The sequence below is a fragment of the Drosophila nasuta genome, chromosome 3, assembly GCF_023558535.2.
Source record: "Drosophila nasuta strain 15112-1781.00 chromosome 3, ASM2355853v1, whole genome shotgun sequence".
NCBI lineage: Eukaryota > Metazoa > Arthropoda > Insecta > Diptera > Drosophilidae > Drosophila > Drosophila nasuta.
Window position 1 is genome coordinate 42,526,890 of NC_083457.1, and position 245,079 is coordinate 42,771,968.

The window sequence follows — 245,079 nt, forward strand, 5'->3', positions numbered from 1 at the left end:
ATTTTCACGCCGCCTGGCGCCAAAAACTCATTCGAAATTCGAACCCTCTTTGGGAATGGGTTACGCTTTGTTTATGGCCCTATCCTAGGAGTGTGTGGTCTCTCTCTGAGTGTGTGTGTGTGTGTGAAAACTCGAATGTGGGTGTTAATTTGATTATGTTTTTCACTTTGATTGTTTTTTCACAGCAGCAGCAGCGAACACAGGCGCTCATAAACAACTATTTGCTGGCATATTAATGCCTTTCGTTCTCGCATTTTTTTACTTTAAATTTACTCCGAGACACTTTCCGTTATGCTAGCAATGCGATACTTGCTGTGTTTTACAACTGCAGTTTGAGCTTTGAATACTGCAAATTTCTTGGGCATCGCTGCAGCAAAAGTCGAGTTATGAACAGGTTAATGTAGTAATTCAGGAAGTCAGGTAGTTTGGTCGAGTCGAGTATTACTTAATTTTCAAAATGTTTCTTAAATTACGAAAATAAAAAGGAAAATACCAAAATTTATTTCGTTAAAAGTATGAGAAAAGACGATCTTAACATTTTTCTTTACCATAAAAGCAGACATTTACTTTTTCTGTCTGTGGACTTGCTTTAAATTACAATTACTAAAGAAGGTTGATTTCTTCATAAATTTATATACATAAATGCATCTTAACTTTAAAAAGATTTTGCTCCACTGAAAAATTCCCCAAGAACATATTCTAGTAACTTAAATTTGGAAAATGTTGTGAAAAACAAATTATCCCAAAATTTTACTGTTCTCTTCTAGAAATAATACAAGGATACTTAATGAAGATAGATTTTGCTTAGAATAATATATATAACATTCATACAATGTTAACTCCACTGTTTGTAGTGCTAAAATTGGTCAAATTTATCAAAATCGAACAAATTTTTATTAGACTAAATTTTGTTTTTAGTAATTTAACATTTTTTATTTTAATCGTAGTTTTCAGTAGTACTAAAGTGCTTAAATGTTTTAATACCATAAATAACTCTATAATAAAATATCGTTATTTTTTCATCTTCTTCTTATATATTGTGATCTTTTCAGTATTATCAAAATACTGAAATTTATCTACAAATATCAAATATAACATGTAATGATAGAAGAAATTCAGTACTGCTCGAATACTAAAACTTATACACATCCAAAATAACTCTACCATATAACAATAGAATAATTTTTTTATTAATTCTTAATACATTCTTCATATAATCCACACTTTTCAGTAGCGCTAAAATGTTAAAACTTATCTTTATCAACGATAACTACAAAAAACTAAAATTCTTTCTATAATTATATTACATTCTGCTCCCACTTTTCCGTACTTTTAATGGGTTAAAACTTATCTATATCAAAGATTACTTTATTAACTATAAGTTCTACAAATTTTATACCGATCTCTTTCATTAAACTTTAGTTATGATTAGCAACTTATCTATATCGAAGAATACTTCATAACCAATAAGTTCTACAAATTTCATAGTGATCTCTTTCATAAAACTGCAGTTAAGATTAGAAAGGTAGGTTTCTATCATTATTATTCTATTATATCAAATATTCCATAATTAACTAGAAGTTCTGCAAATTTCATTGCAATCTCTTTTATTAAACTTCAGTTACGATTAGGAACATATTTATATCAAAGTTTACTCCATTAACAAAAAGTTCTACGAATTTCATAGCGATCACACTCATAAAACTTCAGTTAGTATTAAGTTTGTAAAAAGTCAACTACACTCAACACTCTGTGAATGAACTGTGACCCCGTCAACTGTGTTGAAAGAATGATCTTCCGCATAGAGAGGAATGCAAAGGAATGCGTTGGCCCCTAAGGCTGAAATGAATATTCAGGGGCCGCGCTGATAACTGATCATTAAACAAAATGAACATTTTGTCGCTTTCACTGGCCAAATTGTAAAACTGGCAATCATAATTAACAAACGTTTTAACGTTTATTTTTTTGTGAGTTTGCCTTGGGATTACTTTGCTCATTTGTAGAGACTAAAGAGTGGAGAGTGGAGACTGGAGTGTGTAGACTGGAGTGTGGAGAGTGGAGACCACGCCAGGGTTGAGCTATAGTTTTTTTCCTGCGCTCTGGGCTCTTTATTAATGGGCTAACTTAGTGACAACTAAATGAGTGTTGCTTCAATTTAGTCATAAAAATCGAATGCGAATACAAATACGAATACTAAAATATATTCGTAACCGGTTAGCATGAAACAGAGAGAGAGAGAGAGAGAGAGAGGTGAGGGGAAGCCCCGAGGCGGCCAATTAAACGGAACAGGTGAACAAAGTGATCAGCGATATATGCGAGAGATGAGATCTCTATAGACCAGAGAGAGAGAGAGAGAAGAAGGTGTTACGGATGTCTAAAACAAACCCAAAACGCTGTTCAAATATGCGACGTTCATTTATCAACTTTGAAATTCGCGCTAATGATTCGGAGAATGCGTGAGCCAAAAAGTCTTCGATTTTTGAGAAATTGTTGTTTTATGCTAAGCAACGATTACAACAACAACAACAACAACAATCATAACAATATTATTTTTGTTTTCGGGGTCCCCAAACAAGTGGCTCGAAGAAGAAGTCTCTTGACTTTGGTTTCGCCCGATTTTTATGCAAATCTCAAAAGCGAGTCGTATTTATTTTTATTTGTATTTCTATTAAATTTTCAGCTTTTGGCCCAGGCGACATTGTGTCTCGTCTTGTTGCCCATTAAAAATGCTAATTTCCAAAATATTTTGTGCCAAACCACCAACAACAACAAAAACTACAACTTTTTTTTTTTTTTTGTTTGCTCATTAACAAATGAATTAGCCAAAAAATGCTAACAGCAAAAATCGATAAACAACAACAAAATAAAGTCAACCAAAAATAAAATATATTTTTTTTACTACATTTATTGAGAAAACTCGAACTTAAAAATTAGTGAGAAACCAAATAAAATAAAATCAAAAACCCATAAAAAACAAACGAAATAAATAAATTTCAACTAAATTTAAATAAAGTTGCAAATTGATTTGATTGTTTCGAACCATAAAATTTAGGCATCAATTTTGCCGCAAATTTTTCTTTGTAGTTTTTATTCGGTTCTATAACAATTGAAAGTTGTCGAAAATACAACACCTCATCGTTTGTCATTTGAAATACCCACAACAATTGCTATAAAACGGTATCAAGATAGTATGAACAAAATAGACTATTCATAACTCGACTTCCTCACACGAAAATGCTATCAAATTTTTGGCAAATAAAGCTGACTGCAGTATCTTTTCTATAACACTGCATTGGTCTATCTAGAAATTGAGATATGACGCAAAACTCAACATAAACTAAACTATTTATAAGTCAAGTTCTTGATAAGGAACTTTTACCAAAAGAAAAAGATGAGAACATTTCATTGGACTATCTAAAAGTTTTGATATGAAGTAAAATCCCGATATAGACTATTTATAACTCCAGTTTCTGACTTCAGATTTTAATCAAATTTTAATCAAACTCTTTTTAATGCAATATCTCTTTTTTAGCATTGCATTGGTCTATCTAAAAATTGAGATATGACGCAAAACTAAACTATTTTTAAGTCAAGTTCCTGATAAAGAAACTTTTACTCATAGAAGAAAGGTTAAACATTTCATTGGACTAAAAGTTTTGATAGGAATTAAAGACACGACTTCACATTTTAATCAAACTCTGTTCAATGCAATATCTTTTCTTTAGTGTTACATTGGTCGAGATATGACGCAAAACTCAACATAAACTAAACTATTTATAAGTCAAGAAAACCAAAAGAAAAAGATGAGAACATTTTATTGGACTATCTAAAAGTTTTAATATGAATTAAAAACCCGATATAGACTATTTATAACTAGAGTTTCTGACTTCACATTTTAATCAAACTCTTTTTAATGCAATATCTCTTTTTTAGCATTGCATTGGTCTATCTAAAAATTGAGATAAGACGCAAAACTAAACTATTTATAAGTCAAGTTTTTGATGAGGAAACTTTTACTCATAGAAGAAAGGTTAAACATTTCATTGGACTATCTATAAGTCTTGATAACTATTTATAACTCGAGTTTCTGACTCCAGATTCCAATCAAATTTTAATCAAATGTTGTTCAATGCAATATATTTTCTTTAGCATTGCATTGGTCTAAACTAAACTATTTATAAGTCAAGTTTTTGATAAGGAAACTTTAACCAAAAAAAGAAAGGTTGAACAGATCTTGATAACTATTTATAACTCGAGTTTGTGACTTCAGATTCCAATCAAATTTTAATCAAATGTTGCTGACTTCAGTCGTACCTTAAAAACATAACATTAGACACTTTACCCCCAATGAGTATCGTACCAATTTATTTATAGAACAACTCAAAGATAAAGTTACTGGAAGTTGATCGTAAATCAAGAAGCTCTGCGCTCATCACATGACAAATTTCCGGCCAAAAATAGTCGAAGTAGATAGAACAACACCACAGATAGTCTATTATTATATGGCTATATATTTAGATCAATTAAAAGTGTCGAGAATTTATCGCGTCGTCATAACTCTTCATGTTTTTCGTATAATTGTTTCATTATGGCAAGAAATATGTCGCGACAATCGCTATAACTCATTCATAACTCACAACTTCGAATCGAGTGACTATATAGCATATATTGTCACCTCATCAGTCATAATCTGAATAATCGAAAAATCAAATCGGGCCAACTCGGACTACATGCTATTTTTAGTAGCACTCACTACTGATGAAATTCTTCTTTCAATTTTTTGTGTTTAGACTTTATCTTATCATCGCATATTTAAGACCAGATTATCGGGTTTTTGTGTGCATGAGTGCGACGCTTTCAGATGCGTGATTGCTACAACAACAATAGCAACAACAACAGCAACAAAATATATCAACAAAAAATGCTGCCAGAAATTTGCATTCAAATTATGCGCCGCATAACTCGTAGTTGCAACAACAACAGAGAGTAGAGAACAACAAAAGTGGCAGAAAATGCTGTTGTGACGAAACAACTGCGACGTCAACGCCGACGTCGACTGCGCGCGCTCTGCCGCCGCCAACTGCAGTGCGCCGTGCCTTGTCTGGCCCTCAAACGTTGTTTCCCCTTAAATTTAATGTTTTGTTTTCGCTGCGTCTCGCTCGCACGCATACGCTCGCGTGCCCTCTCGCTCGACAGCATGTTCGACTTCCGTTCGTTTTGTAGTAAAAACGTAAACGAGAGCAGCAGATAGACAAGTGAATTTTCACACACACACACACACACACACGCAGACGGCACAGACATGAACGAAAAATGCGCGCGCTTTGTGCAGACCTTTGTGAAATGGAAACCAACAACAGGGAACGCAATGGCAAACGAAACAGCATAGCACAGTGTAAGAGAGTGTGTCGCGGAGGCGCGAGCGCTCGCAATGAACTGTGGAGCGTGTGTGGAACGTGTGTATCATGTGGAACAAATGCAAAGAGTGGAATGCTCGCTCGCGATTGCTTTGTGTGTGTGTGGATCACAACGCAACTTCGATCGCAGCGCGAATAGTTTAAATTCCACTATGGTATTTAATTGGGGGGAAACACACACGCACACACACACACAGCCATGGGCACGCACTGCATAAATGAACAAAATCCAAATATGCGCTACAGACAATCGAAAGCTCGAGAGGCAAATCTTCTGAGTCACAGTTTCTTTTTTCCCTTATTTCTGCTGACGAATTTGTTTACAAAATGCAAAAAAATCTCCGCAGATCACAAATAGCAAAAACCAAAAAAAAAACACAATTCAAGATAAAAATGCAGAAAAACAAGTGCGTCATCTGTCCATAAATAATGCAATTTCACAATGGTAATTTCAAAATAAAAATACAATTCTAAGAACTTTCACGAAAGAAAGAATTGAATAAATTTGTTTGAATACATTTTTAAGTAAATTAAATATTCCCTAAGCAAAAATGGTACTTTTATGAAAATTAAATATTAAATAATATATAAATATTGTTTCCATAATTTTGTATTTATTTACAATACGAATTTAAATCAGTATTTAAGCTAAATTAAATACATGAGAAGACTGTTTCATGCCAAGAGCTGTTGCCTGCTGCTCTGTAGCTTCTTGCAGTCTCGTGCTGCAAGCGAGAATGGCCCACAGTCCACACAGTTTGCCATTGGTTCACATGGAAACGGAACACACACAGTGCAATTGCTGCGTTGGTCGGTTCGGTCGGTCGCTTGCCGCTCTGCTTGGCGCGTTCCATTGCCCAGCGTTTCAGTTGGTGTTCGTTGTTGGTTTACTTAGGCTAGCCTCTTGATCCAGCTCAGTTAGTTCAATTTGAAACTCTGTAGCGTTTGGTTGGAAGCGCGCATCGCGAACAAAACACAAAAGAAAAACTCACAAACTAAACTGACGGCCGCCCTTCTATACAACAATTTTTCGCCTGGTCGTTCGTTTGTTTCTGTTTTTTTTTCCTCGTTTTATTTTGGAAATTCGCGCGCGCCAAACTCTAAAAAGGAAGCCACAAGAGCAACAAAAAAATAAAGAAAAGAAAAGAACATCAAGAAGAAAACATTTTTCGTCGTGTGTTTACGTCTAGTGTTTTTATGTGTGTAAAACCTGTATAAAGAAATGGCAAAACTAATAATAATAACAAAAACTGTAAATGCCTAAAAATTCAAAACAAAGTTAAAAACTGAGCAAAAATCAAGTGACTAAACGGTGTTTATAAAACCAATTAATAATATTCATTTCGCTGAAAACTTCTTCAGTTTTTGTGTTGTGTGTTTTGTGTGTGTGTCTGTGTTTTGGGATCTTGGAGGAGTTCCTACACACCACCTGCCACACCCCCAAACGGCCTACTCATGAAATGCAAAAGTTGGTGCAACAAATTCAACAAAATTGTTGGGCGAAAATTCAAGTACATAAAGGTAAATATTAAAAATATTTGCAAAATTTACAAGTCATAATTATGAGCAGAAATTTAATTTTTGCAATATAAAAACTTTATTGTGAAATTCTTCTTGAGATACAATAATCAAATTTTAATACCGAATTTTCATAAAAAAAAAAATGTTCCAAAACACATTGCATTTCAAAAATTTTTTTGAAAATTTTAGAAAATTAATTTATTATTTTTATTTCACTTTTAAATATTTTTTTTTTACAAATAAATAACATTTTTATTGTTATTCTTCACTTTACTGATACATTTCAAATAATTTTTAATGCCATTCTTAAATTAACTTGAACATTTTAAATATTTTTTGAAACAAAAATAAAAACTTTTTCAAAAACATTTTAAATTGGTTTCAAACAAATGACAAAATAAATTTTTGACACTCAGACAGCACTTAAAATAAAAAAAAAAACAGTTCAAAGTCGCATTAAAAATGCGACGTAAATAAATTTAAAATAAAAAATTAACTTTAGACACAACATAAAAAAACATTGCAATTAAATAGTCAGTTTTTTTTGCGTGTTTGTAAATTCTTAAAATAATCTCTTCTAAATGAAATTTGAACAAAAATGGGAGGGAAAAAACAATTAAAAATTTTGTTGGTAAACAAAGTAACAACAATAATAAATTTGAAATGAAATTGTGTTCGTTGAGAGCAGCTGTTTTTTATATTTATTTATTTTTTGTTATTTCATTTTTTATTGACAATTAAAATAAGCAATAAGGCAACAAGATGCAATAACAACTAAATAATAAATCAATTTATTTATTTATTTCATTTTCACTGTAATCAGCCGACGCTTGTTGTTCCCCAACATCCTCCTCTCTCCTCCCCTCATGCTGTTTCTCCAGCTTCTCAGCGTCCCTCGTCTCGCGTGTCCCACTCCCACTTTGTTTCCTTTTTTTCGCCTTTCACTTGTGCATGTCTCTGTTGCTCACACACACACACACACACAGCTGCATATTTTATAATATTTATTTACATTGACGTTGGCGTCGCAGTTGCCGTCGTCGTCGTCGTCTGCGTCTACGTCGCAGCCGCGCCCCGCCATTTGTTTTGTTTACTACGGGCATTTTCTCTGTTGCTGTTGCTGCTGTTATTATTGTCTCTTGTTTGTGTCTTGTCTTTTGCCTTCGTTTTCGTATCATACACACACACACACACTCGCATTTTGTTTTGTTCGCCACTTCCTTGTCCTTGTGTGTGTGTGTGTGTCTGTGTTCGTGTTTTTCCACCCGATTTTTGTTGTTTATTTTTACATCTTTTACGCGCTCTCTTGTGGGCTACAAATTCTTGAAATTCTTTTCCTTTTTGTTGTTTCTTTCGAACTTTTCCAGCGGGAAAAACGAGTTTTTCCAGACGGCGGTAGAGCATGCATTGCTTCTTCTTGCTTGTTTACAGTTAGGAATGCGGCTGCCTCTTGAAATCGAAATACGAAAAAAACCAAACACACAAAAGAGCAACGACAACAATATGCGCGCACTCTCTCGCTTGCTCGCTCTTTCTCTCTGTCATCTGCTGTCCATCTCTTTGTGGATTCATTTTGTGGATGTCATTGTGGACTTTGTGTATTTCTTTGGAAAAACTACTAGACAATAAACACACACACACACAAACACACATGTGTAGTACGACGACTACAATTATAAAGCATTAAATGTACAACAATTACGCAGCTCCTCGCGCTCTTTCTCTCTGTCCCAAGCTGGTATAATCTGATCTCTCTCGCTCTCTCATTCGTTCGCTTGCTCACGACCTGGCGCACAACTTGTTCGCCTTGTAAAAAATTGAAGGCGCCATCCACACAACAACAACAACAACGACGACAACGACAGCAAATCTCATTGAGCGGCGGCTGCGCTGCTTTGGCCCCATTACGAACCACAACAGCGACGTCGTCGTAGTCGTCGGGCTTCGGCTCTTATGCTGCTTCGTTTGTTGTTGGTATTGCTGTTGCCCTCTCGCGCATTCGCTCTCTCTCTGCTCTGGTGCTGCTGCTGTTGCTCTCTCTCGGCTGCTTTGTGGTAGCCTCAGTTGGAGGCTCACATCATTTTATGTTTTTCACTTCTGATTAGTTTTTGTGGCGCTTTGAAACCGGACGTTTCGTTTCGATTGTGCACGCTTTTCGCTCGCACACACACACACACACAGAAACACAAATATATATACACACATAGAGAGTAGCATGTGTGTGTGTCTGCTCTCCTGCTCTCAGTGCGATTAAATAATACTCCACAAAAGGCCAAACAAATTACATAAAATACAAAATACAAGCAACAGCAAAGTTCTCAAGTTCTCGTTGCATAAATTGTTGTGTTTTCGTTTTCGTGTGTGTTCCGTTAGTTCAAAATTCAAAAACAAAAACCAAAAAAAAAGAAGTTCCTAAATACACACAAACAACAACCATAATAAAAACAACAAAAGTCGTCATCGTCGTGTTTTTTGTTGTTGTTCGTTCGTTCGTTCGTTGGTCGTGTTCCTGTTCCGTTCGTTATTTGTCGTGGAAAATTTTGCAAAAAAGCAAACACAAAAAAAAATTATATTATATAGAAATGAAACGTGCGTTGTCTTTATTATAAGTACATATAGAAAAATCTATTATCAATTTATTGAAAATATCAAGTACAAGCAAAAAGAAAAAAAATCAAAAACAAAATCCAAGTGCGACAAATAAATAAATTAAAATTCAATACATAGAGAAATACGCGCGCGCATCTTCTTCTTCCACTGCCCTATACATATACATACATACATATATGTATACGTTTGTATGTATGCGTGGTGCGTAGCCAGCCAGCCCATTGGAATTTGTATCGTGAAACGCAATTACAGCATAAAATACACAAACAGAGCGAACGAGTGAGCGAGCAAGCGAACGCATGCTGCGCTCCCCCAACATCAGCGACGTAAGTGTGAGCGGGAGAGTAGAGATTGCTTGGCTGAAGTTATTTGGGAGAGCGGCGTGTGTTGTTCCAATTGGAATTTGCAGTTATGCATTTTGCATGTGTTGCTGTTGTTGTTGAGTGTTTGTGTTTGCTTGCGTTTCTTTCTGTCTGTGTTTTTCATTCATAAGCGCAGTTTCAACTGCTGCTGTTGCTGTTGTAGTAGGCTTTGTTTTTGCTGTCCCCGGAGTATTTCATTGTTTTTGTTGGCAAAACACAAAATTTCACGTAATAAAGTCATTATTATTATTCTTATACGATTTGTGCGTTATCTCGATAGAGTTCTTTGATTACCAATTGAATTGTTTGGGGGCAATTTCGAATTCCCAATGCAGCAGGTATCGTAACGTAGAATCGTAAATGTCTAGAAACTTGATCGGGTTTTACCCCAACAACAACACGCACACACGCACCTGGCAACCGTCGATCTTTATCTATAGAGAAACCTACCCCACTTGATCTCTAAAAGAAACAAAAATTATGCAAAACATGTCGCAAAGCGCCCAAAAAAACAACAGAAAAAAAGATACTCGTATTATTATTGCCAGCTCGAATCGCCTACAGCAGCAACAATAACATTGGCAGTACTTTTTTAATATTAAATAGACAGGCTATAAATAGCCGAAGCAGCCAACAACTACAACAACAACACCAAAAATCCAAATAATCAAAAAAGAGAAGAAAAAAAAAAACGCTTAGCAAAATTTCCGCGAATTTTTCGCTGCTGGCTGTTTATATATTTTCTTGCCTCGTTTTTTTTCATGCTTGCCATTTTTTTTTCGGTTGTATTTAATTTCCACGCCCACAACAAAGCAATCGAAATGATGGTTTCAATGCAAAAAAAAGAAGAACGAAGAAAAAAATTAACAATCTAAACGAACTGTTACAAACATTAAACATTTTTTCGCAGCATTTCACAATAACAATGATTGTGTTATAAATTTAGCTTTTCAATTATTCGCAATTTATATTTAACACTGAAATAGCATAGTTTATTATTATACACTTTAAGCTATGCTGCAGTTCAAGTTTCATATTACTGTTTAGACTTCAAAAGTTCCTCATACTATACTAATACAACGATAATATACTAAAAATTTTAGTATATTTTCTTGAATTCTTTTTTCCGTCGAGTCTTGTAAGCTGTTTTTTCGATACTTCTCTTTAACTTTAGCAAATACTTTGACTTTTAAAGTATACTAATACTTCGATAATATACTATAATTTTAGTATATTCTCTTCAATTTTTTTTCTGTCGAGTTTAAAACTTTAGCAGTTATACCACAACTCGTAAAATATTAAAAATTGTAGTATGTAGTAATAATAGTAGTAGTAAAATATACCAATACTTTTCAAATATACTAAAATTTTAGTAATTTCTCTTGAATTCTTTTTTCCGTCGAGTCTTCAACTTTTTATCAGCTTCCTCAATACTTCTCTTCTACCTCAGCAAATACTACATCTATAATATACTAATAGATCTAAAATATATTAAGATTTTAATATATCCTCTTCAATTCTTTTGTCCGCCAAGTCATAAACTTTTTAGTAACTCTTTTGAGACTTCTCTTCTACTTCAACAATTCTTTTACTTTTAAAATATACCAATACTTTTCAAATATACGAAAATTTTAGTATATTATCTTGAATTTTTCTTTTTTTCGGGAAGTCTTTAACTTATCCCTAATAAATTTCAACTTTATGAACTTTCTTCTACTTGTTCTTCAAATCTCAACTGCTTAGCCATATTTTCAATTAATATTTTTTTTGGTTGGCTTACGTGCCCAGCGCCACGTTCCACGACGCTAAATGCAACATAAAAATCAAATATCGAAAATATTTTTGTTTAATTTTTGTTTTCTTTTTGGGTGTGTTGTATTATTTTTTATTGCTGTTATTTAATGTTGCTTCATGTTTATGTTTAAATAAACAGCATTTGTTTATATATATTTAGCGCATTTCTTTCTCGACTCTCGACTGATGTGTGTGTGTGTGTGGGGCACCACTTTCTCCTCCTCCCCCATTCTCTATTGCAGCATCCTCTGATGATAAATATAGTATATATATCTGTCTATCTATATAATTTCGACTGCTTGCAGTTTGCACCTTCTTCTTCGCTTTCAATTGGTTGCAATTCGCGCGCTAGACGAAAAATTTTTATTTATAAAACTAAATTGATGACTAGCCAACAAGAGAGAGAGAGAGAGAGAGGTGTGGAGTAGGTAGAGGGGGGAAAGGAGGAGGGAGTGTGAGTGAAATGGCGACGAAGCGACAATAAAATAGATTCATTTAAATGTCATTTTTGTCTAGACGCCACAGACGGCGTCGCCGACAATGGATCAGATCGCCTTTGAATAGATATAGAAGTATATAGATATCTAGTATTTATAGTATATATAGATATTTGTATCTGAAGCATACAACGCCCACTCTTAACGATTGGGGGCGCGTTCCAGTTTTTTGTTTGAAATTTTTCCACAATTTTAATTTTATTTCTTCTGTCTGGGAGTAAATTGTAATAAATATATATTATACATACCATTATAAGATATCGATACATATAGCTTTATTGGCTGACTGTGTTTGTAGAGCTCGTTTCGCTGACATTTCCTGTTACTCTTTGTTGTTGCCCCGTTACCAAGTTTATTATTATTTATCTTTTATGGCTTTTTTGACCAGTTTCTTTTTTTTTGTTTTTTTGTTTTGTTTTTGCGCCGGGATCCCAAATATCGTTCGATCTGTGACGCAGATCGGACGCTCTCTTATGGCTAATTAGCAAAAAAAAAAAGAAAAAAAAAAAACAAACGTAAAAAAATCAATTTATGAAATAAAACAAAAGTAGGTTGTTGGCGGCACAGTTCAAAAATAATAAATAAATACTAAAGCAAAATAAATAAAATTCGAAAAAAAAACTTTGACTATTTACTTAAGCGTAGGCGTTAGAATGAGACAGCAACACGTCATGACGTCATTAAAAACTTTAGACAACAGAAAAAATCAAAAGAGGCGAGAAAGCCAAAAAAAAATTAGTTTTTTGTGAGTTGAAAAACTAAACCAACAACATTCCAATGTGTGACGCACTAACAAAAAAAAAACTATCGCAACACAACAAAATTTTCATTGACAAACCCAACAAAAAAAATGTTGAGAAAAATAAGAGAGAGGAAGAAAGAAAAAAAAACACCTGCATTGTTGAAATATTTTTGAGTTTTTTTCCAAAATAAAATAAATGGAAAACTATTAGAAATCGACTCACAATTTGTTGCGACAAGAATTCGAAACTTTTAACTAATAAATCGCATTTATCAACAAAAATTCATCAACTTTTGTAGAGTATAAAATTTGCTTTTGAGCCTGGTTTCATTTTTTGGGTGACTTAAATTAGCTGCTGTTATTTTTTTTTTTTAGACTTTCATTGACGCATTTGCTCACCTTGTTTTTATTTAAATTTTTTGCTCTTTGTTGGCATTTTTTTCGAATGCGTTTTGCATAATTTGATAATTTTTCGTATTTTGTGTATTTTACGAGGCGTCGTCGCGCGATATGAAGAAAAACCCGTCACAGACAACGCGTCTGGGCTGAAATCACATCTAGAGATGGCACAAGCGATAGTTATCGATAGTATCAGGTCGATAACTTTTTAAAACGTACTTTAATAACAACGCCAAAACAAAATAGTAAATTTAGAAATGATCGATAAATCGCTTGTCATTGTCGGCCCCCCTTCCCCTCCGCCCACTAGCTTAATGATCACGCCATATTACGATCAATTCGTAAGCAACCGAAAAAATAAAGACGCGGCGCAATAATAACAACAAAATAGTTTCCAAAATTCTCTCATAGTTAATAGAAATGTTAACAGGTGGCAATGAACTTTATTATATTTTTATGCTTCCAAGTCCTTGAACCCGGAATAAAAACACACAACACAACAACTAACAAGAACAACACACACGAACGCAGAAGAAGAGAAGAGGAAGCAGCGAGAACAGCATAGCGCAGGTAGTGAGAGTGAGACAGCAAGTGCGTGAACTTGACGTCAATGGCGCATAAGAAGAAGTACAGCACATAAAGCATAGGCCTAAAAAGCTACCTCTCTCGCTCTGTCTGCAGTTGTTGTTGTTGCTGTTGTTGTGCCTTTTGTGGACCTGTTCTGCTTTGCAAGTTCCGCTTTGTCTGTGTGTGGTGTGTGTGTGTGTGTGTGTTTGAGCTTTGCGTGCCTTTATCATTGTTGTGACTTTGTTTTTATTTTCAGCTTTTGCTTTTGCTGGTCGCGACTGCGCGTTGTTTTAATTTATTGCGTTTTCATTTTTACGCGCATTGATTGATTATTTTTACGCTCTCTCGCAGCACTAATTGTTTATCTCTATTTTCGATGTTTTTTTGCAGATTAATACACAACAAGTTGCAACGCCAAGCAGCGGAGCTAGCATCGCAGCCGCCGCCGCCGTCGTTGTCGTCTCTGCCTCGAGCAGCAGCAGCGTCAATAACACTGAGCAGCAGCAGCAACAGCAACAACAACAGTTGAATACAACAGCAGCAACAGCAACAACAACAACGACGGCAACAATGCCGGCAATGCCAAAAGAAAAAGCAGCAACTGCAGTGTCCTTAAGCGAATCGCTGAAACTGAAAGACTTTTCTCCTATCTTCTCTGCAATGGCAACATCGGCAACGCGACTGCAGCAACAACAACAGCAGCAACACAACACATGCGGCTGCGGCGCAGCATCAGCAGCAACAACAGCGACAGCAGCAGCAACAGCAACAAACACTGAGAACAACAATAATAACAATAACAACAGCAGCAGCAGCAACAATCGCTATAGCAGCGGTCGCAGCATGTTTATAGGCGGTAAGCTCAGCTCTTGTCAACATTGTTGCTAAGCACACGCATCTAATTCACGCTCTCTCTTTCGCTCTCTTTCCTACGCAGGCTACACATCGCCGTTGGCAGCAGCGGTGGCCAGCAACAGTCCGTCAGTGACGTTGACGCCGCAGCGCGTCAGAATGTACAGCGACAACAACACAGCGTCAACGTATCAGCGTCGACTGCAACAGCATCAACAGCAACAACAACAGCAGCAGCAACAAGAACAACAACAACAGCAGCAACAACAACAGCAGCAGCAACAACTACAGCAACAACAACAGCAAGCGTCGACGTCGCCGCCAGCAGCGACGCAACAGACAACGCCGCCGCCACGAAGGTCGCCCACAGACTTTATCTTTGGCAAATACATTGGCGAGGGCAGCTTCAGCATTGTCTACCTCGCTGTCGACATTCACTCGCGTCGCGAGTATGCAAGTAAGTCTAACGGCATACATTCCAATTCCAATTCCATGCCATCTCCTCCCCCTCCCACTGCAAGCACTCTCTCTATCATTCTCTGGCTGGCGCCAGACGAAACGCCAACGCATCGCTGTCACCTGCTGTTGTCGTTGTCGTTGTCGCCTGCCAACAAATCAGACTGAAAACGAAACCAGCTGTTTCTAGTTTAGCGCTCTGCGCCAGGCGACAAAGTTGTCAGAGCAGAGATGCTGCAGCTATTACTATCTTGCATTGGTCACTCGCCAATCACGTGATGACGGTGACAACTGATTAAGTAGCTTTCAAATACACATATGCATACATGTATATGTATGTATGTATGTGTGTGTGTGTGTGTGTTGTATGTATTGGAAACCTTTACTAATGGCATTTTTATCTCGCAACTAAATGAATACAAAGGGTGCTTGAGGGAGAAAGAGAGAGCGAGAGGGGAATACACACACACATTGTGTGCGCTGCTTTTGACGTCTTTTGCTAATCAACACACATCAACAGCAGCACACCAGCAGCTGTCGACGTCGCAGCCAGCGTCGCTGCTGCTGCGCTGTGATAAGGCAACGCACGCAATTGACGACAGTTATATTTTACTATTGTATTGGTGTGTGTGAGTGTTGTTTATTTGTTTATCGATTGAAACAAAAAGACCGCAAATGCTTTTTGACGTCTCGCTTCAAGATCAGCTGCTGCTTCTGCTGCTGCTGAGCAGTCGCGATAAGCGCGTCATAGGCATATTCTAGTGAACGCCTACTTCTCGACTACTTCCACGTTCCACGCTCCACATTGCCAACAACATCCACATCCACACACACATGGCAAATAGTAAGTGGAACAATTGTTGTGTTGTTTATTTGCGCTAAGTCAATTTGCTTGAAGATTTTGTCGTTTCCAACTGTAAATCAATAAAACTTGCAGCGCAAAAACAAAAGCAAGACTTTGGCACGTGTCGCTCGCTAGCAAAATTTATAAAGTGCATACGACGACAAAAGCAACAGAGAAATGGCAAAAATGGCGCGTGTCTGCAGTGTAAGCGTTGACTTGACTTTGCTTCTGCTGATAAAGCGTAAAAGCAAAAGCAAAAACAGAAAACGCAGAACTCTTTAACAGCAAATTACAATAACAGCAACTACATTAACAGCAGCAACAACATTAACAGCAACAGCAGCATCAGGTGCATGTAAACACAAACAACAGAGGCCGCCATTAACAGCGAGCTTACGCACACACACACACACATGCACACGCATTGCTGTTGTTGTTGTTTATTCACACTTGCAGTCTTGCAAGTAGCTTTCCGTGTGTTGCCCTCTCAGTCTCGCCGTTATGAAATTAACATTTCATTACACAGTCTCGCACGTCAAACAAAATAAGTTTGCACTTTTGACTTTGCATTTTGTTATTGTTATACACACACTCTCACACACACACCTAGACTTGTGCGTAGACGCGTATGTGTTTATTGAAGTCTGATTTGAAGGTCAACATATGTTTTGTAAGCAGCCACGTAACAACAACAGCAGCAGCAACAACAACTCACACCACCCACCGCCCCCACCCCCCATTTGGGCTTTGCCCACAATAACGATTTGATTGTTATGTATTGTGTTTTATTGGCACACATTTTCTTTCCAATGTGTTGTGTTGTGTTGTGGCCCACAACAGTTGCTATTTTAAAACACAGCCGACAGCAAAAAGAAGAAAAATAGAAACAGAAACGATAAACGAGCGCAAACCGAATTTCACTCGTATTTTTGTTTTTATTTTTGTTGTTGCTCTTAATTTGCTTATAAACAAAACACACACACAGAGGCGGCAACATTTTTATGGACTCGTCTGGCAACATGTTGCCAACATGTTCCGCCCACTCTGGCTCGTTCTTGCTCTCTTGCGCGGTCTTCCTCCCTCCCACAACAACTCATGATGAACGCAGCAAAAAAAAAAAATAAATACAAAATTTCGTTTTCATTTCGTTTGTCACATGCATGAGGTGTGAGCAGTCGAGAGTGAGAGAGGGGCGCGTCTCTCTCGCGTTCGCTACATAATGCGTATGTGTAATTTGCGTGTGTATGTGTATGTTGTGCTTACGCACTGTAGTTGTTGCTGGTTGGCGTCTGTTTGACGCGCTACGCAAATTCTTGTTACGCATTTTCACATTGTCTGCTTTTGGCTATTTCATCATTTTCGACGCAAATTGCCTTAGCAGCTGTTTCACAATAATTTTCCTCGCTACAATTGTTGCTACCTGAATACAACAAAACGCACACACACAACACACGTGCTCTCAGCTAATCCTGGAGCAGCAGCTGCCTGCAGCTCATTTCCTGAAATTTCACACGCAGCGTGAAGAGTGGAGAGTGTGAAATGTGCTCTCAATGTGTTGGAATTTTATGCACTTCCCACGCGCGATCTCAGACTTTAGACTTTGAACTGCAACTTGTTGCCTTGGAACGCATTGGCATTGGCACACACAAACACACACACACGAATGGACAAACTGCAGATCGGCCGTTGAACTGTTTCAAATTCCACTTTGTTGCTTTATTGTTTCCCAGACTGGCAATTTTTTTTTTTTGGGCGCTGAACTCTCGAACTCGTTAAGTTTTAGTAGACAGTCTCCCCTCTTGCTCGCACGCTTGTCTTCTCTACCTGCGTGTGTATTTAAGTGTGTGTGTATGTTTCTTGCTCCTTTTTCTTTTGTGCTTTGTATTCCTATGTTATTTTTAATTACAAGCAGCAGCAGCTGCGCCGTCGCAGCTGGCAGAGAAGAAGAGGGTATTTAACCTTTTGCGCTCTTGCTCTCTTTCTTTGCTTCTCTCTCTCGGTCGCCTTGACGTTTACTTGTAACATAATATTGATGAATTTGGGTCATTCAACTTAAGAGCGGATCCTTTATTTAGCTGCTGCTTCTTCTTCCATTTGCACCTGCGTGCAGAACTTTGTTGACTTTTTTATGTTTGCTGCAGCTGCTGTCGTTTGTTTATTTGTGGTGGGTGGAACGAGTGGAGTGGGGGGCATGTTGCTGTGGCACGTGGCAAGGCCAGTTAGTAACTCTCCTCCTTCCCCTCTTACTGCTTGGCTTTTATGAGCAAATTAAGTCGCGCCAGGAAGTCGCGAAAGACTTTTGCTCGTGCTTCCTCTTTTTTTTATTATGCCAAACACATACTGTGTGTGAGCGAGGGAGGGAGATAGTGGCATAGCGGGGCTTGTCTTTTGCTCACTTGTTGTCGTTTGTTTAACAACCAAATTCCACAAAAAAAAAAAACAGCAGAAAAATCCTTTGCGTGCCGTCAACATGTCCATGCACGTCTCGCCCGCCCCCCTCGATGATCTCCCTAAAGGGCAATAAACTTTTTCTCTAACCAAACGGCAGCAGGCAGCAACAATAACAATAAAAAAGGAGGCGCACTCAAAATTGTTATGACTCAGAAGAAGAAGAAGAAGCAGAGCGCACGCCTTGCTCTTTAACCATTCAGTCCACTTTTCCCCATTCCAATTCTCCTTCCACGCAAAAAAAGCTCCTTCTGTTTTACCTGCTGCTGCTGCTTCTTATTATTGTTGTTGTTGCCTGTCATAATCTGTTTGGTTTTGTGGGACATATTTAAATGAGTTTCAAGCGAAACGTTACGTCATGATGAGAAGAGAGCGGCACATGACGAGGAGCATGGGAGAGAGAGCGTGGCAAAGGCAAAGGGGGTAGAGGGGGGAAGACACTACAGACGCCGCCAATGTTCTTTGCCAATTTTGGGCGGCAGTCGCTAATTAATGAAATTGAAATGCTGTGCGGAACAATGCGAAATGACACATTCACATATGTATGTACATGTATTTGTATGTATGTATGTGTGTACTTTGCAATCGACTTTTATCACAATTTTTTGTCAGTTTTATGTCAATTTGCTGTCGCTGCCAAAAAGTTCGCCGTGACAATAAATTAAGCGAGAACACAGCATTAAAAAGTCGCGTGGGTCGCTTTGGAGTCTCGCCTCTCTTTCGTTCTTTGCTTTTTATCGGACGTTGGCAATCAGTTTTATTGCAGCCAAGCGCCCAAAAAAAAACCAAAAACATACTAAGGCGGCCCACGCGACGCTGAAATTTTCCATTGCATTTTACACTTTTGTCAATTGTTATGTGGGAAATCTCCTTAAGTAGTTGAGATCGCTCTCTAGTGTGCGCTCTCACTTTGTGTTCTCTCTCTCGTGCGGTTCAAACACCTTTTGCTTGCACTAACTTCCTGTTTGCAGTGTGTTCCAATTCCACCACATACCCCAAACGGCCTTGCGCCCAATTAACTAACTATGACTTTTTGGCTGCTCGCTCTCTTCCAATTGGAATGCAATCGAGCAGCATTCGGATGCTGCGTACAGTTGTTTTTGGTTTTTTCTATTTTGTTGCTGTACCCAACAATGAAGTCGGACTCAGTTGCGTCTTCAGTCTTATTTGTAGAATCGGTTTGACTCAGTTGTCTCTTTTGCTTTGCTAGCAGCAACAGCCACAACGACTGGTTACAATTGCAATTTATGTCGCACACTATTCCTCTCCCTCTCTCGCTCTGTCAAACTCGTTGTACTGCATTCCATTCGACACACAACAAGTTGCAATGGTTCGCTCTCTCAATGCGCTGCACATTTTTGGAATTGTCGCGCTCTCTCTCTCTCTGTCTTCCTCTCTTGCTGATCAGTGGGGCAAACACACTGGAAACTCACATTGGGCAAATATTTATGCTCATGTCTTGCTTTGTTGTTTTGTTTTTATTTTTAAGTGTTTTTTTTTTTGTCGTTTTTGGGTGCTGCTCTTGCCCAGCTGCTCAACTTTGTTATTCTTGTTGCTATTTACTTATGTGAGTTTTTTTATTGTGGCTGTGTTTTTTTTTTATATAGTACTGTGTGCATGCGCCACTGCCGCCAAGTTCAAGGCTGCGCTTTCGTTGGCTTATCAACGTCGCCGCTTCGGGCGTTAAACCCAAAAAACACAGTTTTTTTTTAACCGCAGCTCAACCAAAAAAAAAATTAAAATAAATAATGCGACGACAACATTTTCAATTAAAATCAACAAGAAAAAAAAATAGAGAAAGAATCGGCTTGGCGAGGGGGAAATACGCGCACGCCATATTCGAATACCTTTTTAATCAATGCCAATAAAACAAAATGAAAAACCAACAAAAAACTATTGCAAAAAAAAAAGAGTAACGAAATCAAATCAAATAAAATAGCAACAATTTCAAGGTCAATTTTATTTTTACGCACTTTTTTGTTGAGCTCTCTTCTCTGTATCGCCGTCTATTTTGGCATGGGAAATTTAAAACGCATAAAAAAAGCGCTCATCGTCGTACGTTGTCGTTATTTTATTTTTTTTATTTGTGTGTTAATCTTTTAATTGCTGTTGTTTTGTTTTTCCTCTTTATACTCCAAGTGTGTGTTAGTGTGTGTTTATTTAGCTGCCACTCGACAACTTATCGCCCCTGATTTGTTTTCTAGACAAAAAAAAAAAGTTTCAGTTGTTGCGATCTTGATAAAAGGCGAAAAAAATGGCATAATACAAAAGGAAAGCAAAAACAAATTCATATTTGTTTTTTTCTATTGCCTATACATATTCGCACTCAACAATATTTCGCAGATATAGCCGAGAGTGTAATTTATTATATTCAACTTTGTTTATTCACTTTTTTCGCAAATCAACAAATTTGCGTTTTAAGTTATTTTTTCTCCGCTGTTTTTTGTTTGTTATCATTTCTCGCATTTCGTCTCACTGTTCGGTCGGTCGATCTTCTTGCCAAAAGTCCAACACACAAAACAAAAAAGAATTGTTTCCCACGTTCCAGCTTTTGATTTTTCTAATTTGCGAATTTTAAACTGGGTTGGCAACGCGAAACTATAAACATGAAGGGAAGGAAAGAAACTGCTGATAAGCGGTCATAATTCATACTGCTGGAAAGAAACCGTTAACCTCTACCCCTTTTTTTGGCTGCCATTTGCCTGTGTTTTTGGCGTGGGCCAAAGCTCAAAAGCGTTTCACATCTTTCACAATAAATGTTTCAATGCCAACAGTTTCATGTAGTGTGTGACTAGAGTGTGTGTATGTGTGTGTGTGTGTGCAGTTCAACAACCAGTTTAGAATTTCTTAGGGAGCAGCAAAGAAGCGAAGCTGCGAAAAAATAAAGCGCTTGTTTAGCGCCCGGGGTTGTTGGGGACGCGGGGAAACAAGTTGGCAAAGCGCGCTCGCTTTCGTTGGCTCTGTCTCTGCCTTCTCTGTGTCTCTTCGTCGCCTGTTAATTTAGCAATTTGAGCAAAATTCCTTTTTCTGCTTTTTTTTTTTGTCGTTCGTTCGTTCCCATTCCCATTGTTCGCTTGCCATCTCGCTTGCGCTCGCATTCATTTCAATAAATCACACAAGGAATATTGTATGTGTGGCCGCAAGTAAAGCTTTCAATGTGTGTGTGCTTGAGTGTGCGATTGACCCACGAAAGTGTCGCTGGCAAGTTGTGCGCCTGAGTGCAGCACTTGGCCATTGACAACTTTGTCGCCTGCGCATTTAAGCATCGCATATTTCGAATGCATATTTTTGGTTGTTATTTTAGCTTAGTAGAATTTATGTTAATGCGTTTAATTGTTAATTACTATTGTAGGGAATTTTGTATATCATTTGGCAAATTGCGTTTATTTTAAACTTCATATTAGATATTTGTTTTTTCTTCTTTCTTTTGTCTTTAATTGATCTTAAATTAGAATTTAGTTAAATGAATGAATTGATTTATTTGCAGTTTAAACATTAGAATAAAAAGCGTGCAGCTTTGCAGCTTAGCATGACAGCAAAAGAAATTAATGAATATACAAATTCTTATAAGGAATATAAAAAATTAATATATATTTTGCGACGTTTCTTAATTGTAAACAAAGCATACAAAGGCAGTTGAGTTTGTGTTTTTATAACAGAACATAAAAATGTTAGTCATCGATGAGATTGAGAAAGCTGAATTTCAATGCACGATAACCGACAAACACTCCACTATATGTTAGTGTAGTGTTAGAGATTATAAAGATTAGAATTCCAATAAAAATACTAGTTATTTTTAACGAAATTAAAAGTAATTTGAAAACATGCTAATTTAAAATTGGAAATATTAGGATTGGTATAATAAAGAATTTATCAATTAAAATATTTAAAGAAAAACTATACCAAACCCACCCCCATACATACTGAAACTTTTAACTAACTGTTTGTCCCTTTCTCTCTACTTGCAGTCAAAGTGTGCGAGAAGCGTCTGATACTGCGAGAGCACAAGCAGGAGTACATCAAGCGAGAGCGAGAGGTGATGCACATGATGACCAACGTGGAAGGCTTTGTGAATCTGTCGTGCACGTTCCAGGATCCACGCTCCCTCTACTTTGTGATGACGCATGCCCGCAACGGCGATCTCCTGCCCTACATCAACCGCGTCGGCAGCTTCGATGTCGCCTGCACCCGCCACTATGCCGCCGAACTTTTGCTCGCCTGCGAGCACATGCATCGTCGCAACGTTGTGCATCGCGATCTGAAGCCCGAGAATATTCTCTTGGATGAGGATATGCACACACTCATTGCGGACTTTGGCTCTGCCAAGGTGATGACACCCCGAGAGCGAACTTTGGCCGCGGCTCAGCTGGCGAGCACCGGAAACAATGAGGCGAACAATGGACAGCGACGTCGTCGCTCGGCGAGGAGCTCGGATGATGATGACGAGGACAGCGAAGAGTTGTACGATGACATCGATGATGAGGATCAGGAGCAGGATGAACGCAACATCTACTACGGCGTCGAGGAGAACGATGATGATGACGACAATGACGATGATGCCGCTGATGCGGATCCAGGGCGTTCACCACGCAATCGTCGCTTCCAGCGGCGTGCGCGACGTGGCAGCTTTGTGGGAACCGCTCAGTACGTCTCCCCCGAGGTGTTGCAGAATGGTCCTATCACCCCAGCGGCGGATCTTTGGGCCTTTGGCTGCATCATCTACCAGATGATCTCGGGTCTGCCGCCATTCCGTGGCAGCAACGATTATGTCATCTTCAAGGAGATTCTCGGTTGTGCCGTTGACTTCCCCCAGGGCTTTGATCAGGATGCCGAGGATCTGGTGCGTCGTCTACTCAAAATCGATCCCCGTGAGCGTCTGGGAGCTCAGGATGAATTCGGCTACTACGAGAGCATTCGTGCGCATCCCTTCTTCGCCGGCATCGATTGGCAAACGTTGCGCCAACAGACACCACCTCCCATCTATCCCTATCTGCCCGGTGTTAGCCAGGACGAGGAGTTGCGCAGCGGACATGGCAACAACTATAGTCTGCCCATCAGCGGAGATCTGGAACCCGGACTCGATGAGCGTCAGATCACACGGCTGCTCAGCGCCGAACTTGGAGTTGGCAGCAGCGTGGCGGCGCCTGCCCAGAAGCCCTCAACAGCAAAGAGTAAGTCCCGAAAATGACTTCCTATTGTGACAGCTTTTTAACCTTCCTTCGCTTTGTAGATTCCTTCGACTTGAGCGATGCACAGAAGCTGCAGCGTTTGGAGGCACAAAAGACTGACAAATGGCATGTGTTTGCCGATGGCGAGGTGATCCTCAAGATGGGTTTGGTCAACAAGCGCAAGGGTTTGTTTGCCCGCAAGCGCATGTTGTTGCTGACCACCGGACCCCGTCTCATCTACATCGATCCCGTGCAAATGATCAAGAAGGGCGAGATCCCATGGAGTCCCGAGTTGCGTGCCGAGATCAAGAACTTTAAGATCTTCTTTGTGCATACGGTAAGTCAAATGAATTGCTCAAGGATTAGGCAAAAGTTTGATTTGTTGTTGCCGGAAAACGAAAACAGTTGCAACAGTTTGTTGAACTGCTGCGGAAACAAACGCGTGAGTGTGTCTCGAGATGACGTCAGCGGCCGTTAAAAAGCCGCACACACAACACGAACACACACAACAATTATTCATTTGGGTCCAGTTTATAGCGACGGCACGTGTTTACGACCAGCAGCAGCAACCACAAAAGCAACAACAGAAAGCACACTCCTCAATTAAGTGCGGCATTGAAAACTGCACACGCAACGCAGATAAAAACAGAACAGCAACAACAACAAGCACAGCACAGCGCAACAAACATTTTTAATACCCTTGCATCGCAGGCATTTAAATTTGTCGTCTGTCTGTCTGTCTGTCTGTCCGCCTACTTATGCGCTAACTACTTCGCCACTTTGGCAGCTAGCTCAATGAAACTTGCTACACTTGTGTGTTGTTGCTATAGCTGGCATATAGTTTCAGTTCCGGCAGATCAGACTGCTAGTTAAAAAGTTATCATGAGAAATGTTTATTTGAAAAATCAACTTAGGTTGTGTCTAAACTTTTTTTTTTGTTGCAACAATTTTAGATAACAAGCTAGTAAAAATATTGTACTGAAATAGTTTTACTGCACAACATTTTAAATATAGTTTTTAAAAACTTGAACATAATTAGAAAACTATGAAAGATAATTAACTTTACAATTAAGAAGAAACTAGTAAATATTACTACAACTTAACTGTTTTTTACAATATAGTTTTAGTAAAGAACTTTGTTAGCGTATTTCACATTCGTTGCGGATGAAAGTAGTTTTCATGCTTCTTAGTTTTAATGGCTTTTCAACACATTTGTCAATTCTCGTTTGTTGTTTTCTTCTCGAATTCAATTTAGTTTTGTGCTAATTTTCTTCTCTCTATTTCTCTCTCTTGTTTACAGCCGAATCGCACCTATTATCTGGACGATCCCGATGGCTTTGCCATACAGTGGGCCGAGGCCATTGAGAATATGTCGAAATTATGCTACGGCGATGCAGCAGCGTCAGCAACAACAACAGGTGGTGCCAGCATCTCATCCTTCTCCTGCTCAACCGGCGGCAGCAGCAATAGTTTGGCTGTCTACAGCAGTCCAGCGAATGCTGGCAACTACTCCATTTCGCCTGCCTCCAACAGCAGTTCGCCGACAGCGCGGCGAAGTTCACCCTCTCTCAAACAACAGCAACAACAACAAAGCGAAGCGAGAACATCGCCGACAACGACGCGAGGCAAAAAGACAGCGTCGAAATGAACAGCGTTGTCAACAGGTGGCGCCAGCATCTCATCCATCTCCTGTGCAAATGGCGGCAGAAGTCCAGCGAATGGCGGTAATTACTGCAATTCGCCTGCCGCCAACAGCAGTTCACAGACACCGCGGCGAAGTTCGCAACAACAACAGCAACAGCAGTGAGAAGAACATTGCAGCTAAAGGAGCAAAGGGAAAATAACGGCGTCAACAACAACAGGTGGCGCCAGTTTGAATGTGTAGAGTATTGAAGCGAATGCTATCAACTACTGCAATTCGCCTGCTTCCAGCGCGGCGAAGTTCGCCCTCGCTAAAGCAACAACAACAACAACAGCAGCAGAAATAAAGTGAGGCGAACAGCTGAACACGTGTCACAGTGTCTCGCTTAGATTTAAATGCAAATTAAATTCTAATTTAGCTGAAATTTAGTGCAAAGCAAAACACACATTGAAGGTGCGAGCGAGAAGAAACGAGCACAGAACAGTTGTCGAAAGGGAATTGTAAAAGTTATAGCAAAATGCAAAGAGTTTAGTGCTAATTAATTAACAACATAAACTAATTAATTCGTTTGTCTATTCGTTTTTCTTCGATTCGATTCGTTTCTGTTGTCTGTGTGTTTGTTTCTTGTCGCGTCGCTGTAAAAAAAACATATAAAACATAAATAAGCATAACATACAACACATACACACACACACATATATAAATATAAATCTAAATTTAAACTAAATTAAATTAATTAAATTATTACAACAACACACACATATATACATATATATTTATGATGACCCCGTTTGCAAGGCGTTCTAGTATAAAATAGTTTATCTAATTTTTTTTAGCGCGTAGTTAGTCACAATTTAAATGAATTACAAAACATACATATATACATCTATAGAGAAGAAGATGCTAATGCTGTGGCGCCATCTGGCGGCCAGCTTGCGCCATTTTGCATAACAAACGGGGCTAGACTTAAGTTACAACAAAAACAAAACAAAAAATAAACTAAACTAAAACTAAATTCAATTGTATTCAAAGCAGAGCGTAACTAGCAAATGATGTATGTAAAACTGTAAAATAGCTATACATATATAATATATATAGATCTAATACATATATATAGAAATACATATATATTCTATATAATGGGAGTGTGTTTGTCATGTCACCTAATTGTAAATTGTGTAACTATGTAAATCGATTACATCTATATTCTATATACAACATATATATATTGTACATTAGCTCTATGCGCACGTCTAAAATGCCTAAAACAAAACTAAAATGAAATCTACAGATAAATGAAACACAGAGTTTAGCGTAGTTTAGCAGAAGAATGTAGCCGAAAAGTGTGGAGAGCTAAAATTAATCGATAAATTATCGATTGATTGAAGCTTTTCCGCGTAGCTCGCTCAACTTTCTAGTAAGAATTTTTGTATGCTAATTTTTTGATTTTTACAATTAATTTATAATGCTTTTTTGCCCTATAAAGAAACGTATAAGACTTTGAGAAACTATTTAAAACAAGATGAAAACATAAAACAAAACGAAAAAAAAAACATGAAGCAAAAAAAGAAACAGAAACAGAAATTTAAATCTATATATAATATATTATATACAACAAACCGAAGAAGCAAAGTAAAAATTAATACAAATTGCATATACAACAAACCAACAAATTAAAAAAAAATTAAATGAGCTGGAAAAGTGAAGAAATTTAGTTGAAATTACATTTGGCTTTGATTGTTTTTTGTGCTCGAAAAAGAAGAAAAAAAAAAACACATTGCAAACGATGATGAATTTGTATTTGTAATTGTAAACGTATTTGTTGTAATATTATTATTATAATAATTTTTGGTTTTTGTTAACTTTTTTGTTGCATTTCGCATAAGGAAGATGAGATGAGGAGGAGAGGTTAGCTTAAAAAGTTATATGCAAAACAGGTATAAAATTGAATTTTAACTAAATTAAAAACACAGCAAAGAGAAACCTAATTACGATAACGATAAACGATTACGATAACTATGTTTGGCATTTCGGTTCGTTAATCTTAAAATTAAAATGGAAAACAAGTTTCTAAAACTCGCGCGTATTAGTTCAATTGTAAATCCTAAGTTACGCCTAGACCACGCCCCTATCACACACACATACACACACACACTCACCCTATTTAGTGTTAAGATTAAGATGGAAGTGAGCGAAGAGCTGTCGTAGTTGTAGATGAAAGAAAGAAAGCAAAAAATACATTTGTACATACATATCGCGTCCCGCATTCGGTGGGCGTGGCCGTAGCAGCAATTTAAACTATATAGATTAACGCAAAAACCAAAAAAGGAAAAACATAAAAAAAAAAAAAAAAAACAAACACGTTACGCAAGTATACAATTAATTCAATTAAATTAAATTAATCTAAATTAAATTTAAACATAACTAAATTAAATTGTATAATTTATTGAAAAACAAAAACATTAAACAAATGCAAAGAGAGATATGTAAGAAGCAGCAACTAAATAGTGAGAGCAAACTGTAAATTATTATTATTATTAAATCTATATATACATACTATATATATACAAAAAAAAACATACATATATATATATATACCTAAAGTAAATTGGTCAAAACAAAACATAAAAAAAAATAAGAACGTATCATTAAAAATTAAAAAGGAAAAAACATTTTCAAAACAACAAACAAAAAAATTTACAACAAATTTGTTTTTATTTCCAACGAATTGGCAACACAATTTATTTTCTTTCGGATATTGGTCAAGTTCCCCTCGACTCCTCCCCCTCCTCCCTTCATCGGAATAATACAAAGAAGAAGAAAAGAAAAACGCATTAGAGAACTAACCGAACTTACAAATAGGTTTCGACAACAACAAGTAGAGCAACAACAACAACAACAACAACACTGTAAAAACAAAACAACACAAAAAAGAAGAGAAAATACAACAGATCTTTGATTTCGACCTTATATGTGCTGCAGTACCTTACAAAAGTCCTTACACAGGACACTTGAGAAGACGACGAAAGAAAAATCCCAAAACAAAAAAAACTATCAACAAACTATTATATATTCCTTTTCTTCTGGCCATCTCCCCCCTCTCAAAAAAAAAGTTTGTAGCTTTCTTCAGTTTATCGGATAGAGAATAAATCGAAAATCGGAAGTATAGATGAAAGTGCCTAGTGAACCAGTTTCCAGTAATATCGCAACAAATTTATTTTCTCTCTCGCCTGGGCAACAAAAACAATGTGTGTATACGAAAATGTTTCCGTTTTTTTAAGATTAAGATTATTCAAAAGTCTGGCCTAAAACAAAAAAAAATAATGAATCCATGACACCAAGGAATTTGTTTCGTGTTCAATTTTTTAAGTGTAAATTTTCTTAGTTATTGCAAATTTTTAGTGCAAACATTAGCCGTTAAAAAAAAAACGAAAAAGTATATACCAAACATAAAATATATATACAGATATATATATATATATTATATATAGCCAATATTATACGAGTTTATACATACACATACCTTATACATATACATAATATATATCTATATATAGAGCGTATATATTGTATTTGTATTTGCAGATTCCAATTGTACATTGATAAATTCGAGAGCGAATCGAAAGATCGCTCGTTTTATCCAAGTTCAATCTCTAGGGGTGCTAGACTGAGTTATATAAGCCTAAACGTAAAACACACACACACATACTTGATACGTTAACGTTAATGGAATGACGTAACGTAATGGTAAACGCAACGTAACGTAAACGTAATTCAATTACTACCTTGCAAAGTATAAAATACATCAACTAACTTGCAACCTATGTACATACATACATATTTGTATACATCTAAAACAGACAGATCTATATATATATACATTATATATACATTACATATACATACTTAGGTAATCCCCATCTCCCCTCCCAATCCACTTTCCATTCACACACACACTCGCATATGCGACTATATATTTACATATATAGATTTTATGCAGAAATCCCATAAATTATTAAAACATATTAAGTACACACACAAACACACACACACACATGTAAAATTGAGGAATGAAGTTGATGGAAATAGGGAAGGAAATTGTTTAATTTCGATGCGCAACGTTGTATTTTTCAGCACGTAAAAACAACAACAAACTAAACTAAGAATACAAAATACAAGCAAAATACAAAAATACAAAACATTAACATAAAGTTCGTTACATTCAGGACGCATTCGCGCTGTTTGAAAATAAAAATCCCTCAAAACATAAAAACCAAAAGAAAAAAAACAAAATAAAAATTCACAACTATGAAATATCCCAAAAAAAATACGGCACAGTTTGTTAAATGAAACTTAAGGTTTTGACATTTGTAAAAGAATGAAAAAGTTGAGAACCCGCAAAAAGTTCGAGTGTAAGTTGGTTTGATTCAATAAAACTAAAAACGTGAAGCAAAAGAGAAGCAAAGAAAGAGAAAACAAAAACTATGTGTTTGATTTTTTAACGGCCATTTTGCTTAAGTAATATAGCAGTCAGCTTTATGTGTAGCACATTGGAAACAAGCATGGCTGCCAATCAGACGCTGCGCGCTGCCTGCACTTGGTGCGAGCGAGACAAATATAGTATTCAAGCAAGGCAAGCAGTGCAATGCTTAGCAAGCAGTGCTGCTCTTATTTGAATATTGAAAAGTAACTGACAATAAGTTCAGGGCAATTTAATTGTCATTGCTTTACACTATGTATTTTTCACATAACAATATGTCGACATTTGCTTGGCCACTTAAATTGATGATACCTTTGAGTGTAGCGGGTTATTTGACGAGCATAAGCCTGATACTGCTTTGTTATGATTGGCAACCCGTGGAAAAGTTGAAGGAACTCAGTCAGAATTGGTTGTTAATGGCGTGCTTGGGAATTGTGTGTATAATGCTGATCTATAGTCGACCCATGCGGTGAGCTGGTACTAAAATTAGATTTATTTTTGTATTAATGTTTAATTACTTCAGTTGCATCTTTGTGCTCGCTTTGCCTTCGTTGAGCAGCTCTCGAGGACGCGCTTTGCTCATCACTTTGGCCTTCTTTGTGGCTGCTTTGGGTCCCTCGGCCAATATTATGGCCAATCTGCGCATAATGCTGCAAAGTCTGGACTGTGGTCAGCAACTGTTGCGTCAGGCAATTGGTCAGTTGTTGGATGTGCTGCTCGAACCCATTAAAACGGTTCAATCAGCTGTTGGACTAATGTTGGACGAAGTGCGTCGCGTGCTGCGTCAGGTGATGGATCTCTTGCTGAGCATCCAAAGATACTTGGTGTTCTTTAGTGAGTCGACAATTTTAAACGGTCTATTGATTCCAAATTTGTTAATTTTCCCTCTTTTTAGTTGATACTTTCAAGAGTTGTTCTTCCTGGTTGAAGTCTGTGGCGGAACTTTGTAATTCCCAGCGAGGATCACCCGGCACTCGCTGTCAGCGCGCTGCTGAGCGAGTTGTGATCAAGTGTCGCGAGAATTTCGTTTATGTCAGATCACTTTGCTATGCCACCAGACTTTATATGGCCGTCTGCTTGCCTGTGATGTTGTTCGATGTGTTTTGCGTTGACTTCTGGAGCAGAAGTTGGAATTTTATGGATTCTATAATGGAACGTAAGTTTAGCTTAGATATTGATGGGTTAGAATATTAGATCAGGGAAAGAATTAAAATGATTATCCATTTGTAGAAATATTTAGATCCTTTGACTATGAGAATCAGGATTCTGAAATTTTCAGAATATCATTTTGAAAATAACCAATATCGTCGGTTTAAAATTTAAGCGAATTTGTTGATCTTTTGCGGAGTTATTTTACAAACTAAATCTTAATTTGAATTTATTAATTTGATCTATAATACGTATTTATAGCTAAAGTTTTAAATTTAAGCTTTTTAAACGATCCCTTAATTCATATAAAAACGACAATGATAAAATCCAAAATTCCTAAAATACATGCTGAACATTACGAGTATTCTATATTTAATTTTTGTCGAGCGCCGAAAAACTAAAAAAGATTTTATTTTTTATACTTCTATTTTTTATTACTTTATAGGCTATTATGAATTTGTAGCACAGCTGGAGCAAATGTTTGATGCTAGCATCAGTTTTAAGCACAATTTTAACTTTCACACAAATGCCTCGAAGAATCTTTCCGATGTCAGCGAGCAGATCCTGCAGGATATCACACAGAGTCTGCGTCCTTTTCGAGTTTTGCAAAGCTGTCTGGATTTACTTTGCTGGCTGCTGCTGTTGCTGGTGTTTGTCAAGTGGGCGAGACAAATTAAATATAGTTTATCTTAATACTTTACAATTCTTTCTAGCGCCGCCTTCTTCTATCTGCAGTATATGCAGAGTCGCAGTTATCAGAATGTTTATTTGACTAGCGACTTTTATGCGATTGAACAACAATTCAGGCTACAAGGAAGAAGACGAGTGTTGCCGTTAAAGTGTCTAGAGCGTGGCAAGTACTTGAAGGTACATTTATGGTATATTTTGAGTGTATAGTTTATTGATATACCAAATATTGCTTTTGGTATATTGCAGTACAGTACAGTATTCTATGCATAGGGTAAAATGTAAAACCTTGTACCAATAGCGAATGTTTTTTTTTTTTGGTATATTTTGTTGCAGTAGATTATTGATATACCAAATATTGCTTTTTTGTATATTTGAGTATATTCAATCAACACTAGGGAAGTGTACAACTTTTTGCCAATAGAAGATGTCTCTAATTTATTGGTAATTTCTATGGTATTTTTTTGTGTAGTAGATTATTGATATACCAAAAATAGCTTTTGGTATGTTTCAGTATATTCAATCAAGAGTATAGAAGTGTACAAAGGAGATATTTCTAATTTGTTGGTAATTTCTATGGTATATTTTGTGCTTTATGGTATATTTTGAATGTAATGCAGCGTATTTCTCAAGATATTAAATATAGCTTTTGGTATATTGCATCCATTGGGTAAAATTGTATTGAAATTTTGTGTCAATAGGAATTGAATCCATTTTTTTTTTTTGGTATATTAGATATACCAAATATAACTTGTGGTATATTTTTTTTTTTACTTTTTAGTTATATTAATTTGATATATTTTAGCAATATTTCCGTATAGTGGATATCACTCGATTGTAACTTTCTTACTTGTTTTCTAGTTACTTAACAATTTTCCTCCTTAATTCTTCAGCTTAGCAGTCTGCATCTCACAAGTTGCGAGTGTCTATTGCTGGCTGAGCATGCGTTCTTGCTGCTCATCAGCTGCGTTCAGCTCTTTGCAATTTGTCTGGTGGATTACAGTCTCTTCTGGCTGCTGGCCAGCATCTCCTTCTATGGCCATCAGCAGGCGGAACTCGAGTTGCCCGCTTACATTGAACTGGAGATCAAACAAGGAGGTTTCATGGGCGACATCATGCGTGGCATTGCGAATGCTTTTCGTCCTTTAACACAACAAAGATCGCTGGATACGCAAGCTTGTCTGCCGTTACCTTTGAGGCCCAACTTTCGCAAGTACTTGGAGATATTTCAGTTGTGTCTGCTCGCCTGGCTTATACTGTTAACGGAGCCCTTTGTGCTGCGTTTGAGGCACGTGATCATGCAACATTTTAATCCAGAACGTGCGAAAGAAAGAGCGATTTATTTGCATCAGAAGATAATCAAGGAGAGAGGTGAGTGCATAAGATAAGTATTATTTATTTTACTATATATAGTATATTGTGTTGTCTTTGGTATATTTTGGGTAGACCAGTATATCGATAAATTTGTTAAATTTGAGTGTCGATTATTAAATAGTTTTGTATAATAAAACACGTTCAAATTTGGTTAAAAATCTGGTATACTTTGTACTCTTTAGTATATTTTGAATATGCATCAATAATTAGGTATATCAATAAATGCTGAATATATATTCGGTATATTTTCAGAATAATACCGCACTGCTTAGCTTTTTATTGAAAATGGGTAGCGCGTATCTTACAGTCGAGCACACACGTCTTTAGCTTCCTTGCTTAAATTTGCAACTCCTCGAATACTTTTTAAATCAATTAAACTAACAAATTGCAGATTTTAATTTTTAAGCTGCGCAGAATAATTTAAATAGATAACATAGTAAATACATTCTACGTGATTCCTGAAAATTTCATTACAATCGGTTGATAATATTAAAAGGATATTAAAGATCAAATTTATTTTGCTTACTGATTCTATCTCTCTTTTCTCTCATATAGCTAACTTCTTTAAGATGCCACGTCGCCAGGCACGAGCTACATTTCTTTACCCTGCCACAAGTCATAGAAGCAGCTGCTTGAAATGGCTGCACTCCAAGCTATGCTGGTCAGAACAACTGCTGTGCAACTCCAAAATATATCACTAACTCTGTTTCTTCTGTAGTTGCTGCCACTTTCTCTGGCCTCGCTGTGATGTGTGCGTCCTTTGTGGCAAGCTGCTTAGCTCGTTAGTCTGGTAACTCGCAACCAAAAATATATTTCATCTCAGGATCGCTCTTACAGCTCAACCCGCATCAATTGTGATTCACCTGGTTGCCAAGGCATCTTTTGCCAGCTTTGCTTTAGCTCATCGAATAATAAATGCAATCTTTGCCAACGATCTTTGGATTGTGACGATTGCAGCGTTATCTCGGAGGTTCAGTAAGCAACTTGAATTTGGCAAATCTATCTATTGAGTATACTTATAAGTCTTTATTCCAGGGACTCCTCGGATGATCCCGATGCGGTTTCCTATGGACAGCAGCAGGCAAAACTTTATTCCGGTAAATAACAGACCCATTTTGAAAATTTTATACAAAAAAATTGAATTGTTAATAGCTAATTTTATATATAATATAATAATATAATATAATATAATAATAATTAATTAATTAATTATAATAATTATATATAATTTATTAAAATACAAAAACTTTTTGGATAAATCACACGACTTCGTTATTTAATTGCATCCTAAACACCTCAGTTCCTTTGACTTTGCGTATTATATTCTTAAACTTAATTCTAATCAATAAATATTGACAAATAAATAAGCTAATTAATTGGCTTTTTCAATTTTTCGACAAGTTTATTCAAAGTTCTTTTATACAGTATATTCAGTTGAATGCATTTAGCGTCTGGTTATATTTCAGTATTTTTTGGTATATTAATTTGGTATATTTTTTTAGAATAGTCCGCTTTGTTTTGGTTTTATTCGAAATGGATAGGGGACAATTTGGCCTTCGGTATATTTTAGTATTTTTTCTGGTATATTAATTTGGTATATATAAGAATAGTATCGCAGTTTCTTGCTTTTAGTCAAAATGGATGCGAAATGGGGAAATATAGTCTTCGGTATATTTTTGTAATTTTCGCTATATGTATTTGGTATATTTTAAGAATTCAAAATGGAGAGCTTGTATCTGACTTCCCTACTTAATGTTCAACTTTTCTTTTATAGTTGTACATGCCTTTTTAAATCAAGATTTTACTTGATGAGTCATCTCTCATGAATAGAGTCACAAATTCATAGGATTTCTAGTCGAAAGTCTTATAGTAAAATAAGTAAAATTTTCATGAAAAATGCCGAGATATAGCAAAATCAGGTCTCGAACTTCATCTTCCTCTAGTGAAGACACATGCTGGGAGAGGAAACGAGAACCGAAACCGGAGTGGGAATGGGATCGTCAAAGTGCTGGCGACGATGGCGATGAACAGCAGACTCCATCCGACTCGGAGAATAAAACCAAGAAATCACATCATGTCTGGCCTCCACATTGGCACAAGGAGGCCAACGTATATTACGGCATAAAAGGAAAAAAGTTGCGGTACTCCAGCGAGGCAAGATCGGATTACGATATATTGAATAGGCAAAAATCAGCGGGAAAAGACGAAGCGGGAAAAGACGAGCCACCCGTCTATCCCCAAGAGAAACCACAGAAACCAGCCAAGGATCCGCAGCCACCAGCTAAAGAGGATGTAGTTACAACTCTTCCGTTTGAGCACATGCTCATGTATGTCATTGGGGGCTACATCTCGGGTATTTTTTTGGTGCTCTTCTGGTACATGTTCGACAAGAAGGCGGATCGAGATCTCAATATGATGTGGCTGCTCATCGTGCTCCTAGTGCTGCTCATTTTAGTACTTTGCTGTAGTCACACGACGAGGTGAGTAAGAAGTTCTTGATGGGGTTTGAGTAAACCTTGAACATCGATTTCAGTTGAAGTGTATAAGAAACTAGAGAGTTGATAGAACTGTTCATCTACATTTGAATCTCAGGATCTTAGAACTTAAAAAAGGAAGAATCCTCAATTTGAAATAGTTTCAACATTACACAATGTCTTCTTCTAATTCATGAGTCAAGTTAACCTATAGCCATGAAGTTTAGTCAAATATATGTATGAAGTTGATTCACTGAGTAAACCAGTCAACAGACTGTTCAACTGGTAAGAGCCAGGAGGCTGAAACACGTACAAAAAGTAGTTCTTTAAAAAATATCTGAATTAAGTGCTGGGAGGTTGCTATCACAACACAGAATACTTAAATAAAATATCAGTGGTAAGAGCTAGGAGGCTGAAATGCCTACACAACATAGCTTGCCAAAAACTTCAGTGGTAAGAGCTGGAAGATTATACGTAATGAAGTTTACCAAAAATTTTGGATTTTCGCTTCACCCTTGGCTAGTTGAATCCCTGAACTAATCAGTCAGTGAGCGAATGAAATAGTCTATAATATTAATGGAACTCTTTCTTCTCCTTTCCTCATTTTCAGATGCATTGGCGCTCTGTTTTTTCCGATACTCGGTGGCTATAGAGGACGCCTGTTGCTCATGACCTGGGCCTTTTACTTGGCTTTGACTGGACCCGTGATGAATATCATTCGCAATATAGACATCATGATACGAAGTGTGGCCTGTGATCAGGGTCTGGTGCACAGTGCTTTGACTCCGCTGCATCAGATCATGGGTGAACCCATTTATGTCGTGGAGCAGTCCATCTACAATTGCTTGAAGCAAGTAAGGTCTCTAATGGTGCGATTAGATGATGTGTTGCAGCGTTTAGAGAAGCCCATTGTGGGATTGTGTGAGTGGCAAAGGAATCTCCCTAAAACTGAGACTTAAGAGTAACTTTCTTTATTTTAGATACCAGCTATAGCAGCTGCGGTGAATGGTTGAGACATCAGCAGAATTTCTTTGACAACCAAATGGGCGCACCCTATGATCGTTGTTTGGGCGCCGGGAATATTAGCGTGCAGGAATGTTTGGCCAAGTTTCCCGGTGAGAAGTCAGTTTGCCATATGGAAGAGCGTTTCGCTTGGTTCTGCTCGAATCTCAAGGATTTGGCCAGCTTCTTTGATCCCTACATGCAACAGCATCAGGAGCTGGGCGAACAAATGTTTACCAGTAAATCGAAAGAGTATTTGGAGGTCGTTCTATATATACTACTTGTACACTCCTTGCAGGACCCTTGGAAAGCTTTGACAACATACGATCGATTTTTGCGGTGAGCATCACTTTTGATCACGGACAACAATCGCCAGAAGATGCTGTTCCATCGAGCACTGATGTTGAACTGGAACTGGGCAACGAGTTTGATGCAGAGATGAAATCATTTAAATACATCTTCTTATGGCTTGATTTGATCATCATTGCGTTGATCATTTCTGTTTTGTTGGCTGCCATCTATTTTCGCGCCAACTTTTTGGGGCACGAAAATTTTCTGAATGTGTATTTGACAACGCAGTTCTTTGCCCACAATGAAGAGCAGAACAGAACTTTGGGTTACAGTGCAATGCCTTTGAGAGCACAAGAGAAGAACAAGTATGTGAAGGTAATTCCTGATATCTGTCTGTCTGCGTGTTTAGGATGCTATATCTTAGAGACTAGCAGAGTTGGAGAAATTAAATTTTATTATTGTACGCTCTTGGTTGTAAAGTTTTTAAATCATTCTTTTTAGCTTTCCGCCTTGCGACATCTGGATTTTGAGTTGGAAATCACTTATGACTCTTGGATGTTTATGATTATCACAAGCTTGCAGCTATTCATCATCTGCTTTGTGGATGTCAGTCTTTTCTGGATGTTGGCTATAATGTCGTATCATTCACATCAAACGGCAGATTTGCAACGTAAGTAACATAAAAACCTTAATTTCCAATCATTTCTTATGTATACTTTTTAAATAGCTCCTGAATATACCAAAATTTTGGTGGAAGGCGGCGGAATGATTGGTTTTATTATACGTAGCTTGGTGCAATCCTTTGAGCCACTGGCCAAGAGTTTATTTGTGGATGTTCAGCATTGTTTGCCGTTGCCAGGACCTCCGAAATATATGCGCTATTGGGAGATTATGATGCTGTGCTTATTGACCTGGCTGTTGTTAATCTTCGATGGATATTCGCTGCGCACACGTCATCTGATCATGGCCAGCTTCTATCCACAGAATAGCAATAAAAGAGCGCAGTATTTGCTGCAGCGTTTGATGCGTGAGAGAGGTTAGTTCATCGATTATAGATCATATATAGTATATACAATATATTTATTATCTTTATAGATGTCTTTGTGTTGACCTCAAGACGCACAGCTCGTGCCATAAATGCCTACATCGAAGGAGATTGCCAGTTGCAAGGCACAAACTTGTTTCATGTTGCACTTTATAGGTACATTTCAAAGTATCTCAAAACTCTACTTTAATTTGAATTTAATTTTCAGACTTTCCTGCGGTCGTTTTGGCGGCTACAAGAAGCAAAAATGCATCATTTGCCATGCCAAACTAACCAAGTAAGAATATAATTTCCTCCTTCAAAATATAGCTTAAATTTTTAACTACTTCCAGAACTGATACTGTGAAATGCGATACACCCAAGTGCAGAGGCATTTATTGTCAAACATGTTTCATTGAGTCCAATTGTCATTGCATCATCTGCAATCCTCCAACTGTCTATGGCGATTACACTCAGTACTCGGAAGTGGAGTAAGCTTAGCTCTTTTAAGATTATAATGTTAATTTATTTAAAGTTATGTCTGTATTTTTTAGGGATTCTTCTGATGATCCTGATAATGAACCTTATCGACCACAAAACATTTACTGTGGCCAAACTTTTTCGGAGCGGCACAAGAGTGCTTAAACTTAACGTAATGAGATCTATGAATTGTTAAATACATCAAAATACATACATACATATGTATACACAAACAAAACAACTTGCTAAAATAAATATACACACGACACAATGATTTGCGACATCTTTACTTACTGAGCTAACGGCATAAACACCAGTAATTAGGTTCTCATTTTAAAGGAAGAGGATTCCAACATTTTAAGAAACAAGAACCAAATTCTTTTTTTTAAGATCGAAAAGTTCTTAGATCAAGATTTTCTAGCTTTTTTTCAATATAGAATAAAACAATTTGGAAGCTTTTAATCCTAAAATAGATTTTTTTAAATCTTAAAATGCAAATAGCATAAAAAGCTTGTTTAAGATTGCTTCTACCTAAAAATATTATTTTTATTTTATTTATTTTTAATATTGAAAAATGCTTAAATCAAATTTTTATTCAATCTAAATTTTGTTCTCTGTGTAGGATAAAATTGTATTCAAATTTTCGTCAATTGGCTACTTGATAGATATTAATTAATAAATTACAAACATATGACGCTTTAAGATACTATGTTTTTGTTTAATTAATCTATCGATTTATTATTTTGTAGAATTTTTCTTAAGTAAACATAAGATTTATATTATAAATAAAATCATTTTTGATCAAAAATATTGACCAACAACTTTTCAGATGTTAATAATTTTAAATGATTTGAAAAAAAAAAACAAACACAAATTTCGAGAAAGTATATTTTTATTTGAATTGAAATTGGGATTGTATTAAATTTGAATTGGAAAAAAAAAACTTTAATTCATATGTCAATATGTCAATTATTTTTTAGTAAAGTGGCCTCGTCTCATTAAATAAAATTTTCTTTTAATAATTTTCAAATAAACAAATAATTTCGAAAAAGGTGCATTAAAATTTAAGCATTCATTATTCTGCAGCTTCTTAATTTACAATTCCTTCAATTAACCGATAGATGATTTAAGTTGAGACTTTTTTGATGATAGGTAATAGAATTTGTGTGGCATGGACATCAAAGTCATTTACATGCATGGCATAATTATTATAAACAAATATTCCCAACAATAATTTAAGTTAGTTAATAATTTATTATTATAATATTATAACTATGTCACAGAAAATTGAGGCAACGATGGGTTAAGCCAACTTGCAACTAATAATTGCATGTTGTGGCAAACAGATGAATTGTGCGCTTTATGAGCTCCATTTCTTTTAGCATCTCGTCATCTAGTCATCAGCACCTTTCTCCCGAGCAGAGTTGAGCTGAGACCTGTTTACCAGCCAGCGACTTTTTAAGCTGCTCCCGCTATACGAGGGAGAGAGAGAGAGAGCAAATAACTCCGCTATGGGAATCCAAGAAATTCTGATGAATCGCAGCTTTTATTGGCAAAATGGCAAAATGGCATTGCGTATCGCGTTTGCCTCGTCATCTCGTGTTCTGGTTGACACTGTCATGGCCATATCAGCTACTGCAGCAGCTACTGTAAGCTCGTTTGTCTCCTTGTCAGCTCTGGCGATAATGTGGATGTTGATGCTGATGATGATGATGACAACGATAATGAAGAGCGTCTTTGCGTTGGGCAATAACACTTTGTTTTCAATTTGTGCCTGCGGTCGGCTCCTCGACTCTCATTGTGGACATTGTTTGGCGCACATGTGGGCTGCAATTAAATGTTCATTAAATGCGACAACCACGACAAGCCTGAGATTGTTTCTCAACAATTAATGCAGCTGAGATGGAGACGAAGACGTTGCCTCAGGCTGAGCCTGAATCAGCACAAGGATTGTGGGCTTTGATGATGACATTCAGCGGCGTTTGTTTTTGGTCTCTTTTCTCTTTTTTTGTTTTTTTTTGTTGTCTGCCTTCGGCTTCGGAATGTGCTGTGTAATTTACAGCCATCTTATATGATGGTGGTCTCAATGCTCCCCCTCCTTTCAACTCTCTTTTTATTTATGAGCCACAAATTTTGACATTTATTTCTATTTCTTAAGTTGTCGCTGCCTTTGGTCAAAAAGAACAACTGTAACCGTAGTTTGATCAGGGTTCTATTCTACATTTTTATGGATGTTTAATAAATTCCTCTTTCATCTTGTATGCTAATGTGTACACAAGTGTTTATTTGATATTTAACACCCGCTGCTCCACAGGTTTTGAACCCTCTACTGACCACCAAATGCGACATTTAAACCACACACACACAGATCAGAGCACAAAAAGATCGAAGAACCGAGAACGGAGAACGGAGGAGAGAACACACTCAAAGTAAGGGTCATTTTCATATTTGCCGAATCGCTTATTTGATTTCGTTTCGTTTTCGTTTCTGTTCGTCATCGTCTTGTGTTACCTGTTTGCATTCCGTAATTCGAGCTGTCGCCGTGCAACCGACTGATCCAATTCCCATTCCGTTATAAGCCCTTGTTTATCGGCGTAAATAAGTAGCTGCAAATTGAAGAAGCTTTTCTTTTCTGAATGCGCACTGAGTCATTGAACCTTTGCCAGAGCTGAGGGGACAATTCCTTAGCTTCAAGTTCAGTGTGAAGGAAGTTGTCTTCCTTGAAGTTGAGTGGATTCGTTACCTGTTGAGCTTGGCACGCATTTTAGGGGTTGATCTGATCTTGATCCTTTCTTTGCACTCTGATCTCTCCTTTTATTAACAACCGATATGTACACAAAGGAAGGACAAGCAAGAAATTTGTGTACATATTTGAGTTTTACTCACAGATCAAATATGATAAAATAAAACATTTCTGAAAGATTTTTTGAACATCAGATTTGATTAGATTAAAAAATGCCACATATATAGGTTACAAAGGCTTATAATTTTTGCTATATTTAATTTAATAAGACCTATCGTTGATAATTCGGTATATTTTTGACTCTATGGTATATACTAAATGTAGTAGTTTATCGATATATCAAATATAGGTTAACTTCAGTATTTTAATTTGGTGTAATTGGCTAATAGATTCTTTCTTGTTATATCGATTATTGTGAATCTTAACTTTTTATGAAAAATATTACATTCTTTTATGATACCCTCCAATTTTAGAGCGCTTTATTATTTGCAATATTGAAACCCAAAAACCAATTACATTTTAATTGCCTAATCCTATACAGTTTTCTACGGTTTATGGTTCTTCTTGCCGGGATAGCCAAAGAAACCGATGCTCTTTAGCTCAATGAAGAGATCCTGATCATTGCCAATGGCTTTGTAGATGGCCTTTTCCAGCTCATCGTACTGAAAATGCGGTGGAAATGGCATATCATTTAGGCCCTGGAACAAGGCATTGCCACGCTCATTGCCCACAACCAAAGTTGTGCCGCTATTCGAGAATCTATAAAAAGATTAAAATGGGCTAAAGAAAAGGTAAAGATAACAAGGCTTTACTCACTGTCCAATAGTGTTATAGGAGGAATCCATTTCGTGCTTTCCCATGGGCTTGAGTATGTTGCGACGAATGTCCCAAACGCTGACCGTATCGCGGTTCATAGAGACTAGAACAGTGGAGTGAGTGGGACTCCAGTTGGCCCAGTGTACGGGCTGAAAGTCATCGAGCAGTTCAATCAAAGGACGCGTCATGCCATCAATCCAAATGCGCACGTACCTAAGTATGGAAAATGGAATGAGAAAGAAAAAGGGAAAGCAATTTCCCCCTACCAATCGTTGCCACAGGTGAGAAAAAGCTTGGGTGACCAGGGTGAAAACTCCATGACATTGACTCCGCCATCGTGACACTTGAGCACCTCCAGATATTGATGCTGATAGTTGATGGAGCACTTGTGAATGCAGCCCTCATCGGTGAGTATGTAATAGATGTCCTTGTGCACCGGATGTGTGGTAATATAAAGTCCCCTGCGGATGCCGGTTGGACTCCACAATCGTGGTGGGCATCAGCGGCACACGAATACCCTCGGGATGTCCCTCGATGCGTTCGAGAGTCATCTGAGTGAAGCCCAGCAAATAAGGCGACTTGATGATGGAGAAGCGAGTGACGGAACCATCTTGGGACAGGCTCAGGAACGGATCAATCTCGTTGGCATCGTCGTCGGTGGTCTGCTTGAGCCAACGTATGGCCACCACGGGCGAGCAACCAGGTGAAGTGCTGCGCTGAGACACCGCAATGGGAACGTTGCCGAGATCGGCGACGTTGCGCACTTCAACGCTGCCATCGTACATGCCAATGGCAATCAACGATGGCAGATAAGGGGAGAAACAAAGCGCAGTCACGGGTATTTTATAGTAGTAAGCACGCTCCGGTTCACCGGGATTCTTAATGCTCCAGATGTAGACATCCCCCCGAGTTGGGCACTTGCTGCGAGGAGAACGAGAACAGACCGTAGGAAATGGCCAAAATGTCGCTGTTGGTGGTGCAGAAACTCATGTCGCTAACCGCTTTGCGCTCATCGTAGCTGGGCACGGGTATCAAGCGAAAGAGCAGCTTCAACGAGTACTTGTACTCCACATCCGGGGCACAGCGATCCACCTGCTGAAAGTTGCGGAAACGTTGCATTCCCGCCTTGTACAGATTGCTCGAGAGTGTGCGTCCAATGTACTGCAGAGATGTCTTGAACTCAGGACGTTGATACAACTCCGTTGCTTGATTCTTGGCACGTTCCTTGGCTTTAGCTTCCTCTTCCTCATGGTATGCAGCGGCTGCTGCATCCATCACTTGAGTGCCCACACTTTCACCCGGCTTGGCCAGACTCTGCATGGTGGTATGCGCATCTTTCTTGGGATTGACGCCCTCCAGTGTGTCGTACATCTCAAAGTTGGATACATAAGAACCCACAGTTGCGAAGTCCACATAAATGGTGTTCACTGCCCGTGAGTTGGTCAACACCAGCGTTGTCTGTGCATCGTTGTCGGAGCGACGTCGCACCTTGCCTTTGCCCATGGTCAGATACTCGTAGTGACGATTGTCGGCCTCCACCTGCTCGCCTTGGGGTGTGCCCTTGGCCACCGTTGTGCTGGGCTGATTGAAGAGCACAAAGAAATCGGACTTGCGTAGCGTCACCTTAACAAAGGACTTCTTGAAGGGCACGGGAACGTGACCCTGTTTGATTTCCTCAACCTTGCTAGCACTAAACACAATATTCTCAAAGATGATCTAGGAAAAACAATGGCATTACATCTACGAATTAGAATGGTTAACTCCCTCAGCTGCTTACGCCATTGATCAACTCGTCCATGGATTGCTTGTTGCCACCGACACCTCCGCGCATGCTTTGACGTGTGCGGGAGCGGGAAGAGCGAGAGTGCAGCAGCTGCATGGTATTGACCTCATGCTTCAAATGCACATTGAATGTGAGAAACTGATCGGCGTAGGGCTGATCGGATATATAGTTGGGCGTCATGTCCACCTCCTCCCCATCAACCACTTCGGTCACCTAACAGCAGCTGTAAATTAGTTAGGGAATGAAAGTGTTATATAGTTTAGTCTACCTTAAACTGCTGACGATACTCCAGATCAGCCATTATCTCATGTGCATACGAGTGCTCTGCGGGTTTCTTCTCTTTGGGTTTCTTCTCTTTCTCTGTCTCCCCTTCTAGCTCGACACTAGTGACATTTACTGACTTTTTTCCGCTCTTGGGGAGTTCGAACTCCTCTTTCTTGATGAAAGATTGCTGATCCATATTGTTGCTAATGCTAATTATGCTAGGAAAGTCTTTTGAATTGCTGCCTACAATAAGAAATATTGTGAAAATGATTTTACATATGAAAGTTGTTGCTGTTGTAGCTATTCAGCTCGAAAACTCAATCTTACATTGATTCCCATTCTACTATTTAATTGTTAACTTAACCACATAGATTCGAAAAGGTTTAACACATTTTTCGTGTAACATCGGGAGGCTGCAGCAGAAATGGTTCAAAAAATGTCTCAGATTGAATTCTACTGACTCTATAATTAATTCGACGTTCTCACTGATTCAAGTAGTGTTAGTATGTGAAGATGTAAGGTACTGAACCGGTTCAAAAAGTGGTTTAGCTTGGTGTAGATATATTTCCATATATATGACGTCTTAACCATCTTAACCGATCTAAAATGTGATTTTATTGAAAACCACACTCTCTGAGCCGGCTTAATAAGTGGTTAAATTTGGTGGAAAGTGATTTGGTATTAAAGTCATCAAGTCTGCAATTACTAAGTTAATTTAGTAAGTAGTTCACATGGTAAATAATAATTTCCAAGTTAAAATTTTAAGTCTAAATTCTCTGAACTTATTCATTAATTCCCTTAGATTGGTGTAAGTTATTTTCACTCCATTTTTAGAAACTTATATAATATTTACATTCAATTCTAATTAAAAATTTAAATGTAACACTTAAAGTAAACACCTTCGCTTTTTAATTAACAACTTTCATTCTCAAATTCTCTAAACTCTATCATTTGGAATCCTAAAAATGAATGTGTTTATATGCACGATAGAACAAAAATAATGTAGTAGTTAATGTGTACCTTTGATACAAATCTTCATAGCAGTATACAACAGATTTTTGAATTTGTTTTGAATGTGTTTTGGGAAATACGTGCCCCGTTTTAAGAGGCGTCACTCTTGAATCGTTTTTGTTAATTAGCCATCTGAACACTTGTAATTTTTAATTAAATCTCATGGTGATACTGGCTCCCAGCTCCCCATTCCATCTCGTTAGTTGCGTTTGTTTTGGGCTGCTTATCGGCAAGAAGCTCACGTGCCGGTTTCGGTCTCGGTCTCGGTCCCGGTCCCTTTTGGGCTCAACGTCGTCGAGTCCTTGCGAATTTCCCCTGCAGATAAAATACAGATAAAGCTAACAACACTTTTGCCGGGGCAGCTAACAACCACCACCGAAGGGCGCTCTAACTTCAGCTCCAGCTCCAGCTCTAGCTTCGTGAGTGCGTTTCAGTAACAGTTGAACTCGCGTACGGTGCAAAACGAAGACCCGGAATCATCCGGTGTAAATTTTCCGACATTCGACATTCGGCATTCGGTTGAATTCGCATTTTTTGTCGGGACGAAAGTGAATTTTGCATGCGTGTATCTTTGAGATACAAGTGTGCGCTATCTCGTATGTAAAAAGTGAGGTGGTCTAATTGATTTGGTGTTAGACATCAGATATATGTACACGGACTCTATATCTGTTTTATACTAGTTATCGCAGTCACACAGTGTCTAAATTGCCAAAAGCTAATTACGAGCATGTCCGTTGCACAACAACACGAAACGCGATTGCCATCAATGGACTGCCAAAGTGAAAATCGAGTACCAGAAAACTCAATTAGGCATGTTGCAAAAACACAGACATTGGCAGCGGCATCAGTAACCAAACCGCAGCTAACACCGGCTGGAGCTGGAGTTGGAGCTGGGGCAGCTGCAGCAACATCGCCGGCAACAACAACTGTGGCCAAACAGCAGCAGTCGCAGCAGCAGCCGCAGACGCAGTACGTCATAAATTCAGCGCCAATGCACGCCAAGGCGACCACCGCGGGGGTCATCACTGGCGGCACGCTACATCTGCATCGAGTGAAAAGTGCGCAGGTACGTGAAATGTGACGTTAATTGAAAGTTAACCAGAGCTCAGCTCAGCTCAGCTTAGAGGAGGGGAGACGTGCAACTTTAGATACAGCTACAACTTCAGCTACGGACAGCGCCTTTTGATTCAGCTATTCATATGGAAATTTACTTAAATGAAACTGCCGTAGTGCGAGGTGTGATCCAGCAGAGAGTTGGACACAGGTTGGCAATAAAACAGGAAATGGTTTAATAGGAGGCGGAAATTAAATGGGAATAGGTGTGGGACCATTCCTATAATAGAGTGGGTTGGGGAATATACCTATGAAAAGGATGTGCTGTAATGGCAAATTGTACATACTATAGATAGAGAGAGGGACATACTATATGGTACATATTACGGATTTTTTATATACAGTGGCAAGCACATGTGGATAGATGTTTGTCACTTTTGATTTCAAGATGATGTAAAATTCGTAAAAAAATGTTAATCACCCTAATTATATTATATACTATACATATTATGGGATATTACAGCGACTTTTCTAGCTTGATATGAAACTAGCAAATTTGTGTCCCCTCAATAGAGATATCCCTCTATTATATTATGTTACAACTTTCGAAACTTTCGATACAAACATTTAACAGATGTTAGCAATAGGTATACAAAGAATTTTGGGAAACTTCCTCCGGACAGAATCATTTTAAATGTTATGATATTAGATTGCTATATTTTTGAACTACTTTCAATAAATTTGAATTGCTAATCAATCTGCTAAACACATTTTAATAATTATTATCAATATCGTAATACTTTTCAATCTAGAAAACAATATTTTTTTTGAATCAAGATTTTAATCTTAACTTAGTATAATAAAATAAATTCAAGATTCTGTCGTTATAAAAATTATATTTCAAAATTTTTTCAATACAAGAAACATATTTCAAAATGTTTTTTTTAATTTAAAAAATCTTAAATCAAGATTTTTCTATCTATATTTTCTCTATGTGCACATAATATTGAAAAATTGAATACACATATTTATTTTGTGGGAAATCAAACATATTTAAATGTTTATATATTATTAGATTGTTCTTTATTTCAATTATTTCAAATTAAACTTAAGTGCTGAATTTTGTTATAACACTCATTTAAATGAGGTATTCATGTTTGCTGAATTTTGTTGATAATGACAACTTCATATTATCGCTATTTTCAAAACTTTTATAAAAAGTATTCTTCAGAGCAATAATCAGTTTTTCAAATTCATAAATTTATGCTTAGCTCAAATCAGCTGGCAAAGTTTGCAAACAGACCTCGCATTAATTTGCAGTCCAAAGCATCGAGGACAATGTCAGAGCGAATACAAAAGCAAAAGCCAAGCGCACACACAATGCCTTCAGATACTACTATATACAGATATATACGCATATACACTCTCCAATACTCTCCAACTCATAGTTATATCGAGGAGGAGCAGTCGTGTTTTGTGTGTGTGTGGATGCGATAGCTACTCGTAGCTAACCACATTGTCAGGGTGCGTAGCGTAAATGTTGTGAATGCTTTTTCCTTTAATACTTTTTTGTGCGTCGTTTTGCCGGCAAAAACGAGCAGCGCCGGCTGCGGTTTTCAGTGTGTGTGTGTGTATTACACCCTCCTCCTCCTTCCTGGTCGACCTGGCCAGACTAGAGCTCAATGGAGCTAGCCGCATGCGTGTTGAGCGCTCGATGCTGGGCTGCTGGATACAGCGCGTCATTGCCATGTTATGTAAACACGGCAGCAAACCGTGGAGCAGATGAAGGTTGTGGAAGGGGAAAGTAGGGGGGCGGATGATGACGAAAGCAAAAGCCGAGGCGAGGCAACAACGACGCCGTCACATTTGCTGACTGCCTGATGCCTGATGCAGGAGTCGCGGTTGTGTGATGACCATGGCTTCGCTTTTGTGTGTGTGTGACTTCGCTGTCAAAGTCACGTCATACATCAGATGCGCTGCGATGCGAAATAAATTTGTTGACGCCATTCAAAGCGGGCATCTATTGCGAGGGAAGACAGCACAATTTATGGTTACTGCTGGGTGGTCCACATAACATACAGTAGCTACATTAGCATTTTTCCTTCGTTCGTGACGCACTTGAGTGTTGTGCATAATTTACATACACACACATGCGTCTATTGGCCACTTGGACTCTTGGACTTTAAGTTATGCTAAAATGTCCTGACTTTGCTGCCCCCCACTTTGCAAGCCAAGTTGTTCAGAGTTTTTCTTTTGCTTCAACTTTATGCCTACCACATTTGTTTCAGGTTCCTGTACTTCCCAAGTTTTCCTGAGTTCATTTCACGTTCCTTCACTTGCGGAGTTTTCTTCCATCTTCGGACTTTTACCTACCACATTGCCTTCCGGTTTCTTTACCTCCCAAGTTTTCCTAAGTCTTCCTACCACATTGCTTTAAGTTTCCTTAACTTGCGGAGTTGTCCTGAGTATTCCTAACTCATTGTTTTCAGGTTCCTTTACTTCCCAAGTTGTCCTAACTCTCCCTATCACATAGCTTTCAGGTTCCTTTACTTCCCAGGTTGTCTAGAGTTTGTCTTCCATCTTCGAATTTTTACCTACCACATTGCTTTAAGTTTCCTTTACTTCCCAAGTTATCCTCAGTCTTCATACCACATTGTTTTCAGGTTCCTTTACTTCCCAAGTTGTCCTAACTCTCCCTATCACATAGCTTTCAGGTTCCTTTACTTCCCAGGTTGTCCTGAGTTTTTCTTCCAAGTTCGGCTTTTTACCTACCAAATTGCTTTAAGTTTCCTTTACTTCCCGAGTTGTCCTCAGTCTTCCTACCACATTGCTTTAACTTTTCCTCCCAAGCTATGCTCACTTTTGCCTCTGCTGACTTAGCTTCCTTAAGACATAACAAATAACGCTCTTTTTTATGCTTTGAAGTTTTTGGTTTTCCTGGCCGCCCTCGACAGCATCCCGAGAGCGCAGCTGGTGGTGGGTTTTATTTTATTTTTTAATTTTTTTGGGTAGCTTCTTGTTTATGTTTGCTTTCAATTTTATCCCTGACATCGTTTGCATCCTTTTGTTTGGGCGGCTTTCGATCACGACATTTATTTTTTTGCGTTGCCTTCGCTGTCGTCGTCGTCCTTGCACTTGCCCGCAATTGAACCTCAGTTGGGGTTGTTTACCCTCCACCCCCAACCACCCACCTCAGGCTGCTGCCTGTTTGCTCCCATTCAGCGCTTTTTGGCATCCCTTGCTGAATTTATCTGAGAGCGCATTTACATTCTCTCTTTCTCTCTTTTTTTTTCGCTCTCTTGGCTGGAGTTTGTTATCCTTGGTTTTGGCTTTCATCTCTGCACACTCGACGGCTGTTTGTTTTGCTCCGTCGCCATCTCGTGGGGTTAATCAACCTGCGTCCTGCAGACTGCAACAAGGCAATTGAATTTATGTGCTGAACTTTGTCTGCGAAGAAGCCTTAAAGTTAGTTGCTGGCAACTGAAATTTATGGCCAAGAGATGACTTCTTACACAGCACGTGACCGCTGGCGTTGACAGCGTGTGCTTATCCTCAGACTTGAGTCCTTTGTCAATGGGCATTGCTTTGAGGGTTCACAAAAATAATGCAAAATAAGTCATATATGGTAATTAATCAATTTTCTACACAGAAATTATCTGTTGTAATCATCAAGTTGCTCATAAATTATAAATCTCATATCTACCTTGAGCTCAGAGACGCAGTTGGGATACTTTTTGATGTATGCATCTGGTTTGCCAATGCCAAAAATTGCCAACGTCAATTTATGGGATGGTCATTGAGCTTCAAGTTGAAATCCATTCATTGCAAATTTATATTCGAAAAAAAAAAAATCCACTTCAAACATTTCGGGGTCGTAAATTGAAATGTATGTAGCAGATTTTTGCAGTGCGGCTGCTATATCCAGTGGCCAGCAGACACGCCCCTTTTTAGTTGCCCCGCCCCTGTCCCCTGCTCGACAAGAGGCGCTAATGGAAGCCAGCGACGCTCTCAGCTGCCTGGCGCCAACATATTTTGCTGTCGCATTGAAATTATGAGCGCTGGCTGCGAAAATTTGCATTAAAATGAAAAAGAAAAGAAGAAATGGGGGGGGAAACAACAACATAACTCACAGAATGCAATGAAGAAAGAAAGAAAGTGGAAAGCGTAGAGTGAAGAATTAATGTGTACTCTTCGTGTACGTGTTTTGAAATTCCTTAATTTATAGACAGACTGAAGATGTTTGTTACCTGGCGGCTTTTCCTGACGACAATTTTCCTCACGTCATGTGAAACTTCGATTCAAACAAAACGAAAAAATGTATCTGCAAATGTTGATTACGTGTGACACATACAAGAATTTTCAACGACAGCATTTGATTACATAATTTCGGGTCGTTCTGCTTTTTTAATAAGCAATTCAAAATTGAGCATGAAAATGGAGAAAAATTGTTATTTTTCCCACTGGAGGAAAGGAGCACAGCGACAGCTGCCATAAATATTGGGAATGCGCTAATCAGCGCTGTCAAGCGACACACAAACAACTGCAGCGATGCACATCCAAAGAAGAGATACAAAAGCGCAGATACAGATACTTTTTTTCGGGCGCCTTGGCAAATTGTTGCTCGACACACAGACACAAAAATATCTCACGCATTCTTTCGGCGGCAGTTTTTTAATTAATTTATGCAGTTGCCTCAAAGATTTTCCAGTGCAGATTAAGCTCCGGCGATGGGGGCATTTAATAAATTGCTCTTAAATTAAAGAAAACGCGACAAAAACGGCGACATGCAAGATTTATGAGAGAGATTCCAATGCAACAGCAGCAGCGACAGATTGTTGCAGAGTTGCCACCTCAATGCGTAGTTTAATGCATGATTATTATGCCAAAGTTGCCGCCAAAAATATTCTATCAGACTGACCCATTAATCTGTGAAAATGTCACATTTGGGTTGCCTTAATGATCTCAACGCGTAGTCCAAAGAGGGGCGCCCACGTTTTGGCCCCGGGCCCGCTTTTTTTTTTTTTTTTTTTCTGTGTCTCTTCAAATTTGTATTTTGGTGTTTCGCTCGATGACCTTATAAATCAGACAGTGAAAAGCTGGTCGCTGGAAAAACGAGCGTCCAAATTTGTTCACAATCAAAAGATTTGTATGCGCTGAAAACAGAAAAATTCATAAAATCAAGAAATCAAGAAATCTAAAACATAAATTTTTGATTTACGCAATGGACGCGGGCGGGCGCCGAATTTTTTTGTGATTTATCTCAATCATTTCGACAGCCATCAAGTAATTTGGTTTTCTTTTCTTTTTTTCGACAAATTGGTAAAGGCAACTTTGGTCTTTTTGGCCCCCGAGGAGGAGGAAGATGCCATCGATAATCGTGTGAAGTGCATTAAAGTATTTTATTGACCAATTATCTGGCTTTACTGCAAACGGTTTATTGTACAAATTTGTGAATGCATTGCCTCATAATTCAGTTTTCGTTTGATCAAAACGTTTGTGTGTTCGTTCCCCTTACATCAACTTTTACATGCGATCATCCGGATAATCCTATATTTATGATCTATATGTAAATTTGTAAATTGGAACGCATATTTTAAGATTACAACTTTGAGATGACATCTTAACTTTTGTACAAAAAAACAAATGAGATCATAAATGTGATATCTTTTTCTACTTCTCTGTAAAGTTTACAATTCCTGACTCGACTAAATATTTGCCTGTTTATCTCAAAGCGAATTCCAGAGAAATCTTTTTGCACACGTATTTTAGCTCAAGTCATAAACTCTTTAACTTTCAGATCTTGATATTTGCTCAACATTTCAAGTACTAAGCAAACTTGACAGTTTTTTTTTTGCTTTATGGATTTATATGGAAGGAAAGTTATTCGGAATTTTATTTATGAGCTCCTCAGTGAGTGCCCCATATTATTATTATTATATTGGTTGCTGCGTTTTAATCTAATGTTTGGGTATCTAATCTTATCGTTGTCGTTTGTGTTGTCGCTTTTGCATTAACATTTCTGTTTATTTCGCATTCGCAGTTCGTAGTCATATATGTTAGTTATAGAGTCGGGTATTTGCAGTGAGCGTCAGTCGCTGCCCACGTGATAAGATATGCAGCGTGATTATTCACCTCGACTCCGATAACCCCAAAATGGCAAATGGCTAAAACGAAAAAGGTTTCATGGAATTTCGTTTGTGCAATTGGTAAAAATAGCCCATTCGAGTGATATAAATAAAGTTTTGTGTTTATCACATTTGACCCGATGTTGTTTACGCGTCTCGTGCTATAAATAATACTATATGCAAAACAAATCCATCATATCTCTAGCATATGACGTGTGAGGAAAGAAAGAAATTCCAACTAGATTCTGTTGATTGATTTATTTACTTCAGCGTTGATGTTGATGTTGAATGTTGCTGCAATCGTTTGTTGACGTCTCGTCCATCGGCAACCTTGAGTTCAATTCCCAGTTTTTTTCGGCACCAATGTGTCTGTGTAATAAAAGATATTAACACGATGACTACTCGAATGATGGCTGTTGATAAGAGATAGAGAGAGAGAGCCATGAAATCATTACCTTAGTCACTTTGCTATCGTCACTAGAATTTCCGCTTGACGTCAATGCAAATGTTACGTGTATTGTATTGTAATCTGCAATTTCGGAATTCGACTTTTTGGGCTACTCGAAATTACCAATGTAAAAACCATAGCCATAGGTCAATGTGCGAAAAAGTACAAAGTACAGTACTGAATTCTTTCAACTGACTCAGCAGCTTCTTCTTCTTCTGTCCGTTATAATGAGTTTGATGATTGAATTCCAACAATGACACGAACGTTTCTTGACTTCCATTGTTTTACGAGGTGCAATCAACACCTCAGAAACTCATCTCATTTTAAATGGAGTTTGGATGCTGGCCAAGTTATGTTTTCGTTGGCAAACAGGCAGAAAGCAGAAAGCCGAAAGAAACGCATTCTGAGAAACACTCGAGTCGCAACGAATCGAGTAAATGACTGCGGGGAATGCGCCGTAAACACTCGAAGTATAATCATAAAATTCTGGTTGTTGTTTGTTTTGCGAGCTGTTAGAAGAAGCAGAGGAATTGGGTTAAGAACTGAAAATGTAAATGCAGTACTTGCAACTTCAGCGGAAAGTACAAAGCAGTCCAGAAAGATCAGAAATCAGCATACGCTTGCAATGTGTTCCGAAATGGACATTCATTCACTTACTCGCACTTCATTCATTCTTATTCATCCATTCATGGCCTGATTGCTGGTCAGTCTGCTGTCTGTCGATCTGTCACACTGTCGCTGTTCCATCAATGGAAGTTTATGACTAACCACACGCTGCCATGTGGCGGGTTGTTGTTGTTTGCCAGAATCAAGTCCAGACAAAAGATTCGGTTACAAAACGGCGACTCAGTTTTGTTTCGATGGTAATTGAAGGGAACCTTGAAGAGCAAGAAGTGTAATGCGAAGTGAGGCTGAGACGCAAACGCTGCAGGAGACCGCTGTGGATACTTGGTTGGCATGAATAAACATTCTTGAGCTACTGTTACGCGACAAGCGACAACTTCATTTGCTCTGAGTACTGAGTGCAACTTTGAGTATCGAATGTCGTGTGGCCCAAAAAAACCAAAAGAGAGAGATAGAGTGAAGGCAGCGCTGCTATCGAAAGTTGTTTTTCGTGTCTCCCTGGGCTGCATCTTCGCACAAGATACAAGATACAAATGTAGCTACAAGTTGTGGCTCGCTTGCGTCACCCACAAAAGGCAATCGGAATTCTTGGGAAAGTGTTGCAACTGTGTTGGCAACAACCTCAAGCACTTCAAGTGACAACCACAAAACAATGCAGCAGATATCCAGCAGATACAGCTACAGATCGAGATATAGATACATCGCCCACTGACAACAGCAACAACAACAACAACTCACTTCCCTTTTTTCTGCCGTTTTCTTTTATTTTATTTAATTGAATTTATTTCTTCTCCTCGTTGCTTTTATTTTTATCAATTGTGTGCGTTGCCGACACTTTTGGCCCGTAATTGCAATCACCGCACATTGCACGCGAATGTGTATCTCATGGATACAAGTTCGCCTGTCACACAAACTGCAAACTGCAAACTGCGTTGCAATTACTGCAGACTCGTATGCAAAAGTTGAATGGGCAGCTGTTTGCCTTGCACTTGAAGCTAGCTGCGCATGATTCAAACTCAAACTCAAACTTCAACTTCAACTGCATCCCCAACTCCTTCTCCTTCTCCAATTCCATGTCGATGTTCGATTCGATCCCCAGCATACAGGATGTTCTAAATGCCTGGGAACAAAGCAAATTGAATACGAGCATGTTGTTAACACAGCCAAGCAACAACTCTGCACTAAAGTTTGTTTTTTATTCTGTCTCTGGTCACAGATGCTGCGATGCTGATAAATGACACTGCACTGCACTCTGCACAACTGATTTAAGCACTGTAATCTGTGTGGATGATTGATGGCTTCAAAATATTATAATTCAAGTGTGAACAGTTTGCAAGATAGTTTCACTTGGACGATCTGCTAATTATAGTACTTGATTTTGTGGCCCGCGAGCAGCATTCGCAATTTTGTTAACTAGTTTAGTGAGTGAGCGAAGATTACTCGTAAATGAAATGATATTCAGGCAGCACAGGTTTCATACAAATATTTCTTAATTTATTCATTATGCTGCCTGAAATTTGTCAGCTAAAGTCCGAGTGTAATAAACATTAATATGAAGCGGCATTTTATGCTGATTTAACTGATTCTGTGAATTGGGGAGAAGTGGAAAAAATTTATAATTATTATAAACGATTTTTATTTATTTACCGAAACGTAACCATTAATTTAATATTTGCATTGCCATTGTCAGTAATTTATTTAGTATTCTTTCTGAATTTAGTTAGGTACAGTTTAGATATGATAAACATTAATGTAAAGTTGTCTCTTATGTTGAATTAACTGATTTTGTAAAGGAGGAAGATGAAAAAAAAAAATGAATTAGGAAGGACTATAAAAAGTTTAAAGTTTTAAGTTTTATTATTTATGATTTCCATCTTCTAACTCAAAAATGTTTATTACTGGAATATATAAAATTACTTCAAATAAATATTAAGTTATTATAAAAATGATCAAAACCCGAAATGAAACAAGTAAGAAAGTTACAGTCGAGTGTGCTCGAATGTGAGATACCCGCTACCCACTTTTAATAAAGGCAAAATATTGCGGTATCATTTTCAAAATATACCGAAAATACTAAAAAAATACTAAAAATATACCAAATGGTATGCTTGGTATATCGATATAGTAACCAAATGCTGTCGAAAACTATAGCTCTATCTCTTATAGTCTCTGAGATCCAGTGTTTCATACGGACGGACGGACAGACGGACAGACACACAGACGGACAGACGGACATAGCTAGATCGTCTCGGCTGTTGACGCTGATCAAGAATATATATACTTTATAGGGTCGGAGATGCCTCCTTCTACCTGTTACATACATTTCCCGCCGGCACAAAGTTATAATACCCTTATACCGGGTATAAAAATTATGACGTATTAAAAGATCGTTAAAAAAATACCGATGGTATTATTGTTTTTTTCTTTGTTTGTCGATCATAAGTGATTGAAATATTATTGTAAAAATTATATGAATATTCTAAGATTTATAGTATGAATAACGTTTGGCTTAAGTAAAGTATGTATAGTTTATTTTTTATTCATTTATTTATTTATTTGCTAGTACTATAAGCTAAAGCTTTTATTTGTTATTATTTTTAATATGCTTTCTTGATTTTTATGTACAACTTTGTATAACAAATTAATTTCGATGTTAAAGTTTTACCTTCAATTCAAGTGAATAATTAACAATTATAATTTTACGTTAAGTATTGAATTGTGTTTTTATTAACTTGTGAGGAAACTATTTTTTATGTTTTAAGCCGGTTTAAACTTTATGTTTATAATAATAATAATTAGCGAATATTTTACTAGGCCTTCGATTGCATAAAGTTTTGATAATTAGTGTTGAACATAATGTTCAACTAATAGCGTTATGATGGTCATTGGCTTTGCAATTTGTTATATAATTTTAAAGAACTCCCATCTTGTTAGCTAGTGTAGAGAATCGCTCACAGAACAGCTGAAATTGTCCATGAAATTTGACAGTAGGACAACAAATGGTTGTATCACAAATTGCAGATCTCTGCAGATTCTCTAAACAAAAAAAAAAGTATCTAAACTGTGGCGAGGAAGTGAATGAAACACTCACAATAAACAACGCAGCGTCATTGAAATGGAGTCGTGCTTCCTCACACTCACAGAGTCAACTCAAATGTGAATATGAATGCGAATATGAATATTGAATATGAAACTACCCTTTCGGTAGACATCTTTAAGCACTTGAAGCGAGAAGAAGCGAGAAGAAGTCTTTGCTGCAAACATGGAAAATGGCAAGTCAGCAAATTGAAATTCAATTCTTTGGCATCGCATCGCATAGAATGGGATGCGATCCAAATGGGATGGTTTGGAAGAGGAACACCCCCGCAGCGAGTATTCGGAATCGTAAATTATGCTGGCCGTATCGATATAGTCTGCCATATGAATCCAGCATTGTTTTGCCTTTTTGTTTTAAAGTCTGTTGTTGTTCTTTTGGTTGTCGTTGTCGTTGTTGTGGGCTGGCAGTTTTGTATCTCAATTTGCAATGTGCTTGTAATGAATGGTTGTGCCATGCGATCTTGTACTATTGAGCAACCGGAGAAGGAGATTGCCAACCCAACCAGACAGCCATGTGGGTGCAACTGCAACTGCAACTGCAAATGTGGAGTCGGCAAAGTCATGAATTATGCAAACACTGGCAAAAAGAGGCAGAAAGGCAGCCGTACCCAGATTGTTGTTTTTGTTCCTCTCTCTCTCTCTCTCTCTCTTCATCGTGTCTGACAGTTTTCCAACAGTTTTCTGGCTGTGTGGACAAACAAACAAATTGTTTGTTATTATCGCTGGGTGGCTTTGGCTTCGCCTTTGGCTATTGCTATGGCTTTGGCCACCAGATCGCGTCAAGAATATCTCTCTCTCCGGATTAGGAGTGAAGTCGCAGTCAAGATTAGAGCGCGAGGCGGCAAATTGTCAAAGAAGCCGCAGCTGCCAACAATTTGCTTAGGTCCATAATATTTACACAACGATCTCTATATCCCCATATGCATTCGACTTCTTCCGACTGCTGCTGCCTTATTTTTACATATTGCCACAGTGTGTGTGTGTGTGTGTGTGTGTGAGTGTGTGTGAAATTTGCCGACAGAGACAACATCCAGGCAAATCACAAAACTCCCACGTCTTCAGCAATTTGTGAAAAATGGAACGCACAACTTTTTCTGCTTTTTCTGTTTTTTTGAAGTTGCTAAGTTGTTCGTTCTGCTTTGCTGAGACTTTTGTGCTGATGAAGTCGTTCACTCTTTGACGTTTCATTTGGAGCAGGCAAACATTAATAATACCTCCAAATTGCCGGGGCTGGGCAATTAACCCATTGAGATTTCAGCCCTAAAGCAGCAACGAGTGAGCGAGAGCTGAAGGAAGAGAATAGAAAGAGAGAGAGATAGCTGTTAAGCAGACATTTACAGATGGAAGATGTGATAGCACTTAAATCTGGGGATATGTACTCGTAAGATGAAGATGCGATAAAGACAAAGACGGCATTCAGGATAATTCCCAAAAGTATATGAAAAGACACAACCACGCCTTTATTAAAGTAAATGAATATTAACCTTTTTCTACTAAAATATTCCTAAGAAATTATGTTTAAAGAAGCAAAAACATTTTTAGGGATAAAATTGAAATATTTCTTTTAGGAAAATAGCAGAGAGAAAACTTGAATATTTTAAAAAGAAAAATCAAAATCTTGAGTTTGAATTTCAGAACTTTTCGATTTTAGAATTCATGAATCAAGAATTACATATTGGAGCTTTTTGAAATAAGAGTTCAAAATTTAAACATCATTTCGAAATTTCTTTCCTCGAAAATTATAACCAAAAGTTTGGTGTTGGCCATTTTAAAGCTTCTTAAAACTGATATAATATTATTTTATAAATTTAATTTTAAGATTATTTTTACTCAAGATGTCTTAGCACTTTTGTCTGAACTAATTTGTTTTGCTTATAGTCTAATCTTTTGGTCTTTATGCACACTGAGAGAAGAAAATGTAGATTGAAAAAATCTTGGTTTAAGATTTTTCCTTCTTAATTTAATATTAAGATGTTTTCATTCTTAAAACAAGAATATAAACTTAAATTAAGATTGTTTTATCTTCCCATTTCAATCATAATCAAATTTATATCAAGTATATCCAATAGAATTAATCTAAAACGTTTGTTTTTTGCAAACTTGATTCAATTTTAAGATTTTTTCGTTCTTGAAACAAGATGATAAGATTGAAATTCTATTTCAAGATTGAACAATCTAGATGTTTTATCTTGATTTAAGAATAAACCTTCTTGGTTCAATTTTGACACACAAACAGTCTTGATTCAAGATTTTGTTCCTGATTTTAGCACGTTTTTCTATCTATGCACAATTTATTGAAGTTGAATATATTCAATACTTTTGAAACAACTCTCTGTAATTATCTTCAACTGTTCTATTAATTTTCTATCACATACTTCACAACCTGCCTTATTTTCACTTTGTTCTGCAGTCAAAACTTTACCTACATTGAAACGACCTCGCACTTTAATGTTGTCCATGTGTCGATTTATCAAAGTGAATGCTATGCCTTGTGAATGAGCAATTGCCATATCTCCAGACATCTGGTCAGAGCTCTTTTGGGGTTTTGTGGATGACCAGACTCCGCTTCTGTTTGCTGTTTGCTGTTTGTTGATTGCCACTGTTTCTCGGTTTCTGTGGTTGGCAATGCGTGCGCCATAAATGGTCAGAACGTGCCACTTTCGAAAACAATGCAAAATCAACGAAAAGGCAGGCTGAACAACACAAACAACAACAACAAATGTTCAATACTCCTCATCAGAGACGTAAAATCGAAATGGCATTTCATGCGCTGGCCAGAAGTGGAGCTAAAATTGAAAAAACGAGCCAATCTCAGCGCCGAGTGTCGAATGTCGGCGCAATAAGCACAGATTGGAAATGAAGCGAGTAGCCCAAAAAAAAAACAAGAAACAAGAAAGAAGAAATGCATTCAAAGAATCTATTAACCCCAAAGCAGAAAAGGGAGTTCAATTAGAGACCGACTGGCTGCACTTCATCAGCTTGGCGCGTGATAAGCTGCAACGCAATCAGTAAAAGTGATGTGTAGTAGTATTAGTACTTCATGTTGTGCCATAAATTCATCAATTATGTTCCGAAAGATACGTTGTAAAACAATAGACGTGCGACGTGCCCAATTTAGTTGGAAAGTTGAAAAGGATCGTCTCTTCGACAGCTGTGGGCGCAATTAAGATGTGCATCTTAATGAAAGCCAACTTCCACTTCAACTTCGACTCCAACTTCGACTTCAAACTGCAGACAAGCCTTGGATGTGGTCAGGTCAATACTGAATATACTGATAAGTCTGGGCACTCCTTAGGTACAGTGAACACTCGATTACAGTCGACAGCTGACACAATTATCGACTGACATTGGAATCGATAATTAAGTTACAACTGAATAGAGACATCGTTAGCAGCAACAACCCCAAGGGAGGTTGACGAAGCTGACACCAATGTGCAATAAAATCAACAGGTGCCACAATTCTGTGCAACGCCCACAAAATTGTTGGAGGCGCAACCACAAAAGGTGGCGCGATGTTTTCACATATTTATAACATATACTATATACATAGAAATATATGTATCACCTAGAGAGTAAGTCACGCATGTATTTATAATGCGTGGTCGCAATTTACATATTACACAAAATTATGTATTCAGCTTCCAAATTGCAAACAACAACAACAACATTGTTGAGAGCAATTTGCATATCTGCTATGCCCGAAAGTGTGGCAAAAACATAAAGACATCTATCTGCATAGTAAGGTGGGAGATACCATAAAATAAATACAGCTTTAACTTGTTAGCGAGGCAGTTTTTACTAGAGTAGGCAATTAGAGGTTGAGTTTGGGTTTTCAGCAAAGTTTTGTGGTCAGCTTCCTCCAACCCTGTGGTATCTATGACTGACCCTTCTGGTTTTATATTTTCTACATAATTCTATGGAATGCGGGCGTTTAATTGTTAGTGTCGTTAAATGGAAAATGCTGCACGAAATGAAAACAAATGGCATGGAAAAAGGAAGGGGAAGGGGAATGGGAAACATCCCTAAAGATAGATTGATGTCCAAGCGTGACTGCGACAAAGGACACGCTGTTATTGTTTGTTCAACATAATAGCCATAAGGCAGCAGGATGCACATACCACACTAGAAAGAGATGGCTATAGAGCACAATTTATATTAGACCAATTGGAATGCAAAATATGAAACCAAAGACAATTTGAATTTCGAAGCAGTTGAGTTGAGCCGCCCACGCAACGGAAATGTATCTCAAAAAAAATATTTCGAGTTTTTACGACAGCGATAAGAACTCGAAATAGCTGACTAATAAAACTAATTGATTGAGAGCTCGAACTGCGTTATTGTGCCTTTGTCTTTTGTGTTTGTTTCTCCAATCAAATAAAATTAAATCAAAATCCAAATCCAAACTGAAAGTGACAATAAAACTCAGCAGCAACAAACAGTGAACTGCGGGTTGAGTTGAGACTACTTCAACTCTTTCTCTCTCTTTTCAGCACACTGTTGAGTTGGCCCTGTCAGTTGTGAGTGACGTGGGCGTGGCACTTGGTGGCATGCAAATCATGTCAAATGTCACTTCCAACGCTATACATGCCATAAGATGCAGCTGCGACCGCTCCTCAGTCGTAGTCTCTGATTCGGATTCTGATTCCGATTCCGATTCTGGTTCTCAATGGGCTACGAACATAACAACTTCCTCTTTTGTTTTGTTTGCTGCCTGTCTGGCAGCAGTCATGGAACGGGTTGTTCTCGATGTTGTTGTTGTTGCCTGACCTTCGGCATTGACTGGTTTGAGGATTCCCTTTTTCGTGAGCGAGCCCAAAAGAAAGTCACATGCCTTATGAAGGTCCCTGGGGGCCATTGTCGTTGACTCTCCACACACGCACACATGACAAAGGCAAAGGCGACAAAAACTTCACGCCCCCAAAAATAAAAACAGCACGAGTTGCGGCACAAGAGTTTCATTTCAATTGAATTGAATTGTTCTTCTTGCATGTGTTTGGACAGCTGCAGTTGCCACTGTATGGCACTTCACTCCCTTCTCAGTCTATTCCTTTAGTAATCGGAGCTTTCTTGTTTCATCTTTTGGCTAATCGAATGCTTTGTCTGCATTCGATACTTTTGCGTACAAATATGTGTTGGATATTCTTTTACACACGAGAGAGATAACTGAGTGAAATTTAATGGGCTCGCATCTCATGTAACCAAATATATATTTGTGATATAGTATCTAGCATAAATAGTCAACGAATTATGAGCGGAGGGCATTGAACGAAAGTCATCCACATCAATGATGATCAACGGTATGGAGTTACACATGAATTGAGGTGCCTTACAAATTCAAATACTTTCCTACTACAATTACCGAAATTCTACTAATTTGCTCCCATTTGCAAAGCGAACACTCACCACTCTCAAAAAAAAGAGTAGTATGAAGTTTCTACTACTTTTTCAACACCATTTGCAAATAGTAGTAGCACGAACATCGTGAGCAATCGGCTTGCGGAGACGAGCCGACGACTGCTGGCCGAAGTCGTGCCGGTGAGAGAGCACAAGAGAGTGTGTGCGTAAACACATGCACACAAAATGAAAACAACAGGGCTGTCGTTGTCTAACAACAACAAAGTTGCTGCGGCAGACCGGCTGCTCGCTAGCACACGAACGTCCACCGAGCTACAGCAATCCAACAGAGTTTAGTATCTTGTGTGACTTGCTGCGGTGCGGAACGCGTTTTCAGTTTCGGCACGCACGTTTTGAGTTTCGTTTCACGTTGTTTTCTAGTGAGTTTATTCGCGCGATTAGAAACGCTATTGAATCGCGCCGTGCGCTTTTGTACGATAAGAAGCTTGCGATAAAAATCGCTTGAAGTCAGCGCTAATGTTTGACATATGAAAACGTTGCTGTTGTTATTGTTATTGGTGTGCGATTGTGGTTCGGCCATCTTTTGTTAAAGCTATACGAATTGCTTTGTTGTTTTTGCTGCGGTTATTTTTTGCGTTTGGCGAATTTCTGTGGCTCGCGGTCTAAACTTGAATTTTATAAGCTGATTCCGCAAAAAAAAAAAACCCAAACAAGCAGCGTCAAAACAAAAAAACAAGTAAAACCTCGAAAACGTTAATGAAAAAAGAGTCGAGATACTTTATCTATATTGTCCTGGATTAAATATATTTGAGTATCTCGATCATGTGCTAAGCTCAGCTCCCAAACGCAACGTCGAGGGATTAATAATCATCCGTTAATCCATCCTCCATAATTTCAAGATGTTGGACAAACAAAGCGCCATCTCAGTCTCCGGCTCCTGCTGCAGCTCGAATGCAACAAACGCAGACTTGGACTACGATGTTCCCGTCTCCGTCTCGAGGCGAATTCACATTAAATCGGTTAGTAGCCAATCAGCTCATAAACTATCTGACTTTATATCTACCGACATATCAACTGCCATGAGAGAGATGCAGACGAGCCGATTAAGCCATTGACAACTCATTACGAATAGCGTCTTGGCGAGGATTCTCGGATTTGGGCTGCATCTTTGTACATACATAGTTGCTTGTTGTGTTGTGACAGGCGTGTTAAACGAGCAGTCTGCTCAGGAAATGCTAACGGATTTCTCACAGCTATCGCAACAACACTCGAATTGTGCTACCAATGAGGCAGCTGCCACTTGCCACTTGCCACTTGCCACTTGGCTGTAAAGTTTCCGAAATTTTTGCATTCGTTATCACCTCAAGCATACATTTGACCGTTTGATGTGCCAGTTATATTTACTGCCCAGGTGCGATAACTTTGAAACTTTTTCAGACTCTGTTGACAGCTCTCGTCTCGTCTCGCAGAGCGGAGATTTTCCACACAATCATATACTATTCGCATTTAACACCTCGAAAACAATGAGTTCATCAAGACAGCTGCTTGTGATTCCCCAGCTATCGAAAACTATTTGAGCAGCGATTAGATAGTCAGAAGTTGTTGATAACATCAATGAGGAATGCGAAGTTAAAGAACAAGTTTTGAAGTGAAGTTTAGATAACAATGAATGAGTTTAATTATTGGCATTTTAGCTGCAGTTTTAACCTTGAACATGTTTTTTATTGACTTTGATATTATTTGCACAAGTTGACTGCGAAAAGTAGAAAAACAAATAGAGAAAAAATTATTGATGTTATATTGTTGCAAATTAAATAAACAACAAATAATTACAAGGGGTCTATGAACATGACATGAACTTGTTTTTTGATCTAACAGCCGCTGACACTAAGTACGCCATAATTAAAGGTATCCGATGGCACACACAAAGAGTTTGCAGCCTTTGGGGCAATGGCAATCGATGTGTGTGTGTGTGTGTGTGTGTGTGTTGCAGCTGCATCCATCAGCAGTGCAGACTGGCCACAGGTGAGATTAAAATAAATGTGCTCCAAATGCGCAAAAAGCGAAAAGTAATTGACGCTCCTAGCTGAAGTTGAAGCCGAAGCCGGTTAGCCATGGCCAAGAGATTGGCGAGTGCAGACTGAAGACTGCAGACTCTAGACTCTAGTCTCTGTAGACGACAGACTCACGTAGATTGCAGTAGACTGAGAAGATTGCAGGGAAGTCAGCTTAGATTTCAAAATGCAAACAGCGGAAAACATTGAAGATGGCTTTCCGTTCGCTTCGCCTTCGTCTTCGCCTTCAACTCTTTGACTGGGCCAAAAGGGTCTATTAGCATGCCGCTGACTGTTGGCAATTAATTGTGGCTCTGGGGACGTGCGCCTTGAGTGCCAGCTGTCCATCTTTGTGGCGTCCGCAGTGCAATTAATGGTTGTGGCCAAGCAAATAAAATCTGTTATTAATAGTTGTTCTGCTTGGCTCTGTTGATTTCCAGCTAATTTCAATTGATTGAAAGGCAATTGTACAGGCGGCAGGCGGCAAGTGAGAACCTATAAATAAGCCACAAACGCTCTCAAGGCCATAAATCCTGCCACACACAGCCAGAGAGAATACTTTCGATACGTAATCGCATGAACAGTTTAGTCTTCAACTTTTATCTTGCTGCCTTGGCAAACATCTTATCGGCTAACATGCTTAGGCGTGACCTGGCCAAAAAAGATAAGCGGCAAGTCCATGGCTGGTCTTATCAATGCCGCTTTCAGCTACTCAAAATCTAATCACACTTAATTGAGCGTATCCCGAGCCATAAATTGTAAACGAAAACCCAAGTAGCTAGATTCTACCCCCAAAAAATCAGTCTTTAATATTAATTACGAGCAATGTCTGAGGAGGTCTCTCTCGTTCTTCTCTTCGCTCTCTGACAGAGAGTGAAAGTCCTGTCTGCTGATATCGAGACCTTTATCCGTCCCCTGGGAACAACGCTCTTGATTAAGTGGCGCCCCATGGCCAAAGGGACGATGCGACGTCTCGACTTCTTCTTTGGTTTTGGTGATTGGGCACTTATTTTTTAGTGCCAAGTGCCGGGAAAATTGATTAGAATTAATGTGCGCGAGCGGCGACAGCGTTTTCAATTTGGAAAATTAACAGAAACTTTGCCTTCGTCTTTGCCTTCGACTTTGCCTTTGCCACAATTGAAATTGATTGAACGCTGTGGCGTTGAAAGCAACATCGTCAGCCGCAAGCATATTGATCAATTGATGAATATATATGACATGTTATCAATATTATTTATCCTTCCTGCGCTCTGTCGTTGACGTCTTGTTGATGTTGAAAAACAATTTTGTTAGACTGGCTTGATTTACGGCAACGAGTTCATATGTTAAATTGAAATAGTTTCAAAAGCGCTTTGGGTAATGCAACTATTTTTAATGGTTACAAACTTAAGTGTTATTTTACTCGTTGGACAAAGGGTAGAAGGGTATTATAAGTTTGTGGCTACAAAAAACGGTTTCTACAACCGCTTTGATTGACAATATGGTTTATGGTATATAGTTATGTCTATGGTATATTTCTAATGTAATAGTATATAATTATACCAAATAGTATATATGTTTTGAAGTATATTTTAAACGTAATAGTATATAAATATACCGTAATATGTGTAATATGCGTAATATGGAATAGTATATAAATATACCAAATAGTGTGTGTTTTGGTTTGAAATCTGGTATATTTTGAAGTCTATGGTATATTTTAAATGTTACAATATATAAATATACCAAATAGTATATATTTTGAATTATATAGTATATTTTAAATAGTATATAAATATATAATGGTATATATTTTGAACTCTATGGTATATTTTGTGTTTTATGTGTTATGTGTTTTGGTTTACAATCTGGTATATTTTGAAGTCTATGGTATATTTTAAATATAACAGTATATAAATATACCGAATAGTATGTCTTTAGTACTTAATTGCGTATTTTTAATGTAATAGTAATATCTTTCGGCATGTCTTGGTATATTTTCAGAATAATACCGCACTGTTTTGAATTTACTGCATATGATAAGCGGGTATCTCACAGCCGAGTACACCTGATTGTAGCTTTCTTACTTGTTTTAATTGTTGAACTTGTGTCAGACTTGTGAAATATAATATTTGCAGCGCTTGAGTTAAGATTCTGTGTCGTAATCGGTTAAGTCATCTGACTTTTCCGGCCTAACGTGTGTGTTTTTTGTGAAAGTTGCGGCAAGACTTTCGCTTAGCTTTTGGCTTCACTTGTTTTTTATAGCAAAAGGCATTTTTATATTTTTATCTAGTTGCTATTTGCACCGCTGAACAATGAGTACCTACAGTTTGTTTTCTGTTATCTAAGCGGCAGCAAAGTCAGTTGCTTTTCGTACGCAATTAAGACTTTTTCGCTACAGTAATTAAGGTTTCAATTTTTATTTTTGTGCGTCAATATTTCTTTTTTTTTGTACTTTTTTGCAATGAGTGCTCAGTAAAAATGTCAATAAAATGTTGGCTTACGAGGAGCTCTATGGGAAATTATGCACTTGGGCGATAACAAGTAAACATGGCCAGTGAGTAAGACACCTGTTAACTCTTCTCTGCTGTCTCTCTCTCTCTCTCTCTCTCTCTCTCTCTCTCTCTCTTTTGTTGGCCTTTTGCTTATGCTGCACTTTCGCGCGAAGACAAATGCGCCTGCTGATAAGAGGACTGTGATAAACAATCCAAGCAGACATGGCTTGGCCCCTTTTGGCATTTTACACACTTTCTGCATGTAAACATGGCAACAACAACAACAATAACAAATTGCATGCACGCGAACTTTGCTACTTGATGGTTTTGTTAGCATTTGTTTCTAGCGCTTTGTCTTATCAGCAACAGTCGAGAGCTGCGGTCATTGTTGTGCCTCTTTCTGCTTGTTGTTGTTGTTGTTGTTGTGGTGTATCTGTCAGATACAAACGCTGCATGTTCATGTCTGTCAATGTTGTTGCGGTTGTTTGCCATGTTTCTAAAGTACTACGTGCTGCATTTATGAAAAATGAATGCAACTACATCATGTCACGTTGCATCAACACGCAGCACACACACTCAAAGCAGGACAACACCAAGTTTGAGTTGAGCTTTAGTTGATTCATCAGTCTTGGCGAAATGCAAAACAGTTTGCACTGCTCGCAATGCTAATTAGGCAAACACCTTTTTCGAGTGGCCATCGCCCCGTCTCCGTCCCCGCCCCTAAGAGTGCAATAAGTCATAGACCCAGACGCTCCCCAGGTGCGACATTGAGTTGTAATTACATCAGCGAAGGGCACAGATACAACAGTTGAGAAATGGGAATGAGAATGGGGAGTGGGAAATGCTTACAAATAAATAAACAATTGCAAATTGACTGCTGTACGATAATTTTGCACCACATTTTTACTGGCACAGCACAATTTTTTATGGTCAGCACCGGAAATGTGTTATGGCAACAACACAAGCAACAACAACAACAATAAGAACAATTACTTGAAGGGGCGTGTTGCAGTCTTCTCTTTCTCGTTCTCTCGTTCTCGTTCAGATAACAAGTTCGCTGGCTGAGTAATAAAACTTATATGACTTGTACCTCTATATAGAGAGAGAGATAAGTAAGGTAGTCCATCGATTTGCAGTGATTTCGCACGCCTCCAGCGGCAACTAATGAGACCCATTTACACTTAGCCACAGCTGTCCGGCTACTGCAACTGCCACGAGGCATATTTCAGTTGCTGTGACTCATGTCTTCGGTATGCGAACAAGAGATTTAGAGTGCCATTAGCTGAGATTGAAGTGCCGCCAATCATGGCATCAGGAAATCAGTTACTCACCTGTGATATATTGCCTAAGACCAACACGAAGAGCAGACGTCACTAAAAAGAGAGCGTGAGCTAAGAGATCGCATGTGCTTAGAAATATTCTTTAACTGATCAGTAAAATGTTGTCGGAGATTAAGACAGACAACAAAAATGTAGAGTCTATCGGACTTCCCAAAGTGTGCATTAGGCTTAGGGAAGTAATAAATGTAGGCAGTAAAATGACCTCAGTTTTAAGTCCAAGGGCTTTAATAAAAGGACTTTATATATTTTATCATGATTTCACTGTGGACTTTAAAATTCATAGAGTCTATTAGGCTTCTCAACGGCAGAAGAATATAGTAATCACTCATAGTTAAATTATCTGAGTTAGAAGACAAAGATGTAAATAAAAGTGTTTAATACATAAAGTTAACCTTAAGACTATAAACTTCTAAATGTATATAGAGTCTATTAGGCTTCTCAAAGTTTGAGTAAAAGGCAGAAGGAAAGAAAAAAAGAAATTGGGCTGAGAAAATATAAATATCAAAATTACCTGTATTTTAAAAGCTCTCATAAAAGGACTTTATATATTAAGTTAGTCATAAGACCAAACACCTTAAAAAGTATAAAGAGTCTATTAGGTTACTCAAAGTGTGTCTTTGCATTAAAAGTCGAGTCATCTTACCCAAAATTAAGCAGTCGGCTGTCCTTTAACCCTCTGCAGGAAATGCTCTGTCTTATAAGATAAATTTAGAATATACTTTCAGAGCTTAATCGCCTCTTAAGCAGCTCAACTGTTTATCCATTCACTTTCATTCATTAACCGCTTGTTCAGTTGACATTCGCGTGGGCAGGCTTCACTCTAGCCTTTGGCTGAGCACAAATGTAAACTATCAGCAGACGCCTAATGAACATTAAAAAGTGTCGCTTAGGTACTTTCCATGGATGCGCCTAGAGTTCAAGGCCCTCGCTTCACGTGGGTGCAGAGAGGCTGACAGTAAGCCATGCGTTAGGTGCTGGACCGAAAAGACGATCTTCGGCTTAGAGAGAAACTGGTAACTGGTTTGTTGATGTTTTCTTCGGGCTAGGCTAGCAACAATTTGATGCCTCACTCTCAATTATTTTGTAATGCGGCATGAGTCACGTTCACATCCGGGGTATTCCGCAGTCCACAAAAAAACTATTGAATTGCTTTTTGTGACGTAGATGCGGAGCTGAAAATTGGTTGAATTTCGAAAGAATTTTAACAGCACTTACGAGTATAGATAAGCGAGGGAATACTCCAAAATGTTGGGGAGGAGTTTGACTTGAAGACAGACTCTTAATTTATGCAAACAAATGTTTAACAAATGCCCTCAGTCTATGGGTTTTTAATTTGTTTGCTTGTTTTATGCATATTTTATGGGCTGTCTTTTCTTCTCGCATCTCTTGGACTTGATAATTTTTTACGAGTATGTCTGTGGTTTCTCAATTCCCCTCTGCATTTGCCTTGGGGCCATTTGCAACAATATTTTTTTTTCTCTTTTCGCTGGAACATTGCTTAGCCTCTGGAGGTTTGAATCTTTTATTATTATTATTATTATAATTTATAGCTTGTACATGTTTGTTTATCAAATGATTGATCGGCTCGAAAAATGTTTGCTTTTTTATGGTTATTTTCTGTTTCTGTTTCTAGCAATTCTTGGGCTTCTTTTGTCACAGCACAGGCAAATGCAACTTGTGCGATAATCGAAAACAAAATTCGTAATAAACAGAGTCTGATATTTTAATGATATTTTTGTTGTTTCCACATTAAAAACGCGAAACTTTACAGACCGCGCTCTTAAATTGATTTTGCTTTTATTTTTTTGGTTGATTCACGAAGTCTGAGAGTGGCTTTTGGGGTCTGAAATTCTGCGGGCTGCGGGAATTGAACAATGTGTGTGTTTTTTTATTGCGTGTTTCACTTGAAAAATACATTTATATACTTGCATTTATTTGCGAAGGTCGACGAATACTTTTGTTGAAACCGTTTTGTTTGTTCTTTAATACAGCAAGTCAACAGTTAATTTAGCAATAATTTCACAGCACGGGAATTATTCAATTTACGCTGCTTTGTGACTCATTTGAAGACTGAAACTTGGCCCTTAGAATATGAAATTAGCCAACGTCTACGTCTGGTGCAATTTCATAGTAAATTTATTTTCAGCGCACGTGGACTATTAAACGTAATATATATAGCGTATAGAGTACTATTCATACCAGACTTACCTAATGGGCCAATATCAAGTAAGTTGGGCCTCGACGTCGACATTGACAGATGAAAGTGCTGGCTGCTTGGCTGGCAAAGCGATCCATCAAGAATAGAAAATCGAAATCGTCGCGACGACCAAAAATAAACTCAAGTTAATCAATTTCAATAGTCAAGCTGAAGTAAAGTCGAACAACAACGCATAGATAAAATATTTCATAACTTTAGACGTATTTTTGTGTTTGCTTTCAACATCTTTTTCGTATTTATTATTTCAAAGATTAAATTTAATTTTTTACGATTTCTTTTTAATCTTGGCAGTATTTTTATTGAAATCCCTTTTGTTGACTTTTAGTTGTTCTTTGAACTATAAGTTTTCTGCTTTTTGTTGCAAATCCAAGTATTTAGCTGATTAGTCCAATTGAGCGCAGTGCTCGACCCCTTCTTAATAAAATCTATATACAGCTGTGAACTTTGAAATAGCAGTGTAGAGTAGTAAAAGGCTTTTGTGTGGATTAAGCAAACATTCCTGTGGCATGCCACAACTGATTGCTCTCGGAGTCAAATGGATTAACGTTGATGGATCAACCAGACACTTGTAAATACTGATCATTGTTGTTGTTGTTGTGTGTGGGTGGGTGCAGTTGCATCATGTTCATGCACTCATGAATACGAATCGGGTACTCGGATATCTACATATATAGATCAGTTCAGTGGGCAACTGAATTTGATTTTCGATTTTGCGCACTTGTCAACGCATTTTACTGTCAAGTTAAACAGACTTTTGCTGGGTTAACTGATCTTTCGAGTATGTATATTCGGTATGTGTGCTCGGAACGTGTTTCTTGGGGGGCAATCTTTCGGTTGAGTTGGCCTGCTTTAAAGTTTTATTGTCACATTTTTGCACACGGCTTGACGAAATGTGCCGAAAAGGCCGACACTGTCAACAACAGCGCGCTGTTGTATACACTTTTATTTTATTTTATTTTTGCAGTCAACAAAGCGCAAAAAAAAAAAACAAACCAGTTCAACTTTTGCGACATATGGCGTGGCGAAGACAAGTGGGCTAAATACAGTAAATACACGACTTTATATAGCACAAATATTTACCATATGCGAAAACCTTTTTCATCTTTTACTTTACCTTCTTAATCCGCCAACAAAGTCTCCTCCTCAATGTCAAATGCCAAAAAGTTCCCCACATCAACCAACAAGAAAAAAATGACGCATTTTGCAGTTCCCAAATAAATTGCGACTAGTCACAGAAAAATGTATTTCTGGTATCTTTGTTGTTTTGCTAATGAAGCTAAAAAAAAAAGTTAAAAAGACGTTGAAAACAAATCAAGTTGACGCTCCTCCATCGATTTTGTAGCAAATTGGATTAATTAAAAGCCAGCAAAAAGAAATCATAAAAGAAATCGCAAAATACCTCCAAAGGTTTATCAGTCACGCAATGACAGAAGCCAATCCAAAAAAAAAAAGAAAAAATGTATATAATATATAGTATTTATAGTTATCAGTTGTGGAACTGCGGGTTATCACAGACCGTTGTCATTGAGAAGCGCTTTTGCTATATAATTTGTACACATTACCGTTAACTTGAGTATACAATTATTTTTATTTATTTTATTATTTACTTGTCTGCCATTTAATGCGGTTAATGGGCTCTTCTCAAAGTCAAATTGTCATGTTGAGAGACGGACTTTAAGCTCATCAGATCTTGAGCAAAATTTTGACAAAAGTTTCTTTCCACTCCCGCTTATTGCGAATTTTTATTTTTACACACACATTTCTTGAGTTTTGAGTGCTCATTAAGACATCGTTGTCGCCCCGCGGCTGCTTCTGTTGTTCTGTATGCTTCGAGATCTGTTATTTATGGTCTTCAGGATAGGATGTATTTGTTCAAAAAAAGAATGCAAAAAGAATAAAGTAATCTAACAGTATGGGCAACATGTGTGATGGGGTTTTTTTTTAATGTTTAGGCTTGACTTCACTTAAGTTCAACTTCCACTTTATTTTTTTTGGCTTTCTATAAAGCTCTGTCTGAGCGTACTTTTATGACCGCTGGTGAATAACCTTTCCAAAGTAGCTAAGAAATAAAGATTTCGGTTGTTATGTGGAACTCGAAATCGGTCTTATAACTATGCTCATTGTAGTCGCTATTAATGTAGTTGTTGTTGCTGGTCATACGTGCCACAATTTTAAAGAAACAATAAATCGCCAAGGCTCTTTCACTTTATGCCAAATGAAAGGAAACTCACATGCACAAAATGCTTATGCCCCAAAGCCAGAAATTAGTTTTATTCAATTTTGTGGTCGATTTCCAGCTGATTTATTGCGGCATAATTCGCAAATGCAATTTGTAAAGCGCCTTTAAAAGTCTCCCAAAAAAGTGAGAGAGAGAGGGAAAGAAAGAGTATTTTCAATACTTTTGAGTATCGAAAACTTTCGCTGCTCTGAGCCAAGAACTAGTTCCGTTTGCACAATGGGTTTTCTATATTGACAGTATTGTATAGCGTCAAGAAAAATGCGCTAAACAAACCAATTAAAGTCGCTCGAACAAACAACAAACAAAAATCCAACGATATTTGATTTTTTTTCGTTTTATTTTTATTTGCTTGGCTTGACTGGAAACTTGAGACGCCAAACGGAACTTCGTAAAACCGAAAAAAACAAACTCCAAATGCGACTTCAATGTGATGTTCAAATATTTGCCTGTTCAATTAGCGTCATGTTAAAAAATGCCGTTTGAAGCGAAGAAAGCAAATGCACATGACAACCCTGGCAGTAAGAGAGCAATTTCATCTGACGTAGGCAAATTACCAAACAAACAAACATAGAGTCAAATTCGAGTCGGAATTGTTTGAACAACGCAATGTTCAAGTGCTAGAGGAAGAAGTGTCATTGGCAGCAGCCAACAGGCAACGTTGCATCGAACACATGAACTTCAAGTGCGCTCATTTTCTTCGGTTTGACATTTTGTGAACGACATTTCAGCTTTCCAAATTGAAAAAGTAGAATACAACAGAAAACCGCAGCACTCACTCACAATGCCTCCTACCTTTAGTTGCTGCTGTTGAAACGGGTTTCAATTCCGAGTTGAAAGTTCAACGTCGATTCATCGCGCGATATTGTAATCGCTAAGCAGTACTCGTCGCATACAATGTCTCTTTCTGTCTGTCGCTCTGTCTGTCTGTCTGTCCCGTTCGCTCACTCGTATTAAATGCGACAGGAGCGGAGTATGGAAATCGAGGGCAGCTTGAACAACTACGCTACCCCCAACTACCAAAGTCAGAGGCAGTCACGGCAACGACAACCGCAACAACAACAACAACGACAACTTGAATGGTGTCGGCTTTGGGTTGAGTTCAAAACGTTCGTTTTGGGATTTTTGTTCGATGCGGTGGCGAAATTAAAAGCAACACGCTTAACCCGAGTCGGAATCGGAGTCGGAGTTGGAGGATCGGAGAGGGGGACACCTCACTCCTCTCATTCATTCATTGAGGAAACCTTTGCCCACCACAACAAGCAAAGCGAGTTAACTTCTACATACAATGCACACCTCACAGTCGTGTGCAGTTGATTAGAAACAATTCGAAAAGAAAGTAGTTGATGATTATGACACTGCGTCGATAACAATGCGCAGCTTAATTGAGCTTCAAAAAGAAAACCCTTTTAAAGTACCTTCAAGTTAGTATTTACAGCAATTGAATAAAACAATTAAAAGTAATAACAATTACTTTGCGTTCTCTTAACGGTCTTAGAGTTCAATGTGTTTCTCTGCTCACTTCCACAGTTGTTATTGTTGTGGTTGAGCTCTCTAACAACGCAAAAGTTTGACCTGAAATTCCAGGTAAACTAATGAAGCGCGCTGCATGAGCTAAAAACAACACAATATGGAAAAGATAAGTATGAAGAAAAAATCAAGAAAAAAAGAACAGAGCTCGCTTTGTTTTTCAGTCTTTTTGCAATTTGTGCAATTTTGTTGTTGTTCGAAAAAAAAGCAAAAAAGAAAACAAAAAAATATATTTTTAAAGAGAGAAATACGCGCATATATTTTTGCCTGCGCTACCTGAAGAAAAACTCCGAAAAAAAACACAGACGAGTTCTTTTGAATGATGTTTTGGTTTTAGTTTTGTCTTCGGTTTTTGGCTTTGACTTGGCTCCAGTTCAAGTCAAAGTCGGGGTCGTTGCGTTAAGAGTTGGCTGGTCAAGAACTCTTCACGTCTTTGAAATTCCATTGAAATTGGAGTGTTGCTGTTGCTGCTGCGGCTTCTTAGAAGTCTGTCTGGCTGGCTTAAATATATCGCATGCAGTTCATTATATGCCGAGAACTTTTGCCGAATTGCTTTATTTTGATAACTGCAAAACTGAGAAGTGAAACTGAAAACTTTTGCGCATTTTTTTCGTATCTTCCAAATGTTAATTGTTGCTTCGTCTTTTGATTTATTTGCAGAAACTTTATGCAAAGGCCATTTATGATAATTATGCGGATACACAAGACGAGCTGCCCTTCAAAAAGGGCGACATTCTCACAGTCATCGAACAGGACACCGAAGGCATCGAGGGCTGGTGGCTTTGCTCACTGCGCAACCAACAGGTGAGTTGGCTTCTTTTATTTTACCTGAGTTTCACGAAAGGCGTCTCTCAAGAGCCATTAAACTCTAAAGAGCAACGCCTTAGCAAGTTTTGCGGTATTTACTTAAAGTTCTTCGCGAACTTTAATGGAATTCATTTAGTGTAGCATTTTGTATTGAATTTGTAATTTAATTGTGTAATGCAGTCCCACACAAAAAGTCTCGTTATAGTCATGATTCATCATCATCATCGTTGACTTCTTCATCATAATAATAATGTGGCACGTGGCTGCCACCCGTTGTACGCTCGATGCGGGGCGCATGTTGCATATAAATTTCACATTTGCCACATTTAATTGTGTCTGCAGCTGTAATAATAATAATCCACATAATGCCGCTGCTCGCGCATTACGAGCGATTACCAATGCATTCAAAAGAGTTGGGGGAGGTGGCATGCAACATCATTTCGGACATGCTCAACTGCCAACTGCCAACTGGTCTATGTCCATTTCCTTCTATCCCCCGAGGGGGTGCATTGGGGTGTGAAAAAAGTATAAAAATATAATAAAAAAAAACGGAAAGTGAAAAGCGGAAAGAGGTCGAAGTTGTTAGTTTGATTGCACACAAAGTGAAATGAAATGAAATGTGTGTTCACAGCTTATAAAAATGTTTCATATAATTGAGGAATCGAGCATTGAAATCGCCCGCTAAGTGCATACAAATTGGGGTTCTCAATTGGTACAACATGAAAGATGTTATTCAAATTGGGAATACCAGAAACATTGCGAAACTATTTATTTTTATGTATGTATATCGGTCACAATATTAATTTGTCTGAGTGCATATGTTTGCTTTATCTCAACAATAGATTATTATCTATTAATTTGTCTGTCTGACTTAATTTAACTATCTGTCAATCTGTTTATCTAACAGTAATTAATTTTTTGACATATAATTATAAGTCGATTTTCGCACTATTAACTGTTATTTATATATGACCAAATCCATTCAAGAAAAATCTAAAAAATTTCCTTTCTTGAACTGTTACACAATTTGAGAATCTCAAAAGCATTGCAAAATTCGTTCATTATTCGTTGATCTGCAATATCACTCGATCGATTGTCATACTATAAAATGTTATTTAACATATGTATCACCAAGTCCATCAATGCAAATTCTAACAAATTTCCTTTCTTAAATTGCTGTAAGATTGAAGTTTCTCAGAAGCCTTTATTTCTTGATCTGCGACTTCGTATGACATCTTTAAGCCTTTAATCTCTCTATACAGATGGCTATCAATCAGTTTATCTTTACATTTTCTCTCCGGTTGTTTATTAAACTATTTCTTTATAAATTTATAGTTCGCTCTTTACACTATTCAATTTTCTACCTTTCTCTTCATTTATTTGTCTCTAAATCCATTCAACGATTTAACTACTTTAACCAATTTCCTTCTTTCAATACCACATTTATATTATAGATCTTTCTTCAACTCTCCCAAAAAAACAGAAGATATCTTCTTACCCAATCAAATTGTCTGCCATTCATCTCTTTCGACTCCTTCTTTTGTGTACTCTACTTTCTTCAAGCTTTCCCATTGTTTAAGTTTCTACTTCCTCTCTCTTCTCTTACGTTGCTCTCATAGAATTTCATGCTCTTTGTTTCGAATGGTTCAACATAATTTGCGCTATTGTATACGGGCATTAATCTCAAATCTCATAATGATCTCAAAGTTCGCCGCAAGGCAGCCTTGAAATGGCGCTTTGATTAGATGATAGACGCTAGAGAACTGCACCCCCCAAAAAAAAAAAGCTGAGCGAGTTAAGAAATAAAACACACCCGTTGGCCAAATTAAAAACTGATTAACGTCGCGTAGTTGCGCAACAACGAAAATTGCAAACACCAGCGAACATATTTTTAATTAACAACTCAATTGGCTAGAGAGACTGAGCACTCACTACGAGCACTCATGAATGCCATGCACTCAACTCATGTGGCGAGGCGGTCGAATGAATGGTTTTCTGCTGGTGTCAAAACACGTATCAAAATGGAAATCAAAATCGCCATAGATGCCACACAGATACACAGAGACGCAAAGAGATACATTCGATTGAGATACAGATACAACATACTATGTCGGCCAATTGCCGTTAATTAAAAAGTAGCCGCACTTTTTAATGGAAACAATTAACCCAAAAAACAGCCAATTGACTGGCGACAACAGCAACATTATTATTTTTTGTTTTTTTGTTGGTGTTTCGTTCATAAATATTAAACAGCAAAAAGTACAACACAAAAATTGTAACATAAATTGTTCGGCACCCGCTAACAAAAAAATACAAAAAAAAAGAGTATTAATGCCTATGGCTAAAATAAAATTAAAATGGGCAGCAAAACACGGCAACACATGTTGACAACATTTTTTTTCCTGCCACTTTGAAGTCAGCATAAGAAAAAAAAAATGGGAACATTTCGTTTATATCAAAGTCGAAACGAGAGATCTGAAAGAACTGCACATTGATAGATGGCATTCAATGAAACAAACTGACAGACAATTAAAAAATTGCAATTTATTATGTGTGTGTGGTTTTTGCTATAGATTTTGTTTTGTTATTAAGAATGCAGTGCGCATTGAGTTAATTAAAAGACAATCAAAATCAATTGAGCTCAATGAGCGACACAGCCATGAATTCCCAATCGAAAATTTCACATGCTCTGACTATTATTTATTTATTTATGAATTTTTTTTTTTCTGGGCAATAACTAAATATTTTATTATATATTTTTATACCAGCTAGCCATAGAAAATGTTTCTAACAAGAAGAAGGAGGCCTTTCCGACCCTTTAAAGAATATATTTTTGATCAAGGTCAACAGCCGAGACGATATTCAAGTCCGTCTGTCTGTCTGTCCGTCTGTCCGTCCATCCGTATAAACACCTAGATGTCAGAGAGCACAAGAGATAGAGATATAATTTCTAGTCGACAGCACTTGTTGTGTTTGTATACAGATAAAATTTGTTTCAAATTTTTGCCACGTCCTCTTCCCGCCCGTAACAAAAACTTAAGGCTTTTTGATTCTTAAAAATTTGGTTGCGATCAGATGAAAATTGTCGAAGTTATTAAAGAAATACTTTTTTATGAGAAAATTTGCCCAAATCGTATTTGCTTTGACTGACAATATGGTATATTTTGTACTCTTTGGTATATATTGAATATAGTACTATATTAATATACCAATTACAGCCCTTGGTGTATTTTTATATTTTGTGGTGTATTAATTTGGTATATTTTAAGAACAATACCGCGCTGTTTTGCTTTCTTCCTTGCTTTGTATTACTTTTTGCATTCCTTACTAATAACTAAATATATTTTCTATGTTATGTTTTGCAGGGTCTTTGTCCGGGCAACCGGTTACGCATCTTGAACTCTTACGATTCGGGCTGCTTCTCGCCATCGCCGGCAAGTTCACCGATTCCATCGCTGGCAGCGAGCACAGCGACATTGAACAGTTCCATCTGCTCGGCGGAGATATATGAGAATGGTTCCATCATCAGTGCGAGCACGGGAGCTGGCCACCACAACAATGCCGACACATCCTCGTCGTCGAGCCAGAGCAGCTCGAATTCCTGTCAGGGCCGCGGGGCACGCAGATCGTGGCATGTATCGCCCAACAAGGTGGGTTTTACTTCAGTTCAACTACAATACTATAATTTATTTTAGCATTTTGTTAATTTCACGCTTCGTCTGCATTTACTTGATGGCAATTTCCCCCCGCCTAGCCTTCTTCATCATCATCTTCATCCTGTTACTTCTCCTTTCTTCTGCTACGCCCCTTCAGGCTGCTCTTAATTGATTTCATTTCAGTTCAGTTGCTTCACTTTAATACCCGACAACGTGTTGAAGGGTATTTCATTTAGGTGTCAAATGTCTGTCCGTCTAAAATTCAACTTAATACAGTATATTAAAAATATACATACATATATATAAGAGCTATCAATTTTTAGAAGATCTATCAAGTGCAAGCTTTTTCTATCTTTCTATATCTCTATCTTTTTTGCAAACTTTGGTATATTTTAGGGATTCACATATAAAAAATCTGTTCGCCTGTTTTGCGACTTAATACAGTATATTTAAAATACTATAAAAGCTATAAATTTTAGAAGATTTATCATATATTTTAAGGATATACATGGTTAAATGTTGATTCGACTGAAGAAGCTTTAAATATTTCAAAATTTTGAGCTTAGAATTTATACTATAAAAATAAACTAGCTTGGTATCAAACTGATGAAAATACGATAATAGGAAAATAAATATAGTATAATACTAAAAATTTGGATATCAAAGACGGATATTATGCAAATTTTTAAATTAAGTCTTTTTTATAAATTCTGATACCATAGAAATAAAGAAAAAACAAATATTTTAAATTCAATATCAAAATTATGCTCAAATTGTGAATAATGAATTCAACAAATGTTGTTACTAAGCTTTAGTCTTCTCTCCAAATATCTATCAGGTATTTCCAAGTCGATCACACTTTCCTCCATCTTTATTGCTTATTTTTTGTTCCTGCTTCTTTTTTTCGTTGGCCAATTTTTGCATTCGTCTGGCTTATTTATTTTTGGCTCACTCGACTTGGGGTCGACGTAGCTACTGCAGTTTTGAATTATGATATCCGTCGGGAAAGTGAAAGAAAGTAATTTCTCGACGCGTTTTTGGTTTTCCATCATTATGCCCGGCCATCGTTCACTCTGCACGTCAATTGCATGTCGTAATTGTGCAATTAATAAGCCCCCCAACCCAACTGCAACTTCAACTGCGATTCAACTCGTCTCGATTTCAAGATGCAGTGCAGCATCTTTGCCATGCCATGCGATGCGATGCCAGATGGTTGGCATGTCCAACGAGTTTCCTTTTTGCATCGAGTGCAACTTGTCTTTTGCATATGGCTCGTAATTTGGCCAATTTGTCAGCTGGACATGCGTTTTATTTGCATTTGCTGGAAATCGTTGCCAATAATTAAAGGAAACGAATCATTTGCACTTGGCAGACAGCTGACACCAAGTTAAGGAAACAACCGAGTGATGCGAATGGAAATTTCAAATTTTCGAATGGGAATGGGAACTCTTCAGGTTATTTAACATAAACTGTGATCTTTTGCTCTCCAATCGCCAGCGCCTTTCAATTTTGTGTTTTTTATTGGGCAATCGTTGTCCACTCCTCCAACATTGCATAAGCGCATTCATAATGCCATCATAATTGTTCATTATCATTAGCACCACATGCAATCGAGGCAGGTTGAACTTTGAACCCTTTCCCCTCTCCCTCCGCTCACCGCTCTCCTCGATTCGATTTGTGGCTTTCGCTTTCCTTCGCACTTGTGGCAAATCAAATAAAATAAACTCCAAATTACAGAGTCGTAAACATTTCCTCGCACTATCGGCAGCTATCAATCTCTTTTTTCGTGGGGGCAAGTGAAACCATAAATTCAAATTCAAATAAACGCTGCGCCAGCGGATAAACAATCGTCCACAACTCCTCCTCCTCCTCTCTATCTCTCTCTGCTTCTCATGCCATTTGATTTCTTGACTGCAACTGCAAATTGCAACGGATTGCTTGCCACTGGCAGTTGTGAAGATTGCGTCGTGAAGAGAGAAACCTTTCTATGGAGACGAGACCTCGACATTTCCACAACAGCGAAATGCACCGCTGGCCATAAAGCTCAACCAGCTCTATGATCACTCAGCGGGGGAAGGAGGGTGAAGGAGGGGGCAACATCGTGAAGTGGTAGCTGTAAAAAATTAAATGCCGCTTTTGTTCATTTGACGCTGTCTCCGTCTGGCCGTTAAAAAATAAACTTTTATTGATTCGAGACTACATCGAGGAAAATCACACGCAAGTCGACCTCAAAAACACGCATTTGAAAAGTCCACTCGAAAGTGTCAAAAATGTGTGTTTTATGCGTTGAGAATTCCCATCCAACCAGGCCAAAGGAACCACAAATGGAATCTTGGCCAACAAAACAGGTGGAAACAAGTATTTTTGTGTTTTTCAAGTGGCAGCCAAAAAAGCAAATATTAAAGGTTGTGATCCATTGAGCCGTCTGACATATCGCACATTGTTTGTGGCATAGTATCAACTGCATTCCCAAAAAAAAAAAAACTTAATTGAGAACGGAAATGGCCTGAACAAAGTCTTATGCAACTTACTCAATCTCAATCTCGATGCTTGCTTGGGCTGCCCAAGCGCTGCAAGTGTCTGACGAGATGCCAGCCCACGTTCCACGTTCCCCACATGCTAGCAAAACCCTGTCAGATAAGCTTACAACGCACCCAAGAGTCGAAGCTTAAATACGCTGAAGTGTTTAAGATAACCTAAAGAAAATGAATGCAGATTGAAGACAAAGAGTGGAAATGCACTCAAGATGTTTTCTGTACTAAGCATTGATTAAATTAAGCTTCATTAAATAGCTGACAAATTGTTATTGATGTTATTATGACAAATTTTGTATCATATAAATGATACATATGAAATATTTATTATTAACAATATTTAATGCATTTTGCTATAACAATCTTTGAGTTGAAAAAATGGAATACGTTAATTCATACATTCCATATTTCATTAGCAAATTCGTACAATTTAAATCTTTCTACTACTTTTGATCTTCTTTTATACTTAGTCAAGAAAGTTTATAAAAATCTTTAATAAAAATAAAGCAAAATATTTGCGATTTTTTGACAGCTATCAAGTACGTGAGATATTCAACTAAAAAGTTGTGTTTACACCTGCTAACTATCAGTTGAAATATTCGAATGCGTTGGCAAATTTTTACGATTAAATTATTCATTGCAAAGACTTAAAGCTGAGAGAATTATATCATGCGATAAAAATGCTTCTGATGCACTTTGAGTATATATCGCATGATATTAAATGCTGTCACTCTATTCAGAACACTAAGGAAAGTGATGTAAGAAAGAGAAAGTACATATACATAAATGTATAAGGGTTATGCAAATATAAATTGGAATATTTTATTATTTAAAAACTGTAGATGATTCAAATAGTATTTATTTAAATATTAGTAAAATTCCATGAAAACTATTTTATTTCTATATACATATATAAATATAGATTTCAATGATATCACATAGAAAGGGGACTGCATTATTCTTATTATACTTTCAGTATTTCATTATTATCGAAATATTATTTCTGAATACCTCTGAGCAACTCTTTTGTTATAGCTCAACGACCTCTGCTAATTGTTAGTGTGCTCGGTATAAAAACCACATAAATATTTACGTCTCATTGTCGGCCTGACCAAAAATAAATCCCAATGGACTGTGCTAGAGACTTGAGACTTTGTGGCAAAAGCTGCAACAGAGCTGCAGAGCTGTGGCAAGTTTGTCTGCCACACCGTTAGGCAAGTTGGCGCAGGCAAGATTGTGACAATTTCAAGTTCCTTGAGCCCACATTAAGTCGCAGCGAACACAACAAACACATCCAACACAGCGGTCACGCACTGCCCATAAAGTTGCGTTCGTCGTCGCATTCGGATTCGGATTCGTTTGTGTCCGCGTCGGAGTTGAAGTCGGAGTCGCAAGTCAGGTGAGCAGCAGCAGCAGCTGCAGTTGCAATCCAAACCATGAAGATTTATGGCAATGTGGCTTGTGGACTTTGCTTGGCTTGTTGTTTGCTGGAGCATTTCCAAAAAGAGTTTGTCGAGTTTTGTGTGAGGAAAACATGTCATTTTTATTTCAATGACCAAAAATGGTCAAAAATGCCATCAGAAGCAAATGCGACAACAATAACTCTTCATTGTTGTTGTTGCTGTTGTTGCTGTTGTTGCTGTTGTTCCATCTGTGGCATCTTTGGTTCTGCTGAGATTTGTGCATGACCAAAACTCAACTTATTATTATGAAGAAAGAGATACAACTTCTTCAAGATGACCAAAATGCGAATCGCAAGCAATGCGGATTCGAATTTCTCATGCCGCAAAAGCAACATTTATTGTGTATATGGTTAATGCCTGGATATGGCAAGGTCACAAGTGGCAATCCTAGGGATTAGCGGTGCTGTTCAATTTCAATGCATTGCTTAATGACCCACTCTCGATGCCACACACACAAATAGCCGTTAATTAAGCGTCTAATATTGAAAAACACTTAAGATCTCTCTCTCTCGCAACATGACGCCACAATTTAAATCTTCGACAACGCTCGAGGCTATTTCAGTTTGCCACTTTTACCACACCCTAAACTATGTCTCCTCAGCTACAATTGTATCTTTCTTCTACTGCCACTTTTCGTTGTAACAATTTGCATATTTTGTGTACAAATGTTTTTTTGTGTCTTCTCTCTTCTCTGTGTGTACGTGAGAAAATGCCGAAATTTTGTCAAAGAACTCCCCGAGATATTGCCCACAGTTGCAGGTGTGAGAGAGGAACATTGAAATGCATCAAATGAGCTGCAAAAAAAAAACACAGATACAAATCTTGTACGGCTACCGTTCTCAGCATTTAAACACGACCATAAAATGTGTATACAAGAAAAAAAGATTTCAAAAGATTTTCGAAAAGAAAACATTCCTTCAAGGCGTGTAGCATAAAACTTACAAGGCAAACGAAATGAAATGAAATAAAGTGAAAGATCGTGCTGAGAATTTCAACTTTCAACTATCAAAATGCAATTAAAAATGGCCGCAAGACACAAAACAGAAGACTGAAGAATCTTTTTACAGATAACGAGTGCCAATTTGTTATGTGACAGCGCCCCCCTGGCGGTCAGAGCTGCTTACTCATCTCTAGTTCAGTCTCGACCCAACCCCAAATGCATATGGTGTGTGGTCATAAAAGTTTTGCCCCAATTGTGTCATAAAAATATACATATATATATTCTGATTTGTTGCCCAGCCCAATTTCTTTTGCAATAGCAGCTAAGGAAAAGTAGCACAGACAATCCTGGGAAATTGTGAAAGAAAAGTCACGCAAAATTGCAGATAGGAAAGAAAGAAATCAGCATGAATTTGACCTCCTTGAAGTCGAAGTTGAGTTTCTTCTTCCTGCTGTGTTCCACATACATACAATAAGACAACTCGCATCGAAGTCAGGCCAAACCCAGTCCGTGTCCTGCGGCTGCTCCTTTGAGCTCCTTTTTTTTTGCGTCCGCTCAGCTGCTCCGATTATACAAGTAGATAATGAACATTAAGTGCAGTTGCTGTGTTTGTTTTGCAGCTGTTTTAGGGATGGCCTCTCGGGACTCTTTGTTCAGGGATCGACTTGCTATAGTCCAATTTTGCCTAACTCGTGTTGACTCGTGTTACGACACTTCAATAGACGACTCGATATCGGTACTTCACTCAGACCTACCTGAAGTGTGCCCTTTGTGTCTCTCCTCTCTTCCTCTATTCTTCAGAGCTGCATTGCAGTTCCGCCTCATTTGCAATCGATTCATTTCGCTGCGAAATGGGCGTGGCAGTCGCCTTTTGGGGGTAACACGAGACGTCAGTCTATTGATGGATTTGGCATATGCTGTAATAATATTTCATATGCACATATGGCTGCAAATTAATCGAAAATTTGTTAAGCTGCTGTCCTGATGCCATATCGTTTTCCAATTTGTCTACAGAGAGTATTAACTGCGGTAACTACACTGAGGGAAAATTTGTATTTCAATGCGGGTTACGACTTTGAAGTTCTTTGTGTAAATTTTTTGATGATAAATGACTCTAAAATTGTAAAATTATATAAATATATAACAATATTAAACCATAACCACAGAGCATAAATAAAATAAAAAAGGAAAATGAATATTAATAATGTAATGCATAGAAACAAATGTAAATATTAATGACAAACAAAATTTAAAATGTTTATACAATTATAATAAAGTGTTGGAGTTCAAAAATATTATATATAATAGAGGCAAATTCTATTGAAAATAAGTGACTACAAAAAATAAAAAATATACATAAATACGAAATTAGAATTAATAAAGGTGTAGAAATATCATACATCTTTAAATCGATACGATTTATAACAATATGTATGTACATAGGTAAATAAATTGAATAAATATTTCTTAAAATAAATTCGATTTATAATAGTAAATAAATATCGATGGAAAAGAAGAAAAATTGATGAATTTGATTTAAAATCAAGCTCAGTTCACAATTCAAATAAACTCAATTTTTCAATGTTAAGAATATCATGATTAAATCAAGAATTTCTCTTTACCATGGGAAACGCATTATTTTCTATTTTCTCTCTGTGCACATTCGTATTTGCTCCCTGAGGGTCCTTTACCTTGACACTGAACGGCATTGAACTGCACTGCCGAAAAAGTCCCACTATTTAACGCACGCTTGCAATGCGCATGCGCTGCACATGTCGATTTCCCAGTATTTCACTACGAGCTGCAATAGCGTGGAAATTGTGTGCCTGATTCACTCAGTCGACATTTTCACATAGAGTAGCAGCAAGGCAAAAGTTTTCTGTTGAATTGGAATTTAAATAGTGCAATTACTTTGACAGCAAAATGTGATAATTGCAGGGAGTCAGTAAGACATAGGGAGACTTGAGTCAGGTGAGCTGAAGTAAGTCCTCGCACTGTCGGACTTTCATTCATAACTCGAAGGACAGAAAATCGATAAGCCAGTGAAGTCTGGGGGAAGGAGCAGGGGAACAACAACGAAACACAAACACAAAAGCACATTCGAGGCGTAGTCCTAACTAAACTTCTTTCTCTCTTTCTTGATGTGTTGCAGGTCATAACGCCACAGCGGCACGGAGATGTGTACATCTATAACAGTTCGCCCAGCTCCTTGACGGGCACACCGCGTTCACCTCACCCGCAAACGCACCCGCAGCAAACGTTGCAGTCGCAACAGATCTACAGCAACCAAAGCATCTATCAGAACCTCGGCATGATGGGCACTCCCACCAACGGCAGCGGAGCTGGCAACGAATTCGAGACCTACGACATACCCAAGCCAGCCACGCCCGTGCAACTCAACTACGACGGATCCGCGCGAGTTGTGCGCACTCCCACCTCCGGTTCGGCGTTGGGTGCTCGCTTCGATTCGCTGAAGAGCGTCGCAGCCTCGATGTCCATCGAGGAGGAGTCCTACGATGTGCCACGCCCCCTGATGCAACAACAACAACAACAGCAGCAGCAGCAACCGCATTCAACGCTAACGCCCAGCAGCTCGGCATCGTCGCTGCTGACCAGCGATAGCCTCTCGCTGAGCTTCTCCAGCTCGAATCGCAGCTCGCTGGCCAACATGCCCGACTACGATATCCCGCGTCGCAATCCGCTGCCAGTGCGTCCGCATCCGCGTCCGCATGCCAGCACCTATGACTTCTCGTTGCCCCCACTCCTAGAACAGGAGCAGCAGCAGCAGCAACAACGTTCGCTGCCCATGCCGGTGACGGCGACCAAAGAGCTGCCTCTGGAGCTGAACTCGGCGCTGGAAACGCTGGCCAAACTACAGTCACAGACGACGATGGCCATCACCCGACTGCTCAGCCATGTGGTGCCACATTGGCGCACACGGGCTCAACTCGAACCGAACATAATGGAACTGAAACTCGATGCACTGCGTCTGCGTACCGCGCTCCACGATCTTGCGGAGTTTGGCGAGGGAGCGCTAGGCAATGCACAGCGATCGGAGGATCGCAATCTAGCGCTGAAGCTGCGTCCCTTGGTCCGTGCTTTGCGCGATGCCAACAAGCTGATACACGACACCTCCGAGGCTCTGGATGCGGCTCCGGGTGGTGGCTGGTCGGTGGAGCAGCTGGCGCGCAGTGATGACAAGCAGGGCTGTCGTCCGCCCGATAGTCTCGATCAGTTGATGGCCTGTGCCCAGACACTTACCGAGGATGTGCGCTCCACCACCAGCTTTATACAGGGCAACGCTTCGCTGCTGTTCAAGCGACAACTGCCCACCACGGAGCAACTGAGTCAGAATGGAGGAGCCAGGGATAGCAGCGGGAGTCGCAGCAGTGCCGAGTGGCTGGAGGATTACGACTATGTGGCCTTTGAGTCGAAGGATGCGGCAGCCAAGAAGAATCAGGCACTACGCGATGCCATTCCCGCTGGCATGAAAACGCAGTTCGATAGCGCGCTAAAGATTGCCGAGACGAATGCCGCCGCCACGACCATGCCCACAACGCCCACGACGCCAAGTGTGACGTTGCCCTGCAAGTCGCCAGAGATGACCGACAAGGATAAGAAACTGGTGCGCTACTATGCCCAACAGATCTCCACGCACATGGGCAATCTGCTGCAGGCCATCGATTCGTTCCTCGAGACGGTGGAGAAGAATCAGCCGCCGAAGTATTTCATTGCCTATGGCAAATTTGTGGTGGTCAGCGCACACAATCTGGTCACCATTGGCGACAATGTGCATCGCAACATTTCGAAGGAGGCGCTGCGCGAGAAGATCCTGCACTGCACCAACGATCTCTCCGAAGCCCTCAAGACCTGTGTGCTCAAGTCGAAGAAGGCGGCAGCGCATTTTCCCAGCGGCACTGCGGTCCAGGAAATGGTTGATTCCGTTGTGAATATCAATGTTCTGGCACGTGCCCTCAAATCGGTGATGCTACAGGCCGTGCAGCTCTCGGTCGGAGACGGAGCCTAAACAACACACTGAGCATGAACACACACAGTATTCGGAGTTTGGGCTTTTAAAGTCTTCCAGGCTGTTCCTTAACCGGTTAGCACGACGCTTCGTCTATGCAATAATAATTATAATGATGATTTTCCATCGGCATTTATATCCACATCTATACATTTGGCATATCTTCCGTAACGATCCGCCTCGATCTGCGGCTATATAAATATAATTTGCATTGTGATATTTTTGAGCAAACATCAGAAAATGCACACGGCTTCAGCTCCCATTATTACCCAGGATCGTGGAAAGGACTCACACGATCTCCACAGCATAAAAAGAAAAAAAAAACAACAATGTAGAAGCAACAACTGAAACTATCTATTGTACGATTACGTCTTAGTTATATATATAAAGTTATTTGTATTTGTAAGATCAAACCAAGTCAGCGCATTAGTTTTAGCCACATCTATGTAAATAGCCACTCTGTAGGTTTTTTGTACATTTTGTATTTGTAATTTCCCTGCAAATCATGTTGTATCAGTAAAGCATTTCGGCAGATTATAATATTTGAGAGTATGTACAATGTATAACGTAGATACATATGTAGCTTTACGCATATACACATCTTATAATCGCATACTATAACACTATACGCATATAGCATTAATATATACACATACATATATTTGCATAGTCAAGAAAAATCTGTAAGATTTGCAATAAACTTTTTTATGATTTTCGCAAGGCATTAGTCAGCAATATAAGAATATAAATACAACAAATAATTAGCCATACTGTTCTATTGTATGTAACTAATAATAATTACTTCGCGGTTGTAGTGTTTCATCCCAATCGCAGACTATAAATTATAATAAAATAAAATATATGAAAACAATTTATCACATGTTTTTATTTCGATTTAAAATTTGAATTTAAAAACGATCTATTTTTATAACAATCAATTTGTAATGTCGATATAACACATCAATCGTTTTCGCCATCCCTGTAAATGGGATCATCGATAGCAACTATCGCTCATGAGCGATACATTCAGCAGAGAGCTTACGATAATATTTTGGCGCAATAATCGAAATAGTTTCAAGTACATATATACATACAAGAGATAAAATCACACCATTCGAGAACAGTCTATGCTATTGTCGACATTTAAACTGCAATTCTTTGTGTTGTATATCTTACATTTATTACTATTTAATTTAAAATGCAAATTCTTAACTGCACAACAAAATAAGTTTAAAATTACTTGATTAATAATCGACTATTTTTTTATTTAACTTATTATTGGTGAATAGATAACAGTTTGTGAAGTACAGTAATATTACGTGGAATTTCAGTTTTACTTCCTTTAGTGTTTTTTTTAATTGATTGAAAATTGATTATCGAGATCGGCGAAAATACCAATAAGACCTAGAGTAAAGATATGGCGAACTTGGGAATAGAGATGGATATTTTGTTGGGGTTTCCGAGCAACAATCGACACTTTCAATTGATAGAGATGAACAAAGAGAAATTATTGATCTACGGCCAAAACCCGAAAAATTCTAATTGGAAATTGAAATTGTGCAATTTTGAAATTGTGCAATTTTTTTTCATCGTGAAGTACATGTACATGTATATATTATATATCGATATAAGGCGCAACAACTTGTTGTTGTGACTCATACGACATTGACAGCTACCATGGAGTGTTGTGTATTTTCAAAAACATCTACCTGCTTTTAATATTGCAGTTCTACTGAAGTGCGATGGACGTGGCCTGTGTTTGTTGTAGATGTGGAACTCTGCAAGCGGGTGCTACGGCTACTTTATGCCTTCCGGTGACAGGCACTCAAAACTCTTTCCATTGTCATTGCTTTTGTTGTGCTCAGCCTCCGCGAATGAAATGTTTCTACTGCAACATGCCGCGTGATCTTGGACCACTGGAGTCCCATGGCACTTGTCTACCCGACAAGCTCCATGTGTTTGTCAACACGGAGCAATGGCCACCATTTTCGGTTAATACACCACAGCCACCACTTATTGGCATGGTTGTCACCCTTGGCAATGGACAGGAAATGCAGCAGTTGCCTGATAACGTTGATGACGATAATGAAGTCCATGAAATGGAAGAAGCTGATTACATCGAGGAGGAAGATGACTTTAACACAATGCATGCCATTGGAATAGTGAAAACTGAATTACAAGAATCGTCTGGGGATGTGAAACCCCGTATATCAACCAAATCGAAATGGGTGTCCATTGGTGACATACGCAAGTGGACGAGTTGCATTCGCTGTGGCATGGTGAAAATCAAATCGGATGGTTGGATTAAACATGCACAAAAGTGTGGACAGGATCCAAAATTTGCAAGCCGCAAATTCTTCATCTATTTGCACACTCTGTCTTGGTGCAACACTTTGGTGAATGACAATTTTTGGGAACAGCACTCCAACGCCGTGAATGGCAAATGCAAAATATGCCGTTCAAGGTAAAATAAGGGCACTCATATTCTTGATATTTCCAATAATTAATTATTTTGTGTTGTAGCCGTTTAAACAAAGAGCCGTTGCCGTATCAGCCAAAGCCGCCAACACGTAAAAACGAAAAAACATTATCGAAACAGTGGCGATCTCGCATACTAAAGAAACGCATCAAACGGAAACAATCGATGGCTGCCGATGTGCCAAATTTCCAAAATTCAGCTAATAATAATGCCCCGATGCGAATTGTCGAGTGCATTTCACTGCGGCAAAATGATTAAATTGGTCAAAATGCATTTTCAATACAATTATTAATTCATAATCACACAAATGTTAAATGCTATAACACGCTTTACATATCCACTTAATAAATAAAGACATTATTTTGTAATTCAAGCATTTTTCGCACATCGAAATCCCAAATTGCCAGCTGAACTGTCTTCGGTATTTTGGGAACGTGCTGCACAACGATAACGAAAACAATACGATTTGTGACACACCCTTTTTACACGATTTGGCGCATCGCTTTTATCGTCCGACCTCCACAGATCCGACGTCCATTGTAAAGATCATAGTTATTCTGACGAAATTCACTAACTGCACATGTAAATTCTGCCTCACTGGGCGATCGTTTGCCCACCCACTTGCAATAGGCGACTGCATCTCGCCAAGAAACATGCACTACCGGATGCTGCTCAAAACTTAGTATATTAGATAAGCACAGTTATTTGATATGAGTAGATTTCCCAGTTGCCACTCACTCAATCAATCGCTCGCTCTCGAAATTAACATTAATTTACTCTCTTACTTGTGTTAAACTACTGATACTTAAATCGCAGTGTGTATACCTATATTAATTATATTATTTTCATTTTTCCGAAAATATAACAACAAACTGTGTGGTTAACATATACTTTCACGATCTTTGTCTTCAGGTTATATTCTTGTGCACTCAACGCTGCTACAATAGTTAACTCTCTCGCTCTTGGTGTTGTTGTTGGCTATCGTTCTATCTTGCGTCTCGCTCGACCTGCGCTTACTCTCTGTGTTTTGTGCTCTTTGTAAGTACAGATCTTACATATTAGATTGCAACTAATTTACCTACTTTGTTTATATTTCGTATTTTTTGATTGGTTTAACTAACTTTGTTTTAGCAATATGTTAGTCTGTTATAACAAACAAGTAAGAAAGCTACAGTCGAGTGTGAGATACCCGCTACCCATTTTGAATAAAATCAAAATATTGCGGTATTTTTTCAAAATATACCGAAAATACTTCAAAAATACTAAACCAAATCGACATAGTATATTAAAAAAAAAGACGGCACAATATACTAGATTGTCGGCCAAAGCAACTAAGACCCCAAGTTGTTATCTAATCGCAATCAAATTTTCAGGAATCATAAATATTATTGTTATTATTGTATACACCAAAATGTGCTCTAGCTTTAAAATTACACTTGCTATTCGATTTTTTTTGATTTGCGGGGGCGGATAAAAGCGTGGCAAAACTTGGAAACAAACTTGATCTGCTGTCGAAAAAAAATTATAGCTCTATCTCTTATAGTCTCTGAGATCTAGGTGTTCATACAGACAGACAGACGGACATGGCTGATCAAAAATATATATACTTTTAGGGTCGAAGATGTCTCCTTCTATCAGTTACATACATTTCCCGCCGGCACAAAGTTATAATACCATTCTACCAAATGGGTAGCGTTGTTGCATTGTAATATAATAAAATATATGAAAACAATTTATCACATGTTTTTATTTCGATTTCAAATTTGAATTTAAAAACGATTTACTTTTATAACAATCAATGTGTAATGTCGATATAACACATAAATTGTTTTCGCCATCCCTGTATATGGGATCATCGATAGCAACTATTGCACATGAGCGATATATTCAGCAGAGAGCTCACGAAAATAATTTGGCGCAATAATCGAAATAGTCTCAAGTACATATATACATATAAGAGATAAAATCACACCATTATAGACCAGTCTGTGCCATTGTCGACAATTAAGCTGCAATTCTTTGTGTTGTATATCTTACATTTATTACTATTTAATTTAAAATGCAAATTCCTAACTGCACAACAAAATAAGTTTAAAATTACTTGATTATTAATCGACTATTTCTTTATTTAACTTATTATTGGTGAAGAGACAACAGTTTGTGAACTACAGTAATATTATGTGGAATTTCAGTCTTACTTCCGTGCTTGCTTTAATTGATTGATTATCGAGATCGGCGAAAATACACTATCTTGCATACACGCACGGTTGCCACTTTTGGTACAAGTGTACCAAAACTGGTACATTTTTTATGCGTTGGTACATTGGATCACTTTTTTTCATTTTGGTACATTTTTAATATGCCTGGAATTTAAATTTTTCATAAAATTTTATGTTCACACATATTATTTTAACAAATGGCTCTTTTCCACCAGACACAAATTTTGTATCAGTTAAAAATTGAGCCATGACTAACACTGGAAAATATCGCAAACAGTTGATTTACGACGTATTGTGTCAATTGAGAAAATATGTATGCGCCTATCTATCTATCACTAGGTAAACAGTTATACATATGTTGTGAATCACAATTTGTGAAATACAAAAAATCTTTCGTGAAAAAATTTGTGGTACTTTTTATACATTTTTTCAAAATTTTGGTACAAAAAAATTTTTGGAATGGCAACCGTGCATACACGTACATATATACCAATAAGATCTAGAGTAAAGATAATGGGAACTTGGGAATAGAGTTGGATTTTTTTTTTGGGTTTCCGAGCAACAATCGACACTTTCAATTGATAGAGATGAACAAAGAGAAATTATTGATCTACGGCCAAAACCCGAAATAATCTAATTGGAAAACTACATGCATTGAAATTGTGCAATTTTAGGAATTTTCATCGTGAAGTACATGTACATGTATATATTATATATCGATATAAGGCGCAACAACTTGTTGTTGTGACTCATACGGCATTGAAAGCTACCATGGAGTGTTGTGTATTTTCAAAAACTCTACCTGCTTTTAATATTGCAGTTCTACCGAAGTTCCATGGATGTGACCTGTGTTTGTTGTAGATGTGGAACTCTGCAAGCGGGTGCTAGGGCTACTTTATGCCTTCCGGTGACAGGCACTCAAAACTCTTTCCATTGTCATTGCTTTTGTTGTGCTCAGCCTCCGCGAATGAAATGTTTCTACTGCAACATGCCGCGTGATCTTGGACCACTGGAGTCCCATGGCGCTTGTCTACCCGACAAGCTCCATGTGTTTGTCAACACGGAGCAATGGCCACCATTTTCGGTTAATACACCACAGCCACCACTTATTGGCATGGTTGTCACCCTTGGCAATGGACAGGAAATGCAGCAGTTGCCTGATAACGTTGGTGGCAATAATGAAGTCAATAAGGCTATCTCAGAAATGGAAGAAACTATCCACATCGAGAACGAAGTTGACGTTCCCACAATGGGCACTCTTGAAATAGTGAACACTGAATTACAAAAATCGGCTGGGGATGTGAAACCCCGTGTGTCAACCAAATCCAAATGGGTGTCCATTGGCGACATACGCATGTGGAAGAGTTGCATTCGCTGTGGCATGGTGAAAATCAAATCGGATGGTTGGCTTAAACATGCACAAACATGCGGACAGGATCCAAAATTTGCAAGCCGCAAATTCTTCATCTATTTGCACACTCTGTCTTGGTGCAACACTTTGGTGCATGACAATTTTTGGGAACAGCACTCCAACTCCGTGAATGGCAAATGCAATGTATGCCGTTCAAGGTAAAGTATGGGCACATTCATATTCTTGGCATTACGAATAATTAATTCTTTTGTGCCTTAGCCGTTCAAACAACAAGCCGTTGCCTTATCAGCCAAGGCCGCCAACACGTAAAACAAAAAAAAAAAGGCAACGATCTCCTATACTAAAGAATCGCATCAAACAGAAACAATCGATGGCTGCCAATGGGCCACGTTTTCAAAATGCAGCTAATTATAATATTTCGATGCACTTCGCTGCGGCAAAATGATTAAATTGTTCAAAATGTATTTTCAGTTCAATTATTAATTCCTAATCACACAAATGTTAATGAACTGTCTTCGGTATTTTGGGATCGTGCTGCACAGCGATAAAGAAAACAATACGATTTGTGACACAGATATGAGCCACCATTTTTTACACGATTTGGCGCATCGCTTTTATCGCCCGACCTCCACAGATCCGACGTCCATTCCCAAACATTGCCCACCATGTTGTAAAGATCATAGTTATTCTGACGAAATTCGTTAACTGCAGTGCTTGTCCACTTGCAGTAGGCGTCTGCATCTCGCCAAGAAACATGCACTACCGGATGCTGCTCAAAACTTAGTATATTAGATAAGCACAGTTATTTGATATGAGTAGATTTCCCAGTTGCCACTCACTCAATCAATCGCTCGTTCGCGCAATTAACATTAATTTACTCTCTTACTTGTGTTTCACTACTGATACTTAAATCGCAGTGTGTATACCTACATATATTATATTAATTATATAATTTTCATTCTTCCGAAAATATAACAACAAACTGTGTGGTTAACATATACTTTCACGATCTTTGTCTTCAGGTTATATTCTTGTGCACTCAACGCTGCTACAATAGTTAACTCTCTCGCTCTTGGTGTTGTTGTTGGCTATCGTTCTATCTTGCGTCTCGCTCGACCTGCGCTTACTCTCTGTGTTTTGTGCTCTTTGTAAGTACAGAACATACATATTAGATTGCAATTAATTTACCTACTTTGTTTATATTTCTTATTTTTTGATTGGTTTAACTAACTTTGTTTTAGCAATATGTTAGTCTGTTATAACAAACAAGTAAGAAAGCTACAGTCGAGTGTGAGATACCCGCTTCCCATTTTGAATAAAAACAAAAGATTGCGGTATTTTTTCAAAATATATTGAAAATACTTTAAAATGATTTAGTATATTCAAAAAATACCATAGACGGCACAATATACTAGATTGTCGGCCAAAGCAACTAAGACCCTAGTTGTAATCTAATCGCAACCAAACTTTCAGGAATCATAAATATTATTGTTAATATTGTATGCGCTCTAGCTTTAAAATTGCACTTGTTATTGAATTTTTTGATTTGCGGGGGCGGAAAAGAGCGTGGCAAAACTTGGAAACAAACTTGATCTGCTGTCGAAAAAAAATTATAGCTCTATCTCTTATAGTCTCTGAGATCTAGGTGTTCATACGGACAGACAGACGGACATGGCTGATCAAGAATATATATACTTTTAGGGTCGAAGATGTCTCCTTCTATCAGTTACATACATTTCCCGCCGGCACAAAGTTATAATACCATTCTACCAAATGGGTAGCGTTGTTGCATTGTAATATAATAAAATATATGAAAACAATTTATCACATGTTTTTATTTCGATTTCAAATTTGAATTTTAAAACGATTTACTTTTATAGCAATCCATTTGTATTGTCGATATAACACATCAACCGTTTTCGCCATCCCTGTATATGGGAACATCGATAGCAACTATCGCACATGAGCGATACATTCAGCAGGGAGCTCACGAAAATAATTTGGCGCAATAATCGAAATAGTCTCAAGAGATAAAATCACACCATTCAAGAACAGTCTGTGCCATTGTCGACATTTAAACTGCAATTCTTTGTGTTGTATATTTTACATTTATTACTATTGAATTTAAAATGCAAATTCTTAACTGCACAACAAAATAATGTTTTAAAATTACTTCATTATTAATCGACTATTTCTTTACTTAACTTATTATTGGTAAAGAGATAACAGTTTGCCAATTATAGTAATATTACGTAGAATTGCAGTCTTACTTCCGTGTAATATTACTTTAGTGCTTGCTTTAATTGATTGATTATCGAGATCCGCGAAAATACACTATCTTACATACACGTACATATGTATGTATATAGCAATAAGACCTAGAGTAAAGATAATGGGAACTTGGGAATAGAGATGGATTTTTTCTTGGCTTTTCTGAGCAACAATCGACACCATCAATTGATAGAGATGAACAAAGAGAAATTATTGATCTTCGACCAAAACACGAAATAATCGATTATCGAATATTGTTTACCTGCGCTATTTGGAAAACTACATGCATTGAAATCGTTGCAATTCTAGGAATTTTTATCGTGAAGTACATATATATATCGATAAAAGGCGCAACAACTTGTTGTTGTGACCCAATCGGCATTGACAGCTACCACAGAGTGTTGTGTCTTTTCAAAAACATATACCTGCTTTTAATATTGCAGTTCTACTGAAGTGCGATGGACGTGACCTGTGTTTGTTGTAGATGTGGAACTCTGCAAGCGGCTGCTACGGCTACTTTATGCCTTCCGGTGACAGGCACTCAAAACTCTTTTCATTGTCATTGCTTTTGTTGTGCTCAGCCTCCGCGAATGAAATGTTTCTACTGCAACATGCCGCGTGATCTTGGACCACTGGAGTCCCATGGCGCTTGTCTACCCGACAAGCTCCATGTGTTTGTCAACACGGAGCAATGGCCACCATTTTCGGTTAATACACCACAGCCACCACTTATTGGCATGGTTGTCACCCTTGGCAATGGACAGGAAATGCAGCAGTTGCCTGATAACGTTGATGACGATAATGAAGTCCATGAAATGGAAGAAGCTGATTACATCGAGGAGGAAGATGACTTTAACACAATGCATGCCATTGGAATAGTGAAAACTGAATTACAAGAATCGTCTGGGGATGTGAAACCCCGTATATCAACCAAATCGAAATGGGTGTCCATTGGTGACATACGCAAGTGGACGAGTTGCATTCGCTGTGGCATGGTGAAAATCAAATCGGATGGTTGGATTAAACATGCACAAAAGTGTGGACAGGATCCAAAATTTGCAAGCCGCAAATTCTTCATCTATTTGCACACTCTGTCTTGGTGCAACACTTTGGTGAATGACAATTTTTGGGAACAGCACTCCAACGCCGTGAATGGCAAATGCAAAATATGCCGTTCAAGGTAAAATAAGGGCACTCATATTCTTGATATTTCCAATAATTAATTCATTTGTATTTTAGCCGTTTAAACAAAGAGCCGTTGCCATATCAGCCAAAGCCGCCAACACGTAAAAACGAAGTAAGTTACGCGAAACAGCGGCGATCTCGCATACTAAAGAATCGAATCAAACGAAGACAATCGATGGCTGCCGATGCGTCATATTTCCAAAATTCAGCTAATAATAATGCCCCGATGCGAATTGTCGAGTGCACTTCGCTGCGGCTAAATGATTAAATTTGTTAAAATACATTTTCAATTCAATTATTAATTTCTAATCACACAAATGTTAAATGCCATAACACGCTTTACATAGCCACTTAATAAATAAAGACATTATTTTGTAATTCATGCATTTTTCGCACATCGAAATCCCAAATTGCCAGCTGAACTGTCTTCGGTATTTTGGGAACGTGCTGCACAACGATAACGAAAACAATACGATTTGTGACACAGATATGAGCCACCCTTTTTTACACGATTTGGCGCATCGCTTTTATCGTCCGACCTCCACAGATCCGACGTCCATTCCCAAACATTGCCCACCATGTTGTAAAGATCATAGTTGTTCTGACGAAATTCGTTTACTGCACATGTAAATTCATGTCCATCATCCACTGTGTTGCCGTCGGGAAACTCGCCTTGCCAAATGTTTAGCCAGTGCTTGTCCTTGGGCATTAGTTTGTTGCCCCATGGGAAGAGTTTGCGCTGTTTGCCGCCTCGACAGGCGACTTCCCATTCTGCCTCACTGGGCAATCGTTTTTCCACCCACTTGCAATAAGCGACTGCATCTCGCCAAGAAACATGTACTACCGGATGCTGCTCCAAACCTAGTATATTGGATAAACACAGTCATTAGTCATGAGTAGATTTCCCAGTTGCCACTCACCATTCAAATTACTATCGATTCCATGGGGTGTGCGCCAATTAACTCCACTTACTTTGTACCACCAGAGCGCGTTGACCACTCGGTAATCCTCGAGCTCCGCTTGTTGCTGTGGCGTCAGCAGTGTCTTGAACAGAAAACTATCACCAAAAACCTCGGCTTCTGTTGTATAGTTAGTTGCTTTCACAAATATGGCAAACTGCGCATTGGACACTTCATATTTGTCTATGTAGAAATCTTGCAGTTTAACAAGACGCTCTGGAGATTCGTTATCCGCCTCAAAATGTGGCTCATTGGTGCCAATATGCAGACTGCCACCTGGGATCAGTGACATGCCCTCAATCTCCGGCTCCAGTTCCGCATAATAGTCGCGATAGTGTTTGTTTTGATTGCGAGCTTGTTGCTGGCAAACCTGCTGCTGCTCAGTCTCCGTTTGGATGGTTCCTTTTGATGAAGACGCATCCCTGTCCAGTTTATTGCATCCACAGTCACCATTGACACAGCTGCTCAAAGCTGCCAATAATAAAATGACAACTACTCGTTGTTGCATTTGTGTTTCTTTGTGAGCAACAAGTGTTGAGCTGAGCAGAGTGACCGCATGCTGAATTTGAATATATACCACATTAGCTTTAAAAGCTTACTAATTGGCGCCACATTTTAAATTGACTTTTCGTGCATTTTAACACCTCGCGCATTTGAAATATGAACAGATAAGCAGAAAATTCTGTCAATGTATTAGAAAGTCACTTTAATCAAAAATTCCTTATTAATTTCAAATATTTGAGCTTTTTAATTCAGAATTTCCTAGTCCTAGTTGCAACAATTAGTCTCTTCTACTGTGGTTAATTTACATCAACATTTGCTGACTGGAAATGCTGGTGGTTAACAGTTAGTTACGTTTTACATACAATAAAAGATTATACAACATCTATGAACTATCTAAAAAACACTACAATTATTTGGCTGACGTTCTAGGAAATTTCTTTAACTGCTGCATGAATCCAGCATTCGGCTGTATACAAGGCCGCCACGATTTGACCAGATGGTAGGCCTCCTCAAAACGCATGTCACGCCGCTGCATTAGATAACCAATGACAACGGAGGCGGAACGCGAAACTCCCGCATTGCAATGTACCAAGACGCATCCCTTAGCTGCATGCGCTTCCTCAATAAAATCTATGGCAACGGGCAGCACATATTGCAACAGATCTGTCTCTGGCAAATCCAGACATGGCAAATGCTTGCACTTGACTGTTGAGGGTAACTCAACATTGGGTGTTTCGATGCCCACACTCAAGATGTGCGTCAGCTTGTATTTGACTGCATTCTCAGCGGACACTGCATCCTGGGAGCCCAAATACAGAAATTCGCTCAATATGCAGGCGGGCACTGCGTCGGGTTTAGTGTCCACAACGAAGCCATATTGACGTGCCTCCAATTGCTGTTCGGCACTATTGTCTTCGCTGCACGAGGATTTGCGTCGCTCCACGTATCGAGCGCCGGTGGGAGTGGTCACAATTGTGGTGGTGGGCCGCAGATTGGCCAAACGCTTTTGTAGTTCATACAGTAGTATCATGGTGCAAATTATTGACTCTTCGTCTCGTCAGGCAATTCAAATGCCGTTTCCCTATAATGCACACCGCACAAATAAAGGCCACAAGCGGGTGCAACGAGCACACGATGATCCCAGTTGTGCTTGGAGGGAATCGTTAGCATTTGATAGACGACACGCCGATCGATGCGTCCGTTGGCAACGGCAAGCAACGTGCCCACTATGCGACGAACTTGCTTGTACAGAAATGACCTGGCCTTTATCTCTATATCCCAATAGTCGTAGGTCTCAGTTGCCAAGACACCGTTTTGTGCAAGTGCTAAACTTCGACCTGGACGTATGTTGATCTCATCGATTTTGCGAACTGTAAACATGGGATGGTCGCGACTAGGAGTCTTTTGTCGGCTGGTGCTCATAAAGGTACGAAAATCGTGGACACCGACGAACATGCGAGCTGTCTCCCTTAATTGCTCTACATTGAAGTTATCGCTTCTGCAATAAGATACAGTAGATTACATACTTCACTATATATTGGCAATTACTTACTGTAGAAAGTAGCAACGATCAAGCTCATCCACGGGCAGGAAGACTTCGTAGCCCTTGTTCTTAAGACTGCTTCGTTTACTCGTTTCTTGCTCTGCTACCTCTGTGGGATATTTGGCCACCGCCACACGGTACAGATAGGTGCGACCAATTGCGTGATATCTGCAGTGAAATGTGTCTGCCACGCGGCGAGTGCTCAATACACGAATGGGCAAGTTGTGCTTGTCCAGCGTTCGATTCAGCACTCCAGTCAATGTCGTCGTATCATAGGGTTTGCCATCACTGCGCTCCAAATCCACATGAATGGTCGAGTGCAGGGCATGAACGCCCGCATCTGTACTGCAAAATAGATATGTACGTAATAAATACATCGTATGCTTGTGTGTCCTTGAATACCAACCGACTGGAGAGCACCGTTTGAATTTCGTTGGTAGGGCGAAAAATGCGCAACGCCAACTCCAAGGCACCTTGCACGGTATTTGTATCCAGACGGGGTTGCTCCGCTTTGTTTACCGTCTTTTGAATGCCACTGAGAGTTTGAATTAAACACTTTTCATTGAATACAAAATCACCAAGTGCTTACCGAAAAGTCGTGCCAATGTAAGAAATGTTCAACAAATACCTATGCATTTTACACTCACACCCCCGGCTGGCGACAATCGGAAAGGCAAAACATATGTTTTGCTATCGATAACGCAATAAACGAAAAATTAGTGATAGCCCCGTAGTGCAAACATTTAAGTTGCAAATATAATCAAAATCAAATCATTATTACCTTAAATAAACTAAATTTTGTTATGAAAAATCTAGTAACACTTGAAATAAGACTGTCATTGAATATTTTTCAGTGTTTTGAGATGTAGACGGGGCACGTTAAGCAAAAATTAAAAATCTATACTCGATTTATCAACTAAGCTTTAGCGTTAATTGCATGTAACAATGTACAGGCATATTGTGCATTCGTTATTAAACGCTTTTTGAATGGTGGCGCCGTAATGCACAATTTTTAAACAAATTGTCAAATACTCGCATAAAAATTGTAGCCAGACGTTTAGTTGCCGCCGTAGTATATTTCAGTATATTTAACAGCTCTAAATTGTATATTTAAAAAATCAAGCTGCGGTCACGCTAATTACGTGCCTTGTCAAAGTTTTGTAACCTGGAAAAAAAGGGCAGACGTTTAAATAATTCGACCGACCGACCGGCTCAATAATTCTTTTTATATAGTTCACCATCAAGGGCAGCATTAGCACACATCAACAATGGCCGGCTTCTCAGACTATTCGAGAAATGAGGAAACAGAGGTTAATGGCTGGATTCGGTTTGGATTGCGTCTTGGTGTTAGTGCTGCACTGCATCCTTTTGAATACTCAAAGACTCTGATACAGATTGGTTACGAACCCATCTCTGCAAGACCTGGCAAGTCGCTGCTTGGCAAACCTGTTATGCTCTTGCCCAACATTTTTCAGTACGGTAAGTTATATATACGACTGTCAGCTGTTTTGCCGGCATCTTGCAATTGAACTTCGCTCACTGTTTATTTATTTGTTGAACAGCTGGTCACATTCGCAAAATCGATGGATTCTATGGTTGCTATCGTGGCTTGGCTCCCAAACTAGCTGGCTCCGTGCTAAGCATGGTAGTGAGCGAACGCGTTGCTGAGAAACTGGGGCTCGCCTATCAGGATGACAAGGACGAATCCGAGTTGACCGAAGAGGAGAGGTACGAAAGACCACATACAGTAGTTAACATATGTATCTTAATATATTACCTAAACCAACAGCTATGTACAGTTCAAGTACAATCTGAAGCGCGACATTGTGTTGACCGTCAGTGGCATTGTTGTCGCACATCCGTTCCATGTGATTTCCCTACGGATGATGGCTCAGTTTATCGGTCGCGAGACGCTGTACAACTCCATACTGGGCTCAGTGGCCGAAATCTGGAATAACGAAGGCGTGCTTGGCTTCTTTGCCGGTCTAATCCCCAAGCTGCTGTGCGATGTCGCCGGTCTGGTGCTGTCGAGCTCCACGGTGTTCGTGATCAACAAATATCTGATCAAGGACAAGGTGGCCAGGCAATACAATGCGGGCTTTACGCAATTCGCCTTCTCCAGCCTGCTGTACCCACTGCAAGTGGTCTCCACATGCTCGGCTGTGAGTGGCTCACGTCTGATGGCCGGACAACCTCCGATCATGCCCAAGTATGCCAATTGGGTGGACTGCTGGAATGATTTGCAGACGCGCAGGGAACTCAAGCGTGGCAGTTCGCTCTTCTGGCGGTAAGCGAAGCTTTACATTATTATTTTTCAAATATTAACATTTTCGTTCTTTCGAAATTCAGTTCGCAAGCAGCTTATACATCAGCAGTACCCACATCTTTTGCACCGTTGCCAGTGCTGTCCCGTTATCAGTAGATGGAATATGATTAAGTGATGACGCTGATGCGACCACAAAATATGAATCGTCGGAATTATATCCACCACCGATAAAAAAGAAGAACGTCGGCGTCTGCCTGCATTTTGAACACACACACACATATATTTTTGCTCGAAGAGCGCCATCCTAAGACATCTATGCATTTGTTTTCTCTGGTCGCGATTTAGCATGCGTATAGAACAATTTTTATGCAAGTGTAAATCCAAATGTTAAAATGGTCCCCCATAATTTATGAACAACAATCGAACGAAATAATTACAACATTACACTATGTAAGTTGATTCCCCACATTTTCCTTTTTATTACTTATGATTTTTCGTTTGGCATCCAATGCCTTTTCCAAAGAGATTTGCAAATTTAAATTTAAATAGACTATGTCTTGTTTCTTGTTGAACAAATTTGCTAAACTAGCTAAGCAATCTGAGGCAATCGGTGTACGTAATGAGAACGAAGCCTTTTATTAATTGAAATTATTGTCAGTTCATATGCGTATTGTAAAAGAAGATTATTTAGATTGTAGCTGAATAAAAAAATGTGCTTTCTTTATTTCAAGTAGTTCTTTTTGATAAGAGTTAAGATTGTTAACAATTCAAAACTATTGCGCCAATGCTTTACAACAATTAAATGATATACATATATATATGCCAATCCAAAGAACAGCGGTTTTATTAAATATTAAAATGCTATGAGAGCTGACACTACTAGGATGTGTGGTTGCAATATTCCCTTGTTGCTGAACAAGTTGTGTCAATTTTCGTTGTTAATTTTAATTAAAATCGTGGCATCTGCATACAAGCTTGTTCCCGGTATAAAAACAAAAGCCCAAACAGATTCAGTTGAGGTTCATTATGCAAGCAGGCACAATTAAGGTGCCGGCAGAGTATCGACCAAGTGTTTGTGCAAATTTCACGTCGTTTGTGGTCTGGTTCAATGTACGGCATTTGGGCGGGTCGCCTTTGGGCGTTTGGTTAACCAAACGGGAGCAAGACAACAAACATATTGATGTTGATGTTATCCCCCCCAACCGAATTGGCAATGGCAAATGGGAACAGGTCTGGTTGCGGGGAATTGGAAACTTGCAGCTGGCCTGCATTGTTTTATGCACTTGACGCACTTTAGTCATGGCAAATGTGCTCAAATGGATATTAAACGACAATTTCAATCAAAATCAAGGCAGCCACAAGACAAAACAACCTCAGACTCAGACTCAAAACAACAAGCCGCAGCAAACAAGCTTAAGTGGCAGGCGGCTTGAAGAGCCGATGAAGCGGCCTAAACTCAACTTCATTCAGTAGCTTCAGTCTGCAACGCGAGCTTCAGCCGAACAGACGCAACTTCGGACTGCGCTTCGGGCTTTCCATTCCCCCCCCAACTCCAACTCGCAACTGATCCAACTCCGAACTTCGCTTGCTGCGCTGCGCTGCGCAGTCGATTAAAACGAGGCAAGGCAGCTAATAAAAAGTGCAAATTGTGTTGTTTAAAAAAAAAAAAATGTGAATAAATGTGTAAGCGACTAGAAAAACAGCAATAACAACGACAACGACGACGACAATATAAAAGATATTTTCTTTTTTTTGTGTTTGTGAAATCGCATTTGCATTTCTCCGCCAACAATACAATAAAGATACCTTCCTCATTTTTCGCCCCGCTTAGCAGATTAAATTGGTTCAATCGAGTGTGTGTGTGTGACTCGCTATCAGTCGGGAGGGAGAGAAGTGAAGGTAGCCCGAATTTCAATGATCAATATTTTAAATGCAAATATTAGAAATCTATCCGTTAAATCGTCGCGTTCATCGCAGCAAACGGTAGAAGAAGCGGCCGCGACCTCAAACCCAAATAAAACAAAATTATAAATAGAAGCAGCATAATTCTTGAATGAACCCGAATTTGTGAGCGGGTAAGTTGGAAATCTCCCAAGCTGGAGAGATGGATGGTGAGATTGCTGAGGATGGGTGTGTCGTGTGTGTGTATGTGTGTGTTCGTGGGCAATTTCCAAGTGTCATTAAAACCAATTGTTATGGAGCATAATGCAATCCAGTTTTTTTCGATACGATGAGAAATTGGCAAAAACAACAAGTTAATAGTTTTGCTTTTTGGCTTCTTCGGCACGAAGACCAAGCTATTAAATAATTAACGATCAGCGATGCAAAACCAAAAAAAAAATAGCGAAAAGATGAAGATGAAGAAAAACATTGTAGTAGATAGATTACTGCATGCTTGTTGCATTATTTACGGCCTGCTTAGCTAGTCGCCGTATCTGAATCTCTCATTAGACCAAACGCTGAACACTCTGAAACTCTGGACAATGGACAGCGAGTGAACAAGCGGAGTTATAAAACCAGAACTGGGAGAGCGCATTCATTCAAAGTGGAGCTGTGCTCATCTCTATTTTCTGTTGCTTCTTGTTGATTGATCTGCGCATAGAAAGTTGAGCCGTCAATTTGTCTGCCTCAATTTCTGGCAATTACGTCAAGGTTTTCGTCGCCGACGGGCTAAACGCGGCTAAAAGTGCGTCGTCTAATGGTTCTCTCTTTGCTAAATGCTAGACTCTGTAAATCGAGCAAAACCTTTTCACGCGTTTATTTTTATATTTTTGGGGTCTACCATTAGTTTATCATACATAATTGTTGCTAGCCCTTGGGCTATAGTCATCATCAATGCCTTAATCCCTGCCCACCTTGTGCGTGGCCACAGGCTTGTCCACACGCACAACACGCTCGGCCACATTCAAATAGGCCTCATACTCCACGATATCAGGCGTCGTGTCGTAGTGATAGTGTCCGCCCCAATTGCTGAATGAGAACGAGTGAAAGTGTTGTAGACGCAGATCCAGATCGTGTTCCTTGGTCACCAGTGTGCCCAGCGCATTCAATTGAGCGGGCATTTCGTAAAATTTGAGCCACTGATTCACCTCCTCATCGGTGTGAATGGGCGTTTTGCTGAAGTCACGCATCACGTGCTGATGCGCCGCACCCTTTTTGATCACGAAGATGCCACCCAAGCCAACCACCTGATCGCCATAGTGATCCTCCAGTCCCTTGCGTATGCACTCGATGAAATTCAGTTCTCCCTTACGCTGCTTGGCACTGATCTTGAGCACATTACCAGCCTCACCGCGGCTCAGATACAAATTAAGCAACAGTGCACAACGTGGCTCGGTGTTGGGAATGCGCTCCAGAACGCATTCCTCGTGCTCGCCACGTACTGTGGCCGTGTAGCTGCCATTGGTCAGCACATCCTTCTCACTCACAGACAGATTGTAGATGCCCTCGCAGTTGGAGTTGCGAATGGGATAAGGTCCAGCGCCTGCGCCAACGGCAAAAATCTTGCCGGGACCTTGAATCTGTCGGGTGATCTCCGCAATGTTGTACAACTTGTCGCGCTGCACGAGAGGCAGCAGAAATGGTGGACCGCCAACCTCCAGCAAGGTGGGTTTGCCACCCAGACCCGACTCCACTAGACCGTATTGCGCGGCCTTCAGATCGGGACAAGCGCCCACACTAACACTGACTGTTTTGAAGTTCTTCGCCAACGCACCCTGTATGACTGTAAACACAGAGAGAGGGAGACGTAAATGAGAGCAATGTTTACGAAAAAAAAGCTTTATCTCGCCCTCAATCAAGACAACGATTGCGGCGACGCACTGAGCCAAAAGCTGTGTAGTAATTGAGCAAAAGCTTTGCACATGTTTTGACGCCGTCGTCGCATAAGTGAAGCAAGCGTCTTCGACAGCAAAACACTGCGTATGCTTAATTTTAGAGGTTGTTTTTAAAAGTGTAAGGAAAATACTAGAAAATTAGGTAAAGAAATACAAAATTATTTGTAGTGTGATCTAAATAATCATTTAGATCAAAATTTAGAAGTGTTTGTTCGAAAGTGTAAGCAAGTAAAGAATAAGTAAAAAAATTACTAAAAATGTTTAGTGAGATGCCAATAATCATAACACAAAATTTAAAATAATTCATTAAAAGACCCAATCTAAAACAAATTTATTAGAGAGAAGAAAGAGTAGCAAACTCTAGAAAAATACACTAAACCAATTCCTTGCGAGTCTGTCCAGTTAAAGAACTAAGTCTCAAGGATGTGAGTTTCATACAAGTTAGGTTCATTATATAACTTGACTACGCCCCCTTTTTTCATTGACATTGATAAAGATTAATCACAAGCGCAATTTTATAGCCATGCTAATCACACACTAAAATTAAATTGAATGACTTTGAAAGTTGCTGAAAAGACTTTTTGATTTTAATTGATTTGTAGTGCACAAAAAAAGTTATGTTCTGAATATTCTTTAATAACTTTCTCATATAGTATACTCTTTCTATCTTTCACCATATAGTATACTCTATTCCCTATTTCAGTTCAAGCTGATCTACTGTCTATAAATAAATTTCACTAATGCATGTTGGCTATGCTGACGTAGAGATATCACTTTATCTACTTGACCTTTAAAGTTTTTGAAAATTATGTTACTGGTGCGTATACGTATTTCTGTTCTAAGTACATCTCACTTGTGCTAACAGAAACTTGAAGAAGTTTTGCAGACTTTGACAGGACTTTGAACGTGTCAACTTTTGATTCTGTATTCTCATCTATTTCTTCTTCACCTGTTACATGCCATGTCACAAACTTGTACCACTCTTGCTCCTATTTGCTTAGCGAGTGCTCAGACAAACAACGAGTACAGAGAGCTAAAAAACTTCGTTCGCTGTGTCTCCTCCAAAATAACAAAAACCGGCTGTGGAAAGTTTGACACAATTGTGAAGGTCATTTGCTTGTGTTCATGTTCTTGCTTTTGCTCTTGCTCTGGCTGTTGTTCTTGTGTTGTGATTCTGATTGTGCTCATTCTAGGTGGCACAATCAGATGGTGGAATCGGTTGCTCACCATTCTGCAGCTCCTCCAGAGCGGGCACATGCAGCGGCTTCTCCTCGAAGCGCAGTTGCGATGTGTTCAGCTGACTTTGGCTTGACATGATGTGGCGCTTGTTATTCCCAATTCCAGGTGCTGCTCCTGCTGTGAACGCTTTGTTGATTGCTCTACCAAAACCGAATCCAACAGCGATGTGCTTGTGATCTGTTCGCACGATCGATGCAAACGCGACTGTGGAGCAACCCCAGCGAACAGCGAGCATTTTAACTAGCTTGCTGCTTGGCTTTGCTTTGCCTGCTGTCCTATAGTTAACATTGTCGCGCATACAGGGTGACCCGGCAGGCGATAAGATAAACCATATATACGGTAGTTTTCCCCCCAAGCATATTTAATTACTGTCACAATAGTAATAATAATTTTTTGACACTGCACGCCCAAAGTACATGTCTTCTTAACCCAGATATTTATGACGTATGAAGCTTCCACAAACAGTGGCAACTCGATAAGTGCAACGCTCAACTTGAAACAAAACAAAACCAAAACAATAGAAATCCAATAAACAACATTTTTGTTGTTTCTCAACCTACCCTACGTAATTTTCAACGAGCGTTTTGATAACTTTCCCCTTCAGCATGTTTGTCACCTCAATCGGAAATGGAACCGGTCTCGATTTTAAATGTTTACAACATGCTGATAACGTGATTTCGTTTTGGTCTAAAGAAAATAATCACAACCACACAAAAAAAAAAGAGATGAAACCAGTTAGTTTCTTACATGAAACGCTTCTACATTCTGCTTAGCATAAATTGGAAAGGCGGCATGCAGTTAAAGATGCTATAAAGAATAGTTTAGTTTGTTCAGCTTTGCTTTGCTTTGGTTTCATTCTTTTCAATTCGCTTGGCGTCTAATGCAGTTTCGCCATTAATAAACGATTCTTATACAAATTGATCCATTTCTAATTTTTTTTGGTTGGTGAATGTTGGGAATACTGTTAGAATTTAATATGCTTAGAAATGTTGAGCAGCATTCACTGTATTGTATATATATAAAGAATGCTCGGTTTGATAAGCTTCGCCCTGTTTGCACACTCGAGTCGAGCAACACTTTAGAGTTTACCTCCTGATAGTCTCTGATAGTGTGACCACAGATAGGCGAGGGACATGCGCAGTCGTTTAGCGGTCACGTTTAACACCGCAGCGGACAATGAGGTGAGGAGTGAGGGGGAAATAGGGGGGAGTGGAGGGAGGCTTGGGTCACTGATAACACAATACGTAGCTGGGTCTGGTACGAGCCGCGTTCTACACGCTAATTTCAGACTAATTTACGACGAGTGTTAATTTGATGAATAGTTCTTGGTCTAATCTGGGCAACAGCTTCGTGACCCGTTTTTGCCCATCTTTGCGTAAACAGAGAGTTTTCTCTCACGATCTACACTGACAATTACAAAATGCAACAAACTTTGCAATCTTTAAACATTTTTTACACTTTAAAGAAACGAGTTCTTATAGTATTTTTGAATTAAGCAATAAAAGAATAAAGATAAGATTTCACCAGTAAATGTCATTAACAAAATTCGAATTGCCGTTAAATATTGAGTCAAACCAATAACTATAAACAATTGATTTCGATTCGCAATTAAATCAAATCAAATTCTAAAGCAATTTGGTATATTTTGCACTTATGGTATATTTCGAATGGTACTATATTAAATATATATCCTTTAGTATGTTTCTCAATTCTTGCGTAATATTCCTTTGTTATATTTTGGGATAATACCGCACTGTTTGCTATTATTCAAAATGGGTAACAGGTATCTCACAGTCGAGCACACTCGCAGAAGCATATTTTAATTCATAGTAAATATTTTCTGTTAAATATTTACAGCATGAGACTAAAGATATATTACTAAAATTAGTTAGGCAAATAAATTTATGAAATTATGAAATCACAGTTTTTATTTGAAATTTCATTTAAAATAAAGTGAAATCTGTCTTAAAATATTCTAGCAAATAATATTAATAAAAAAATAAATAAAAATATCAAACTGCAATAGCAAAATTTTGTTGTAAATTCCATCTAGAAGCAAGTGAAATTAAGGTCAACATATTCTACCATCAACATATTATTAATAATACGATGGAAAATATACAATTTAAATTATGACTTGTGTTCTAAAAAAGTATGAAAAAATGCGTCCATCAACTATCTCAAATTATTCCAGCAATTAATAAAAATAACTTAGCAAATAAAAATATGAAACTGCAATAACAAAGTTTATTACTAAATTCCATCTAGAAGCAAGTGAAATTGAGGTCAAAATATTCTTGAGCAATTATTGATAATATAATAGAAAATAGACAATTTAAATTATGATTTGAGTTCTAAGTGTCAGTTTGTGTCGAATTCGAGACGGATTGATTTATTTGGACCATTTGATTCCTGTGACCCCGTTAGGCATGTCACGTTTATCATTCCTCATCGGGCTGAGTGTGACAGTCGCATCGATGAGCTCATGTAATCATGTTGTCCATGTCCATGTTTAACTCGCAAACTGGTTCACGCAATCCATCAACTATCTCAACCAGCAGATAGTTTATCGTAATTACGCAGGCAGCGTGCAGGCAGCATTGCAAAAGAATCCACAAGGAACACACAGCATTCGATGAAGAAGAAGAAGAAGAAGTCTTCCTTCTACATACTTGCATACATGTGTATTCTATGTAAGTGGTTGTTGGTTGCCATATGATGGCGCTGGATGATGATGATGGTCAGTCCAACGCTGACCTCAATGCGCCGTCCCCAAACGAGGCACAAAAAGAGAACTCAACTCGCTGCTGACCCAATTCCGACGCCCATTCGCAGATCTTGGTCGTTCACTTCACTTTTGCGTTCTTCTGGCGCTGGGAACTGGTTGTCAGCTTCACGTGTATGTGGCACACACCACACTCCAAAAACACACACACACACACATACACGAACACTCAGCTATCTAATCTGTTGTGCATTTTATTGGTGGTAATTAACTTCACGTCATGTTCCTGTCGCATTTAGGCAATGTTTGACAGTCGCCAATCGACGACATCATAATGGGCAACCGCATCGCACACAGATCCTCAGCTGAGGCTGGAGCTGAGCATGAAGATGGCCAGTTTAACACACGTCGGCGTTATCAGCAGCACAAGCGAGAGTTCCGCCTGCAGGATGAGTATCGCTCCAAGACGCTGCCAGCGCGTTATCCGCAGAACAATGAGGAACAAACTCCTGAGCGTTTGGGCTCCAGCAGTTGCTTGGGCTCTGGTTCGCAGTCGAATTCCAGCCCTGGTGCGGGGAATGGCGAGACGTCACGTATGCTGTTTCTGCTCTACTTAATACACCGCACCTGGAACGTCGTGATGGACACGATGGACACACGCACAAAGAGGTAATTGAATCGCAAATATTGTGCCATCATCCACTGTTTGTTCAATTTTCTTTCTTCTTCGCAAAACTTGTTTTGCAGTCGCTCTAGACGCGAAGCATCCCAGACGCAGACACCGCAGAAAGTTACACCAGCGGATACGCATCATAGACGACGAGCCCTTCCCACGCCAGACGAGGAATGCTCCATTGGCATCACCGACATCGATGCCTCCTCTTACTGCTCTCAGTACTCTTGCTGCAGCTGCAGCTATTGCTATGATGAGGCCATTGAAACACGAACTCATGCCTACAGCTCCATTGCGGATGACTACTCGCTGGACTCCATTTACCAACCCAGCAAATCCATATACGACAGGTGAGTTTGCAAAACTTTGTATAATTCAAATTTAACAGTCGTTTACGTATGCGTTGCTTGCGTAGCATCGAGCTTTTGTCAGTCACAAATGAAGTTGTACTGGAAAGTGTTGCATACTTACAGGCTGTCGCAAAATCAATGCATTAAAAGCTTGAATGTCGATTCGAACTAAGCAATTTGAACGAATTTATAAATAATGCAAAGTGATATGCCTTTAATTATTTATTTATTTGATACTAAGGACGGACAGCTTAGAAGCAGCTGTCGATTGAGGGCAGGTAACCATCGCAGTACTTCCAGGTGGACCAGGCAGACCAGCCCTGCTGGCCAAGGATCTTCTGGGCGCAACGGACGGAGTTGGTGATGTCATCGGTCAACAGAGCGTTGCAGCTGAGGGCGCACTCATTGTAGGAGAAGCGACCGTTGGCAGGCTGGCACCAGTAGTAGTTGTTGATCTGGAAGATACCGTAGTCGTTGGAGCCGTTGTAGTTCTCAGGGCCCACAACACCGGTGCGGTAGGAGCTCTCGTGCTCAGCAATGCAAGTCCAGCGAGCGAGTTGGTCACGAGGAACACCCAAGTTAGACATCTCACGAGCCAGGGAGCAACGGTCCATGGTGCGACCGAAAGCGGGGGCGGCCAAAGCCAGAGCAACCAAAACGATGAAAGCCTTCATGATTATTGTAATTCAGTGAACTGTAAACTGATGTCGAACAGCCGGAAAATTGGCGCTTTTATAGGTGGAAATTATCTTAGCTGCGCAATTGAGTTATCGCTATCTGAGGTACTTCATGCTATAGGTAGTCTTTCTTATCTATAATTTTAATATTAATGATTTGAGTTTTTGCTAATAGCTGTCTAAGCTAGTTAAGATAATAACAAATAGGCCTAGGACCACAATTTCAAACATTTTGTAAATCCCCGAGCCAAGAGAGATAAGAGCACCGAAAATTGTAGAATGTTTAGGAAACATTTATTATGGCGCCCTCTAGACTATTACATAATTTATTTAAATGACATTTTAAAAAATCGAATTTTAATTTATTTTCTATGAATTTATGTTGGCGATAAAATCAAGACATTTTTACCACAAATTCAAATCCATTGCCTACTTTCATGCGCTCATCAGCCATCTTAAGAAATAATAATTAGTCTTATACACTCCGTATAAGAAGAAATTTTTCTAAAGGTAAAAGTCTTGACTATCTTTATTTGTCTAAAAAATCATAATATTAAAATCACGTATACGAACTGTTTTAATTAGGTTACCAACTGATTAATTGAGATTAGCATTTAAAGTGTGTAGTATTTCAATATGAAAAGTACTTTAGATAACTCCTGGACAGAGATAATTTTCCACTATAAAAGCGACAAGTTTTTCAGTTATTGGACATCAGTTCACTGAAGTATTCTTACAATCATGAAGGCTTTCATCGTTTTGGTTGCTTTGGCTTTGGCCGCCCCCGCTTTCGGTCGCACCATGGACCGTTGCTCTTTGGCTCGTGAGATGTCTGACTTGGGTGTTCCTCGTGACCAACTCGCTCGCTGGACTTGCATTGCTGAGCACGAGAGCTCCTACCGCACCGGTGTTGTGGGCCCTGAGAACTACAACGGCTCCAACGACTACGGTATCTTCCAGATCAACAACTACTACTGGTGCCAGCCTGCCAACGGTCGCTTCTCCTACAACGAGTGCGCCCTCAGCTGCAATGCTCTGTTGACCGATGACATCACCAACTCCGTCCGTTGTGCCCAGAAGATCCTTGGCCAGCAGGGCTGGTCTGCCTGGTCCACCTGGAAGTACTGCGATGGTTACCTGCCCTCAATCGACAGCTGCTTCTAAACTGGATTCTGATAATTAAATAAATATAATTAAAAAAAGTTAAAAAATCGTGTGTTTCCAAAACAACTTCAAAATCGTAATACTCAAGAGTTAAAACAGCTTATTTAAGACTTTTTCAATATGAAATGAGCTTCTTATACTCACCTATGCAGTGTCTTATACGTGCCTGAGCTATGTCTTGCTTTCGTCTTAGCTGTGTCTTATACATATACAATTATAAGCAGTGTCTTATAATTTACGTAAGCGCTTGTATAAGAGCGGCAGCTTGCAAGTGAGACGCGTTGAGAAAGTGACCGAGGAGAGCCGAACTAACTGTCATCGGCTGCTTGAGTCGAGACGAGGTGAAGCCAAGTTTACGGTTGCCTGGCTTAACTCTGCTCAGTCGGTGCGTGACTTCCGAACGAATCAGACGTGTGTGCACAGTGCGAGAGTTGTTTTGCTGAAGTTTCGATTGGTGTTTTTATTATCAGCTTGAGAACGATCGATAGCTCTGTTAGCTGTGTTTAAGGTCTAACAAAGTTCTATCGTCGCATCGCAATTTCAAGTGTCAGTTTGATGAAGATGGAGCATAAAACAAAGTTATAAACTGTTTTGCGTTATTTGTGGTAACGGTAGCTCCATTAATATCAGCATCGATATCTTCCGCCAGCCTACTCCGCCCTCTCTGCCACACGGTTTTGTTACGTGTCGCAGACGGTTACGCGATATATCGATACAAATACATGCAAGTGTTTGAATGCTTACTGTTGCTGTGCGTTCTGGAGAGAGAAACAAGTTTTATTGGTTAGAAAAGTGCGCTGTGCTGTGTGCTGTGTGCTGTGTCCCCTTCCATCTCTTTATCCCGCCAATACTCGAACAGCTAACAGCATCGCGAGCGCGCGCGCTGATTGCATTCTAACGGGAAAACGAGTACGTCTCTGACGCTGACGGTGACTCTGACTCTGAATATCTGACTCTGTCGTTGTGGCCCGGCTTGGCTCTGCCTGGCCTGCACTGGCCTATTGCAGCATCCACAACAACAACAGCGACAAGTATAACAGCAACAACAAAACCAAAAACAACAATTGCAACCGTAACTAAGTAGCATACAAGTTGTGAGTTTTGCTTTGTGCTAATCTTCTCAATTTGTGCCTCTTCTTCTTCTTCTTCTTCGACAACTTCGACTTCGATGACGCTGCAAAGTGCAAGAAAGCCAACGTTTTAAAAGCTAACGAAAAAAAAAAAAATAGAAGAGCCAGAGCAAGAGGAAGAGGAAGAAACGAAAGAAGAGAAATATGAAAAGTGTGTGTGCCAGTGTGTGGACATTTTGAGAACGTTTGCGTTGTAGTGTTGTCGTGCTGTGGCCCAATTTCAATGCCGTGTCATTAATCGCATATGCAACGCTCCAAATTGGATTTCGGATTGGCCTAGAACTGTTTGTTGTACCATACATACAACAAGTAAACGCCAGATTGAGAGAACGAGGTAAGCCCGAGAACCAAAAATAACTGATGCATGGTCATCGTTATACGATGTACAAGTATGTAGCTCGTAGCGGCATAAGGTTATATTTAGACATGACTCTGAGCCATTGTTCTCGACCTACACCCACACATGTTATGGGTGGAAGACGGGAACTCCAAGGGCGTAGTGGGGGGTTCAATAACTTCGGGGACTTAAGCTCATTCAGTTCGTTCTATTACACTATAAACTATGTCTAATAATGTCTTATATCTAAGCTGCCTTATAATTCAGCTATTTTACTCCGTTTGATAAAATCCGAAGTTATATTCATTATAAATTAAAATTAAATTCACCACCTATGGAGTCGATGAGCAGATGAAATAAATTATGAATGATGAATTAAAACTTTACAATAAAATTATAATAAATATATAATAGCAATTTTAATATTTTTAAAAAATACCAATTAATAAAAGAAATTAATTTCTAATTAAAAGATAATATAAAATTTTCGTTATAATCGAAATTTTAAATACCAATTTTGACAAATTTAATCATCAACTCTCTCATATATAAGATTAAAAATTAATGGACTTTATATTGGCTATTAAATTAAACATATATTTATTCAAAAAAGAGTATGCATAATGTTACACTTTATTTATAAAGATGCCAATAATATTCATTTATTAAAATTAGGTATTTTATAACATGAACGAAAGCTACGACATTAAAATAATTTCCATTCTCTATTTAAATGAGTCAATATAGTTAAAAAAAAAACTACTGTCATGCTGCTCTCATTTCTATATGATCCCCCTTTGAGCAAAGCCGTCTACGCTCTTGGCTAACTCTAATCTACATCTTTGTTGGTAGCTGAAGCCAAGAGCCAGACAGACTATAACTATAACGCATACAATCATGCTATATGTGTATGCTAATAGGGCTTGACTTTCTTTTCGACTTGGGCGCATTCATTGGCATTCAAAAATCCTCTCGAGAATCGCTGCGTGGGCAGCCGAGAGTCGGCTGGCTAAGTTGGTTGAGTTGGCATTGGCATTGAGATGCCGTTTTAGAATGGAGCCGCAAGAGCAAGTGCTTGTTAGCCTGACATTCGATGCTATAAAAATATTTTGTGGCAACATTGTAAATTGCTGCGTGTGCGTCGAAAAGAGGTAGATGAAGACAAAAAAAATAAAAATAAAAAGAAAAATAGCTGTAGAAAAATAAATATATAAAACAAATTACATTTAACCGTACTCGAAAGCGTCTAAAAGAAAAATTCAATTGGCGACGGCACGCTTCGAGCCAGGCACAATCGGAGCGTCGAATCGGCCAAGTCTCCCCAATCCCCAATCCCCCCCTCCAGCAGCTGTTGCTAGAGCTGCTAACAATGCCACTTGGCGGACAAAGAAGTGTAAGACAAACAAACAAAAGAAATATCAGTGGGCAGTCGTAGAGACATAATAACAAATGGAATACTCATATAAAAGTATGAGTATATACATCGGACTACATACACATCGAGTACTCACTCTACTACAGCTAGACGAAAACTGTTCCGGTCTGATTTAACAATTGTTAATAATAAATAGCTTATGCATTGGCTACGCTCCTACGGCTTGCAGGGCGTCACACGCAACAACACCATGGCCAACTTACTTTCGGCCAAATTTCGAGTATAACGAAAAATTTCTTTTCTTTTCTATTTCTGTGGTGGTGTTAAGAGTGTGGCGTATCTATTCTTTATATGGGTTATTAAGGCACATTCAGTTCCATTTGAAAATGAAGCAGATCAACAACAGTTCAACTGTTCAACAGATGGTTGTTGCACACCTGACAAATGAGGCAATTGTTGATGAAGTAACCGCAATTTGCTTACCTTTTGCCTCGTCAGGCGACAAGACGCTCTCTTTGTCGAGCTTAGGCAATTGGATTTGGGTCTTTCATACCCGTTAGCGTAATGAATAGAAGGGTATTATAAGTTGGTCGCAAACGAAAAGCTTGTTATAGATTTCGGTCGAACGAAAAACTAAATAATAAACATACATAACTAAATTCATTGTTTTTCCTTTCTCTGTCAATTTGTTTCGGGTATCTCCCAGTTGAACTGTCGAGCAAAGCATTGCTGCTTGCTTTTCTCTTCCCTTTTGTTACTAACTGCCTTTAACTGCACAACTAATTGTGGCAACTGCAATTGGCTAGAGGCCCATTGAACTGCTTATTGGGCGCAAAGGCCAAACTGTCCCAGACAACCAAACCAGACAAATCAATCAGCAAATCACTTAATTAACACCGACTTCACGTTGCGATTGCATCTTACGCGTGCAGACATTTTAGGGGCTTCACATTGCTCGTCTAGCATTACAGACTAGCTTATCTATCCGAGATTTCCATATGAAACACATCACTTCATATCAGCAGTACCAACAGCAAACTACTTCAGATATGTCATAAATGCGTAATAAGTTCACACTTCAATCTGAGAAAATGTTTAGTACAAACTTGAGGTAATCTGTTAGATACCCTTTAAAATTCAGAGACTGTTGGTCGATTTAGTTTTTGTTCACATTTTATTCAATAAGCTTAGAAGCAGCCATCGATCGAGGGCAGAGAGCCATCGCAGTATTTCCAGGTGGACCAGGCAGACCAGCCCTGCTGGCCAAGGATCTTCTGAGCGCAACGGACGGAGTTGGTGATGTCATCGGTCAACAGAGCGTTGCAGCTGAGGGCGCACTCGTTGTAGGAGAAGCGACCGTTGGCAGGCTGGCACCAGTAGTAGTTGTTGATCTGGAAAATACCGTAGTCGTTGGAGCCGTTGTAGTTCTCAGGGCCCACAACACCAGTGCGGTAGGAGCTCTCGTGCTCAGCAATGCAAGTCCAGCGAGCCAACTGATCACGGGGAACACCCAAGTCGGACATCTCACGAGCCAAGGAGCAACGGTCCATGGTGCGACCGAAAGCAGGGGCGGCCAAAGCCAAAGCAACCAAAACGATGAAAGCCTTCATATTTGCAATTCTCAGGAAAAACTGATGTTCTCAGTCCGTCAGGCTGTTGCTTTTATAGCGACATTTAATCTTTAGTGTGCACTTATCTAAAGAGGGTTTGTCTAAGTTCCAGACCCGATAATGTCGATTGTCAGCGCAACAGATGATGAAGTTGATGAAGGTATATCTAATCTTTGAGTTGCCACAATGAAATTAATTTCTACGAGTATAGTTACACATTTGTTGATTGCAAGTATGTTGAAACAGATCTATCAATTTGCATTCTCAGTGATGCGATATCTGCTCACAGGTGTGAACACTTCAGGGGGATTCACAGTTCAACTTTATGATTAAGGACTTGCTTATCTCACAGAGATTTTCAATAATTGTATATCAGCGGAAGTTGCTGCAGATAGGTTTGTTCTCTAATAAAAAAGGTTCAAAATTATCTGAAATTCGAGAAATTGCCAAACAATATTAGAAATTCTGCATTCTCATTTAATTTAGTAATTTTTGTTAATTCATTGCTATGAATATTTCATAACTTTTTGCAAGTATAACAAAGATTACAATGAGTGTAATAGACAACAAATTTTTTGTAATGAAAAAGATTATATATTATTTTGATAGTTTCTATAGATCGCAGGTCCGTAATACTTCCAAAAGAATACTAAATTCGAAAAATCAATTGTGTCTATGCTAAACGCCAAAAAAAATAAAAATGCATTTGAAATTAAGTTTTTGTTTATTGAGACTATTAGTTAATTAAAATTAAATGAGTTTATATAAATAGAAAATATATTTCCGTCAGCAACTGTTCATAGCCAACTGTCAACTCTGTGAAATTTCCAGAAATCTTCAAGCTTTCTTGACGATAAGACAAGACGTGTTGCTGTCCATCATAGAGATCTTCTAAGTTGTCGCTTGTCATCGGGCCTTGACAGATATAATTTTTGGTTCGTTGCGCATTCGGTTGCCACTTTCTCCCAATTTAGCAATCTCTGGCTGCCAATCTATGTGGCCGGGGGGATAATCAGATTATAGATTCCAATCGCCTTATAATTGCGTACACTTCGTGCTGAGCTCGAGGATGCCTTGGGCAACATGTCAATCATATATTTTTGGCCATTATTATGTCCACTCAATGTGGACTCACCTTCGATTTTTGATTTTGTTCGCTATGTCTGAACGATCTGTTGATGCGGAACTGGTGCCAAAGTTTACACTATTTGTTTAGCATTTGATTTTTTTTTTTGTGAATTAATATGTATGCCATTGTTAGCTGTGTTGCCTCCAACTACAATTTCAACTCGAATTCAATAGCCACCTTCCAGTTCAACTGGTTTCCGACCAATTCTCTGCTCAATGCGATCATAATTAATATGTTTTGGGTTGGCCATAAATCGGTGTTGACCCGCCGTCATTTTGTGGTTGACTGGCTTTGACTTTGCTGAGTGTCTTTGCGTCTTTAACTTTACTTTCTATGGGAGAAAATTTGCACGACACGACGCGACGCGTCGTTTCGCGATTTTGTGGCCACCCAACAAATGGCTTTTTTAATTCCAGCATTGTTTTTGTAAAGCATGAATTTATATTAATATTCTATAGAGCACCTGCCCATCTACAGGTATTTGTGTTTATAGTAGAAAGTGAAGTGATCTGTGGACTTTTCGAAAGTTTTCACACTCTGTTTTCGCAAATACCCCTAAATCAAAAGGTGGTAGATTCCCAGAGTGATAAGTCAGATTCGTTTTCATTTCAGATAATATCGAAAAGGTAGCAAAAAGGTAGAAAGCTTAGGAGTTGTTGACCTGGTGGTGTGTTTAGTCGTTTCTTATCTCACTTCCCAAAAGACTGCTGATTGCTCCCTATCTTATCAATTAACTTGAAGTGATTGAAAAATCAACAACTTCAAACTTTATTTACTTTTATTTTATTTTATTTATTCATATCTTAATTATTAGCTATACATTCTGAAATTGATTCAAGATAGTAGTAAAGTATTAGAAATAAAACGTAGTATTCTTTAATCACAATCTTTAAGATATTTCTGCGTTCTTTTAAGATATGATTTCCCATTATCTTGCTTTATTCAATACTTTTTTTTTGCATTCCGTTCGCTTCCCATCGAAATAAATTATATAATAATATAATCATTTCGTACTCTTTTTAACTTTATTAAACTTTTTGTACTGACAAATGTCTGAAGCTTTAAATATTATTTTGTATACTAAAGTTGCTTAACATCCACATGAAGAGAACCTCTACTTAAATAAGTTAGATATACCATAATTTATAGATCGTATGGTTTACATCACAGATGCTTGACGTCTCGCAATAATCTTTGTAGTTGCAATTTGTTTAATGATATTGGAATTATCTGCAATATTAGCAGCGTTGTCTACAACGTTCCAGACAATTGTGACAATGATGCCGCTTTGTAGATCTCATGCGGAAGTTGTGCCATATTTATTTGCATATTAATTTATATGACTTTTTTATGAATTACCACTGAAGTCGTTGATGAATTGTCAGTGCCAAGTTGAATCATGAGTCAACCCAGTTTTTTTTTTTTTGTCACAGGTAATGAATAGGTCTTGAGTCTGTTTATAATTCGGCGTTGACCTGGTGTCGACGAGTTTACTTTCTATGAGTGAAAATGTTGCCAAAGGTTTATTTTTATTTCTAGTTTTTATGAGCAACTAACGCAGCGCTACAAATTGTTTGTTTGTTTTGCCAAAGTTTCTAATTTTATGGCTTTATTTATGAACGTCAGACATTGAATTGGATTAGCGACCACTTCAAATTTCAGTCATGGAAATGAAGAAACCAACCAAAGAAAGACAAACCAAAAACAAGTTTTTGTCATTCAACAAGCTACACAATTCAAGTTCAATTTTGTAAGCAAAGGTGTAAAGGGAAGAATTTCAGCAAATTAATGATCAAGGACTCAAGATGAAGTTATCGCAAAACGTGTGAAACGTGGATAGTTAAGTAGCGATAAGATTGACAACAATTCAATGTCAGTTTACATTGTTAGGGCACTCGATAAGGAAAACACTCAAGTATTAGTTTGAGTACTTAAAATGCCTCATCGACTGGTAGAAACAACAACTATTTGTGACCAAGTTGAAGAACTGTTCTTTGCAATTAGCTGAGCTGGGCTATTATGGTAACAGTGCTTTCTTTTTCTATAATTTCGAGCCTTAATTGGACAATTAGCGGCGTCTTGTATCTAAATGATGTATAATTGGTAAGCCACAGTGTGGTTCAGACCCCAAAGGCACAACGTTTCAACGTTTCAGCATTTCATCGACCTCATGCATATGCGATGAGGTGGTATTCAGAAATTCTTGAGGCCAGAACTGTTAGCTGACCCATAAACGATGATGCCTAGAAGCTTTTATATTAACTTGTAAATCAAACAGAAAAGTAAAAGTGAAGAAGTATCGTTTACAAAGCAGAGCCCAAAGAGAGGTGGGGAAGTGAATGTATTCATGGGTATTCATCGATAATGCATGAGCTAGTCGAAGAGGGTCACAGCTTTTTTTTTGTTGATGTTGTTGTTATTTTTAAATTTGTTGTTGTTGTGCGTTAGCTTTACAGTAGCCTTTTTTCATTTGTCTTGGAGCGAAGAGGTTAACAACTTTCTTAGCAGAAATCTGCGAAGAAATGTTGTAGAAATCTGCGGTTGTCTAAAGATCATCAGCGAGACCAGAGAGCAGGGAACACCGCTAACAACTACTTCAACTCGTAACTCAAAGTGATGCTAACTTCATGAGTGGGTACAGCAAATGCCACCGCCTCCCATCATTTATGATGAGTGTACTCATGAGTCCATACTACTCGTACTCTCATAAGTGCATGCGCTTGAATGGGGTTAATGTAACAGCCTGATGACGGGTTTCGCATAGTTGCGGTTAAGTTAGTCTTTTAGTTCTTCTTGCCATCACATCCCATGAATCTGTCCATGTTGTCGTGAAAGCAAAGTGCAGTTCACTCTATGTTTAAATACTTGTATTCACATTCGTATTGTGTTGTTTTGTTTGTTGCCTTGGGTTATGTGCCAAGTCAGTGGTTTAACGACGATTCAACATCGTTCCGTTATGAAACGCAGTCATAAGTACACAAGCTCTGTTCAGTTCAGTTCTTCCAACATAGATCTTCAGGCTAGATGCCCCCACACATATGTTAGCCTACTTTGAATATCAATAGTGCCTCTAACATTGTTCGCAAACAACAAAACTTGAAGCATAGCCACAGTCCAATAATTGGTAAACGAAAACAAAACCAAACTTAACAAGGTTAATGGTTTAACTATAACTAGTGGCATTTGAATTCACTGCTCAAAATATGAATAACCAACAACTGCATATCTAGTAAAAGTAGGCTAATTTTTAACCATTTCAAACTCTTTACTGATCATCTTTAAAGATGTGGTGAATCTGATGATTTTGAGAGGAGTTTTCGGTATAATACTAGTACTTATAATAACTTAAGAAACCAAAAATAGAGGATATTAAACATTTTTGGTTTGAGGAATAATGAAGTACCTTAGCTATAAGTTTATAAAGTAACATTCTATGAGAATTGTAGGAAACAGATAATGACAATGACAGTCCATAAAATGCTAAGTACAAGAGGAATACAAATGGGAGTAATAGAAAACGTAGAAAATGAATAATTAAATAAGAAGAGATAAGACTCGAGATAATATCACTAATTTCAGTTATTAAATTAGTTGGAACATGAAAAGTATGCAAGATAATTGGTTTTGAGACTGCGGTCTTCTTTCTACATTAAAGACATAAGGCATTAGAAATATAGAAGACTTAATCATAAGCACAAAAGGTACAAAGTTAATAAAAGAACACCTTATAACAATAATTCCTAAACAACTATTAGTTTCTTAAACATTTGTTTACCTCGTTGTTTGACCACGATTATTTCGATTGCATTAGCTAACTAGACTATATTGATAAACAGTTCTGCAGAATTGACGCTTTGATAAACACTTTAGATAACACATGTAATGTGTAATGTAATGTACAGGTATAAAAGCACAAACCTTGTCTGAAAACATCAGTTTCTCCTGAAAATTGTAAACATGAAGACTTTCATCGTTTTGGTTGTTCTGGCTTTGGCCGCCACCGCTTTCGGTCGCAACATGGACCGTTGCTCCCTGGCCCGCGATATTTCCGACTTGGGTGTTCCTCGTGACCAGTTGGCTCGCTGGACATGCATTGCTGAGAACGTAATCCTTGGCAAACAAGGCTCATCTGCCAGGGAAGGCTGCGATGGCTCTCTGCCTTCCATCGACGACTGCTTCTAAACTGTTTCTCACTTCTCATAATAAATGAAAAATCATATCGCAGTCTTTTTAAAGTATTTCAACTCTTGGGCTTTTTCTTTTCGAAGTTCTCATAATTGGTACAAGAGTGATAGAAAAGGTAGAAAATGAATAATTAAGTAAGAAGAGACAAGACTTTAGCGCTCGAGATAATATCAACTAACTTTAGTTATTAAATTAGTTGGAACATGAAATGTACATAAATGGTTTTGAGACTGCGGACTTCGTTCTACATAAAAAATATAGAAAACGTATTCATAAGCAGAAAAAGTACAAAGTTAATAAAAGATCACATGATAGCAATAATTCCTAAACAACTATTAGTTACATTTGTTCACCTCGTTGTTTGACCACGATTACTTCGATTGCATTAGCTAACTAGGCTATATTGAAAGACAGATCTATGAATCTAACAATTGACGCTTTGATAAACAAGATAACACATGTATACGCATGTAATGCGTAATGTAATGTCCAGGTATAAAAGCGCAAACCTTCCTGTATGAAAACTTCAGTTTCTCCTGTAAATTGTAAACATGAAGACTTTCATCGTTTTGGTTGTTCTGGCTTTGGCCGCCCCCGCTTTCGGTCGCACCATGGATCGTTGCTCCTTGGCTCGCGAGATGTCCGACTTGGGTGTTCCTCGTGACCAGTTGGCTCGCTGGACCTGCATTGCTGACCACAAGAGCAACTACCGCACTGGCGCAGTTGGCCCTGAGAACTTCGATGGCTCCCACGACTATGGAATCTTCCAGATCAACAGCTTTTACTGGTGCCAGCCTGCCAACGGTCGCTTCTCCCACAATGAGTGCTCCCTCAGCTGCAACGCTCTGTTGACCGATGACATCACCAACTCTGTCCGTTGCTCTCAGAAGATCCTTGGCATACAAGGCTGGTCTGCCTGGGTAGGCTGCGAAGGCTCTTTGCCCTCCATTGACGGCTGCTTCTAAACTGTTGCTCACTTCTCACAATAAATGAGAATTCTTAATGTAGAGTCTTTCAACTCTTGGGTTTCGTTCTTCTCGAACTTCTCATAATTGGCTGTTGCTTCATACTTGCTTTCTAAAGATTCGAAGAGAAAGATAAATGGAGAGAGAGAGACTAATAACAAATGAAAGAATCGATATTTCGAAAGACAGATGAGGACAGACCGGCAGAGAGACAGACAGATTGTTGGGAGTAAAAGCAATGGCTAGACTTCCCTTCAGACTCTGCGGACTCTCATAATAGGCCGTTGACTTGAAGCGGTCAGTGAATTCTTAATGGGGGAACTCAGTGGGCAATAATTTATACAAGTAGACGTCGCTCAAACTGACAATAAATACACACATAAGCTGAGCACTTGGCCCGAGAGTGGGAACGGGAACGGGAACAAAAGTGGGGAACGGGAGGCGGGCATAGGAATGGGAACGGGAACGGGAACCCGAAGACAAGGAAAGGAAGTGGCAATGCATTAACAGAGACACCAAGAGATAGACAGAGAGACCGCTTAGCGATCGTCTCAAGAAACAGGCTAAAACAAAGCAGGAAACCAAAGACTGGAAAATTATACTCGCCAACAAATGGAGGCCAAGAAAGGAAAGGGGGAATGAGTTGTGTGTGTGTGTGGAACTGTCAGTAGACCTTTTCCTCCTGCCAAGCACCTGCTTGACTCCTTCCTATAATTTGTGCACATTAGCACAAACTGCCCAGCACTCGAAGAAAAGTACTGCATAAGTAATTGACATAAGGCCGCAGTTCAGCGCCCTCACCAAAGGTGATTCTCCAGAGCAAGAAGGGGCGACACCACGACATGGCGTGGGTCAACTACTTACCAACTAAAACAATTACTGCGGTTACCGGCGCGCCGCATCAAATCACTCTAGCGTAAAGTTATGCCGCTTCACAAAGATAACAACAAGTTGCAAGACTGAGGAGAGATACTGTAGATACTGAAGAGGGAGGGGAAATTGTGATCTTCAAGGCATATGATTTTCAAATGCTTCAGGGATTGTGGCTGATTTAATTGGCATGGAAAGAAAAAGTAGCCAACAGGGGTGAAAGATATAGAATTTGTGGAAAACTGCAAATAAAAAGAAATAGAAAACAGAAAACAAAATAAGAAAGCGAATAGAAGAATCCCAGAGGCAAGAAAGGAAAAGCACTGAAGCTATGAGGAAGTCAAATTTATAAAGTTGAAAGAAACAAAAAAGAAGCAGCGCAAATTTAAAATTGGTAAACAGAGTTAAATCCTGAGGCGTAAAATGGAAAGCCATAAAAAAGAGATAGTAATTTGGTTTACAAGTCAAAATTTAAAATAATTCATAATAAAAATAAAATACATAAAATATAGTACTATTGTATTACAAAAGTTAGGTATTATTCAAGAAGAACGTCCTAAGAAAAAGGGATACTCAAAAGAAAGAAATATTGATATCAATTTATGCATAAAATAAGATGCAATAATAGTTCCTATAAGCAATTGCTTTTGAAAGATCAAAAAGATCAACTAAAAGTTTTGATTCTTGTTTTTAGAACTCAATTTTTCTCTCTGTGTAAGAAAGACATAAAATTGATAGTAGACTTCGAATAAAGTAAAAAGAACAACTAATAAATTTAAATACATTATGAACAAGTATCATTAAGAATCCCTTAACGGATACGAGTCAAAGCAAAATTGGAGCTTCAAGAAGGAAGCATGTAAACAAGTTAGCAGAGGAAGTAATAAAATAATAAAACACTCTTCCTTTTCTGCAACCATTCATCACTGACAGCAACGATAACAAGTGAGATCCCCACTAAAGAAATCAGACTATCTCGACATCTTGCAGTCTCGCTTTGAGAGATTGTATTATAGCCACTTATTTATCAGATGCTCGAACTGTGTTCGTGAAGTGTTTTCCACTTGTGAGAAATGAAGGCAAGAGAGTTGATTTTAATACGCAAAAGTCGAGTGGAGATACCTCAAGAAAAATTAATGAATGGCACGGCCGATGGCTTCGATAACGATTAGGGGGAATCACTCTTATCAAAAATTAAAATGGCGGGTGGCACGCCATGTTAGCCAAAGTTCCAGACACAGTTGAGTTCCGTACTTATCAGTTTAAAGCCAACAGAGCGCATAGAAGAAGAGAAAGGGGGATTGAGATCAAGATAGAGATGAAGAGAGTAGGAGAGATCTGTTTAGATGACGAGTATATCGAGTGTTCTATATGATATAGAAGACATACATATTCATAAGCAGAATAAGTACAATGTTAAAAAAGAACACCTGAACACAATAATTCCTAAACAAATATCATATTACTTTCTCAAACATTTCTTGACCTCTTTTCTTGACCACGATTACTTTAATTGCATATTGATAAACAGTTCTGCGGAATTGACGCTTTGATAAACTCTTAAGATAACACATGTATACACATGTAATGTGTAATGTAATGTACAGGTATAAAAGCACAAACCTCGCTGCCTGAAAACATCAGTTTCTCCTGTAAATTGTAAACATGAAGGCTTTCATCGTTTTGGTTGCTCTGGCTTTGGCCTCTTCCGCTTTCGGTCGCAACATGGACCGTTGCTCCTTGGCTCGCGAGATGTCCAACTTGGGTGTTCCCCGGGATCAGTTGGCTCGCTGGACTTGCATTGCTGACCAGAAGAGCAACTACCGCACTGGCGCAGTTGGCCCTAAGAACTCCGACGGCTCCCAAGACTATGGAATCTTCCAGATCAGCAGCTTGTTTTGGTGCCAGCCTGCCAACGGTCGCTTCTCCCACAATGAGTGCTCCATCAACTGCAAAGATCTGGTGACCGATGACATCACCAACTCTGTCCGTTGTGCTCAGAAGATCCTTGGCAAACAAGGCTGGTCTGCCTGGGCAGGCTGCGATGGCTCTCTGCCTTCCATTGACAGCTGCTTCTAAGCTGTTGCCCATTTCTGATAATAAATGAGAAATCTTAACGCAAAGTCTCTTTAGAGTAGCGGGTGGCGGGTGGCGGGTGGCACGCCATGTTAGCCAAAGTTCGAGACATAGTTGAGTTCCGTACTTATCAGTTTAAAACCAACAGAGCGCATAGAAGAAGAGAAAGGGTGATAGAGATCAAGATGGAGATGGAGAGAGCGGGAGAGATCTGCTTAGATCACAAGTATATCGAGTGTTCTACATACTTATATGATATATGGGGAAGCAAATGATGATGCCACATGATGCCTAGGCAATGCTTAAACTTGCACAATGTCAACGTATCGCATTACCGAAAAACGGATAAAAAGCAAACTGTTGTTTGTTGTTTTCCAGTTGGTTAAGTAAACATGATCTTGACTTGTCTTTGTCAATGGTAATCGAGCCGAAACGACGACCCAGCGACAACCCAACGACAACTTTGAACTACTTTTGGCATCAATTACTCGCAACCTGTCATACCACAAATTGGACTTACAAATTATAAACATTTCACCTGGCAAACCAAACGTAACTATGTCAAAATCTCAACTTTTTGATTCCCCGCTGTGATATAAACCTTAATTATATTATACGAGCGACGGGACGGGCTCTCGGGTTGGTGATATATCACCAAAGGGCAATGCGGTGGGCGCAATCTGTAGCGAACAGATCTCAGTGAAAATCATAATGGCCAAGCCAAGCTGGAAAATCTTGCAGTGCTTGCAACTATTGTAAGATGTCGAATATTTGAATACTCTACAAAGTTGTTGGGGAGTAGAGAGTTAAACCAGCTAGTCGTTTATGAATTTTTTAAATTGCTCTTAAAACTATATGTTTTAGTATAGTGTTTAGTGTTATATCATATAGTACTTTTGTCAAGCTTCATTTTAAATTTTGTGCTTTTATTAAAATCGATTGAATTTTGTCTATAACAACTATATATATATATATATATAAATATGTATATATGTGCTCTTTAAATTATCTGTTATAGAATTTAAAGCACATACTATAGTATTTATATAGTATTTTTGTCAAGTTTAATTTCAAGTTTTCTACTTGTATTTTAACAGCTCTCTTTATACTAAAGTACTTCAGTTACGTAGCGTATTTCCAATTCGTTATGTTTTTCTTTTCTCATTTTAATTTAAAGTCAAGCGCCCGGCTGTCAGGCATGACAGCTGCCATCAAAAAATACAAAAAAGCTGACAAAAGTCAGTGCTTGGGGATCCCAAAAGATACCGCGTACAATTCAAGAGTTGACAGCTTTGGGAAAATGGGATCTCGACGTTGTCTTGACAACTGAAAAGTGGCCACATTTCTCTATCATTGTTTGTTGCTAAATTCTGTTAATAGTTTTATCTGCCATTTGTTGTCTCGCTGTGGGTAAAATTTACAACATTCAAAGGCCTCACACTCTAGTTTCCAGTTCCATCCCAACCCACTGCGAACCCTATGCAAATGGGCTAAAGAAATGGAACTGGCATGAGAACATTTTCATGACAAGACATCGCAGCGGTGACTTAATCTCTGCCAGCATCAAAAACCACTTAAAAAAAGGGGCAACAAAAAAACACAACAACAACTCAGTTTTGATCGTAGTCTCTGTTTCAGTTGGAAATAGGTGGCCAGTTCCCTGTCTTGTTGTCGTCTTTGGTTGGGTGTCTTTTTTATTATTATTATTATTTCTTGTAGCGTCCGTCTTTAAAACAATTTGGCAAGGTGTCGGCTTAACACGAGCGGAGAAACCTCGTCTCTTCTTTTTCTTTTTTTATTATATACCTCTTCTTTTATGATGAGCTATAGCTGTCCGAAAAAGGCTGTGATAAATTTCTTGTGGCCAGAGAATGTTGTATAATAGCAGGATGATTAAAATGCGATTTCTTATGCGAAATGTGTATACGAAGACGAATGCGGGAAAGTTGACGAACAGTTGAGAGAACAGGCGATTTATCAACTCTGAGCGGAGCTTAAGTGAGGGCTTAGAAGACATGTCATGTCAGTCTGTCATAAATGATAGTTGGAAGTACTCCACAAGCAGACCACAGAAGAAAGTACTACTTATAAGTTTTTAGCTTGAGCAGTTGATTAATCCTAGAGAAAGTGACTTTTTCTGTAGAGTGTTCTTAATTAATTTGTACGGAAAGAATAGATTAAAGAGTATACAAAAAGTTTTCCTGCTTATAATGTGCAGCAATGTTTACATGCTTCAAGTAGATTAATCAGTAAACTGTTTTCACTGCTTCTTCAATGAGTTTACTTCATTAAGAACTGCAAAAACTATTCCTAAGATTTTTCAAGTTTGCTTTAGTAATTAATAAAGCTGAAAGTAAATATTTAGCATAACTCCTTTGTTTAAAATTCTACTGAAATTTTCACTCTTTCTTCAAACTTTATTAAAGAGTGCAAAAACTTTGTACTATTTCTAAGATTAAATACCTACTAAAACTGAAAGTTTAAAAAATGGTTAAACATAACTTACTTAGTTAAAATTCTAAAATGTGTATACTTGACTCAAAATTATTTTAAGTTACTACTCAAATATTAAACTGATGATATTTTAAGAAGCTACTCAACATAATTCCCTAGTCTAAGTTTCCCCTTATTCTAAATTCATCACCTCAATAAAATAAATCTTAAAATTCCAAAGCTTCTTAAAGAAAATTAAATAAACTTACATCATAATTCAGTATCTACACTCGAACATCTAAAAAGTTAGTCTAAAAAATTTGTCTAAAAATTGAATAACTTTATGTACATATTTGATATGAATTCCACTTTAATCTCAAATTGGTAACATATTTCTGGTTTTAACCAAAACGACACTTACGCCAAGTCATTCAACCCTATCGAGAGGCCCTTGAGAATTGATACAGATTTGTTGCCATCGATGACCAGATAAGTCGAGTTGTTTACCATTTTGGTGCGCAAACATTTACAGGCGATGACAAGGCCTAAACATAACAGCAACTCAAAATGGCCAAGCGAGTCACAAATGGCAATCGCAATAGACCTACATTGTGCATTGGGCCTTACTCGCAATTGCATTGAAATCATTTCAAATCGAAGACGAAATTTTCAAAGCAAACAAAGTCGTTGGCTTTTCGCCACATCTATATCTCTCTGTCTTACTCTCTGTATTATTCCATCTCACTCTTAGATAAACGGCACGATAACGGCATGCTTTCATACGTAATTTGTTTTACGATTGGAAATTAAATTAACTTGTTTTCCAGCCATTAGCTGCGTCTCCAACTCGCAACACCAACTCGCAACTTCGACACCGACTTCGATGCCATGCCCATGTTACCAGTTGGCATTTTGCAATAATTTTTCTTATAGATATCATTCGTTTTGGCCAAACGTCTCACCGGCTAGCTGGCTGGCCAAGTAAACTGTCATAATGGCTCGGTTATGTGTGGGCCATTATATAAAATTTCACTTTTCTACAGCATGTTGGCCAAAAAGGCCTAAACTGTGCTGTGCAGGGGAATAGCGAGGACAATTTAGCAATTTTCTTAAATTGCCAATGCAACCAAGTCGATTTTATTTAGATATATGTATGTATCTACTGCTGCTGCAGAGCGATATAATGAGTTCATTAATCGACTGCTGTCATCAACAGCTTTGCTACAAAATGTTGGTCAATAAAGCAAGTGGAAAGTGGTCGTCATTATGCTTTGCTCTTTTTATTGTATAATCTTCTCCGATAACAATTGCAAACTCTACTTGAAGCAGGGATCAATGCTGGGCAAATGGCCCTTGCAGAACTTCCAGGTGGACCAAGCGGGCCAACCCTGTTGCTGCAACACCTTCTGGGCACAACGCACCGACTTGGTGATGTCATCGCTCAACAAGGCCTTGCAACTGAGGCCACAACCGTTGCTGGACTTCTTGCCATTGGGCGGCTGGCACCAGTAGCGATCGTTGATCTGGAAGATGCCGTAGTCATTGGAGCCATCCGAATTCGGGGGACCCACGACGCCAGTGCGAAATGAGCTCTCGTGCTTGGCGATGCAAGTCCAACGGGCCAACTGATCGCGGGGCACGCCCAACTTGGCCATTTCCTTGGCCAGAGAGCAGCGATCCATGGTGCGTGCCAGGGCGGGAGTAGCCAGGGCCAGGGCTGCCAAAACGACAACAATGAAAGTTCGCATGATTGCAAGTCGAAGTTGTTGATGCAGTGGAAGTCGAGTGACTGTTGATTGACCTGAGCGCAAGTTGCAGTATTTATACAAACTCAAAATGTGAACCTAATGCAGTTGGATAAATATTAATCTTATGCTAGCTGATGGGGGTGCACCGCCTTAAGTAATTAAAGGCAGTTTACATTCTGATAAGCAGCCCTCATCTAAGCTGAGGTTCAACTTGCCACACATTGAGTTAGACCCAATCACAAATGCAGGTTGCAGCAGCCACTATAAAAGTTAGCAAGCTGATAACATTGGTAATTACCCGATTTATGGCAAAGTTTGCGAATTTCCGATAAGTGCAAAGCAAAACAACTTTAAGCTATGCACTCACATACGAGCACTCAAAGTATTCACACTCACTCGAAATCATGACCTCGCACGCATGTTTGCTGCCACAATTATCTTCTCTTTTATTTTATTTCTCAGTCGTATTTTTTTTCCTAGCTCTATAACGTAACTAATTCAAAATATTTAGCCAGCTGGCATTGTCTTGGACAAGGAGAGGGGGGACCAAAGAGAGAGAGAGAGAGACTTCAACGAGTTGAGGCTTTGTTCACGCAATCAGTGAGGTTGCATGTTCAACGTAGTTATTTATTCATTGTGCGGCATTCGAGCTATTCGAGACTCAAATTGCACTTCATATTTTTCATTCACGTGCACTTCGCCAAGTTCCAAGTTCCCATCTTTTGCACGTTTTGTGTGGCTCCCCAAGTTTAATGTCCGACCACAGCTCTATTTTGATCTAGCCCCTCAGTTTTATGGGTACTTCATTTTCAGCTTCAATTGACTTCACTTGACTCAAACGCGGTGAGGTCCATAAAAATTCAACAGCAGACAAATCTGCAAATTAATCTCGAACTAAAGAGATAACAGATTAAGACGCATTCATTGACAAGTTGTTAACTTCACAACCAGACATCACTAAACTCAGCCCTTTCTAAGTAGTTGCCGAAAAAAAAAACTAAAGAGATCCCAGGCCTTGGTTCCATTGTAGACATCGTCGTAGTCGTAGTCGAAGTCGTAACAACAATTATGCTAATCAGCTACTTCGAGATTCGAGGTCTTTTCCCTTTCTCCCAGAAAATTCAATGAACCTTTGTGAACACAATGATGAAATGTTTGTTGACTATCAGAAAGGCAACTTTACACATGATTTGCGTGGCATTATTCGATTAAAGCCAAGGGTTATGGATCCATAATTGACCACAAACACACAACAATCTACAAACTAAATGTCTCAGCCCTTCGCTCATACATATCTCAGTTATTTCTTTTCTTCATCAACGAATGATTTGCGTCACCTGAGCACTTAAATGGGTGGCGTGTTTCCACTTCTATCATATATAAATAAGTAGTATAGAGTTTTGCATGGTTTGCTCTCATTTTTATATTTTCATTGATAGAAATAATACACGGGTAACACTTGAAAATAAGGGGATACTTGAAGAGTACGCGATACTCCAGCACTTTGATTAATGATCACTGGAGCGTGTGATTTTTTTTGGCACTTTTTTTTTGTACACCATAAAATTGAAAGCATGACAATAGATTTTTCTTATAAACTATTACTAAATAATAGGCATATTTGTAGTACAATGAAGTTGGTCCCTAATTTATGAGTTTAATAATGAGTGTAGTGTATTTCAAAGTCGTCAAAGCCTTTGCTTTGTTATAGATTAAATTGTTGTTTGTTTTTTTTTGCTTTTTGTTATGTTTAATTTTGTTTTGGTTTGGTTTTTGGTTTTTTTTTAATATCGCAAGCTTTTTGTTTATTTATTTCTTTCTTATTGCAATCAATTTTGTTTATTAAGATAAAGGCAATCGAAATTGTCAATTCTAGAACGAACTGGAAATCAATAGATAGATAAATAATACGTGATTAGAGCCATATGTGTGCCGTACCGGATCTCTTAAAATTTTAGCGCCTGAATTTATTGGCTAGCCAAATTGTTGACCAAGTCATCGGACAACACTTGATTACTTTGCTGATCGCACTTACATATTTATGGAGTGCATTGCATTGATTGTTATCACTTGACTTGATTGGCAAACATTGCGACGACGAATTGTGTTTGGCAGCATTAAAAAAAGTTTTATGCGCAACTTTCGAGTGACGTTATCAATAAAATAGCAAATATGTATTTCTTTTATACTGTTTGTTTTGTGTTAGTTCATTTCAACCTGACAGCAACAGCGACGACCAGTTTTATTGCTGCATTGAGCAGACTTTTCAAATTGATCACTTATCAGTGGCAACAGCGACGTTGATTCACTTTTATGTTACATGTAAATGCATTTCCATTAGGCACTTTTATCCAACTCCAGCTGTCTCAAGTGTCTCATCGAGAGCAGGTCTCTCCTCTCCTCTCCTCTGCTTTGCTTTTCTTTGCTCTGCTCTGCTCATCGTTGGCTGCTCTCGTTTTTGTCTGCTCAAATTGATTTATGCAAATTCGATGCTGCTCTTCATCTGCTGCGCACGTTTTCAATTTGCCGATCAACCACATGTTATACCCGGCATATGAATGCGGCAGCTGGGTATAATGAATTTGTGTTAAATGAATTTGTTTATAAAGTTTAGCAGTTTTTTTTTGACTCCATTACGTATGCGTAATCTAAGCGTATACGTCTTTCCGACTTTCTATCTGACCGCTCATTTTAAAAGCCAGATCTCTAGAATGATAAGTGCTGTAGCTACCAAATTTGGTGACAATACTTCAGTTGATCTTATGTATGTTAAAATGTTCTTTCAACTTTGCCGGCTTCTCAAAATACGAAACTTAATCATCAAGTGTTTTTAGCAGACATACAACATTTTTAGCATATGTTACTTACCTTGTATATTAAATACTTACCTTGAATGTTATACCAATTAGTTTATTAGATTATAAGTTTCACTATTAACAACAGATTTGAGATGAGGACTTTGTTGTTAAAGTAATACTTTTGGATAGTAAACTTATATAAAAATACAAATTTTTATCAAATAACCTGATTATAAATAAAAGTGGAACATTACTTTATATAAAATTATATTAAATTTCTTAATTTCATATTCTACACACATCAAGGTCAATTTTATTGGGCACATTGAGAGAATATGATTCAGTTCATGGGCTTTTATTTCTTAATTTCAAATTCAACACATATCAATCTCAACTTTATTAGGCACATTGACAATATATGATATAGATTAGTCCAAAAAGGTATCTTACAGTTGAGCACAACCTGTAATTAGTCATGCTTGCTTTTCACGGCAATCATTGAGAAATGGTTAATCACCACAACGCAATGCAATTACCTCCCGCACATGCCGAGCTGCAGTTGGAGTCTATTCATTGCCTTGGCTTGGGCCACACCTGCTGCAAGAACAATTGGAATTCAATGGAATGACGGAGTGAACGCACGGTATGCAGCAGCTAAATACGTGACTGATGCGTCTGATTTGATAAAAACGAGCAACATTAAAAATTTCTTAGCTTTGCATTGGGGCACGTCATAATTTCCCAGTTAAAACTCAAAACTGAAAACTGAGACTGAAACTCATTTGCATATAGGCAGACGACGACGACGCACAGTTCACAGAGATACGCGTGTGCCGTTAGATCGCATTGTCAGCTAACGGTGCATGTCAGTCAGACTTTTATCAAGAGATCAGCGTGATCTCTGTCTCTCTCGCTCTCCATTGCTTGCGCTATGTGTGTCTCTATCGGCTAGTGAAAGTGCACGCCTTTAATGCCGATATCGTTGGATATTGACATGCTAATTCAACAAATTTTACAATATTTTTTTGCTTACACAAAATTGAGTAACCACAGTGCCAACGATTCAATCTGGCAGCGAGGCGTTCGATCAGTTGTCAACGGTTGGCGCAAGGAAACAGTCCCCAACCAAACGGCAGCCCACATGCCACTCACCAGGTGTCGTTGACAGCGCCTTATCTGTCTGTCTGCCAGTCTGTCTGTCGGTCTGTTGACTTGTCTTTCGGTCTGCCACCTGTTCGATTACCTCTCCGCGTGCCGTAAAATGCTCAATAAACTGAATGTCTTGTTTTTCCGGTGCGTAACGAGCTGGCGTCCCCAACCCAACCCGTAGTATTTATAGTTTATACGAAATCCGCAATTCGAGTTCTGCATGAGTAATGCCCCAGGCCAAGCCAATAACATTTATTAAACGACTTCCCTCCATACTTTTTTTTTTCTTCTTTCTAGTGACAGCTCGACGCTGCAGCGACACCATCAGCAGCCGCCGCAGCATCGCCAGTTCGACATGGCACCCAGCGTGTGCGAGATTGCCTCGCCCAAATTACCGTCGCACAAAGAGACCTCTGCTGGTCAGACCTCATCGCAGGCCTCTCCGCCAGCGCCAGCTCTCTCCAGCGTCTCGGGCACCAACAAATGCGGCGCCAGCAGCTTGAATGGCTCGTTGGCCTCCTACAAAATGGCCGGCTCCGAGCAGAGCTGGCCACAGGCGCCCGTCTATAGCAAGGAGAACCAGCGACCGCCTGTCTACAATCCCGAGGATTATGTGCAATCGCTGAGGAAGTTCACCAAGGGCAGCGGCACAGCCAAAGTGCAGTCCATCTACGATGTCAACATCAATGGAGGCGGCAATATTAAGGAGGCCGACTACAAAGCTGCCACGCTGCCAGCCAAGCACTCGGGCTACAAGTGAGTTAATTGAGGGATTATCGTAAAAGCTTTATAATCTGTCTGTCTGTCTGTCCGTCTGAATGCATTCCGATATGTCAGATCCAATAATATCTAGAGCCACTAAACTAAGAGGCAATATTATTTAGTGTTAACAGCAGATTATTTTAAAACTTGACTGCGCTCTCTTCAGCACTTCAGAAAAAACGTATACCAAGCTTCAATTCAAAGCTAGCTATTATAAATTAAACGAGTGTGGTTTCATAATTTTATATAGTAAAATGGTCCCGAAAAAGTGTAATGCAAACCTTAATCTTCCTCCATAGAAGTCCCATACCAGCACCACCGGAGAGTGACAGCGAGATGTCACTGCGTCAGTTTGGCTCCATTACCGATCTGCTGACCAAGCTGCGCGCCGATCTGCGCGTCTCCTTTCCCAGCTTCGTTCAGGAGTTTGTGGCCACACCCTCGGATGGCATCAGTCACCTGCTTGAGGTGCTGCGCGCTATACAAATGGCCCAAGCAAGCAATGCACCTGCTCCACTCGCTGGAGGCACCAACTCCCTGGCCATGTCACGCAATCCACAGAGCTATCAGCGTCGTGCGCTGCTCGACGAGCTCTCCTGCTTGTAAGTAAACCGGCATAATAATCGTCTAAACATTATCCTAACCTTATTATCAATCCAATAGACAATGCCTGAGCATTTGCTGTTCCCGATCTCTGGATGCCATAGCCCGCTTAGGCAACACACCCGTCGGTCTAATGCCGCTCGCCTCCTCCGCTACCGGACAGGGTATTAGAGGACGCATTCTGGCGCTGCAGTTGCTGGCTTCAGCCTGCGATCGACAGCCCTTCGGCCAGGGTAATGGCGGGCAAAAGATTAGCGCCGCCGGACACACCGCTGTCTCGGAGGCGATGTCTACGCTGCGCTTACGATGCAGTGAACCCGTGCGGTTTCGTCTACTTATTGGCATTTTGAACAGTGGCGGCGGCTCCGGCGAATTGCAATGCGCGGGAATCAAGTAAGTCATATTCCCTGACTCTGAGGAATACCCTCTAGTGAATACCATCAAAGGAATTCCCTCCAGGGGAATATTCTGTAGAAAATAACCTCTAAAGAATTTACTTAAAGGAATGCCCTTTTAGAAATTCTCAATGAAAAAACTTTTATGGAATACTCTATGCTCTTAGGATAACTTAAAAGAGATATCCTCTCATCTCGTTCTCTTTCTGCCTCTCAGATTTCTCAACACTTTCATTGAAAGCGCCGTGAGTTTGCAGCAACGTCTCTATATCCAAGCAGAGCTGTGCCAGGCGGGCCTGGAGACTAGCACGCTGGCGCGTACCATCTCCTCATCGTCACCCTGGCTGGATGCATTGCGCAGCGAGCTGAAGCGCTTTAACGAGCTGCACATCGATGTAGACAAGATGCTGGCGCAGGCGCGAGATGCAGATCGTGTGCGCAGTCAAATGGTTATACTCGAACGTCGTGTGCAAATACTGCACGAGGAGAAGACAGTGCTCACATCGATGGAGCGACGTCTGCAAGAGCGCTGTGCCGAGCTGCAACGTGAGATCTTTCGGCTGCAGGGCGCTCAAGAGTCCAACTTTAAGCCGGTCGAGGCGCATCAACCAGTTGCATTGCCGCGCCAAGTGCCTCCCACAACGAAAATTCCCGGAGGTAGCAAGCAGAGCTGCTCGGAACACGAGGATGAGGGCATTAGCAGCTCGGAAACGGGCGCTTCATTGAGTCCAGTGCCCATTCTCGTGCTGCCCTCAAAGTCGAAGCATCACAAACAATCACGAAAATCACAGATGAAAATAAACGATGATGATGACGATGATGCGGCGACCATAGAAGACGTCATCGAGGAGCTGGACAATATTGTGAGCGAGGCAGAGAAACAGATCTCCAACCAGGCGAAGGCAAGCTCCGGTAAAGACAAACATCAACGTGCCGCTGTGGAGCAGGAACAAGACATTGTTCCCGTCAACATTGTGCCACAACCGCCACGCAAGTCCCGATCTCTGGCTCATCTCGTACCACGCACCGATTGCTCCGAGCAGGAGGGCTCTCAATATGGCCTGATGATGCCTGGCGATTCAGCTGCAGTCGAACGTTTGGCTGCGATGCAGACCTTCTTCGATGAAGTGGACTACGATGCCAATGATGCTGAGCAGCATCAGTCCTATGTCATGGATGTGCCCGAAACGGAGGCGAATACCACAGCGACCGCCTACAATGCGAGCATCAATCGGGAGCTTCTCGATGTCATTATGAATGCGCGGCACGACGAACACGATCCCACAATGCTCGCTCTGAGGAATAGCACAGCACAGCAAACGGTGCAGGTGGAGCGACAAGTCTCCGTTTCCAACAGCAAGCCAGCAGCTCCAGCGCCACCGGCACAGCACTTTAACGGTGTCTTCTTTATGACGGGCATGAACACACCTCAGAAGTATCCCAAACCGGATCTCACTGCCGCTCTGCAAGCACGTCGCGTGACCAAGAATGTGGAACGTCTCGAGGCGGCCTTCGCCTCCACACACGATCCCACACAGGACTCTCCGGGCATGATTAGGGAGAAGTCGCGCAGCAATCAGCAGATCTACTTCAGCAGCAATCCAGCCATGCGAATGCACGACTATCCTGCCGCCAATCAACACTCGGCCAATGTCTCCTCACGCACGCGATCCTACACCCAAGGCTCCAAGGTCACGGATCTACCCTCTGGGCTTTACTAGACGTCCATAGATCAGATACTCCAGCTCCTGTGCAATACAAAAGCAATTCTAACTATAAGCATCCATTTCCATTCATCATATGCAAAACTTTAACGAGTATTTCTTAGCTTAGATTCGGTGGCAGCTTCAAATCGGGTCCCTAACTCTTAAGTCAGTCGGTACTAGTTGACCTAGGCTAATCATTTCTACACCTAATTATTACTTCATATTTATACAATTTTGTTTAATCAATTACGAATAAATCTTTAAATTTACAATACAAAACAAATCCCGCATTACCCTCAATTATAAAAAACACGGCAATCGTCAATTTCAGACTAAGATATTTATTTGAAGTTCAGGGAAAACAGTTTAGAAGCAGCTATCGATTGAGGGCAAGTAACCATCGCAGTACTTCCAGGTGGACCAGGCAGACCAGCCCTGCTGGCCAAGGATCTTCTGGGCGCAACGGACGGAGTTGGTGATGTCATCGGTCAACAGAGCGTTGCAGCTGAGTGCGCACTCGTTGTAGGAGAAGCGACCGTTGGCAGGCTGGCACCAGTAGTAGTTGTTGATCTGGAAGATACCGTAGTCGTTGGAGCCGTTGTAGTTCTCAGGGCCCACAACACCGGTGCGGTAGGAGCTCTCGTGCTCAGCAATGCAGGTCCAGCGAGCGAGTTGGTCACGAGGAACACCCAAGTTGGACATCTCACGAGCCAGGGAGCAACGGTCCATGGTGCGACCGAAAGCAGGGGCGGCCAAAGCCAAAGCAACCAAAACGATGAAAGCCTTCATGATTGTAAGAATACTTCAGTGAACTGATGTCGAAAGGCTGAACGACTTGTCGCTTTTATAGGGAAAAATTATCTCCGTATAAGAATTATCTAAAGTACTTTTCGTTTCGAAGTACTAAACACTTAAAATACGAATCTCACTCAATCAGTTGGTAGCCTAATTAAAACAGTTTGTATGCGCTATTTAAAACTTTATAATTAAACAATTAATATAATACATAATTATTACGGATAATAAAGACTTTTACCATCAGAAAAAATATATCTTATACGGCAAGTATAAGACGGATGGACATTTTCTAAGATATTTAGCTCATATGCGCACGAAAGTAGGCAATAAATTTTAATTTAATTTTCAGTAATAAGAATCATGATAAATTTATACAAAACTAAGATAAATTTTCAAATGTCATTTAAATGAATTACATAATAATCGATAAGGTGTTATATTTAAGTTCTCCTAAATATTCTGCTATGTTGACGTTCTTATCTCCCTCGATTCGGGGATTCACAAATTGCTTAAAATTGTGGTTTGTTATTATCTTAACTAGCTCAGACAGCTATTAGCAAAAACTCTAGACATTAATACAAAAACTATAGATATGTCTAGGGTAAGGCATCTTATAGTAATGAGTACTACAGATAACGATACTTGACTGAACAGCTCAGATAATTTCCTCCTATAAAAGCGCCAAGTTTCCAGCAATACGACATCAGTTTACAATTCACTGAACTACAATAATCATGAAGGCTTTCATCGTTTTGGTTGCTTTGGCTTTGGCCGCCCCCGCTTTCGGTCGCACCATGGACCGTTGCTCCCTGGCTCGTGAGATGTCCAACTTGGGTGTTCCTCGTGACCAACTCGCTCGCTGGACCTGCATTGCTGAGCACGAGAGCTCCTACCGCACCGGTGTTGTGGGCCCTGAGAACTACAACGGCTCCAACGACTACGGTATCTTCCAGATCAACAACTACTACTGGTGCCAGCCTGCCAACGGTCGCTTCTCCTACAACGAGTGCGCCCTCAGCTGCAACTCTCTGTTGACCGATGACATCACCAACTCCGTCCGTTGTGCCCAGAAGATCCTTGGCCAGCAGGGCTGGTCCGCCTGGTCCACCTGGAAGTACTGCGATGGTTACCTGCCCTCAATTGACAGCTGCTTCTAAGCTGTTTTTCCTTGAGTTCCTAATAAAATACATTTTCTAATTCACATTTGTTTCGTTATTGAAGTTAGTTGGTTCGGCTATGATTCCTGTTGGATTGGGTCGACTCAAAAAGTTTAAAAACGACTCCAATTAACATTATTGAATGGCATGTGAGTATTGAAGAGAATAGTAGTAAAAGAAAAAATAGAAGAAGTACATTTTATTATGATAACACTTGTGTTATTATTAAAATTAAAATGTCTTATCAAACAATTAAAGAAATTAAATCCGATGAGGGTTGCTTAGCCATATTTAACTTCCTTGGTTGAAGTTATATCTTATCCACTTATTATTATTTGATTTATGTCTTCAAAAAAATTTTAAAATGAACTAATTTTTAACAAAATACAACCATAAAAATAATAATTGCAATCTATATGATAAAGCTTCCACTTTGTCTTAGATAAGCTTAATTTGTTAAATTCAACTTGTAGCCTCCCTCTGATTATTTAAATGCTCCATTTGCGATAAGCTTTTAGAATAAGGAAGTGTGATTAATGGCTTGTCAATGTCTTAGTACATATCATTTTTTTAATACCAAGAGTGGCGACTGTTGCTTGCAAGTTTTCAATTTTCCCATGTTCACATTATATATGGTTCAATGACTCAAAACTCCACAAGCTTTTATTCACACTTAGAAGCGGCTGTCGATGGACGGCAGAGATCCATAACCACTCCTTCCAGATGAACCAGGTGGACCTTCCCTGTTGAAAGCCTAAATAATTATGAATATCTGGAATGATTTTGTTTTTAAAGGGCAAGATATCTCCAAACTGTTATCGTTAGTGTGGAAAAAAACTGAATGTACTTAACCCCCATATTTACCAACTCGCTAATCTCAAAAAATTATATCGATGATGACCCGGGGGAGCGTAGAATGCGCTATCAACTCCAAGTACTTAAACCTTATTTTAAATGACTTCATATCTTACTCGAACTTTGGATTAAGCTAAACGCAGATATGCAGATATTTTCAAACTATAAAAGAGCTGCCGTTTCAGCCATTCAACATCAGTTCACTGAAGAATTTTTACAATCATGAAGGCTTTCATCGTTTTGGTTGCTTTGGCTTTGGCCGCCCCCGCTTTCGGTCGTACCATGGATCGTTGCTCCTTGGCTCGCGAGATGTCCGACTTGGGTGTTCCCCGTGACCAGTTGGCTCGCTGGACCTGCATTGCTGACCACGAGAGCAACTACCGCACTGGCGTAGTTGGCCCTGAGAACTCCGACGGCTCCCACGACTATGGAATCTTCCAGATCAACAACTTGTACTGGTGCCAGCCTGATACCGGTCGCTTCTCCTACAACGAATGCTCCCTCAGCTGCAACGCTCTGTTGACCGATGATATCACCAACTCTGTCCGTTGCGCTCAGAAAATCCTTGGACAACAAGGCTGGTCTGCCTGGGCTACCTGGAAATACTGCGACGGCTCTCTGCCCTCCATCGATAGCTGCTTCTAAGCATTTTTTCCTGAGTTCCTGAATAAATAAATTTCTTAATGCAAAAATATTTCACATTGAATTTTTCTACGCATATCGAATAGAAGAATGGATTTCTTGAATGAAAGTTGAAAGTTTAATGATAATACATTAACTGATTGAACATTATCAATGGTAAAGACAATTTATGATAATAGCTTATCACGGAATTGATTTTGATAATGAGAGTAACCAAACAAAGCAAAATAAAAAGTAGTTTCAAATGAAGCGCCTTTTTAGAATCATATACCGATATCCCCCACATTAAAGCAATCAATTAAAGTTATCGGAAATCTGTATTTAATATATACCGTCGATAAGGAATATATTTTAAAAAATTTCCGTCTGGTCGCACCTAACTAACGTTTGTTATTAAAGTGAAATCTTGCCGAAGGAAGGGCAATTTTCGCGGAACCTTAAAAAAAATTAGTCGAAGTCATTGTGCAAAAGAGTTTTCAAGAATTTTCAAATTGTTGCTAAGGAGTCTGTGCAATGGTTAATGGTTAGTGGGTTGTCAACGCTTTGAAATTATTTATTTTCGATGGTTAATTAGTAGATCTAGATGAGTCACGACTGCTGTACATACATCATCCCACTCACCACGTTCACAAATACTCTTACCACCAAAAGACAATATGCTGTGTCGAAACTTTCGACCATAAAACCATCCTTAGTTAAAAATTCTATTGTTTTTACGCATTAAAAAGATAATAAAACAAGTTGACATTGTGTTAGTGTATAGAGTATTTGACGAGCTGCTAGCTTTTTTGCCAGCTGCTAGAATCGGATGTTTTTTATTAATTTGTTGACCATATCATCTAAAAATGCCACTGTTTATGGTCCTTTGTTCCCATCTAGTTAAAATAATAATGAGAGCACACACCTTTATTGTGACACATGATATTTCTTTAATTGCGTTCATTTAATTCTTTATATTTAGATTCTTATCGCTTACACAGTCGTCAAGTAGTCGGCGGTTTCCCTGACGCAGCAGCGAATGGTTTACTGGAGGAACAACAGCCACCACCACAGTAAGTAGCCTAACCAATCGAAGCCTTAGCACCACAACTAATCTCTTAACTCTTGACCCACACAGAATGCCCGTTGACGTGGACATGGAGAAGCAGTTAAAGGGTCAGAGAATCATGGACGCTTTGCTGGGCATTTATACCACCGAAGAGAAGGGTGTAGAACACCCTGACGCAGCAGCGAATGGTTTACTGGAGAAACAACCGCTACCACCACAGTAAGTAGCTTAACCTATCAAAGCCTTACCACCACAACTTATCTCTTAACTCTTGCCCCACACAGAATGCCCGTTGACGTGGACATAGAGAAGCAGTTAAAGGGTCAGAGAATCATCGACGCTTTGCTGGGCATTTATACCACCAATGAGAATGCGGTCGGCGGTTTCCCTGGCGCAGCAGCGAATAGTTTACTGGAGGAACAACAGCCACCTCCACAGTAAGTAGCCTAACCTATCAAAGCCTTAGCACCACAACTAATCTCTTAACTCTTGTCCCACACAGAATGCCCATTGACGTGGACATGGAGAAGCAGTTAAAGGGTCAGAGAATCATGGACGCTTTGCTGGGCTTTTATACCACCTAAGAGAATGCGGAGGAGATCAATAAGAACAACTTCATTGGGCATTTTGGCCAGTGCCACAGCGATGCCGCTCTCTGGCGCTGCCAGCCCCGAGCAATTGCCCACGCCCACATCCCCACATTGATATCCAATATGAGAATAACCAAACAAAGCACTTGTAAATAAAAGTAATTTCAAATGACCCGCTTTTGTAGAATCTTATACCGATATCCCCCACATTAAAGCAATCAATTAAAGTTATCGGAAATCTGTATTTGGTATATACCGTCGAGAAAGAGTATATTTTGAAAAATTTTCGTCTGGTCACACCTAACTAACTTTTGTTATTAAAGTAAAATTTTTGTTCTTGCCGAACGAAGGGCAATTTTCGCGGAACTTGAAAAAAACTAGTCAAAGTCATTGTGCAAAAGAGTGTATAAGAATTTTCAAATTGTTGCTAAGGAGGCTGTGCAATGTTTAATGGTTAGCGGGTTGTCAACGCTTTGAAATTATTTATTTTCGTTGGTGCTATTTTTTTGGTTAAAAATCGCGGCGTCACATTACTTGGCTAGCAATAACAACTAAAAGTGCACAAGTGAACACACACACACACATAGATACTCACATAACATCTCCCACACTAGCGATATTGATTAGCTTGCAAAAAAAAAATGAAAATAGGGAAAGAACGCACAATTCGCATAAGAATGTGAAGGCGAAAAGAAAAGAGTTGGCGCACAATTTGCGCACTTGTGTTCTCGTGGAAAAGGAAGGCAGTAGCATACTATATAATCAGTAGATCTCGTTGAGTCACGGTTGCTGCTGATGAGGGCGACCCCAAAATACATCATTATCATCATCCCTCTTACCACGTTCTTAAAATACTCTTACCATCAAAACTATACTGTGTCGTAACTTTCGACCATAAAAACATCCCCAATTAACTATTCTATTGTTTTTACGCGTTAAAAAGTTAACAAATCAAGGTTATACGAATTAATCGCTGTAATTACGCTTTATTATTACATTGTGTTAATGTATAGAGTATTTGACGAACTGCTAGCATTTTTGCCAGCTGCGAAAATCGGATGTTTTTTATTGATTTGTTGGCCACATCATCCAAAAGTGCCACTGTTTATGGTCCTATCTTTGTTTCCATCTAGTTGGAAAAATAATGAGAGCGCACACCTTTATTGTGACACATAATATTTCTTTAATTGCGTTCATTTATTTCTCTATATTTAGATTCACATCGCTTACACACTCAAAATCAAAATCTCAAATCGCACTGACTTTAATTGCCCTCACATATTATAAGCACCATTCATCACAACAAGTAAAGATTACAAAGTCCAATTGGCATCCAACGTTTTAAAGTCGAAGCTCTCAAAAGTCAACAACAGAATCCAATCAGAGCACACAGAAGCCGACGCCATGTCGTGGTTGGCCTTTGGAGCTTTCGCTTCCGGCTTCGGTACTTGCTCACTTCACGTTATTTGTTGTTATTGTCTTGTCCATCATCTCGTAGTCACCCTTAGTAGACCCTCTTAGTCATTGCTATTTTTAGCTTTTATTTAATCTGTGAATCTTCTCTGGCTTACAGTTCTACAGCGCCTGCTGGGCGGCGATGTGCCACCAAATAAAGTTGTCGAGATCAAGAGCGAATCCCTGGGCACACTTCAGGTGCTCGCACGCGATGATTCCATGGTCCTGTTTGCTCCACCCTTCAACAGCAATGACAAGCGTGCCGTCTATGAGATCATACTGCAACGTCCCACCTCCGATTCAAATACCACATCCTTCAGTCTGTTTCGTTCGCCAGTTCAATCGGATGCCGAAGAGAAATTCAATACGTTCATGCAACGGCTGCCCGTCTTTGTGGGCATCGTCAAGGAGGTAAGTCTTATGCTTTAGTAATCAATAGAGATCACACTCTTAAACTCCTCTCTCGCTTGCAGTATTATAATGTGAATGGCTTGCAAAAGGTTTGTGATGCACTCTCGGAGAATCCCTCCTGGACGCTGGCCCATCTTGTTGCCTACTTCAATCTGCTGGAATACATCAGCAATCCGAAAGTGGTGCAGTGCATTGACGTGGCGGATCACACAACGCTCATGTCGCCATTTCAATTGGCCATCAAGCAGGGACACATTGAGATGGTCAAAGTGCTGCTGCCGTTCAGCAAAATGGAACACTTGGATATCAACAGCAACTCGGTGTTTCACTATGCAGCCAGCACAACCAAAGAGATCATTAATGTGAGTGCAGCGTATAAGAGAAAGGAAAGGGTATTGGGACTAAAAAACCAGAAGAAAATTTGTAATAAGCAGATTGAGACATCTTTAAGATCTTTAACAGATTTAAAAACTCCATTCGGTGTCTGTCAGTATGAACAACTAAATGTCAAACTAAAATTTATTGCCAAATTAGTAATCATTCTCTTATAGATTAGATAAAATCCCTGTCATCATTGTTAAACAAAAAAACGGAGTTATGAGCATAATTTTGAAGCTAGATTTACGGTACTCACAATCTAAATGAACCCATAAACCTTAATTACGATCATATATTATTCGTTCACTTGAATGTTATTCAAAAAATGGTTTGATTTATTTATGTATTTACAATAATTGCTATCATTGAAATGATAGTGGTTTAGGATACTTCTAATAACGTTTAAAACTAATAAGGTTTTAAACTAGGTTTAAAACTGTTGCATATACATAGTTGTATTATTTAAGATTAATTCTCCTGAAGAAGCGGGTACTTAAAAGTTTTTTACCCTCATCTAAAACTTGATTAAGTGTTTTTTAATAATGTATTGTTACTCTACAGCTGCTCACCGACAATAATACCGTTAACCTGAACCACCTCAATTCGGATGGCTACACGCCGCTGCACCTGGCATGCGTCACCGACAAGCCGGATAATGTGAAGGCGCTGCTGCTAGCCGGCGCCGATGTCAATCTGAATGCCAAGAACATTAGCAAACTGTACAAAACATCGACGCCCACATCGGTGGCCTCCTTCTTACGCACCAATGCCAGCAAACTCTACACGCAGGATATGAAGTACGGTGGCACACCGTTGCATTGGTGCTCCTCCCGGGAAACGTTGCATGCGCTAATCATGGAAGGCTGCGATGTCAATGCCACCAACTTTGATGGACGCACTGCATTGCATGTGATGGTGGCACGCAATCGTTTCGAGTGCGTCGTCACGTTGCTCGCCCACGATGCGGATATTGATGTGTTGGACACGGAAGGCAATGCTGCGTTGCATATTGCCATTGAGAAGAAACTGGTGCCAATTGTGCAGTGTCTTGTGGTCTTTGGCTGTGACATTAATCTGAAGAACAAAGATGGCAAAACACCTCGTCACATGGTAGGAAACGATGCCAGTGGCAACAAAGAGGATGAAATATTGTACATATTACATTCGGTGGGTGCCAAACGCTGCTCGAACAGCAGCTCCAAATGTCCGCCTGGCTGCAATGCCAACGGCACCTACAACGGCATACCGCCGGAGGCGCCCGAATCTGTGGAACAGCGTGAGCACATTGAAAACATGTTGGCGACAACCAGTCGTCAAGTGGTCAGCGGTTTCCTCGGCGCAGCAGCGAATGGTTTACTGGACAAGCAACAGCCACCACCACAGTGAGTAACCTAATCTGTCAAAGCTGTAGCAGCACAACTAATCGCTCAACTCCTGCCCCACACAGAATGCCCGTTGTCGTGGACACGGAGAAGGAGCAAAAGGGTCAGAGCATCATGGACGCTTTGTTGGGCATGTTTACCACCAAAGTGAATGCAGAGGAAATCAAGAAGGACAACTCATCGGGCAGTTTAGCCAGTGCCACAGCGACGCCGCCCTCTGGCGCTGCCAGCCCCGAACAATTGCCCTCGCCCACATCACCAATAGCCGCCGAGGTGGGCGACAAGCCCTATGGTCGTGGTCGTCTGCTGTGCTTGGATGGCGGCGGCATTCGTGGCCTGGTCTTGGTGCAAATGCTGCTCGAGGTGGAGAAACTCTCGCGCACGCCCATCATCCATATGTTTGACTGGATTGCCGGCACCAGCACTGGAGGCATCTTGGCCTTGGGACTTGGTTGCGGCAAGACGATGCGACAGTGCATGGGATTGTATTTGCGCATGAAGGAGCAATGCTTTGTGGGCTCGCGTCCCTACAATAGCGAATACTTTGAGGCGATACTTAAAGATAATCTCGGCGAGTTCAATGTGATGACAGATATTAAACATCCCAAGATCATGGTCACAGGCGTCATGGCCGATCGCAAACCTGTCGATCTGCATCTGTTTCGCAATTACACGAGTGCCAGCGACATTCTGGGCATTGTGACTTCCATAAGTGAGTAAATGTTTATTGTTTATATATGAGCAATTTATTTACTATAATTTATCTGGCAGGCAACCGTCGCATACCGCCACCACAACCGGAGGAGCAGCTGGTGTGGCGAGCTGCACGTGCCACGGGGAGCAGCTCCCTCGTATTTCCGTGCATTTGGTCGGTTCCTGGATGGCGGTTTGATTGCCAACAATCCCACGCTGGATGCCATGACTGAAATACATGAATATAATATGGCCCTGCGTAGTGCGGGTCGCGAATCGGAGGCTGTGCCCGTTTCCGTTGTGGTTTCATTGGGCACCGGTCATATACCGGTGACCGAACTCAAGGACATCGATGTGTTCCGGCCAGAGAGTATCTGGGATACCGCCAAGTTGGCCTACGGCATTTCAACTATTGGTGAGTGAAGCAATATAAATTGAAATGTAATTTGTAACTAATCCCTCCTCGTTCCTAGGCAATCTGCTTGTGGATCAAGCCACCTGCTCCGATGGTCGTGTCGTGGATCGCGCACGCGCCTGGTGCAGCACCATCGGCATCCCGTACTATCGTTTCAATCCTCAGCTGAGCGAGGACATTGCCATGGACGAGAAGGACGATCAGAAGCTGATCAATATGCTGTGGCACACCAAGGCGTATATGCACAATAATCGCAACAAAATCATCGAGATGATTAATTTCCTGAAATAGCGCGCAAGACGGATTTAGACCGCATACACTTTAATAATTGCTGCATCTCTTCTCCCTCTCTTTTTATATTGTCGTGTCTGTATTTTTATTTCTGTACACACTTTTAACACCCTTTCCGCGGTCTAAATCAGGACACACTCACACACACTACACAAAACACACTCCCACCACAACAACAAAGCAAACCAAACACTTTTCCAGTCCAAAATAAATTACAAATATTATTAACTAAGTTTCGATGTTGTAACGAGGCTAACGCTAGAATTATGTTTTGTGTTAACGGAGTGTTAATATACAAATTCTAAATTTGCTGTTGAAGTCATCATAATGTATTATTAATTTTGTGTATTTATTATTGTACTTGTATGAATATTTTTTTGCCAATTGGATTATTGCTAGTTTCTATGTTTGTAAACATTCCGTGCCGCTTTCAATTGATATTAGCACGAATTATGAATAAAACATTGATTAACTTAAATGTAAAACTACTTGTTTTAATTGTAAATTTAGTTAATAGTTTAGAATACACGTTATCATAGAGCCAGTCTCTAAAAAAAAACAACTATGAATTTTCAAAGTACATATGAATAATTTACTAAGAATTTCGGAAATAAACTAGTTTATAATAACGAAAAAAGTTGAATGGTATTTATTAAGAAAAAAATCTTGTTAAGCAGCTTCTTTAATAGCTTGCAAAGGAAAAATAACTAAATTCATAGTCATTTATTCAAATGAATTAATTTACTTATTTCTAAAAAGAATTTACGAACAATGCTAAACAACACTCATCTGTAAAAAAAAGTCGCTGTGTAAACATTGAATTATTTGCCACGCACAATTGCGGTTTTGCTGAGTTTCCAATTCTAAAGTGGAATTTTCCACAGTCTTGTATGAGTAATGCGAGATTTATTTAACTGAATCGTGTGTTTAATTTACATGAACATAAATAAACAACAGTCACACCCACACACACATGCAATAGCAAAACAAAACCATATGTTTTTGCAGCTAATCCGATAACATACTGCTAAACTGTTATTAACAGCGAGCACTTATTTTTGATTGTAATAGCTAGCAATAATTTTGAAATTTAATTTTGATTATTGAATTCTACTCCAGATAGCGTGATTAATGATTTATGTATTAATTCTATGCCAGTTTTTAAGTATAATCGACAGTAAATCGTTTAATGTTAAGCGATACTCACGAATGGGCAGCGTTGCCACATGGAGCGCACGCGCTGACAGTGCCATTTGAGACGCGTTGGCAGCACCAGCAGCACAAAATGTAAACAGGAAAAAAAATCGAGAAAAATACAAACAATACAGACAAAAAACGTAAGAAGCGCGTGAAGAAAAAGATAAAAATTTTTTAGTGAGCCGAACAAGAACACAACGCAACGCAATAATTGAAAAGCAGAGCGACAACGCAACGCATTACGTACAACGTACACACCTCGGACATGTCCAATGAGCGTGTGGACACGGGCAACGACGAAGTGCCAATGCCAGTGGCAGTACAAGAACAAGAGCAGGCTGAAATGGAGCCCAGCATATCCATGTCCATGCCCACGATGCCTGTGTCGAAGGGCATTATGATAACGCCACCGCCACCAGTGATGCCCCCAACGCCGACATCGTCGCCCAACACACACGGCGAATGGCCCAATCTGAATCCCAATGCCAATCCATTCCAGCTGAGCAGAGATCGCAGCGGAACGGGGGAACGGGAACACTTTGCATTGCCGCATCTGCCGCCGTTGCCACTTAACGTTGACTATCTGCCGAGCCTAATACATCCCAGCACCCTGCCATCGAGCAGCAAGAGCTTCAAGATGCGTCCGCGCATGAAGCGTCTGATGTACTGCAGTTACAATAACATCCTAACCGAGTCCAATAATCGCAAATTGCGCACCGCCGCCTCCACCTGCAATATTGAGCTGCTCAATCGCATACTGGAATCCGGCGGCAATCCCAATGCCGCCGATGAATACAATCGCAGTCCATTGCATTTGGCTGCATGTCGTGGCTATATACCCATTGTGCAACAGCTGCTCAAATTTGGAGCCAATCCCAATGTGATTGACTCGCTGGGCAATACACCGCTCCACCTGGCGGTTATTTCGGCCAGCTCCAATAACTTCAATGTGGTTGTGCGTGTGCTCCTGCAAGGTGGCGCCAGTGTGCACATGTTTGACCGCAGCGGCAAGTCGCCATTGGAGTTGGCCGAGGCGAAATTGCGACTGCTGCGCAATCGCTACGATCATCCCACACCTGAGACCGCCAAGATCCTTGAGGATATGTGCATGCTAACCACTCTCATATTGCGCTACATGGTAAAGCAGCAGCGAGAGCTGGAGGATCTATCAGCGCTGGAGAAGCGACTGCAGAACCTGAGCACCAGTGATGATCAAGAGCAGGTGGTGTCCCAGACGGCTGACGAGCTGCTCGCCAGTGTCGAGCGTTTATCCATCAACAACAAGTAGAAGAGAAGGCAAAAAGAAAACGCGGGCTCAAATTGCGTGCAAAAGGGTAAACAATAAATTAATTATATTTCAATAGTATAAACTGTAAATTAATCTTGTATTTTGCAGTTTTTTTTACGTTTCCTAATTTGGCTGCCGTTGAGTTGGAGTTGGATTTCGTGTGTGTTATCCCACTGTGCATTCCTGGAGATGCAGAGACACGCACACACAACCAACGCTCACATACACACACTCAACACACACATACACATGTTTCATGCGATCTTCTTTATTAAGAATTTCATTTAAGTTTTCATTGTTTACGCAAACAAACAATACACGACACACAACCACATACACAAACAAACAAAACAAAATATGTTTACATTTTAAGCTTTATGTTTAGCGCGCCAAAACAAAAACATATAAATTTATGAAATAAAGATGCAATTTGCAACTGCAACACACAATTTAACACCTAATTACAATAATACATTTAACTAAATGATTACAATAAAATTACAAATCGTTAAATGTCTATTGTACTCACTTTAAAATTAATAAAGAAAAAAACAAAACAGCATCAACTTAGGCAAAACCGGCTTTCTGGGGTTAAGCCCATGTTTTACTCACATACCTATGGTAAATATTTGTATGTATGTATTGTACAAAAAACCACTATGAAAGTTGACTGATCTGATCAGGCATTGAGATTTGTCTGCCGAATAGCCTTGTGGCGGCTAAAAGGGAAAGAATATAATGTGGGCGTGGTGTGTCATTGTTTTGTATTCTAACCAAAAATAAACATTGTACATATACATATATGTATATGTATGTACGTACTCATAAGTACTTATGTATGAATATGTACATATGTTGTTATGTATGTATGTACAAAAGCACTAAATTCCCTTTCTGCGCAATAATCGATAGCAAATAATAACGAAAATCGCATTAGTTAAGACTTCTTTTAATGACTTGTAGTTTATTTTAATATTCAACAAATATGAATTAATTTAACTTTAATTCTATAATTTTACTAATACTAAACTAACTATAAGGAATGTCATTATTGTAATACCAGTATTAGCTGTATTGTCGATAACACAATCAACCGCCGTTATCAACCAATCAAGGATTGTAAAGTTACAGAATTTAAAAACATCATTCACAGCTTATAATTTTGCACAGACCCACAGTGTAATGTTGTTTAGCAAATAATTTCGAAAGACGTTTATTTTGTACAATCACGGAAAGAGTAAGCTTTTCAAAATAACGCGCCTTTTAATGTGCGTTTTATAAATAAATCAATATACCATATGGAGTGTAACCAGGTGGCAATTAAACGGGTTTTGTATTTCAGCGTTAAAAGGTATATTTTGAAAATCTAGCTTGCGGTCACACTGCTTTGTTGCTTCTCAAACGAAATATTAACAATAAATATATTTTTCACTTTACATTTATTTACTTAAAAATGATGCAGATGAAAGAATACAAGGAAGTGCCGCAAGACGCGCCACCTGCCGCACCTGGCGATAATAGTAAAAGCCCTGGTAAGAAATACCTATAGTGAAAACCAATATTTAGTGCATATAGAAGTTATTATTATCGTTATATTTTGTATATGCGCATATATCCGGTTCTGTGTGTGAGTGTGCTTTTTGTTTGTGGGCGGATGCCAAAAGTTGATGTAGTTTTGAATAACATAAATTTATTCAAATCATAAATTAAAAAATATATGTATTTTGCCAACAGAGCCATGGATGAGCATTCCAGTGGGAAGCAACTGTCCACAAGGCCTTGAATACTTGACGGTGCTTGACCAGTTGTTGGTCTCGCAGAAAATCGAGAAACTGGAGCTACTCACTGGCTTTGAGGCAGCGAATCGCTTTAAGGTGAAGAACTCTTTGGGACAGAATGTCTACTCCGCGTATGAAGAGAGCAATTGCTGCACTCGCAACTGCTTGGGCCCAGCTCGTCCATTTGAGATGAAGATCTTGGATAATTTCCAAAACGAAGTGTTTCATCTGACCCGTCCATTTCGCTGCGATGCCTTGTGCTGTTTCCCCAGCTGCTTGAATATCTTGGAAGTATCAGCACCGCCAGGTCAAGTGATTGGCACTGTGGAGCAGGAGTGCACATTCCTTAGACCCAAGTTTGTGATTAAGAATACTTTCGGCGATGTTGTGCTCAGAATTGAGGGTCCCCTATGCCCTTGGAAATGCTTCAGTGATACCAACATGAAGGTCAGTCAGCAGCATTCATTATGTGATATACAAACCGATATGTATAGTAAATCGCTCTATGAGATTCGATGCAATCAAAGCAACAGCAATGACGTCATTTTGTTGTCGTTGTCGCTATGCTTGAGTGCCATCTGTGTGTAGAATGCGAATCAATTGATATGTATATGTACTTTATATGTAGCTGCGATTTTATGTGTACATGTACGGAAGGGTGTGCCTGATTAATGTGATGTTTGCATTACTCTGTTTGTCTGCTCTTTTTAGGTATTCAGCGTAAACAACGAACAAATTGGCAAGATAACCAAACAATGGTCCGGACTTGGACGCGAACTGTTTACCGATGCCGATTACTTTAGCGTCACATTTCCCCTCAGTCTGGATGTGCGCATGAAGGCGCTGCTCTTAGCCGCCGTATTCTTAATCGTAAGTAAATCTTAATTTGTATCGAATCTATATTAAACATCTACCCATATTTTATAGGACATTATGTATTACGAGCATTAGAGAGCAACAAACAGCAACCATCGACAACTTCATCGACTGCTTACTTGTTACATTTTAAGTTTTCTTTAAACTGCACGAATATTTACGTACGCACGTAACCAACGCAAGAACAAAAGTCTATTGGCTATCAGAATCTCCACACCAACTGCATCGAAATATCGTCCCGCATTTGTTGATTCTAACTCTTAATCTGAATGCAACTTGAGATTATCATTGCCAGCAACGTGCGCACAAATATCATTTTGAAAGGCACTTCAACTTATATTCTAGCTTATATTTTTTTATTCTCGAATTTTTTTATTACAATAACTATATATTTATATGTTATATACATACGGAAAAGACGTATTTGTATTTGTCAGACACTGACATTTGGTTGGCATTTAACGCACAATCCCACGCACACACAAAATACACCACTTTTAACACACACACAACACACTATTAACACAAATGATAGAAAGAGTGCCTTAAAAAAGTCCTAGTTGTTGTACACTTTAAGTCCACCCCAACCCAAAGCCCCGTCAACTGGCTCCAGATCCGAGTATATATAGTAGCTATTTTTGTATGTACTTAAAAACCGAAATCGATTGTTAAAAACGTTACACGTTATTTGGGACTAAAATGTTATTTGCATTCATTTTGCATTGAATATTTCATGAATTTTTAAACTACCAAAAACCGAACAAAAAACACTTAGTTATGCTGTATTTTCTTGACATAATTATTGTATAATAAAAGAAATTCTATTTTATATAAACCAAATTGTGTGCGGCATATATTTACAAACAGTCATGTAATTAATTAATGATACGATTTTTAAGATGGGAATGTTAAGTTTGCAACAACTTCACTGCTTAATTGTTCTTGGCAAAGTACTTGGTCTTCTCCTCCGGATTGGGCACAATCTACAAAAAGGAAATACAAGTTCGATGATGGAACTACGCCAATGCTTTCTCTACTTACCGTATCTGCGCCTGGTTTCCAGCCAGCTGGACACACTTCACCATGGGTATCAGTGTACTGGAAGGCCTGAACCAAACGAATGGTCTCATCCACCGAGCGACCCACGGGTAGATCGTTCATGGTGATTTGGCGCAGAACACCGCGCTGATCGATGATGAAGAGACCACGCAACGCATGGCCACTAGCCTCCAGATAAACTCCATAGTCCTTGCTAATCTTGTGCGTCAAATCGGACAGCAGTGGAATCTTAACACTGCCCAAGCCGCCTTCCTTACGTGGTGTATTGATCCAGGCCAAGTGTGTGAAGTGGGAATCAACGCTAGCCGCAATCACCTCAGTGTTGATCTTACGGAACTCAGCAATGCGATCGGAGAATGCGATAATTTCGGTCGGGCAAACGAATGTGCTGTAAGTGTTGATGAAATGATTATAACACAAGCCAGATGTGTGCTTCTAGTGGCGCAACTTACAAATCCAGCGGGTAGAAAAGCAGTACGACGTATTTACCCAGATATTGAGAGAGCGATAGTTGAACAATTTCTTTGTTGACAACAGCGGTGCCCTCGAATGGAGGAGCTGGCTTCGAAACTAAAAAGAAATGTCATTAATTAGGATTGATGTTTAATTAAGAAAGTTTCTTTGGCGGATAACTGTATTCAGTGGACACTCGCTTTTATTTTCAGAAAAATTTTACCTTTTTTTGATCACACCCCTATTAGCTGGACACAAATTGTGCTCAAATAGAGAATTCACTGTACTTACTAACTGCTTTCGTGTACTGCAATTGATGGTCGCCCTTGGGATCGCCAGCGGGATAAACGGAACCACCAGCAAACGAATAGCAGGATTCATTTTCATCGGCCTTTATTGTTGTTGCTGCTGCCAGAAGCAACATGAGGGCTAAGCAGCCTTTGTTGTTGTTGTTCATGTTTTCACTGGTTTCAATGCTGTAAAGAAAGCACAGTTATATTTGTGAATACATTATTGCAATTAGCCATGGCATTAATATTCATTCGACACGCGACGCCTTTGACTTCTCCCACACCCCTTAAAGCACACACACCAACACACATATTATATGTGTATTTGTGTTTAGAATTTCCCCTTTCGAGAGACGCACTTTTTGGCCACGCAGTCAAAAATTCTGCCTCCTCATCGGTAGTTCACTTAAGAGCCAACTACAGTTCAATTGTCTTCAGCGATTGCAGATGGGGGGCGACACCAACTATATATGATAAGCGGGAATCTTATCAATTTTTTATACACGAATAAAAACGAACACAGCTACTGCACTATGCGTGTTGTAAATAATTTCAATTCAATTTGCTCACGAGAATTTCACAGAGTACTACAAAGCAGAGTCGATATATGAGTGTAGATTGTTCTCCCTTCCGCGTGTGAACCTTTAGTGACATAAAAATATGTTTACACAGCCTGTCTACCTTTTGTTTATAACAATTATGAGCTTTTAAATTCAACAGGCTCGCCGACTGTTGATTTTTGTACCAAACAATATGTCTGTGCAAGCACTTACCGGCTAGCGATGTGTCGATGCAAAATATCGCTTGTCTCGTGCTAAGTTGTCGTGGTGCGCCTCGCACGATAATGAAGTGCTGTTTGTAATAATTACTGTTATTTTGAAAATGATCTTAATTATAAATTGACCATAAGTAAAATAATAAAAAAAAAAGGGCATACGTAATAAAAACGGTTCGTTTGTAAATTTATTTTAGAGAATTAATAGACTTGCTATACTCGCACAAAAATGTACCATCAACTTGTTGCGATGTGTGATCGATTTCAACAATATCGATATTTACAACCCTTTCGCAATAATTTAAATTGCGGCGATTATTATCATCGAAATAATTCCCAATCATTAAAAAATTGCAAAACACAGTAAAGTTCACTTTTCTGTTTGTACTTACGCGCTATAAACTTTATTAAAATATATTTATATAAATTGCTTGCGCTTATAAATAAAATTTTACGCTTGGAGTCAAAACAACATGTAGGTATTCCATTTATGCATGTTTTTTTTGTTTGCTTACTTTCTACGACAAATAAATATATGCACTTTATGTATAATATTATATGACATTTTCGCAATTTCGAAAACAAAAAAACTCCAACAAATTGAGCAAAATTTGTATGCAGATTGCACGGAAAGCGAGAACATTTTAAAATACACGGTTTTTTAGTATGCAAAATTATCAATTATACGTAGTTATGTACTAGCTTTGATTGAGAAAGTATTGTGAGAGTTGATGTGGGGCATGCCCCTGAAAAATGCATGTTGCAGCAAGTTTTGCATTGTATTGCATAACGAAGAAGGCAAAGGCCTAGCTCTCCCAGACCTCGTCACGCTGTTTGGCAGCTAAAAGTTTGCGTTCTGCGAAATAGAGAAAAGCATTTGTAAATCATATTAACTATTGTCAAAGCAGACAAGACTTACCTTTGGCTTCTCGAAGCACACGTCGTTCCTTCTCCCTATCCTCCGGTGCAGTGGGCAGTTTAACACCCAAAGCACCCGATACCAGACGACGCGCCAGCGCTGTGCAAGTCTCGGGACGCTGACGATACGGCTGCAGCGATGTGGCACCGGCCTTCTTGGCCTTGAGGCGGGACTCTAAGGTGGCCGCAGCCAGCGGCTTCAATTTGACAAATGGATGGCCCATGGTCAGCACCTCAGCAGCTGTTAAATTGAATTGTTTTTATTTATTTACACAACACGTTAGCTCAAGCTACTCACCAATATCAGAACTGCTAAACACAGCCAAGGCATGAGTGTCATCCACCCATTTAATGTCAAAGCCGGTGCCTTTGTATTTGGAGAAGAGCATCAACAAGTCGGGTGTCTTGAATTCAACCGGAAAATTGGAAATCTCCAGCACGTGTGGAAATTCCTCCTCATTTAGTAGTGATTGCTTAATATGGTAAACCTGCAAGTAAAGTATGTAAATATAAGTTATGGGGAACTTTTATATAATTTCTGTTTCTACTTACGCTATAGTCCATTTTGGGTAGCTCGATTTTGCACTTGCCCACGGAGTCGGTGAGCTCCTGCAATATCTTGGGATCCAAGCAGTCGCCGTTCTCATCGAACATGTTCTCCCAATCATCGCCGTTCTCCTCCTCATCATCCTCGGTGGTGCTGTCGGCAGAGGCCGTCGCGGTCGCAACTGATGCTGTGGCCGTGACCTTTGGTGCTGTCTCAATCTTATCGGGAATCTCCAGCACGTCGGATACAAAGGTTTGTTTCATGATGCGACGGTTGCTGCGATTGATTTCCTAACAAAACAAACCGCAGATGATTTATTTTGTTTGTTTGACCTTGAGCAAAAGATGTGAATTACCTTGGAGGCTCGCTGCAATTCGCGCACTTCATTATCACATTTGTTGGCATCGTCAGTCGTTGTTGTCACATTGTTGGCATCTTCGATGCGCAGCGATTGCTGTTGCTTATTCTGCTGCTGACCGCCTTTACTGCCGTGGCCTCCAGACTTTGTTCGTTGGGCTCCGGCCATCATCTGAACGAAGAGAGAGCGAATGTTTCGATTAGTTAAAAAGCAAGCGATGTGGAAATTACTGATAACATTGCTAGTGTAGATAACGCACCTCCTTATCACAGTGGTTTTCTGGCGGCGATGGTGTCGGCGTGGTGGTTTCTTCTTGGTTCGCTTGGTTTTCGCTGGGCGCAATCACAAGCAGCGTAGCTGCCTCTAAAGGTTTACCTGCAGATTTCTTGCCACGCTCACGACGCGATCGCGGCTTCTTGGGTTTTGCCTGTTGTTGGGCTAAAATTGCCGATGGAGCGTTGCTGTCGTCCGACTTGGACGGGTTTGTATCTACAACTGGCAATGCCAATGGCTCCAGCTGTAGCTGCGACTGTAGCTGTGGATTGCACGTAGACGCAGCAATTACTGCTTGCGTTGGCGTTGGCAGAGACGGCGACGTCGGCAGAGGCATAGGCATCGGTAGTGCTGATGTTGTTGCTGCAGTTGTCGTTGTCGTTGGCGGCGTCGTTTGACTGCGTCGTGCCCTTGGCACATAAACGGCGCGGTCGGGACGTCGTTCGCGTCTCGTTGCTGCTGCTTGTTGTTGTTGCTGCTGCTGCTCTCTATGCGAACGAGATGAGCAAAACAGAAAGGTAAAAACGATTAACACATACAGAATTTCGTAAAACGTATGGGGAAAAAACATTTATGTTTAACGTTCGTTTGTATGCAAATAGCCTGAACGAAAGCAAAAAAAACTCAATTATTGCACATTTATTTTATTGCTTATGAGTTAAGCTTTGACTAGTGAAAAACTATTAAATTATTACACACTAAGATAAAGTAGTTGTCTAATATTTTTTTTCATAGCCTACCTGTTGGGTGAACCTTTGGAAGCGTTTGAGGTAGTTGTCGATGTCGTTATTGTTGTTGTGGTTGTTGTTGCTGCTGCGTCGGCTTCTGCTTCTGTTGCAACAACTTCGTCTGGCGTCTCGTTCGTCGTTGCAGCGGTTGCTGATGCTACGGTTGCTTCCTCAGTACTGTTGTTTCTTAGTGCAGGCGGTCTATAGAGATCCACAGAATTCGATTTGCTTACTGTATGAGAGAGGAAGTGAGATAAACAGCGATTTATTAGCAAACCCCGAATCAGGTGAGGCAACACACGCATTTGGCAAAAAAAGCAAAACACCAAAAAAAAAGTGTGTACATACGCCAAGAGAAAAAGAAACAAAAATTCACTAATGTTGACCCAATTTTATGTTGTTGCGCTTTGTGCGCTGCTTCGTGAATGTCAACACGAACAACAACAGGGCGCGCGCAACAAGTGAGCGAGCAGAGCATAGCGCACGCGAGAGAGCCGAGGCTATGTGTGAGTGCGAGAGATAGTGTATGCGTGTGCGTGTGAAAGAGCGCGCTCATATGATGCAACCCAAAAAAGCAGCTCGCGAAAGAGGGCGACCTTGAACAAAGCTGCGTGACCCGAACCAAAGTAAACGAAAAGTATGAGCTGGCTAACGGGTGGGAGGAGTGCACACTTTGCACGTACATTCACCGGCGTGTTTGGCTTTATTTTTAGTCAGTTTGCACACACATAATTAATTGGTTTTTGTTTTGCAGTTTTGCTTTGTTTTTGCTTTTTGTTTTTGTGTGCTGTTTGTCTATTTGCAAACAATTCAAATGCTTGCCAAATGTGCCAGCCTTTTTATTACAAATACTTGCACATTATTTACGTGCAATATGTATGTGTGTAAGTGTGAACACACTCAAAGTGGTATCTTCGCTAAACAACTTGAATTCTGATTCAATATTAAAGCAGCTGTTTGTGTATGAGGGGATTAAAACCAGTTTTTGCACTGATATTTTAGCTCAACCTGTTTTCCATTTCTCTGTACTCTTTTTATGTTGTTGTTGTTATAATTGCTGTCAGCACTTTATGTTTACGGAATGCGGAATACCGCTAATGTCAACCAAACTACTTACAGGGTGTTTCGCTGATATGCTTCTTGACGCCCATTTTACACAGTTCCGTTACGCGTTTTCTGCTCGCGCTGCTGCTTCTTCCGTTACTGCTACGCCAACTTTTCACGGGCTGCTGTTGTTGTTGTTGCTGCTGCTGTTTACGGCTGTGTTAATTACAGTTAGAATATTTGTTAAGTTGAGTGGGTTGGAATGGAATGTAAAAAAAAAACTAACTCACGCTTCAAAACCGTTGGGATCGATAAGCTGATTGCGAAAACAAACAACTGTGCGTCGATGGGGCCCTTGACCCACGGAAAACGTCAAAAGATCGTATTGCTGCCGATAGTTCTCACATGTTTGATGGATGAGATAACGACGATAATTGTTCACAGGTGGAAAGAGCAGCACTCTGTTGTTTCCCCCCAAAACAAAGAACAAGAAGAAACGAGAGCGTTATACATTAATAGAAATACATTTGTGTGTGAGATGTAAGTAAATGTGCGTGCGTGTGTGAGAGCAGAGCATCTCTCCTTCTCTGTCTGTCTGTCTGTCTTACACTAACAGGTTGTTTAGTCAAGTGGAAGTAGACGAAAAGCTCGACTTGTAAATAACTTATTATGCAACGCGTCAAAGACAGAGACAGAGGGTCAAACGGCACAGCAACAACACCAACACATTGTAATAATTAACATTCATCTAATAAAAATTCACCAAAACAAATATATATTTGCTACGCGAGCAACGACAAGTGAATTTAATAATAAATTGCTGATGGTGCGCAACCAACGCTGTTGTTTATTGCATGGCGATTAATTGTTTATTAAACGCGTAGTGCATGGTAAACGAGCAAACAACGAGCACAGAAACCAAAAAACCGTGTTACCAGCCCCAAAACGCCAACGACGACGTAGACGCAATGCGGAAAATAAAGTTGCATGCTTCGGTCGTCGTCGTTTCTGTTGTTACTGTGTTGTTTTTGTTGCTGCTGCAGTTGTGGGGCAGCTGGGAAAACTCGAATTTTGTGGCATTTGCAAACCGGTAATATTATTGCATCGATGCCCCGTTGTTGCATATTTCCGCGTTGCTATAAGACAACAATTGGGGTACGAGGTACGGAAGGGATCACGACTGTCTCTAATGTCACAACGACGCAACGCAAGGAGTTTGTAATGTTTGTCATTTTTGTGGTTGTTGCTTTTGTAGCGCCACCAGCTGCGATGTTGTGACTTTTTATACCACACAAGTACATCAATACATACGCGCACACACAATCACTTACAAACTCACACATGTGTGTGTGCATAATACACACCCACACATACACGCGTGGCAAAGAAGTTCTAATAAGAACACGAGCTCATTCTTGCTTACCCACTACTCAGTCGCTTTTTTAAAAACAAATCAATATCGATTCCAACATTATAAACAAATTCTTGATCGGTTAAGCTTAAATTAGCCGTAAACGCGTTTTTCCGTTCGCCGTTCTCCAGCTTTTTTATTATTTATTTGCGACAATGTCGCAACATTCGATTCTTTCAGACTTTTTGTTTCTAAAAAAAGCTTTTCTAAAGCTGTTTTATTAGTCTCGATGTGACCATAAACAAATATATGTTTTAATACCGAAATAATAAAAATCTGGTTACTCTTTCGTAGTGATAGTACACATGTGTAAAAAGGCGCACAATTTTAAACAGCTTGTTGTTTCCGTGATTTTCATAAAATCTCGTCGTTGTCTAGAAGATTTTTTTCTCATAAATCAAGACATCTTCACCGATTTCCGTAAAAAGTTAATGCTTTTTTAAAAAATCGGTATCAGAATACGAGAACTGCAAAAGCTCAAGTATTTAACAGTATTTTTATGTATACGGTCTCACTATACATTCGTCTTTATTTAAATTTAAATTTACAATCATATTTTTTATAAACAATTTAAGACTTCGGAAAAAATAAGTTAAATTTATGCAGTTGAATTCTTTTTTTTTTGCAAATGTGCAATAAATTTGCTGCTATATCTCTCAGCTATTGAGTGCTAACAGTTTGTCAGCTGTTGCATGCAAATCCAAACAGCGCCGACATCGCAACGACCAGCTGATTTATGCACACGACAGACAGCTTTTGACAGCATAGGTCTTAGGGTTGCCAGCGCAAAAAATAAATTGGAAAGTGCAAAAAAAAAACAACAGCGCACAGGCTACGACGACGGGAGAAAACAAAGTGTTGTTTGCTTGTTAGTTTGTGAGCATGTAAAAATTTATATATAATTAAGATAAAGGCCAATTTGCCTTGCTCTTAGTCTAAATTTAAAGTGAGTTTGTGTGTGAGTTGAAGAACACAAAAAAAAACGAACAAACAGCAGCTGAGGAGCAATAACAACAATAGAAAGAAGTCAAGGCGTCTTTGAGCAGAGTGTTGTGTGTGTTTTTGGTGCGTGGGGGTGAAAAGCAGACAACGACAACTGTGCCATTGGCATAGAAAATTTTGCATATACACATATACAGCTGTACACACACACACACATACTGAGCACAAAAAAGGGAACGCTCACTCGAAACGTAACTAACAACTATTAATAATATAATTGCAGACAGACAAAAAATTGATACAGGGCCAGGGACGTTGACGTCGTCGTCGTAAATTGGAAAGTGGCAAAAAGCAAAAGAAAAAAAAACAGCTTCAAATATTAAAGCGAGCACACACACGAATACCACACACACACATGGAGGCGTTTGTTTGATGAACGATTTGGAGCACCGAACGCAGAAGACGAAGAAGACAAAAGCTGCAGCAGCAACAACAACAACAACAACACAAGCAGACAAACAAATTATGACGACGCGTGAAAATGTTGCCAGCCGTCTGTCCAAATTGATGCTTAACAATAGCAATAGTAACACTAACAATGGCAGCTCAACAGCGCAAGCAGCAACAACAACATCAAAGACGACGACGGCGTCGACAACAGCAGCTTCGATGGTGTCCATGGTGCAATCACCGCAATCGCCTGGTGAACAATCCGAGTTGAATCAATTGAAACGCGATGCGGATCCGCAATTCTCGCGCTTTGCCGACTACTTTGTGATATGCGGTTTGGATCTGGACACGGGCCTGGAGCCCGATCGCTTTGCAGGTAAGTTTTCCTTTGCGTTTTCTTTAAACTGAATCTCTTACTAATTGTGCATTTCGTTGGTCAGGCGATAATCTGCATTGTTCGCCGCTGGATCGTGCGTACAAGAGCAAACCATTGGCCCATTATCCGGAGCATGTGACCTGGAATCCATTTGATGCACACGGCATTTGCATGGTAAAGATTCCCCTACTATTTCTCTCTCTCTGCACTCTGCATGTTGGGTGAGGCATCAATTAAGTTCAATTGCGTGGCATGACGCGATCGGTTTTTCTCCCTTGCCACGTCAAAAACACAAAAAAAACGAGGGGGTCCAGCTTCAAGTGCCCTCTCCACATACACAGTAAATATGAAATTCATGCTTGAGCGAGCGGCATTTAATTGATGCCACATTGGCAGACGACGACGATAAGCAAGCGCAGCAAACACACTCGCATTTGGTTATCATAGTATATAAATCTAGACATGTGTTGTTGGCTCTTGATTGCTTTATAAGATCGATGTTGATCGATGAATCGCTGGCATTGTTCTTGCCCTAAGTATCTTCATTTGTTTGCCCCATTAATATGCTCATTAATTACCCCCCAACTCTTCTTTGTTTTGCCGCTCTAGCTGTCGCTGCCCCAAGGATTGCGCTTTCGCACACAGAAGCACAACATTGAGCCGAAGTTTCATTCATTTGCGACGACACGCGAGGACGGCAAACGTTGCTATGGCTTCAGTTTGGTCTTCTACGAGGAGATACGCAATCGCAACATTTGCGGGGCCATCCACACGCTGCAGTCCATGTTCATCACGGAGCTATCGAATGGCCAGCAGACGCATTCGCTGAGCCGCGTCAAGGATGGCCCCGTGAGTCGTTCGTTGCCCAGGCACTTCAAGGTTGCCGGCCAGGCGCCGCAGTCGGCTCAGAGTTATTACGACATCAGCAAGGACAAACTGTTTGTGGCCAAGAGCATTTCATTGATTTGCCAGGCGCCTTACGCATTCGCCGCCCAGCTGTTTCTCAAGAACTTGTATCGGTGAGTGAGCGAATGGAGTGGAAATGTATTTTTGGCATTGTTTAGTAATTCATATATTTAGATTGAGAGTTATTTTCTGACTTGTGACAGTGTTTTCGTTTATTAGTCGAAGATGGCTTGGAATTTCATTTAAATTGTTAATGTTGAAGCATAAGCTCCCTTTGCTTATGGTTATTTTAATTTATATTTTTTTGTAATACTATCAAAGTAAATTCTTCTTTTGCTGTACGACTTATCTTGACTTCTTAAATCCGTCATGAATCTCAGTTTTTGCAATCTTAACTTTTGCTTAGCCTTTTGTGAGACATCTACTCTTCACATCATCACTTTATCAACCAATTTTAACACATTCTGATAATACTAACTATCTAATCTGTTTGTGATTTTATTTATTATCAATTTTGACGGCATTACCTCCGAAAAAGTTATGGTTTAATACAAGTACTTATGATTTTTATACATTGTGAGGAAGGTTGTTATAGGTTATATATTTTGTTTCCTGTATGAAAAGTCAATGCACGAATGATTGATTTCACAGATTTTGAATCTCTATCCTCAACTATTATGATCAAATAAGTATTATATATTGTATATTATATAATATATAGTATAGTGTTATATTGGTTTTATTTTGAAATGTAGCTCGTCATTGGATAATTGACAAAGAAGCAATCAGCAAAAGTTATGAATTAACACAAGTATTTATGATTTTCCTGTACCTTCAGTGTGGGAGGTTATTATAAATTGATGACCATGATTCGGACATCAACTGTTAAATTTATGTTGGAATAGATTGCTTTTTGAGATTAAAAATGCTCTACTCACCAATTATGATTGAAAAAGTTTGTGTTTTTTAGTTACATATATAGCGACTTTGTTATAAAATTAAGTATTATATGATAAAGCATTAATCCCAGTTAATATTTTTAAATTTCAATATAGTTTATTTTATTCTAGTTTTACCTATTAGTGTGAATAATTTATTAAAATTCTTTATTTTAAATATTATATTATGAAACTATCAAGTTTAGAAGTGACATTTAAGCCGATTACTCAATCTACATAAATTTATATATATACTATACTTTTTACTATTTATATTCTAGATTTCGCATAATAATTAAATATATACTCTTTCTTTTACAGTTGTCTTCCACGACAGCCTGGCGCTGGCATCAGTCTCGAGTCCTATGTGTACAACATATTGTATGAGGTGATGCTGCCACAGCCCGGCAAATCCATACGCGTCTATTTGCCACCCATGGAACCTCATCTGGCCGCGATTGCATTGATCCTGCAGCGTCCATCGCTGTCAACTGAACTGCCGCTGCTGGACTTTCCGCTGCGTCTGCTGTTCAGCTATTTGGGAGTGGAATGCGTCATCCAACTGCTCACCTGTGTGCTCCTCGAGAGTCAGGTGCTGCTGCGCTCAACGGGTGAGTTTAGGAAACTTTCGATATTCTCTTTAAATACACCAAACTAATGACGTTCCTTCCTTTTGGCAGACTACCAGCGATTGATGATTGTGGGCGAGTGCATTACGTCGTTGCTGTTTCCTTTTATATGGCCACATGTGTATGCTCCCATTTTGCCCGCTGCACTGCATCATTTTCTGGACGCACCCGTGCCCTTTGTGATGGGCTTGCACGCGGAGTGCGAGGCGGCGCATAAGATTGGCAGCGAGGCGGCGTTGTGCTTTGTAGACATTGATAAGAAGCACATACAGCTGCCGGAGGAGTTGCCCATCTTTCCCCACAAGATGGACTTTATGGCAGAGATTATCTCGGTGCTGGACAAGTTTGAAATTGAACGGGATCGCGCCCAGGAACCGAACCTGAAGAATGGCTATGGAATGCGTGGCGGCGCTGATGCCATGATCTCCAGCTGCACGCTGCCCAATGGACTGCAGGCGGCAAGGCGCAGCAAAGAGCGCTTCCAGCAGCTGCAGGAGACGGTGTATACGCTAGGTGGACCAGGTGGTTCGCCTGGTCAGCTGCCTGGTGTGGACTATCAGCCGCTGGTGGCGCATCCCTCAAAGATTGATCATGTGCCGCGCATTGCGGACTTTTTGCGACGCAAGGGCGGCATGAGAGCGGCACAAGCATCCGGTTCCCCGGTGGGAAGTCCCACGATGTCGTTGTCCTCATCTCCCGTCGGCATTTACCATGATGTGGATGCAGTGGACGCCACGTTGCCGCCATCGCGCATGGGCTCGTTGTCGCGTCGCTCGGTGAAACAAAAGCTTTCCGCCGTGGATCAATACTATCAAGATTTGCGCATCAATAACTCGCTGAGGGAGATCTTCTTGAATCGCTTTGCGCACATGTTTCATGCCTACGAATACTTTGTCATCTATCCCAATCAGGCCAAGGACGAATGGTTGTCGAATCGCGAAACGTTGCAGAACTTTGACAAGTCATCATTTCTGTCCGATCAGCCGGAGCATCATCGTGCGTTTCTGGCGCGCTTTCTTGAATCTCAAATGTTTGCCACGCTCATTGACAACAAAATTCTGGCGATGTGGGAGCCACAGCCCGACGAGCAGCTGCAGCTCTTCGATCAGCGCATCAAGCTGTTGAGGTTGAATATTATACAGATATTGTTTGAGCCGCAATCTTATTCAATTTACTTCCATTTCAGACGTCGGCATGGTGAGAACATGATCTGCGCCACCAGCTATGAGCCGTGTGTGCTCAGCCAGGATGCGCAGCAGGGCTTCGAGAAGCGTCTCAATTGCATCGACATTGAGGTGACGCCGCCCAGCGAGATTCTCTCGAATCGCGCCGCCTACTTTCGCAGCTTTCCGCTGCTCGAGAAGGGCGTGCTGAATCAGGAGTGCGCTTCGAGGTAGTCTTTTCGTTTCACTTACCACAACACAACACAAAATTTACCCTGCAGCTCTCAGTCCACATCCATCCATCCACGAAACCACGCACTAATATTATTGTTATCCCCCCGAAACAAATCATGTTGCATAATTCCTCGACCTCGTCTTGATATTAACCCAATATTAGCTTAGTTTAGTTTTGTTTTGTTTTAGCCAGTAAACGCTATTTGATTTAATTCTCTATATTTATTAATGCAAAAAGTTAACAACAATTCACCTACTAGTGTAATTAAAGTTTAATTGATTTAGTTAATTTATCCGCGTCTTTTGTACATTAATTTATTATTTGCAATTAACTCGTTAACTAATAAATTGCAGCTCTTAGCAATAAACAAAAACAAATCGAAAACGTATTCAATATTCTTTCGTTTCTTTTTTTTTTTTAATTTTAATATATATTTTTACATTTGTCTTTATATATATATGAATTTCTTTTCTCGCACCGCATGCACATCTGCCCAAAATATTGTTTTCCCCTTTTAATCCTGTTCCCAATCTGCATTTTGGTTTCAACTTCTCAGTTGCCCCCACTAATCCCAAATCTCTCTCTCTCTCTCTGCATTTCTCTTTTGCTCCTCCCATCGAAATTGCACTAATCTCTTTCAAATCTCATGCCGCTAACCTTCATTCAATAAAATCGAACAAAATCGCTTACCAAAAACCCTAGAGGCAACAGCTTGCGGCGCGTCAAGAATGGCAACAAATGGCGTGCCCGGGAAATCTCATTGGATCAGAAGCCCACAAATAGCAGCACCGGAGGTGGAGGTGGAGGCAGCAATTCCAACTCAAATGTGGCCATCAATCGACTCTCAGCGAATCTCACCACGGCGGATGTGAGTCCAGCACTCATCGCCCAGGCCAACTGGACATTTGTGGAAAGGCTACTGAAGGTAAGCTCCCAAACATTTCAATAAAAAAGAAATAACAGTAAAACGAAAATTTTGTAGATAATCAGAATAATTTATTTTTATTTAAAATTTTTATTTATTTACTTTTAAATCTATATTTAAATGACAAATGGTTAGTTAAAGTTAGTTAAATTTTTTTTTTAACTTCAGAAAATAGTAAAATTTTATATATTAAATAATTCAAGCTCTTACAAAAATACACATAATTAAATATCGGTTATTCTCTTACGGAATACACTGGAAAAAATCATAAATTGAAACAAATTAAAAAAGGTTATTCTTATAGCTCGTTCATTTTTGCTATTATGATAATAGTTAACTGGTTTCTCTATTTTTTATTAAAATATTTCAATATGAATGAAAATTAATGGTTAATGATTTAATATATGAATTTATCTAGTGCATAATTGAAATGTAAAAATAATACTTGACAAATATATATAATATTTATTTTTTAATTTTTGTGATGATTAAAAATAACACCCTTTTTATCAATATTTTTTTTTACGAAATTCAGCTAAAATTTATTTTTTATTTTATTACCTCACCCACTAAATTTTCATTCATTCTTCTTTCAGGACATCAAGTCGAAGACGAAGCGCATGCTGCTGGAGAAGATGGGCAACGAAGCTGTAGCCCTGGGCCTCAAAGGCGACGGCATCGAGGAGAACACGCTGATTGCCAGCATGTGTGATCTGCTCGAGAAGATTTGGTCACATGGACTGCAGAATAAGCAAGGCAAATCCGCACTCTGGGCGCATCTTCAGGCCTACATTGAGTTGCAGGAAGCACGCGGTGGCGCTGCCAACAGCAGCAGCAACAACGTGGAGCCATCGACTCCAGTTTCGAGTAGTCCCAGCAGCAAGATGAACATAGCCAGCGCATCGCCAGCGCTCGCTTGGAATGCTATGCGAAAGCGCATGGATTGTGAGTAGAAGAACATGCTTAAAAGAACTCTATAATCCTTACTCTTACTCTTCTTAGATCTGTCCACATTCCAAACCGATTTTGAGAGTCCGCCGAGTCCGAATCGCAGTCGATCGCGTGATCGCAACAAGTTTGTGGGCCTCGAGCAGCTTTGTCCGCTGCCCGAATCGCTGGAGTTTGATGTCAAGTGAGTTAAGCGAGCTTTAAATCATTTCTTATATTAATTTTAATATGAATCCTCTCTAGAAACGTGCTGGCCATGGCCGACATCAAGACGCACATCGGCTACACTCGCGCCTGGGTGCGTTTGTCTCTGGAGAAGAAGCTGCTCTCGCGTCACTTTCGCACTCTGCTCTCGGATGAGAGTCTGCTGCGTTCGCTTTACAAACGTTCCGCTTTTCTGCGCTGCGAGGAGGAGAAGGAGCAGTTCCTCTATCATCTGCTGACGCTAAATACCGTGGACTATTTTAGCTTTACCAACATCTATCCCACAACGAGTAGGTGTCGCTAGCATCCTCTTAGCCTCTTTCTCTGGTGCTAACTCTTTAACCCTTTGTTGCCCTTCCACCCCAACTTAGAGCTGCCCTATCGCGTTGTCATCTTCCCCTCACGCAAATACGGCTCCTATCACACCTCGAGCAATGTGTGGATCATGGTCTCCGGCACCATGAACGAGACGCAGCGTGTGCCCGTGCCCAAGGGTTCGCTGGAGTTCATCTTCCATGTAAGTTGCAATTTATTATATAGGAGGAGATAGTAGAAATGCACTTTGAAGCTTACCTAGGTCAGGGACTCAAGATATGACTTTATACATCTCATAGAAATTAAACTAAAATGAGAAATATTTTGGGAAAATTTCACATAAACATTAATAAAAAAATTTTTTAAATCTGAAGTTTCTGATTTAAATTAGCTATTAAAATTGTAAAATAATGATTCCATTTGAATTCATTTTTAAACTTTGGATCATATTTTTATGAGCACAGTAACAATAGTTTAAGTTTAGACTAATACAATAGTTTTTCTTAGTATTGAGTATTATAACATAGTAATCCATATTTAGCAATAATAGTTCATAGCATAAAATTATAATAATAAGTAATTTTATGCTATGAACTATAAAGGATTATTAATATATAATGATCAGAATTTAGAAATACTATTATATTAGTCTAAAATTGAAAATATGGAATATTATAACTATGTTCATAGAAATATGATCTAATCCATATTATATAATAATAGTCCATTGTATATAACTACTCATTATTATACAATATGGATTATTATTATATAATAAAACCCTAAAAATATGGAATATAGTTCCTCGAATCATAAAAATATGATATAATTTTTACTCGGTTCATAAAAATATCACCCAACTCTTAAAATTTATCAATCTATTATTTAATATTTTACTAAATTTATTACTTCTGTCACTTTTAGTACAAAAATCTGGGTCTGCTAACAACGATGCGCATAGGACACGACAATTCGGGGCAGAGCCACAAGTGGCTGGTGGAGCAGGTGGTGATGCGCAATGAGGTCACCGGACACACCTATAAGTAAGTCATTGGCCACTTAACCAGTCATCGCCACTTAGCATTTAATTACGCAACTTTTCGAGTCGGTTAAGTGGCCAGAACTTTGAGCTCTTTATAATTATGTGACTACACTAATTAATGACCCCAAAAAAAAGATACAAAAAACTTTGTCTGTTTCCGCGAAATATATAATGTAATTATCGTTTTTCATAGATTCCCTTGTGGTCGCTGGCTGGGCAAGGGCGTGGATGATGATTCAACGGAGCGTTTGCTGGTCGGACAACGTGTCTCGACGAGCGTCAAGAACGCGGAGCTGGTGCCGCCCACACGAACGCCACCGCGAACACGAAGTCCCAGTGTGCAGCGACAGGAATCGATTGCGCCATCGGAGATTCAGCATCAGCTGGGCAACTGTGTCAATGTGATTGTCAAGTGGCATTATAAACCGAGTAGAGATCGAGATGTGGGCACTCTGACGAATCTGCTGTGTGGCGACGATGGACTGGTCAAATGCCTGGAGCAGGTCTTTCTCTGTGGCTTCCGTTCGTCGCGCTTCTTTGGTCGCAATCTCTACATCTGGGATTACTTTAGTAAGCAAGATCTAATCTATTTATGACCTTCATTTAATTAAAATGTTTCTTTGCCTTGCAGCGAAAATCAAAGAGCTGTTTGAACAGAATCTGCAACAGGAACTAGATGACTCGGCATCCAGCATGGATTCCTCCTTCAGCAATGGCAGCTGCAACAGCCTGCAGCGTCGTGAGGTGGCCAGCATTTGGCGTCTCTATGTCCAGCTAATGGATGAGATCAACGGCACAGCGAGCACGCTGGGCAAAGATGGCAAATTTCAGCTGCTCATTTGCCTCAGTTTGCGGTAACTAGTTGTGATTTATTGCACTTCACGTAATGATTTAGTACTTTTACTCTATATAGAGAACATCTGTTGACTCGCCTAATTAAACCCATGGCACTGACAAAGGTCACCCAGGAGATGTACGAGGAGGAAAGCTTTTTGCGTCGACGCAATCTTTTGACATTTCTCATCCAGATACTGGAGCCGCTCGATGATTGCCACATTGTGTTGGAGAACTCCATAACCCAGGGCATACGCATTCCATCACAGTGCTGAGGAGCGTCAGCAATCGGTTCCCAAGCACTCGACTCACTCTCACACCCACAGACATTTTGCAACCAGTGACCTAGAGAAGAATACTCATACATATATCTGCCCTAAAGTACATTTGGAAACGCACGACTCGAATATTCTCGTTGTTAGTTTTATGTAAGCTGAAGACTTGCCCTCCTTCGAAACCTAATCCTAAATCTAAACATACCTTAACCTAATCCAATCACTTGCCATCCACACGCTTGCCAAGTGTTCCAAGTCAAAAAGTGAAGCCAAAGTTGAACAAAAAATTGTGTGCAATTAAGAAACGTCGTTTATTCTAATGAATTCTAAAATGTTGTTCAATATGAAATCTGCGTAGCTATTAGCATTTAAGATATTCCAAAACTCAAAATATTTATATATCATCTCTCTAACACTGTCTCGGTCAATTTTCCTAAGTTAGTGAGTTTTTGATTTCAAACAGGTAGCTTTTCATTTAGTTGATATTTACCAAAGAATTTTGTTTTATACATTATCGAATATTGTCAATTTTATGATATTATTATTGAATTTAAGACAAAGATAGAGATTAATCTTAAATGGTGTTTTATGTTAATATAAAGCTTTATTTTTTATATTTCATTTAGCCAAAAAAAAAAACATTTACCAAGTTATTGAGTGTCAATAAATATATACAAAAGACAGCAACACATTTTTAAGAAATATTTCATCTCTTTACCAGATTGTAACAGTTTGTTGTGCCAATGTTCTATAAAAGTTCAAAAATGCAAATTTCTGAAATTAAAAAAACTTGATTACTGTTTTTAAATTTTATAATATTTGAAATTTGTGCCATCACTAATTCAGTGTAACCAGCTTAGTAGAAAGAAAGTGGTATATTTTGTATTGGTTCGAAACGCAATTAGTATATTTGGCCACTCGTGTTGTGGTCACGCTGGTGAGCGCGAATTCCATTCGTTTCGCTGTGACGGGACAGACGCGGACGCAACAATAGTTTAAAACAATTGCTGCAATTAAAAGAGCAGCACCAAAAACAATATAACCAAGTGAAGCAGCGACAAACGCTAGCATACGCCACTCAGGCACAGTGCAAACTAAAAGCAAATTTCAATTTTGTGGTGCGTCATTTCGCGTTGAAAAAACTCATAATATAAAAACGGAGCCACGAGCACTCATCGATTTTTAGCCGAAAAAAAATTGGAAGCTAAATTTAAAGAAAAAGTTGAAAGTAAGTTGCCCTCAATTTTCATTTAATAGGTAGAGTGGGATAGTGAGTGGTCGGTGCATTGTTGTTGTTATTGTTGTTGTGATTGGGCTCATACCAAAAATATATATTTACAAACAGCGCCACGGGGCTGTCGTAGTTCCCCCTCGTGCCTAACAATATTGTCTGGCCGAGGCGATGACGTTGGCGCTCCCGTTGCCCGTGACGTGAGCAAAATAATCCCTCTCTCTGCTGTCTCTCTCTTTCTGTCTTTTGCGCAGCGTCCGATTGATTAGCGTTTTGATGTGCGTCTCAATTAGACTGTGAAATCAGCCGATTTAGCTGCCAAGGCACCCCGACAATGTTTTACATAATCCCACCGCCTTGACCAAATATTAAATGCATATTATTTGTTCGCACTGCCAGCTGCGCTATCGATTTATTCTACAGCCGGCTTGTCGACGCCAGCCAGTTCACGAACCCCGTCTCCCTCTTTCTTTTTTGTCGCAGGTCGCCACGTCATTCATGTTAAAATGCTTCGGGGGCATCGTATGACTTTCATATGTTTGTTCTTGTTGTTGCTGCATTTTTTGTGGCACAAACCTGCAACACGCGATGTTGGCTTTGGTTCTTATATGTTTGCTCTCTCTCCCTCTCTCTGACTTCGCTCTCTATATAATAATGTGGCACCTTCGCAAACGAACTTTGCGCTGTGATCGTACGATTTTAAAGTTGGCATTCATCATTATAGTTGCTTGTTTGGCATTGTGTGAAATAAGCAACCACCACAATAAAACACATTTAATAATAAACCTAAACTATGTGCATTACTCATACGCAGCGCTGTCGACGTCGCTGCCCACTGCCTACGTCGTCAGCTGCGCTCATGCTCCACTTTCCCAAGCGGCTGAACGACCGTTTTTACCGTTTGCCCAATTTCAACGCTAGTCTCGAAACCAAATCTATGAATGTGCACTGGAAAGAGAGCGCGAGAGCATATGTGTGACTGTGAATGAGCATCTACGTATGTGCGTGTGTGGGGGAGAGAGAGTTTGATCGTGGCGTACGCATGTGAACTCTACGCACAGACAGTCAGCTGTTTGCCTTACTCAATGAAACTTTTTATCGACAGTCATGTGTAAGCGGACTGTCTCATTGTGTTTGTGTGTGTGAGGAGCATACGAATTTGGAGCGAACAAAATGAAAGATTGGACACGCTTATCGAGGGCTTCGTTTTTTGCTAGGCAGGTGGTGTTTGCTATAAAAGGTCCCATTAAAGCTAATCAATACTTCTAATAAGTGTTTATCTTTTTTTTTGCATTTATGCAATGGGGGCACGTGAGGGCTTTTATGACGGAAATAAAATAGTGTTTACACTTCTACAAGTCGCGTAATCTACAAGAAATAGTAAAATAGTGCTAATTAAAATATGTACAGGGTTGAGTTAATTAAAATTGCTTGTAGTTCGTTTGTTCAACTAAATTGAAATTTCAGTGCGTCGCACAGAATATGTGTACATATGTATATATTATATTTATTTTTGGGAAATTTTTAATAATCATTGCCTAGGAGCAATCAGATGGGTTATCAATGCATGCACAGCGTACTTTGCATAGTATAGAGTCCGAACGAAGCTATATATAGACAACAGTAGCAACATCTTATCAATGGAATAGCACTTCGCCTCCTTCTCCTGTTCCCTTCCCTTCTAACTAAGCCCAGCTAACGTGAATTTGACGTGACCAAACGACAACGACTGTACTTTTTGTCAGCGAATGGCAGTCAAAAGTGAAAAGCTGAAAAGAATGAAAAGAAAACGTAACACCATTTTGATTTTGGTGCTTAGCCTTTCCACTCGATTCTTAGAAGTTGGACCTTTTGCACGCTGTATATATATTTTTATATTATTTTTTGGCAGAGAGAAACGCGAGCCACGTCCATTAACCCCAACTCAAGCTTAGAAACGACGATGACGATAGTGAACTTTGCTATTTCGCTAAAAATGAACGAGAAGGTTCAGGTTCCCTTGATAGATCCGCTTGCGTTGATGTCTGTTATCGCTGTCAACATATGGCGGGTTATCAGTAGGTTCTCGTGGTTTGATTCAATATATTTCGTGCTAAGCGCAGTAATTATTTATTTTATCTATGTACTCAAAATACTTATATTATTATTAGCTGCGAGAATTCATTAACTTATGTCCATAGTGCAGCGGAAACATGCTTCAAAAGATAAAAATAAAGACCCAAAACAAGCCAATTGATAAGACGGCAACAGGTAACAGTAACGATGCCCTATCTTATCTCGCACTCTCTTTTTCTACTTGTGAGAGCTGCAACAGCTGTCAATATGCAAATGTCCGTTCTCTTTCGCTCTCACGTTACCAGCGACCACGTACCCATGTGCCCACATGTCTTCTTTCCCATATTGTTTACATTTTGACTCGCCTGCAGTGTGCACACACTGGCAGGGTATATGTAGGTGTGTGCAGGCGTATTGAGCTGATCGTACGACTGTGACGTCATTGCCGACGTCGAACAAAAGTTTCCCCCTCGAATATACTTATTTTTTTTTTGCAAACGCGGCATGTTTTGGCAACCTTTTTTTGATTAGCATATGTTTTGTTGCTGGCTCAATTTCACAGAAATTTCTTCTCAGGCAAAAAGTCAAATATAACGATTACATCAGCTCTACAAAAATCCAGTTCTGTGTAAAGCCAGACTTGAACTTGAAGACGCATGAGAACTTTTGCAAAATGTCTCTCGATCCGGTTTCCTAAATGTGTGTTATGTATATGAGTCAGACGAAAGCATTATTGTCGCCGGTGGAGACAACCTTGAATTGAACACCCGCACCAAACAGTTTCTGTGTCTCTGGGTACGTTTTTTTCTTTCGTCTTAATATTTCTTATCATGGTGATAAGAATTGCCTACGAGCTGCCTGGTTATTATAGTACAAACAAACAAAATAACTTATGCTTTTGACGTAACAGCAGCCGTCAATGCCAAACAAGCAGAGTTCTACGCAATCTAAATAAATGTTATTAGGCATTTGCTAAATTTAAAAAAAATATTTCGAGCACGCATCCAACAGCTGATGACGAGAGAAAGAGAGGGAGATGTAAACTATTTTACTCATGTGCTCTCTCCAATTGGTTTGTTCGCGTGCGCTTTGATTCATGAATACATGCATACATTTCCATAAATACGTACATACATATTGCGTGTGTCGCCAATAATCGTCATCGATAACACTTTATAACGGTGCTTACTCAAGTGTGTTTCAGGTTTTACTTTCTTAGAACTGCACTTGTTCGCTCGCTCGCTCTCTCCCTTTGTTATTCACGCCCACCTTCAGATTGAGAAAAAATATGTGTGTGTGTGTTGCTTATATCTTATTAATTGCCTTTGCTTCACATTGGGTACGTGCCAAAATGTCTACTACAAGTTGTTGTTGCTGTTTGTGTTTTTGGTTTTTGTATTGTGATTTATCTGTGGTTGCAGTTTCTCTTTTCTTTTCTACTTTTTTGGTTTTTTGGTTTGTAAAGAATGTTTCGCGTATCAAAGCGCGTGGCATATTGAGACGAATGGCAATTAAAGCAAATTGTTTTGTCCATGGCATCCGGCAGCGAATCAATTGAAATGTCACGTGTGCCGAGTGGGTTGAAGAAGAATCATCTAAAATGCGCTCAATTAACATGCATATGTTTATTTTGTATCACTTTAATTGCAGTTGCAGCAGCCGCATTGCAATTGACACAAGACACCGAGTGTTGTAAAGTTCGAGAAAAGCAAAAAATCAGCAAAACTGCCGCGACCATTGTACAAGATTCGCTGCGATGGCAACTTCATCGATAATCGCCAATAACACCAGCAACACAATTAACGCGGGCTCCGCTGCCGCTGCCGTCAACGCTGCCACCGCCGCTGCCGTTGTAGTCACATCGACACTGAGCACAAGGAAACGCACCTACGAGACAGCGATTGCCATGCCCGCCATGGACTCCAAGCACCAGACGCTGACAACAACATCAACGACCTCATCAACCTCACGCACCTCAGCGAAAGCATCGAAAGCAGCATCTAGCAGCAGCCTGGACGACGTGGTACTGGACATTGCCGAGGAGCCACAGGCAGCAACCACATTGCGCGATTGCACGCGCACAATCTCACAGAGCGATGCCGATGACGGCAACGAGGCGGCCACCTCACCCGACGACATCCTGCCATCCTCTGCCTCCGCTTCGACAGCAGCAGTTGCGATGGGTGATTATCATCTCAATGGCTTGGGCGCCAGTGCCAAGCGTCAATATGTCCCACGTCCCCAAACACCTGCCGAATTGGCGGCGGCGTCGTTAAACAGCCGTCAAACATTCTACAGCAGCAGCGGCACAAGCGATTTAGCGGTAAGTTCACTATCAAATTTATATACTACATAGTATATATAGTATAAAGTAAGTTTACCATCGAATTTATATACTAAATAGTATATATAGTACAACAAGAATGTTTACTATCAAATTTATATACTAAATAGTATACAAAGTAAGTTTTCAATCAAATTTATATATTACATCTATTATACTAAATACTATATATAGCATAAGGAAAGTTTAATATCAAATTTATATACTAAATAGTATATATAGTATAAAGAAAGTTTTTGTTTTTATCAAATTTATATACCAAATAGTATATATAGTATAAATCCCGAAATGTCTTTGCCACAAGGTCAGAAAGAAATCAATTGCATCATCGGTTGTGGTGTGAATTTCGGTTTTGGTGGAAGGGGAAAGGTGGAAAGTTTTACATGTTAGTCTCTGGAATATATTCGGAACACAAACTGCGTAGTTGCAAAATGGCAATGTATAGAAAAATTCATTTGCTGAGAGACGATAAATATAATTTAAAGGCATTAGTGCAGCAATTGCGAACGGATGAAATCATTTCCAGCGTCCGAAAACAAGTATATGAACTCATTAAAGTTAGTCGATGATACAGAATTCATATAACATCATACGATATAGTGAGTTCTTTATTTATCAGGGGAAGTATTCAATTGGCAAACACATATACAATGACTACGTCAAAATTGGACTGATAATAGTGGCAAAATTAGTAATCGCATATAGAACAGAAGCAATTGTTGTTACTCAATAGAAATGAGTGTGCAAGCATTACAAGGAAATTCATTAAAAGTTTAGTACAATTAAAAGCACTGTAACCTAAAGCAGTTTTAATGGCAGTACGATTTACGATTAAAGAGGTAGAAGAGGGAAATTGTAACAGCTGTGTTATATAAATCGTTAAGGTTGTAGCTGTAACTTTAATTAATTGTAGACAGCTTGGGACAGAAAATCGAAGCTGCGACTAGCAGATTAATCAATGCAGATTAAAGATGATAGATTGTTCTTAGAAACTTGCGTATATAACAACTTAAAGCCCTATAATCCTAGCTGTCACTTTAGACTTTTGTTCTCGATATTAAAATAAGATGGAATACTCTTTTAAATGTTTTTTAAGGATAAACAAATCAGGTAAAAGAAGTCGTAGTAGCTATATATAACGGCATAATCACTTTTTCTTATAGCCCACAACATTGGGTCATTCCCAAATTAAAAAGCTAATGGCACGGAAAATGTAAACAATAAACGAGCTGCAAATAAAACAAAACACGATTTTCGTCGAACGAAGAATAAAAGGAATTCTTAAAAAGGCAAACCGTAAAAGTTGGCAAAAATCAAATCACATTACTCATGGTTTTATAGTAGGTTGTATTAGGTGTTAACTGGGAAATCTTATATGAAAACTTAAAGTTTACAATAATAATAATAATTTAGAGTTTAGGAACAATTAAATAGGAATAAATCATGTTAAATATATACACGATTTATTCTTTTTTAATCAATTTAGAATTCATTCTCATTCTATCGCTGCAAAAATCAGTGAATATGCCAATTTGAATTGGCATAATTTTCGCAGAATTTATCTATTAATCTTTTCGGAAGAATATATATATATACGCATTCTCCAAGGTGTTGGTCATTCGACCGTAAAATGATTTCCCCGTATTCAGTTTAACAAATACAAAATTTATAAGCAATATAATATGTATATTTTAATTCGCTGTCACATGTCTGCTTTATTTGAATTTATGGTTTTTGAACATGTTTAACTGTAACTGCTTAAAATTAGCTATTAACTTGTGACAAAAAAAACTTCACATGTTTTAAAATTGAATTTAATTATATATATTTTAATGCCAGCGTATTTGCTAGTCGGTGTTATTCGAATGTTTTTCCTATTGTCCATTAATGTTAATTCGATACTTTTTTTTGGCAATCTAATTGTAATGTTTGCGATGTTTGACGCTTTGATTGGCGTCAGTCGCGTTTATTGGATGAGACGTTAACTGGGCGAGTGGAGGTTCAGTGATTGTTCAGTTAGTTGGATCGCATCGTATGATATCGCGCCTCGTGCCAAGTCGTGCGACTATTTTCTTCCTATTTATAATCTTGCTCAATTTGTGGCAATTGAAATTTGTTGTAGGAGAAAAAGCAAAAGCAGCAACGTCAACAGCAGCAGCAGCAAGCATGCAAACACAACAGTCTGAGAGTTCTCTGCCAGCTTTATTGTTGTCAATTGTATTGATTTGGACACAGTTGCCGCCAATTAATTGAAGGCAGACTGCGCAATTGAATCGAGCGCCCAATCCTCGAGACAGAGACAGCGACAGCTAAAGCAAGAGGCTAAAACTCAGTGTGCTGAGCGTCTGAGCTGTCAAACTGTCGACAGTCTAATGGCTGGAGCTCAGTTATATAGTTGAGAGCAACTCGAGCAGATCGTAGACTTCTTTTCCCTCTGTGATACACCTAGAAATATATACATAGATATCTATATTTTTGTTATGTCGACAATGGACGAAACACCTCAGACAACTCCACAAATCAAAATGTTGCCATTGCACATGGATTTCAAGCAATTTGTAATAATTTATAATAATTATTGCATGTTCTATATGCTTATTAAATTTCCCTCATTATTTCCATTGCAGACTATTTGCAAACCGGCGCCGTTCTCCTGCGATGAGGAGGCCATTCTGGAGCGCGAACGTTGCGATTATACACACCGCATCACCTATCAGATGGCACGCTCCGGGCAGACGGGTCGCCGGGTGCGCGTCTATGCCGATGGCATCTATGATCTGTTCCATCAGGGCCATGCCAGGCAGCTGATGCAGGCCAAGAACATTTTCCCCAATGTCTATTTGATTGTCGGCGTCTGCAATGATGAGCTGACGCATCGCATGAAGGGACGCACCGTCATGAATGGCTTCGAGCGTTACGAGGGTGTTCGTCACTGTCGCTACGTCGACGAGGTTGGTTTCTATACTCAATCCTACTCTTTCCACCCTTACTAATACTTATTTTCCCTTTGCAGATTGTGCAGAATGCTCCGTGGACGCTGTCGGATGAGTTTATCGCCGATAACAAGATTGACTTTGTGGCACACGATGACATTCCCTATGGACACGACGGTCTGGATGATATCTATGGTCCACTGAAGGCACGCGGCATGTTTGTGGCCACCGAGCGTACCGAGGGCGTTTCCACCTCGGACATTGTGGCGCGCATTGTCAAGGATTATGATCTGTATGTGCGTCGCAATCTCGCACGTGGCTACTCCGCCAAGGAGCTTAACGTGTCGTTCCTATCCGAGAAGAAGTTTCGTCTGCAGAACAAAATGGATGAACTCAAATCGCGTGGCAAGCGCGAGTTGACTAAAGTGAAGGGCGACATTATCACCAAATGGGAGGAGAAATCTCGTGAATTCATTGACACATTTCTGTTGCTCTTCGGTCGCGAACGTCTCAATCACTTGTGGAACGAGTCAAAGGGCAAATTAATCCAGGCACTGAGTCCACCCGGCAGTCCGTCTGGTTCGGTTAATGGCGATGATTTGGACGCGGATGCCAACGATTCGTCCGACGAGTACTTGGAGCTGCCCACGGAATACAGCGGTGGCAGCAGTAGCTCACTGAATGGGAAGAAACAACATTCGACGTCGTCGCTGGCGCGGCGCAGCTATCAGCAGACACGTTCAGGGGCAGCCTCTTCCTCCTCACCAGATAACTACGATAATGATGATGATGATCATGCTGCCGCCTTCGATACAGAGTTCGTTGAACGGCGCAGTAATTGAATTAGCAGCAACAAAAACTAAACCCTTTTTAGATTTGGCTAGTCTAAAAGTTTCACGTCTTTCTCTATCTCTGTCTGTCTCTTTAAGCTAATTGTATATTTATTAAATTGTTTGTTCGGTGCGAAAAAAAAGAAAACAAAAACTTAAAACGAAATGCAATATGGCACACACAAAGTTTGTTGTCGCCATCTCCGGCAACACGAAAAAGAAGTAATTGCAATTTTCTATAGCTGTAGCTCTAAATGGTATTTGTAATCTGTTAGCTTTAGTTTGCACTTGCACTCGCTCCTAATACCAATTACCGATCCCAGCCCGCCTCGAGAGAGTAGCCAATTTATTAGCCAAATGGAGCAGCATTCATCATTCACATCCAACATGAAAGAAAGAAAAAAGAAAAGAAAATCCAACGCAGAAGACTCATTTTTTGTATTAAGCCTTAAAGATTGTGCGTGAAAGTAAAAGGAGCAAAATATATAGATATATTTATATTAAATTATTTCGCGTAACACCTTTAACTATAAGTTCAACAACACAACACCAACAACTAAAATACATTATTAAATAAACAACAATACACACATTCGTATCGTCAAAAAATCCAAACAAAAACAAGAAATGAAAAAAATATAAATGCAAAATACAGTTGCAAAAATGCTTTGTTGAATATTTTTTGAAAAATAAAATTTGAAAGCAAATACGACTTATGATATTTTCTATTTTATATCGTATGAGTTCGAGAAGTATTATTAAAGCTAATGCGTACGTGTAGAAATACATGCCCCAAGAGCTGTCGATTTGACTATTTGATTGATTCCCAGGAATTCAAATGAGCTTTGGAATACTACGCTTGATAAGGCTTGGCCTGCCAGCAGCAATTATTCATAGTGAATCGGCTAGATTATTATCAAATAATAAGCAGCACATGAGTATTGCAACATATAAATAAATTATACAATTGTTTTGTGTGGGTGCAGAAATGCAATCAACCAGAAAACACGGAAATTCCATTCCATTTCTTGTTTATTTAATTATTCCCATAACAGATATTTCATTGTGCATTTTGATATGCTCTCTGCCTTTATTGGAGTATATATTGTTTGTTATATAATAATGCAATTACATATGAGTGTGGATTAATTAAATAAAAAAAAACTTGATTTATCTGGTTAATGTTATTCGCAATAACGTTGTAATAGCAATGTTCGATCTAAACAAAAATTTCCCTTTTCAATATGCATATTTGTGTGTGTGTAAAATAAAAGTATTTTGTTTTTAAGGAGCTCGGTTCATGCCGACTGCAAATAATGGTACCATCTTCTTGCCCTTCTTTTGCTTCTTATTGCCAGCGGTAGCATCTGCAGCAGCCGCTGAATTCGGTTTGCCACCTCCACGCTGTTTCTGCTGACCCAAGGCGCCGACAAGTAATTCACCCAATGCCCAAGGACCGACAGCACGCAATTCATTGTCCTCATCCAGAGTGGGTCGACTAGCAACTGCAGCAGCGGTAGCTCTTGGTGGTGGCGGAGCGGCGCGTCCCCAAGCACCCGCCTGGAACTCCGGTGGACTATGACGCGAGCCCGTCGAGGTGCCTGGTGAGGCGTTGCCAATGCTGGGCCACAGCTCTTGCTTGGGACTAGCAGCTACGCTAGAGTATCTCATGCCGCTTGGCTCGGCAATCGAGATAGGCATTGAGCCGCGTGGTGCTGGCAAATCCTCCTCAAAGCCACACTAAAATAAGAATCAATATTAACTGAAAATCTACATATATTGTAGACTTATGACTCACAGTCGGAAACTCATGCGTAGAGCTTAGATTCAAATTGGCTGCACTGGCTATAAGTTTGCCCATCTGACGATCGTTGATCTCGTTGATGTGCTGCTCGCGCTTACGTTCTTCACGCTCACGACGCTGACGTTCCTTCTTGCGATGCAACAGATCATCTATATGAAGTATTTAAAATTTAGTTGGGATACTTATTCAAAGACACTTTGAAATTACCCTTGAACAGCTTAAGAATGCTGTTGGATATAGTAGGAGGCTGCAGATCCACTTCGACCACAGCAAACTGACATGTGAGTGGTAAATGACCCAAGCAAGTGAATTTACGGCGATGCTCTTCATCCATTGAGTGATGCTCCTTCTGTAATATCTGCCCAGCAATCAGCACTGGAGCCAGATCCAAGGTGCCATAGCAAGCTTGCAGCATTTTAACATTCAATGGATGCAAATAGATGTTTTGACCGTCGTTCGATTGATAAAAATAATAATATTTGTTGGTGTTAATGGTGTTGATGTTGCAGGAGCTGCTGCTGTTGGACGACACCGATGCATTGTCGGGTTTCTCATCAATATCCTGTGTCTTGGGCTGTAGCTCTTCCTCCGCCACCTGCGGCAATGTTGGCTGCTGCGGCTGTTGCTCCTCCGGCTCCAAACCAAGTTTTTCGCTGCGTTCGTTAAGCGTGACCAACGCCTGCTGTATGAATACATCCTCCGGACAGGATACATCGGATTCGGCCAAAAGTTCGCGACGCTCTCGCTCAATAATAGCAGCCACATCCGTGCGCTTAGCTACCAAAAACTTGGAGAAACGTTTAGCCTCATCCAGCGAACTCAATAGCGGAAAGCGTTCATGCTCAAGAGCAGTTGCTGCTGTTGCACAGCTCTCAATGCACATGGAGCCTTTGCGACGACGCATCAGCTGAAAGCTGATGGTATTGCTCACATTCATCGCCTGCTGCTGTACGATAGTGCAGCTCTTCAGATCTGCTGCATGGATAGCATCATAGCAGATGGGACACTTGCGCCAGGTCTTGTCACTCAACGAGAGATAATGCAGCAAACAGGGCCAACAGTAAGCATGACCACAACGTGTTAACTTGGCCGCCACTGGTGGATAGAGGCAAATGGGACACTGGGGCTCCTCGGTCGTATGGATGTTGATCTGCTCAATCAGCTGCCAATCGATAAGCGCATCGGGCGAGCCATTCACCTGTGCCTTGGCACTGCTGCGTATGACAAACTGAAAGTTGGCCTGCAGGAACTGCTCCTTGTTGTAGCGTGGCTGACGCCGAGACACAGCGCCACCATGGCCAGTGCCATGCCAATCCCCTGGCGACTCGCGTGGCACACAGTGAAAGTTCAACAGATGGTTCAGATTCTGTTTCTTGCTGCCGTGAGCATACACAGAGTTTAGTTCGTAGTCAAGATCACCGCTACGCATGTAGCCGGCGCCAGAGGCTGCTAGTCCGGCGCCGCCATTAGCGTAATCCGCATCTGTGCCTGCATAGCCATCGCCATAGCCTGATCCGTTGCCATTACCATTGCCACCGTAGCCGCCGTTGCGGGCACGTGGACGTTTGTCCACATTAACGCGTAGTTTTGCCGACTGCTGTTGTTGTTGCTGCTGCTGTGGTTGCTTAACGTTGCGTTGTTGTTGCTCGTTCCGTGGTGTTGGAAGTTGCTCCCGACGTCGTGAATTGCGTGTCTTGTTATTGTTGACATGCAAATCTACAGAAGAGAATACAATATCGATATATCGATGACAAATAGTAAAAACATGTGTACCCACCACTTGATGATTTGCGTTGAGCTTCAGCAGATGATTTGTTTGTGCGCTGCTGTTGTTGCTTCTTGTTGTTGTTGTCCATTGTAGTTATTTTTGGCTGCGCTAAGACCGCAGAGGTTGATGGGAAGATGAGTAGAGGAGGAAGAGGATGTTGTTTGTTGTTGCTTTTGCTGCGAATTGACGGCAGCAAATTGCGTCTCGCGTTGGTGTTTGTCTCCACACGGAGTCCGTTGCACGATTATATTTTGTTGAGGATTCATCTTTACTGAGCCATGATTATTAACAAATATACCCAGAAATAATACTTGCGTAATATTTCCAAAAGGTTCTGCTAGTTAGTTTCGCTTCGAAAAAATCGAAAATTAAATCGTCGGAAAGTACTCGGAATCGGTACTTGCAGCTGTCTTATAAGACTTTTTTGTTGTTGCCTTTTAGTTCACGTTCACTTCTATTTGATTGGTTGTCTGCTTTGAATAATGTACTTGTTGTATTAGTATTGGTGTCTATGAATGTCCAAAGGTGTGACGACTGCGTTTTTCACAATGCGTAAATTGCCGAATAGGGGGCTCGATTTCGATTTCAGCTTGTCCAATGCACGCGCACAGGGTTCAATTGTTCACAAATTGACGGGGGAGATATTCTCTATATATTGAAAGCAACTAATTTTGATATAAAAACCAAAAAAGCCTCGATTGGAAAAATCAGCATCCGTGCTGACCTATGAAAAACAGTGTGACCACCTGCGCTAAAAGTCCAAAAGTGGCCTAACGCGGCGCTTATTTTTATTGTGAGTACTGCCAACCGTTTTTATAGTATAGTAATTTGGTAACTATTTAATACTATAACCATTAACCATATATTATTATTTAGTTCGTGCTATAACCTAATAGATAATTAGTTCACGTACTTACATCGTGAAGACCTATCATAAATTACAAATCGAAGAACTATTCATATTAAAACCGTCGATAGTATCGGATCTATTCTACACAAAAACAGGGATGCCCAATTCTAAAAACTATTGTGAATGGAAATGTTATGATCACAGTGACAAAGGTGGCAAACATTAAGAAACTATTATTATAAGAAATTTTTTGTTTTATTGTTTTGTTTGTTTTCGAATATGACGTTAGTTACAAATTACTGTTAATTTAAGTTAAATTTATCCTCAAAATTGTGAAACTGGTTTTTGCAGATTACTGTTATAAATTTTCGCTGTTAATAACAGTGCAGCTGTTAATAACATTTTACGGCACTGCAAAATGGCATCGTCTTCTTCTTAACAAATTGTTTTGTTTGGGGTTTGAGGCCAGACAGTCAGAGACCCATTAATTTTAAACAAAGGACCACGTTTCAGGACATTCATCCCGAGGTCAACAAGCAGCAGCAGCAGACGACGGTCAAGTGAAAGTTTCCCAGCTTAGTCGCATTTCAAGAGCAGTCGCGACCAGTCATGAATAAGCGCAACAACGTGAGTGTATCCCAAAAAGCACAAATCCGAATATAATTGATACACAATTAAATGCAAACTGAAAAAATGCACAATTTCTTTTTTGCAGATTCGGCTGCCGCCGGAGGTGAATCGGCTTCTATACGTGCGCAATTTACCATATAAAATCACATCGGACGAGATGTACGATATATTCGGCAAGTTCGGTGCCATACGTCAAATTCGCGTGTAAGTTGTCAATTTAATTGATTATGATTTAATTGCAATTACTTACTGTGTATACATACGCATATTTGCATTTATATTTGTGCAGTGGCAACACACCCGAGACACGCGGCACCGCCTTTGTTGTCTACGAAGACATCTTCGATGCGAAGAACGCCTGCGATCATTTATCCGGTTTCAATGTGTGCAATCGTTACCTTGTCGTCCTCTATTATCAGTCCAACAAGGCGTTCAAGCGCGTGGATGTGGACAAGAAACAGGATGAGCTCAACAACATTAAATCCAAGTACAATCTAAAGACTCCGGAGGCACCCTAAGGCACCACAAAAAATGTTCGCTTACGCTACAAACTTTCCTCAACAAATTTTACTTTTGTAACTTTTTTGCTATCTACTTGTAGAGTTTTTTCCAAAAGATTTTTGTATCATCAATTAAACATCATCACATCATCCACACTCATCTCAACCACCAAAAAACATCATCATGCATCTTTGCTGAAGTTTTGAATATTTCACAATCATTACCAAACCGAAGTATTCGAAATGCAGCAGGAAAAAACCAACATAAAACACACATTCATAAAAATAACAAGCAAGTAAAAGTAAAAAAAAAATGGTAAAATAAAATTAGAAATGAATTTTTGTCTTGTTTAATATTTATTTAAAGCGTTAGTTGCAGATAAAACGCGGAGTAAAAGCAATTCCTCTTCAATTCAAAAGCTTTATCTCCTCGAAATATATTAAAACTATTAACAATATAACCCACAATTACAGCATCCACCTGGGAAGTCTCTAATGCTCTTCCACCTCCACATCGTCATCATCTCTGAGCATTGCTGCAGCCGCCGCTTGATACTGCTCGTAGGTGTTGAGTTGCTTCTCCAGCTGACGCTGTTTGGCCAATTGCTCCAGCTCCTCTTCGGCTGCCTCGGCAATCTTCTGACGCATCGCGGCCACATTGCGACGTTTCTCACATTTCTGTAGTTCCTTTTGGCGGCACTTCTCGGTGATTTGCTTCGGCAATTTCTCTGGTTTCGCTGGCTTCTCTTCGTGCACCTTCTGGTGGCGTATCAAGGCGGCCTCCTGACGGAAATTCGTGCCACAAGTTTTGCAAGCATACGGTTTCTCTCCGGTGTGTATCCATTCGTGCTGCTTCAGAGATTGGGAGTTGGCAAAGCGTTTGGCACAGAAGCGACACTCAAAGTCCCTGACCTTCTCATGCACGCTCTTGTAATGACGCTTCATGTTGCCCAGATTGTTAAATCCCTGATTGCAGCCGGGACAGTAGTGCAGGCCGCTCTCTTTTGGAGATGGCGGATTTGACGGCAAAAAAACCGGTGTTATCGGATTGACAACAGTGCCCGCCAGCTGTGAGATGTCTACGCGTTCCACACGTCGCGGATCTCGCGGTATGGTGGCCACCGATTCAGCACACACCTTAAGCAGCAGTTGATCTTCCGTATTGGCATCACATTCCGGCTGTCGCTGGCGGTATGTTTCAAGCGCTCGATCGGCGCTCTTCTCGTGTATCTTCAAATGCTTCGTCAGGCTCTCGGTGTACAAGAACTTCTTGCCACACACCTTGCACTCGCAACGCTTCTCCCCGGTGTGGGTCATCTCGTGAATCTTACATGCGTGCGACTTGCCAAACGTCTTGCCACAATACTGACACGCATAGTTGCGTATCTTCTCGTGCACAATCTTCACATGATTGTCGAGCGCACGCTTCGTGTGAGTGGCATGTTCGCATACTTCGCACTTGAACATCTTCTCCTGAGTGTGCGTCAGCATGTGTTTGCTCCACTCCTGGCGAGTGGTCTTACCCACGCCACAATAGGGACACACATGGTTCTTGATGCCCGCGTGCCGCAGAAGGTGATTCTTCAACGCGCTATTGACGTGAAAGGCCTTGCCGCAAATGTTGCAAGGATATGGCAGCTGCTCTCCGGTGTGCTTGTACTTGTGCTTCTTAAATGCCACCGGACAGCGGAAAAGAAGACCACATTCACTGCACATCTGTTCAACGCGGGGCTCACTGGCCCGGGTCATATTGTGTACCTTCTTCAGATGAATCGTGAGCAGTCGGAGGCGGGGAAACACCAGCGGACAGCTTTCAACAGTGCAGGGTATTTCCTTAGCGCACTGCATGTGCGCATAGTCCACATGGAGACGCAGTGCTGCCGGTGTGGTGAAGCCTTTCTGGCATCGTTCAATGCTGCATTGATACGGCAGCAATCCGTTGTGATGCTTCATATGCTCATCGTAGTTAGACTGCTTCTTGTATTTCTGTCCACAAATTTTGCAGGTGAATCGCTTACTTTTTGGCTGGGATTTGTTGGCCAGTGTTTCGGAGGGCAGCAAGCGTTGTGCCAAGGGCACATCATCCTCGGGGGACGTCGTTGAAGCACCGTCATCTTTGTCCACATGCTCCAGCAGTTTAAACACATCCTCTTCGTTGTCAACTAGCTCGAGATTATGATGCATTAGCGGATCATATTCTGTGTTGCTGTTACTGAGCTCCTCATCCTTGATTAGCAGCTCCGCCTCATTGCTGGAAGAAGCCACTGGCAGCGGTTCCAACAGATCGATGCTGTTGCTTGGCAAAATCACTTTGGTGGCGACCATTTCTTTGAAACGCTGCAGCGAGGCCACGCACTGATTTTTAAAGTCATGAAGATCATTGAGGCGGGCATAACAACTGGCACACAGTTGCCTGGGATAGCCATCCTGGACATCGACCAGTAAAGATGTGCAAAGAGTGAAGGTCTCGGCGAGATCTGGTAGCACAAATAGATCGTAGATGGGGCAGCCGTCGAGGTTGTCGAGGCAACCGCGGCAAAGTGAGTTCACCGATGTTGGGCTGCTGACTGTGCTCATGTCCAGAAATTAAAACACAGGCAAATCCAAGCTTAACAACAATTTTCTAATTCGATTTACACAAGTATTTTAAGCGTTTTGACAAGTATCGATAAACGTTAGTTGATACTTGCGGCATCGATAGTTGACGCATAGACAAAAACATTTCCATTTGATGTTTGACTACTGATAATATAAATTTATTTGCTTTTGCTGTAAAATATAGAAGACGAAAAACAAAAACATTGTAGTAGACATAAATCGATATTTAGTAATGCCTGATAGCGGGTATGAGTGTCTATCGATAAGTATCGCATATGCAAATGAGTATCTGTATCCGATAGATGTACTCGTTCTAGTTGGCTGACGAGTATACCAATTTTTTCGTGTCAATATTGTTTTTTTTTTGTATTACTGCTGGGAAAACACAACTCAAAAAGCAAAGACTTTGCGAACGCCTTGCAATAAATCCCAATCAATCGCAACACGATGGACGTGGCGAGAACGTATTCCATACACACGCTGTGTCGGATTTGCCTCAATCTGCTGCAGAACGATGCTGCCTATGATTTATATATGGTGCCTGGTCTGGCCAAAAAACTATGTCTATGCACTTCGCTGTCGGTGGAGCAGAACGATGGCTTCCCCAAGAATCTGTGCACCAACTGCTATACGCGGCTCAATGATATGCACGACTTTCAAAAACTCTGCGTCGATTCGGTGCAAAAGTTTCAGGATATGGTCGCCAGCAACGCCTTCACTTGCCAATCCAATTTCGATGTGCTGGACCCAAGTACGGCGACACATGATCTGCCCAACGAGGATGAGGATCACATTAATTTCGATCCGCTGTTAAATCACAAAATGGAGCTAATCGAAAACGAGGAGGATGTGTTCAAAATGCTCGAAGATTGCGACAAGGAGGCGGAGGAGGTGGAAAAAGAAGTGAAGCAAGATAAAAAGATGAAAGAAATCAAAGAGCCCATTACCATCAACATGTTCAACGAGGACTCATCGTCCATAGAGAGCGGCAACGACAACGATCGCGATATTGACTTTGAGCCGAACAGTAGTGACGATGACATTCCCCTGGCTCAAAGGATGCGCAGCAAAACCACCGCCACAAAGAGCACAAGAGCAGCCAAGTCGCAAGCCAAGCCTAAAAAGAAAACTAAACCCGAAGACGATGATGAGTTTAGCACTTCATCATCATCCGACGATGACGACGACGACGATGATGATGATGAAGAGGGAGGTGGCAAGCGAGATAAGCCCAAACGCAAACGCATTCCAGCGGCTGAGCGGCATCTGCATCGCATCATCGACTGTCACATCTGTCATCAAAAGTTCAAGAAGGCCATACGCTATGAGGAGCACATGAAATACCACAACGATTTGTTGCCCTTCCAGTGCAAGGTGGAGAGCTGCAAGAAGGGCTTCACCACCGCCAATGGACTGCGCATACATGTGGATCACGCCCACACGGAGTTATCAGAGGTGCATGCCTGCAGCGTCGAGGGCTGTGGCAAGACATTCCCACGCGTCCGTCTGCTGACCTTCCACATGAAAAAGGTGCACAACATTTCCAAGTCTGCGGCACCATTGCGCGACTTTCCCTGCACCGAATGTGACACCGTGTTCCGTTGTCCCACAGCGCTCAAAAAGCACATGTACAAGCACACGGGCGAAGAGCTGCCATATCCATGTAACATCTGCGGTAAGCGTTTTGTCATCAACAGCGCACTCAGGGATCATCTCATGCGGCATGCGGGTATTAAGAATCATGTGTGTCCATATTGTGGCGTGGGCAAGACCACGCGGCAGGAATGGAACGCTCACATCTTGACGCACACCAAGGAGAAGAAGTTCAAGTGCCGACAGTGTGATCATGCCTCGCACAACAAACAGGCGCTATCGAATCACGTCAAGGTTGTGCATATGAAGATCAAGAACTTTGCCTGTCAATACTGCGGCAAGACCTTTGGCAAGTCGCATGCCTGCAAGGTGCACGAACGCACGCACACTGGCGAAAAGTGTTGTGAGTGCAAGATCTGTGGCAAGATCTTCCTGTGCGAGAAGAGTCTGACGAAGCATCTGAAAACGCACGAGAAACGCGATTTGCCACCCGTCGATATGCATCGGCCACTCAACATTCCGCTGCCAGGTGCCCATCAGATGCCAGAACACATGCAGGGAGATGGAATGATGGGTGGCCAGCATGTGGCCGACGATCTGCTCAAAGCTTGTGGCGGCGGGCCCGCCCCAGGCATGCCAGGCGTTGGCGTTGGAATCGGAGTCGGACCAGGCATTCCCGCGAAGCCGAAGAACTCGCGACGTGTGCAACGCGTGGATATCTCACAACTAGCGGGCACATCTGTAAATCCCATACCTTCCGTTTCGGTGCCATCGTGGTCACCGCAGGTGAACTTCACCAAGAAAGAGGGCCAGCACATTTGTCCGGGCTGCGGGCGTGGCTTCAACAACATCGGCAACATGAAACTCCACTATAAGATCATACACGAGAAGGTCAAGGATTTCGCCTGTCGTTTCTGTCCGAAGCGTTTCTCTAAGGCTCAAATTTTACGGCATCATGAATGGATTCATACGGGCGAAAAACCCTTCGAGTGCAAGATTTGTGGCAAGCATTTCCGTCAGGAGACGGCGCTGAAGAAGCACATCAAGACACACGACAAGCCCAACAGACGCAACTACATCCCAGAGAAGGTGACGGAGGCGCCGACAACGTTTCACAAAATCGAGCCGCGTGAAATCGATCGTGAGCCAAGGAACTATGAACAGTATCAGGATCCGGCCGCTGAGCGTGCTGCGGCCACCGCTGAGTTGCTGGCCCATCAGATCGAGGAGAATGAGGCAAAACGTAAGGCGGATATTGAGCGGCGAAAGATTCAGGAAGCCGCCTGTGAGCAGCTAAATAAACTGCAGAAGCAGCAGGAAATCGAGAAGGCAACGACATCCTATGATGGATACTATGCACAAAAGGCTCAAGCCGAGGGCATCAGTGTCGATGCTCTCAAGATCGATCATGTGTAGATGAGAAGAATGTGCTTCACTGTTTTACAGTCACACACACAAAAAACACACAACCAACCCCAGCAATATTTTTTAAATATACATATATGTAGTTATAATATTTTTTACAGTCCTTCTCCTCCCGTCAGTACACAAAACACAACAGAGTCCCCTCAGTAATTAAGTACACCATTGATCTGTACCCTCGAATTGCTCCAAAACTAAACTAACATGTATTGTAACACAATATTAATTTTACTATACATATAACATATGTACGTATTTCTGTTGTCTATGTAACTGGATGGCATCTATTGCTTAATTAGAATAATGACTTCATATTACATACATTTCAAATTTCTATTTGTTTCATTTGCTAGTCAATATTGAAAACTATTTGGGCGGAATATACGAAAAATCTAAATATTGGATTGGGAACTTTTCTTTAACTAAAAGTTGGGTTTATTTTATAGTAATTTATACAAAATTTAAGAAAAGGGAATCTTATATTTATAATAATTTCAAACTGTAAAGCTTCAGCTAATCCTTTTCTTTTTTTAAACGATTGTAACAACAATACTTAGAAAAGCTTCATTCAACTTTCATTTCTTTTAACTATTGCTAGGGTATTGAAAAAAAACTAATTTTTAACTACATTTTTTATTTACAACTTTAAATATAAATATATGAGCTTATTCTTTTTAAAGACACATTAGGAAAGTTATAATAGGAAATAACTTACTTGTCCATGAATTGCTATCAAAAAAAAGGAAATCCATTTCGTTTTACATTAATTTAATACTTTATACATACGATCGATTTCGATTTTGAAGAAATATACATATTTAGACTATATTCTTTATAAAAAAAATATGTAAGTGCAGTTTAGGGCAAAATAAATCAATTTTTCCTTGACAAAACTGTAATTTAATATGTAGTTCGTATATAATAAGGCGAGGAATAGGTGAATTATATTGAAACATACTCGTAGATTGGGACATTGAAAAAAACTGCTTTTTGTAACCCAAATGGAAATTTACGCCCTTAGAAATCTGAACTCGTAAAACAATGTATTTTCCCTATTGGCACCCATGGAAAACACAATTTATATAAGCCTACAGTAAATTTGAGAAGTATTTTAGTTTTGCATAAAAAAACTTTGGACATAAAAAAAACATCCACCAAAAAACAATGGATCGCCCTCTACCCAACCCAAATATTTACAATTAATTAATGATATCGCTGTGTGGTGTCTGTTTGAATACACAACAAAAACAAACATAATATCGTAATCGAGTTAATCCATAAGATACTCAATATTCATGTGCCTATCGATATACACTCGTATATACTTTCTGTATACACTCGTTTCGATTAGTCGATACCCGATACTGCCGCAAGTACATAAATTCTCTACGAGTCAGTTTTTGTTGAGAGAAAAGAAAAACTAGAAAGCAAGACGATTTTGGAATAATTGCAAAGCCAAAATGGATGAGGAGACCACAGTCTCAATACACACGGTATGCCGCACGTGCTTATCGAACCTAAATAACGCTGCAGCCTTCGATCTGTTTTTTGTCCCCGGCCTGGCCAAGAAATTGTGTATTTGCACTTCGTTGTCGGTGGAACAGCAGGATGGTTACCCGAAAAATCTTTGCACCACCTGCTACAACCGCCTCAACGATCTGCATGACTTTCAAAGGCAATGTGTGGAGTCCGTCGAGAAATTTAAGGATTTGGTGGTCAACAGCTGTTTCCAGCAGACCACTGAGGACAATTTCAATGTGACGAATGTGGCTGAAGAGGATTTAGATCGCAGTACCTTTGACCCATTGCTCAATAGCAAACTGGAAATCGAGAATGAAGAGGATGTGTTTAAGATGATCGAAGATGTGGACAAGGAGTCGGAGGAAGATGAGCAGCAACAGGAGCAACCGGAAGAATTCGATGACTTTGACAATGATGACGATGAAGGGGACGCAGATTTTCAGGCTGATAGCAGCGACTCACAGGACTCGGTGCCGCTCTCGCGACGCTTTGCAACTAAGGCAACTAAACAAACCAAGCCCAAGAACAAAAAGAAAAAGAAGGAATCATCTTCCTCGGCCAGCGACACGGAGGACGAGGAGGAAGAGGCTAAACCCAAAAAGAAACGCAAGCGTACGCCGGCCTCCGAAGTGGGCAGTCGCAGTCTGCTCCAATGCCACATTTGCCAGCAGAAGTTCAAGATGGCTACGCGCTTTGAAGAGCACATGAAATTCCACAACGACAAGCTACCCTTCCAGTGTCCCGTGGAGACCTGCAAGAAGGGTTTCACCTCGACCACCGGGCAGCGTCATCACATGGAGCACACACATCCGGAACTGTGTAAACTACACAAGTGCACTGTCGAGGGTTGCGACAAGGAATTCCCACAGACTCGCATGCTCACCCAGCATCTGCGCAAGGAACACAACATTGCCAAACCCGAGATACATCCATGCTCCGAGTGTGACAAGGTCTTCCGTTGTCCCACGGCACTCAAGAAGCACATGTACAAGCATACGGGCGAGGAGCTTCCCATTTCGTGCAACATCTGCGGCAAACGTTTCCACATCAATAGCGAACTTCGCGATCATTTACTGCGCCATGCTGGCGTCAAGAATCATGTGTGTCCGTATTGTGGGGTGGGCAAGACAACCCGCCAGGAGTGGAACAAACACATCTTGACACACACCAAGGAGAAGCAATACCATTGCCGGCAATGCGACCATTCGTCACACAACAAACAGGCGTTGTCGAATCACGTTAAAGTGGTGCACATGAAGATCAAGAACTTCGCCTGCCAATACTGTGGCAAGACCTTTGGCAAGTCGCATGCCTGTAAGCTGCATGAAAGATTGCACACGGGAGAGAACTGCAGTGAGTGCAAGATCTGTGGCAAGGTCTTTCTCTTTGAAAAGCGTCTGACCAAGCATCTCAAGACGCACGAGAAGCGCGAGGTTCCAGCAGCTGCCGGCGCAGCAAAGCCCAAAACAGATGGGGAAGATAAAAAGGACGAGAGCCAAGAGCCCGCCGATGTCAAGCCGATGCCTCCATTACCAGCTAAGCCAAAGGCATCGAATCGCATCGAGCGTGTGGACATTTCTCAATTGGCCGGCACCTCTGTCAATCCCATTCCGTCGGTCTCGGTGCCATCCTGGTCGCCGCAAGTCAACTTCACCAAGAAGGAGGGTCAGCACATTTGTCCAGGCTGTGGCAAGGGCTTTAATCACATTGGCAACATGAAACTCCACTATAAGGTCGTGCATGAAAAGATCAAGGATTTCGCCTGTCGCTATTGCCCGAAGCGCTTTGGCAAAGCTCAATATCTGCAGCATCACGAGTACACACACACCGGAGAGAAGCCGTATGGCTGCAAGATTTGCGACAGGCATTTCAGTCATGGCTCCTCATTGAGGAAGCACATGCAATCGCATAATAAGCCGCCTAAGGAGCCGAAGCCACCGAAACCCCAACCCAAGTCCACAGAGCCGCCAACGCCGCGAGTAAAACTGAATAGACAACCAACCAAGATCTATGAGCAGTATCAGGATCCAGCTGCCGAGCGAGCCGCTGCTAGAGCTGAACTTATTGCCCAACAGCAGGACGAACATGAGGTGAAACGCAAGGCTGCGGAAAAGACGCGCAAGATTCAGGAGGCTGCTTGTGAGCAGCTGCAAGAATTGCAGCAACAGCAGCTTATCGACAAGATCTCCAGCGACTGCTTCACCGAAGTGAACTATGAAGATGCACAGAAGGTTGAGGCCCTCAAAGAAGATCCCGCTTAAGTTACAGCAAATTCATTAATTTATAATTATTTCTAAGCAAGCATCTGTACAAATATTCGTTGTCCACGTAAAATATTAATTTACATACAAGTATAAAATAGTAATTTTTTTGAAGTTTATTATAATGCATAGGACAACTTTAAATTTATTCATCAGTAAAGAGAAAAATAACTTCTTCGGTATAATTTACTTTCAAAAATCATTCTTACTTTAGTAAAAAAAAAAAATTTCTCTCTGTTTTAATAAGATCCGAAAAGAAGTAATTCAGATGATGAGCTTCATATAAAACAGATAAACTGTCGTTCATAAATGATTTTAAAGTTTATGGTATTTTAGTTCAGATAAGTTTAAATTTTAGCTAAACAAAATAAATGTCATTAGTAATGATTATGGTCTATAGTTTATAAAATTGCTTGTAACTTATTTTAACCCAATCATTACTGTCAATTTTAAAACATAATTTGTAATGATTACGTTCCCCGACAAATGTGAAGTACATACTCACACCAACGCATTATTTGAGCTCACACACACACACTCATGTAAGTCAAACACAGAAAGATACTTAAGGTTTTTTGGTTCAAATACTACCAAAGTACTCATAGTAACGATGTACTCGTAATCGCAATCGGACTAGTGCTCGTTTGAGTAATCGGTAACAAATCGAAAGAACGATAGTGATTGAAGTACCTTTTTATCAAAATAATAATAAGAAATCCGAAAAACTTCAAAAGCAACACAAAATGAATGAGGACACTTCGGGCTTGGCCCAAAAACTATGCCGTACCTGTTTAACAGATCTGCAACCGGAAGCAGCCTTCGATCTTTTCCTTAACCACGGCCTGGCCAAGAAATTGTGTATTTGCACTTCGCTGTCCGTGGAGCAACAAGATGGATTCCCCACAAACATTTGCACCACTTGCTATAGTCGCCTCAACGACTTGCATGACTTCCAATCACAATGCGTGGATTCGGTACAAAAGTTCCGAGAGATGTTGACCAGCAGCTGTTTTGTTATTCGCACTATTCCCGATGACGACTACAGTGTGATAAATGCAGCGGATCAGCAACACCTGCAGACTGAGTTTACTGTCGGAGAGCATACACACTTTGATCCGTTGCTAAATAGCAAAATAGAGATTGAGAACGACGAGGATGTCTTCAAGATGATTGAAGATGCCGACAAGGAGTCCGAGGAAGAAGAGCCGGCAGCAGCACAACAAATGGATCAAGAGTTTAATGAAGTAGATGGCTCTGCAACGGACAGCAGTGACTTTGATGAAACGCTGCCACTATCGCGTCTTCGCAAAAAAGCCATCAAGAAGAAGACTGCGGCGGATGAGCCCAAAGCGAAACGTAAACGTTTGCCGCCCGCAGAACGAGAGCGACATCGTTTGATCGAATGCCACATTTGCAAACAAAAGTTCAAGAAGGCGCAGAACTACGAGGAACACATGAAACACCACAACGACCAGCTACCCCATCAGTGTTCCGTGGAAACTTGCAAGCGTGGCTTTACCACAGAGACTGGGCTGCGTCATCACATGGAGCACACGCATCCCGAGCTGTGCAAACTACATCCGTGCACGGTCGAGGGCTGCGACAAGAAGTTTCCACAGACACGCATGTTGACACGACATCTGCGCGTTGAGCACAACATTGCCAAGCCCGAGATTCACCCATGCTCTGGTTGCGACAAGGTGTTCCGTTGTCCCATGGCACTAAAGAAGCACATGTATAAGCATACGGGCGAGGAGCTGCCATTTGGTTGTAATATTTGCAACAAGCGCTTTAGTGTCAACACCGAACTACGAGATCATTTGCTGCGCCATGCGGGGATCAAGAATTTTGTGTGCCCCTATTGCGGCGTGGGCAGAACTACCAAACAGGAGTGTGACAAGCACATCCTCACGCATACCAGGGAGAAGAAGTTTTTCTGCGAGCACTGCGAATATGCCACGCACAACAAACAGTCGCTGACGAAGCATGTTCGGGTGGTTCACCTGAATATCCGCAATCATCCGTGTCAGTACTGCGATAAGACATTTGCAAATGCATATGCGTGTCGCACGCATGAAAGATTGCATACGCGGGAAAGCTGCTTTGAATGCAACATCTGTGGAATGAAATTCCTGTTCGAAAAGCGATTAACGAGGCATCTAAAGACGCACGAGAAACGCGATAAGCCGGACGATGATGTTGATGAGGAGCCCACGGCCAAGACAGAGAACGCTGCTGTAGATGAAGTGAAGGAAGTGTCACCTATGCCGCCGAAGTCAAGAGATCCACGTCGCGTCGAACTGGTGGATATGGCACAATTAGCGGGCACCGCTATCAATCCCATTCCATCGGTCTCGGTGCCAGCTTGGCCACATGTGAATTTCACCAAGAAGGAGGGTCAATTTATTTGTCCGGAGTGCGGTAAGGCCTTCAATCATTTGGCCAACATGAAGCTGCACTACAAGGTTGTGCATCAAAAGATCAAGGACTATGCTTGTCGCTTCTGCCCCAAGCGCTTTAGCAAATCCCAGTACCTGAAGTGCCATGAGAATATTCACACTGGGGAAACGCCTTACTCTTGCCAAACATGCGGAAAGAGCTTTAAGCATTATGGCACGCTTAGCAAACACAAACAATCGCACAATAAGCCACCCAAAGAGCCAAAGGCACCAAAGGAGCCGTTGGTCAGGAAACGTTTCTATCAGGGTCCCAAAATCAAATTAAACACACAACCAGCGAAAAATTACGAGCAATATGAGGATCCAGTGGCCGAGCAGGCGGCGGCAACGGCTCAATTGGTTGCTCAGCAGCTTAACGTGAGTGCCGCCAAGCTGAAGGCGGAAGCGGAGACGCAAAAGATTCAATCGGCTGCACAGGAGCAGCTCCAGAAGCTGCAGCAGCAGTGGCAAAGCGAAAAGGTTTCCTATGACACCTTTGCGGGCAAAGGCATTAACATGGATATACCCAAGGATCATGTATAAGCTGGCAATTTAAATTGTTATTCTTTTTGTATCATATATTTAAATAATTATAATAAACCTCAAAAAAATATTCAAATTGTAAATAAAGGTGAGAAAAATTCATTAATGCATTATCGATATGTTCCGATATATCATCGATAAGTTTTTAACGCTCTAGTCGTACTAGCGAATTTAATCGCCATCAAACAGAGAAACCAGTGGCACAATAAACAAAACTTGGCACATTTAATTATTGCACACGTAAAAAATGAGTGACGAAAATTTGGGCATAGCCCAGAAATTCTGTCGCACATGTATAAAACAACTGTGCCAGGATGACGCCTTCGACATCTTCCTTGTGCCCGGGCTGGCCAAGAAATTGTGTGTTTGCACTTCTTTGACCGTGGAGCAACAAGATGGATTCCCCACAAACATCTGTCCCAGTTGCTACAATCGCCTCAACGACTTGCATGATTTCCAAGCACAATGTCTCAACGCTGTACAGCAATTCAAGGAGATGCTGCTGGCCTGCAGCAGCGGACACTTTAGCGTAGTGAATGCAGCTGCTGACCTGGAGGGGGATGTGGTTTTCGCGGAATCGGAACACACACACTTTGATCCACTACTGAATAGCAAAATTGAAATTGAATACGATCAGGATGTGTTCAAGATGATAGAAGCTGTCGACAAAGAATCGGTGGAAGACGAGGATGAAAGAGAGCAAGCAAATGACAGCTTTGACGACGAGGATAGTGGAGGCATGGAATTCGAAGCTGATAGCAGCGACTCTGACTACACTTTGCCGCTTTCGAGCCTTAAAGGCAAGGGCAAAGACATCAAGGAAACTAAGAAAGCTGGAAGCGATAGGGTTGAGATCGAATCAAAGCCTAAGACGCAACGTTTGCTTGAGTGCCATATTTGCACGCAGAAGTTCAAGAAGACGTGCATATATCAGGAGCACATGAAACTGCACGATGATCAGTTGCCACATCAGTGTCCTGTGGAGTCGTGCAAGATTGGTTTTACAACGCCCAATGGACTGCGTCATCACATTGAACACATGCACACGGAACTCTGTCAAATGCTTTCCTGCACGGTGGAAGGTTGCAACAAGCAATTTCCTCTCAAACGCTCGTTGACGAGACACTTGAGAATTATGCATAACATGGCCAAGCCCGAAACGCATCCGTGCTCGGAGTGTGAAAAGGTATTCCGCTGTCCCATGGCCCTCAAGAAGCACATGTACAAACACACGGGCGAGGAGCTGCCCTTTTGTTGCGATATATGCAAGCGACGCTTTGCCACCAGCACCGAACTACGACATCATTTGCTGCGCCATGCGGGAATCAAGAACTTCATATGTACCTATTGTGGGGTGCGCAAAACCACTAAACAGGAACTGGACAATCACATTCTGACGCACACGAGGGAGAAGAACTTGAAGTGCGATAAGTGTGATTATTTGACGCACTGCAAGCAATCGCTTTGGAAGCACACACGCGTGGTGCACATGAAGATCAAGAAGCACGCCTGCAGCTACTGCGAGAAGACCTTTGGCAATGCGTATGCTCGACGAACCCATGAGAGACTGCACACCGGAGAGAGTTGCTTCGAATGTACGATTTGCAGTCGGATGTTTCTCTTTGAAAAAACGTTGACAACGCATTTGAAGACGCATGAGAAGCGGGAGAAACTGGAGGTGGAGAAAAAAGAGAGGAAGAAGAAAGTGAAGAAAGAGCCGGAGACGGTGAAGAAATTGGGTGCACGAGTAGAGCGTGTGGACATAGCACGTTTGGCTGGCACTGTTGTTAATCCGATTCCCACGGTGTCGGTGCCACCGCCAAATTGGGAAGATGTGGCACATGTAGATGGACAGGTCATTTGTCCGGAATGTGGCAAAAGCTTTAATCGGAAGGAGGGCATGAAGCTTCACTACAAGGTGGTACACCAGAAAGTCAAGGATTATATTTGCCGCTTTTGTAGCAAACGCTTTGGAAGGCTGCAATATCTCAAGGCTCATGAGAATATTCACACCGGAGCAACACCTTTTAAGTGCAATATATGCGACATGGCCTTTAAGGGAGACTCAGCCCTGTTTGTGCACAAAAAGAGAAAGCATTGTCCTAAAATAGCCAAGCCAGCCAAAGTGCCAAAGACGCCCAGGGCTCCCAAACCGAAGCCCCCAAAGCCAGCAATAGAATCTCAGCCTACAGAGCGAAGTAAGCGATCTAAAACTAAACTGAATATGCATCCGAAAAATCAGAATCATGAACAATTCGAGGATCCAGCTGCCGAACGAGCGGCAGCCCAGGCTCAGTTGTTTGCCCATCAGGAGAACAAGAATGAGATCAAGTTGAAGGCGGCCGAAGAGACTCAAAAGATTCAAACGGCGGCACAGGAACAATTGGAGATATTGAAGCGTCTAAGCGAAAAGATGGCCCTTGATAGTTTGCCCAGTGTAAAGAATTGATTGTAATTAATGCTTATTGTACCTTAACTATTTATTCATATAAAACATTTGTTTACAACTGACTTATCATTTGTTTACAACTTAACTTATTTTCTATTAACTGTGATCAAAAGTATACATAATTTTAGCGTAAGCTTTTAATTCTCTTCTACGCTGCGGAAACCGAATATAATAAAGAACATAGAATACCTATTTAGCATCGATAAATTAGTTCGTCCTCCTATCGATATTCTTTATACCGATTTAGTAACGATTTACTTGTACTTGCTTAAGACATTGGTATCGAGCAACAACAAAATCGATATGGTTGTTTTGTAAACAAACAAAACTGGTTGATTTAACAAGAGCCCAACCAAAATGACTGAGGAGAAGTTGGGCCTAGCTCAAACTCTTTGTCGTGCGTGCCTAACAAAATTGAGCCAGGATGACGCCTTCGATATCTTTATTGTGCCCGGTTTGGCCAAGAAATTGTGTGTGTGTACTTCCCTGACAGTGGAACAACAAGATGGATTCCCCACAAACATTTGCACCACTTGCTATAGTCGACTCAACGACTTGCATGATTTTCAGACACAATGCCTAGACTCGGTGGAAAAGTTTCGAGAGATGTTGACTAGCACCTGCATCATAGTTCGCTCAATTCCAGAAGACAATTTTAATGTGATGAATGCATCTGACCAGGATGCTGAAATCCCTGCCGAGGAGGAAGTCTTTGATCCTTTACTCAATACGAAAATAGAAATTGAAGACGAGCAGGATGTGTTCAAAATGATAGAAGATGTTGATAAAGAAACCGTTAAGGAACAGAATGATTTGAATGACACTTCCAACATCGAAAACAGCGATGATAATGAAGATGTTGACTTCGAACCAGACACCAGTGACTCTGAATACTCGTTACCGCTGTCGCGTCTCAAAAGTAAAGCAAAAGGCACAATGAAAGCTAGATCAAGTGATAAGCCAAGGAGGAAGCGTTTGATTCCAGTGGAGCGAGAGCGTCGTCGGTTGATTGAGTGTCACATTTGCACACAAAAGTTCATAAAGATGGCCAACTACGAGGAGCATATGAAACGGCACAGTGATCTACTGCCTCATCAGTGTCCCGTGGACACGTGCAAGACTGGCTTTACGACCTCCAATGGCTTGCGTCATCACATCGAACACACGCACACAGAACTCTGCCAAATGTACACTTGCACTGCCAAGGGATGCGACAAGCAATTCCCATTGAAACGTTTGCTCACCAGACACATGCGAGTGGAGCACAACATTGCCAAGCCAGACATTCATCCATGCTCGGAGTGTGATAAGCTATTTCGGTGTCCCATGGCGCTCAAGAAGCACATGTACAAACACACAGGCGAGGAGAAGCCTTTTGGCTGTGACATATGCAAGAGACGCTTTGCTGCCAGCACCGAACTGCGAGATCATTTGCTGCGACATGCGGGGATTAAGCGTTTTGTGTGTGCCTATTGTGGTGTGGGAAAAACTACGAAACAGGAACTAGACAATCACATCTTGACGCACACCAGGGAGAAGAACTTTAAATGCGATCAGTGTGAATATGCCACGCATATCAAACAGTCGCTGACCAAGCACATTCGGGTGGTGCATATGAAAATCAGGAAACATGCCTGTAAGCACTGCGAGAAGACCTTTGGCACTGCCTATGCGCGAAGGATGCACGAGAGATTGCACACGGGAGATAGTTGCTATGAGTGCACGATCTGCAGTCGGATGTTTCTCTTTGAGAAGAATCTGACGAACCATTTGAAGGCGCACGAGAAGCGAGAGAAAAAGGCTGCTGAGAAGGAGGAAAGAAAAAAGGAGCGAGAGAAGAAATTGGGTGCAAGAGTGGAGCGCGTGGATATAGCACTTTTGGCTGGCACTGTTGTCAATCCCATTCCTACAGTTTCAGTGCCAGCGTGGACGGAAGTGGAGAAAAGAGATGGTCAAGTAATATGCCCGGAGTGTGGCAAATCCTTCAATCGCTTGGAGGGCATGAAACTGCATTATAAGGTGGTACATCAAAAGATCAAGGATTATATTTGTCGCTTTTGCCACAGACGTTTTGGGAGACTGCATTATCTGAAGGCTCATGAGAATACGCATACTGGGGAGACGCCTCATAAGTGCGACATCTGTGGCAAGGCATTCAAGGCAGACTCGACTCTCTACACACATAAGCAGTCCCACAACAAACCTCCTAGGCCACCCAAGGCGCCAAAGCAACAAAAAGCATCTCACACAAATAGACAACCATCTCAGCGACCTAAAACCAAACTGAATACGCAGCCTACCAAAGTTCGGGAGGAGTACGAGGATCCAGCTGCAGCACATGCGGCGGCACAAGCTCAATTGATTGCCCATCAGGAAAGTCAGAATGAGATCAAGTTAAAGACGGCTGAAGCGGTTCAGAAGATTCAAACAGCAGCTCAGGAGCAACTTCAGTTGTTGAAGCGCTTGAATGAAAAGATCTCCTATGATAGTTTACCTTTACCAAATAATTGCTTAAGCATTCCCAAGGATCGTGTATGAGCATTAAGTCCCTGTAAATATAATTTATCAGCACCAGTTTAATTTTAATATGAGTAATTTGCACCTGCACCTATAATAAGAAACTCAGGATTTGACACATTTTCTTTAAACACATCTTCAATCACAGCTGCACATCTGAATTAAATGCAAGTTTTGAAAGCTTCTTAAACCATTGTTACACCACCGCAATTCGTAACCTTAATTAAAAAGACAAATCACCAAATGACTTGAATTTGTTTAACTCTAAAGTAAAAGAACCAAACTAGCAGCATCTTTCCAAAGATATTATAACATAGAGAAGTTTAAACATGAAGCACTTACGAGGGGTTAATAAACTGAAGCCAGCCTTTTTTTTGTATTTCTCAACAGAGACTTCTTCCATAGTTGAGTAGTTATATTTTTTTCCATCCGTAATTTCGAAGTCTCACTTTCTAGACCGGCTATTTTCTGGATTTCGTTTTTGAGCTCTTGATATGAATATCAACAGTCTAATCTTAATATTGTTGAAGCAGAGCAAAGTGCTTATAAACTTCCAATAATTCGCTATATATATGAATGTTTACTGAATTTTTAATGTAAAAGCAAATGCAATTTAATAGCGCGTAGACCGATTCCGTTTATTTTGGCTGTGCTGAAACTTGCGCCAACTTGCTAAGAGTGACCAGACTACATAAACTTCGACGATCAGCTGATCGAAAATACTGAGCAAATATGTACGGATATATTAAATGTATATTAATATTAATAATATTATTATTATTATTATTATATTATATTATACAGCTCTCCTATTTTTTAATTTAAGTTTGAATATTTTTGAATAAATACTATTATTGAAAAATAGTAAATGTCATTTCGACTCTTTTACTTAAACCTATGTATTCCTTTCTTATATATATTGAATGCAAACAAAATAATATAATATAAAACACCTATTCAATATTTTTATATATATATATTTAAAAAATTTCAAGTTGTTTACAAATTAAATGACTATCGCCTCAGTGTCTATGGTATCGAGTAGTTTTGTGATTCTACTCGAGTCCAAAAGTAACCGATGTGCAAAGTGCTCGTTACTTTTATGGACGCGTATACATAGTTTTTCTCAGCAGAGAAATTGTGTGCTGGTAATTTTGTGTAAACTTTTGCAATTGCATTCGCAACAAAAGGCAGCAAGTCGGAGCAAAATGAATGAGGGGAGTGAATACTCCATACACTCGATATGCCGCGTATGCCTAAATCATCTGCGCAACGATGCCGTCTACGATCTATTCATGGTCCCAGGTCTGGCCAAAAAAGTTGTGTGTGTGCACTTCGCTGTCCGTGGAACAACACGATGGATTCCCCAAAAAACCTTTGCACCTCTTGCTACACAAAGCTCAACGATTTGCATGGCTTTCAAAAGATGTGCGTGGACTCAGTGCAAAAGTTTCAGGATATGGTAGCAAATAATTATTTCACTCCCGTCGGCATCTCGGATATTAATCAAATTGACAATGTTGATGTTCTCAATATTGCGCCACCCGAAAATGAAATGGAGGAGGATCGCATTAACTTTGATCCGCTATTGAATACGAAAATTGAAATAATCGAGAATGAAGACGATGTCTTCAAAATGCTTGAAGATGTGGACAAAGATGTCGAAGATGTAGAAAAGGACAAGGAATCATCGAGTGAAAGCGAAGCGGAAAATGACGAAGAGGATGCAGACTTTGATGCGAATAGCAGCGAATCCGAGGACGCAGCGCCTCTATCACGATTGCGTGGCAACACCCGAGCCAGCAAGGCCAAGGGACGCAAGGCTGCCGCTTCTAACACCCGCGACGACGATGACGATGAATCCTCCAGCTCTGAGTCGTCGGATGACGACGATAGACCCAGCACGAAATCCAAACGCAAACGCATTCCAGCTGGCGAACGGGATCGACATAAGCTCATCGATTGTCACATCTGTCATCAGAAGTTCAAAAAGGCCATTCGATACGAGGAGCACATGAAGCACCATAACGATCTGTTGCCATTCCAGTGCACGGTAGAGTCGTGCAAGAAGGGCTTCACCACAGCCGGTGGCCTGCGCCTGCACATGGACCATGCGCACTCCGAGTTCTCCGAAGTACACGCCTGCACCTTTGAGGGATGCGACAAGACATTCCCCCGCTCCGTCTTGCTCACGTTCCACATGAAGAAGGTGCATAAGGTGGCCAAACCGGATGTGAAGCGACACGCGTGCACTGAATGCGAGAAGGTCTTCCGCTGTCCCACCGCACTCAAGAAGCACATGTACAAGCACACGGGTGAAGAGCTGCCCTTTGCATGCGAAATCTGCGGCAAACGATTCCACATACACAGCGTGCTCCGCGATCATCTGCTGCGTCACGCGGGTGTGAAGAATCATGTGTGTCCGTACTGTGGAGTGGGCAAGACAACGCGACAGGAGTGGAACAAGCACATCTTGACGCACACCCGCGAGAAACAGTTCCAGTGTCGACAATGTGATCATGCCTCGCACAACAAACAGGCGTTATCCAATCACGTCAAGGTGGTGCACATGAAAATCAAGAACTTTGCCTGTCAATACTGTGGCAAGACCTTTGGCAAGTCGCATGCATGCAAGATCCATGAAAGATTACATACTGGCGAAAACTGTTGCGAGTGCAAGATCTGTGGCAAGATCTTCCTCTTCGAGAAACGTCTCACTAAGCACTTGCAGATCCACGAGAAACGAGATATTCCACCGCCAGCTACGGCGACGGCTGTTAAGCCGCCCGGCGAAGGTGATGGCCAAAACAATGTAAATCTCGGTCAGGGTGGAGAGCAGCAGAGTCATTTGGCAGAGCCAATGGACGTGAAACCCATACCGGTGATACCACCCAAGCCGAAGCCATCGCATCGTGTGGAACGCGTGGACATCTCTCAACTGGCGGGCACCTCGGTCAATCCCATATCATCGGTGTCGGTGCCTTCGTGGTCGCCGCAGGTGAACTTCACTAAGAAGGAGGGTCAGCACATTTGTCCGGGCTGTGGGCGTGGCTTCAATCATATTGGCAATATGAAGTTGCACTACAAGATCATACACGAGAAGGTCAAGGATTTCGCCTGTCGCTATTGTCCCAAACGCTTTGCCAAGGCTCAATACTTGCGCAATCATGAGTACATCCATACAGGCGAGAAACCATTCGAGTGTAAGATCTGTGGCAAACACTTCAGGCAGGAGCAGGTGCTTAAGACGCATCTAAAGGTGCACGATAAACCACCAAAGCCACCGAAGGAAAAGAAGCCGCCAAAGCCATCAGTTAGCAAGGCCAAGGGATTAAAGGTTGAGCTCAACAAAAAACAACCAAAGATTCATGAGGAATACCAGGATCCAGCGGCAGAGCGAGCAGCGGCCACCGCTGCGCTGCTCGCCCAGCAGATCGAGGAGAATGAGGCAAAGCGAAAGCAGGAGGAGGCGAATCGTAAAATACAGGAAGCCGCATGTGAGCAGCTGAATCGATTGCAAAAGCAAATACAAAGCGAAAAGGGCTCCTATGATAGCTATTACGGTCAGAAGGCTGAAGCCGAGGGCATTGACCCGGATGGTCTCAAATTAGATCACGTGTAAAATGGGTTACGGTGAGAATAAGATTCACGAAATGAAGATGTAGTAAGTGCAAAGAAAGAAACAAACAAGAAAAAATGCTTTATGTATAACTTCTTTTAGCTTGTCCCTGTCGATTTAAGAACCCCCGCCCCCAAACCATATGATCTATGAGCGAGTCCCTCAAATAAATGTGGCTTCATACATATATAGATAAAATACATATAGTACACATCTGTAAACCCCTCAATCAACTTAATCCTTAATCATTTAATTATATATTAAATATTAATTACATTGTACGTGTTGTATCTACATACATACCTACATACTATATACTTAATCTCTACAAATCCGAATTCAGTCTAGCATCCTTAATCCTGCCAAGGAATGGAAAGAAGTTCCCAGCTGTCTCGGAGTAAACAAATACTTATTGGTCGATGCAATTCTAATAACGAAACTTTCAAGTTATTAAGTTTAAGCATAATCAAAATAACAACAATGGATTATTATGATTATTGTCTAAGAAAATATATATTATCGTATATACAAATACATATATACCATATACATATATAGTAACTACGTTGTCTTTCCACTCTAAATTCTTATGAGGTTGCTTCTCCCACTCCTCCTTTATTTACATATAGTGCACATACACACACGCACGCTTGCAGTTGCATGCTTTTGTGGGTGTGTGTGAGCATTTGAATACCTAAGGGTGAGTAGAATGAGTAGTAAGTATAACTATCGATATGCACCGAAAGTAGCCGATTATTTTAAAACGCGTACTTGTTTTTGTATTTGTTTTTTAAATTTATTTACGTAATTCCCAATCCAAAATATTCGCTGAAGCAATTATAGATTGACTGTTTACAATTTATAAAAAAAAAACATAAAAACAGTTAGTAGATTTTTAGTCAAATTGTTCCGTCACTAAAACTGTGTGACCAAATTGGTATATTTTGCGAAAACACAAGTATATTTCCAAATTGGTGTTGTGGTCACGCTGCCTGCTGCTGCTGCTTCTTCTATCGCGAATAGTTTTCTTCATAAAAATAAATAATATTTTGATTCAGTACGCCAACAATACGGTAGTCACAAAATGAATGAAGGAGGGAGTGGATACTCCATACACACAATATGCCGCATCTGCTTAAACCTCCTGCAAAATGATGTCGCCTACGATTTATTTCTGGTTCCGGGTCTGGCCAAAAAGTTGTGTGTGTGCACTTCGCTTGCCGTGGAGCAACAAGACGGCTTCCCTATGAATCTGTGCACACAGTGCTTTAGCCGGCTCAATGATCTGCATGATTTTCAGAAGCTGTGTGTGGACTCGGTACAACGCTTTCAGCAGATGGTGGCCAACAATTTCTTTGGAGTAACAGCAACAACAGCAGCAACTGCAACACCGCTCAATCACATCGATAACTTTGATGTGCTGAATGTGGCTGGAGGAGCACAAGATGGGGAATTGGCTGGTGAGGAGGAGGATCGCATAAACTATGATCCGCTGCTTAATCACAAAATGGAGATCATTGAGAACGAGGAGGATGTGTTTAAAATGCTCGAACATGTCGATAAAGAGGCTGAAGAGGTTGAGAAGGAAGTCAAGGCCGATGTAGAAGATCAGGCGGCGGGCATTATGCAAATGTTTGATGACGGCGGCGACGATGAGGATGAGGATGGTGTTTCGTTTGCCGATGATCACGATGTGGACTTTGAGCCCAACAGCAGTGATGCTGATGATGATATGCCGCTGGCACAACGTCTACGAGGCAACAAAATGAGTTCGCAAAAGCAAGTTGAAGATGTGGAGGATGAGGGCAGCTCCGAGTCGGATGAGGAGGGCGTCAAATCGAGGACGAAACGCAAGCGTATTCCGGCGGCTGAGCGACATCTGCATCGCATCATCGACTGTCACATCTGTCATCAGAAGTTCAAGAAGGCCATACGCTACGAGGAGCACATGAAGCACCACAACGATCTGCTTCCCTTTCAATGCAAAGTGGAGAGTTGTCGCAAGGGCTTCACTACAGCTGGCGGTCTGCGACTGCATGTGGATCATGCCCACACGGAGTTGTCCGAGGTTCATGCGTGCAGCGTTGAGGGCTGCGGCAAAACGTTTCCGCGCATACGTCTGCTCACCTTCCATATGAAAAAGGTGCACAATATTTCGAAAGCGGCAGCGCCGCCTCGTGATTATCCTTGCACCGAATGTGAGAAGATCTTCCGTTGTCCTATGGCGCTGAAAAAGCACATGTATAAGCACGATGGCAAGGAGCTGCCCTTTCCCTGCAACATTTGTGGCAAACGCTTTGTGATCAACAGCGCGCTCAAGGATCATCTGATGCGGCATGCGGGCATCAAGAACTATGTGTGCCCCTATTGTGGCGTGGGTAAGACCACCCGACAGGAGTGGAACACACACATTCTGACACACACGCAGGAGAAGAAGTTCAAGTGCCATATATGTGAGCATGCGTCGCACAACAAACAGAGTCTGGCCAATCACATAAAGATTGTGCACGAGAAGATTAAAAACTATGCGTGTCAATATTGTGGCAAGACCTTTGGCAAGTCGCATGCCTGCAAGATCCATGAGATGACGCACACTGGGGAGAAGCGTTGCGAGTGCAAGGTGTGTGGCAAGAAGTTCCTCTATCCAAAGAGCCTGACGAAGCATCTGAAGACGCACGAGAAGCGCGTGTTGCGGGCCATGGAAACGTATCGTCAGCGTCAGGTGGAACTGGGCGAAGGTGCTACAGCAGGAGCAGCAGCCACTGAGAGCACGGACATCGCCGAAGTAGTTGGCTCACAAGCGCACAATCCCGCAGACGTCGTTGTCGATGGCCTGATGTCGCAAAATGCTGCTGATGAACTGTTGAAAGTGTGCGCCGAATCGGTGGCCACAATACCCAAGGATCCGCGTCGTGTGCAACGTGTGGACATTTCACAGCTGGCTGGCACCGCTGTCAATCCCATACCCTCAGTTTCGGTGCCGTCGTGGTCACCTCAAGTCAACTTCACCAAGAAGGAGGGCAAACACATTTGTCCGGGTTGCGGTCAAGGCTTCAATAACATTGGCAACATGAAACGTCACTATAAGATCATACACGAGAAGGTGAAGGATTTTGCCTGTCGTTTTTGTCCGAAGCGTTTCGCCAAGGCGCAAACGCTGCGACACCACGAATGGATTCATACGGGCGAGAAGCCCTTTGAGTGCAAGACGTGTGGCACACATTTCCGCCAGGAGACGGCGCTGAAGCGACATCAGCGCACGCACGAGAATCGCCCGCCTGTCATCTCATCCAAGTTCTATGCGGCACGCGAGGAACTGGAGGAGCAGGAGCGCATGAAACGTGAGGCGCGTCGCAAGGCGGATGCGAAGCGTAAAGAGATTGCCGAGGCGGCCAAGGAGCAGCTGTCATCGCTGCACAAACTGGAGGCAACCGACAAGAATCTGCACTCGTACGACGAGTATCAAGAGGCAGCTGCAGAGCGTGCGGCTGCCTCGGCGGAGCTGCAGGCACAGCAGTACGAAGAGAATGAGGTGAAGCGGCGAGCGGACATGGAGCGTCGCAAGATCCAGGAAGCGGCGTACGAGCAGCTGCAGAAACTGCAGCAGCAGCAGGAGATCGAGAAGGCGCAAAGCTCCTACGATGGCTACTATGCGCAAAAAGCGCATGCCGAGGGCACCTCAATCGATGACCTCAAGATTGATCATGTGTGATAAGATTTTGGAAATGTTTATCATCGATAAAAGCAATAATTTTTGCATCCCTATAGTTAGCTAGCTTTACTCTTAATTCTAAGTACAACACATAGCTATACAAAATACAAATACAATATGTATGTATATGATATGTCGCAGCATCATTATTTCTGGCAGACATCGTATTAGCACAGCGAGTTTCGGTTTCTCACACGTTCTAAACGCAACTGCCTGCGTCGTCCCTTCATCATTCCGAACCATACTCGGTGACAGCGACACTACGCTGTCGCCCTGCTAAAACGGATGATGCCATGTCAATGTGCCAATGCGCAACTGCAACTACGCAGTGTCAATGTGCCGACATATGTATGTATATATGTACATATCGAAATAGTCAATCATTGTTGTAGTCTAATCTGTTTGCTTAAGCGTAAAGAGATCCTTAAGGCTGTCCAAAGTCATGTTATCCAGATCCCAGTGCGTGGACAATGTGGATCTGTCGTCGGCAGATTTGATAAGCGTCATAATATTCTCCTCGATTGTGCCATTGACGATAAAGCGATGCACTGTTGTCGGCCTGCAAGAGAAGAAATTATCGTCGAATTTTAATTTGATTTTATTGAATGCTGAGTTGTTGCTCTTACTTTGTCTGGCCAAAACGATGCACACGTCCTATTGCTTGCAACTCCTCGCCAGGTGTCAGTATGGGCTCGACCAGAAACACATGCGTCGCCTCAATCAAGTTCAATCCTTTGGAGCCACGCGACAGTGGCATCAGCATGCAGGTAATCTTGAGTTCGGGTTGCTAAAGAATGGAATAGAGGAAAGATTATCACATATTTAAATATTAAAGTCTTTTGATCAATCTTGCGTCTGCTGTGAGATTACTAAAAATCCTTTCTTATTTGGTAAAGCTCTGCTCTGTAATCTTACAAATTCGTTATGAAAATGTTAAGGTTACCCACCTTGAACTCATCGATGTCGCGATTGGTGAACTTGTTGCGATACTTGATGCCATTCATTTGCAGTGCGCTAGCAATATGATTCAGTATCGTTGCCCATTGCGAGAAGATCAATATCTTTTGCTCAGCGTCTTCGGCTTGAATCTTTTGCACCTGCTCCACAATATACACAATTTTCGTGGAGAAGTCGCCAATGATTTTGGGACGATTTACGCCCTTTCTCACGGAATAATACAATCTGCAAAAATAAACAATTTAATTGAGAACACTTTTACTGTCGATTGCCACTTACTGTGGTGAATCTTGTCGGCATATGGGACATTTTATCTTCCTTCCAAATTTACTCCGCATTGTATCCAGACATTCTTGGCATAGGTAATGACCACATGACAACATCACATACTGCAAGTAGAATTAGAATTATTCTTCAATTTGATAGAGTATAGATATATTTACGCGATCATCGTCCAGAGTTTGGCAAATGGGACAAGGTTTGTCGCCTGCATCGTCTTTTAAATGCTTGAGGTATTTAAGGCGACCCGATAGCCGCACAAAGTTGAGCTGCGCCTCCTCAATATTCGCCATATTGAACTTGGTTTGCTCTTCCAGTTGATATGGTAAAATGCGAAAGTTCGATTGCTCTTTGGGATTCTCTGTGAGCAGTATGCGCATTTTGCACATATCCAGCTCATCAAAGGCCTTTATTACGTATTCTGCCTCAATCCAATACTTGATTTGTAGCTTCTCCAGGCTCTGCATGCAGTCCAGCTGCTCCAATTTATTTTTACACTCTGTCTTCCATTCCGCGAACTCGTGTCTGCCACGCAAATAACCAAAAACAACTGGGAAAGAAGTTTCCTAGGTTATTTTTTAATTATAGAATATTTGAATTAATGACACTGACCTCTGATGAGCATAATTTCCATGCTTGAGTTTTCGGAGCCATCTGTTATGGTGCCCTCCTTGCCTAGTTCCTTGTCAAAGAGCAGACACTCAAACTTGTTTACAGTCTCATGTATTTTACACAGCGAGCAATGCCGTTTTTTGCGAGGATCTTGTCTTTTGTCACCAGTTGGTTTGTCCTCCTGTTAGATAAATTTAGCATTGGTAAATATTTCACAAGACTAGCACAGAAATAATGTAAAGAGGCTACAATTAGTTCATGTGTTTGATAAGCATTGGTTACAATACATGCTATGGCTTGTGTTTTAATTGAACGAAGAAAAACACTTAAAGCGGCGTCGATGCTTTGGAATTTTGAGAAATCACTCATTGCATTATTAATATTCCAGCCTCAGTTAGTAATGACCAAGAATTATCTATAAATAAAGGATTAACTAAATATTTATGAGACTTACCATAATATCCGCCAAGTGGCAATCAGAGACTACTTTGATGAACTGATTGGCGTCCGCGGAGAGAGCGACACCTTCTCTGACAGCACCGCAGGCTTGGAGCAGCATACGCTTCAGAAACTTAAAGTCTTTGCGCAATTGTTTGTGCTGCTTCTCCAAGCGGTCATGCCAGTTGTGCAGTATATAGATTAATCCCGTGACTGAGTTCACGTCCTGCAGTTTTTCACTGGAAATATTTTGCCTAAAGAACTCCTCGCCAATCTTATGCCAAACAGCTGTGTGCCAATTGTCGCTGATGTTGACCACGGTGGCAAACAGTTGCACAATGCTTGACGAGAATTGCTGCTGCAACTTATCCAGTTCCTCCAGCTTTGCTTCATAGGCTGCCTCGGCTGCCAGCAGCACAACAATCTTCTCTTCCAGGAACTTGCGCTCCAAGCTGTTCAATTTGAGGCGATACGCGGGGAGCTCTTCTTCGCTGAGCTTTTCGTCGTCGGCAGCAAATTCAGAAGCCGACAGCAGATTGTGCAGCGCATGAATTTGCAGCAGGCTGTCCACCCTATAAAGAAGATATATTAAATTAATATTTACAATTGAATTAATGCATTTTTTTGTTGTTTACGTGATGTTGTCATCGTTGTAGTCCTTGGCTAGCTGCAGCACCTGTTTGTAGTTGTGCATCGCTTCTTTATGCTGCTTGAGAATAAAGTGTATGGCCGCCAGACCGTTGTACGAAGATGCCCAAGTGCGCAGCTCTCGCTTGCACTGCATCTCATTGTTGGTCTTGAGATGCACCAGCAAATCCTGTGGATTCAAATAATTAGTGGTCGCAACATTCTTATTGATCACCACGGGCACCGAACAAGTTTTGCGTATGCGCAAAAATGGCTGCAACATGCTGCGTAGCAGTTGTGGAGAAATGGAAGCCAAACGTGAACTGGACGTATTGGGATTGTACTTGGTGTGCTTGGCAACGGCTTCCAGAAAGAGTTCAGTGCACTTGAAGTGCTCCTCGCGGTAGTAAAGCGACTCCACATTGCTCAGCGCGAGGCGATGCACCAGCTCCGTTTGCGGTGGTATGCCCAACTCATGCTCCACTTTCGATTTGCAGGTGCGCCACATGCAATGCTGCAGCAACTCCAAAAGCGGTTCAGCTTTGTGCTTGAGCAAAAACGAATTTGCCACCGTGTGCCAGGCATCTTGAGGCTCACAAGCCTCGTGGAAGCCCACGAATTTCAGCAGCGGCGCCAAATCATCAATGGTCTTTTGAATCGGCGTGCCAGTAACAGCCCAACGATTCACCGCCGGCAGCTGGCTGACCATCTCCGCCGCCTGCGAAGTGCTGCTCTCCACCATCTGCGCTTCGTCCAAGCAGACGCGCCACCAGTTGACCATCAAGAGCGGAGAACTGGGACGCATATAGCGCTGCTCGTAACGCATTTCGCGATCGGTTGAATTTCGCGGCGTATGGTGTATCTCGTGGCCCAGAATGCGATAATCGGTCACCACAATGTCATACTGCGCCAGCTCCAAGGGACTGTACCAGACACCCGCATGCAGACCGGGATACAGCAGCACCTTGAGTGTGCCGTCCACATGCTTGCTAATCTCTTGATGCCACTGTGTCTTAATCTCACTGGGTGACACTATGATGGTAGCACGTGATTCCACTAGCTGTGCCTGGGGCATGCTCATCAATTCTGTCCAGCAATTGGGACACACATAGTCGCTATGGCTGTCTTTGATGCACTGCTGATGCTGCCACAGCTGGCACAGCGTGCACTTGACAAGCAGCTTAGCCGCTGATTGTTCGATGCAAATGCAATGTACTTTAGGTGCCAAGCAACGACGCTTGAGGGGCACAGAATCGATTGCTTCCTCCAAGCTGACGTTCCAATAAGTGTTATCCACATGCTGCTTCGGATTAAGCAGCAGCGTTGCTAGTAGCTCTACGGTTTTGCCTAAACCCATTTCGTCGGCAAGTATGCCACCTGGTGGCAATCTTACATTTGGCAGTAACTCTTCCTCTTCATCGCATTCATAGAACTGCAGGCAATAATTGTGCTTCCAGACTTTATGCTTGCCATCGTTGGCATGGCATATTGTAAAATTGGCAGGAAATACATTGGGCTGGCATTCACGGCTGAGCATCCAGCTGACCGTGCGTTGTTGATACCCTCGCAACTGCGATTTGAAACAACTTGGCAGTGAAACAGTTGGCGGCTTCTCCTTCTCCTCGTTTGCGGCCGACTCCTGGTGTTTGCAGTACAGTGCATTGTAGAGCTGTGTGGTCACATAGCTCTTTAGTTCGCGCTGTTGTTCATGCTGCTCCTGCATCACTTGGAACTCCAGCGTGGGTGCATAATTGATGAATATTAACGGGAATAACTCTGAAGCCAACTGCAAGTCATGTTGATTTGCTGAGTGAAACGTTGATGCTGCTATCTGCTGCAAGACGACCGTTGAATCCAATATTTTGAAGTGTAGCTTTTTGGTGCGTATTTTGGCAACTGCAAAAGCACCCGGTTGTGACGAAAAGCATTTAAATTTAAATGTAATTAAATCCAACTTACAGTTTGTTATGATTGAAATCAATTCGTTTGCATTTGGCGCCAGAGATTCCATGATGCGCCATTGTCTTTTGTTGTATATAAACGAAGAGTCTTGCTCGTTGTCCGAGCACTCCCGCGCCAATTCACACAGCACAATGGCCATATTTCTAAATACTAATTAAACATAAATGCAAAATACATCAACTTTTGTACAAGGAAGAAACAACCGCGTAGTGTTGGCGGACAGTGTGACCCCATGCTGTATTTTAAAATATGCCAGTTGCAGCGATAAGCCATTATCGATAGGCAGTCTGCTCGATGACTTTAGTTGCAAGTAAAACCATGTTAATTTCTATACTATAGAAGACATTTCATTTAATATAACTTTAAATAATTTAAATTTCTTGTAAATACAACAACTTTTGTAGGCCAAATGTAATATTACACATTTGCGCAATGCGGTATTATTGTGCTTAGCGTATGCTGCCACATTGTCAAAATAAAAATAAATAAACCAAGGCACGCGACTGCAATTTTTTGTATTTGTATTGTTTTCCTGTTTTGTCAACATTATTTTAGATGAACGCGGTGATAGCGCTATGTCACTTTTGCGAGGCGCATGGTCCCTGCGCAATATTCTGTACGCAAACGCTGCGTGACACCAAAATCGAGGACCTCGTAAATTTGGAGCAACCACAACAACCAGGACAAAAGACCTGCTCGGCGTGCAACTATACGCTGGGGCGCAATAACAATAATGCCATCTACAGCAAGGACACCGAAAGCGGTGCCACATTCGTCAGCACTAAAGTGGCCACACTGCAGGAGGTGGCGAATCTTGTCAAGCAGGCGGCCGTTCGCAGTCTCAGCTGCGAGATTAACACAAATAAGGACAACAACGATGGCGACGGCGGTTTCGTGTTCTTTGGTGACTCCACACGCGGTCACATACTCAGTCACACATTTCGCGTCAGCGATCTTCAAGCGCGCGGCTACTATCAACTATTCTCAATCATTGTGCTGATGAAGGACAAGTATTTTCTGCTTAACACCAAACCATTTCTGGCCGAACATATTCGTAAAATCTCAATGGAGCTTCAGGCGGGGGCTCAACGCACCAAGGCCGCCGAGGAGCTGAACTATTCGGCGCGCCAGCGACGTCTGTCGGGTGCACAATTTCTGATGCCCACACCGCGTTCCTTGCTGGAATTAACAGGAGAAGAGCATGTGTTTGCCCAGTTACATTCACATTTCGCTTGGATACTGCTGGCTGGTTCACGCTTTCTCACCGAGCACATCACATTCGGTAATCTGCCGTGGTTACCCCCACAGAGCAGCGGACGCCCGCCTGCACAACGTCTCACATACAACAGCTCCACGTTGCCCATGATACAAATGTACGAAGATGATCCCGAACAGGAGGGTTTCTTCTCGCTACGACACATCAAGAAAGTTGTGCACAAGGACGATTTTGCTACCATTTGCTATTGTGCATTGACGGGTGTCAAGATCATTGTGCGTGGTGCACCCGAAAGAACTGTGCTTTTTATGATGTGCCTGAAGAAACTGCTGCCCGATCCCATGCATCAACTGATGCGCATCGATGCACAGCATCAGCATTCCATTAGCTCCGAATACAAGATCATTTCGGTGTCTAATGACATTGCTGTGCCCATGGCAAGCAGTTCAGTGTTTCGCATTGATTTCCTGGACAAGCACGTGAATGGCAACGATATTGTGTCCGTTAAGTGGCCCGGGGAACTGCCCAGAAAGCGTAAGTAAAGTTGTGTTTATTACTTTTTAACAATTAATCCAAGTTCTTGCTTTGTCAGTGCCTGATCTTTTGGTGAAGCTGTTGAAGGCGGTCAAAGCTGTCGAGGAGAAAACGTTTACGGAGCTGGTGCTCAACAAGCAGACCAAAGTGCTCATCGAAGAGTGGAAGAAGTGAGTGACAATAGTCATCTAAAAATTAGCCTTGATATTTATAGTTCTTTTTCGATTCCACAGCAAAGTAATCTGCCTTAACCAAGCCAAGTCCGGAAGTGTGCAGGCCAAGTTGAAGAAGGTATTGGGCGTGCAGCCCCAGGATCAGTCGCTTATCAATTACTGGAGCACACACTTGCATTAGGATCGAGTATTTTTTTAGTTGTGTATATATTGAAATGGTATTGTTCACTTTTTGGAATAAAAATTCTTTATTGCCCCGAAGAGCGCAACGATTTCCATGATCTTAACCGAAAAAGTGACGTCTATATAAGGTGTTTGTTCCACAAGAGGTCACCGCTTACTTCTTGTAACCGCAGCTGGAACGACGACCACGAGCACGCTCAAACTTGCGTCCCTTGGAGCGCACATATGGGCGAGTATGCGAGTGTGGCACACCAGGAGCCTTGCCGAAGTGCTTGCAGGCGGTACGGGCAGTGCGTCTGCCTTGCAGCAACAGGGTGTTCTTGCCGGTGGGCGAACGGAGAGCCAACTGATCGAAGGTCAGCACTTCACCGCCAGCCTTAAGGATGCGCTCGCGAGCCGTCTGGGTGACATGGAGAGCACAGACAGCCAACTTGGGCACGACCAGGAGACGGGCATCGTCGGTGACGGTGCCAACGACAACAATGGTCGACTCTGGCTGGTTGGCGGCCTTGGCGAAACGAGCGATGCGCTGCAGCGATAGTGGTGGCCTATTGATTTTGCTCATAAACAAGCGCTTCAGGATGATGCGGTTGAACTTCTTGTTCGTGCGACGTTGCAGGAAGCGGTACAGCTACAACACAAAAACAGGGGCAAATTAACACACTTTTCACACTTGTATATCACCCATTTATTTTACCTTAACGAGCAAACGCAGGTAAACATCCTGAGATTTGGGTTCGGTTCTGCGAACCTTGCGATCGTACTTGTGGTTGATATCAATACCCTGCAAGAGACGAGACACGAAATATTATTTTAAACTCTTTAGTTGTCGCGCACTGTGTCATCATTTTGCAATGCTAGTGCATATTTTCCATAAACATTTAAGATGTTTACAAATTTTATTTCTTGATAGCTTAAAATTTCTTGCGTCGTACCATTTCGGCGACCGGAAAAAGAAAGAGACGAGATTGACGTTTAGGGATGGACAATATATCGATTCATCGCAACATCAAGTACGTTTTCCGTACGATATTTTTCGATATCGCCACAGTCTTGTTGCGAACCTATCCAATTGGTAAAATTGTCAACAAAATGGAGCCTGCGAACGCAAACAATTTTAATTCAACTCTTTTCCTTACCATTTAACTTAACAAAAATATTATGTTTTTTCGAGACTGCCAATAAGCAATCGAATGCCACACTATCGTTAGTTGCTTGTGTATAATTGACAGCTACGCAGGGGTGCATAAATATTGTCTGCGCCGTGTTAACACTTCGTTTTACAGCACTACGACAATGGCAGCGGTGAATTTACGTAAAGGTTTTTTTAAGCTGCCCCGCAATGTAAGTAAATAAATTAAATATTAAATGACACCAACATCAACATTAATCAAACACATCATTTATAGCTGGTGGTTAGCCAACAGCGTAGCTATGCCGCCGCCAAACAAACAAAAACCAACACACTAGCTGCTGTAGCTGAATCCATCTCAGCCAAAGGGTAAAAATAAACAACTGAATTATTATCATGTAATAAAGTCTTATATTTTTGTAGATTTTTGCGCCCCAACAAGCCATATGCTCCAGTTCAGGATGCTGCCGAACGCGTACGCGCTGTTGCCACTAAATTGCAGTTGAGCAACGGCGGCGATCAACGAAAATTCTCCGATTTAAGTGAGAAATTCAAGTTTTTGTCCGCCTGCTTCGAAGAACTCCAGCACTCTGTGCCCAATTCCCAAGTTCATGAGCTGACCACAGTGGGTGATGTGGTTGCTTTCTATCAACAGGCTGTAGACACTACTGTGCCGCTGGATGCACTAAAACGCATTGAGTTACCAGAGAATTTGCACATACAATATGAATATTTGCGTTTCAATCCGGCAACGGACACGAAATTCAATGGAAAAACAGCGTTCCCCAAGAGCTCAACCCTGGTTACAGGGCTGAAGTACCGAGGCAAATACGAGGGACATGAGGCTAAGCGTTCGTGGCCTTAGTTTTAATTGTTAATCCTAATGCAGTTAATAAAAGTGTTATGTTCTAAAGATATTGTGAAATGGTTTCCACAAGTTCTGGGTTGTAAATGCTTTCCAGCGCCTTCAACACACGACTATCGCTCAACAATTCCATAAGACGCACATCGGCCTTGGCGTCCTCGAAGCTGTTGTACATGAGATCGTTGTTGATTTCGGTGACAGCCGGTTTATTCAAAATACTGAGTATCTTCTTTTGTAGCTCCATTTCGGGATCGGTCTCCTGATGCTTGACCAGGCGAGCCTTTGCATCGCCCAATTCCCGTCTCAGCTGCAACTCATGCTGCTCCTGCAGATACTTGATGATGCATTCGTATTGCAAACCCGTTAATGGGCGACAATTCGCCAGCATTTCAATGAGTTTCTGCATGGACTCGGGATGTCGTGGTGCGTTGCTACTGGCGGCAGCATCACGTTGCTTCTTCATACGAAAATCACTGGCTATCAGTTGAATAGCGTCTTCCAGCGGCATATTGCGGTGCTCGGCGGGCACACCGTACAGAATATTAACCGTAAGGCTTTTGTGGAGCTCATTTTGAGGCGTTACCCTCACCGCATAGAGGCAACCGCGGGCGGAGATGTTGCTGAGCACTTGGCCCAGCATCACATCCTCGTTGGGGAAGAGGACATCCACACGCATGCCCGCCAACGTCAAGCGTTCTTCAATGAATTCCGCATATTTGCTGTTAACACAAAGCTCGTATCAATGTCAGGAAGAACATCGATTAGAGGTACTTACGTATTCTCCCGATTGACCACAATGATCTCGCAGTCATTGATGGGCACCGCAGTTGCTGCAGCAGCCGCTGACATCATAATGCCACCTTGCACAGCCATGGGAACTTGTCCAGCTCCGATGTCACCGACTGTATTCAAATTATTGCCAATTGCTTGGTTGGCCACCGGCGCTTTTGGTTTTTGACTGGCGTTGCGTACAATTAATGTTTTCGATTTAAATGTGGATTTGTTGAGAGCCTCCGCACATTTATTAGCTGTCTCCTCGTCTTCGAATTGTACAAAACCAAAATTCTTTTGCACCAACGAACCCAAAACTGTTCCGTACGAATGACAAATGCTCTCAAGTTCCTTGCGTGTACATCGCGGTAGATTGCCGAAGTAAACACGATTCTTTATCAACGCTGGATCTTGAGCAATGTTATAACCGGGTGTAGCCGGATCACTCTGAGCTGCCATTTAAATAAGTACAACAACTTTGTATTAAGCAGCCGAGAAGCACAAAAAAATACGTAAACAACTGATAAGTATCGTTGTTAGTGCGGCATTAATGCTGCAATCGATTGTACAGCTATCGATTGCTTTCCATAACAGTGATAGACGTCTGTTAAGTAACATGCGATCTGGCACAGGGTGAGTGCTTTGGCGGTATTCGTCTTGCTTCAAACTGGCAATACTCATGCTAAGTTTGCATAGCTTTAGTTTTGGTTTTTCAGATTATCATTTATTAAGACAACTGTTTTGGAAATTAATGTATAATCAACAACAAACTGGTGATAAACTCGTTGTAAGAACTTTACAGAAACGGTATCAGAGGTCATAGCCCTGACACTAGTCATTATTACAGTATCTATATTTTTGTATCAAGAATGACGTATCGATATATAAAAAAACTCACAGATATCGATGTAGCGATCTCTCACCTCTAAAAATAACCGCCAAAATATTAACCGCTATGGCAAAAAAAAACGAAAAAAGAAGCAACGTAAACCAAATTTTATTGCGAAGTGAAAAATTTTGAAATGAATTTAAATAGTGCAAGTGAAATGTGAAGTGAAAATTATGCGTGTATTAGAAATCCAGCGCCATTATGCACATCGTGCACGGCATGCTCAAGTTCAAGTTCAGGCTTCTTCTTGGGAATATAAGGATTGTGTTCCGGATCGGCGTTCAAACTAAGGTAAAAATATTTCAATTATATTCATTCGAAAATAGTATTCGAGTGATTGCCAACTCACTGATAGAGGCTGGTGGCTTCCTCGCACTTCACATTGTACCACCAGTCGCAGGCGAATTCCTTCTGATTGAATATTGTGCCGTTGGTGCACAAGAACGAAGCACCCTGGTGACCCTCGCGTCCATCGTGACAGACATGATAGGCCTGACAGCCAGTCTCTACATTGGCATACATGCCCGGCACAGCGGGCACGTTGTGGCAACTGAATTGCGTGTGCGGCACTTCGTGATAGATCGGATAATCGACTCCGGCCACACCGGGTATTTTATTCAAATCCTGTTTGTCCTCGTGGCGTGGTGCATGATGCTCCGATTGCGGTGGATTATACAGGTGTCCAAATTTCTACAGGTACACACAACGTAAACATATCAAATGTTGCAGATGTTGCATAATAGTGGAGCCGCGTGCTCCAACCGGTTCCACTACACAGACTCCCCAGCGGCGGTTCGCTTATGATTAGCAAACAATTAAACATGTGTGTACAATGTGTAATGCTGTTATACGCGCATATGTGTGTTATACTAGTGTGTATGTGTGTGAGTTTTATACGATCAATTGCATGTTACAATTTTTGGGTCAAAAGTGAACGTCGCATGCTCTCGCTCTCGCTCTCACTGCCACGCGCTAAGTGGAGAGTTGGGCGGGGTGGAGATTGCGTATCTCCCAGTGACTAATTAAAAGTGCTGCCCCCTCAACATCGTCATCATCATCGACTGACTGATTGACTGTCATAACTCACCTGCACTTCAATGGCCAACGCAACGCCAAGCAGCAACAACAACGTTGCTAGCATCCTCAGCAGCGCAGAGCTGTTGTTGTTCAGCATCGACATCTTTAACGTTTTTTGGGTTGTATTTGCTCTTTTTTTTCTCTCAATTTATTTGATTTGATTTGGAGTTGGATCAACCGTCTGCGTTCGGTCGAAAAATCGCACTGAAACTGAAGTGCAGTTTTTTCCAAGCGCGCCATCCACTTGAGACGCAGACGCCGTTGCCATTGCTGTTGCCGTTGCCGTCGTCGTCGCCATCGTCGCGTGCTTGTCGTGCAAGCTTTCAAGGGTAGCGTCTAACGGTAAGCGGCTGCTAACTGCGGTTGCTTCGGCTCTCGTCGTCATCGTCGTGTGCGCCAGCGCAACTTTCGATTTTGTGCTTGGTGGAAGCTGCTTTGGCAAAAAGCTTTTGGCTTATGCGATTACTTTTCGCTGTGCCGCCTAATTATTAAAGTTCCAAAACTGAAAACACAAACCTTAGGCAAAACGATGTTAAGTCCGACCATAAAACTCGTAATCTCATGCATATGAAAGCAGATACGATTATTGCATGGATGGGAAAGTAAAATGCAATATGCTTTATTTTGCAAGCAACAAATTGTCTGGGCTTTACAAATATCTGTAAGTCATACTATGTAGTGCTTAAAGTAACAAGTAAGAATTGGATAGTCGACGTTGCTCGACTCTGAGATACCCGGAACTCTTAAGTGTGAAGGGGCACTTTATTATGCGATCAAAGTGGCAGGAATTTTTTTTTTTTTAATTTAAGAATAAAGCGAGTTTTATTCGGGAAATTAATATAAGTGAAATTTTGAACATTTATTTTAGGTTATGAAACTAGTTTGACAATTTCCAAAATTTTGAAAATTCAATTTAATATAATAGTTGAGATATCATTGTCAATTTCCATCCATAAAGTTTAACATATGTACGTTATTATTACAGTAAAGTATTAAAGGAATGAATTTTTTTAACAAGTTAATCCCTGGGTCACTAAATTAATTTTTAAATTGAGCTTTCTATTGGGAGCTATTTAAAAATAATTTTATAATATCTGTAATACAGACTTTTAAAAGTATGAACAGACAGACAGAGGCAGATTTTGTTCCAAAAATTTAAATGTATTCATTAAGTTTTAACTTGCCAAGAAGTGAAGTCAGTGATCACTTATTGTCTCATGAGTGCCGGGTATAAAAATAGGCTATAATTGCAAAGAAATATGATAGTTGTGATTGCGTATAAGAAATAGGTGTGTACTAAAATTAGATCTTATTAAATATTCATATGCATAATAATAACTAATACTTTTGCATTGCGGGATTCAAGTGAAGTTTGCTAAGCAAATCATCAAATTCGCTGTAGAGCTGTAAACAAAAACCAAAAACAAAAAATACAAGAGAGTTCAACGATATCATTAATAAATATCTTTAGTTATGCTCGAGTGAGCTAGAGTTGGAGAATTGGTGGACTTACATGAGTCTTGCCATAACTATCCACATAGGTCTTGCTGCCTCCGGAGGTTTTCTTGAACGCGGGCAGCGCTGGACCATGCAGAAGATTCACGTTTTGATAGGACTGCGCCTTGGATGCACTGCTAACGGCATGACTCTTGCCCACCGTGGGCGCTAGTTCCAGAAAATTGGGCACTGCACCAGCCACATAAATATACATTTATATGTAGTACATACATATGTATGAAAAGTTGAAAAGTGCAGCGAAGCGTTAAATTCCACGCACACTTTACTCACCTTTCTTGGGCTGCAATTTCACCTGATTGAGCAACGGATTGTGCAGCTGCAACTGGCGATAGGTGGGCAATGCATGCTTTGGTGCCACCAACACATACGGACGACCCACGGCCTGTGGATACAGATAAGTGGTCTCCACGGTGGGCACTTGTCTGTAATGGTAGCGACCTTCTCGAGGCGTATAACGTCCATCTGAGCTCAGGGCAATGTGATAAACGGTGCGCATGCTCTTATCATAATACTGATAGACCTGCAGGTAGAAGAAGGTATAGAAAGTTGTGGGTGGTCTTTGAGTACTTCAAATGTCATTATCGTGCCAAGAGAATTGCGTCATAATTATGTGTTAAATAGATGATTAGATAGCAGAAATGGGAGTAAGCACTTTTTCATAACGGAAAGTAAAAGTAAAAACGAAAGTTTTATGAGTGTTGCTACTTGTTACTGTTAAATAAATAAATGTCTTTAGTTGTGTGGAGATGTAATAGGTAGATAAATAATGTAAGAATTAGTTACTGTAAAGTTAATAAATGTGGTTAGATTTGTGGAGTTATAATGGGTATATAAATAAGTTAAGAATTAGTTACTAAACAGTAATATTTATTGTTTTTATCATAAGGTAATTAAATTTTTTCCTTTTTCTTCTGAGGTGTTTGTTATTTAAATTGAGTGAATATTTCTACACAGTATAAGTTATACATCATAAAACGACATCGGAATAGATTGTGTATGATATAATATTATAATTCTAAAAAAAGAGACTGAAAATTGACAGATTGACAGTATAATAAGTTGTATATCGTAAATATAAATCGAAATTCATTATATGCAATTATTACAACTTATTATCTTATTGTCAATCTGACGATGAGACTGAAGTCTCAATAATCATTCAGCTTTGTAGAATTATAATATAATATGGTATGTATTTACAATAAGTTGTGATTAGAGGGACTGAAAATTGGCAGATTGGCTTCCTTTTCTCTAAAGTTAATGGAGGTGGTTTGATTCCTTAATATTTGATTCCTTAATATAATAAAGGGAGGTCAATTTTATGAAACCATTTTAAGAACAAATCTGTGGAAAGCATCCTTGGTTGTATAAAGAGAACTTCAATATCTGACTAATCTAGTCAGCAGCAGAAACTATGTTTGCAAATAATACTTAGTTCCTTTTCTTTTTTCTTCATACTTTTAAACAAACCATAAAGAAATATTCTAAATTGATTATCTGTAATTTAAACAATTTTTAATTTACAAAATATGTTCTTCTTCAACGTTATTGATCAATATAAGAAACGGACAAGTAAAAGTTCGGAAAAAATACGATAGATAGATATCAATAAAATCAGTTAGCTATGAACTAAGGTAGTAATCTTAAGGTTATATTTTAATAAATAAGAACAGATTTTGTTTAGCAAAAATTAATCAAATCAAAATAGAGCTGTTAAACTTTAATTTCATACTACTAAGAGATGTTAAGGCATTCTTTAAATTTGTGCATATTCTACTCTTAACAAATAAATAAAAAAAAAAACTAAACAAAGCAATAAAAAATTTCAATTAGTCAAGTCGTTAAAATGAGATAGTCATGCATAGTTTTGTAGAGCAGTTAAATGCAGTAGTAGTTTCGAATATTTGCCACTCACCTGTGGACTCCGTTGCTGGGGCACAATGCCATCGGGTATGGAGATGCCCTCCTTTTGCAGACGATTGAGATAGAGGCGATCGGTCTCGAAGGCAGTGTCTGGTATCTTGCCACCCGCATGTGGCAGCACTTGCTCGCGATAGATTTGGCGTTTCTTAAATTGGTTTTATTTTTTGTGCGCATTTTCGCAACGATTATTTATGGCTACCAAATTTAAACTCTACGATATAACTATGATTTACACACCTTGTGGTGGCGTTCCGGATTTGTCATCAGCGGCTCATCGGCGAATGCAGCGTAGCTCAGGCAAAGCAGCACAACTAATTTTAAGATATATGGCGACATTATGTATGTAAATAATTGTATATGTATATGTGGATTTAACTGCGATCAATTTCAAAGGAGTTTCAAGCGAAAGGTCAACGTGAGACACTTGTCGAGTTGACAGATGTGTAGTTCTCAGCAAACAAGTGTTAGCAACTCGGTACACAAATCCACATTTCAAACATTTTTCAAAAGCGCCAAAATAATTGCAACACACACACACACACACACACTAATACACTAATACACGAGAACTGATACCGCAATTCAATGACGAGCTAAAAAGAATCTTTGACTGTCAATTGATGTGTTGGAACTGCGTTATGCGGTGGCGTTGTGGCCGCGTCGACGGTGCCAAACATAATGAATGCAAATGCACAAAACCAAAACCAAAGCCAAAGCCAAAGCCCGCTGATCTCTGTCGGCTGTCGGCTGCCCGGTGTGCCAGGTGCCCTCTGCTGTTGCTGCTGCTGCTGATTCAGTTTCAGCTGCTGCTGCCTCTGCCTCAGCGTCAGCCTCTGCCGCCGACGACAACTTCGACAGCGACAGCAAGAGCAACAGCAACAGTTTTGAATACTTTCAGCAAGCTGCTAGCGCATCACGTGGTAACTTGGCACGACACTCATCATCATCGTCATCGTCATCATCGTCGTCATCAGCATCCTCAGCAACATCATCATCATGTTGTTGCTGCCATAATCTGAAGATTGCCCAAAATCGAGAGAGGCAAATTCATAGGAGTTAGTGATCTAGTCGGTTATACTAGGCAGGCAAATATGCTAGAAAAGAATTTATTTATTTAAAAATTCAGAGGTGCTAGTTATCTAATCGGTTATACTAGGCAGGCAAAATCTAGTATTTATTACTATATTTAATAGAGAAGAGAGTACTGGCGGAAAAAAGAATATTTTGATAGCTTAAGTTAAATTCAAAAACCAAAAAAAATGTTCAAAACTCACTTTAAGAGTTGGGAATAGCATCTCTTTCAATCAACTTTAAGAATTACTAAATTATTTCAAGTCGATTGAATACGTTTTAGGAATTTGTTATATTTGTAACCATACTAAAAATTAGAAGTAAGCATTTAGGTTTTAGACCGTAAATATCTTTAGCTAAACTTTAAGGAAACTTATAATAAATATGCTAGAAAACAATATTAAAAAAACAAAAAATGCTCCAAATTCACTTTAAGAATTTGGAGTAGCATCTCCTTCATAGCATCTCTTTTAGAATTGCTTAATTAATTCACATTGATGCAATTCGTTTTAAGAATTTGTTATATTCATAACCATACTAAAAAAACAAGGATTTTAGTTGGGACCCGTAAAATATCTCTAGCTAAACTTTAAATAAATTTAAGACTATAACATCTGTTTTATGTTTACAGATATATTTCAAATTGGATAGCATATTGCTTATAAACCCTCGCTTGCAAAATTGACAAGTTATTAGAGGACTAAAATGATAAGTAATTAGGTTCTAAACTCAGTAATGAATTTATCAAAATTTTAGAGCATAAACACATATTAAAGTGTAGAAGAATTATTGTATTTACCAAATTTTATTTAAAGAGAAATAAGTATCAAAGTAATTAAAATTTAAGACAGTTTTTGATATATAGTATTGCATAGTTTATTCCTTAAGCTTCAAGCTAACAAAACCCTTTCAGTTTATTTCCAAAAGATTTAATTTTTCTTTGTGTAATTATTTACTTGGTATGTAGATAAAAAAGTTATGCATCCCAGCATTATTGCACGGAGAAATCCTTTTAATACTGAAAATACCAAATATTTGTGCTGTTGCAAATTTCAGCATACCTTTCGCAACTGAAGTGCTACAGGGTATCTATGTTTGCAATCCGTCAAACGTTTCCGCTTGCTTTTACTTTAAAGCTCAAATGCAAAATTAGTTATCATTTAATATTTTGCGCTTCATTTGTAAACATATTTGCTAAAGTGGCATGCACAACAACAAGAAAACGAAATCAAATTTAAATAAAAATAAAAATAAAAAGAAACACACTCGAACATTTAGGCCACAAGTAATTAATTAATCGCGATGTTGTTAACTTGACCAAGTTGGCTCTTAGTGGGCATTTGACTGATCGATGGATGAGCTACTTCACTTGCAGCATTCAATATCTTTGTTATGCATGATAATCACAATGCTTTTCAATTCCTTTTTATTTCCTTTTGCTTTTCAACAAGGCAATTTTGTAGTCAATCGCATTTTATTTATCTATTTTTGCCCCTCACTTGAAAGTGAATGTTATTGTTGTTGCTGTTCATGTTGTTGCTCATGTTTTGTTGTCTTTGTCTTTGTTGTTTTTTGGGTCTTTTGTTTTTGTGTTTAGTTTGATTCGCTTGTTGATTGCGCTTCAGTTAACAATTTATTATAATGTCTTTTTGCATTTATTGATTGTTTTTGTTATCATCATAAATATTTGTGTAATTTTTTTTGAAGGGTTTCTTTTTCTTCTCATTTTTGGTGTATATTTTTTTTTTGATTTTTGTTAATGGCTCTCAGAAATATGTTGTTCGATGGGGTTGCTTGGACCTTGAATGAGGCTTGTGAAAGCGAATTAAGTTTTGGCGACTAATCCGCATTGGCCATATGATCTGGTATGCATAACTACAAAACAAAGCGAATCGTTTGCGATATTCCCACGACGTTGCACTTAATATTCCGATAGCATATGAGGTGTCAAAAGTATATCAAGCATTTGTGGGGGAAAGTCACATTTGACGATGGGCTCGATAAGAATGCTTGACGAGCATTTCAAATGCCAACACACGCACACACAGTACATACAATAAATAGTGTTACATAGACAATTTACAAATGTGGTATTGGATTACACAAACGAAAAAAAAAAAACTGAAAAAGATTACAAAACCACAAATGAATCGGGTCAGCTTCTGGTCTGATCTTCTGGCCTGACCTTGGATTCTGAGTTGAAATCAAGATGCCCAAGCTATAGTTAACTGATGATGACAATCAAGAGATTAATTATTTTAAATCACCGTCGACCTTGTTTACAGTCTCCATCTCTAAGTTTCGAGTACTGCTCTGGGCAAATTGGATGCTGCGCTCAATTGGTAGCAAGTCATCTTTTTGTGGTCGACGAAACCATTGTTAACTATAATGTTAACCCTATCGCCTCTAGTTTTGTGGTTGCTTGTCACGCGCTAATTGCTTCACAGGGTTTCCTGGAGGCTCTCTCTCACTCTCGCGACTCCAATAACCTCTCTTCGATTACAAATTTGTAACGGTTTCGAGTCAAGGATTTTTCAACAGACATTCCCACGTCTGCAGCCTTTCCAAAACTGAAAAAAACTGTCACAAATACAATATGAAATGCCAAATATCGCGAGATGGCCTCAAGAGCACATTGACTTGCAGCTTGGCTTGGCTACAACAAATTGGCCCACGGTCTATGGACCACCATGGACCACGGCCCACGGGCAGGTTCAATTGCCTCAGGCCAAAACGCAGCAGCAGCAACTGGCCTGTATTTATTTTTGTATAGTATTTATTGTCTGTGCCATTTGCCAATCAGACATTGTGTGGGCCACAATTGTGTATTTGCGGGCATTTAATGCCAATTAACGCACGATTTTCGATTATTGCCTTATTTCTTTGTTTGCCATTTGCTATAACGATGACCACGTGCTGACTTCAAGTCGGTAGCAAAATAAATAATAACTAAGCCGGATTGATAGTGTTTCAAATACCCTTCATTCATTATTATAGGATGATAAACAAATTGTGTGAAACTAATATATAGAAAGTAATTTTATTCACTTTATATCCTTTTTTTAAAAAAGGTTCAAAGAATCTCGTTGTTATTTATTTATTTTTATTTGTAATTTGGACTTATTAGCTATTAAGCTTTATTAGTTATGGAGATCTAGGTGTTTATGTATATGGACAGACGGATGGAAATATTATTATATAGTCCCTCTGTTCAACAAGAAGCGAATATGCTCGAAGAATACATTTATTATTTATTTATTTTTATTTGTAATTTGGAAATAATTCCTACAATATACTTGCAAACATTCTAAAGGAATGGATTTATTGTTTATTTATTTTATTTGTAATTTAGAAATAATTCCTAGACTCAAAAGACCTTGCTTAGATGTTTATTTCTTGGATTTCTGTTTGAATATGGTAACGAGGGCTTTTGTTATACCTAACTTGATTTGTGTAGCATTATGGTAAAATTTGGTGTATTTAACTTTAATAGTTTTAGAGATGTAGCTGCTTCTGTAGACGGACAGACAGACAGACGGAATAAAATATCTAAAGTATCTCGGGTCAAGAAGAGTCAGAGATGCTCGTAAACATTTGCAGCCCACATTAAATGAATATACCCATTTCAATCGTTAGCTATTGGGTATAGAAAACACGCGTGCAACACAAATCATCATGCTTGCCAATTGATCAAGTGGCAATTGATCAATTACAAGGCTGTATCGCAACGCAAGAGTGTCAATTGAACCGGTTCAAGCTGTTCTTGCAGTAAAAAATTGACCATTTCTTCATTGAATAAACTTGTTCCGAGATCCGCTTCCGCTCGAAGATCGCACAGTTGAAAACGTTTGTGAAATCACAATCGCAATAAAACACATTTTCATTTATTTTACATTCTTTTTTTTTATTCGTATGCTATTTCGGGTTTGTTCTAACACTTTGCTGTTAACACTTTTCAAAAAGTAAACAAATATATCAATCTTAAAATGGACAATCTTCAATAAAGATAATACAATATATATATATATATATATATCTTCAAAACTGAACAATTGACAGCTGTAAATCGAAAGATCTAATATAAAAGTGAACTTTTCGTTTAAATGCAAAAACTGCGTTTAATTCGATTTAATTACTTCGATGTGTTTGCCCTTTTAAAATATTCAATATTTTTTTTTTTGTTTTATCATTGATTTATTTATAGCTAAAATTAAAATACAAATGTTATGCAACAAAAGTGTGAATATCGCTTTAGCAAATGATACTAATGAATGGATATAAAACAAAAAAGAAAAAAAATAAACAATCGTTTTTTTATACTACTCGCAAAGTGTATAATTTTGAGTAACTGAAAGGCGAAATATATCCTAGTTGATGTTGGGACCCCAGAAAAAGAAACACTCTGTATAATGTATGTACAAAAATAAAAGTCTTTTGTGTTTTTTTTTTCTTTTTCCGAATGTTGACAGAGTGTTTTTTTGTTGGGGCGAGGCTTCGCGAGGGAAACTAGGACTATATATCGTATTGCTTATGAACTAAACATGCTAAAAAGTTGAGCTAAAAAATATGTATACGCCTGCAATTTTTTGTTTTGCTTTTGTTTTCTCTTTTCGTAATACTTATAGAACAGATTGAAATCGAAACGGAGCAGGAATATGGGATTGGATATAGGATTGAAGGTATAAAGTCTTTTTCATTTAGCCATCAACGTTTTTCTTTTTCTTTTGTTTGTTTGTGGTACGAGTTTAAGCTAGTTAACTGTTTCAATCGGTACTAAAATGTACGCGCAACAACTAATTAATATAATTGCATTTGCATATCTACTACAAAAATGGTGCTTAAACTGTTTTCTTGGTGCTGCTTGTGTGCTAAATAGTTAGGCACTCGAATAAGTTTATAGTATAAGTAGTAGTAAAGTGTATAATATGGTGTATAGTAAACCTTAGGGTACTACTATCCAATGCGTTTAAACGTGAAAACGAAGAAAACATTTACAAAATGTGTTGGTTGGTTGGTTGGTTTTTGTTTGGGGGGATTGTTGTTTTACATCCAACAATAGTTAGATTCCCTAGGAAAGTGAAACGGAGCCTGTGCAGCTCTAGTTTTCATTTTGCAACACTACAAACTATGCTAAAAAGTATATCTCTCAAATGTATACATATAGTGTATATAATAAATATATATCCCTTGGTATAGCACTGTGTTTTTTCTCGCATGACAGATTTTGTGTATGTGTGAGTGTGTTTGTTATGCACAGGAGATTAAATCTGTGGCCAGCTTAGGCCGTTGAGGGCGCTGGTATTGTAGCTGGAGTTGGGGCTGTACTGTAGGTTGCCATGATATCTTTGATGGCGCTCTGTGTGCCAAAGACAAGAGCAAAAATGCCACACAACGTGATGATAATGTTCTTCCAAATGATCCAATTGCCGGCACCAAATCCGGTGTCCCAGTGCACAATGATCTCAATGAAGACCTACAAGAAAAGAAGGAGGAACACACATTAGTTTCGACCAGACATCGGAATTACCGGAATGTGAAGTACTTACCGGAAAGATGAGACCGAGTATGGAGAAGCAGAAGGCACCAATGAGACCCATGAATGGTGCTATTGTAGGCACTGAAATGGCCAACACAACAGCGGCAGTAACCAGCACGGTGCTGTAAGTTGAAGAGAAAGTCAAATCGAATTAGTTGGGGAAGAAAAATGTGAAAATATTCGTAACCTACCGCAGCACATAGTTGACGAAAATGGGACGCTTGGTGCACTTCTCCTTGATGGCATCCCAGCCGATCTCTAGGCACACATAGAACTGCAGTCCAAATGTGCAATAGACGGCCAAACCGATCAAAATTTTCACAGCCTGAGCAGGCCATTCTTCTGTGGGCAGATTCAGGGTAATACTATCATGGGTGGCATCGCCATAGCGCAGATAACCCAAGAAACCGAGCAGCATATAGATCAACGTAACACCGGACATGCCCTGGCTGAGGACACCGCAAATGCCGAGGAAATTCTTTGGCGTTTTCATGTTGTTCTCCAGCGGCATCACGACACCAATGGCCTCCATTGCAAAAATGGTGATTGAGAAGAAATTCGGCAGCGTGCCAAAGGTGAAGAGTTCACGATCGGCAATCGATGGCAAATCCTGAACCAGATAGTAGAATGTAAGCAACAGTCCCAGGCCCATGAAGACGTTGGCGATCATGGAAACGGGCGCCAGATACTTGAGATTGGGCACCCACGCAATAATGATCAATGGTATCAGCAATATGGCGATGAGCACACGCGAATCAATATCGAACTTCAGCCAATGCTCCAGCACCTGTTCGAAGTTCTTGGCCACAATCACCGTGTAGACGGAGCAAGTGCCAAAGTATGTGAGAAAGAGGCCAAACAATATGGAGAACTTGGCTACGGGCGCAAACGGACGGCACCATTTGGGACCCCTTTGGAATGCTGTCTCGGCGATCTCAGCGAATGTCATCTTGGTCCGACGTGTTCTGTAATACAGTTTGTGACCGCACTTGACCTAAAGATGCGAAAAGAATATGCAATTTATTGATATGCTGAAGAGTGTGTTTGATCTTTGAACTTACCAGCACGTAACTGCAGTGCGTGCAGACGATGGCAGTGATGATGGTGGAAATGATGCCCATGACAAGACCGGAGTACATGAAGGCAATGGGCATGCCCAGAATGCCAGTGCCCAACGAGGCCTTCAGCAAATGCGTCAAAGTTTCTCTATCACTAGAGGAGAGAAAGAAGAGAAATCTTTAAAGGATTTTCCCATTTTAATTGTCACTCGATTTGTACTTACGTTGTGGGATGCTCATTGTCTCGCATCGCAAATGGATCGAAATCATTGTTAGCCAAGGCCTGCTCGGCATCTGATTTACGCGGCTGAATCTTGTATCTAAAAATGAAAAAATGATAAATCACTTATTAGTAAAATGTAGTTAAACAAAGCTCAACAATTTGCCACCTCAACTCAACGTTTGTGGGTTCTAAGTCGTCTTTCATTTTAAAGCTCTGATCTCTGATCTGTTGTGCACCTCAGTTGACCAACAACTAAAATGAAAACATTTTCTTTGCTTTTATGGCCAAAGTGGCAAGCGAAATTCTTTGGCTTTTGGAATTGCTGCATCTGCAATTATAGCCATTTGTCGACGTCCACAACTCCACTGCGTGTTTACAAGCAGCGGGCACACGACAACAACAACAACATCGGCAAGAGCACATGTAATTACATGAAAAGTAACAACAACTTGCCATATTTGGGCTGCCAATTGTGATTGGCCACTCTACACTTATGCTACTATTTATTTGAGCCTGATTTAAGCTCGCATTTTCATTGCATCAGCCAAAGAAATTGGTTCAAATGCGTGAACCAAAGAAACTGCAAGTTTACGCAAAAATTGTAGCATACTTTTAGGCAGTACTAAAGAAATCTTAAAATATCTCAGGCTGTACTAAAATAGCCTCATTCAAATACCCTTTTAATAACTTCGAACTAAATACTTATTATTTTAGGCTGTACTAAAAAGGCTTTTCATAGTTAATTAAGAAAACTTGTTTTAATTTGTTTCAGCGAATTGAAATTCCATACTAGCAATATTCATTTAAATTATTATTTAAAAATATAGGATGGTAATCAATATATTTTTCTATCCTATTCCTTAGTTTGGATGCCTAAGTTTTAACTTTCTTTAATTATTAGCAATTTCTTTTTAGATTATTCGTGTTTATCTTTCTGTGCATTTCACAAAATTCAAAATTTTATCTCCTATACCATTTTAATGCACAATATGTTTGCTTAAATATACGTCAAACATTTTCTTCAATATTTGTTAAATTTGGGAATTTTGCACAAGTCTTTGTTGCACATTTTTATGCTTTAAAATTGAATGCAAGCTGTTTTAAAATTTATAATTTTCTAAAGCATATTTGGACATGTTTTTTCTGTGGCCAATGATATTTATTTTAGCTGCAGCAGTCAAGCAAACATTTGCGTGTTCACTTTAGATATTTGCTAAAAGTAAATAAAATTTGGCACTTGTTGCCACTTGGGTCAGCAGCAAATATTTTATTGATGAGTGCGACTAGATGTTGAAATGCCGAAAAAGAATTCTCAGTCAAACACAAATTGATTGAAATAACATTTGAAGCGAATTAAGTGCGATAATAATCTTTAGAACATGAAGCAGTAAATACTGAAGCCAGCTATCAGCTTCAACCTTTAAAGGCGAGTGTTTTTATTATTTATTCATGCTCAGTTTGATTGTGAATTAAAGTATTTCTTATCATTTGAAGCGCAAGGTTTCACTAGCAAAAGCTAAAGGTTATCATATAAGCTGATCGTTCAAATAGATTTCAATTCGAGTGTAACTTTTCTGATTTACCCAAAACAATTAGATTTGGTTATATTCCATTAATTATTTGTTTACACTTTACGGCTAGAAACAGCGCTATTTATAAATAAAGAAATTTTCACAGATTATCAACTAAAAATTAAATTTGTTTTTCAGATGTTCTATTCTAATTTCGAGCTTGTTTTTCGGAACGTGAAACGTGTGTTGTCAATTGACATTTAAATTGTTTGCTTTGACAAGCTGCAAAATAATATTTGCCTTGCAAAAATATAAGAAAACATTCATTTGCATGCAGATGATCTTTGAATGCAAAAAAAAGCAAAACAACAAAGGGTGTGACGTTGCAGTTGAGTCTGCTCAACTTGAAGACACCCTGTGCACTTAGTGATAAGCGGGGTTCAAATACATTATCATTTCGCATCAGACTGCTGAGTAAAGCGACTTAGTTTTGTTATTTAAACTTGCACTTGGAAACAACAAAAGGCAGGAAATTATTTAGCGTATTTTTGTAGTAAAATATTATATTATTAGTTGAACTTTGGAAACGCTTTTTACGTACGTAAATTGGATTCGATTTGGATTACGTGTTTCGTTTAGATGATAAGCTGATCTAATTAATTTAGTCTATCTCTCGTCTGTTAGTTGTTAGTTAACTTAATTGCACTAAGAGTTGTTTATGACTTTTTACTTTGCTAGTTAAGATCTGCGATCTTGAACCATGATATAATACCTCTTAATACCATACTACAAACACTCAATTAGTCAAGTGACTTTGGCGGCAAGTTACGTTCAATTTGTTAGCTTAACTAACATTTAATTGTTGCACACGCAATGTGCAAACTTTTTATGAATTCATTCATCTAACATCAAACATCACAACAATTTATAAAATACGACTACTCACTTGGTGCCATCGCCGGGAAGGAATTGTTCCATTTCCTGTGGCCCATGTTTGGCGCCATTGTCTGGCTGCAAATATTGACAGCAATTAATCAATTAGTCAATCATTTAATCAAATTATCAACAATATTACTTACCACAACGTTGACCATTTTGTCTGTGTATTGAATTTCTCAGTGTACCGACTGCAAATAGAGAAGAGAGTAAAGTAAGTGAGTAAAAATTGATTAATTGAATAGAGTAAATATTGGTTACAGCCAGAAAGTGTAAGATGATAATGATGATGATGATGGTGTCGATATGTGTGATCAAATAGTGTAACTACTTGCGAATGCAAATTGCCTGATTGATTCAGCAGACAGAGTTTGATTGGTCGGCGCACGGATGCGATCAAAAATTCCGTCGGCATTTTATCAATATAGTACATATGTTTATTGGCTTTAATTCGATATAATTTATGCGTTCAATTGCCTTTTAATTGATTCGTGCGCCGCACTTTCAATACAGACATTTGATTTACTTAAATTATTAAAGTAAACTTTTCCCTTGATTGTGCTTTTGCCAGATTTGCGACAAGTCAATTTATTCACTTGAATTCTATCTCTCTCTATCTCTTTATTTGTGTGTTTAATGAGTTCTATTTATATATGTTATATTTGGTGCTAAAGTCGAAGCCCCCTACCAAAGAAGGCGCTATCAATGAACCTTCGAGCATTTTCACTAAACTGTCCCATTCAATATTTCGGCCCTGTCACGATGATGATGAGTTTGTTGTTGTTTACCGACTGTGGTTGCGCTTCTATTATTAATACTATGTCAAATCCCTGCCAAAATTCGTTAAATGTGTTAAATTTCACAAGACACATTCGGGACAAGTGGGTGTGATGATGCGGTGTGTTGCAAGTCGTGTGACAATGTTTTTTTTTTTCTCTGTTTTTTTTTGTCACATACGTCAATTCAATGTGCCAAACTTTGTCTCATTAGCAACTACGTTACCATCATTCTATCATATTCGACCTTGTTCAAACTGTTGTAAACTGTAAACAAAGTCGAGGTCTAGTCGCATATAGAACACATTATATTTTTTTGGAATTAATAAGCCATATAGACAAGATTAATTTACTTTTTTTTTTTGGTTGGTTATTTACATGCGTAAACATTTTTCAATGCTTGAATTTCGTTCTCTCTTTTTTTTTTTCTGTTTTCTTTATGCTGGTTTATTTGGCTTTCGTTTGCTTCAGCACATTTTTTTGCTGTGAGGAGGTTGAATGAACTTTGAGTCTGGTTGCCGAATTAAGTTGTGCGAAAAACAAGTCTTATGTTTTTCTGGCATCCATTTTCGTTCCACACCAGCTGTAATACAATCCACAGCAATCCTTTCGCGTGCAACTTGTATAACTGAAATTCTTAATGTTGTAAAACAATCCTAAACGATCGTTTTACAATTATTTGTACAACTCACATTCCTTTACTTTTCATATAGAATATGAGCTGATCTCTCAGCTTTAACTTCTTCCAATTTCATTATCTTTCCCTTAGATTTAATCCAGTTGAAACTGCATTTGCTGTATAATACAATTTGCTAGTCATAATAGCCACTATCTTAAATGATCTTTTCAATTCTATTCTATTCTATTCACTTTATCAAACAATTTGCCATGCTTTTCTTTATCTTCACGCGACTAATCAGAGTTGTCGACTGCCAGATTTATAACCTCCAGACTTGTGCGCTATACTCGTATAGCTAGAACAAATTTTGATTTCCTCCTCCTGGGGAAAAGAAATATGCCAACGCGTCACTAAATCACGCATACACTAAATAACACACCTCGAGATAAGATATTAGTATTCGTCAATTATAACATCGGAACAGCATTATCAATGTTCGTTGAGCATGGAACGTGCCGCAATGAATGAATCAAATTTTCCTCACATTGGTGTTGAGATATTAAAGCACTTCTACACCGGTTAGATTGGCCACGACTAAATAAACATAGCGAGTATAGTACGCATTTAACAACAAAGAGTCGACAGACCTTCACCCAGTGTGAGTCTATAAAAATTTGGCACAGTTCTCTCTCATCTATTATTGTTAGTGTTTTGCTTGATTTGAGATATTTTTAGTGAGGTAATACCATAATCTCATGACCCGAACCGCCTCAAACCGGTTTTTGCGCAAAACTTTTTAGATAATTGATCGATTTATAGTATCAGTGCCAACATCCATAGCATATAAAATATACTATACACATTACTACTAGAAGAAGAATTTGTTGCGTGAACAAATTGATAGACACAAACCCGGACCCCGGGACCAGAGCATGACATAGTCAAAAATTTGTGAGATAACTGTAAATGTTGCCCTTGAGGGGTATTTTAAGTGCTCTATTGTTGTTCGTGTCATCGTTTCGTTTCACTAGAAATTGTCAAAAGTTTTCGGGAAACAAAATTGATTTCATCACTCTTAATTAAGGGTTCTACACGTGTCCGTGACTTTTCAATTAGAGGAACAAGTACTACAAAATTTGAAGATGATTCTTAAATACATTTTCCTAAGTATTTCTTTTTGAATATATTCGCCCAGCGATTGACAAGTCTAAAGTCCATTAGACTATAGCCAAATTTCTTTGATATGAATCAAAAACAGACTAAATATAATAAATATTTGTTAAATGTCAATCGTCACAAGTAGCAAAGCATACAAATCTCTCTTTTCCTTCTTCCTAAATATCATCTATTGAGTAACTACACTGAAAAAAAGACCAAGTTCTAAACTGGAAAACATTCGTTTTTAAAATTGTGTTTTTGAAAGAGGACCACTTTAAGAACAAATTCTTAAAACTAAGAACATTAGTATGAAAAATGCCCAAATTCTCAAAATAAGACAAAAAATTCTAGATTTAAATTCCAATTAAAAATATAAGGTTTTTTTCTTCTTGTTTATAAGATCTTGTCTTATATTAAATGTTCTAGAAATCGAGATGTGTTTTCTAACTTTAAGATTTTCTTGTGCTCTAGACGCACTTATTTGACCAAAATTCTTAGTATCAAGATATTGATAATAAAACTTTTTTTCTGTGTGAAAATTTAAATGAACTATAATAGACATAAAGTTATCTTTATTTTTGGACAAATTCTCAATTGACTAAGGATGCTTTTATGAGTAAACAACAAAGGAAAGAAAGATCATGTACGATTAGTCTAAATTTAGACGGCCCATTCATAGGATTTTGCGCGTCGTAAAGCAATTGTTTCGTGCGCAGAAAAGACTGATCACAATGCCAGCCTTGAGAATGAAATTTTTGACGTTTAGCATATGTACCTATGCATATGTATGTATGTAAATTGGGGAATGGCACAATAGAGAATACAACGCAAAAATTTAGCAGGAACGCATTCTGAGTTTCTATGTTTCTATGTTTCTTCTATCCCATTACGAATTGGGCACATCTGTTGTGTGCATCGTAAAACTGCAACGACTGTTGCGCCTAATCTGAGAATCATATGTGACGTCAGTTCTTGCTCTCTCTCTCTCTCTCTCTGAGCGCATTCAGCGCACAGCATCCAGCATTATAAGAGAGGAGATTGGATTTTCTTAAACTTTATGCTCTCTACTCTCTTTGCTGAAAATTGAGCCACCGCGGCCAGGCCCCTTATCGAAATATAACAACACGTGTTCCAATTTTAGAAATATAAAATTAATGCTTTTAAGAACTTGCATTCGTTTATTGTGAATGAGTTGGAATGTGCAACCAAAACCCATGAGGTTTAACCACATGAAAATCATAAGTTATGTCGGTCTTTTTTTATAAGGGAAACTACGATAATGTTGAAGTAAACGTGATTGCGGAATTTTGTAGGAATTTTTCAATCCGATAAGAAACATTACTAAGTACTTGGGGTTTTTGGAAATTTGCTGACTGTTGTCGTTTCCCGTCAGCATAAGTAAAGCTATTGTTAGAAAAATGTGCTCAAAAACCATATACGTATTAGTTGTTCATTTAAAAAAAAAAATTATATTTATATTTAGACTCAAGTTCATGCAACGCCGCGCAAAGTTTCAAAGAAATTTCATCAGCCGCAACATTTTCATTTGCTCTCAGAATACTCGAGCGCTTCGTTTGCAATTTGTATACGCAGAATTTTCTTTACGAACTTGAGACTCAATCGACATCTCTCAATTAAGAAAGTATTGTATTTCTTGCTTTCATGTTTACGTTTGTGATTCGATACTGATAAGGAAAACTTGTGGTGTGACTAGAATATGGGAACGTCATGGGAAAGTCTTGTCAATTTTATGATAAACATTTCCATATGTAAAAGCCTTGCAAAAATTATTTAGTGTTCTATATAAATTTAGAATGGAAAATAATTGTAGATTACGATCTATACTTTTTAGTTCCAGACAGTTTAACGGGGGGATTCACAAATAGCAATGTCATCCAATGAGTTGCTAGAAAATTAATTAGTTTCAAGTTTAGAATTTCTATTATCACCTCGAAAGTCAACTGCCTAGGAATGATCTTTTTAAACTACTAAAATTGCCACTACTTAATTTTGTTTATGTCAGAGACTTCATTTGTAATGTTTACGAGTTGGGTACTTTATAGATAGGGTCTATGGGCGGGAGGAACGATGGAATGAAACGAAACTGCATGCAACTGAAAGGTAATTACCATTTTGTGGCGTGTGTGTGTGTACAGATAATGTGTCGGCTCAAGTTGTGTGTAAACAAATGGAGTGTTTTTTTTTTGGGGGGAGTGGGGTTGACCTTACGTAAGCAAAAGGGGTCTTCAGTACTGATAAGAATCCGCAGTGCTGTATATTAGTCACAAGACAGATACTTTCGTTGTCTATTAATAAGAAATAATTTGAATATTTTTAGGAAAATTTATCGAGCAATTTGCTTGCAACAATTGAACAATCAATGAACACCTGAGGTGTGTTGAGCTTCCGTTACGGCAATTGGTTACGTCTAAAAATAAATCAATTTGTCCAAGAAGCAGAAGCAGTTAAAGAAAGAATGACATGAGATGGGGGTAGTTGTTCTATTACCACTTACGTTACCACAAGTACAAGGGCGTAAGCTGACAATTTGCACAAATTGATGGGCTAACAAACAAGCAGAGCGAGCACAATGTAAAGAACAAACGTCGAGGAATAACCCTAAACAAGACGCAATATTGTACTATGTGGACTAATGATATTTCATAACTGCAGGTTTTTAAGAAAAAATTCTAATATTAGTTTGCTTAGCTCAGTATTTGAACAGTTGCTCCCTTGGGAATGTCGTTAAACTTTTAATGGTGAAGTACAAATATGGACAAGGAATCAATGTTGCCCACGCTCAACAGTTGCTGACGTCTTTTTCTCTCATTCCCAGCTGACGTCACAGTTTTTACTGCGACTTTGACTAAATTTGCTTTGCACGCTTGTAAATTTCTGTTATTTTAATTATCCCCATACCCCAAAGAACAGAAATCGATCTATTAGGCTTTGCTTGACCATCTTATTTTACTTTACAAATTTAAATCATAATAAAAATGTTACTTTTTAGGATTAAAGTTATTTATGAAGGGATATGCTGGTAAAATATTATTATTAAATTGCATTTAAGTTATTAAGTTATTTTTATGAATTGATATGCTAGTAAAATATTCTCATTAAATTTAATTTAAGTATAAGAACCACCTTTTTAAGTCAATGTAAAAATTGATGTATAGATATATTTAATCCTTAAGTTTGTCATATACACTTCCACCACAATAGTAGACTCTTTCAGTTTCTTAAGAACAGGGTCTCAAAAATCAATATACCATATTCGACATTGAAAAATGAATTACATAGCGCTCGGTGTCTCGCATTGATAGTTCCTCATTTTATGACCTTTCCCAGAAGATGGGATACGATGGCAGCTAACAAATTACCTGCTGTTTATTGTGTTGAGGGAGGAAGTTTCGCTATGAATTAGACATAGTCTAATGAACACTGAGTTCAACTCAGTCTGCAAGCAATGATTCGACTTTCTCCTCAATTATTGTTAGATTACGTACGAGCAATTGTAAATAAAAAAACAAAACGTGGCACATCAGCAAGTCAAATTGCGCTTAAAAGAGTCACATGCAAAGTTGTTGTTGTTGTTTGCATTTGGTTGTATTAGTACAACGATTAAGTTTTCATTCATGGCTAGCAAATTTAATGAATTGTTGACAGTTTGCAAATAAAGGTCGAACCTAAAGTTCTTCAACGCGTAGGGTATACGAATTGCGATGTTCAGATTTGCTGAGGAGTCGCAGCACATAACATAACAGGTGCAACGCTGGCAAAACGTTAGCGTCGCCGCTAACAGCGAAGCCGACGTCGCGGCGCGACGTTTCGCTTACGTTGCATACGCGTGTCAATGTTGAGTAGAGTAATAGTATGAATATTTTCTGGCGGGCTTTAAAAGGGTTTTTTGCTTTGCACTTTTTCTGCTTTCGTAGGTGTGTGCAAGTACAATAATTGACGTTAAGCTTTACGTTATGTACATATTTAATATATGTTGAGTAATGACAACAACCACAACGACGGCAGTGCTAACCAACAAATTCAATATGACACCATTTTTTTTTTAATTTCTTTTCGAACTTTGCAGCCATGCAATTCGGACATGTGCTTATTTATTTTTGATGAGCATTTCGTTATTTCGCATTTGTTTTGAGTTTTTCCATTTGGTTTTCAAATTTCACTGCATAACCTCTGTGCCTGTGAGTTTTGTCTATCGCCATGCAGTCGAACGTCTATTTGTAGACAACCAAATTTGTACCATGTGCTTGACATTTTTTTTTTTTTTTTGTCATTCTTCTAATGCTGCGGCGCATACACGAAAAAAAGAGAACATACAAAATACACCCATGCAATGCGTGTGTGTACTTACTTTGCTCACTGTTTTTGGGGTCGTTTGACTTGTTTTTGTTTAACACTTTCTTAATATGGTTTGCACAGTTTTCCCTCCCAGTTTATATACGATAATAATTAATGCACGTTTAACAATTCTAAAAATTGTAGTTGCTGCTGCTCTCCACAAAAATATTCACCACCGAAACGGTTTGCAACCTCACGCAGTAAGAACACATAAGCAACTGGCGTTGCCGCGTCGAGCAGCGTTTTTATAAACCGGTGAGAGCGCTGAAAAACAGCGAGCGCGCCAAAAAAATATTGTGAGAGACTGAATAAAGGGCAAATACATTGCGGCGCTCTCCTGCCAATGGCAGCCGGCGTACGACGCGAGAGACACCGTAAAGTGAGAGTGGATGTTTGGCCGATGTATTTCCCTCTCTCTGGTTAGATTGCATACTAATGTCTCCTTGAAGCGCGTTTTACCGACTAGGGAGTAAAGGTATAAGAGCCAAACTTGAGGAGGAAGGCAAAGGAAGAGAACTTCTACTGTAGCAGTAAAAGCCTGCACAGGAATAGAAGGGCAAGGGCCTTGGCATTTGAAGATTGGCTGACGAAATTCAGTGCAGACTTTCATAAGCGTGGCAAACTCTTTTTAAAGTTTTGTTTGACGCTCTCGACGGTAACATGAAACTTTAAATTAGAAGCGTTGGCAAAAATAAATGAAATCTAACAGCGTATTGCATCAGAGATAAAAAGGATGAGATGATTTCTATGAAATGTTATCACAGTGCTGTTCGAACATACAGTGCATCCGCAACGGCAAAAAAATGTCAATTGGTCATGACACGGCATCGTTGCACACCTCCCACATACTTAATGATAGTGTGTGCATACGTCATTGTTCTAGGGAAATCTATTTAGTAGATAAACAACTTGAATGCCGAATATATCTATCAGTTTATGGTGAAATTGACTTGCTAAACCAGTATTTTTTTGCAAGTCATATTCAATTAAACACATGCGAACAGAGAATTAAAGTGCCTGTTTTTTTTATTGTATAAATAAACAAAAAACTGAAAGCAGCACATGCTTAAAACTCGTGTGCTGTGAGCGACAAAGAGAGAGAGAGATATTATGAGCGTTATCTATGTAGGGTTGACTTCGGGAGCAAGCGCTAAATGTTTGGCTATTCAGCTAATATTCGTGGGAGCCCTGCAGTTTGTGGGGATACTTAATATCTAGATTAGTCATCGGTAATTCACTTCTCATAATCCTGCATAATTTCGCCACACAATCGACGATTCGAGAAACTCATTGGAATTAGTATACCTTGATATTACGGAATGTTAAAGTTTAGAGCAAGGATTGCACTCATATGTTTAATATTAAAAATGACAATAAATATTTATAATTAAAAAAATAATGATTAGGTCATCGTCAAAATACGCACTGTTACATTCAATTATAAATAAATGTTTCTTTATTTGAAAATAACAAAATAAATCAATATTAGCGGTCCGTGTTTCAGAGACTATATCAGTTAGATATGACATATCATAATTACCCCATTGTCTTTATTATAATAATAATATATAAGATTCTTGACGTCAGATACTAGGTTCATTTTTAGAAAATCTTAACGTCTGCTTCCGCCCGAAACACATTTTATATTAGCTCTCTAACTTGTTATCATTTCGTTCTACAAATTTTCTTGAATCTCAAGCAACTTGATTTGACGATGCTTCCTCTATAAATATATGCGTTAAAGTTCTACAAGTGCCCCATTGAAATGCTGATAATTTCTATTTATTACTGCACCATATATTATTAATATAAATATTAAACGAGATTATCTGGAATTTCTAAGCGTAATAATTGCACCGTTTGGCTCATAAATATATGTATGTTAGATAATCTTATTAAAAATGAATGAATCAATAAAAAAAAGAACTCAAATAATGCAGTTGTAGCCGACTGTGGAACACCCTATACTTGTGCTGTGGGAAATACATATGTAAATGATAAGCGCTTGTAAAATGCTAATGTATTAGAATTCAATTCACACTTTCTTGGAAAAAGATCATGATGTATTCCTACAACGTATTTTCTACGGGTCAATCGTAATGCCTTTCTCAGGATCTTTGCACCTTACAAAATGTTCTTGTACAATAAGAAAATCATTA

The 245,079-nt window shown here is 39.9% G+C and overlaps 48 protein-coding genes and 1 long non-coding RNA gene across 65 annotated transcripts; 29 read left to right on the forward strand and 20 right to left on the reverse strand.

The window, feature by feature from the left end:
* Positions 1 to 6,335: 6,335 nt before the first annotated feature.
* On the forward strand, positions 6,336 to 27,678 carry LOC132794096 (3-phosphoinositide-dependent protein kinase 1). Of its 3 annotated transcripts, none has more exons than XM_060804345.1 (6): positions 6,336 to 6,938; positions 14,300 to 14,765; positions 14,847 to 15,218; positions 22,478 to 23,680; positions 23,740 to 24,014; positions 24,978 to 27,678. In XM_060804345.1, the coding sequence occupies exons 1-6, from the start codon at positions 6,873 to 6,875 to the stop codon at positions 25,323 to 25,325; spliced, it is 2,730 nt and encodes a 909-aa protein (XP_060660328.1). In that variant the 5' UTR covers positions 6,336 to 6,872; the 3' UTR covers positions 25,326 to 27,678. The 3 variants fall into 3 exon arrangements, with proteins under 3 accessions (XP_060660328.1, XP_060660329.1, XP_060660330.1); XM_060804346.1 differs by lacking the exon at positions 6,336 to 6,938 and adding an exon at positions 9,049 to 9,874; XM_060804347.1 differs by lacking the exon at positions 6,336 to 6,938 and adding an exon at positions 10,118 to 10,248.
* A 2,354-nt stretch (positions 27,679 to 30,032) lies between these two features.
* LOC132793011 (DC-STAMP domain-containing protein 2-like) lies at positions 30,033 to 34,151 on the forward strand. Of its 2 annotated transcripts, XM_060802594.1 has the most exons (10): positions 30,033 to 30,268; positions 30,323 to 30,633; positions 30,695 to 30,955; positions 31,394 to 31,607; positions 31,662 to 31,815; positions 32,529 to 33,006; positions 33,565 to 33,670; positions 33,728 to 33,790; positions 33,847 to 33,984; positions 34,045 to 34,151. In XM_060802594.1, the coding sequence occupies exons 1-10, from the start codon at positions 30,054 to 30,056 to the stop codon at positions 34,112 to 34,114; spliced, it is 2,010 nt and encodes a 669-aa protein (XP_060658577.1). In that variant the 5' UTR covers positions 30,033 to 30,053; the 3' UTR covers positions 34,115 to 34,151. The 2 variants fall into 2 exon arrangements, 1 of the variants encoding a protein (XP_060658577.1); XR_009633063.1 differs by lacking the exons at positions 33,565 to 33,670; positions 33,728 to 33,790; positions 33,847 to 33,984; positions 34,045 to 34,151 and having other exon boundaries at positions 31,684 to 31,815; positions 32,529 to 32,665.
* A 707-nt stretch (positions 34,152 to 34,858) lies between these two features.
* LOC132793001 (DC-STAMP domain-containing protein 2-like) lies at positions 34,859 to 38,545 on the forward strand. Its single transcript, XM_060802559.1, has 10 exons — positions 34,859 to 35,489; positions 36,094 to 36,404; positions 36,464 to 36,724; positions 36,784 to 37,151; positions 37,278 to 37,446; positions 37,504 to 37,812; positions 37,872 to 37,977; positions 38,030 to 38,098; positions 38,154 to 38,291; positions 38,355 to 38,545. Exons 1-10 carry the CDS (start codon positions 34,906 to 34,908, stop codon positions 38,443 to 38,445), a joined length of 2,406 nt encoding a protein of 801 aa, XP_060658542.1. The 5' UTR covers positions 34,859 to 34,905; the 3' UTR covers positions 38,446 to 38,545.
* Positions 38,546 to 39,566: 1,021 nt separating this feature from the next.
* Positions 39,567 to 41,224, reverse strand: LOC132790839 (uncharacterized). The gene is made up of 3 exons (XR_009632836.1): positions 41,167 to 41,224; positions 41,024 to 41,091; positions 39,567 to 40,948 (listed from the first exon to the last, which is right to left on the reverse strand). It is a non-coding gene; the product is annotated as an uncharacterized LOC132790839 (long non-coding RNA).
* Positions 41,225 to 41,489: 265 nt separating this feature from the next.
* On the reverse strand, positions 41,490 to 44,195 carry LOC132794454 (dynein axonemal intermediate chain 4). Its single transcript, XM_060804916.1, is given in 7 exon segments — positions 41,490 to 41,782; positions 41,840 to 42,052; positions 42,106 to 42,299; positions 42,301 to 42,753; positions 42,755 to 43,555; positions 43,617 to 43,835; positions 43,891 to 44,195. Coding segments are annotated over 7 exon segments (2,286 nt in total). The 5' UTR covers positions 44,083 to 44,195; the 3' UTR covers positions 41,490 to 41,568.
* Positions 44,196 to 45,573: 1,378 nt separating this feature from the next.
* Positions 45,574 to 87,729, forward strand: LOC132794453 (breast cancer anti-estrogen resistance protein 1). Of its 3 annotated transcripts, none has more exons than XM_060804913.1 (4): positions 45,574 to 45,963; positions 74,111 to 74,254; positions 77,623 to 77,907; positions 85,003 to 87,729. In XM_060804913.1, exons 1-4 carry the CDS (start codon positions 45,625 to 45,627, stop codon positions 86,875 to 86,877), a joined length of 2,643 nt encoding a protein of 880 aa, XP_060660896.1. In that variant the 5' UTR covers positions 45,574 to 45,624; the 3' UTR covers positions 86,878 to 87,729. The 3 variants fall into 3 exon arrangements, with proteins under 3 accessions (XP_060660896.1, XP_060660897.1, XP_060660898.1); XM_060804914.1 differs by lacking the exon at positions 45,574 to 45,963 and adding an exon at positions 61,949 to 62,617 and having other exon boundaries at positions 85,003 to 87,727; XM_060804915.1 differs by lacking the exons at positions 45,574 to 45,963; positions 74,111 to 74,254; positions 77,623 to 77,907 and adding an exon at positions 84,698 to 84,821 and having other exon boundaries at positions 85,003 to 87,727.
* A 261-nt stretch (positions 87,730 to 87,990) lies between these two features.
* On the forward strand, positions 87,991 to 89,832 carry LOC132794461 (uncharacterized). 3 transcript variants are annotated; one of them, XM_060804924.1, is made up of 3 exons: positions 87,991 to 88,042; positions 88,605 to 89,341; positions 89,401 to 89,832. In XM_060804924.1, exons 2-3 carry the CDS (start codon positions 88,620 to 88,622, stop codon positions 89,612 to 89,614), a joined length of 936 nt encoding a protein of 311 aa, XP_060660907.1. In that variant the 5' UTR covers positions 87,991 to 88,042; positions 88,605 to 88,619; the 3' UTR covers positions 89,615 to 89,832. The 3 variants fall into 3 exon arrangements, with proteins under 3 accessions (XP_060660907.1, XP_060660908.1, XP_060660909.1); XM_060804925.1 differs by having other exon boundaries at positions 87,998 to 88,037; XM_060804926.1 differs by lacking the exon at positions 87,991 to 88,042 and having other exon boundaries at positions 88,506 to 89,341.
* Positions 89,833 to 91,969: 2,137 nt separating this feature from the next.
* Positions 91,970 to 96,671, forward strand: LOC132794460 (uncharacterized). Its single transcript, XM_060804923.1, has 3 exons — positions 91,970 to 91,985; positions 92,396 to 93,144; positions 96,458 to 96,671. The coding sequence occupies exons 2-3, from the start codon at positions 92,411 to 92,413 to the stop codon at positions 96,669 to 96,671; spliced, it is 948 nt and encodes a 315-aa protein (XP_060660906.1). The 5' UTR covers positions 91,970 to 91,985; positions 92,396 to 92,410.
* Positions 96,672 to 96,682: 11 nt separating this feature from the next.
* On the reverse strand, positions 96,683 to 97,911 carry LOC132794456 (formylglycine-generating enzyme). The gene is made up of 2 exons (XM_060804918.1): positions 97,324 to 97,911; positions 96,683 to 97,264 (listed from the first exon to the last, which is right to left on the reverse strand). Exons 1-2 carry the CDS (start codon positions 97,868 to 97,870, stop codon positions 96,783 to 96,785), a joined length of 1,029 nt encoding a protein of 342 aa, XP_060660901.1. The 5' UTR covers positions 97,871 to 97,911; the 3' UTR covers positions 96,683 to 96,782.
* Positions 97,912 to 98,057: 146 nt separating this feature from the next.
* LOC132794462 (dual specificity protein phosphatase 19) lies at positions 98,058 to 98,896 on the reverse strand. Its single transcript, XM_060804927.1, has one exon. The coding sequence runs from the start codon at positions 98,894 to 98,896 to the stop codon at positions 98,276 to 98,278; it is 621 nt and encodes a 206-aa protein (XP_060660910.1). The 3' UTR covers positions 98,058 to 98,275.
* An 8-nt stretch (positions 98,897 to 98,904) lies between these two features.
* LOC132794458 (tRNA pseudouridine synthase-like 1) lies at positions 98,905 to 100,141 on the reverse strand. Its single transcript, XM_060804921.1, has 4 exons — positions 99,999 to 100,141; positions 99,816 to 99,944; positions 99,419 to 99,754; positions 98,905 to 99,364 (listed from the first exon to the last, which is right to left on the reverse strand). The coding sequence occupies exons 1-4, from the start codon at positions 100,043 to 100,045 to the stop codon at positions 98,905 to 98,907; spliced, it is 972 nt and encodes a 323-aa protein (XP_060660904.1). The 5' UTR covers positions 100,046 to 100,141.
* Positions 100,142 to 100,265: 124 nt separating this feature from the next.
* Positions 100,266 to 102,116, forward strand: LOC132794459 (mitochondrial carrier homolog 2). Its single transcript, XM_060804922.1, has 4 exons — positions 100,266 to 100,888; positions 100,972 to 101,137; positions 101,199 to 101,696; positions 101,759 to 102,116. The coding sequence occupies exons 1-4, from the start codon at positions 100,678 to 100,680 to the stop codon at positions 101,829 to 101,831; spliced, it is 948 nt and encodes a 315-aa protein (XP_060660905.1). The 5' UTR covers positions 100,266 to 100,677; the 3' UTR covers positions 101,832 to 102,116.
* Positions 101,973 to 107,108, reverse strand: LOC132794455 (ester hydrolase C11orf54 homolog). The gene is made up of 2 exons (XM_060804917.1): positions 106,739 to 107,108; positions 101,973 to 105,399 (listed from the first exon to the last, which is right to left on the reverse strand). Exons 1-2 carry the CDS (start codon positions 107,046 to 107,048, stop codon positions 104,516 to 104,518), a joined length of 1,194 nt encoding a protein of 397 aa, XP_060660900.1. The 5' UTR covers positions 107,049 to 107,108; the 3' UTR covers positions 101,973 to 104,515.
* LOC132794451 (uncharacterized) lies at positions 103,548 to 137,891 on the forward strand. 2 transcript variants are annotated; one of them, XM_060804909.1, is made up of 7 exons: positions 103,548 to 103,750; positions 109,775 to 110,144; positions 110,223 to 110,498; positions 134,442 to 134,900; positions 135,206 to 135,508; positions 135,570 to 135,902; positions 136,122 to 137,891. In XM_060804909.1, the coding sequence occupies exons 2-7, from the start codon at positions 109,810 to 109,812 to the stop codon at positions 137,623 to 137,625; spliced, it is 3,210 nt and encodes a 1,069-aa protein (XP_060660892.1). In that variant the 5' UTR covers positions 103,548 to 103,750; positions 109,775 to 109,809; the 3' UTR covers positions 137,626 to 137,891. The 2 variants fall into 2 exon arrangements, with proteins under 2 accessions (XP_060660892.1, XP_060660893.1); XM_060804910.1 differs by lacking the exons at positions 103,548 to 103,750; positions 109,775 to 110,144; positions 110,223 to 110,498 and adding an exon at positions 112,778 to 113,803 and having other exon boundaries at positions 136,122 to 137,889.
* LOC132794467 (lysozyme D) lies at positions 110,708 to 111,210 on the reverse strand. The gene has a single exon (XM_060804933.1). It carries the CDS (start codon positions 111,170 to 111,172, stop codon positions 110,750 to 110,752), a length of 423 nt encoding a protein of 140 aa, XP_060660916.1. The 5' UTR covers positions 111,173 to 111,210; the 3' UTR covers positions 110,708 to 110,749.
* Positions 111,880 to 112,386, forward strand: LOC132794468 (lysozyme D-like). Its single transcript, XM_060804934.1, has one exon. The coding sequence runs from the start codon at positions 111,917 to 111,919 to the stop codon at positions 112,337 to 112,339; it is 423 nt and encodes a 140-aa protein (XP_060660917.1). The 5' UTR covers positions 111,880 to 111,916; the 3' UTR covers positions 112,340 to 112,386.
* On the reverse strand, positions 116,337 to 116,820 carry LOC132792936 (lysozyme E-like). The gene has a single exon (XM_060802475.1). It carries the CDS (start codon positions 116,789 to 116,791, stop codon positions 116,369 to 116,371), a length of 423 nt encoding a protein of 140 aa, XP_060658458.1. The 5' UTR covers positions 116,792 to 116,820; the 3' UTR covers positions 116,337 to 116,368.
* On the forward strand, positions 121,841 to 122,158 carry LOC132794472 (lysozyme D-like). The gene has a single exon (XM_060804939.1). It carries the CDS (start codon positions 121,878 to 121,880, stop codon positions 122,100 to 122,102), a length of 225 nt encoding a protein of 74 aa, XP_060660922.1. The 5' UTR covers positions 121,841 to 121,877; the 3' UTR covers positions 122,103 to 122,158.
* On the forward strand, positions 122,621 to 123,233 carry LOC132794471 (lysozyme E-like). The gene has a single exon (XM_060804938.1). The coding sequence runs from the start codon at positions 122,657 to 122,659 to the stop codon at positions 123,068 to 123,070; it is 414 nt and encodes a 137-aa protein (XP_060660921.1). The 5' UTR covers positions 122,621 to 122,656; the 3' UTR covers positions 123,071 to 123,233.
* LOC132794470 (lysozyme D-like) lies at positions 125,574 to 126,057 on the forward strand. Its single transcript, XM_060804937.1, has one exon. The coding sequence runs from the start codon at positions 125,606 to 125,608 to the stop codon at positions 126,017 to 126,019; it is 414 nt and encodes a 137-aa protein (XP_060660920.1). The 5' UTR covers positions 125,574 to 125,605; the 3' UTR covers positions 126,020 to 126,057.
* LOC132794464 (lysozyme B-like) lies at positions 129,714 to 130,255 on the reverse strand. The gene has a single exon (XM_060804930.1). It carries the CDS (start codon positions 130,195 to 130,197, stop codon positions 129,766 to 129,768), a length of 432 nt encoding a protein of 143 aa, XP_060660913.1. The 5' UTR covers positions 130,198 to 130,255; the 3' UTR covers positions 129,714 to 129,765.
* Positions 137,892 to 137,931: 40 nt separating the features above from the next.
* LOC132794466 (lysozyme D) lies at positions 137,932 to 138,436 on the reverse strand. Its single transcript, XM_060804932.1, has one exon. The coding sequence runs from the start codon at positions 138,397 to 138,399 to the stop codon at positions 137,977 to 137,979; it is 423 nt and encodes a 140-aa protein (XP_060660915.1). The 5' UTR covers positions 138,400 to 138,436; the 3' UTR covers positions 137,932 to 137,976.
* A 664-nt stretch (positions 138,437 to 139,100) lies between these two features.
* On the forward strand, positions 139,101 to 139,609 carry LOC132794465 (lysozyme D-like). The gene has a single exon (XM_060804931.1). It carries the CDS (start codon positions 139,143 to 139,145, stop codon positions 139,563 to 139,565), a length of 423 nt encoding a protein of 140 aa, XP_060660914.1. The 5' UTR covers positions 139,101 to 139,142; the 3' UTR covers positions 139,566 to 139,609.
* Positions 139,610 to 140,600: 991 nt separating this feature from the next.
* LOC132794469 (lysozyme D-like) lies at positions 140,601 to 141,114 on the forward strand. Its single transcript, XM_060804936.1, has one exon. The coding sequence runs from the start codon at positions 140,643 to 140,645 to the stop codon at positions 141,063 to 141,065; it is 423 nt and encodes a 140-aa protein (XP_060660919.1). The 5' UTR covers positions 140,601 to 140,642; the 3' UTR covers positions 141,066 to 141,114.
* A 335-nt stretch (positions 141,115 to 141,449) lies between these two features.
* Positions 141,450 to 142,907, forward strand: LOC132794463 (uncharacterized). Its single transcript, XM_060804929.1, has 5 exons — positions 141,450 to 141,585; positions 142,024 to 142,114; positions 142,180 to 142,329; positions 142,395 to 142,547; positions 142,613 to 142,907. The coding sequence occupies exons 1-5, from the start codon at positions 141,576 to 141,578 to the stop codon at positions 142,692 to 142,694; spliced, it is 486 nt and encodes a 161-aa protein (XP_060660912.1). The 5' UTR covers positions 141,450 to 141,575; the 3' UTR covers positions 142,695 to 142,907.
* A 117-nt stretch (positions 142,908 to 143,024) lies between these two features.
* LOC132794452 (85/88 kDa calcium-independent phospholipase A2-like) lies at positions 143,025 to 148,201 on the forward strand. The gene is given in 9 exon segments (XM_060804912.1): positions 143,025 to 143,153; positions 143,916 to 144,144; positions 144,274 to 144,566; positions 144,629 to 144,928; positions 145,506 to 146,326; positions 146,392 to 147,038; positions 147,098 to 147,162; positions 147,164 to 147,434; positions 147,493 to 148,201. Coding segments are annotated over 8 exon segments (2,670 nt in total). The 5' UTR covers positions 143,025 to 143,153; positions 143,916 to 144,104; the 3' UTR covers positions 147,726 to 148,201.
* A 780-nt stretch (positions 148,202 to 148,981) lies between these two features.
* On the forward strand, positions 148,982 to 150,723 carry LOC132794457 (ankyrin repeat domain-containing protein 54). The gene is made up of 2 exons (XM_060804920.1): positions 148,982 to 150,256; positions 150,319 to 150,723. The coding sequence occupies exon 1, from the start codon at positions 149,188 to 149,190 to the stop codon at positions 150,208 to 150,210; it is 1,023 nt and encodes a 340-aa protein (XP_060660903.1). The 5' UTR covers positions 148,982 to 149,187; the 3' UTR covers positions 150,211 to 150,256; positions 150,319 to 150,723.
* An 859-nt stretch (positions 150,724 to 151,582) lies between these two features.
* LOC132790829 (phospholipid scramblase 2) lies at positions 151,583 to 153,095 on the forward strand. The gene is made up of 4 exons (XM_060799541.1): positions 151,583 to 151,742; positions 151,945 to 152,435; positions 152,700 to 152,858; positions 152,916 to 153,095. Exons 1-4 carry the CDS (start codon positions 151,664 to 151,666, stop codon positions 152,937 to 152,939), a joined length of 753 nt encoding a protein of 250 aa, XP_060655524.1. The 5' UTR covers positions 151,583 to 151,663; the 3' UTR covers positions 152,940 to 153,095.
* Positions 153,096 to 153,639: 544 nt separating this feature from the next.
* LOC132790830 (peroxiredoxin-2) lies at positions 153,640 to 155,440 on the reverse strand. 2 transcript variants are annotated; one of them, XM_060799544.1, is made up of 5 exons: positions 155,348 to 155,440; positions 154,668 to 154,852; positions 154,376 to 154,493; positions 153,906 to 154,311; positions 153,640 to 153,847 (listed from the first exon to the last, which is right to left on the reverse strand). In XM_060799544.1, exons 2-5 carry the CDS (start codon positions 154,831 to 154,833, stop codon positions 153,797 to 153,799), a joined length of 741 nt encoding a protein of 246 aa, XP_060655527.1. In that variant the 5' UTR covers positions 154,834 to 154,852; positions 155,348 to 155,440; the 3' UTR covers positions 153,640 to 153,796. The 2 variants fall into 2 exon arrangements, with proteins under 2 accessions (XP_060655527.1, XP_060655525.1); XM_060799542.1 differs by lacking the exon at positions 155,348 to 155,440 and adding an exon at positions 155,026 to 155,216.
* Positions 155,441 to 155,814: 374 nt separating this feature from the next.
* On the reverse strand, positions 155,815 to 160,862 carry LOC132790917 (R3H and coiled-coil domain-containing protein 1). The gene is made up of 10 exons (XM_060799675.1): positions 160,733 to 160,862; positions 159,600 to 159,770; positions 159,383 to 159,525; positions 158,278 to 158,497; positions 157,524 to 158,025; positions 157,262 to 157,435; positions 156,912 to 157,196; positions 156,658 to 156,847; positions 156,361 to 156,600; positions 155,815 to 156,297 (listed from the first exon to the last, which is right to left on the reverse strand). The coding sequence occupies exons 3-10, from the start codon at positions 159,414 to 159,416 to the stop codon at positions 156,248 to 156,250; spliced, it is 1,695 nt and encodes a 564-aa protein (XP_060655658.1). The 5' UTR covers positions 159,417 to 159,525; positions 159,600 to 159,770; positions 160,733 to 160,862; the 3' UTR covers positions 155,815 to 156,247.
* A 656-nt stretch (positions 160,863 to 161,518) lies between these two features.
* Positions 161,519 to 171,555, forward strand: LOC132793796 (DENN domain-containing protein 5B). Of its 4 annotated transcripts, none has more exons than XM_060803884.1 (16): positions 161,519 to 161,588; positions 161,946 to 162,488; positions 162,553 to 162,662; positions 163,098 to 163,507; positions 164,654 to 164,943; positions 165,013 to 166,087; positions 166,148 to 166,354; positions 167,062 to 167,284; positions 167,881 to 168,229; positions 168,287 to 168,416; positions 168,476 to 168,726; positions 168,808 to 168,953; positions 169,676 to 169,794; positions 169,987 to 170,363; positions 170,425 to 170,647; positions 170,707 to 171,555. In XM_060803884.1, the coding sequence occupies exons 2-16, from the start codon at positions 162,095 to 162,097 to the stop codon at positions 170,900 to 170,902; spliced, it is 4,500 nt and encodes a 1,499-aa protein (XP_060659867.1). In that variant the 5' UTR covers positions 161,519 to 161,588; positions 161,946 to 162,094; the 3' UTR covers positions 170,903 to 171,555. The 4 variants fall into 4 exon arrangements, with proteins under 4 accessions (XP_060659867.1, XP_060659864.1, XP_060659866.1 ...); XM_060803881.1 differs by having other exon boundaries at positions 161,523 to 161,785; XM_060803883.1 differs by having other exon boundaries at positions 161,523 to 161,666.
* A 298-nt stretch (positions 171,556 to 171,853) lies between these two features.
* On the forward strand, positions 171,854 to 181,004 carry LOC132793805 (choline-phosphate cytidylyltransferase A). Of its 2 annotated transcripts, XM_060803892.1 has the most exons (4): positions 171,854 to 172,130; positions 175,839 to 176,511; positions 179,160 to 179,483; positions 179,546 to 181,004. In XM_060803892.1, exons 2-4 carry the CDS (start codon positions 175,945 to 175,947, stop codon positions 180,305 to 180,307), a joined length of 1,653 nt encoding a protein of 550 aa, XP_060659875.1. In that variant the 5' UTR covers positions 171,854 to 172,130; positions 175,839 to 175,944; the 3' UTR covers positions 180,308 to 181,004. The 2 variants fall into 2 exon arrangements, with proteins under 2 accessions (XP_060659875.1, XP_060659876.1); XM_060803893.1 differs by lacking the exons at positions 171,854 to 172,130; positions 175,839 to 176,511 and adding an exon at positions 178,910 to 179,090.
* Positions 181,005 to 181,353: 349 nt separating this feature from the next.
* Positions 181,354 to 184,618, reverse strand: LOC132793801 (E3 ubiquitin-protein ligase RNF10). The gene is made up of 4 exons (XM_060803889.1): positions 183,877 to 184,618; positions 182,307 to 183,815; positions 182,094 to 182,248; positions 181,354 to 182,035 (listed from the first exon to the last, which is right to left on the reverse strand). Exons 1-4 carry the CDS (start codon positions 183,953 to 183,955, stop codon positions 181,580 to 181,582), a joined length of 2,199 nt encoding a protein of 732 aa, XP_060659872.1. The 5' UTR covers positions 183,956 to 184,618; the 3' UTR covers positions 181,354 to 181,579.
* A 422-nt stretch (positions 184,619 to 185,040) lies between these two features.
* On the forward strand, positions 185,041 to 186,185 carry LOC132793806 (splicing factor 3B subunit 6). 2 transcript variants are annotated; one of them, XM_060803896.1, is made up of 4 exons: positions 185,041 to 185,344; positions 185,433 to 185,551; positions 185,637 to 185,880; positions 185,949 to 186,185. In XM_060803896.1, the coding sequence occupies exons 1-3, from the start codon at positions 185,327 to 185,329 to the stop codon at positions 185,863 to 185,865; spliced, it is 366 nt and encodes a 121-aa protein (XP_060659879.1). In that variant the 5' UTR covers positions 185,041 to 185,326; the 3' UTR covers positions 185,866 to 185,880; positions 185,949 to 186,185. The 2 variants fall into 2 exon arrangements, with proteins under 2 accessions (XP_060659879.1, XP_060659878.1); XM_060803895.1 differs by having other exon boundaries at positions 185,044 to 185,344; positions 185,637 to 186,185.
* A 7-nt stretch (positions 186,186 to 186,192) lies between these two features.
* On the reverse strand, positions 186,193 to 203,864 carry LOC132793804 (zinc finger protein 345). Its single transcript, XM_060803891.1, has 2 exons — positions 203,532 to 203,864; positions 186,193 to 188,616 (listed from the first exon to the last, which is right to left on the reverse strand). The coding sequence occupies exon 2, from the start codon at positions 188,422 to 188,424 to the stop codon at positions 186,340 to 186,342; it is 2,085 nt and encodes a 694-aa protein (XP_060659874.1). The 5' UTR covers positions 188,425 to 188,616; positions 203,532 to 203,864; the 3' UTR covers positions 186,193 to 186,339.
* LOC132793797 (zinc finger protein 236) lies at positions 188,746 to 191,790 on the forward strand. Its single transcript, XM_060803886.1, has one exon. The coding sequence runs from the start codon at positions 188,893 to 188,895 to the stop codon at positions 191,452 to 191,454; it is 2,562 nt and encodes an 853-aa protein (XP_060659869.1). The 5' UTR covers positions 188,746 to 188,892; the 3' UTR covers positions 191,455 to 191,790.
* LOC132788241 (uncharacterized) lies at positions 192,370 to 200,828 on the forward strand. The gene is made up of 3 exons (XM_060795572.1): positions 192,370 to 195,240; positions 196,041 to 198,217; positions 198,468 to 200,828. Exons 1-3 carry the CDS (start codon positions 192,921 to 192,923, stop codon positions 200,670 to 200,672), a joined length of 6,702 nt encoding a protein of 2,233 aa, XP_060651555.1. The 5' UTR covers positions 192,370 to 192,920; the 3' UTR covers positions 200,673 to 200,828.
* LOC132793800 (zinc finger protein 502-like) lies at positions 195,710 to 198,314 on the forward strand. Its single transcript, XM_060803888.1, has one exon. It carries the CDS (start codon positions 195,986 to 195,988, stop codon positions 198,221 to 198,223), a length of 2,238 nt encoding a protein of 745 aa, XP_060659871.1. The 5' UTR covers positions 195,710 to 195,985; the 3' UTR covers positions 198,224 to 198,314.
* On the forward strand, positions 200,948 to 203,450 carry LOC132793802 (zinc finger protein 431-like). The gene has a single exon (XM_060803890.1). It carries the CDS (start codon positions 201,030 to 201,032, stop codon positions 203,208 to 203,210), a length of 2,181 nt encoding a protein of 726 aa, XP_060659873.1. The 5' UTR covers positions 200,948 to 201,029; the 3' UTR covers positions 203,211 to 203,450.
* A 411-nt stretch (positions 203,865 to 204,275) lies between the features above and the next one.
* Positions 204,276 to 207,369, forward strand: LOC132793798 (zinc finger protein 235). Its single transcript, XM_060803887.1, is given in 4 exon segments — positions 204,276 to 204,502; positions 204,504 to 204,554; positions 204,556 to 206,853; positions 206,911 to 207,369. Coding segments are annotated over 3 exon segments (2,412 nt in total). The 5' UTR covers positions 204,276 to 204,397; the 3' UTR covers positions 206,812 to 206,853; positions 206,911 to 207,369.
* A 500-nt stretch (positions 207,370 to 207,869) lies between these two features.
* On the reverse strand, positions 207,870 to 215,775 carry LOC132793854 (E3 ubiquitin-protein ligase SHPRH). Its single transcript, XM_060803974.1, has 9 exons — positions 215,393 to 215,775; positions 213,442 to 215,329; positions 212,823 to 213,378; positions 212,369 to 212,549; positions 211,921 to 212,306; positions 211,757 to 211,866; positions 211,468 to 211,702; positions 211,147 to 211,307; positions 207,870 to 211,079 (listed from the first exon to the last, which is right to left on the reverse strand). Exons 1-9 carry the CDS (start codon positions 215,532 to 215,534, stop codon positions 210,914 to 210,916), a joined length of 3,825 nt encoding a protein of 1,274 aa, XP_060659957.1. The 5' UTR covers positions 215,535 to 215,775; the 3' UTR covers positions 207,870 to 210,913.
* LOC132793855 (zinc finger protein 420-like) lies at positions 207,893 to 210,520 on the forward strand. Its single transcript, XM_060803976.1, has one exon. It carries the CDS (start codon positions 207,893 to 207,895, stop codon positions 210,518 to 210,520), a length of 2,628 nt encoding a protein of 875 aa, XP_060659959.1.
* Positions 215,776 to 215,853: 78 nt separating the features above from the next.
* Positions 215,854 to 217,807, forward strand: LOC132793856 (folliculin). The gene is made up of 3 exons (XM_060803977.1): positions 215,854 to 217,145; positions 217,204 to 217,315; positions 217,379 to 217,807. The coding sequence occupies exons 1-3, from the start codon at positions 215,951 to 215,953 to the stop codon at positions 217,497 to 217,499; spliced, it is 1,428 nt and encodes a 475-aa protein (XP_060659960.1). The 5' UTR covers positions 215,854 to 215,950; the 3' UTR covers positions 217,500 to 217,807.
* Positions 217,548 to 218,659, reverse strand: LOC132793860 (large ribosomal subunit protein eL18). Of its 2 annotated transcripts, none has more exons than XM_060803982.1 (3): positions 218,641 to 218,659; positions 218,199 to 218,285; positions 217,548 to 218,132 (listed from the first exon to the last, which is right to left on the reverse strand). In XM_060803982.1, exons 1-3 carry the CDS (start codon positions 218,641 to 218,643, stop codon positions 217,656 to 217,658), a joined length of 567 nt encoding a protein of 188 aa, XP_060659965.1. In that variant the 5' UTR covers positions 218,644 to 218,659; the 3' UTR covers positions 217,548 to 217,655. The 2 variants fall into 2 exon arrangements, with proteins under 2 accessions (XP_060659965.1, XP_060659964.1); XM_060803981.1 differs by lacking the exon at positions 218,641 to 218,659 and adding an exon at positions 218,437 to 218,529.
* A 48-nt stretch (positions 218,660 to 218,707) lies between these two features.
* Positions 218,708 to 219,546, forward strand: LOC132793859 (large ribosomal subunit protein mL50). The gene is made up of 3 exons (XM_060803980.1): positions 218,708 to 218,845; positions 218,911 to 219,002; positions 219,057 to 219,546. Exons 1-3 carry the CDS (start codon positions 218,798 to 218,800, stop codon positions 219,496 to 219,498), a joined length of 582 nt encoding a protein of 193 aa, XP_060659963.1. The 5' UTR covers positions 218,708 to 218,797; the 3' UTR covers positions 219,499 to 219,546.
* Positions 219,072 to 220,816, reverse strand: LOC132793857 (nuclear receptor coactivator 5). The gene is made up of 2 exons (XM_060803978.1): positions 220,274 to 220,816; positions 219,072 to 220,217 (listed from the first exon to the last, which is right to left on the reverse strand). Exons 1-2 carry the CDS (start codon positions 220,726 to 220,728, stop codon positions 219,542 to 219,544), a joined length of 1,131 nt encoding a protein of 376 aa, XP_060659961.1. The 5' UTR covers positions 220,729 to 220,816; the 3' UTR covers positions 219,072 to 219,541.
* A 434-nt stretch (positions 220,817 to 221,250) lies between these two features.
* LOC132793862 (uncharacterized) lies at positions 221,251 to 222,474 on the reverse strand. Its single transcript, XM_060803983.1, has 3 exons — positions 222,246 to 222,474; positions 221,508 to 221,848; positions 221,251 to 221,444 (listed from the first exon to the last, which is right to left on the reverse strand). Exons 1-3 carry the CDS (start codon positions 222,336 to 222,338, stop codon positions 221,330 to 221,332), a joined length of 549 nt encoding a protein of 182 aa, XP_060659966.1. The 5' UTR covers positions 222,339 to 222,474; the 3' UTR covers positions 221,251 to 221,329.
* A 67-nt stretch (positions 222,475 to 222,541) lies between these two features.
* Positions 222,542 to 226,372, reverse strand: LOC132793858 (uncharacterized). Its single transcript, XM_060803979.1, has 5 exons — positions 225,914 to 226,372; positions 225,669 to 225,821; positions 224,024 to 224,273; positions 223,749 to 223,921; positions 222,542 to 223,639 (listed from the first exon to the last, which is right to left on the reverse strand). The coding sequence occupies exons 1-5, from the start codon at positions 226,010 to 226,012 to the stop codon at positions 223,574 to 223,576; spliced, it is 741 nt and encodes a 246-aa protein (XP_060659962.1). The 5' UTR covers positions 226,013 to 226,372; the 3' UTR covers positions 222,542 to 223,573.
* A 4,780-nt stretch (positions 226,373 to 231,152) lies between these two features.
* Positions 231,153 to 243,137, reverse strand: LOC132789465 (proton-coupled amino acid transporter-like protein pathetic). Of its 2 annotated transcripts, XM_060797497.1 has the most exons (8): positions 242,934 to 243,137; positions 236,155 to 236,202; positions 236,022 to 236,086; positions 233,566 to 233,661; positions 233,345 to 233,495; positions 232,475 to 233,277; positions 232,294 to 232,405; positions 231,153 to 232,220 (listed from the first exon to the last, which is right to left on the reverse strand). In XM_060797497.1, the coding sequence occupies exons 2-8, from the start codon at positions 236,167 to 236,169 to the stop codon at positions 232,026 to 232,028; spliced, it is 1,437 nt and encodes a 478-aa protein (XP_060653480.1). In that variant the 5' UTR covers positions 236,170 to 236,202; positions 242,934 to 243,137; the 3' UTR covers positions 231,153 to 232,025. The 2 variants fall into 2 exon arrangements, with proteins under 2 accessions (XP_060653480.1, XP_060653482.1); XM_060797499.1 differs by lacking the exons at positions 236,022 to 236,086; positions 236,155 to 236,202; positions 242,934 to 243,137 and adding an exon at positions 233,731 to 233,783.
* Positions 243,138 to 245,079: the final 1,942 nt, after the last annotated feature.

Excerpts from the sequence above, each read along its gene's own strand:
- LOC132794096 (XM_060804345.1), top strand. The coding sequence starts at position 6,873 with ATGAAATGCAAAAGTTGGTGCAACAAATTCAACAAAATTGTTGGGCGA. Across the intron at positions 6,939-14,299 it reads GAAAATTCAAGTACATAAAG|ATTAATACACAACAAGTTGC; the intron begins GTAAATATTAAA and ends GTTTTTTTGCAG. Across the intron at positions 24,015-24,977 it reads AGATCTTCTTTGTGCATACG|CCGAATCGCACCTATTATCT; the intron begins GTAAGTCAAATG and ends TCTTGTTTACAG.
- LOC132793011 (XM_060802594.1), top strand. The coding sequence starts at position 30,054 with ATGTATTTTTCACATAACAATATGTCGACATTTGCTTGGCCACTTAAA. Across the intron at positions 30,634-30,694 it reads AAGATACTTGGTGTTCTTTA|TTGATACTTTCAAGAGTTGT; the intron begins GTGAGTCGACAA and ends CCCTCTTTTTAG. Across the intron at positions 31,608-31,661 it reads CTGTTGCTGGTGTTTGTCAA|CGCCGCCTTCTTCTATCTGC; the intron begins GTGGGCGAGACA and ends AATTCTTTCTAG.
- LOC132793001 (XM_060802559.1), top strand. The coding sequence starts at position 34,906 with ATGCCGAGATATAGCAAAATCAGGTCTCGAACTTCATCTTCCTCTAGT. Across the intron at positions 36,405-36,463 it reads GAAGCCCATTGTGGGATTGT|ATACCAGCTATAGCAGCTGC; the intron begins GTGAGTGGCAAA and ends TCTTTATTTTAG. Across the intron at positions 37,813-37,871 it reads GCGTTTGATGCGTGAGAGAG|ATGTCTTTGTGTTGACCTCA; the intron begins GTTAGTTCATCG and ends TTATCTTTATAG.
- LOC132794453 (XM_060804913.1), top strand. The coding sequence starts at position 45,625 with ATGTCCGTTGCACAACAACACGAAACGCGATTGCCATCAATGGACTGC. Across the intron at positions 45,964-74,110 it reads ATCGAGTGAAAAGTGCGCAG|AAACTTTATGCAAAGGCCAT; the intron begins GTACGTGAAATG and ends ATTTATTTGCAG. Across the intron at positions 74,255-77,622 it reads GCTCACTGCGCAACCAACAG|GGTCTTTGTCCGGGCAACCG; the intron begins GTGAGTTGGCTT and ends TATGTTTTGCAG.
- LOC132794461 (XM_060804924.1), top strand. The coding sequence starts at position 88,620 with ATGGACGTGGCCTGTGTTTGTTGTAGATGTGGAACTCTGCAAGCGGGT. Across the intron at positions 89,342-89,400 it reads TGCAAAATATGCCGTTCAAG|CCGTTTAAACAAAGAGCCGT; the intron begins GTAAAATAAGGG and ends TTTGTGTTGTAG.
- LOC132794460 (XM_060804923.1), top strand. The coding sequence starts at position 92,411 with ATGGATGTGACCTGTGTTTGTTGTAGATGTGGAACTCTGCAAGCGGGT. Across the intron at positions 93,145-96,457 it reads TGCAATGTATGCCGTTCAAG|CCGTTTAAACAAAGAGCCGT; the intron begins GTAAAGTATGGG and ends TTTGTATTTTAG.
- LOC132794456 (XM_060804918.1), bottom strand. The coding sequence starts at position 97,870 with ATGCAACAACGAGTAGTTGTCATTTTATTATTGGCAGCTTTGAGCAGC. Across the intron at positions 97,265-97,323 it reads AATCGATAGTAATTTGAATG|GTTTGGAGCAGCATCCGGTA; the intron begins GTGAGTGGCAAC and ends CCAATATACTAG.
- LOC132794462 (XM_060804927.1), bottom strand. The coding sequence starts at position 98,896 with ATGATACTACTGTATGAACTACAAAAGCGTTTGGCCAATCTGCGGCCC.
- LOC132794458 (XM_060804921.1), bottom strand. The coding sequence starts at position 100,045 with ATGCATAGGTATTTGTTGAACATTTCTTACATTGGCACGACTTTTCG. Across the intron at positions 99,945-99,998 it reads TACATTGGCACGACTTTTCG|TGGCATTCAAAAGACGGTAA; the intron begins GTAAGCACTTGG and ends TCAAACTCTCAG. Across the intron at positions 99,365-99,418 it reads GATCGTTGCTACTTTCTACA|AAGCGATAACTTCAATGTAG; the intron begins GTAAGTAATTGC and ends ATCTTATTGCAG.
- LOC132794459 (XM_060804922.1), top strand. The coding sequence starts at position 100,678 with ATGGCCGGCTTCTCAGACTATTCGAGAAATGAGGAAACAGAGGTTAAT. Across the intron at positions 101,138-101,198 it reads GAGTTGACCGAAGAGGAGAG|CTATGTACAGTTCAAGTACA; the intron begins GTACGAAAGACC and ends CTAAACCAACAG. Across the intron at positions 101,697-101,758 it reads GGCAGTTCGCTCTTCTGGCG|TTCGCAAGCAGCTTATACAT; the intron begins GTAAGCGAAGCT and ends TTCGAAATTCAG.
- LOC132794455 (XM_060804917.1), bottom strand. The coding sequence starts at position 107,048 with ATGCGCGACAATGTTAACTATAGGACAGCAGGCAAAGCAAAGCCAAGC. Across the intron at positions 105,400-106,738 it reads TCTGGAGGAGCTGCAGAATG|TCATACAGGGTGCGTTGGCG; the intron begins GTGAGCAACCGA and ends CTGTGTTTACAG.
- LOC132794451 (XM_060804909.1), top strand. The coding sequence starts at position 109,810 with ATGGGCAACCGCATCGCACACAGATCCTCAGCTGAGGCTGGAGCTGAG. Across the intron at positions 110,499-134,441 it reads AGCAAATCCATATACGACAG|TGACAGCTCGACGCTGCAGC; the intron begins GTGAGTTTGCAA and ends TCTTCTTTCTAG. Across the intron at positions 135,509-135,569 it reads CTCGACGAGCTCTCCTGCTT|ACAATGCCTGAGCATTTGCT; the intron begins GTAAGTAAACCG and ends TCAATCCAATAG.
- LOC132794467 (XM_060804933.1), bottom strand. The coding sequence starts at position 111,172 with ATGAAGGCTTTCATCGTTTTGGTTGCTCTGGCTTTGGCCGCCCCCGCT.
- LOC132794468 (XM_060804934.1), top strand. The coding sequence starts at position 111,917 with ATGAAGGCTTTCATCGTTTTGGTTGCTTTGGCTTTGGCCGCCCCCGCT.
- LOC132792936 (XM_060802475.1), bottom strand. The coding sequence starts at position 116,791 with ATGAAGGCTTTCATCGTTTTGGTTGCTTTGGCTTTGGCCGCCCCTGCT.
- LOC132794472 (XM_060804939.1), top strand. The coding sequence starts at position 121,878 with ATGAAGACTTTCATCGTTTTGGTTGTTCTGGCTTTGGCCGCCACCGCT.
- LOC132794471 (XM_060804938.1), top strand. The coding sequence starts at position 122,657 with ATGAAGACTTTCATCGTTTTGGTTGTTCTGGCTTTGGCCGCCCCCGCT.
- LOC132794470 (XM_060804937.1), top strand. The coding sequence starts at position 125,606 with ATGAAGGCTTTCATCGTTTTGGTTGCTCTGGCTTTGGCCTCTTCCGCT.
- LOC132794464 (XM_060804930.1), bottom strand. The coding sequence starts at position 130,197 with ATGCGAACTTTCATTGTTGTCGTTTTGGCAGCCCTGGCCCTGGCTACT.
- LOC132794466 (XM_060804932.1), bottom strand. The coding sequence starts at position 138,399 with ATGAAGGCTTTCATCGTTTTGGTTGCTTTGGCTTTGGCCGCCCCTGCT.
- LOC132794465 (XM_060804931.1), top strand. The coding sequence starts at position 139,143 with ATGAAGGCTTTCATCGTTTTGGTTGCTTTGGCTTTGGCCGCCCCCGCT.
- LOC132794469 (XM_060804936.1), top strand. The coding sequence starts at position 140,643 with ATGAAGGCTTTCATCGTTTTGGTTGCTTTGGCTTTGGCCGCCCCCGCT.
- LOC132794463 (XM_060804929.1), top strand. Across the intron at positions 142,115-142,179 it reads GAACAACAGCCACCACCACA|AATGCCCGTTGACGTGGACA; the intron begins GTAAGTAGCCTA and ends TGACCCACACAG. Across the intron at positions 142,330-142,394 it reads AAACAACCGCTACCACCACA|AATGCCCGTTGACGTGGACA; the intron begins GTAAGTAGCTTA and ends TGCCCCACACAG.
- LOC132794457 (XM_060804920.1), top strand. The coding sequence starts at position 149,188 with ATGTCCAATGAGCGTGTGGACACGGGCAACGACGAAGTGCCAATGCCA.
- LOC132790829 (XM_060799541.1), top strand. The coding sequence starts at position 151,664 with ATGATGCAGATGAAAGAATACAAGGAAGTGCCGCAAGACGCGCCACCT. Across the intron at positions 152,436-152,699 it reads TCAGTGATACCAACATGAAG|GTATTCAGCGTAAACAACGA; the intron begins GTCAGTCAGCAG and ends TGCTCTTTTTAG. Across the intron at positions 152,859-152,915 it reads TAGCCGCCGTATTCTTAATC|GACATTATGTATTACGAGCA; the intron begins GTAAGTAAATCT and ends CATATTTTATAG.
- LOC132790830 (XM_060799544.1), bottom strand. The coding sequence starts at position 154,833 with ATGAACAACAACAACAAAGGCTGCTTAGCCCTCATGTTGCTTCTGGCA. Across the intron at positions 154,494-154,667 it reads GCAGTACACGAAAGCAGTTA|TTTCGAAGCCAGCTCCTCCA; the intron begins GTAAGTACAGTG and ends ATTTCTTTTTAG. Across the intron at positions 154,312-154,375 it reads CTTTTCTACCCGCTGGATTT|CACATTCGTTTGCCCGACCG; the intron begins GTAAGTTGCGCC and ends CAACACTTACAG.
- LOC132790917 (XM_060799675.1), bottom strand. The coding sequence starts at position 159,416 with ATGGGCGTCAAGAAGCATATCAGCGAAACACCCT. Across the intron at positions 158,498-159,382 it reads GCATATCAGCGAAACACCCT|TAAGCAAATCGAATTCTGTG; the intron begins GTAAGTAGTTTG and ends TCTCTCATACAG. Across the intron at positions 156,848-156,911 it reads TACCCAAAATGGACTATAGC|GTTTACCATATTAAGCAATC; the intron begins GTAAGTAGAAAC and ends CTTTACTTGCAG.
- LOC132793796 (XM_060803884.1), top strand. The coding sequence starts at position 162,095 with ATGAACGATTTGGAGCACCGAACGCAGAAGACGAAGAAGACAAAAGCT. Across the intron at positions 168,727-168,807 it reads CAACATCTATCCCACAACGA|AGCTGCCCTATCGCGTTGTC; the intron begins GTAGGTGTCGCT and ends ACCCCAACTTAG. Across the intron at positions 169,795-169,986 it reads GTCACCGGACACACCTATAA|ATTCCCTTGTGGTCGCTGGC; the intron begins GTAAGTCATTGG and ends CGTTTTTCATAG.
- LOC132793805 (XM_060803892.1), top strand. The coding sequence starts at position 175,945 with ATGGCAACTTCATCGATAATCGCCAATAACACCAGCAACACAATTAAC. Across the intron at positions 176,512-179,159 it reads GCGGCACAAGCGATTTAGCG|ACTATTTGCAAACCGGCGCC; the intron begins GTAAGTTCACTA and ends TTTCCATTGCAG. Across the intron at positions 179,484-179,545 it reads ACTGTCGCTACGTCGACGAG|ATTGTGCAGAATGCTCCGTG; the intron begins GTTGGTTTCTAT and ends TTCCCTTTGCAG.
- LOC132793801 (XM_060803889.1), bottom strand. The coding sequence starts at position 183,955 with ATGGACAACAACAACAAGAAGCAACAACAGCAGCGCACAAACAAATCA. Across the intron at positions 182,249-182,306 it reads CATTCTTAAGCTGTTCAAGG|ATGATCTGTTGCATCGCAAG; the intron begins GTAATTTCAAAG and ends TACTTCATATAG. Across the intron at positions 182,036-182,093 it reads CTACGCATGAGTTTCCGACT|TGTGGCTTTGAGGAGGATTT; the intron begins GTGAGTCATAAG and ends TTCTTATTTTAG.
- LOC132793806 (XM_060803896.1), top strand. Across the intron at positions 185,552-185,636 it reads GCCATACGTCAAATTCGCGT|TGGCAACACACCCGAGACAC; the intron begins GTAAGTTGTCAA and ends ATATTTGTGCAG.
- LOC132793804 (XM_060803891.1), bottom strand. The coding sequence starts at position 188,424 with ATGAGCACAGTCAGCAGCCCAACATCGGTGAACTCACTTTGCCGCGGT.
- LOC132793797 (XM_060803886.1), top strand. The coding sequence starts at position 188,893 with ATGGACGTGGCGAGAACGTATTCCATACACACGCTGTGTCGGATTTGC.
- LOC132788241 (XM_060795572.1), top strand. The coding sequence starts at position 192,921 with ATGGATGAGGAGACCACAGTCTCAATACACACGGTATGCCGCACGTGC. Across the intron at positions 195,241-196,040 it reads CCTCAAAGAAGATCCCGCTT|ATCTGCAACCGGAAGCAGCC; the intron begins AAGTTACAGCAA and ends CCTGTTTAACAG. Across the intron at positions 198,218-198,467 it reads TGGATATACCCAAGGATCAT|AAAATGAGTGACGAAAATTT; the intron begins GTATAAGCTGGC and ends TTGCACACGTAA.
- LOC132793800 (XM_060803888.1), top strand. The coding sequence starts at position 195,986 with ATGAATGAGGACACTTCGGGCTTGGCCCAAAAACTATGCCGTACCTGT.
- LOC132793802 (XM_060803890.1), top strand. The coding sequence starts at position 201,030 with ATGACTGAGGAGAAGTTGGGCCTAGCTCAAACTCTTTGTCGTGCGTGC.
- LOC132793855 (XM_060803976.1), top strand. The coding sequence starts at position 207,893 with ATGAATGAAGGAGGGAGTGGATACTCCATACACACAATATGCCGCATC.
- LOC132793854 (XM_060803974.1), bottom strand. The coding sequence starts at position 215,534 with ATGGCCATTGTGCTGTGTGAATTGGCGCGGGAGTGCTCGGACAACGAG. Across the intron at positions 211,867-211,920 it reads AAACTCTGGACGATGATCGC|TATGTGATGTTGTCATGTGG; the intron begins GTAAATATATCT and ends TTCTACTTGCAG. Across the intron at positions 211,080-211,146 it reads CATCGTTTTGGCCAGACAAA|GCCGACAACAGTGCATCGCT; the intron begins GTAAGAGCAACA and ends CTTCTCTTGCAG.
- LOC132793856 (XM_060803977.1), top strand. The coding sequence starts at position 215,951 with ATGAACGCGGTGATAGCGCTATGTCACTTTTGCGAGGCGCATGGTCCC. Across the intron at positions 217,146-217,203 it reads CGGGGAACTGCCCAGAAAGC|TGCCTGATCTTTTGGTGAAG; the intron begins GTAAGTAAAGTT and ends TTGCTTTGTCAG. Across the intron at positions 217,316-217,378 it reads CTCATCGAAGAGTGGAAGAA|CAAAGTAATCTGCCTTAACC; the intron begins GTGAGTGACAAT and ends TCGATTCCACAG.
- LOC132793860 (XM_060803982.1), bottom strand. Across the intron at positions 218,133-218,198 it reads ACCTGCGTTTGCTCGTTAAG|CTGTACCGCTTCCTGCAACG; the intron begins GTAAAATAAATG and ends TTTGTGTTGTAG.
- LOC132793859 (XM_060803980.1), top strand. The coding sequence starts at position 218,798 with ATGGCAGCGGTGAATTTACGTAAAGGTTTTTTTAAGCTGCCCCGCAAT. Across the intron at positions 218,846-218,910 it reads TTTTTAAGCTGCCCCGCAAT|CTGGTGGTTAGCCAACAGCG; the intron begins GTAAGTAAATAA and ends CATCATTTATAG. Across the intron at positions 219,003-219,056 it reads GAATCCATCTCAGCCAAAGG|ATTTTTGCGCCCCAACAAGC; the intron begins GTAAAAATAAAC and ends ATATTTTTGTAG.
- LOC132793857 (XM_060803978.1), bottom strand. The coding sequence starts at position 220,728 with ATGGCAGCTCAGAGTGATCCGGCTACACCCGGTTATAACATTGCTCAA. Across the intron at positions 220,218-220,273 it reads GTGGTCAATCGGGAGAATAC|CAAATATGCGGAATTCATTG; the intron begins GTAAGTACCTCT and ends TTGTGTTAACAG.
- LOC132793862 (XM_060803983.1), bottom strand. The coding sequence starts at position 222,338 with ATGTCGATGCTGAACAACAACAGCTCTGCGCTGCTGAGGATGCTAGCA. Across the intron at positions 221,849-222,245 it reads CGTTGGCCATTGAAGTGCAG|AAATTTGGACACCTGTATAA; the intron begins GTGAGTTATGAC and ends GTGTACCTGTAG. Across the intron at positions 221,445-221,507 it reads GAAGCCACCAGCCTCTATCA|TTTGAACGCCGATCCGGAAC; the intron begins GTGAGTTGGCAA and ends TTTTTACCTTAG.
- LOC132793858 (XM_060803979.1), bottom strand. The coding sequence starts at position 226,012 with ATGTCGCCATATATCTTAAAATTAGTTGTGCTGCTTTGCCTGAGCTAC. Across the intron at positions 223,922-224,023 it reads GAAATTGCAGCCCAAGAAAG|TGCCCAATTTTCTGGAACTA; the intron begins GTGAGTAAAGTG and ends TGGCTGGTGCAG. Across the intron at positions 223,640-223,748 it reads ATAGTTATGGCAAGACTCAT|CTCTACAGCGAATTTGATGA; the intron begins GTAAGTCCACCA and ends TTTTGTTTACAG.
- LOC132789465 (XM_060797497.1), bottom strand. Across the intron at positions 233,496-233,565 it reads GACAATGAGCATCCCACAAC|TGATAGAGAAACTTTGACGC; the intron begins GTAAGTACAAAT and ends TCTCTCCTCTAG. Across the intron at positions 232,221-232,293 it reads TACTCGGTCTCATCTTTCCG|GTCTTCATTGAGATCATTGT; the intron begins GTAAGTACTTCA and ends CTTTTCTTGTAG.